General features: G+C 40.7%; 6 protein-coding genes and 1 pseudogene across 13 annotated transcripts in view; 5 read left to right on the top strand and 2 right to left on the bottom strand.

Annotated features, from left to right (window-relative positions):
• The window catches only part of LOC139766219 (uncharacterized), a 22,473-nt gene extending 22,453 nt beyond the window's left edge, over window positions 1-20 (top strand). The window contains exon 3 of the mRNA XM_071694533.1: window positions 1-20. This exon is cut by the window's left edge and continues 516 nt beyond it. The gene's annotated coding sequence lies outside the window, so the exon portion shown is untranslated.
• A 17,062-nt stretch (window positions 21-17,082) lies between these two features.
• Window positions 17,083-22,626, top strand: LOC139766457 (uncharacterized). Its single transcript, XM_071695144.1, has 6 exons — window positions 17,083-17,598; window positions 18,776-18,974; window positions 19,342-19,490; window positions 20,053-20,196; window positions 20,516-20,668; window positions 22,067-22,626. The coding sequence occupies exons 1-6, from the start codon at window positions 17,575-17,577 to the stop codon at window positions 22,373-22,375; spliced, it is 978 nt and encodes a 325-aa protein (XP_071551245.1). The 5' UTR covers window positions 17,083-17,574; the 3' UTR covers window positions 22,376-22,626.
• A 14,587-nt stretch (window positions 22,627-37,213) lies between these two features.
• On the top strand, window positions 37,214-145,026 carry LOC139766217 (uncharacterized). 5 transcript variants are annotated; one of them, XR_011716822.1, is made up of 16 exons: window positions 37,215-37,495; window positions 47,768-47,969; window positions 50,309-50,419; window positions 55,135-55,325; window positions 62,142-62,288; window positions 68,627-68,735; window positions 70,142-70,240; window positions 70,848-70,973; window positions 79,514-79,729; window positions 81,957-82,118; window positions 87,702-87,878; window positions 92,730-92,934; window positions 95,788-95,884; window positions 110,724-110,753; window positions 117,096-117,436; window positions 138,243-145,026. XR_011716822.1 is itself a non-coding variant. In XM_071694527.1 (15 exons), exons 2-15 carry the CDS (start codon window positions 47,886-47,888, stop codon window positions 138,284-138,286), a joined length of 2,058 nt encoding a protein of 685 aa, XP_071550628.1. In that variant the 5' UTR covers window positions 37,214-37,495; window positions 47,768-47,885; the 3' UTR covers window positions 138,287-145,026. The 5 variants fall into 5 exon arrangements, 4 of the variants coding, with proteins under 4 accessions (XP_071550628.1, XP_071550631.1, XP_071550630.1 ...); XM_071694527.1 differs by lacking the exons at window positions 110,724-110,753; window positions 117,096-117,436 and adding an exon at window positions 117,492-117,781 and having other exon boundaries at window positions 37,214-37,495; XM_071694530.1 differs by lacking the exon at window positions 117,096-117,436.
• A 15,783-nt stretch (window positions 145,027-160,809) lies between these two features.
• LOC139766218 (uncharacterized) lies at window positions 160,810-230,309 on the top strand. Its single transcript, XM_071694531.1, has 12 exons — window positions 160,810-160,901; window positions 186,985-187,040; window positions 192,227-192,319; window positions 199,317-199,584; window positions 199,709-199,862; window positions 209,950-210,095; window positions 210,433-210,583; window positions 211,826-211,962; window positions 212,261-212,414; window positions 213,217-213,389; window positions 213,671-213,824; window positions 220,390-230,309. The coding sequence occupies exons 4-12, from the start codon at window positions 199,350-199,352 to the stop codon at window positions 221,009-221,011; spliced, it is 1,926 nt and encodes a 641-aa protein (XP_071550632.1). The 5' UTR covers window positions 160,810-160,901; window positions 186,985-187,040; window positions 192,227-192,319; window positions 199,317-199,349; the 3' UTR covers window positions 221,012-230,309.
• Window positions 165,544-167,899, bottom strand: LOC139766456 (single insulin-like growth factor-binding domain protein-2). Its single transcript, XM_071695143.1, has 4 exons — window positions 167,672-167,899; window positions 167,020-167,128; window positions 166,347-166,521; window positions 165,544-165,975 (listed from the first exon to the last, which is right to left on the bottom strand). The coding sequence occupies exons 1-3, from the start codon at window positions 167,719-167,721 to the stop codon at window positions 166,366-166,368; spliced, it is 315 nt and encodes a 104-aa protein (XP_071551244.1). The 5' UTR covers window positions 167,722-167,899; the 3' UTR covers window positions 165,544-165,975; window positions 166,347-166,365.
• On the bottom strand, window positions 173,778-184,834 carry LOC139766216 (probable palmitoyltransferase ZDHHC24). 4 transcript variants are annotated; one of them, XM_071694525.1, is made up of 5 exons: window positions 184,683-184,807; window positions 183,871-183,990; window positions 182,735-183,007; window positions 181,750-181,857; window positions 173,778-179,596 (listed from the first exon to the last, which is right to left on the bottom strand). In XM_071694525.1, the coding sequence occupies exons 3-5, from the start codon at window positions 182,994-182,996 to the stop codon at window positions 179,124-179,126; spliced, it is 843 nt and encodes a 280-aa protein (XP_071550626.1). In that variant the 5' UTR covers window positions 182,997-183,007; window positions 183,871-183,990; window positions 184,683-184,807; the 3' UTR covers window positions 173,778-179,123. The 4 variants fall into 4 exon arrangements, with proteins under 4 accessions (XP_071550626.1, XP_071550627.1, XP_071550623.1 ...); XM_071694526.1 differs by lacking the exon at window positions 183,871-183,990 and having other exon boundaries at window positions 184,787-184,834; XM_071694522.1 differs by lacking the exon at window positions 183,871-183,990 and having other exon boundaries at window positions 184,683-184,824.
• Window positions 230,310-238,302: 7,993 nt separating the features above from the next.
• LOC139766215 (sulfotransferase 1C4-like) overlaps window positions 238,303-275,169 on the top strand; it is a 43,849-nt pseudogene continuing 6,982 nt past the window's right edge.

Here is a 275,169-nt window from a genome sequence, read left to right as displayed (position 1 = left end):
CTCTCTCTCTCTGTTTATATCAAGCCTCAAAACAACATGCCTTCCTTCCTTCCTTCGAGTCTCACTCTGACACCCCCCCCCCCCCCTCGTCAACGTCTCTTGTGCAAACACGTTCGACCTTGGAGGACATCGAGGACCTGGAGGAACCCCCATCGTGACATCGCCGGCTTCATCACTTCCTCTACGTCGAGGTGTCCCAGAGCGACTTACGTGGGCCACGCTCCATGAACTACAGCCTCCAGGCGACCTTCACAAACAAGGATCTTCTCCCAGAACATATCAAGTTAAGGCTGTCTGACTAGAGCAACTCAGTAACTTTATAAAGCCTCACATCTATATTTCTCTATATCTACCTCATAAACTACCGTGAATGAGCTTGACCTACTATATATATATATATATATATATATATATATATATATATATATATATATATATATATTATCCCTGGGGATAGGGGATTAAGAATACTTCCCACGTATTCCCTGCGTGTCGTAGAAGGCGACTAAAAGGGGAGGGAGCGGGGGGCTGGAAATCCTCCCCTCTCAATTTTTTTAAATTTTCCAAAAGAAGGAACAGAGAAGGGGGCCAGGTGAGGATATTCCCTCAGTGGCCCAGTTCTCTGTTCTTAACGCTACCTCGCTAACGCGGGAAATGGCGAATAGTTTGAAAAAAAAAAAAAAAAAAAAAAAAAATATATATATATATATATATATATATATATATATATATATATATATATATATATATATATATATATATATATATATATATATATATATCTTTTTCTTCTTTTAAACTATTCGCCATTTCCCGCGTTAGCGAGGTTGCGTTAGGAACAGAGGACTGGGCCTTTTTTGGAATATCCTCACCTGGCCCCCCCGTCTGTTCCTTCTTTTGGAAAATTAAAAAAAAAAAAAAAAACGAGAGGGGAGGATTTCCAGACCACCGCTCCCTCCCCTTTTAGTCGCCTTCTACGACACGCAGGGAATACGTGGGAAGTATTCTTAATCCCCTATCCCCAGGGATAATATATATATATATATATATATATATATATATATATATATATATATATATATATATATATATATATTGTAGTGTAGATATATATATAAGCATTGTTATTGTTCGACTTGTTGAAGCGTAACGTCAAATAAAGCAGTTTCCGTCCACCGATCTTTCCCTCATCCCTCTCCCAGAACATGTTCAGAGACGCTACCACACACGAGGAGAAGCTGTCAACGTTCGGCGAACGCAAGAGATTGTAATATGTGGATATTTGCATGCGACAGTGCATAGCGGGGGAACATTACATGCAGTGCCTTGTATTTCATCTATACACACACACACACACACACACACACACACATATATATATATATATATATATATATATATATATATATATATATATATATATATATATATATATATATATATATATATATTTCTTTCAAACTATTCGCCATTTCCCGCATTAGCAAGGTAGCGTTAAGAACAGAGAACTGGGCCTTAGAGGGAATATCCTCACCTGACCCCCTTCTCTGTTCCTTCTTTTGGAAAATTAAAAAAAAAAAAAAAACAAGAGAGGGGAGGATTTCCAGCCACCCGCTCCCTCCCCTTTTAGTCGCCTTCTACGACACGCAGGGAATACGTGGAAAGTATTCTTAATCCCCTATCCCCAGGGATAATATATATATATATATATATATATATATATATATATATATATATATATATATATATATATATATATATATATATATATATATTTTTTTTTTTTTTATACCTCGTCGCTGTCTCCCGCGTTTGCGAGGTAGCGCAAGGAAACAGACGAAAGAAATGGCCCAACCCCCCCCCCCCCCCCCCCATACACATGTACATACACACGTCCACACACGCAAATATACATACCTACACAGCTTTCCATGGTTTACCCCGGACGCTTCACATGCCTTGATTCAATCCACTGACAGCACGTCAACCCCTGTATACCACATCGCTCCAATTCACTCTATTCCTTGCCCTCCTTTCACCCTCCTGCATGTTCAGGCCCCGATCACACAAAATCTCTTTCACTCCATCTTTCCACCTCCAATTTGGTCTCCCTCTTCTCCTCGTTCCCTCCACCTCCGACACATATATCCTCTTGGTCAATCTTTCCTCACTCATTCTCTCCATGTGCCCAAACCACTTCAAAACACCCTCTTCTGCTCTCTCAACCACGCTCTTTTTATTTCCACACATCTCTCTTACCCTTACGTTACTTACTCGATCAAACCACCTCACACCACACATTGTCCTCAAACATCTCATTTCCAGCACATCCATCCTCCTGCGCACAACTCTATCCATAGCCCACGCCTCGCAACCATACAACATTGTTGGAACCACTATTCCTTCAAACATACCCATTTTTGCTTTCCGGGATAATGTTCTCGACTTCCACACATTTTTCAAGGCTCCCAAAATTTTCGCCCCCTCCCCCACCCTATGATCCACTTCCGCTTCCATGGTTCCATCCGCTGACAGATCCACTCCCAGATATCTAAAACACTTCACTTCCTCCAGTTTTTCTCCATTCAAACTCACCTCCCAATTGACTTGACCCTCAACCCTACTGTACCTAATAACCTTGCTCTTATTCACATTTACTCTTAACTTTCTTCTTTCACACACTTTACCAAACTCCGTCACCAGCTTCTGCAGTTTCTCACATGAATCCGCCACCAGCGCTGTATCATCAGCGAACAACAACTGACTCACTTCCCAAGCTCTCTCATCCCCAACAGACTTCATACTTGCCCCTCTTTCCAAGACTCTTGCATTTACCTCCCTAACAACCCCATCCATAAACAAATTAAACAACCATGGAGACATCACACACCCCTGCCGCAAACCTACATTCACTGAGAACCAATCACTTTCCTCTCTTCCTACACGTACACATGCCTTACATCCTCGATAAAAACTTTTCACTGCTTCTAACAACTTGCCTCCCACACCATATATTCTTAATACCTTCCACAGAGCATCTCTATCAACTCTAACATATGCCTTCTCCAGATCCATAAATGCTACATACAAATCCATTTGCTTTTCTAAGTATTTCTCACATACATTCTTCAAAGCAAACACCTGATCCACACATCCTCTACCACTTCTGAAACCACACTGCTCTTCCCCAATCTGATGCTCTGTACATGCCTTCACCCTCTCAATCAATACCCTCCCATATAATTTACCAGGAATACTCAACAAACTTATACCTCTGTAATTTGAGCACTCACTCTTATCCCCTTTGCCTTTGTACAATGGCACTATGCACGCATTCCGCCAATCCTCAGGCACCTCACCATGAGTCATACATACATTAAATAACCTTACCAACCAGTCAACAATACAGTCACCCCCTTTTTTTTATAAATTCCACTGCAATACCATCCAAACCTGCTGCCTTGCCGGCTTTCATCTTCCGCAAAGCTTTTACTACCTCTTCTCTGTTTACCAAATCATTTTCCCTAACCCTCTCACTTTGCACACCACCTCGACCCAAACACCCTATATCTGCCACTCTGTCATCAGACACATTCAACAAACCTTCAAAATACTCATTCCATCTCCTTCTCACATCACCACTACTTGTTATCACCTCCCCATTTACGCCCTTCACTGAAGTTCCCATTTGCTCCCTTGTCTTACGCACCCTATTTACCTCCTTCCAGAACATCTTTTTATTCTCCCTAAAATTTACTGATAGTCTCTCACCCTAACTCTCATTTGCCCTTTTTTTCACCTCTTGCACCTTTCTCTTGACCTCTTGTCTCTTTCTTTTATACTTCTCCCACTCAATTGCATTTTTTCCCTGCAAAAATCGTCCAAATGCCTCTCTCTTCTCTTTCACTAATACTCTTACTTCTTCATCCCACCACTCACTACCCTTTCTAAACAGCCCACCTCCCACTCTTCTCATGCCACAAGCATCTTTTGCGCAATCCATCACTGATTCCCTAAATACATCCCATTCCTCCCTCACTCCCCTTACTTCCATTGTTCTCACCTTTTTTCATTCTGTACACAGTCTCTCCTGATACTTCCTCACACAGGTCTCCTTCCCAAGCTCACTTACTCTCACCACCTTCTTCACCCCAACATTCACTCTTCTTTTCTGAAAACCCATACTAATCTTCACCTTAGCCTCCACAAGATAATGATCAGACATCCCTCCAGTTGCACCTCTCAGCACATTGACATCCAAAAGTCTCTCTTTCGCACGCCTGTCAATTAACACGTAATCCAATAACGCTCTCTGGCCATCTCTCCTACTTACATAAGTATACTTATGTATATCTCGCTTTTTAAACCAGGTATTCCCAATCATCAGTCCTTTTTCAGCACATAAATCTACAAGCTCTTCACCATTTCCATTTACAACACTGAACACCCCATGCATACCAATTATTCCCTCAACTGCCACATTACTCACCTTTGCATTCAAATCACCCATCACTATATTTCTTTCAAACTATTCGCCATTTCCCGCATTAGCAAGGTAGCGTTAAGAACAGAGGACTGGGCCTTTGAGGGAATATCCTCACCTGGCCCCCTTCTCTGTTCCTTCTTTTGGAAAATTAAAACAAAAAAACAAGAGGGGAGGATTTCCAGCCCCCCGCTCCCTCCCCTTTTAGTCGCCTTCTACGACACGCAGGGAATACGTGGGAAGTATTCTTTCTCCCCTATCCCCAGGGATAATATATATATATATATATATATATATATATATATATATATATATATATATATATATATATATATATATACACACAGACGTAGGTGTTACTGGACTCTGCCTGCATGTGGTTACACCATGAGTGAAAAGTCGCCGTGAACGAGGCCGTACCATAACTCATGGACGGAAAGAAAAGCAGTCTTGTCGGGGGAACCGCTCACTCCAGGGGAGTCATTCACTTCCCTTCTCCTGATTGTAGCGCAGGCCTGAAGCTGTAAGAGCCCCGGGGTCCTGAGGTTACATGAGGATAATGATCCGTGTTGGAGTATGTCTACAGGACCTCCCTTAGTTTGGGGAGGGTGTGTCCCAGGTGTGGGGACTGATACACACATACATCACACCGTGTGTGGAAATTCCTTTTTATGCATCCACTGCTGACACTTACTGCACTCCCCTTTCACGCAGGGTTAGCAGATCTGGGTCCTCTGGGCCCCTCGTTCGCTCGCTCCTTCGAAGGGCTGGAAGAACGAAGGAATGGCATTCTTCAGTGGGATAACCACCATCCACCTCCGCCATTCCTCATCATTCCTCCCATATTGCCGGCACAAGTTTCCCACCGAACGATGAAATATATTCCCCTCAAAAATACATCATCCTAGCGGCCAGTGATGTCCATCCCGCCAAGGATAGTATGGGGGCTTGATCGCCGTGAACCTGACAGCCTCTTCCGCGTACCTACCACCTCTTCATGGCAACGAAGTCAGCTTATCTGATCAGGGCGATGGTTCTTCCAAACGAAGGCATTCACAAACCAGCTTTCCGCCCAGCTGAGGGCGTCACTGCCCAGGTTCCTGCCCAGCTGAGGGCGTCACTGCCCAGGTTCCTGCCCAGCTGAGGGCGTCACTGCCCAGGTTCCTGCCCAGCTGAGGGCGTCACTGCCCAGGTTCCTGCCCAGCTGAGGGCGTCACTGCCCAGGTTCCTACCCAGCTGAGGGCGTCACTGCCCACGTTCCTGTCCACTTGAGGGCGTCACTGCCCAGGTTCCTGCCCAGCTGAGGGCGTCACTGCCCAGGTTCCTACCCACTTGAGGGTGTCACTGCCCAGGTTCCTGTCCACTTGAGGGCGTCACTGCCCAGGTTCCTACACAGCTGAGGACGTCACTGAGGTTCCTGTCCAGCTGAGGGCGTCACTGCCCAGGTTCCTGTCCACTTGAGGGTGTCACTGCCCAGGTTCCTGTCCACTTGAGGGTGTCACTGCCCAGGTTCCTGCCCACTTGAGGGTGTCACTGCCCAGGTTCCTGTCAAGCCGAGGACGTCACTGCCCAGGTTCCTACCCAGCTGAGGGCGTCACTGCCTAGGCTCCTGCCCACTTGAGGGTGTCACTGCCCAGGTTCCTGTCCAGTTGAGGGCGTCGCTATTGGCCTCCCCGTGTCGTGCGCCGCGGCGCTGCTCACTCCCTCCTCCTCCTCCTCCGCCTCGTCACGCGTGTGTCACGTCGGCCGAGACACCGCCGGAGGAAGGGGCTTCAGCAAGTCTACCTGTAGCGTGAACGGTGCGCTTCTCACAAGGAGCACCACCTCTGGACACGCACAACCTGCCTGATTCATCATCTCACGGAACTCGTTATCCCCTCGAGCGCCGAGATCCTGGGCCACTCGAAGTCCCGTTTTTTTACAGTCTTCAGTAAAAGAGATGTTCCTGCAGGCTGGACCCTTTCAACTGGGACCTCGGGACACACAATGGGACATCATAAGCTGCATTGTTCTGTTCTTATCTCTCCCCGGCAGCCGTCAGAGCGCGCTAGTGCAACAGAAGTACCGGAATAAAGACACAGACACGTGCGACGAAATTTTAGGTGCATATCAAAATCGCTCCCGGAAGAGGAGAGAAGAGAGAGAGAGAGAGAGAGAGAGAGAGAGAGAGAGAGAGAGAGAGAGAGAGAGAGAGAGAGAGAGAGAAAGAGAATTCCTCTTCTGGAAACGGACGTGCTAAGGAGAGAGTGAGTGTTCGATCCCCCGGGGGAGGAAAAAGTAATGAGAAAAATCTTCTGGACCGGCCGAGTGAGAAGGAGCGAATCAGGAACTGCTGACGTGCCCCCGCTGTAGCAAGGGAAACCTGGAAAACTCTACACAAGATTTTCGGCCAAAAATTGCTGACACTTTTATACCATAAATCTGTCGCAGTTTAATGAAACAAGTCCTTATCATGGACGATTCTGTCATTTTTTTTTCTTTTTTTAAGGGTACTGTCTGTCAGAATCTCGGTCCAGATCCAGGTCGTCAACAGGAAGGACTGGAGTGTTGGATCATGGCAGAGCGGTACGGTAAACATGCGACACGCGCTAAGTGAAGCAAACACTTGTCATCTTAGCACCATCCAACACGGCGTCTGTCCATCTCCTCGCCCCCGGGAGGTGGATGGATGCCACACTATATACGTCAGACACACGTCCCCTCGGAATCAATCGTCAGCGGCAAACTTCCCTCCCACACCTTGGCCGCTGGGAAGCTCAATTGTCCTCGGGGCAGGGAGGGAAAGGCATCCCCGAGCATCACAGTTGTGTGTGTGTGTACACCTTCGACCGCCTCCCTGGCAGGAGGAGGAGGAGGAGGAGGAACTGGAGGAGGAGGAGGAGGGAGACGGTGCTGTGTACTGTAGACGGAGGACGACGCATCAGTACCTGATGCTTTGTGATGTGGTGGGCTGTACGTCTCTCTCTCTCTCTCTCTCTCTCTCTCTCTCTCTCTCTCTCTCTCTCTCTCTCTCTCTCTCTCTCAGTGCGATGAGAGGCCTCTAAGGTGGAGGTTCAGACCCCACACGAGGTGAAGAGGTCCAGTCCCGACACAAGGTGGAGAGGTTCAGACCCCACACAAGGTGGAGGTTCAGACCCCACACAAGGTGGAGGTTCAGACCCCACACAAGGTGGTGGCTCAGACCCCACACAAGGTGGAGGTTCAGACCCCACACAAGGTGGAGGTTCAGACCCCACACAAGGTGGAGAGGTTCAGACCCCACACAAGGTGGAGGTTCAGACCCCACACAAGGTGGAGAGGTCTAGTCCCCACACAAGGTGGAGGTTCAGACCCCACACAAGGTGGAGGTTCAGACCCCACACAAAGTGGAGGTTCAGACCCACATGATGTGACAGTCTGGATGCCAACACAGGAACCCTAACCTTAGCTTAGTTTCTCTGACACAAGGGCTATTGTCCAGCGTAGGACGACCCCCTCACCACCACTCCACCCCGAACTGCACCTCGCTCCACCTGAGCAAACAATAAAGTAATTGCTCTTCAATACCCGATACCCCGATGGCTTCACAATTACCCTCGGCCCTGAGGAGAACGCCCCGCGAGCCAGCGGCGATACGTATTACTGAGACAGCGCTCCATATATTCATACCATCAACACTGCAACATTCATACACTATATATATATATATATATATATATATATATATATATATATATATATACATACATACATACATACATATATATATATATATATATATATATATATATATATATATATATATATATATATATATATATATACATACATATATATATATATATATATATATATATATATATATATATATATATATATATATATATATATATATATATATGTTTTGGACAATCACATGTTTACCAAATGGCGTCCTAGCTTCGTCTCTTCGATGTATATCAACTGACTTATATTTCTCTCTTGTGTCTCCCCTGATGATGTGATTATTACACGAAAGTGCACTTGGAAACTTTTCGTGTTTCATTTTCCCCGTGGACTCATAGGAATATCTTGATCACGCGCAAAATTGTGATCCTTTCCAATATATATATATATATATATATATATATATATATATATATATATATATATATATTTTTTTTTTTTGCCGCTGTCTCCCGCGTTTGCGAGGTAGCGCAAAGAAACAGACGAAAGAAATGGCCCAACCCACCCCCATACACATGTATATACATACGTCCACACGCGCAAATATACATACCTACACAGCTTTCCATGGTTTACCCCAGACGCTTCACATGCCCTGATTCAATCCACTGACAGCACGTCAACCGCGGTATACCACATCGATCCAATTCACTCTATTCCTTGCCCTCCTTTCACCCTCCTGCATGTTCAGGCCCCGATCACACAAAATCTCTTTCACTCCATCTTTCCACCTCCAATTTGGTCTCCCACTTCTCCTCGTTCCCTCCACCTCCGACACATATATCCTCTTGGTCAATCTTTCCTCACTCATTCTCTCCATGTGCCCAAACCATTTCAAAACACCCTCTTCTGCTCTCTCAACCACGCTCTTTTTATTTCCACACATCTCTCTTACCCTTACGTTACTTACTCGATCAAACCACCTCACACCACACATTGTCCTCAAACATCTCATTTCCAGCACATCCATCCTCCTGTGCACCACTCTATCCATAGCCCACCCCTCGCAACCATACAACATTGTTGGAACCACTATTCCTTCAAACATACCCATTTTTGCTTTCCGAGATAATGTTCTCGACTTCCACACATTCTTCAAGGCTCCCAGGATTTTCGCCCCCTCCCCCACCCTATGATCCACTTCCGCTTCCATGGTTCCATCCGCTGCCAGATCCACTCCCAGATATCTAAAACACTTTACTTCCTCCAGTTTTTCTCCATTCACACTTACCTCCCAATATATATATATATATATATATATATATATATATATATATATATATATATATATATGTATATATATATATATATATATATATATTTTGCTTTATCGCTGTCTCCCGCGTTTGCGAGGTAGCGCAAGGAAACAGACGAAAGAAATGGCCCAACCCACCCCCATACACATGTATATACATACGTCCACACACGCAAATATACATACCTACACAGCTTTCCATGGCTTACCCCAGACGCTTCACATGCCCTGATTCAACCCACTGACAGCACGTCAACCCCGGTATACCACATCGATCCAATTCACTCTATTCCTTGCCCTCCTTTCACCCTCCTGCATGTTCAGGCCCCGATCACACAAAATCTTTTTCACTCCATCTTTCCACCTCCAATTTGGTCTCCCACTTCTTCTCGTTCCCTCCACCTCCGACACATATATCCTCTTGGTCAATCTTCCCTCACCCATTCTCTCCATGTGCCCAAACCATTTCAAAACACCCTCTTCTGCTCTCTCAACCACGCTCTTTTTATTTCCACACATCTCTCTTACCCTTACGTTACTTACTCGATCAAACCACCTCACACCACACATTGTCCTCAAACATCTCATTTCCAGCACATCCATCCTCCTGCGCACAACTCTATCCATAGCCCACGCCTCGCAACCATACAACATTGTTGGAACCACTATTCCTTCAAACATACCCATTTTTGCTTTCCGAGATAATGTTCTCGACTTCCACACATTCTTCAAGGCTCCCAGAATTTTCGCCCCCTCCCCCACCCTATGATCCACTTCCGCTTCCATGGTTCCATCCGCTGCCAGATCCACTCCCAGATATCTAAAACACTTTACTTCATCCAGTTTTTCTCCATTCAAACTTACCTCCCAATTGACTTGACCCTCAACCCTATTGTAATTAATAACCTTGCTCTTATTCACATTTACTCTTAACTTTCTTCTTTCACACACTTTACCAAACTCAGTCACCAGCTTCTGCAGTTTCTCATATGAATCAGCCACCAGCGCTGTATCATCAGCGAACAACAACTGACTCACTTCCCAAGCTCTCTCATCCCCAACAGACTTCATACTTGCCCCTCTTTCCAAAACTCTTGCATTCACCTCCCTAACAACCCCATCCATAAACAAATTAAACAACCATGGAGACATCACACACCCCTGCCGCAAACCTACATTCACTGAGAACCAATCACTTTCCTCTCTTCCTACACGTACACATGCCTTACATCCTCGATAAAAACTTTTCACTGCTTCTAACAACTTGCCTCCCACACCATATATTCTTAATACTTTCCACAGAGCATCTCTATCAACTCTATCATATGCCTTCTCCAGATCCATAAATGCTACATACAAATCCATTTGCTTTTCTAAGTATTTCTGACATACATTCTTCAAAGCTACGTGCGCCACTACCGCTCTGACCCACTACTTGGGCTACGTGCGCCACTACCGCTCTGACCTGCTACTTGGACTACGCGCGCCACTACTGCTCTGACCCGCTACTTGGGCTACGTGCGCCACTACCGCTCTGACCCGCTACTTGGGCTACGTGCGCCACTACCGCTCTGACCCGCTACTTGGGCTACGCGCGCCACTACCGCTCTGACCTGCTACTTGGGGTACGTGCGCCACTACCGCTCTGACCCGCTACTTGGGCTACGTGCGCCACTACCGCTCTGACCCGTTACTTGGGCTACGCGCGCCACTACCGCTCTGACCCGTTACTTGGGCTACGCGCGCCGCTACCGCTCTGACCTGCTACTTGGGGTACGTGCGCCACTACCGCTCTGACCTGCTACTTGGTAATGTTGAACGTACCAACTGTAGAGTGCGTGGCCAGCGACACTGTGTCTCAGTGTCCGAGGAGGTAATAATAACGAGACTTTTGAGAGGTAGTGCAACAAGAGATAACAGAGAACACCGTTACTGGCAGACACTGTATCTCTCGTACATGAGGCGGGTGTATGGAGCGGCCGGAGGCTAATACACTATGTCAACTGTCGTGTAGATGAGACGGTCACGACGCAACTGTGTGTCGTGCACTGTTACGGTCACCTGCCCTCTAGGAGGGGGAGGTAACTGTGGCCTCCTGTCATCCTCCTGAGCTACCGCTGCTCCTACGTGGCATGAGGGAGGGTGGGCGAGGATGGCGGGCGAGGCAATAAATCAGCCGCTACTGGCGGGGAAAACCGGCAGTGGCCGGACCGGGTGTGTTCAAGGGTGCAAAGATCACCCAACACACTCGCATGTTGATCACACACTCTGCTACGCACTCCAGAAGGACATCACTCCACACCGTGGGAGAAACTCCCTGTACTACCGCTGTGTTGAGGGCCCTCAGTGCTGATTAGTTCAACAATCCGTTACTGTCTTTTTTTTCCCCACATCTCTCGACTCCTCTCGTGTAAGGAACATTTATAGGCGTCATAAAAATCGTTGATAACATCTTTGAAAAGAAAGAGACAATGATCTATGTAATTACATCTGAATACACACGACTCAGCTCAGGAACCAGCAACATATAAGCCTTTCGATCCATTGAGCTCCGCCCGCCCATGTCCACCCCCCTCTGTTTACGCTGGTGCTTCACAACGCTCGGTCGCAACAGTTCGAAACCGATTCACTTGATTCAGACGGTGATTGGCGGTCCTGTCGCTCACCACAGCCATGGGAAGGGGTTGCACAACTAGACAGGTTGTGCGAGGACCAATTGATTGGTCTCGATGAATGATACAACAACTCAAGTTTATGTGTTACGCAAGTGACGGTTTAAGTACCGAAGCATTCGACTACCTGATTCGGCAGTGGTTGGATGCCAGTACCGAAGCCTCTGACCCTGTGGCCTGGCCATGTCTTGACGTCACCTGGAAATCCTCTGACGTAACCCGGATCTCATTAGATCTAGTAATTAGGATGGAATTTCACACGGATGTATACACTATAATCTAATAACGAAGGATCAAGTTTGTAAACCCTCCCTTTTATGTGGGCCTTACGGTGCCAGCAGACCTACTTCCCTGAACTCTGGTGTTAGGTCTGTGCTGGGACGACACACAAACACACACACACACACACACACACACACACACACACTGTTTGCTCTCAATATGCAGAGAGTGAACGTGTGTGTGTCTCTGCGTCAATGTGTATGTGTGCGTGGACGTCTGAATGTGTGTCTGAGTATCCGTGTGTGTAATGACCTATTTGCTCAACGCAGGGAGTGAATTCCACACTCGTGGAGCAACATCCCTTCAACATTCTCTATCATGATACAACTCTTTACATTCCTGTATAATGTTCGCATTCAGGATGTCTTCATTCGTCTTATTTCATTCATCCATCAGTCTTATATAATGAAAGTAATTCTTTATATCTTCATTCACCTTATTTCATTCCTCTATCAGTCTTATACAATGAAAGTATTTCTTCATATCTTCATTCATCTTATTTCATTCATCCATCAGTCTTATACAATGAAAGTACTTCTTTATACCTTCATTCATCTTATTTCATTCATCCATCAGTCTTATACAATGAAAGTACTTCTTCATACCTTCATTCATCTTATTTCATTCATCCATCAGTGTTATACAATGAAAGTACCTCTTTATATCTTTGTATGTGTGAATGTATGGGTGGGTGGTTCTATTTGTGGTATGCAAGTTTGTGTTCTCATGTGTACATATGTGTATTTAAATTAACTACATGTGTGTATGTATGACGAACTATGTGTGCTGTTGGTGTGCGTACATACAAGCTGCTTTATGCATGTTTGTATGGGTATGTATACATGGCTGTGCACATGTGTGCTCTGTTCCAACTAGGATCTTATAACAAAATGTGTGTGTGTCCCTTACACGTTCAATTCATCATCTAAATAATTAGTTCGATTACGAATCTTACTTCCCTCTACCTCCTCCCCAGTGTCGACCGATCCCTGTGGGAGGATGAACAGCTAAGGTTGTCTGTGGGCCGACGGCTCCGGAGGGGATCACCCAAGCGCTCAGGTAAAGTTTCCTTCATCCACCAGCCAAGGGACGCGCGTGCCCCCAGTGCGGGTCTTCCTCCCTCCCTCGCTGGGACCACGACGTCAGATGATAAATATGGTCCCTTCCTTGCTGACGGTCGCTCGCCAGCCAACCTCTGCTTTATAGGTACCCTGCTCCGTAACTCAGTTATCTGACAGAGTAATTCATTTATTCAATAAAAATGTCAGCAAGGAGTTCCTCATCCCTTATCGAAATGTGACCGACTATTTAAGATTTTTCTTCACGAAACTTAAGAAATAATAAAAAAAAAAAAGTGTGGGAGATTTAAGATCTGAATTTTGATGTTTCTTTTGCTGTACCAGAGCGCGACGGTACGACCCCCGAGCACGACGGTACGACCCCCCGAGCACGACGGTACGACCCCCTGAGCACGACGGTACGACCTCCTGAGCACGACGGTACGACCCCCTGAGCACGACGGTACGACCCCCTGAGCACGACGGTAGGACCCCCGAGCGCGACGGTGCGACCCCAGAGCACGACAACACGACCCCCGAGCGCGACAGTAAGACCCCTGAGCACGACGGTACGACCTCCCGAGCACGACGGTAGGACCCCCGAGCGCGACGGTACGACCCCAGAGCACGACAACACGACCCCTGAGAATGACAGACCGGCCTATGACCCGATCCTGAGGGCCAGCCTACAAATTCCAATCCGTCGTACCTCAGTGTCGTACCGCCTTGCTCAAGGGTCGTACCGCCGTGGAGGAAGGGACGCATCGCCGTGCTCGAGTCGTACCGTCATGCTCAAGGGTCGTACCGCCTCGCTCAGGGGTCGTACCGCCGTGGAGGAAGGGACGCATCGCCGTGCTCGAGTCGTACCGTCATGCTCAAGGGTCGTACCGCCGTACTCAAGGGTGGTTCACCGCTGCCTCTATCTCTAAAATTCCACCTGACCGCACGCAGGTCGTCCCTCGCCTATCACCTGATTGCCTAATGTAAACATCAGTCACTCCTCGCCTCCATGAAGGCGAGTCCACGTCGACCATATGTCTATTACCCACACACACACACACACACACACACACACACACACACACACTGTGCACTGCTGTCGGTATCTTAGAGTCTATTGTTACCACTAGTAACATCAACGATGCTCAGTGTCATCACACCCCTTGGATCCTATGACCGACGCCGGATCCTTCACCGCTCCAGATGAATCTTTAGGATCCAAACCCCCCACCACCTTTGCTGTAGGATCCCATGGCATCAGAAGCCAACCACAGCCTTTTTCTCTTTGAAGGATACCACGTCCTCACAATCACTCCAGTAGGCCCCATCCTCCGCTGAACCGACCACACGTCCACTGCAAACACCCTCCAGTCAATAATAATGATATAAAAAAAAAAGAGACAGAAAATAGGAACCACATTAATCATCTACCTGATCCTTTCAGCGAGACCCCGAGCAGAACGTCTTCATCATTCCTGGTTAGGGAAGGTGGAGGAGCTTAACACAGCTCGCATTCCCGCCCATCAATATAACTAAAAATATCATTAAAAATAATAAAAAAAGAGAAGAGAAAGATCTTGAAGCACTGTACGAGAACAGGATAATACTGACACAGATCGAGTTACCTCACGACAGCCTTCCATGGATTCCCTATGGCGGTACTGAAGACTCAAAATGATTCTCCATTTTCGACGAGGCTGCAAGGACATAATCCCACTGTTACCAGCACAAAGGGAGGGAGGGAGTCCAGTATCACACGGATAGGATACATCCCCGTGAGGGCCTGAGAAGGTACTGATCTGGTAATAACATTCCTAAGACTTACTTTGGGTTTATCATTTTCTCCATCTATCCATCCATCCATCTATCTACCTTCGTTATGCCTCTAATGTAGTTTTCTACGTCCATTTCATTTCTGTCGTGAATTCATTTCTATTGGATTGCTTTCTCAATCAGTCGCTCCATTCGTAACCTGCTTCACATACCTTTTTTATTTTCTCAGAAGTTTCTTATAACACCTGGTCATGCTTGTGTATATATATATATATATATATATATATATATATATATATATATATATATATATATATATATATATATTTTCTTTTTCTTTTAAACTATTCGCCATTTCCCGCGTTAGCGAGGTAGCATTAAGAACAGAGGACTGGGCCTTTGACTGGCCCAATTCTCTGTTCCTTCTTTTGGAAAATTAAAAAAAAACGAGAGGGGAGGATTTCCAGCCCCCCGCTCCCTCCCCTTTTAGTCGCCTTCTACGACACGCAGGGAATACGTGGGAAGCATTCTTAATCCCCCATCCCCAGGGATATATATATATATATATATATATATATATATATATATATATATATATATATATATATATATATATATATATATATATATTCCTGAGTCCACGTGGAAATGAAACGCGATAAGTTCCCAAGTGCACTTTCCTGTAATAATCGCATCAGGGGGGACACAAGGAAGAAACACAAGTCAGTTGATATACGACGAAGATACGTAGCTAGGACGCCATATGGTAAACAGTGTGTGTGTGTGTGTGTGTGAGGGGGTCACTTAGACAATTGTATACAACTGATAAGGCAGGGTTTTTTCCGTGAAACATGTAAAGTTTCAATAAACCATTAGAACTCCTGCTGAAACGCGATTATCCTTACACACACACACACACACACACACACACACACACACACACACGGGGCTGGAAAGCCTCCCCCTCTTGTTCTACTTTTCCAAAAGGAACAGAGAAGGGAGCTAACAGGATTTTTCTCTCGAAGGCTCAGTCATCTGTTCTTGAAGCTACCTAATGAACGCGGAAAATGGCGAATACGTATACATACACACACACACCCACATATATATATATATATATATATATATATATATATATATACGAACAAAGTGCATAGGAACGCGCACCTTCATAGAACATACAAACCTCCAACAGCCAGGATCGAACCCGGAACCCCTGTGCCACTGGCGGAAATGATACCGCTAGGCTATGGGCCTGGCTAATAGGAAAAGACTGTTCGAATACTATGTACTCGAATACCCTTCGTCTCACGTTGGTAAGCAACGGGGTCTACACTTTGTTCGCATTCATATACCTCCGCGTTGTACAGTAAGGTTCGGTAAAATGCTATCTGCTGGCTATGTGCGTCTGTTGGGAAATGACCGGTGTAGACCCCGTTGCTCACCAACGTGATACGAAGGGTATTCGAGTACACAGTATTCGAATAGTTATTTTTTATTAGCCAGGCCTATAGCCTAGCGGTAGCATTCCCGCCTGTGGTACAGGGGTCCCGTGTTCGATCCTAGCTATTGGAGGTTAGTATCATATATATATATATATATATATATATGAAAAGTTTCATATCTTGAATAAATGGAAAAGGCAAGCGAAAGAAAAACACGAGAAAAAAAAAAAAACACCCAAGACGATGGAATGGCACAGAGAGAGGACAAGCGACACTGGTAAAGTGCGAGGATGGACAGCACGAAACGCTATACCATTCCGGAAATTTAGCAAGAAATTTATGTATTCAGATTAAATCCTTTTCAATTAGAAAAAAAATGACACACGACCATATTTTGCATAGTCAATTTTTTTTTTTTTACTGTTATTTCTTAAAATTCAGAGGGTATCTTCTGCTCGACACTAACAAAAATATTGTTTAATAATCTTGACGTATACATAAAACACGTGACGTCATGACTACGTTAACATGATCCTATTATTCACCTGTGTCGTTATATAATCTTTACCTATCTCCGTCGTCTCGTTTTTCGTCCTGGTGTGTCTTTTTCTTCCGTCCATGACAACACCAGCCGTGGGACCCCCTCCCATGTGTATCACTCCGCCGCGACGCCACCGACGCGCACCGCGTCTCCTCCCCACGTTCAGCCAAACATTCTCTTGACCTCCGGGCCGACCAAACACAATTGTACCAATGACGAGGTAATTAGCATTTCCTCAGCGCGGCCGACGAAGGTGCAGGCGACCCTGAGAACCAGGTATATAAGGCGCAGTGGCGGTACGACGCTACGTCAGTTGTGGAGTCCCCTCTCTCCTGCCAGCGACGTCCGTCAGCGGATGCGATGCAGATGTCTGACATTAAACGGGTACGTAAACAAATGAACATCTTATGGGAAAGAAAAGGAATATATATATATATATATATATATATATATATATATATATATATATATATATATATATATATATATATATATTTTTCATACTATTCGCCATTTCCCGCGATAGCGAGGTAGCGTTAAGAACAGAGGACTGGGCCTTTGAGGGAATACCCTCACCTGGCCCCCTTCTCTGTTCCTTCTTTTGGAAAATTAAAATAAAAAAATGAGAGGGGAGGATTTCCAGCCCCCCGCTCCCTTCCCTTTTAGTCGCCTTCTACGACACGCAGGGAATACGTGGGAAGTATTCTTTCTCCCCTATCCCCAGGGATAATATATATATATATATATATATATATATATATATATATATATATATATATATATATCATCCCTGGGGATAGGGGAGAAAGAATACTTCCCACGTATTCCCTGCGTGTCGTAGAAGGCGACTAAAAGGGGAGGGAGCGGGGGGACTGGAAATCCTCCCCTCTCGTTTTTTTGTTTTTTTTAATTTTCCAAAAGAAGGAACAGAGGGGGCCAGGTGAGGATATTTCCAAAAAAGGCCCAGTCCTCTGTTCTTAACGCTACCTCGCTAACGCGGGAAATGGCGATTAGTTTAAAAAAAAATATATATTACAGAATCCTTAATGCCTTTTCGTATAACGTTGAGATAACCTAAGAACAGAAACCATTACATTCTGGATGGTATTTGTACTCCCTTTATCTTAGATACACTTTAGCCGTCAGTTCACATCATACATGTGTGTCCTGGTATCAAACATGTCTACAGAGCAAGGTGATTCTCTATCAAACGATACCATGGAAAGTTTCGTTAAGACTTGCATGACGTCCTTGTGTTACCACGTGAAGACTAACACAGTTACCATTGTGTTACCATGTCGCACGACGTCCCTATGTTAGCATGTTAGACTAACACAGTTACCATTGTGTTAACATGTCACACGACGACCCTCGTCTTACCATGTCAGACTCACGTAGCGACCATGCATCATCGTGTGAGACTCGTATAACTCATATGACCGCCTTCAACGGCCCCTGCGTTATCAATGCGTTTTCGTTCACATAGCCAACCGGTTATATAAATCTGAAAAATACTCGATGATCAATATCGAATTCTCTAATATTTCTCTCATACCAACAGGTACGTGGAGCCCTGCTCCTGCTGCTGCTGCTGGGAGTAGTGGTCGGGGCCTCGACCAAGGGCGGGCTGAAAGAGGTAGGCGACGTCGGTGCTGGCCTCCGCCAGGAGGCCTTCGTCGAGGCAGACCCCATCCCACCAGCGGAGAGCCAGCAGGTCTCCTTTGTAGCCGTGAACGAAGACCTCCAGACCGCCGCTACAGGTAGGTCCTCCCATCTCCTCTCCTCATTTCTAACTACTGTAAATTTCCCTGTTTTTAGTCCCTGTCTCGAGCTTATACTCGGAAAACATTCTACTGTCGATTCTAAACTGCAGTTCAAGTCTTGATGTACGAGACCTCGTCTCTTGGGGCAAAAAATGACTCTTTGTTCTTCAGTATTGGGGAAGGAGGGAAGGGCCTGCTTGGGGGAGGGAGTGAGGTAACTACCCCACTACCATTTGTTCTTCAGTACTGGGGGAGGAGGGAAGGGCTTGCTTCGGGGAGGGAGTGGGGTAACTACCTCCCACTACCATGTTAAGAGATGCCCTGAACACCGGTCGTGCAACACCTTCCTACTCGATCTCCTCAGGTTACGGAGGCGGCCAGGGTCACGGAGGCCACAGCAGCCACCACGGAGGCTACCATGACCAGTCCGGCTACAAGGGACACCATGGTCACCATGCCGACCATGGGTACAAAGGCAACCATTATGGCAACCATGGCAAGGCTGGATATAGCGTAAGTCTGACTTTCATTTTACCTGGTGATGGTGAGGGAAGGAGGAGGAATTGTGCAGGAGACCCACACTCTTGGCGACCTGTGCATGTATCTTCGTCTGGTTCTGAGCCCGTCACTTGGGGATAGGAGACTCCTCGTGATCCCAGTCAGTCACAAATGATATATTCAAACTGCCAACACAAATGTCATTTCTCGTGAACGCAGACTCTGTTCGAATTAAAACTATGAGTATCAAAAGGTGTGAAGATGGAATCGCTGACAACGCTACTTGTACTTGCTGTACCGACGCTTATGCTGTATCTTCTACTGTACCGTCACTTATGCTGTATTATCTACTGTACCGCCACTTATGCTGTTTTGGAATAAGAGAATACGTTATCCTCTCTCTCTCTCTCTCTCTCTCTCTCTCTCTCTCTCTCTCTCTCTCTCTCTCTCTCTCTCTCTCTCTCTCTCTACCTGCCTACCTATATCTATATATCTTTATAGTTTCTGTTATCCATCATATATCTCTCTCTCTTCCTATCGACCTCTCTGATGACGCCAGGTTTCTACCCATCTATAGGACCACTTCGACAACCAGGGCAAGTATTACAAGGGCCACGACGACAGGCACAAGTACTACGGCGACGCCCACAAGGGCTACAAGGGCAAGAAAGGTCACCACTACGGCTCCAAGGGTCACCACAACAAGGGCCACAAGGATAAGGTCAGAAGTCACTGTATTCTCAAGTGTTACTGATGACGTAGTCACAAACCAATCACTTTCTTCATTAGAGTCGTTATACCTCATCATATTCGCACCATTTTCACCCCCTAGAGCACTACAGTACGACCGTTGAGCACACGACGGTACGACCCCTTAGGTGAATGGTGGTCTGGCCTTTGCCCTGACACCCACACCCTCTCAGAGGCCAAGCCTTCATTTACCCAAGGGTCGTACTGGGCGTCCACTCTCAAGGGTCGTACCGCCGTGTTCACACGGGTTGTATCCTCGTACTCAAGGGCTGCTTTGCTTGGTACGACAGGGGTACAAGAATGTGTACCACAAGGAGGAGTACCACCACACCAAGAAGTTCTACGACGACCACGACGACAAGAAGTACCACAGCAGCTACGACGACCACGACAGCTACTACAAGGGCCACAAGGGCAACGACCACAAGGGCGGACACTACAAGGTACGACCGAGATCGTGAGAGGGCCAGAAGTAGTAAGTGTTCCCAATAGATTTCCACTAAGTTAGGAGGAGAACGTCTCCTACCATTAACCCACTAACTGGAGCTGGGCTGGCAAAGGCCTGAATCTCTGTATAACGTTGTCTGATGAGAAAAAGAAACCCTCCTCCCTCCTCTTCTCCAGGCCCCTATGGCTGGTAAAGATCCACCCATCCATCGTCTCCCTGGATTTACAAATCGCTTTTGTCATTCTCAGTACAAGCCTTCGATTCTCTCAACCCCCTTAAACTCGCCAACCTAACCCAACCAAGCCATAACCAAACTTTTGATCACGTTGAAACTAAACCTAACCTAACTTTTGATCACGTTGAAACTAAACCTAACCTAACTTTTGATCACGTTGAAACTAAACCTAACCTAACTTTTGATCACGTTGAAACTAAACCTAACCTAACTTTTGATCACGTTGCAACTAACCTAACCTAACTTTGATCACGTTGAAACTAAACCTAACCTAACCTAACCCACGTCTCCGTCATGTCTAAAGCTATCTATATTAATTTAGCTTAACCTAGCCGGTATGTTTGTCACACCTTACCTCACTTAACCTAGCCGCCATGTTTGTCACACCTTATTAACCTAGCTTAACCTAACCGCTATGTTTGTCACACTTTATTAACCTAGCTTAACCAAGCCGCTATGTTTGTCACACCTTATTAACCTAGCTTAACCTAACCGCTATGTTTGTCACACTTTATTAACCTAGCTTAACCAAGCCGCTATGTTTGTCACACCTTATTAACCTAGCTTAACCTAACCGCTATGTTTGTCACACCTTATTAACCTAGCTTAACCTAACCGCTATGTTTGTCACACTTTATTAACCTAGCTTAACCTAACCGCTATGTTTGTCACACCTTATTAACCTAGCTTAACCTAACCGCTATGTTTGTCACACTTTATTAACCTAGCTTAACCTAACCGCTATGTTTGTCACACCTTATTAACCTAGCTTAACCTAACCGCTATGTTTGTCACACTTTATTAACCTAGCTTAACCTAACCGCTATGTGTGTCACACTTTATTAACCTAGCTTAACCTAACCGCTATGTTTGTCACACTTTATTAACCTAGCTTAGCCTAACCGCTATGTTTGTCACACCTTATTAACCTAGCTTAACCTAACCGCTATGTTTGTCACACCTTATTAACCTAGCTTAACCTAACCGCTATGTTTGTCACACCTTATTAACCTAGCTTAACCTAACCGCTATGTTTGTCACACCTTATTAACCTAACCTAACCTAACCTAACCGCTATGTTTGTCACACTTTATTAACCTAGCATAACCAAGCCGCTATGTTTGTCACACACGCCTCTCTCTACTCCCTCCCTACTAGGGTGGCTACCACCACGACCAGCACGGCAAGAAGGGCTACCACGACAAGGGCAAGTACCACGACGACCACGCCGGCCACCACGGACACTATGGCGATAAGGGCCACTATGGCCACGAGAGTTCCTACGGTGACAAGGGCGGGTACAAGGGTCACTATGGCCACAAGGGATATGGCCATGGAGGTGGTGGCAGCCATGGTGGAGGATATGGCCACGGTGGAAGCCACGGACATGGTGGTGGTTATGGCCATGGTGGTGGACATGGGTACGGTGGGAGCCACGGCCATGGCGGCTATGGCCATGGCTACTGACGCGGTCGGAGAGCAAGAGAAGTCATCATTGCACCCTCCTCCTCCTCCCAGCTGGGTGTCCCCTGAAGCACAGTGTTACCACCGTTACATGGGTGACACGTGATACACCTAGTAACTCTGTCCGTGCACGATAAACACAGCCACTCTTGTTTCTAATTTCCATCTTCAGCTCTTGTGATCCAAGACGATATATGCACTTATCCTGTTTCTAATCTCTTATCTTCAGCTCTTGTGATCCAAGACGATATATGCACTTATCCTGTTTTTAATCTCTTATCTTCAGCTCTTGTGATCCAAGACGATATATGCACTTATCCTGTTTCTAATCTCTTATCTTCAGCTCTTGTGATCCAAGACGATATATGCACTTATCCTGTTTCTAATCTCTTATCTTCAGCTCTTGTGATCCAAGACGATATATGCACTTATCCTGTTTCTAATCTCTTATCTTCAGCTCTTGTGATCCAAGACGATATATGCACTTAGCCTGTTTCTAATCTCTTATCCTCAGCTCTTGTGATCCAAGACGATATATGCACTTAGCCTGTTTCTAATCTCTTATCTTCAGCTCTTGTGATCCAAGACGATATATGCACTTATCCTCTTTCTAATCTCTTATCTTCAGCTCTTGTGATCCAAGACGATATATGCACTTAGCCTGTTTCTAATCTCTTATCCTCAGCTCTTGTGATCCAAGACGATATATGCACTTAGCCTGTTTCTAATCTCTTATCTTCAGCTCTTGTGATCCAAGACGATATATGCACTTATCCTCTTTCTAATCTCTTATCTTCAGCTCTTGTGATCCAAGACGATATATGCACTTATACGTGAGCTTCCCAGACCCCACCACCTCGCATCATCTGTCAGGAATGTTGGTTTTTAACTCTCTGTCTCATAAAGTCAAACCACAAAGTTAATCTCGACATCTCCCAGCATGCGACATACTGACCTATCCTTCTCATCTTCGCACAGTTTTTCGCACTGTCATTTGTCTCATGACGATTCATGGTTTTATTATTACCCAGCAGCTAATAATGATCTGACCGTTTTCTAACCTCTCTCGAAAAAATTTAAGGCCAGGACTTCTCTCCGTCCCCTGTTGCCATCAAACATGAAAAAAGGGACAATCTTCGACGTCGATTTCTGATGTTTGCCTACCAAGGTCGTTGTGAGGAGACGCTCCCCTAGTCCTGCTGCTTCATAACCCCGTGTGCTGTTCTCCTAGCCCGGTCCTGGTCAGAGACACTACAGTGAGTGTCAGGAGCAAAGTGCTGACTCTCCTGAATAATTCTAGCGGGTCAGCACCACCGTCCTGGTTGGTCTAGGTCAAGACCGAACGGATCGAACGACAACACGAGCATACGCTGAAGAATGTTTACACCCTGGCAAAACTTGGATCCAGGGCAGTCACCACCGGGCGCAATAAGATGACCCGGGTGTGTTCCACATTGCAGGACACTAATTCCTCAGTCTCTCTGTGTGACCTACATCCGGCTTAGGACTATGTCAGGGTGACCTGAGGACAGACGAAGGAGATTGTCAAGTCCCTCATCGGTGAGCCACGTCGCCTCCCGCCCCATGACTTCATTGCTTCCACAAGTTCACATGAAAAAAATAAATCAAGATTATGATTGTAATTCTTTTCTTTTTTTTTTGGCATTCTCATAATGATTTGCAGATAGCAAGAAAATTTAACGGAAGAAATTTAAACGAACAAAACTGTAAAGTCAAGAAATTATATGTCACTCATACATGTCGCCTTCATTTGTTACCTCTGATGTAGTCATTTTCTACGGATAGCCCCTGATCTCTCCGTCTTAAACAGAGCTCCTGACGTTTTCCTTTCATTTGTATGCCCCTGATGAAACCTCTGCATTAAGATCCTTATCTTATGAAATAAACCTTACGTGTTCTCCCAGCGAACAGCTGCTGAGATCAACCTTACGTGTTCTCGCAGCGAACAGCTGCTGAAATCAGCCTCACGTGTTCTCCCAGCGAACAGCTGCTGAAATTCTATTTTGAATTTGAGCACCAACTAAGCCCATTATGCTCACTCAAGCGCTCATATCCCGTGGGTGCTTCGTGGTACTTGTGTAATTTGTAATAAAAACCTAACTTGAATACTGTATTGTATCATTTAAATAATCCTAAATTATCCCGCTGTCATTTACGGAATGCAAACATGTCCTGCTTTTGGAAAGTCTTCAGTATAATCTTATTATCCAGCATATAATTTTAAGAACTATAATTTTACAGCACAGATCGGTACTAAGAAAATTATACTACATCACACACACACACACACACACACACACACACACACACACACACATATATTGGAAAGGATCACAATTTTGCGCGTGATCAAGATATTCCTATGAGTCCACGGGGAAAATGAAACACGAAAAGTTCCCAAGTGCACTTTCGTGTAATAATCACATCATCAGGGGAGACACAAGAGAGAAATATAACAGTCAGTTGATATACATCGAAGAGACGAAGCTAGGACGCCATTTGGTAAACATTTCAAGAGTCTGAAACCTATAATGGAACCTGCTAACTGCAAGTCAAAAATATTAGGCAAACAAACCTCGAAGTCGAATTTAGGTGTGACGGAACAAAATGTGAAATAACCGAAACAGAAGTATTTGAACCTTTTGCCTTAACAGCAACCATGGGAGCGTATTAATTCGCTTCTCTCGGCTTACTTAAGTGGAACTCGCAGACTTGAAGTCACAGCCAAGAAAGACCTTATATCTTTTAGTCAAATATTTGACTGAGTCTTGAACAGCATAACCTCAGCAGTATATTAACTATTTTCTGTGGCGTTGACGCAAATAGGAATAATGATGGGTATGAAAAAAAGGAAGTAACAATATTTTCAGGAAACCAAATGTTTTTATATAAAAGGCTGAGGTTTGAAGAGAATCAGTAGTGGTGCCCATATTGTACACAGTGCTGTCCAGTCAGCCGTCATGTAAGTGTAGGCGTAATAATGTGGAAAAAACTAACTTAAGATATATTCCTTCTTCATCTATAAAATGTTTAAGAACTTCAGTAATAACGCAATTTTGTTAACAATGACTATAAACATTCACTCTAAAGAGTAAGACAAGATAAATGGAATTCAAAATTGTGTCCTGGTCTAAAATTGTATTTTCTAAACGACACTGAAGAAGATCCCTGGTGCACTGAACTCTGGCTCAGCTTTGTGCCCAGTCAAGAAGCAACCTTCCATCAACCTGTTTCAAGAACTGAACGTGAAAGTATTTCCCCAGCTGAAGTTCCGACTGCAGTTCGTGATTTGAGACAAAACCTATCCAAGAAATCAAACTTTTTTCCCACCACAATCAGACAAGATGCAGTAAACAAACTTGAACATGAACTATTAATTAATCTATCGGCAGCGGTGATGGTCCAATGTGGTCAGATGTCGAGAAAACAATGGATTTTGGCACAAAAAAGGCATTTTTTTTTTTTTAACCTAAGTTTGATAGTGAGTTTCAGTATCCGCAAAAAAAATCTTGCCCACCTTCCCAAACATTTTCAAAAGCGATGTCACACTCACATTTAAGAGCTTTGTCATGTCTATTTTGACACTGATTACCTTCTGCAGAAGTCTGGGCATGGCATTGTCAAGGTTCCTGATGTATTCTAAGTCCATGGTTTGGGTCTATTGGGTCTTGGTCTCAAAAATGAGGCGAGGCGCCGATGAGGAGTTGCTGGAAGCAACCGCCTGATCGTGCATTCTGAGCGATGTGTGCCAAAAATCGTACGTGTGCCGACATTTCCTTGTTTCCAAGCGAAAGTCGGGCTTTCTCCCCTTAGAACGGTAAGGACCGATCATCCTGAAACACAGGCGGGGAAAAAAAAAAAAAAAATAGTCTCCAGGAGCGAAATTTCCAAAATGATGTGGCAGCCAGGAAGGATCGAGAAAAATTCATCCTTCCTTCAAGATAGCCCGAGGCACACTGAGGCGGGTTGCTAGCCTGGTCCTCACTATCAGAAACACTTGTCCTCAGTGACCAGATGTTCGAGGATTTCACCCTAAGAGCGTCACACGCTTTTATCCTAAGTAAACTTTAGCCGTGTACCATCGCCTTTGAAAATATGTATTGAGGACGGACAATGTTTTCAGGTGTTGCATAGCAGATTAGTGACGAGAAAGTGTCTGAAGGGAATGCCTTTACGATACCAACTGGCCAACAGCTGGGTGGAGCTATTCATACTCAACTCAGAGCTACAGATATCAGTCACTCATCCTCATAGCGACCGATTCCCCTAATACTTACTCTCCTTGGAACTAATTCTTTGCTGAACATGCTTTCTAACACATGAAGAAATGGCGTTCTAAAAAAGAAAAAAAAATCAACTTAAAAATCCCAAGCCTCTAGGCCGATTTAGAAACGCAAATACATTTCAAGCAATCCTCTACTCGTGAGATGTTAAAGAAGATATATCTAGTGAAGAGAACGAAAATTAAAACAGAAGTTGTTTTGCGTACTAGGTAATTATTTTAAATTACAAACCTGTTTTCATTAACTTGTGTCATTTTGCAAAAAGTTTCCCGCTTTTAACTCCATGAAATCTGATCACTTTGTAATTGAAAACCACTATACTGGCACTATATGATTATATACTACATATAGCACTGTTTTCATGATCAGTGCATTCAGAATACCGGCCAAATTTTCCATTTTCTAATTCTACTCAATTTGCCCTCTATTTAGGTTAAACTCGTCTATTTCCCTACACTTCATTTAATTCCATTTCTGGGATATATAATAACTCAAGGACATATGCTTCTCATTAAACCTAGAACGTATGTAGTATTATCAACATACCTCACGCCGCTGGCTCTGCTCCCTACTGTTATTACGCTATCAATCTTTGGTTATGTTATTAACCTCACGTAATGGTGCCCTCTGCATTCATGGTTCACTGTGCTTTAATATATATACATACATACATTCGCAATTATATATATATATATATATATATATATATATATATATATATATATATATATATATATATATATATATATATATATTATACTTTTTCGCTGTGTCCCCTGTTAGCGAGGTAGTGCAAGGCCTTAAAACAGACGAAAGAATGGCCCAACCCACCCACATACACATGTATATACATACACGTCTACACACGCACACATATATACCTATATATTTCAACTCAGACACACATATACATACACAGACATATACATATATACACATGCACATAATTCATACTTGCTGTCTTTATTCATTCCCGTCGCCACCTCGCCACACATGAAATGACAACCCCCTCCCCACCACACGCGCACGAGGTAGCGCCAGGAAAAGACAACAAAGGCCACATTCGTTCACACTCAGTCTCTAGCTGCCATGTATGATGCACCGAAACCACATCTCCCTTTCCACATCCAGGCTCCACAAAGCTTTCCATGGTACCTGATCCACACATCCTCTACCACTTCTGAAACCACACTGCTCTTCCCCAATCTGATGCTCTGTACATGCCTTCACCCTCTCAGTCAATACCCTCCCATATAATTTCCCAGGGATACTCAACAAACTTATATCTCTGTAACTTGAGCACTCACCTTTATCCCCTTTGCCTTTGTACAATGGCACTATGCACGCATTCCGCCAATCCTCAGGCACCTCACCAGGAGCCATACATACATTAAATATCCTTACCAACCAGTCAACAATACAGTCACCCCCCTTTTTTTAACAAATTCCACTGCAATACCATGCAAACCCGCCGCCTTGCCGTTTTAATTTTCTGCAAAGCTTTCACTACCTCTTCTCTGTTTACCAAATCATTCTCCCAAACCCTCTCACTTCGCACACCACCTCGACCAAAACACCCTATATCTGCCACTTTATCACCTAACACATTCAACAAACCTTCAACAAACTCATTCCATCTCCTCACACCACCACTACTTGTTATTACCTCCCCATTTGCCCCCTTCACCGATGTTCCCATTTGTTCTCTTGTCTTACGCACTTTATTTACCTCCTTCCAAAACATCTTTTTATTCTCCCTCAAATTTAATGATACTCTCACCCCAACTCTCATTTGCCCTTTTTTTCACCTCTTGCACCTTTCTCTTGACCTCCTGCCTCTTTCTTTTATGCATCTCCCAGTCATTTGCACTATTTCCCTGCAAAAATCGTCCAAATGCCTCTCTCTTCTCTTTCACTAATAATCTTACTTCTTCATCCCACCACTCACTACCCTCTCTAATCTACCCACCTCCCACGCATCTCATGCCACAAGCATCTTTTGCACAAGCCATCACTGTTTCCCTAAATACGTCCCATTCCTTCCCCACTCCCCTTACGTCCTTTGCTGACACCTTTTTCCATTCTGCACTCAGTTTCTCTTGGTACTTCCTCACACAAGTCTCCTTCCCAAGCTCACTTACTCTCACCACTCTCTTCACCCCAACATTCTCTCATCTGGAAACCTCTACAAAGCTTCACCTTCGCCATCACAAGATAATGATCAGACATCCCTCCAGTTGCACCTCTCAGCACATTAACATCCAAAAGTCTCTCTCTCACTCGCCTATCCATCAACACGTAATCCAATAACGCTCTCTGGCCATCTCTCCTACTTACATACGTATACTTACGTATAACTCTCTTTTTAAACCAGGTATTCCCAATCACCAATCCTATTTCAGCACAAGTTTACAAGCTCTTCACCATTTCCATGTACAACACTAAACACCCCATGTATACCAATCATTCCCTCTACTGCCACATTACTCACCTTTGCATTCAAATCACCCATCACTATAACCCGATCCCATGCATCAAAACCACTAACACACTCATTCAGCTGCTCCCAAAACACTTGCCTCTCATGATTTTTCTTCTCATGCCCAGGTGCATAAGCACAAATAATCACCCATCTCTCCATCCACTTTCAGTTTTACCCATATCAATCTAGAGTTTACTTTCTTACACTATCACATACTCCCACCACTCCAGTTTCAGGAGTAGTGCAACTCCTTCCCTTGCTCTTGTCCTCTCACCAACCCATGACTTTACTCCCAAAAGATCCCCAAACCACTCTTCCCCTTTACCCTTGAGCTTCGTTTCACTCAGAGCCAAAACATCCAGGTTCCTTTCCTCAAACGTACTACCTATCTCCTTTTTTTCTCATCTTGGTTACATCCCCACACATTTAGACACGCCAATCTGAGCCTTCGAGGAGGATGAGCACTCCCCGCGTGACTCCTTCTTCTGTTTCCCCTTTTTAGAAAGCACAGTCGTATGTCCTCGTATGTACACAACACCTCTCTTATCCTCCTACCTGATCCCACACTCACAGACCCACACAGCCCTGTGCTAGTAAGGGCACCCCGAGCACAACCCCTCCCACCGCCGACCCGTGCCAGGAGCTGAAATCATATATATAGATTTTGTCGAAAATCCCCATTAGTAATTACACTTAACTGGCCATATCTACAGTTTTTTTTTTTTATTTCGACTCTCATGAAAGAGGGAACATAATTTGTATCCTGGTCACATACCAATGCACAGTCATGGGTCAATTTGGTCATAATATTTCGTCTTTTACAATTAACACGACCTGCTAGTCACACGACTTTTAATAGATGCATGTAACATGTTGATACCCCTCAATTTGCATATAAATTGTACAGCTGAAAGAGTCAAATTGGATTCCTCGTGGTACTGAGATGACAAATTTAATCCTCTATAATGAGATTCAAATCCTTCATTCAATCCTTCACTTTTCAACGATTGCAATAAGATCTGATGATGATGATAATGCAATATAGGCTTAGGGCAAAATGCTATTCTAATGATCATTTCTCTTTGTTTGTTAGCATATTCCAGAGGTTATCATGATTTGAACGACTTCCTTCATCGCTTGACTGCGGTGTTTAGCGTACAGGGACAGCTATCATCACAATAAGAAAAACAAGAAAATGAAACACACATACACACACACGCTGAGGCTTCTGTGGTGTAGAGGTCAGCGTTGCTGACTGTGATTCACGCGTGGGCCCGCTCGGTTTCGAATCTTGGGCGCGGGAAGCCGCCAACCCAACTGTTCATCCTCCCCTCAGGGCTGGCCGATAAATGGGTACCTGGCTTGGGCTGAGGTGTGTGTGTGTGTGTGTGTGTGTGTGTGTGTGTGTGTGTGTGTGTGTACAAACTTATGAGTAAAGACGAGATACATACAAGGTTAAGAGACGGAGGCTACATGATGGTAAAACTCTCCCTCTCTCCCCGTAACACACTATACAAATACTAACCACACACACATACAATACCATCCATACACAGCGGCAACACTACAGCTTTACTTATTAGCGGATACTCTTGCTGGCGAATACCCTTCCCCAGTGTGTCCTGGAACCACCCCGTCACATTCGCCAGCCACATCCAGCAACTAACATCATCTGCCTCCACGTATTACACTGGCAGTGAACTCTACTGCCAGAACTGGGTTCTTTCCTCTCTCTCTCTCTCTCTCTCTCTCTCTCTCTCTCTCTCTCTCTCTCTCTCTCTCTCTCTCTCTCTCTCCACGGTAATTACATCTCCTCTAATCGCTCTCCCCGCCTCTCCTGATCCGATTCCAGCGGCTTCCACCCTGACGAATGTCATTTGCATTTTGCGACAGCCTCCGAACTGTGAACGCTCCTCCTGCCCAAGAACATCCCCCCCGCCGCTCTAAGCCCATCGCGTCACCACCGTTCACCTGGACGATGATGCCCGTCACACGAAATATTCTGAAAGAAAAACGCCAGATTCTGATACGGAGTTTCAAAAAATTTTTCGTTTTCCTCGGAAGCAGTTTCAAACTATCGTCTCAGATGACGACTCTCGCGAACCAAACAATTCTGAAGGAAATTATCAGTTTCCAGTTAGTTTATGCGAGTTCAGATCCCGACAGGGACCGAGATAAAGCCGAGAATATTTCTCGTAACTGTCGACTAGAGGAACGAGATGTGGGAGGTGGGGAATCTGGCAGGGATTTCATGGTGGGTCCCTGGAAACGTGCGATGACCAAAAGAAAATGAGGAAGACATAAAGAAAGTGGGAGGGTAATAAAACCTTGGACTCAATTTTAACAAAACCTTATCAATACCTTGGACTCAACTCTAATAAAACCATGGACTCAACCTTAATAAAACTCTAGATCCAATAAACCTCCGGACTCAGCCTTAACAAAACCTTGTACTTAACCTTATCAAAACCTTGTAGTCAACCTTAATAAAACCATGGTCTCAACCTAGGTGCTTCATTTTCAATCAATGGCGTATTTGCGATGAGAGTTACCATTGCTTCGTTGGTTAATTAGACATCACCTAAGCCAACAGACTGCCGGGGTTGTTACAGCCAACAACGCAAAGATTCAACCCCCAAATGATAAAACTGAACACCCTTCTCAGGTCTCCAATTCCAATACCATACACAGTCTCACCGCATCTATGACCCTTTAACGTATCTGTCATGAAACATAAATGTGTATGCGTAAAGATATTATCGGTCTAATCCGGACACTGCCCATGGCAATGACAGCTTGTTCTGGAGTGCCATTACTAGCACAGGTCGGGCGGCACGTATGTGTCTGTGTAAATGTATGGACTCAATGATATAGAAGAGTGTTGTCTGTAAGAAGTTCTAAACTTGGATGTATTCGCCTCTGACAAAGACGTAACTCTCTACCATAAACAACTACCAGCTCTTGAGGGACCTTAAAATACATGATCACACTTCTTTATCACACAAAAGATCACTGTTAATCTACTACAGTTTCCTATCTATGGAGGGTTTTCCTGATGAACTAATTCTTCGTCAAATCACATGGAATAAGATGATGCCAAAAGCCATCATATGCGTGTTAACTGATACGACACGCTCTTTGTATTCTAAGCCAGGGACTCGTATTATCGATCAATCCTGAAGGGTGGATGAACAGCTAGACTGACTGCCACAAACAGGACTAGAACGTATATATATATATATATATATATATATATATATATATATATATATATATATATATATATAAGAACTAGAATTTGCTGTATTTGTTCCATATCCTGACCGGGAAAATACAACACATTTTGGTCTTAGATTCGACCTAACAGATCATACACTTAGCTATTCATTGTACCACTTGATTTAAAAAAGAAAATATATCTATCGTATCTTTATACTGACTTTTGTGGGGAAGATTATCATGATGAGTTTGACGCTAATATCCAGTGACCTATGGAAACACATTAGGCCATTAGTCCTTGTCATTTGTGAGTTTACCGACCTGTGGAAAAAAAATTGGACCAATAGTCCTTTTTATTCTTAGCTTAAAGTTGACTGACGTTTATGCTGACACAGAACCGACTAAACTTTACACACAATGAAACAGCTTATAGCTTTTATGGTAATGAATGGGAAATAGAAAATAGGCTAGCAAAGCCTAACGTAACTACGTTGCCAGGCTAGCAAAGCCTAACCTAAACACATCAACATATGGTAAGCTGGTATCATAAAACTACCATATACCCGCCGTCAGTTATATCTATTTAGTTCTAAGCTTTCATTTACATATAGCTTTTCTGGTTTCGTATTTTCCCTCGGTCTAGCAGAGCGTAACGAGTAACAATGAAGAGACAACATACATAAAGAGTATCATTTCAAGGGGACAGTGGTTATACCTTAATCAAACGGCTGATGAAAAGATAGGCTAAAATACGCCTTTCGGCTTTGTACTGCATTTATAAACAAAATTTGACATGTTTTATTGCAAATACGTCACATGAAAAAAAAAGGGTGGTTATGTGATAAAGCCAATTATAGGCTTGGACTCGACAAATCTATCACACAAATTTACTTCATTTGCCTACAATATAAACGACTATTTCTGTCCTCGTGAAAAGCATTAGCGGATATTGCGCATCAGTTTTCACCGGATAGAATGCTATCGTCATCAGGATGTTATATTCTTATCAAATGATTTCTTTAATCTTCGTATATGAGTATTATACACCTGGCAGTCATGTTATTGATATCACAGAAAGACTCCTGTGTAACCCTAGACCTAAGGCAACGCACTGCAGAAATCATCAACCATGCGACGTTACCCAAATTTTTCCTCTACTAAACGGGGTCCCACAGACCAGTGTTCTGTCACCAATATAGCTCACAGCTGACAGTCCCTCATCAGTCAGTGCCATGCGCATGGACACTACGCAGAGGACGCAAAGCAAGTAATAGTCTCTAACAACCTCTCTTCCAATACTCGTTCAGTACAACCACAGGCAACCTGACACAACCATTTCGAATAGGACTGAAGGATGGCAACAAACATAAGAACGTTCACTGCAGTATCGCTGGAAAGAAATAAAATCCAACCATATAACCACAGAAGGTAACAATATAGAGCACGGGAGGAAATGCAAAACCATAGGTCACACTTCAACATTTGAGGTTTCATACAACAGATTTTAACAAGAGATCCGCACAAGGAAAAGCGGCCTTGGCCACTTCCAAGATAAACCACATTACATCTACTCATCACCTATGCCAACGTGCACTCTTCCAAATCACGTATGTAATTTCATTACAGGATGCAAAATGATGATCAACCATTAGTCACATACGAGAAATACCTTTACACTAAAAATACAGTAGAACAGCTCAAACGACTGAAAAACTGAATATGTCGGTTCATACCTACAAGATGCAGCCGAGCCCTGAAAACAACGATGATATAAATTACATACAAATTCGAAATCTCGACATGACAAGCATGGAACACCCTTGGTTCCCTCGACGCCTCAAAGAACTTTGAGAGGCTCCGGTCATCTATGAATGTACACAATGAACAATATGCAGCTTAGCTAAACGACTGTACCTGTAAATAGTAAGAGATACGCCAGTTCACACGCAACCCCAAGTCTGCCGGGGATACGTAAATAAAGCACCAAAAACCCTGTCTTTTTGCAAAATCACCCACATGTCACAGAACCAACCATACGTACTACCAGTACACATTTCAACCATCCTTCTGTTTCAAATTATCCCTTTCCCCTCTCCTACCACTTCTTACTATTGTCTAACCATTCTATAAAAAGATGGCGTAAAGGTTGTGGGTAAAAGATCCCGGAACAGCACTCTAACAACAAGAACATTGTGAAGCCCATTAGGGCAAAAATTCATTTCATATTCGTGTACAATCATTGTTTTTCTCCATTCTGGCCAAAACCTTTTTCTCGGTCCCCCAAGATCTCAGCTCATTTGAAATGATACATCAATATATGTAACACACACAGATATCAGGGAAAAAACAACCAAACTTACCTTTCACGATCCGTTCCAGGCTCAAAATGCCTGGAACGCATGCTTCTGAAGGTCTCAGCTCCTCCAAAATGATGTGTATAATACATACATGACGAACACAATGCAATACATACGCAAAAGAACCAACAAACTTACCTTTGAAATCAAAATACAATTTGGCTCCAAACATCAAAATAATATTATAAACAAATCGGCCGCAAAACCTGACCACAAGTCTCAACTCATAAAAATCACTTATATAAGCAAGACGACAATGCAACTCCGGGGTCGTATCTGTGAACATAAGGGTCATTCTTATGACATGAACTAGCCACTTAATTTACCATCCTATTCCGCTATAAGGGTATATACGAACTGTTAGAATAATCCGATATGCGACTAGAACTTCGAAATTCTAGCCAGTTATAATACAGACATAGGAGCTGAGTATAGAGGAAGCCACGAATACGTGCACATACCAGAAATTAACCACCATTGGTACGAATGAGAGTGCTTGCCAGTTACTATACTATTATCAGGTACGAAACCCATACATTTTAGCAGCCCTTTAGTTTTCATGAATATTCTACTGTACTGTCTATTTCTGTTTTCTTAGTATTAAGCGGCCTGAACATTATCGTAACCTCAGTATTCTTGAAAATGTATTACGGTATGTTGTTTAAACTTAGCAGCACCATTTGTCGTAAACACTAACTGTTTCACTCACATCCTCCTTATGATTAAACTATGATACAATTGAATTTTCAAAACGTTAAATGATGTTCCTCAATTCCCTTATATATATATATATATATATATATATATATATATATATATATATATATATATATATGGGCCTTAATTGAAATATAGAGAATCACGAAACGAAAAAATGAAAAGACAAGGGAAAGTATTCACGAATTTTTATGAAAGTGAAAAACCAGTCTTTTGAAATGTCAGGTCATATAGTTATAGGTAAAGACATAGATGGTAGAGCGTTCCAAAGCTTCGACGTGTAGGGAAAGAAGCAGTTGTCAAAACGGTCCATCCTTGAGATGCTGGGCCACACAATAACCATGTGATGCAGCAGCTTGCCGAGTATTTCGTGGTCTAGCTAGTGGTTGGGGCACAAAAGCAGCCAGCAAAAACCAAAGTAATATCAAACAGGAATACTGATATGTAAGCATGTGCCTCTTCCTCTACATAGAGCATTTACATATGCTGCTTGCTATACAAAACAACGATTTTGCAATCATTATTATTACACAAATGTATATAACTTTCTAAAAGGAGACGAGTTAGTTTTCCACTTACAGGTGAACTATGTTGCTCTAAGCTTTCTAGAAACGTTAAGGAGCAACATTAATTATGACCAGTGAATGAATAAAATGGTATACGTGTGCCGCAAAAATAGTTCTGGAACTACTTGATTTTAATGGCAGATTTTTTCTGTACGGTAATGAGACGTTTCTATGAAAGGCTATGAAGAGCAAGAAAAAAGTACGACTGCTTTACTTTCAAGTAGGTGAAACGCTTGAGGTAACAGCCAAAACCTATGAAAACATTCAACTTCAGCTAAAGGCGGAGATTTACCTTGAATTTCAATGTTATATGCGAAACATACCAGCGTCATTGTCGCGTGCTGTGTCTCGCCACATGCTGGAGGATGTACACACGAGCATAATTAATAAAATCTTAGGACAGGAATGATGCCAGACCCGACCACCACCATCAGGTAGCGTCTGTTTACCAATGGCGTCTTAGCTACAGCTACATCTCTTCCTTCCATATCTACGGACTGATCTACGTCTCCTATCTCATTCTTGTATTTTCCCCTGACAATGTGATCATTACACGAGAGTGTGATAGTAGCTTAACGTGTTTCCTTTTCTTAGTGGTTATCAGCATACATACAGATATGAGAATATAAAACTGAAAAGCACGCTTTGCTCTTCTTATTCTCATCTCCACGCACATCTATATCAACAATTCATATTACAAATCTCATTCCTGCAGCCTATCCAAACAGGAATGTCACTGAAATGACTAACATTATCGCCAATCTGTAAAAATAATGAGAGTAATTCATCTCTGGATGTTGATAAAATTGATAACACTATCTCACAATTGATCGGTGAAAATGAATTTTGCCTAAATATTATTTCCTTAAAGTTATATTTTCCTTTTTTAGTTGAATAAATGGGTACATTTAATGGGATTCAAAACGTTTATAATTACTTAGAAGTGTCATTAGTCAAGTGGTTGAGCCTCTACTGGGCATTTAAATCGAGTGCTCGAATGCCACATGATTACAAAAGTAAATATCTTTCCTTTATTCCATAAAACTTTAAGTTAGTTAACAGGGCAAAAAAAAACCCATTAATTATGCAGTATCAAATCCTTATTCTTTAAGAGTTTAACATAATTAAAACTCGGCTTTCGCAAGTGTATGTTAACATAATCCAACCGGCTTACGTCAGATGACGCCATATGGTGTCAGTTGCATTGCGCCTTGCTTGCCTGGTGTTATTATTAGCTATTAACGTACACTGGCGCTGCCTTGGAAGGGTCAACAGACCTTGTGTAATTCTGTGTTTGATCCTCATACGACTTGTAATCAGCTGATGCATCATTGCCGCGTGAATTTATAAATAGTGACTGTTACTTACCATCCACCGGCCAGCAGATGTACGTCCCTGGAAGCCATCAGCCACAAGTTGGTGTGTGACATTTATGAAGTTACTTCACAAGCTTGCCAGATAACCACACTATTTTCAAGGTTAGTTTATAACTTCGAAAGGTATCAAGGTCAATATATATATAATTTCGAAAGGTTTTATTGCACTAAAACTATGTATCACAACAGCAATTTTTCAGCATACTTTTCACTTATTCACAGTAATCATCACTTATCTTGCTATATTTCCCTGTACTAATCACCAATCACGATACATCGGAATGACAGTATTATTACTCTATTGGCCACTAATCACTGACCCACGGAAGTGTGGACATTACACTCAAGATTAACATTTTCCAAACCCAGTCCTGGAAGATCAGTAAACATAAACGAATCCACTTTAGCTCCGTAGCAGATATGTATATCTGCCATAGTGGAAGCATATCCGAGTTCGTTTTTAATTAATTCACGATAAATGAATCACTAAGATAATAATAATAATACTCCCGTGAGAAAGCAACGCACAAATTACATGAACACTCGCTGGTTGGGGGGAGACTTGAGTCACAGTTTGTTAGTACCTGTCCGCCCTTGGCCACCAGCATAGCCCCTGCCACGGTCACGGGACAACTGACCATCACCATGTCATGGAGTATGGAACCCAAACACACATCTTAACGAGCAGTTTGACGATCGTATCAGTAGTTTCACACGATCATGGCGTCAGATATAATTGAAAGGGATACTGTTACTTATAAGTTACTTATAACTTACCTTTGTAAAGTTATTTGTATATGATAATTAGTGTGTTTGTAAGATTACAACATCTGGCTCATGGATTTTTAGCGGCTGTAAGAGCTGTCAAACTAGTGGGGCGGGGCCATGATCGTCGGCGGTGGGCTTCCCCCCTTCTGCCCGGGTTTGTAATGGCGCCAAATTCCGTACAATACTGGACGTAACTAATTTTCCTGATGTGCATATCAAATTCTCGGTGCGATATATTTTCGTAACCATATTCCTGACGTACATTTAAAATGTTGTGCTCTTTTTTTTTATTACGGTACTATACGATCTTTCCCCAGTATTATTTTTAATCATTTTTTTTGCGAACATTTGCGTATCAATGTCGGTGGCGTTAGGAATTTGATCAGTTCCACAAAGGTGAAATTTCACTTTTGACAAATATGTCTAAAGGCGGCTGAAAGAGCAAGACTTATATGATCACTTTTGTGCTACGTCTAGCAATTGTGTCTTTGTGGTGTAGGCAATTGCTCTCATATATATATATATATATATATATATATATATATATATATATATATATATATAAGGCAAAGGGGATAAGAGTGAGTGCTCAAATTACAGAGGTATAAGTTTGTTGAGTATTCCTGGTAAATTATATGGGAGGGTATTGATTGAGAGGGTGAAGGCATGTACAGAGCATCAGATTGGGGAAGAGCAGTGCGGTTTCAGAAGTGGTAGAGGATGTGTGGATCAGGTGTTTGCTTTGAAGAATGTATGTGAGAAATACTTAGAAAAGCAAATGGATTTGTATGTAGCATTTATGGATCTGGAGAAGGCATATGATAGAGTTGATAGAGATGCTCTGTGGAAGGTATTAAGAATATATGGTGTGGGAGGAAAGTTGTTAGAAGCAGTGAAAAGTTTTTATCGAGGATGTAAGGCATGTGTACGTGTAGGAAGAGAGGAAAGTGATTGGTTCTCAGTGAATGTAGGTTTGCGGCAGGGGTGTGTGATGTCTCCATGGTTGTTTAATTTGTTTATGGATGGGGTTGTTAGGGAGGTAAATGCAAGAGTCCTGGAAAGAGGGGCAAGTATGAAGTCTGTCGGGGATGAGAGAGCTTGGGAAGTGAGTCAGTTGTTGTTCGCTGATGATACAGCGCTGGTGGCTGATTCATGTGAGAACTGCAGAGTGTGACGAGTTTGGTAAGTGTGGAAGAAGAAGTTAAGAGTAAAGTGAATAAGGCAAGGTTATAGGTACAGTAGTTGGTCAAGTCATTGGAGGTTATGATTGAATGGTAAAAAACGAGGAAGTGAATGTTTTAGATATCTGATGGATCTGTCAGGATGAACCATGAACTGAAGTGATCTATGGTTGGGGGAGGGCGAAAAATTTTGGAGACTTGAAAAATTGTTATAGTGCAGAACATTATCCGAAGAAAAATGGGATTTAAGGATTAGTTTTCCAACCAATGTCTGGGATCGAGTGCTATGGAATATTAGTGCGCGAGGAGATGGAATTGCTAGGAAATAGTTCGGTACAATGTGTTGTTGAGGTTATTGAATACTGAGTAAGTAACGTAAGGGATCCAGAGAGAGGAAGAAAAAGAACGTGGTTGGGGAGAAGAGTCGTTTGTTTTGAAATGGTTCTGGCCACCAGAGACTGAGTCGAGGAATGACACCAGTCGGAGGAATTGGACCGATAAGATGGATGAAATTAAGTTACTTGTAGAGTTGGAAAGTATGAAGAAAAGGAGAATTGAGTGAAAGATTAGAAAAGATTTTGGTGTGATCGGCTGACAGCAGGGTGAAAAGGGCAGTGAGAGTGGCGTTGGTCCCCGCCGGTGTAATAGGCTTAATTCCGTACAATGGTGAACATTGTCACTGGATTGGGTAACATGGAGCTTGTAAGGTATGTAATATTTGCGTAATTTGTGGGTGTGTGTCTTTTTTGTATTGCGGCGTGGGTGGCGGGTATATTTGGACATTTTTTTCGTCTGTTCCTTGCGTCATCAATCGCGTGGAATAGACAGATACAAAAAAAAAAAAAAAAATTAACAAAAATAAAAGATATAAATATAAGATTATATATATATATTATATTATAATTTAGTCTTTGTATAATATATATATTATATATTATATATATTATTTATACTTTGGTATCATTATATGGTCATATATATATATAGTTTAAATGTATAGATATAATCTATTTCAAATATATTGGATGATTATTGGTGGCACTGAGAATTTAAGACATATAAACCTAACAACATTTGTTCGTGCAGAGTTTAGCGAACTCAAACTTCATATCAATACGCAAGAACATTAGATTTGTAGTGTACGTAAAACATTGTTTGGATTAGAAGGAAAATTAGACGTGAAATTTAGTAGCTATCTTCCTGTGATTGAAAGGTAATTTAGTACGTGAATCACCTTCTGTTTTCATGAAGCATGCCATATCTAGGTGTGTGACACATGCCTATTTCAGGGCATGCCTACTGAGGTCCTTGTGTAATAAGTCATAGCATGCAGCCCTTGGTAAGCACCAAACATCCACTCGTCCAAATCCCTCATCACCGACCAACACAAACACTATCATTTTTTTTTTTACTTCCATCAAAATTAGGATAATTTTCCCCTTTCTTTAACCTCTTTATATTTCAGGTAAGGCCCAGCCCTGATGACTATTGTCCGTAATTGGAGCTTGCCCTACCCCCCCCCCACTCCTCCGTATCCTCTTACTATGTGAATGTCTGATATTTCAGGGTGCTGGGAAACAGGTTTAGGAATGAAACAAAAATAGCACCCCCTGATCTGTACGGGATGCCTTTGTTCGGGGCGGCCCATCCCGTCTTTTTCTGTCATTGAAATGAAGCTAGGATATATATATATATATATATATATATATATATATATATATATATATATATATCCTCCCCTCTTGGTTTTTTTATATTTTCCAAAAGAAGGAACAAAGAAGGGGGCCAGGTGAGGATATTCCCTCAGAGGCCCAGTCCTCTGTTCTTAACGCTACCTTGCTGATGCGGGAAATGGCGAATAGTTTGAAAGAAAAGAATATATATACATATATATATATATATATATATATATATATATATATATATATATATATATATATATATATATGTATGTATATATATGGCTCATTATATCATGTTCTTGATGCCTTGAAATGTGATGATCGATTGTAATGCTGCCAACAACCGGAGTGTGTCCTCTAATATATATATATATGTAGGCACGGAGAGCTATATTTTTCTTGACCCAGTTCAACCTGTGGGAAACTGATGACAATGTTTTTCCCCCGTGGGAAGCCTAACGGTCAGAGGAATGTTCCCGAAAGAGTAGACGTTGCCAGGCAGCAGGTCTGCTTCGTGGATTTCAGTAATCAATTTCAGTTTTTCATTATTTTTCTTTTATCCCATAAGACCATTACTAAATAAAATGAACATTTCAGAAGTCCATTTGAAGGGTATGTCCACATTTCAGCCTTAAATGACCAACCATCTTCAACACACACACACACACACACACACACACAAACAAAAGAGACGGTAGGAACTTAGGGTTTTGCATCACTTGTCAGATTGTGAATGTGACATAGGTTATAATTTCTGCATATATCAAATTTTGCGGAACTTTAATCAGTTTTTTCAGCTCGTCCGCTAACGTGTTTCCCAATCGGGTTTTTCATTGTTTACAAGCTCGAACTGTCATAACCCAAGGTTCGTAGTCGTGGTAGTACAATTACTTTCAACCCCCGAAAGGCTCAGCAGACCTCCCAAAACCTGGTCTAAACATTCCCTGCAGTCTTGATTGAGCCTGGGAAACCTCTGTCTCTCCTGCCACGCTAATTCGACCCGCCCTCACACTGCATGGCCGAAGTTAACTTGATTGTTCTCAATTCAACGACTTTCACCTCTCTCTCTCAATTTTCGTTCATTTCGACACTACATTTCGCACTACATTTCGCTTAAGTCCACTGAAATCATGGAATTTAAGGAAAAATATTTGACATTTGTTATAGATTCTCTCTCATGTAAGTTAATTTCCACCATATTGCCTACGATTTCATTTGAATGTCAGTCACGAACTCCTTGCAGGTCGAAGCCTGATCGTGTGCTTCGAACACCCCCAACACTTCACGGATTTTAGGATTTAGAACTATTTTATCTGGTATTCTGTGAATTTCTATTTAAGGTTGATAGGAAAATAAGGAAGGCCATGCTGAAATTCTGAAAATAGTTTCCCCCGAAATGGCGGGTGTTCACAAAAACACGTACGTCTTTTCTATTCAATAAATGATATATCACGACTCGTGAAAACGAATTGTCAACTCGACCGTCCCTGTGACATAATGGACACACACTGTCCAATAAATAATGTATGTAAATGCGACTTCTTTCTCTCTCTCTTTTTTTTTTTTTTACTATTTAGTTTTCTCGGCTTTCATTCGTTTGTTATTTATTAACGATTTTTTTTTTATAATGGTTTCTGTATGTAATACAAAGAATGCGTCTTGAATGGCGTTGCAATAAGTAATGATACCTCGAAGAATTACAATTCAGGTAAGAGGAAATATGATGATTACAGAGAAAACAAGATAACATTCTAAAGAATTGTAGGATAAAAGTATATTTTTGCTTTGTCGCTGTCTCCCGCGCCTGCGAGGTAGCGCAAGGAAACAGACGAAAGAAATGGCCCAACCCACCCCCACACACATGCACACACACACAATTATGATTTGAATGAGGCACTGACAATAACGAATATAAATCATACGATTAGTATCAGGATAAGAAATTAGTAGGAAGATATGACAGTCACAGGGAAATAGCTATACCAGATAATATTATTAGATTCAGTTTCAATTTCAACTCTTTTTTTTCACAAAAAAAGGGGGGATCATAGAAACCTCAAAAGAAAGCCTTGTACAATGTTACCAGATATACATGGTATGTGTCAGAATTATTTAATACGATATATATATATATATATATATATATATATATATATATATATATATATATATATACAAGTGTTTATAAAACATACATAGCTTTACATATACATAATATATACATACACAAAATGGGGCCGTCTAAAGCTTCAAGAAAGAAGGAAATTCCTTCAGAACAAAACCAATATTACAAAATACGTAGTTTAATGTGGGAGGGTTGAACATAACTTAGGCCTACCGCCTGGAGCCTGTGGAGTAGCGGTGGAACTACTGCTAGCAGTCGCTGTAGCGTAGTGTGTGAGTGGACACCTCGAGCGAAGTGGGTGACACCAACCTCCCATGTGGTTATCACATCCCTCTTCCTCGCTCGACCTTTTCCCATAGACATACGAGAAGGCAATAGAATGTCAGGAGGTCCATATGGCCGCCTTCTGAGCTTCTGTCTGTCTGTGTAGGGCGAGTATTACACCTAGGCTGGGCAAGGAAGGGTTCGTGCGACTACGGGGAGTCGGGTGTAGACTCAGTGGAGCCACTCCTCGCAACACAGTCTTGAAGTCTCGTTCCCCAGTGACTAAGTGTCCATAGGAAGGCCACTATCACGGCCGACGCCTGAAGTGATGACTTCAGTCTTTGTATCTGAAGGATGTGGTTTTTTTTTTTTCTTACCTGTTCCAGAGGCGATTCCCTCAAGGGCAGACCTAGAAGCGCAACAAACAAGCAGAGGGGCAGGGTCCATCGGCTTTCTCCTCAGTAAGGAAAGCAGCAAAAACAGCCAACGGGTTCGGCGTGAGTAGGAGAAAACCTGTCCGATACGCTGAGGGAGGGTTGGGCGAGCTCCGGAGCATCACGACACCAGATATAGACACCAGACCCAACCCTGCAGGAGCAGGAGGAGGAGGGATGAGTAGAACCATCACTGTGGATGACAACTCTACCCGGGAACTACTGATTGATCCAGGGAAGATTGCGGGAGCGGAGATGAGCAGGGATCATGTGAGACATCGGAGGTTGAGTATCCAGCCAGGGAGGAGTCAGACGAGTGGCCGGAGTGACAGCGGCATCGGAGTGGAGGTCGTCTGATGAGTGAACCCTCGCCCCTGTCTTCGATGAAGGACGGTTATGGACAACAGGAAATAAGGTAGTTTGGACAGAATTCCCTCAAGAGTCTCGTAATATGGCTACAACAGTTTTAAGGTAGAATTACGACAATTTAGAAAAAAAAAAAAGATAGCATGATCCAGCTTGAGAGCGTCCCAGGTTATGATAGTAATCCTGTAACTGTTGTCACATCACTGCAGATCTATACTCCTCTGTCATCCATCCCGTCACCACACAGTCCGAAACTCTCTGGCGCTCACTCGGTCTTCGTCCAGTGTCTCCTTCGATACCTGCGGCTCTTGTTTCGAACCAGTCCGAACCCTGAGTGGGTGCTTCTGAGTCATCTATACTGCCTGATGAGAGAATGCATGTTGTTCGCGGCTACATGATTGCGACCCGTCGACAGCGATGTTGGATAGTGCCTGTAATTTGCCCGCACCTCCACGTCCGACTGGATGTAGTAACTGTTGAAGGGTGGATGCTGTGCTTGACGCTGGCACCTTCCACCATACCACTCGAGAACGTCCTGTGTTTAACCAGATCACAACACCTCATATACTGTAGAGTGGAATTAATCTCCCTCCTGAAGGACTGTCAACGCCTCCTGCAGCACTAAGGGAAGTTGACCTACCCTCTAGGAAGAACTGACGTGTTAGTTGTGTTGCCCGTACTAATACAGCCTGCCTACCGTTCTTCTTCTACCAAGAGGTCCGGGAACATTGTCATAATTTCCAAGGAGGGTATTCTCTCGGCGTGTTGGTCATGGAGTCTGCTAATCTCATGGATGTTTTCATGAGGAACCGTGTCTTTATTGCCCTGTGCCCTTCACTATAATATTTTCCATACGTCTAATCAAGAGTCTAATAAAGTTTGGATATATATATATATATGTTTTCCATGCACGCCACACACTTTCTTGCATGCTCAGGCCCGGCACTCTTGAAGGCATTTTTTCACTCCATCCTTCCGTCTCATCCCTGTTCTCCCCTTCCTCCCTGATCCCGCCATTCCTAATATGTACATACATTCTCTTAACCAGTCTCCGCTCATCCACTTAAATGTCCAGATCATTTCAGCAAGCCTTCAGCTTCCTCAAACATACTCCGCTAAATACGCGACATCTCTCTTACCATCATATGATATTCCTTACTTAATCCACCCTCCTCACACCATATAGTGTCTTCAGGTATTTCATTTCCAACAAATTCACTCTCCGAACTTTTTCCAATCAGGGCCTACGACTCTTCCCCATATAGCACCGTTTGGCTCAACTTTACCCTCAAATATGCCCATCTTTAAGTTCTTAAAAGTGATTACTTTTCCCAGACACCCCACTGTGCATCAAGGGCCCTGACCCCTTCCCCCTCACCTTATTCTTCACTTCACTACCAACATTCCGCTCGCTGCACTGCACTTCCTCCGTCCGCAAACGCAGTTTGGATGAGCGCACGTTGCCACTCACCTTCGTAAACTCCACTAAGGCTATCGACTTGGGAAACGATAACATTATCATAAAGAAAGCCGTCGACCAAGAAATATGGGGGTGTCTCGCCTCGTAGCTAGCGGACTCTGGCTGGGCGACTTCACCACCCCTAACGTTAGTGCAGATTACTTCAGGGCACCAAAATAGGTCCGCTTGGCTTCCTCGTCGTTATCAGTGACGCCCTTAAGGACACAAACCACCGCTGGAAGTCCGACTCCACCTTTGGCATCACTACCAACCACAACTCTCTTGACTTCAGTGCCCATCTTCACATCAACAACCTCCAGGAGTGACTACGGCCAATGACGTCACCATCAACCACACCGAGAATGTGATGAGGTACATCAGCTTGCGTGTAAACAACATCCTTGACATCATAAAGCCCTGACATCCTCCAGGTAGTCAGTGGCTGCCAACTTCTTGGTGCACTATATTAACGAGGTAGTCAGTGGCTGCCAACTTCTTGGTGCACTATGTTAACGAGGTAGTCAGTGGCTGCCAACTTCTTGGTGCACTATATTAACGAGGTAGTCAGTGGCTGCCAACTTCTTGGTGTCACTATATTAACGAGGTAGTCAGTGGCTGCCAACTTCTTGGTGTCACTATATTAACGAGGTAGTCAGTGGCTGCCAACTTCTTGGTGCACTATATTAACGAGGCAGTCAGTGGCTGCCAACTTCTTGGTGCACTATATTAACGAGGTAGTCAATGGCTGCCAACTTCTTGGTGTCACTATATTAACGAGGTAGTCAGTGGCTGCCAACTTCTTGGTGTCACTATATTAACGAGGTAGTCAGTGGCTGCCAACTTCTTGGTGTCACTATATTAACGAGGTAGTCAGTGGCTGCCAACTTCTTGGTGTCACTATAAACGACGTATTAAACTGAAAGTCATTTCAGCACCCGTCATCAAATCCTCCTTATCCCGTCTGTACCTTATACCCCCGAATGAAATACACTAGGCGACCCACCGTTCGAGTTCAGGAATGTCTTTTGCCATCCACATTCTACCTAATCCTTTACGCCTCTCCAACCTGGTCCTTACTAACATAACAGCTATACAGAGCCAGCTAGAAAACTTGCAGACGAACCGCCGTGGGCCCCTCCTTACACCACCTACCATGAATCCCACATCTTGCTGAACCTGTCCATCCTCTCCGGCAGCTCATACGGCAATTTGATATTAACTGCTGACACATTCCCACCACACACTGACGCCCTTCTACCACGAGCCGCCGAGGCAGTTCGTCACCCCAGTACACGTGAGCAGCTGACTTTATGGTGCGTAAAATACTGTATTATTGTAACTACTCACCACTCATTGTTCAGCCAAGTATGTACTATATAAACCATACTATATACTTTAAACATTCCTGTACGTATATCTGCCCATGTGTTTATCCAGTGGAAATATCCAGCTCACCTCAACCTAAAACTCTTGTATGATTAGTTCACTAATAGCTCGTCATGACCTTCCACCTCTGTAACATCTATAATGCGTCAGTTGTGTATTTTCAGCCGAATGGATGCCTTAATTCAATAAATAGTGGTTTATCTATTCATACATTTATGTAAGTTCATCGTTCAAACTTGCACACCAACCAATCCGTCTTTCTTCCATGCTAGATCTTATGATATTACTTTTATTCATATTCATCCTCAACTTCGTTTGACACACCAGCACCAACTCATGCGGTGTACTATCAAAACCATATCATCTGCGATCAGTAATTGACTTATCTCCTAGGCCCACAAACCCCAACAGACTGCAGATCCATCCCACTCTCTAAGACTTGCATTGACTTCCGTAGCCACACCATCCCTCCAAAACAAGATGAAACAGACGTGATGATAATTTTCAAAGGAACTCTTCATTGCTTATAGTACCTTCCACACCTTTATATTCGTATAACCTACCCCTAAGCATCTCTATGCCTAATATGATGCACTCTGCAAGTCCATGAATGCAACATACAAATCCACCTTTATTTCAAAATATTCCTCTCAAATTCTGATATTTCTTCTCCAGAAATTATCTGATTGTGCTGTGTTTGTGTTCTCAGCTTGTGTGTTCGCTGGAGTTGTTCGTATCTGCTGCAGATAATCGTCCGTTGATTATCTTCGCTGGAAGTGTTCGCTAACTAGGTATAACGACTCTCCAAGTAAACAGAAACTCTGAATATGGAGAAACGGAAGTTTTATTATCTAAAACGTTTGCTACCTCACAATGGACAGAACCTCATACTACCCTTTAAGAAGGATGAGGTAAGCGAGAGCTTGGTATGAAAGGTAAACGTGTAACCATCAGCAAAGTAGAGTAGTGAGTGGTTGAAAAGAAAGGGGTGTGTGTATGTTTTCATCTTTGGTTGTCAACCCATCTGGGTAAAGATTTACTTATGCTATCATTGGTTATTTGCCTATTTAGCTTAGAATCGTTGTTTTCTTTGACTTTTGAGTGAGTCTTTGGCTAACATTACCATTTCGGACATCCATCGAATTGTGTAAGGTTTGTTAGATTAGGCTTGGTTGAAATTGTAATTCCGATGGTTTTTGATGTCTATTGAACAATAATGACCGTCATTCTTATCGCAAATCACTGCTTGTGATTTCCCTCACCCCAAATCCTGGTTCTTATAGGGGGTTTCCCAATATCGTTGGGTAAAAGGGGGGTTATCTCATAAGGTAGTAATATGTGGTAGCGTTAAAGGCCAGAATCTTGCAAAACTTCAAAAATCATCGGAAAAACATAATTTCAACTTCCAACCAGGTGCAAGTCCGAAACGTTAATTTTATCCCTCTGTGTTTATAGAATAAAGTAGCAATGGCAGAGCATATTTTGGTGAAAGTCTCATTAATTTAACCATATTGAAATTGTTTTGGAAGTGGCTGCTTATGTTGTAGTCGCTGTACTTGTCAAAGAAACTTACATGCCATTTCTGGGCGATATAATTTAACAAAATTGGTATCGGTAGATCCCTACAATGTGGAGAGTTGAAATAGACTGATATTGTAGGCATAGCACTTCTAACTTTGTCAAATTTAAGATTTTGTAAAGTGGGCAGGATTTAGAAGTACAGGGAAATTGTGGGGTAAAAACTCTAAATCAACAGGTGACAGTGTAAGTAATACACTTGTAACAGCTCTCCAATGTCATTTTCTGACCTTGTGCATAGCACTAGGACTAGAAATGTGGCTGTCAAGTGGATGCCTGACCAAAAACATTTACTTAGAGCTTGTCCAGATTCTGTAGAGCTTTATTTTATTTGTATCATTTTACAAAGTGAAGGAAGCTGTAATGAAAGAAAACTTGCTTGTAAACTAGAAATGCTTATTTCCCTTTTTTATTTATGCATTCCAGTGTGCCATCATGCATTGTAATGCTTGAATCTGCTTTAACCTGAGTTTTGCAAGTATGTTTAGTGAGTTCAAATGTCTGTATATTCAGGGCTCAGATTAATGCTTATGAGCTGTTCCACATGGTCAGATTCCTATATAGACAACTGAACTTACTGTTTACATTCTAAGCCATATAAATGATGGTGGAGGAAAGTGGAGTACATGTTTTAACAATGAAAGTTTATGAGTATGAAAGTTTATGAGTAGCATTACCCACAAGACACCTAAAGCATTGAAAATAGGCAGGATATCATTGTTTTTAAGCTATATAGGTTTGCATTATTTATTTTTTATATCACCACTTTTTTGTCTTGTAACCTTACCTCTTATGACTTAATTAATGTCAAAAGTTCAGTACTATAGTGAAAAATGAAACTCCCATACTTATGAAAGGATCAGTTTTAGAATGAAAAATGAAACCGCACTTTCAAAGCACTGATTTCTATGGCAACAAGGATACCATAAGTGTAAAACACAGATCATAATCCTCTAAGATTCAAACCTGTTTTCTTGACTTTTACATTATTTTTTTTTTTTTTCAGTTGGAGGTTCCAGTCACAGACTAAAGTCCACATCAACACTGGGCCTTAAAGGAAATAGAGAGAGGTTAATGAAAGGGACAATAAGAGACAAGATAGTATTTATGAATTTTGAAGGAAGTGAAAACCCTTTTGAATTGTGCCATATCATAGTTATTGGGAAAGACATGAGAGGGTAGAGTGTTCCAAAGCTTCAATGTGTAGGGCAAAATACAATTATCAAACAGTCCACCTTTGAGTTGCAGGGGTGGCAGAAGCTTCTAAAAAGTGGCAGGGGCTCGCTGGAGCAAAAGCTTTCACAGAGGTTAATGAAAGGGACAATAAGAGACAAGATAGTATTTATGAATTTTGAAGGAAGTGAAAACCCTTTTGAATTGTGCCATATCATAGTTATTGGGAAAGACATGAGAGGGTAGAGTGTTCCAAAGCTTCAATGTGTAGGGCAAAATACAATTATCAAACAGTCCACCTTTGAGTTGCAGGGGTGGCAGAAGCTTCTAAAAAGTGGCAGGGGCTCGCTGGAGCAAAAGCTTTCACAACATGCTGCATACTGCAGTTCTGTGAAATTATGTCAGAACAAAATGAGGGCAGTCTTATAATTTCATGTGTTATTATAATGCATAAACTTCATTGATAACTGAGGATGCTGATGACTTTTTAATATTTCAGATTTTGATAGGAAGGTCACAAGGGGCTACCTTTGTGATTCCTCACCAGCTCATATCTCGAAAGCATGCTCTTTTCCGACTTAGAGGAGAAAGATGGAAAATAACTAATCTTGTAAGTTTAGAATCACTTGAATATTTTGTAGAATACCTGAATTTATTAGTTCATTAAAATGGTTAGATATAAATTTTTGTTCGTGCAAAAAATGTAAAACCATTAAAACTCTGCAATGCCATCCAAACCCACTGCCTTACTGGATTTCATCTTCTGCAATGCTTTCACCACCTCTTCTCTCTTCAACAAACCATTCTCACTGACTCTCACGCTTTACACACCACCCCAACCAAAACACCCTACATCTGCCACTCTAACATTACATTCAACAAACCATCAAAATACTCACTCAACCTCCTCCTCACTTCATTACTACCTGTTATCACTTTCCCCATTGCCCCCTTCACCACTATTCCCATATATTCTTGTCTTACGCATGATGCCTTACGCATGATATTTGCCTCCTTCCAGAACATCTTTTTAATTAAGAAAGGTGGTGACTCTGTTGTTGATTGGTTGGTTAGGATATTCATTGTATGTATGGATCATGGTGAAGTGCCTGAGGATTGGCAGAATGCATGTATAGTGCCATTGTACAAAGGCAAAGGGGATAAAGGTGAGTCCTGAAACTATAGAGGCATAAGGTTGTTGAGAATTCCTGGAAAAATGTATGAGAGGGTATTGATTGAAAGGGTGAAGACATGAACAGAGCATCAGGTTGGGGAGGAGCAGTGTGGTTTTAGAAGTGGTAGAGGATGTGTGGATCAGGTGTTCACTTTGAAAATATATGTAAAAAATACTTAGATAAACAGATGGATTTGTATGTAGTATTCATGGATTTGGAGAAGGAATATGATAGGGTTGATAGAGATGGTTTCTGGAGGGTCTTAAGAATATATGCTGTGGGAATTAAGCTATTAGTTGCAGTGAGATTTTATCAAGGGTGTAAGGCATGTGTACTAGTAGGAAGAGAGGAGAGTGATTGGTTCCCAGTGAAGGTCGGTCTGTGGCAGGGGTGTTTGATGTCACCATGGTTGTTTAATTTGTTTATGGATAGGGTGGTTATGAAGGTAAAGGCAGGAGTTTTGGAGAGAGGAGCGAGTATGTAGTCTGTTGGGGATGAAAGGGCCTGGGAAAAGAGTCAGTAGTTGTTTGCCGACAATACAGCACTGGTGGCTGATACAAGTGAGAAACTGCAGAAGTTGGTGAGTGAGTTTGGAAAAGTGTGTGCAAGGAGAAAGTCGAGAGTAACTGAATAAGAGCATGTTATTAGGTTAAATAGGTTTGAGGAACAAGTTAGTTGGAATGTGAGTTTGAATAGAGGAAAATTGGAGGAAGTAAAGTGCTTTCGATATCTGGGAAAGGACTTGGCAGTGAATGGAACTATGGAAGTGGAAGTGAATCATAGGGTGGGAGAGGGGGTGAAGGTTCTGGAAGTGATGAAGAATGTGTGGAAAGAGCAAACATTATCACATAGAGCAAAAATGGGTATGTTTGAAAGATTAGTAGCTCCAACAATATTGTATGGTTGCAAGACATGGGCTATAGATAGGGTTATACAGAGGAGGGTGGCTGTGTCAGAAATGAAATTGAGGACAATATGTGGTGTGAGGTGGTTTGATCAAGTTAATAATGAAAGGGTAGGAGAGATGTCTGGTAATAAAAAGAGTGTGGTTTAGAAAGAAGAAGAGGATGTGTTGATGTGTTTTGGACATATGGAGAGAATGAGTGAGGAAGGTTGACAAAGAGGATGTGTGTCTGACGTGGAGGGAACAAGAAGTGGGAGACCAAATTGGAGGTGGAAGGATGGAGTGAAAAAGATTTTGAGGGTGAGAGATGTGCAAGGAATAGAGTAAATTGGAATGATGTGGTTTACCAGGGTTGACGTGCTGTCAGTGGATTGAACCAGGGCATGTGAAGCGTCTGGGGTAAACCATGGAAAGTTTTGTGGGTCCTGGATGTGGAAAGGGAGCTGTGGTTTTGGTGCATTACACATGACAGCTAGAGACTGAGTGTGAACAAATGTGGCCTTCTTGTCTTTTCCTAGTGCTACCTCACAGGTGGGTGGAGGGATGTTATTTCATGTGTTGCGGGATGGTGATGGAAATGGATAAAGGCAGCAAGTATGGATATGTACGTGTGTATATATGTATTTGTCTGTGTGTATATGTATGTATACATCTTGGACAAGATTGAGGTAAGAGTAGCCTTTTGTTAAGACCTCTGGTTCCACTGTCATTGCTTCTTGGGCAAGAATTGTTAACTGTTATCTAACTCATTCAGAAATTTAAAGGTTGTAATTAGATTACATCTATCTCTTCTGTACATGGTAGGCAGATTTTTAGCCCTTATCTTCTCACAGTAGCCAAGTTTTTTTTATTTAGGTATCATCTTAGTTGAAATGCCCTTCTCTAGACTTTTTCAGTTTAGTATTTGTACTGTAAGCAGAATGCCATGACTTGAAAAATATGATCCAATTTTTTTCTGTGTTATGAATAGTTTACCATACATATATTTTTTCAGATATTTGAATATGGTTTCAATATTTGCCATAAAACAGTTTGCCTCCATTAAAGTTCTCTTGATGTCGAACTCTGACAACAGTCAAGGCACAAAGTTGACCTCTAGGTCTCTTTCACATCCAGATTCCTGTAGCTTATCTTCTCGTATGGAAAAATTGTGCAGTCTTTCACTTTGTCCCATCCACATTAATATGCATTACTTGGATTAAATTTCATTAACCATTAATCATACCCACTCTGGAGATTGTATTTGTCCCCTTGCAAGCTTATGCTATCATTATCCTTTACTATTCTCATAACCTTATCAGCAAACATATTCAGGTAAGAGACCACTCCTTCATACAAGTAATTTTCATACTCTGAGAGGAGCAATGAGCCCAAGATCAAGTCCTGTGGCATGCCACAGGTGACCCCTGTGTGGGTTGAGAATGCTCCTCAACCTGTGTACCTTCCACTTAGGTAATCTTCTGTTCCTGCCTGTAGAACCATCATCATAATCACCTGATGTGGTACAGTGTCATAAGCTTTCTGAGAGTCGAGGAATACAAGGAATCATCTGTTTCTTTGATCTGAGACTGAGCTCGCTCTGATATTGAACTTTAAGAGATTTGTTATGCATGAACTCCTTTCCTTGAGTCAATCTTGTACTCCATTTAGATAGTTTATCCTTTGTAATGAGTCATCCATTTGTATCCTGGCAGTTTTCCGCTTTTTCACTGACCACACTTGTTAAGTTTAGTTTGGCACAGTCTCCTGATCATCTCACTTAAATGTAGGCAAGATTTTGCTATTCTGCACAGTTAGCACTATCTTCCTGTTATGTCCTGTTGAACAGTATTTCAGTATTTTAAGTGGTCTTGCACATATCTTCACTCGCTTTTTCAGCAGATATGGAAAGTGTTCATTAGAAACATGAGGCTTATGTGGGTCAGGGTGTCTTAGTAGCATGGTTATTTTTCTGTAAATTTTGATACCTTTCAAGAATTTCTCTGTGTTCTATCTTGATGATGTTTAGGCATATATATAGGAACCTTCTCTGTAGAATCACTTTTTAAAATTATACAGCTTTTCATGTACTTTTTTTACCTAGAATAACTCTTCCCTGTGAATCACTTCACCTCGTTAACTTCTCTTTAAATGATAATTTGCTTGTGATGAACCTATAGAAAATTGTGGATTGTCCTATACCTTGAATTTATGTATTGTTACCCATTTGTATTCTGTGGGGAGGGAGTTTATATTTGTGAGGCCCAATCTCTTGCACATTTTCTGTTATACTGCTTATTAAATTTCTTTATGCTTCTCTTTTAACCATGTCATCTGTCATTTACTTTCTTTATTAGCCATGTTTTCTGTTATTTTATTTCTATTATACACCATTCTTTTCTGTAACAGTACTTTCTTTCATTTTTTAACAGTTTTCTTGCTTAATATCATGTTATGTCCCCTCATTATTCTATCCCTACATCTCTTGTCCTCAATCTGTTTTAAAGATTTAAAAGTTTGAGGTCAGGTCATTCCTCTCTCATCTTTATTAGGGTAAATGTAATGCCTCTTACCTTTCCCTGTAACTTTGCTTATGATTCTGTTACTGTCCTTATTTTTCTGTCTTGGACCATCTGTATTAGTTCTTAATTCTTCTTTGGGTGCATAGACCATTTCCTACTATGATACAACTAACTGCATTCACCCACCACTTTTATACTATGAAACTTTTTCTTTACATCTTTCATAAGAAGATTCTTGTTTAATTTCATATAATGTCCCCTGGTTTTTCTGTTCCTACATCTCTCAAGGAACTGCCTGTGTTATCAGTTTGTTTTAGAAATTAAGGGTTGTGACCAGGTTACCCATTGCCTTCTTTTTTCTGTGATGGGCTGATTTAAGGCTGTGTGTGTGTGTGTGTGTGTGTGTGTTTATGTGTGTGTGTGTGTTTGTTAAAGGTTGATATATGTGCTTTGAAAGTTTCAGCTTGTGAGAATGTTTAGTGATGGAACAAATACAGACCCCCTATTCCTGTATCATTCCTAAGATTAATAAGAAAGTGCTTGGATGTTTCATGTTTGCTTGATGGAGAGTAGATATTAAATGTGGTACTGCCATCATAAATAATCTTCCATTTGACAAGTGCAGACAGAAAGTTGTGTGCTGTGACACAAAAGCTTCTTTTTTTTAAGCACGAAATACAGATCATGTTAAAAATAGGTTCATAAGGTTCCTTTATTTGTCAAGACATTATTGTTTTGATCTCAGAGTCTTAATGGTGTCTTTGTGAATGGTCAACTTATAAACAAAGAGGAGGAATATGACATTAGTGTTGGAGCCAAGGTGCAGTTTGGTCAGCCAGCAACATTTGTCTACCGCTTTGGTGTGAAGGAAGTTTCTGCAAGAGCTGAGAGTGTTCCTCAGCAACATAGCACAATAACTGAATCTGAAGGTGGCAGGTTAGTAAGACCAATGATTTAGAAAACTATGGTTGCAAGTTTAAGATATTAAGGGAATTTAAGGTATCATGTCTCATTGATACACAGATCCTGTCTGTTTGTATTTCAGATGACTGGAATTATCAATAACTGGATTGCACTGAATGGAATTATTAATAACTGGATTGCACTGAAGCTCCTCAGATGCTTCTTGGTGACGCCAAAATCCAGATTAGGTGCATATATTAGGGGAAATCCATGTTCAGGTTGCACATTTACACTATAACCATACAATCCCATATACAGTTAACTGCAAAGTCTTCTCTTTTCACATGGATTCTACTCACAGACCATTTGTGTTTTGATTTGACTGGCCTATGTTGGTCACATATGCTAGTGAGTAGCTGATTTATATTGTTCTTTCATTTTGTTTTTGGCCCCTCTGTTTTGAAGCAGCTTTCTTTGTGTTCTGTTGTATACAGTATTGCATTTAATTTATTACATTCCATTAAGACAAAATTTTTGTCAGTGCTAAAATCCTGTGTAAAATGACATCTGTCTCCCATTGATATGAGAAATCTTGAAAGATTAGTTGAGAAGGTATGGTAATACTAATGAAAGAATTTGATATAGGGAAATTGCCAAATTACAAATATAAGGCAAAGCATCAAAGCCTTTAGCATAAACATTGAATTTAGCACCATTAAGACACAGACGTACTAGGTTATGTACAATTTGAGATGCATGTATTATACAGTAATTGATACATAAAGCTCTCTATGTGTAGCGTCCATCAGCATATCTTTTTGTTTGTGTCACTGGCACATCATGGCAGACAATTAGGGATTGCTTTGTCTATCATCATTGATCTTCACCCATCATCAGGAGTCACACCTTGGTTTAAAGTAGATGGATTTGACCAGACCAGTAAGGGTCAGCTCAAATATATGTAATGGTATGCCTTAAAGAGTTGAATAAGACCCATGATTCTGGTTTGGATTTTGTGCATTTATGCCCCTTATAAAAAAAGATTCAACCAGAAACTTGGCTCATAACATGAAGATTTTACCTGGAATGTAGTGGTTGGGTTAAATACATCAAAGTGTGTACAGTATCATTGTTTTCATTTATCATGATTTGCATTCATGGGGATGAGGGAGAAAAAGTGCTATCCACTTTTTTTTTTTTTTTCTTTAAAGCCTCATCTACTCCTACACACTGCTATGGGGGAAATATAGTGCAGACATGAAAAATCAATCTATCTATCTTTATTTTCATTTATTCATTTATTTATTTTTATTTTGCATTGTCGCTGTCTCCCGCGTTAACGAGGTAGTGCAAGAAAACAGACGAAAGAATGGCCCAACCCACCCACATACACATGTATATACATACACATCTGCACATGCAAATATACATACCTATACATCTCAATGTACACATATATATATACACACACAGACATATACATATATACACATGTTCATAATTCATACTTCCTGCCTTTATTTATTCCCATCGTCACCTCGCCACACATGGAATAACAACCCCCTCCCCCCCTCATGTGTGCGAGGTAGTGCTAGGAGAAGACAACAAAGGCCCCATCGTTCACACTCAATCTCTAGCTGTAATGTAATAATGCACCTTTCCACATCCAGGCCCCACAGAACTTTCCATGGTTTACCCCAGATGCTTCACGTGCCCTGGTTCAATCCATTGACAGCACATCGACCCCGGTATACCACATCGTTCCAATTCACTCTATTCCTTGCACGCCTTTCACCCTCCTGCATGTTCAGACTCCGATCACCCAAAATCTTTTTCACTCCATCTTTCCACCTCCAATTTGGTCTCCCACCTCTTCTTGTTCCCTCCACCTCTGACACATATATCCCCTTTGTCAATCTTTCCTCACTCATTCTCCCCATGTGACCAATCCATTTCAAAACACCCTCTTCTGCTCTGTCAACCACACTCTTTTTATTGCCACACATCTCTCTCACCCTATTATTACTTACTTGATCAAACCACCTCACACCACATATTGTCCTCAAACATCTCATTTCCAGCACATCCACCCTTCTCCACACAACTCTACCCATAGCCCATGACTCGCAACCATACAACTTTGTTGGAACCACTATTCCTTCAAACATACCCATTTTTGCTTTCCGAGATAATGTTCTCGACTTCCACACATTCTTCAACGCTCCCAGAGCTTTCACCCCCTCCCCCACCCTATGATTCACTTCCACTTCCATGGTTCCATCCGCTGCCAAATCCACTCCCAGATATCTAAAACACTTCACTTCCTTCAGTTTTTCTCCATTCAAACTTACCTTCCAATTGACTTGTCCCTCAACCCTACTGTACCTAATAACCTTGCTCTTATTCACATTTACTCTCAGTTTTCTTCTTTCACACACTTTACCAAACTCAGTCACCAGCTTTTGCAGTTTCTCACACGAATCAGCCACCAGCGCTGTATCATCAGCGAACACAACTGAATCACTTCCCAAGCTCTCTCATCCACAACAGACTGCATACTTGCCCCTCTTTCCAAAACTCTTGCATTCATCTCCGTAACAACCCCATCCATAAACAAATCAAACAACCATGGAGACATCACACACCCCTGCCGCAAACCTACATTCACTGAGAGCCAGTCGCTTTCCTCTCTTCCTACACGTACACATGCTTTACATCCTCGATAAAAACTTTTCACTGCTTCTAACAGTTTGCCTCCCACACCATATATTCTTAATACCTTCCACAGAGCATCTCTATCAACTCTATGATATGCCTTCCCCAGATCCATAAATGCTACATACAAATCCATTTGCTTTTCTAAGTATTTCTCGCTTACATCCTTCAAAGCAAACACCTGACCCACACATCCTCTACCACTTCTGAAACCACACTGCTCTTCCCCAATCTGATGCTCTGTACATGCCTTCACCCTCTCAATCAATACCCTCCCGTATAATTTCCCAGGAATACTCAACAAACTTATACCTCTGTAATTTGAGCACTCACCGTGAGTCATACACACATTAAATAACCTTATCAGCCAGTCAACAATACTGTCACCCCCTTTTTTAATAAATTCCACTGCAATGCCATCCAAACCCGCTGCCTTGATGGGTGTCATCTTCCGCAAGCTTTTACTACCTCTTCTCTGTTTACCAAATCATTTCCCTCTCACTTTGCACACCACCTCGACCAAAACACCTTATATCTGCCACTCTATCATCAAGCACATTCAACAAACCTTCAAAATACTCACTCCATCTCCTTCTCACATCACCACCACTTGTTATCACCTCCCCATTTGCCCCCTTCACTGAAGTTCCCATTTGTTCCCTTTTCTTATGCACCTTATTTACCTCCTTCCAAAACATCTTTTTATTCTCCCTGAAATTTAATGATACTCTCTCACCCCAACTCTCATTTGCCCTCTTTTTCACCACTTGCACCTTTCTCTTGACTTCCTGCCTCTTTCTTTTATACATCTCCCAGTCATTTGCATTATTTCCCTGCAAAAATCGTCCAAATGCCTCTCTCTTCTCTTTCATTGTCACCTTTTGGAACTCTCTCAAAGGGGTGATCCATGTCTCCATGACTAGCGAACTCCAGTGCCACTTCTTAGCATTTAGTGCCTCAGCCTTCACAGGCCACTGGCAGTGGGCATCAAGTGCAGTGTTTGCAGAGGCTTCTACCTAATGTTCCTACATAATTCTTCTACCTAATGTTTTTACCTAATGCTCCTATTTATTTCTACCTACTACTTCTGTATGTTATTCCTACCATTTTGCTAAAAAGCAGGACTAGAACATAATGCTCACCACAGGAAAAGCCAGAGTTACAGAAAATGAGCTCGGTGAGTTGAGTGTCGTCAAGTTTTATGTGTGACAAGGAGAGCTTTATATCGTGTATTTGTGGAAAGAATGCCGGTAGTCCACGTGGGTGAGGCAAAAAGAAATAGACAGCTACCTGTGTCAGAGGAATGCACTTTGACAACCACTGAAGTGCTGGCTCACTACACAGCTGTCGTTAACCCTCCTGATACCCAGGTGGGTATTACTGGTTATATACCTCCTTTGTCGTTGGTTGCCTACCAGCTCTACCCACCAGGCATGAAAGAAATTATTAGTTATTAAACTTGGTTATGATTAGTTATCAAACTAGGTTATGATTAGTAATCAAACAAGATTGGAAAGTTTTCTTTTATTTTAGACAATGATAAAGCATTCTTCAAACAGTATAGATAAAGAGCATGTAATAATGGTGTCATAGCTTGCACTTCCCATGATTCTTTGCTATAGCAAAAAATAGGGTTATTTCTAGCCCTAATGTCTCGTTGACTAGGTTTTATTTAACATTCTCTTTATCAGTGGTAGTTTGACAGGCTTTTAAATGCTTTCCATCAATTTTGGACACCTATGAAATAGTTATTTACATCTTTTCAGATAGATTAATCATGTGAAACTATGTGAGTGTGAATCTAATTTTGGCATAATGGAATGTTGAGTTGTAATTGTTAGGTTATATGAGAGGGTAAAGGCATGTACAGAGCATCAGACTGGGAAAGAGGAGTGTGTTTTCAGAAATGGTAGAGGATGTGTGGATCAAGTGTTTGCTTTGAAGAATGTATTTGAGAAATAGAAAAACAGATGGATTTGCATGTAGCACTTATGGATCTGGAGGAGGTATATGATAGAGTTGATAGAGATGCTCTGCGGAAGGTATTAAGAGTATATGGTGTGGGAGGTAAGTTGCTAGAAGCATGGAAAAGTTTTTATCGAGGATGTAAGGCATGTATGTGAGTAGGAAGAGAGGGAAGTGATAGGTTCCCAGTGAATGATGGTTTGCGGCAGGGTTGCATGATGTCTCCATGGTTGTTTAATTTGTTTATGGATGGGGTTGTTAGGGAGGTGAATGCAAGAGTTTTAGAGAGAGGGGCAAGTATATAGTCTGTTGTGGATGAGAGGGTTTGGGAAGTGAGTCAGTTGTTGTTCGCTGATGATACAGCACTGGTGGCTGATTTGGGTAAGAAACTGCAAAAGTTGGTGACTGCGTTTGGTAAAGTGTGTGAAAGACGAAAGCTGAGAGTAAATGTGAATAATAGCAAGGTGAATGGAGAAAAACTGGAGGAAGTGAAGTGTTTTAGATATCTGGGAGTGGACTTAGCAGTGGATGGAGCCATGGAAGCGGAAGTGAGTCACAGGGTGGGGGAGGGACGAAGGTTCTGGAATCATTGAGGAATGTGTGGAAGGCAAGAACATTATCTCAGAGAGCAAAAATGGGTATGTTTGAAGGAATAGTGGTTCTAACGATGTTACATGGTTGTAAGGCATGGGCTATAGATAGGGTTGTGCGGAAGAGGGTGGATATGTTGGAAATGAAATGTTTGAGGACAGTGTGGTGGGAGATGGTTTGATCGAGTAAATGATGAAAGGGTAAGAGAGATGTGTGGTAATAAAAAGAGTGTGGCTGAGAGAGCAGAAGAGGGTGTATTGAAATGGTTTGGTCACATGGAGAGAATGAGTAAGGAAAGATTGACAAAGAGGATGTATGTGTCAGAGGTAGAGGGAACGAGAAGTGGGAGGCCAAATTGGAGGTGGAAGGATGGAGTGAAAAAGATTTTGAGCGATCGGGGCCTGAACATACAGGAGGGTGAAAGGCGTGCAAGGAATAGAGTGAATTGGAATAATGTGGTATACCAGGGTCGACTTGCTGTCAGTGGATTGAACCAGGGCATGTGAAGCGTCTGAGGTAAACCGTGGAAAGTTTTATGGGGCCTGGATGTGGAAAGGGAGCTGTGGTTTTGGTGCATTACACGACAGCTAGACTGATTGTGAACGAATGTGGCCTTTGTTTTCTTTTCCTAGCGCTACCTTGCATGCGCCCGGGGAGAAGGGGTTGCCATTTCACGTGTGGCGGGGTGGCAATGGGAATGGATGAAAGCAGCAAGTATGATTATGTAACATGTGTATATATGTATATGTCTGTGTATATATATGTATGTATACGTTGAAATGTATAGGCATGTACATGTGCGTGTGTGGGCATTTATGTATATACATGTGTTTGTGGGTGGGTTGGGCCATTCTTTCATCTGTTTCCTTGCACTACCTCGCTTACACGGGAGACAGCGACAAAGTATCATAAGATAGATAAGATGATAGTTAAATTGGGCATATGTGAATTTGCCTCATGGGAGTTAAGCATGAATGAAGTAAGTTATAAGGAGAGGTACTTGACAAATGGTGTTCAACAGAGGAAAGGATGCTAGAGAGACCATGAATGTTGGTAGAGCAAAGAGAAAAAGTAGAAGGTCTGTCAGAGAGGGAAAGGTCTTGTGAGGGGCTGGCACTGCTACTGTCTGAGCTCTCTCTCAATAACTGTAGAGTCAGGCAGAAACCCAGAGATTCTTAGGACTAGGGACCATATATTTGTTGGATTCCAACCTTATTGTATTGAAAAATGAATGTGCACGCAGGAGGAGGCAAGAGAACTTGTGTGGAGAAAATGAATTAAGTTTATGATGCTTGTAGGGAGAAAATGGCAGGATTATCCTGTTAGTCCTGTTTTGATGAGACAGAAAGTAAGTCTAGCAATCCTAACATGGAGGATGTAAGCTAGTTCAAGGCACATTGTACTAATCTGAGTGGCTACTACTAACAGCCAACTGCCTTTTTGAGATATATTTTTTTACAGTTGATGAGGATTGATCAGGCTTGATTTTACTACTACATACAGTACATACATGTTATGTGTCTTTCCTACTGTTTTCATCTGAATGATACATCTGATTGTATATTTCTCTTATTGCAGTAGTAGTTTGCAGACGAACTTGAGCCAGGAGCATGCAATACTTGAACTACAGCTAAAAGAGAGTGATGCTCTGCAGGTCAGATTACATCAGGAGAGGAATGATCTACGACAGTCCCTGCACAGACAGAAGGAGCAGCTGCAGGAGAAGTATGACATGCTGATATATTCTGCAGGATTTTTTTTTAACGTTTTGTCCAAGCTGTACCATTCTCCTTGCATTGCCAGTAGTCATTGTAATACTGATTTAAATTTCTATATCAGAAATTTATCATGTACAGAAAGATTTCGGAATTTGGTTGGTGAAAAAATAGCCAGTTAATTGGGAAACCATTTGATGTTCAAATGGAATTACAAAAAAAAATCAGATGATGAATTTAGGAACAGGAATACAAAAATTGAGTGGATGCTTGCTAGTAATATATCCCATTGAAGGGTACCTTTGAATACTAGTGGCAATTTTTCCATGAAACAGCTTGTGTGTAGCACTCACTGCATGTTTCGCATCACTCTTCTTCTCTGCTGTCTCACACTGCATATTTGTCAAGCTTGGGTTCATCTGGAATAGTTTTCAACTACTTATTTATTATGCTCTTAAGAGACCAGTACTCAATCCTTGCAGGTTTCTTATTACAGTGGAGAAAACATCATATAGTCTCCATTTTTCTTTTCGGGCTTCATTTGAATGATGCTTACAAGGAAGGAGTGGAAATGACTGGGAGATGTATAAAAGAATGTGGTAGGAGGTCAAGAGGAAGGTGCAAGGGTTAAAAAAGAGGGCAAATGAGAGTTGGGGTAAGAGAGTATCATTAAACTTTGGGGAGAGTAAAAAGATATTTTGGAAGGAGGTAAGTAATGTGCGAAAGACAAGAGAACAAATGGGAACGTCAGTGAAGGGAGAAGTGATAACAGGTAATGAGGAGGAGATGGCATGAGTGTTTTGAAGGTTTGTCGAATGTGTTTGATGATAGAGTGGCAGATGTAGGGTATTGTGGTCAGGGTAGTGTGCGAAATGAGGGAGTCAGGAAGAGTGGTTTGGTGAAGAGAGAAGGGATGGTGAAAGCCTTGTAGATGAAATCTGGCAAGGAGGCAGGTTTGGATGATATTGCAATTGAATTTATTAAGAAAGGGGATGACTGTTTTGTTGATTGGCTAGTAAGGATAATCATTGTATGTATGGATCATGGTGAACTGCCTGAGGATTGTCAGAATGCATGTATGTTGCCATTGTACAAAAGCAAAGGGGATAAAGATGAGTGTTCAAACTACAGAGGCATAAGTTTGTTGAGTATTCCTGGAAAATTGTGTGGGAAGGTATTGATTGAGAGGGTGAAGGCATGTACAGAGCATCAGGTTAAGGAGGAGCAGTGTAGTATCAGAAGTGGTAGAGGATGTTAAGATCAGGCGTTTGCTTTGAAGAATGTACCTGAGAAATGCTTAGAGAAACAGATGGATTTGTATGTTGCATTTATGGATTTGGAGAAGGCACATGACAGGGTGGATAAAGATGCTTTGTGGAAGATCTCAAGAGTATACGGTGTGGGAGGTAAGCTGTTAGAAGCAGTGAGAAGTTTTTATCAAGGGCTATAAGGCATGTGTACGTGAAGGAAGAGAGGAGAGTGATTGGTTCCCAGTGAAGTTCGATCTGCGGCAGGGGTGTGTGATGTCCCCATTTTTGTTTAATTTGTGTACGGATGAGGTGGTTAGAGAGGTAAATGCAAGAGTTTTGGAGAGAGGGGCAAGTATGCAGTCTGTTGTGGATGAGAGGGCCTGGGAAGGGAGTCATTTGTTATTCAATGATGATACAGCTCTGGTGGTTGATTTAAGGGAGAAACTGCAGAAGTTGGTGACTGAGTTTGGAAAAGTGTGTGAAAGGAGAAAGTTGATAGCAAATGTGAACAAGAGCAAGGTTATTAGGTTCAGCAGGGTTGAGGGACAAGTTAGTTGGGATGTAAGTTTGAATGGAGAAAAACTGGAGGAAATGAAGTGTTTTAGGTATCTGGTAGTGGACTTATCGGCAAATGGAACCATGGAAGCAGAAGTGATTCATAGGGTGGGGTAGGGTTCGAAGGTTCTGGGAGCAACGAAGAATGTGTGGAAAGAGAGAATGTTATCTCGGAGACTGAAAATGCGTATGTTTGAAGGAATAGTAGTTCCAACAGTATTACATGGTTGCAAGGCATGGGCTATAGATAGGGTTGTATGGAAGAGGGTGGATGTGTTGGAAATGAAATGTTTAAGGACAATATGTGGTGTGAGGTGGTTTGATTAAGTAATGAAAGGGTAACAGAAATGTGTGGTATTAAAAAGAGTATGTTTGAGAGAGCAGAAGAGGGTGTGTTGAAATGGTTCAGATTTATGGAGAGAATGAGTGAGGAAAGGTTGACAAAGGATATATGTGTCAGAGGTGGAGGGAACAAGGAGAAGCAGGAGACCAAATTGGAGGTGGAAGTTTGTGAAGTTCAGCAGTGGATAATCCAGAAAATTTTTTGATAATGGATAATGAGTTGGAATTGTTTTGGACAGCATAAGTTTTCTTGTAAGGTTCATATGGGTTTGCAAAAGTCTGAGCAGGTTGATTTACTTGGTTAAAAATATGGGTTTGAAAGGATTAAAGATAGTTTAAGAATTGCTATATTTGGTTTGATTTACAACTTTATAACCCAAAAAGCTGTTCCAAAAGTATATGTCACCTGCACCTATCCTTTTTTCTTCTCTATCCTTTTTTCTTCTAAGCCATCTTTCTGAATTAATTGATACTGTGATTATTAATAGTGCTGCAGATATTTGAAAATGGTCTCTGTAAAACTGAAAATGTCCAAAATGTTCAGAAATTTGATTTTCCAGTGTGTGTACGAATCTTACACACGTCATGATATATCTATGACATGTTTTAATTTTAGTAGTACTTTTTATGATTTTTTTTTTATGAAGCAGTTTAGATATATGGCAGTTGAAGGAATAATTGTTATACATGGGGTGTTCAGTGTTGTAAATGGAAATGGTGAAGAGCTTGTAGATTAATGTGCTGAAAAAGGACTGGTGATTGGGAATTCCTGGTTTAAAAAGAGAGGTATACATAAGTATATGTATGTAAGTAGGAGAGATGGCCAGAGAGTGTTATTAGATTACATGTTAATTGATAGGCGCGCCAAAGAGAGACTTGTGGATGTTAATGTGCTGAGAGGTGCAACTGGAGGGATATCTGTGGAGGCAAAGGTGAAGATTTGTAGAGGTTTTCAGAAAAGAAGAAAGAATGTTGGGGTGAAGAGATTGGTGAGAGTAAGTGAGCTTGGGAAGGAGACTTGTGTGAGAAAGTACCAGGAGAGACTGAGTACAGAATGGAAAAAGTTGAGAACAAAGGAGGTAAGGGGAGTGGGGGAGGAATGGGATGTATTTAGGGAAGCAGTGATGGCTTGTGCAAAACATGCTTGAGGCATGAGAAGCATGGGAGGTGGGCAGATTAGAAAGGGTAGTGAGTGGTGGGATGAAGAAATAAGATTATTAGTGAAAGAGAAGAGAGAGGCATTTGGACAATTTTTGCAGGAAAATGATGCAAATGAGTGGGAGATGTATAAAAGAAAGAGGCAGGAGGTCAAGAGAAAGGTGCAAGAGGTGAAAAAGAAGACAAATGAGAGTTGGGGTGAGAGAATATCATTAAATTTTAGGGAGAATAAAAAGATGTTTTGGAAGGAGGTAAATAAAGTCTGTAAGACAAGGGAACAAATGGGAACATCAGTGAAGGGGGCAAGTAGGGAGGTGATAACAAGCAGTGGTCATGTGAGAAGGAGATGGAGTGAGTATTTTGAAGGTTTGTTGAGTGTGTGTGATGATACAGTGGCAGATATAGGGTGTTTTGTTCGAGGTGGTGTGCAGAGTGAGAGGGTTAGGGAGAATGATTTGGTAAACAGAGAAGAGGTGGTAAAAGCTGTGCGGAAGATGAAAGCCAGCAAGGCAGCGGATTTGGATGGTATTGCAGTGGAATTTATTAAAAAGAGGAGGTGACTGTTGATTGTTGACTGGTTGGCAAGATTATTTAATGTATGTATGACTCATGGTGAGATGCCTGAGGATTGGCAGAATGCTTGCATAGTGCCTTTGTACAAAGGCAAAGGAGATAAAAGTGAGTGCTCAAATTACAGAGGTATAAGTTTGTTGAGTATTCCTGGGAAATTATATGGGAGGGCATTGATTGAGAGGGTGAAGGGATGAACAGAGCATGAGATTGGGGAAGAGCAGTATGGTTTTAGAAGTGGTAGAGGATGTGTGGATCAGGTCTTCCCTTTGAAGAATGTATGTGAGAAATACTTAGAAAAGCAAATGGATTTGTATGTAGCATTTATGGATCTAGAGAAGGCATATGATAGGAGTTGATAGAGATGCTCTGTGGAAGGTATTAAGAATATATGGTGTGGGAGGCAAGTTGTTAGAAGCAGTGAAAAGTTTTTATCGAGGATGTAAGGCATGTGTACATGTAGGAAGAGAGGAAAGTGATTGGTTCTCAGTGAATGTTGGTTTGTGGCAGGGATGTGTGATGTCTCCATGGTTGTTTGATTTGTTTATGGATGGGGTTGTTAGGGAGGTGAATGCAAGAGTTTTGGAAAGAGGGGCAAGTATGCAGTCTGTTGTGGATGAGAGAGCGTGGGAAGTGAGTCAGTTGTTCACTGATGATTGAGCGCTGGTGGGTGATTCGGGTGAGAAACTGCAAAAGCTGGTGACTGAGTTTGGTAAAGTGTGTGAAAGAAGAAAGCTGAGAGTAAATGTGAATAAGAGCAAGGTTATTAGGTACAGTAGGGTTGAGGGACAAGTCAATTGGGAGGTAAGTTTGAATGGAGAAAAACTGGAGGAAGTGAAGTGTTTTAGATATCTGGGAGTGGATTTGGAACCATGGAAGCATAAGTGAATCATAGGGTGGGGGAGGGGGCGAAAGTTCTGGGAGCGTTGAAGAATGTGTGGAAGTCGAGAACGTTATCTTGGAAAGTAGAAATGGGTATGTTTGAAGGAATAGCGCTTCCAACAATGATATATGGTTGTGAGGCGTGGGCTATGGATAGAGTTGCGCGGAGGAGGGTGGATGTGCTGGAAATGAGATGTTTGAGGACAGTATGTGGTGTGAGATGGTTTGATAGAGTAAGTAATGAAAGGGTAAGAGAGATGTGTGGTGATAAAAAGAGTGTGGTTGAGAGAGCAGAGGAGGGTGTTTTGAAATGGTTTGGTCACGGAGAGAATGAGTGAGGAAAGATTGACCAAGAGGATATATGTGTCAGAGGTGGAGGAAACGAGGAGAAGTTGGAGACCAAACTGGAGGTGGAAAGATGGAGTGAAAAAGATTTTGAGTGATCGGGGCCTGAACATGCAGGAATAGAGTGAATTGGAATGATGTGGTATACCGGGGTTGACGTGCTGTCAGTAGATTGAACCATGGCATGTGAAGCGTCTGGGATAAACCATGGAAAGTTCTGTGGGGCCTGGATGTGGAAAGGGAGCTGTGGTTTTGGTGCATTATTACATGATAGCTAGAGACTGAGTGTGAACAAATGTGGCCTTTGTTGTCTTTTCCTAGCGCTACCTCGTACACATGCGGGGGGAGGGGGTTTGTATTTCATTATGTGGTGGGGTGGCGATGGGAATGAATAAGGGCAGACAGTATTAATTATGTGCATATGTATATATGTATATGTCTGTGTGTGTATATTTGTGTATACATTTAGATGTATAGGTATGTATATGTGCATGTGTGGACGTGTATGTATATACATGTGTATGTGGGCGGGTTGGGCCATTCTTTCGTCTGTTTCCTTGCACTACCTTGCTTAAGCGGGAGACAGCGACAAAGTATGATAAAAAAAAATATTTGAAAATACAAATGGAATTAGAATACAAAGGAATTGAAGTAGTAACAGATCATTGAGTCTTTTTTAGGCTGTTTGTGATAGTGGAAGGTAAAAGAAGGGAGGCACACAGATATTTCAAAGAGAAGAACCTGCAAATTGTTAGTGTGACATAGAGGCACAAATAATGCTACTCTTGGAATTCAAGCAAAATAATTCTTCTCTGATATTAAGCAGAATTATAGTTTTTGTTGTCTTATTGGTTTATAGGTATTCATTATTTAGGAGAAATAACAGAGAGAAATGAATTTTGGAGAATCATGACATAATATCACAGTGTAGATCCTACTTCACTGGTGGTGGTGGTGATGGGGGGATGCTATTTCATGTGTGGCGGGGTGGTGACGGGAATGGATGAAGGCAGCAAGTAAGAATATGTACATGTGTGTATATGTATATGTCTGTGTATGTATATGTATGTACCTGTTGAAATGTATATTTATGTATATATGCGTGTATGGGCTTTTATGTATGTACGTGCACATGTGTGGGTTAGGCCATTCCTTGTCTGTTTCCTTGTGCTACCTCACTGATGTGGGAGATGGCGATTAAGTATGATAGATAAACAGATATATCCTAAAAAAGCCCATTTTACAGATATCAGCAGGAGAGAGAGCAGTTGGAGCAACAGTTTGCTGCTGGTTCTCTTGCTCAACAGGTCATGCTAGAGGGAAAGGAAACACTTGCTCAGAGATTAGAAAAGCAGGTCAGTGTTTATATATATCTAATAGCCTTTCATGCTTAAGTAAGGTGACATAAGGAATTTATGACCTCATTTGTATGCTTCCATGTAGCTGCCATATGTGATGGACCAAATCTACAACCAATCTCCATTAACTAAAAATACCTTATTTATTCACACATCAGCTGGACAATTTTCCCATAAAAGTTGTAAAAGTGTGGATGTGGCTTACTATAGAATACAGCGTAATGAAAATTTGTCAAAGAATGGCCTCTTCCACCTTCAGACTCGTGTTAGCCCAGTTACCATTGGTGTGTATTCTTTACTCCTCCCCCGCCCCTATTCTCATGAATGAATGCATTAGAAATTTATTTTTGATACATTGATTATTTTAAAGTGTTAGAATTACAGTAATAAATATAGACAGTTTGTTTTGTTTTGTTGTACCCACATTGCCTTCAGTGCATTGTTGTCCTATTTTCTGTTGTAAATTATTGAACTGAAACTCTAAAACTCTGACTCAGCCATTGCACAGAATTTTTAGGACATCATGCAGTGCTGTAATTTGACTGATAGTAACTTACACAGCATTCTTTTCCATAGAGGTTAATGCGCAGGTACTTGCTAACATGTATTAAAGTGCATACCTTTCAGCATTATAAATGCAAAATCTCTAGCCTTTGTGTCAAATTTGTCTGTCATATGCAGACAGAGAATCTGTGAGCATTTCCACATGAAAGAGGAGTAACCTTAAGAACCCGTGCTAAACCTTAAAGCAGAAAGAATCCTTACCAAGATCTAAAACAGTAGGAATTTCTCCTTACCAGTACCTGGTCTTCTATCTGGGTTGTGCTATAATGAAGACAGAAATTTAGGTTTTGAGCTTAAAAAACTATTTCTTCACTGTCAAGGGAGTCTTGTAGCATCTCTGTATTTCCCAACCTTTCCTTTATGTCTTTTCTTTTGAAAAAATTCTTGTGTCTGGGAAGGAACAGGCATGCTGCACTCTCTTTAGTAATGGGAATTGTAACCATGTGATTCTTCTTCACTACCATACCTGGCTATTGGAATAAGATTGCTGTCTCTTTAGGCAAGCATCAGGTAGTCTTTTAGGCACTTTGATGGTCAAAGAAAGTGAATGTGTATGGATATATTTTGTTCTAGGACAAAACACTTTGTTTTAACAACCTCACTCACAGTTGTTCTCATACATGCATGTAGGGTTTTGTTTCCAGCAGAGAAATTTTTTCATATATCTGAACTTACATTTTGATACAAAGAATATGATAATTTTCAGTATTTTGTCTTCATTAAAAATTTTTTGTTTAAGGTTAGACAGAATCTGAATGGCAAGTATAACTCAGTATCATGAGCATTATTTGATTTTTGGTTTTGAGGTCGTATTCAGTGTTATTCATGTAACTCTTTAGGTATCGGAACTTCAAGGAAGGCTTGAAGAAGAAAGAAGAATCCTGGAGGAACGTTTAAGAAAAGAAGAGGAGCAACGAAATCATATCCTCCAGGAAAAGGTATTTTGAAAACCATTTTTCTTTCACCACCAGGTGCCCTGTACATGTATAAGGTTTGTAAATACCAAAGATGTATTAGATGAGCCTCTTCTTTTTACTTTAAATGGCAGCCATCATCACCTGAAGAAGCAATCAGGGATGGTAGCCATTGTCTCTTGATTTGAGGTACATAGCTTATTAGAGACTTATTGAGTTTTGATTTACAGATTTTTTATGATTCAGAAGGTATTATTGTATTGTGTACCTTATAATCATGACTGGGAAACAAACAATATGACACATGAATTAGCCCTTTTATTAATGCACACATGAAGTGTAGATAATCATGTGGTGATCCTGTAGCATTTGATGTTTTTTGGTCTAGATTGGTGGTTACTATTTTGTGCGTGGGTAAGTTACACCATCTTTTGACTACACTTGTTAGTAGCCAGAGGAAGAAGTGATTCGTACTTTATTAGTGCCTTCAAAGTAAATAAAGAGGATTTTATTTAGCAGTAGGAGATAGATTTATCTTCCTATTTTTTCTGTATATCTGAAGCCCCATTCCCCTCTGGAAATTCCCTTGCATGCGCCATTTCATGCATTCCACCAAAAAATTTATTTGCAGGAGAGCGTGCTTCACCATTTAGAAGACGAAAAGACCAAGCTTGAGCTTAAGCTACGAGAAGAACGGCATTGCTTACAAGAGCAGCTTAAGGCTACAGAAATTCACAGAGAAGCATTACAAAAAGAGGTACCATATAAAGTTCTTTTGTGAGGCAATTTTATTTCATTTACCATTAAATTTTTCCATCACCAAAATTACACTTGAGAAGTATGAAGTCATGTTAGTGCATCATATATAATCACATTAAGTAGGGATGTCCGTTATGACTAGGTACCTTAAAACCATGAAAAATACAAAAAGGGCAACTTTCAAGTTTAGAATCTTTGATCTTTGATGATGAAGTGGTCAGCTGTCACACCAATTTTGTTACTTGATATATGGTGATATTGGATTTAACTGTTTCTAAATTATGCACTTCTTTGTTTCGTAAAGGTAACTTTTTATTTTTTTAAGTTAAATTGAAATGTGGTTATACATCTTGTCTACCTTCTTGTCTGTTTGTCTCTCTGCCTTTCTGTTTCTTTAATTATATAGTTTATTGTTAAAACTTGTGTGTGTGCATTAATGTGTTCTAAAAGGACAAAATAGCTAAATAGAGAAAGTTTATGAAAGATTATTAGTTTCCTGAGTTTGAATTTTGTAAGATACTAGCAAGAATACACATCTGTTGGATGGATGAAGTAGAAACTCTTTCATAACAAAGGTTAAGAACATTTCCTAATCTTGTTTCAAGAACATTTAAGAATGTTCTCTGGAAAATTAAGAGTTACCAGTATCCTTCCCATTCATGACCATCCTCTTATCATTTCATGTACAGTGTGATAACATAATTTGACTCTGAAGCCCTTGGATATGAAATCAGATGGGTCCTCTCTCCATAACCTTCCTCCTGTCATCCTGCATCACTATCACAAGTTTGATTGTGATTGGTCAAGAGATGTGGAAATGTACAAGAAAATGATTTTCCACCCCATCTCAAAAGACTGCAAAGCTTTCCCTTCTTTCCAAGACCCTTGCATTCACTTCTCTCACCACACAATCCATAAAATGGTTGAACAGGTAGGATAGTATCACACACCCCTTTCACAGACCCACTTTCATCTGGAACCTCTCTCCGTCCTCTCTTTCTACTCTCTTGATAGGACTCCATGCTGCTTCTAGTAGTTTCCATCCCATATCATATTTTCATAACATGCTCCATAAAGCATCTCATATCATTCCTTTCATATGCTGTCTCCAGATCCATGAATGCCGCACACAAATCCTTCTCTTTAATTATTTCTCACGCAGATTCTCTGCCACTCCTGAAGCCATGTTGCTCCTCCCCTGTCAGATGCTCTGCGCATGTTGTTTCTCGTACAGCAAGGTAGCCAGGAACAGACAAAGAATGGCCTCATCCTAAGCCAAATCCTCATTTACTGACTAGTCTTGAAAGGATGATGTGGGCTAAATGCCCTGCCCAGGATTTGAACTGAAAGTTATCAGGATGTGCTGAAGTGGTTTTGGTTAAGAGAAGAAAAATGCTTGTTTTAGAGGTGGAGGGAGTAAGGGGGAGTGGGAGACCAAGTAGGAAATTGAAGGATGGAGTGAACAGGTTTTGGTGGATTATCAGTAGCTGAATAATCAGGAGGCAAGAGGCATGTGTTGGATAGAAAGATTTTGCATCACTTTGTGTGGTAGAGGTGATATGCTGTTCACTGGAGGAACAAGGGCATGTGAAGTCAAGGTAATCTATGGAATAGTCTGTAGACCTGGTTTCCATGCTTTATATAGCTAGAGACTGCACATGTGCAACAAGGCGATTGTTCATTTGTTCTTGCTTAAGAAGGAAAGAAAGTTGGATAGAAAAAAAATACTATTTTATATTTCATGAAACAAGGCAATTGGTCATTTGTTCTTGCTTAAGAAGGAAAGAAATTTGGATAGAAAAAAAATACTATTTTATATTTCATGAAGGTTTTAAGTGCTTGGGGCTTGAACCTGTAAGAGGGTGCAAGGTAGGCATGGGATAAAGTGAATTGGAGTGATCTGGTACAATGTGGTGTGACATACTGTTTATGGACTGAACCAGGGCATATAATGCAGTCATTGGAAACCACAGAAAGGTTTGTCAGACCTGGTTGTGAATAGGGAACTGTGGTTTTTAATGCATTACACATGATAGCTAGAGCGTGGATTTGAGTGAATGAGGCCATTTCTTCCTATGTTCTTAATGCTACTTCATTAGTGCAAGAAATGATGAACAGATTCAAAAAAGGGAATGAAGAAAACTTTTGAAAAATCTTCCTTTTCCCTTATTTCCTGTACTTATAGCCTGTTCCTACCTATTCTGGTAACCAGTTTAGGATATGTAGAAATGTGTTGAAAGGGTATCATTTGTTTCACCTTGTGGAAATGAGAATGGAATTAAAGATCACTTAATAACTGGTAAACAGACTACAGTCTTTAGTTACAGATTTACTATCCCACATACAACACGTCTGTCTTTTTGATTTAGTGTGTGATATATCAAAAAATTGAGAGTTATTTCTTATAGAGATTGCCAGTAAGCAATTTGGTTTATGAATTATGCATGTAAGTTTATGTTAGCTTACTTTATTGATATATTAATATGTTGTTTATTGATAGTTTTCACTGTCATTATTACTGTGTTACCTAGGATACATGTTGCTACATTCTAACACTCGTCACATTTGAAATACTTGTCAACTTAAGGTAACTAAGCCCTTAACTCCTCACTTGAGTTTCTTTTCTAACCCTGTGAATCTCAGATTTTCATGTTGCTTAAATGATTTTTTTTTTTTCATACTATTCGCCATTTCCGCATTAGCGAGGTATCATTAAGAACGGGACTGAGCCTTTGAGGGAAATCCTTATGTGGCCCCCTTCTCTGTTCCTTCTTTTGGAAGATTAAAAATGAGAGGGGAGGAGTTCCAGCCCCCCTGCTCCCTCTCCTTTTAGTCGCCTTCTGCGACACACGGAATACGTGGGAAGCATTCTTTCTCCCCTGTCCACAGGGATAGTTAAATGATAGTATGTAACCTTAAATCCTCAGGTATTGATTTAACACTGAAAAATCAATATGTTTCATATACCTTGAAAATCAGTCTTCTTTCTGATTACCAGATGGTTTCCTTTCTTACTGATGTCTGGTTATCATCCCTGAAAGATTCTGGGGAGTCATTTGTAGTTGCCCTTGACATATTTAAGGCTTTTGAAAGGGTGTGGCATCAGGGTCACATCTTTAAGATCCCCTTTTGGTTTCCCTGCTTCACTTTGCTCCTTCATATCTAGCTTCCTCTTTGGCCAATCTATCTATGTGGTAGTTGATGGATCAGCCTACCCCCTTTTCTCCATGAATAATGGTGTCCCTCAAGGTTCTGTCGTGTCCCCTACACTTTTTCTCCTTTTTTTTTATTTCCTCTCCTTCACAAGTAATCCAATGCACTCATACACTAAAGACTCATTACTGCATTAATCCACATCCTTTGATTCTGTTCCTTCTTCTCTCACTCACTCTCACCACAAGCTAGACCACTCAGTACTTAGCAAGCTGCTGCACCACATATTATTGTGTAGCCACTGGCAACTCAAGGGTGGGCCATTTTAAAACTTAGTTTCTTTCCTTACATGTCGAGGATTTAACTCTCTACTTTCTCATGTCTTTCCCAATAATTAGGACCTGTCATATTTCAAAAGACAGGTCTTTCACATCCTCTAGAATTCTTGATTACTTTCCCTTGTCATTTCTTTTTCCATTTCATAATTCAATATTTCAATTAAGACCCGGCCTTGATGTAGACTTTTGTCCATGACTGGAGCCTTGAACATAAAGAAGTACTGATTTCACTCCAGTGATGAGCAGGAGTTTTATCATTGTTTCAGCACACTGTCCTAAAAAGGCTTTGTGTCAAGTTAGTTATCGCTATGCATTTTTTTGTTTATTGTTCTCTGAGATGATGTTCTTTCATTCTGTGCATTCTTCAGTGCTCCCAGAACCTTTGCCCTACTCCTTTACCCTGTGACTCACTTCTGCTGCCATGTCCACTCTCAGATATCTAAAACACTTCTCTTCCTCCAATTTTTTCTATTCAAACTCACACCCCCAACAAACCTGTCCCTCAACCCTGCTAAACCTAATAACCTTTTATTCACATTCACTCTTAACTTTTTCCTCTCACACACACTTCCAAACTCAGTCACCAACTTCTGCACTTTCTCACTTGAATCTGCCACCAGTGCTCTATCATCAGGAAACGATAGGAGGCTCACTTCCCTGGCCCTCATCCCCCACAGAATGCATACTTGCTCCTCTCTCCAAGGCTTTCACATTTATCTATCTCAACACCCTGTCTATAAACAAATTAAACAACCATGGGGATATCACACACCACTGCCACAGACCATTCTACACTTGGAACCATTCAGTCTTCTCTTCCTGCAAAAAACACATGCCTTACACCCTTGACAAAAATTTACCACTACTATTTGCAGCTTTCCTTTTCAACATATATTTTTGATACCTTCCACAAAGCGTCTCTATCGACCCCATCATATGCCGTCTCTAGATCCATAAATGCCACATACAAATCCATCTGTTTTTCTAAATATCTCTAATGCAAAATCTCTAAAGCAAAACCTGATCCACACGACCTCCACCACTTATGGAACCTGAGACTGCATCCCCAGTCTGAATCTCTGTACATGCTTTCATCCTCTCAATCAATACCATCCTATACAACTTACTAGGTATACTCAACAAGCTTTTACCTATGTAGTTTGAACTCTCACCTTTATCCTCCTTGCCTTTATACAGTGTCACTATACAAGCATTTCACCAATCCTTAGGCATCTCATCATGATCCATACATACACTGAAAATCCTTATCAACTAATCAACAACATAGTCACCTCCTTTCATAATAGATTCTACAGAAATACCATACTCTCCAGCCGCCTTGCCACATTTCATCTTGCACAAGGCTTTCACCACCTCTTCTCTCTTCACCAAACCACTCTCCCTGGCTCTCTCACTTTGCATACCACCTTGACCAAAACATCCTACATCAGCCACTCTGTCATCAAACACATTTACTAATCCTCCAAAATACTCACTCCATCTCCTCTTTTCATCACTATCTATTATTAGTTTCCCTTTTGCCCCCTTCACTGATGTTCCCATTTGTTCCCATGTATTATGCACATTATTTACCTCCTTCCAGAAGATCTTATTCTCCCTAAAGTTTACTGATATTCGCTCACCCCAACTCTCCTTTGCCCTCATTTTCAACCCCTGCACCTTCCTCTTGACCTCCTGCTGCTTTCATGTATACATCTTTCAATCATTTGCACTCCTTTCCTGTAAGTACTGCTCAGGCTCCTCCCTTTCATCTTTCTCTAACAACTATACTTCATCCCACCTCTCACTACCATTTCTAATCTGCCCACCTCCCACTTTTCAGTGCCACATGTATTTCCTGTACTTCCCATCACTGCTTCCCAAATATCTCCCATCACCCACTCTCCTTGTTTCATTTACTCTCACCTTTTGCCATGCTTCACTCAGTCTCTCCCGGTATTTCTTCACAAATGTTTCTTTTCCAAACTCATTACTCTGACAACTCTCTTCTCTCTAACATTGTCACCTCTTTTTCAAAAACCTTTGCAAATCTTGACCTTTATCTCCACAAGATAGTGATCAGACATCCCATCAACTGCACTTCTCAGCACATTTACATTTAAAAGTCTCTCTTTTAGATGTCTATTAATTAATATGTAATCCAGTAATACTTGGTGACTATCTTTCCTACTCTCATTCGTATACTTGTGCATATCTCTTTTAAACCAGGTATTCTCAATCATTAGTTCTTTTCCAGCACATTCCATAAGCTGTTCACCCTTTCCTTTCATAACACTGAGTACCCCATGTGAATCAGTTATACCCTCAACTACCACATTACCTACCTTAACATTTCAATCAACCATCACTAATACCTGATATCTTACATCAGAACTGTTGATACACTCACTCGGCTGCTCTCAGAGCACTTGCCTCTCATATCTTTCTTTTCATGGCCAGGTGCAAAAGCATTGATAATCACTCATCTCTCACTATCCACTTTCAGTTTAACTCATGTCAGTCTAGAATTTGCTTCCATACAGTCTGACACTCCCACAACTCATGCTTCAGAAGTAGTCCTACTTCTTCCTTGGCTCTAGTCCTTTATTCAGTCCTTGACTTAACTCCAGAGGCATTTCCAAACCATTCTTCCCCTTTACCCTCAAGCTTTGTTTCACTCCGAGTCAGAACATCTTAGTTTCTTTACTTGAATATACTGCCTTTATCTCCACCCTTCTCATCTAGGTTACATCCACATAGATTTAGACACTGCTGCCTGATTTGAGGAGGATGCATGGCTGCCTTTTCTTTTCTGTCTTAGAAATTGAAATACAGGTTGACTATCCCCTATCTGAAATGCCTGGGACCAGAAGTGTCTTATATTTTGGAATATTGGATTATACATAATGAGATATGTGGAAAACAGGATGGTATGGAAACAAACAGGTTAGAGCTGAGACATACCTCAACATTTCATCCGTTCAGCGGTCTTCCTCAGGAGATACTGATTCTAGCATTCAGCTTACCTAGAAGAAGGGATTAAGGACAATGTTAACACAAGGTCTGGGTTCATTTGGTGGTCACGTCAGGCAGCGGAGATTGCAGTGAACAGGTGGAGGCAGTAGGACAAGCGATCCAGTCAGAGTGACATGCCAAGGCGTCCAACCGGGTGGCCATCACTTGTTGGTGAACACTCCTGCTAAATGCTGGAATCAGTATCTCCTTAGGAAGACTGTTGAACGGTCAAAATGTTGAGGTTTGTCTCAGCTCTGACCTGTTTGTTTCCATACCATCCTGTTTTCCACATGTCATGATGGATAATAGATAATGAGATATCTTGGGGAGGGGTTCCAAGTCTAAACACTGAATCCATTTGTTTCATACGCAGCTTATACATATAGTCTGAAGGTAATGTATACAATATTTATAAATTTTGCACATGAAACAAAGTTTGTGTACCACTGAACCATCAGAAAGTTAAGGTGTCACAACCTCAGCTCCCCATGTGGACTATCTGTGGTTGTTTGGCATCACTTTCATTCCTGACTATGAATTTATATGCTACTGATAAGCAGTCATTTTCTTACACTTATTCACACAGAGCAGAGAATAAGCAAAAGACAGTGAGTAATGCATGTAGGTCTGGCATGGGCAAGCAAGATCAAGTGTGGAATTTTCCACTTGTAGTGTCATGTTGCTGCTCAAAACTTTATGATTTTGGAGCATTTTGGATTTCAGATTTTCAGATTAGGGATGCTCAACCTGTACAAGGAAGGGAAGATTCTATCCCCCTTGCTTCCACCCCTTTTAGTCACCTTTTTTCTTCCCAACCCCAGGGATAGATAGTATTTCCCATAGAAAGTGCATGTTATAATTTGAGAAAGTTCTTGATGAGATCCTCCACCAGTGATTATCAGTGCAAGTCACGTCACCTGATATAGTCGGGGTTGTGCTTCATTGGTCTGAAAATTTTTGTGTTCTTGATCCATCAAAATTAAAGGGGAATGGAGTCATTGATGATAGATAAGTAGTTAGATATATAGATGGATTGATTGATTTATTGATTTGATTGATAAAATAGGTAGATGGATGAATAGAATTATACAATACATTATTTTACTGTAACTGTATATTGATAATCATATTGGGATGAATATCATGTTTATCAAGAAATACAGATATAAAATCAATTATTTTTCTGTTATCACCTAAGAAGGTGAAACTTTTTGTTTCATATGTAGTTTAAGATTTAATTAGCCTTGGTTAGTTCAGTAGGAGATCTCCACAAGTTGAAAACTTGGAAAAGGTAATCATTTACATTGGAGAATTTGCTTCCCTCTAATGATATATCTGTCTATATCTCTGATGCTCATTCCCTCCAGGAACTCCCACCAAGGGGTGGCCATGGCTAAAGAGTCTCCACTTATCCCTGACCTTACATGCCTCCTTCGCATACACCATTCCAAGCATTTTTCCTCCGTTTCTCTCCCTCCAGTATTCCTCCACCCAATTTACCCATGTCACAGATGGTCTTCCAGTCACACCAACTCCTTTAATTGTACTATCATACACTTTCCTTGTAAACTCCCAGTCTTGCATTCTTTCCATGTGCCCAAACCACCTCAAAGTATTATGTTTCACCCATTCTACCACTCCTCAATTCATTCCCTTTGCATTCCTTGCCATACCACATCACTCATTCACCCTTTCATTTCTTTCTTCATTCTATCTAGTCACAACAAATGCTATTCTCAAATAGCTCATTTCCATAATCTGGATTCTTGACCTTTGTGCCTCATTCGACATCCATGTTTGGGCTGCATAGTTCAAGGTTGGGATTCTCTTGCTATTAATACTGACTGTTCATTTCACCATTTTTCCACACCTTTATTTTATCAGAGTAGGAACTTAAATTTCACAGTGAAAACAGATTTCATGATTTCCTGTAATGAATTAGGAGCAAAGGAATGCTCTCTTAAGTGCTTTGTAGAAGACAGAGCAATATTATTTTAACTGAATTTGGTTTATTTTTGTCACTTGTGGACAGGTGGAGGCCAAAGAGTCAGCAATTCGTGCCAAAGAAGCAGAACAGCAGCAGGCAGAGAAAGAGAGGCAGAAGTTAAAAGATGAGATAGCTCAAGAGAGGCTCAAGCTAATGGAGGAACTTGAGAGTGTCAAAAGTGCACTTGCTGAAAAAGAATTGACAAATGCCCTACTTGGTTCAGAACTAAAGGAGAAGGAGGATGCTTTGCAGAGTAAGTTGGTATGTATTGCATTAGTTTTGCCAGTACTTTGTAAATTTGTGAATAGATCATTTGTATTTAAAATGTTACTCTTTCTGAGCCTGATGGTAAACTGAAAACTTAGATTCTCAGCATTCATCAAGGCCCAGTTTGACAAGTTTAAATGACAAAATTTTATGGTGAATACCAGGATGTACTAAAATAGTTTCAGCATATGTAGAGGATGAGCAAAGAAAGCCAGACTAAAATGAAGAACTTGTTAGAAGTAGAGGGAGGAAGGGTATTTGACTGTGAGTGCCTATAATGAAATTTTGCCAAAAGGCAGGGCTAGCATTCACTGCTCACCCAGTCTTGCATGATGACTAGTACTGTTTCTGCAGTTATGTTCTTTACATAATAATCTCTCCTAGGTGGACTTGTAACTGACCAGAAGGAGATGGAAGGGTAAAGTAAAGTGAGCTTTGTGGTACTAGAAGAGTGAAAGGTGTGAATGGGAGAGAATTAATTAGATCAGTGTAGTCTATGGTGGGCAATATGCTGTAAGTAGACAGAACTAGGGCATGTGAAGTGGTCAGTGCAAACTTTAGAATGGTCTTTCAGTTGTGAATGTGGATTAAAGGCTCTGGTTTCAGTACATCATGCATAACAGAAGAATGGATATGTACAAATAAGGGTGTTGTTTATTGACACTACCTTGCTGAGGCTGGAGAAGCTTTTGTTTATAATGAAAAGTAGGCAAGTTATCAAGTTGAGCTAAGGTTCATGTGTTTGTTTTATAGATATCAGCATAGAACAGGGTGGGTCAGTACCCATCTGTAATAGGAGTGGAGTAATTTATGAGTTAGATCTTAGAGGTGAGCGGTGCCCACTCTATAGGTGATACAAGGAGACACACAAACTACTTTTGAGTTGGTGCTTACATTTACAGTAGAATCATGACGAGTCAAGTTATAGAGATGGGCTGAACACTTTATGTATTCATTACATGATAGAAAGTTCATGAGAAAAGTGAATAACAAGAATGATTGCATCAACTTAAAGGAGGACCTAAACACACTCAATAGTCGGGCTGATGTATGGTTGATGAAATTCAACCCAAAAAAACATAAAGTAACGAAGGTGGAATGAGTGAAAGAAAGCCTCAGTATGATTATTACATGTTAGGAAATAAGATTCAGGACTAGGACTCTGTGTGTGAGAAAGACTTGAGAATATGGCTGGAAATAAGATTCAGGACTAGGACTCTGTGTGTGAGAAGGACTTGGGAATTGACATCTGTAACCCCTTTGAGTCCCGTTTTAGGAGAATAGTTAAGGCTGGGCTGGAAATCCTATCTTCCTTTAATAGTTTCCAAAAAAAGGAACAGTGGAAGGAACTATTTAAGGATTTTTTTCCCTCCAAGTGTCATTCATCTTTTCATAATGCTACCTTGTTCATTCTGGATGTAGCGAACACGTATGAAAGAAAAAAGATTAGAAGCATTGTAGTTTTTGCATAGTTCATCTGTCCATGCATCTGGATTTAAAGTAAACCAACATGTTATGTCTCCTCACCGGTTTTTTTTTTCCTTCACCTTTTGAGTTGTTTGCTAGTAAAAGATTTTGTCACTGAAAAGAGTATTTTGATTCCCCCAAATGAGTGATAGTCTAGCATCAACTAAGCTGAACATTTTGTACTAACATACAACTTTTTATAAGTCTGGATTCTCTGCATTTACTTTGTCATCATTCAGTTTGTTCCATTCAGCCACCACTCTTATACTATTAAAGCTCTTTCCATCTTTTTCTAACAAGTTTCATTCTTAATTTCATGTTATATCCTCTGGTAGTTCTAACCTTACGTTTGAAGAATTGTGCACTGTCTAAATCATCGAACTGTTTTTGAAACTAAAAGTGGGCTATTCTAAGGCCTCTGTCATTTCCCAGTAACTTAGCTTGCTTAAGTCTATAAATCTTTGTTTGTATGTGTGCAGGGATGAATGCGTATGCTTGTCTCCAGAGGACATTCTTGGTTCATGTTTTCTTTTGGGTAAGTGTTTTTGTGTGTATGTCATATAATCGTAGAGGTATGTAGAACTGGTAAAAGTTTCATTTTGTGTAATGCTGGAAGTTGGTTTGTTGTGCAGAAACTACCAACCTGCTAACATTTTCATGCAAGAAGAAAGTGACATAATTTACATGAGCTTTAGTCATTATTATTTTCTCCACTTTTTTTCTTGAAGTGTATGTGTTGTTTAATTTCTTTCAGTTATCATTGGAAAGTGGAATGAAAGCGAAAGTAACGGAGGAAGTGGAGAGATCTGCTGCCTTAGCACGTGAGGAATCTGCAAAACAGTTGGAGCAAGTGCTTCAAGACAAGAGTAAATTAGAAGAACAACTGCTGCATGCTCAAGCTCAAGACCATTCAGAAGTAAGCAGATCTTGCTTTTTTAAAAGAAACTGCTTATACCAGGTCTAGAGGATGAAATATATTTCAGAAGTGGTAGAGGATGTGTGGATCAGGTGTTTGCTGTGAAAAATGTATGTGAGAAATACTTAGAAAAGCAAGTGGATTTGTATGTAGTATTTATAGATCTGGAGAAAGCATATGATAGAGTTGATAGAGATGCTCTGTGAAAGGTATTAAAAATATATGGTGTGGGAGTTGTTAGAAGCAGTGAAAAGTTTTTAAACTTTATCAAGGGTGTAAGGCATGTGTACATTTAGGAAAAGAGGAAAGTGATTGGTTCTCAGTGAATGTTGGTTTGTGGCAGGTGCGTGATGTCTCCATGGTTGTTTAATTTGTTTATGGATGGGGTTGTTAGGGAGGTGAATGCAAGAGTTTTGGAAAGAGGGGCAAGTATGCAGTCTGTTGTGGATGAGAGAGCTTGGGAAGTGAGTCAGCTGTTGTTCGCTGATGATACAGCGCTGGTGGCTGATTCATGTGAGAAACTGCAGAAGCTGGTGACTGAGTTTGGTAAAGTGTGTGAAAGAAGAAAGCTGAGAGTAAATGTGAATAAGAGCAAGGTTATTAGGTACAGTAGGGTTGAGGGACAAGTTAATTGGGAGGTAAGTTTGAATGGAGAAAAACTGGAGGAAGTGAAGTGTGTTAGATATATGGGAGTGGATTTGGCAGTGGATGGAACCATGGAAGCAGAAGTGACTCATAGGGTGGGGAGGGGGCGAAAGTTCTCGGAGCTTTCAAAAATGTGTGGAAGTGGAGAAAGTTATCTTGGAAAGCAAAAATGGGTATGTTTGAAGGAATAGTGGTTCCAACAATGTTATATGGTTGCGAGGCGTGGGCTATGGATAGAGTTGTGCGCAGGAGGGTGGATATGCTGGAAATGAGATGTTTGAGGACAATATGTGGTGTGAGGTGGTTTGATTGAGTAAGTAATGAAAGGATAAGAGAGATGTGTGGTAATAAAAAGAGTGTGGTTGAGAGAGCAGAAAAGGGTGTTTTGAAATGGTTTGGGCACATGGAGAGAATGAGTGAGGAAAGATTGACCAAGAGGATATATGTGTCAGAGGTGGAGGGAACGAGGAGAAGTGGGAGACCAGATTGGAGGTGGAAAGATGGAGTGAAAAAGATTTTGAGTGATCGGGGCCTGGACATGCAGGAGGGTGAAAGGCGCGCATGGAATAGAGTGAATTGGAACGATGTGGTATACCGGGGTTGACGTGCTGTCAATGGATTGAACCAGGGCATGTGAAGTGTCTGGGGTAAACCATGGAAAGTTCTGTGGGAGACAGTGACAAAGCAAAATAAAAAGAAAAATATATTTTTCTCTCTGGGTTGGTACTCTTGTTCCACCTCTCATGGAGTAATTCATGCTCGAGGTTGCCAAGAGGAAATAAAAACAAAAATTCTGAATAGCTTATGCCATTTGATGCCTGTTGACCATACTGGGCTGCGTTTTTCTTTGCTTTAGCCAGAGAAAGTATAATTTTAGGGGATGGCACTTAAGCACCAATCCTTTCATAAATGAAAAGATGATTGTAAAACATTTTTTTTTTTTTTTTTTTTGTATGTATCTTTACCATTACCTAAGGATGTTATAATCCTCCATCTCCTGCTCATGTCTCAAGGTTTTATCACTGTTCACTGTGATTCACTTGATTAAGGAATTGGACATATCACCAGTACTCTTTTTGTTGATTGATTTTACAGTCCCAAGACCCCTTTAATGGGGCTTTTGCAGCTTTGTGGTTCCACTTCCTCAACAAGACTGTATTCCATTTTGTCCAGCCAAAGGTGGCTTTTCATCATGGTGTAACATTATGCAAATAGAGTTTGGTAATACTTGCCCTTTTGTTAAGAGATACAAAACACTTACAAGCAAACTCAGATTTTTCTAGTTTGCATCGATGAAATGGTTTGAGAGAACTCTTAGACCTCTTAGGACAACATTGCTTGTGCACCAAGTGATCCATCAGTTTCCAAGCATGTCACATCCACCACAGGATCATCTAACATGTCAATAGTCCTTCGAAAAACTAAGTCCACACTTTCACTTTTTTTTTACCACATCTCTGTCCACTCTCGTCACTGTTACCTCCATTTGTTTTCCCATTCTGTCACCCTTTTATCTTCTTTTCAAAACATGTTTTCATTATTACTTCTCAAGGTTGTTGATATTGTTACCCCTTGTGTCATTTGTTCTCTGTTCCAGAACTCATGCCTTTCTCTTGACCTGCCTCTTTCTTATGTACTCCTCTTAATCGTTCACACTCCTTCACAGCACCTACAATAGATCCACTTCTTTCTTTTTCACTGGCTGTTTAACTAAAAACTAAGTCCACACTTTCACTTTTTTTTTACCACATCTCTGTCCACTCTCCTCACTGTTACCTCCATTTGTTTTCCCATTCTGTCACTCTTTTTTCTTCTTTTCAAAACATGTTTTCATTATTACTTCTGAAGATTGTTGATATTGTTACCCCTTGTGTCATTTGTTCTCTGTTCCAGAACTCGTGCCTTTCTCTTGACCTGCCTCTTTCTTATGTACTCCTCTTAATCATTCACACTCCTTCACAGCACACACAATAGATCCACTTCTTTCTTTTTCACTGGCTGTTTAACTTCCTCATCCTACCTCTCTATTGTTTCTCATTTGTCCACATCCTACATTTTTCATGCCACATACTTCACCCACACATGTAAGCACTGTTTCTGTAACTACTTTCTTTTCCTTCCATTTACTAACTTCAGTCCATTTTTTTACTCAACTACCCTTTTTATCTCTGTTCATATGCCTCTTTTTTTGAAGCTCGCTCACTATATGCCTGACAAACCTATCAACAACGCTATCTTCTGTTCTGAAAAAACTCAGGGTACAATCCCATTATCTCTCTCTGAACAACACTTCATCTTATGTAAAGCATTCCTCACCTCCTCTTTTCATCATACTATTCACTGTGACATTAATTCTGTTTGCATATCTTTACAAACTGACCTCCATCCTATCATCCAACATAATCAGCAGTATTTAAAAGTACTCACTTCATCTCTTTTCACATCATTGCCTGTTGCCTTTTCCCAGTTCCCTTTCCTCATTCTCACATCCATTTATCTTGATATTTCACTATTCACTACCTCTTAAAATGTTTTCCTCTTCTCTCTGCAGCACGTTGATATTCTTTCTCATTATATATATGCCCTCTTTTTTTTAGTTCTCTTCCCTTTTCCATGGTATCTTGCCACTTTCTCTTGTACTCCATATCACATGCATTTTTGTCTCTATGGATACCATCCATACACCTTTTTTTTTTCTTTCACAGGCAATACATCGTCCTCATTTTACCACTTACTTCCTTTACTCATAATCTTCATTATACCTTCCATTTGCTATGCACACTTATGCATATTTAAGCAATGCTGTCTTGAAAATCTTCCACATCTCTTCCTTAGTCTCCTAGTTTTATTAACTTTTCCCCCTCTGCCATTCTATGCTCAGCCTCTCTGGTTTAATCTGCACGCAGGTCACATTTCCAAGCTCAGTCACTTTCGCTGTTGTTTTCACATGTTTGTCACTTCCTCTTTTCTTAGAGCCTCCTTCACCTTTGGCAGTTACATCCTCCAAGAAATGATCCATCTTCACCTCTGCTTGATTGTCACTTCGCCCATTGACACTCAACCACAATATATATATATATATGTATGTATGCATCTTTCTTTCTTAACCATGTATTTTTTATCACTCTTTCAGCCTTCAGCACAACAAGGTTTTCCTCTTTCATTTAGTCTAGAGACTCCATACCCCCAAGTAACCCCACTGTTGCCACATCTCCAACCCTTACATTCAGATCATTTAGCACAAAGATTCAGTCCTTTGCATCACAATTGTCAAAGCACACATTTAGCTCCCTCCAAAATGTAGTCCTCTCTTCTTCACTCATCTCACTACCAGGTGTATGAACACTCACTGTCACTTGCCTCTCATAGTATACCTTCATTCTGAGCCACATCAGTCTTGAACTTGCTTGAATCATTTGATATTTGCTGATATCACAGATTTGATGGAAACTGAAAAGAGAAACTTCTGAGCCTGGTGAATGAGTTTGTCATTACATTTACAGTGTCCACAAAAAACCTTGTCCTCCTCCCTATACATTTTCAAAGGCATTGTCACATTTATATTTTATTGCTTTGTCATCTTTTCTTTGGCCTTGATTACCATCTGTAGATGTCTTGACATGGAATTTGCAAGGTTCCTGAAGTATTCTAGGTTCATATTATGGGTTCATATGGTCTTGATCTGAATGAGGCAAGGCTCTGGCAAGTTGTTGTAGGAAGCAGCCACCTGATCATGCATTCTTGAGTGCCCAGTGCACCTTGAAATCTCACTTGTACCTATATTTTCTTGCCCCCAGGTGAGAATTTGGATTTTCTCCTTAAAAGGTTAGAACCAACAATCATGAAACTCAAGTGGAAGAAATACTGCATTCAGAAATGAAAGTCCCCTAAAGCAGCCAGGAAGAGTAAAGAAAGAATGTCATTACCCTCAAATAGCCTGTGGTACCTTGAGGCAGGTTGCTGGTGCTCGCACCATTAAAACACTTGTGTCAATGATCAGATGTACGATAATTTCATTCTGAGACTGTCATATGCTTGTGCCCACAATAAACCTTGACTTTGTGTCGCTTTTGAAAATATATGGTGGGTGGACATTGTTTTTTGTGGGCACTGTAAAAAAGAAAAGAGTATGTTGAGAGTAAAGGAAGTGCATCAGGGTGATAAGACATGATCATCTGAGTATGATTTCAAATGAGATGTACCTGGAAGAAGTGAAGTGCTCTACTTACCAGGGTGGACTTGAGAGCAGGTGGACCCATGAGTTTCAGTGAATCTCAGGTTAAAAGATATGTGTTAAGGAGCATAAATAAGATAAATGAAAAGAAACAGGTTTCTCTTGGTGAACAACTGTTATCTGGTTGACCTCTGTTATAAGGGAGTGGGGTGGTGTGATTTTTAATGATCAGGGATTGTAAGTTGCTGGTGTGTTTATTCTTGTCTCAGACAGATTTTGTTGTCAATTATTTGTCCAACTTCCCTCTTCTTGGACAAAGGTGAGAGTTTATGGTCACAGCTACCTTACTGAAAATTTCTTTTTCTTTCATACTATTCGCCATTTCCCGCGTTAGCGAGGTAGCGTCAAGAACAGAGGACTGGACCTTTGAGGGAATATCCTCACCTGGCCACCTTCTCTGTTCCTTCTTTTGAAAAATTAAAAAAAAAACCAGGAGGGGAGGATTTCCAGCCCCCGCTCCCTTCCCTTTTAGTTGCCTTCTACGACACGCAGGGAATATGTGGGAAGTATTTTTTCTCCCCTATCCCCATCGCCTTATCCTTATTCTTCATATGAATACTTCATGTAAGACTTAAAACTTACCTTGCAGTTTCTTCATTCATATTTACGAATTATCAGCTTAGTAGACATTATCAAGCAAATTTTTTTTTTTCTGTAAAGCTTTAGAAGTAGCACAGTACTCTTCAGATTGATGTTTTTTTCAGTTGAGTAACTTACAAGAAGCCCTTCAAGTAGTGGAAGCCCAGAAAATGTCCCTAGAGCAGGAACTTGCATCAACAGCAGTAGCTACAGAACATGCAAGGAAGGAAGTAGTGGAATCTGTCTCTGATGTCCTGGAAAATGAGTTCCAGTGTCCCATCTGCAATGAACTCTTTATCACTGTAAGCATAAAAACTATATTTTTTTCATATCAAGGATGTAACTTACTAATGCTGTCTTTCATTTCCCTTCTACGGAGCTCACGCAATGCACAGGAAGCTAACTGTAGCTGTGTCCAGCAGGCACGACCAAAGTTCAAGAGGTTTAGGGATTTTGTGTTTTTCTGTGTAAGGTGAGGGCAGAGGTAATCATTTAGTGTCTATTGAAGGTCATGTCTTAGGCATGATGGGTTTTGTAAGATGTTGAAATTATTTGTAATGTTGGAGAGATTAGTGATGTTAAGAATGCTGATGTGAAAGTGTTATTGTTGGTAATGTGGGCAAGCTTGTTTGAATTATAAGGCATAAAGCAAATTTGAATTATAAGGCATAATTGTGGTTAGGAAGCTCTGGTTCCTGTATATATAATCATACTTGACAGCTGGAAAGATGATGTAAGCAAATGAGACTTGCTCATTTGTTCCTGATGGTACCTTCCTACATTAGAAATGACAACGAAGTATAAAAAGAAAAGACTTTTTCATGCTTTATCACCATTTCCTGCATTAGCAAGGTAGTGCCTGGAACAGAAGAAGAAGAAAGGCTGCATTCTTTTGCATCCATTCTTTTGCTGTCATATGTAATGCACCGAAAGCACAGCTCCCTATCCACAACCAGGCCTTACAGACCTTTCTATGGTTTACCCTAGCCGATTCACATGCCCTGATTCAGTCCATTGACAGGAAATTAACTCCTGTAATTCTCTGTATCCTTTGCACACCTTTCACTCTCCTGTATATTCAGGCCTCAATCACTCAAATTATTTTTCATTCCATCCTTCCGTCTCCAATTTTTTGTACATTTTTTCCTTGTTCCCTCTGCTTCTGACACTTATATCCTCTTTGTTAATCCCTCCTCACTCTTCCTCATATGTCCTAACCATTTCTGCATACCCTCTTCAGCTCTCTCCACCACTCTTTACATTATCACATCTCCCTCGTACCCTTTTATTATTTGCTTGATCAAACCACTTTACTCAACATATTATTTTCCAACAAATCTGTCCTTGTCTGCATATCCTCAATTGTAGCTATCCTCACAACCATAAAACATGGTTGGGATTACTGTACCTTTAAACCCACCCATTTTTGCCCCCCTAGACAACATCTCTTTTCACAAATTCATCAGTGCTCCCAGAGCTTTCACCCCCTCACCCACTCCATGACTCACTACTGCTTCCATGGTTTCATTTACCACCATGTCACCTCCAGGTACATAAAACACTTTTTTACTCCATCTAAATTTACACTCCAACTAAACTGACCCTCAACTGTGTTAGACTTATTGATTTTGCTTTTATTCACATTTACTCATAATTTCCTCCTTCACACTTTTACACTCAGTCACTAACTTCTACAGTTTTCTCACTTAAATCAACCTCCAGTGCAGTATCACCAACTTCTACAGTTTCTCCTGAATCTGTTACCAGTGCTATATCACCAGCAAACAACAGATGACTTGCTTAACAAGCACCTACATCCTCTACAGACTGCATACTTGCCTTTCCCTCCAAGACTCAACCATAAACAAATTTAAACAGCCATGGTGACACACACATCCATGCTGCAGACCAACCTTCACTTGGAACTACTCACTCTCCTCTATTCCTACTCATACACACACCTTACACTCTTGATAAAGATATCTCACTGCCTCTAAAAGTTTGCCTCCTGCACCGTACATCTGCGTGACCTTCCACAAAGCATCTCCGTCAACCCTATCATATGCCTTCTCCAGATCCATAAACACCACATACAAATCCGTCTGTTTCTCTAAGTACCTCTTACATACATTTGGTAAAGCAAACACCTGATCTATGCATCCTCTGCCACTTTTGAAACCACACTGTTCCTCCCCAATCTTATGCTCTGTACATGTCTTGACTCTCTTAGTTTCTACTTTCCCATACAACTTACTGGTTACACCTCTAGTTTGAACAATCCCCTTTTTCTCCCTTACCTGTATACAATGGCCACTATATGTGCATTCTACCAATCCTCAGGCATCTCACCATGATCCATACATACATTGAAAATCCTGACTAACCCATCAACAACACAGTCACCCCCTTTCTTAAGACATTCAATTGCAATTCCATCCCCTCCAGTTTCCTTGCCGCTTTTCATTTTATGCAAAGGCTTTCACCATTACTATTTTCTTTACCAAACAACTCTTCATGACTCTCACTTCCCATACCACCCTGAACCAAACACCGTACATTTGCCACCATATCATCACACATATTCAGCAGTCCTTCAAAGTACTCACTCCATCTCCTCATTCCATCACTACCTGTTGCCACTTCCTCATTTGCTCCCTTGTGATGTTCCCATTTGTTGTCTTGTTTTTTGCACATTATTTACCTCCTTCCAAAACATCTTATTCTCCCTAAAGTTTACAGAAACTTGCTCATCCCTATTCTCATTTGCCCTCTTTCCCTGGAAGCACTACCCATATACTTCTATTTTATTCTTCATTAGTAACTTTACTTTTTCATCCTACCTCTCACTATCCTTTCTAATCTGCCCACCTCATTCCCACCTTGCTCATGCCACATGCATCTCTCACACATGCCAGCACTGGGTCCCTAAATATGTCCCATTCCTCACCCACTCCCTGAGCTTTGTTTTGCCTTCATGCACACTCATTCTTTTCTGGTATTTCTTCACAAAAGTTTCTTTTCCAAACTCACTCACTCTCACTACTCTCCTCACATCCATATTGTTTCTTCTTTTCTGAAAACCTCAATAAATCATCACCCTTACCTCCAAGATCAGACCACATAAGCTGCCCAACTCAGCACACTTACATAAAAAAGTCTCTCTTTTACATGCCTATCAATTGGTAAGTAATCTTATAATTCCCACTGACCATCTTTCCCACTCACATATGTATACGTGTGTATGTCACTTATAGTGCCCACTGACAATCTGTCCCACTCACATATGTTTACTGATTTTGCAAGAGGTCACAGTGGTGCATGTGATCTAGTATATACCTATGTATATGTTCCTTTTTTTAAACCAGGTATTCCCAGTCACCAGTCCTTTTTCAACACAACTCCAGACACTGTTCATCATTTCCATTCACACTACTTAGTACCCCATGCCCCCCAGTTATACCCTCATTTGCCAATTTACTTCACATTTAAATTGCCCATTGCTAATACTAGGCCTCTTGCATCAGAACTGCTGACATACTCACTCATCTTTTCCCAAGATTCATGTCTCATGATCTTTCTTTTTATGGCCAAGTGAACAAGCACTAATTTTCACCCATCTCTTGCCATCCATTTCATTTTTACTCACATCATTCTAGAGCTTAGTTCCTTATACTTTTTCACATGCTCCCACAAATCCTGCTTCAGCAGCAGTTTTTCCCCTTCCTTACCTGATATTACTATTTTTTCTTTTATGCATATTTGCCATTTCCTGCATTAGCGAGGTAGCTTCAAGAACAGATGACTGAGCTGTAGAAGGAAAAATCCTCACTTGGCCCCCCACTCTTGTTTCTTCTTTTGTATTTGATTGCCATTTCCTTTGTTAGTAAGGTAGCGCCAGGAACGGATGAAGAAAGGCCACATCCATTCTCTGGATTGCATATGTAATGCACTGAAGCAACAGCTCCCTATCCACAACCAGGCTCCACAGACCTTTCCATGGTTTAACCTTGACATTTCACATTCTCTGGTTCAGTCGATTAACAGCACGTTTGCCATTTTCCATATTAGTAAGGTAGTACCAGAAAGAGACAAAGAAATGGCCTCATTCTCTCACACTCATTCTTCAGCTGTCATGTATAATGCACCATAACCAGATTTGAGTGAGAAACTGCAGAAGTTGGTGTCTGAGTTTGGGAGATTAGTTTTGCATAGTGACACGTTAGTTGGAGTTTAAGTTTGAATGAAGAAATCTTAGGAAAAGTAGTGTTCTAGATGTCTGGGATTGAATAACTGACGGTGAAAGGAGCTTGGGAGCTGAGGGAAGTCATACGGTGGGTGAGGGGGCAAAGGTCCTTGGAGCACTTTGAAGGTACATTAGTCCCGATGGTGTTGTATGGATGCAATGCATGGGCTATAGATGAGAATGTATGGAAGTGGGTGAATATATTGGAAATTGAATTTCTGATGACTGCGTGTGATGTGAGAATGGTTGATTGAGTCAAAAAGTGATAGGGTGTGGTAATAAGAAGAGTAGATAGAGAAAGCTGAAGAGAGTGTGCTAAAATGGTTTGGGCGTATGGAGACGGTAAGTAATGAGAGATTGACAGTGAATAATGTATGTCAAAGTTTAAGGGATAAAGAGAAAGATGAGTCCAAATTGGAGTTGGGAGCATGGAGTAAATAATGTTTTGAGTGCTTGGGGCCTGAACACGCAGAAGGGTGAAAGGCATGCATGGGATAGAGTGAATTGGAATGATTTGGTGTACAGGTGGCAATGTGTTGTCCTTATACTCAACTAGAGTAAATGGAGCAGACAGGAAAAACCATGGAAAGGTTTATTGGACTAGGTTGTGGTTAAGGGGCTGTAGTTTCAGTGCATTGCATATGACAGCCAGAGGATGGATGTGAGCATATGAGGCCTTTTCTTTGTTTCTGGTGCTAACTGCTAAAACAGGAAAAGGTGAACAAGTATTAAGGAAAAGAAAGCTGCGCAGATCTGCAATACCATCTGTACATAAATCCCTCACTCATCCACCTTCCTCATAAAAAGATGAGTAAGATGTAAATTATCATAAATCATGATTTCTCCACAGTTATATTCACTTAATTACTCTGTCTTGAATGAAGTTGTATGAAGTAAGATAACTTTTCAGGCTGTGATGTTGAGCTGCAGCCATACATTCTGTAGATACTGCATTGACCGGTGGAAGAAGAACAAGAAGGACTGTCCAAGCTGTCGCAAACCCATATCATCTGAGACGAGATCTCTCGTCATAGATAACTTTATTGAAAAGCTTATACCCACTTTATCAGATGAAATGAAGAAGAGAAGAGCAGAAATAGTTACAGAGAGAAAAGGTATCGTAGTGATTTAGAGGGATTATAGCTTCTTTACTAACTGTTAAGTGCACATGAGATAAAATTGGGAAAATATAATTTGTCCATGTTACAGGGTTAAAAGGACATATTAATGTGTATGGTGTGGATGACAGCTTAAAGTGGAGATGGAGATAGTAATTATTTAGTTTAGGGGAAAGTGTAAATGAGGAAAAAGTTATACAGAGTACCAGAGCCTTATTTTGCACTCCCAAATGTATCTTATAGCTTCTCATTTAGCACCTCTAAGAAGGAGGGCTTTACACTCTGGCTTTTTAGTTTTTTTTTTACATTTTTCTTTTTCATTCACTTTCTAGTTTTAGATCATCTAGAGTAAAAGGCTAATTGATATCATAATCTCATGTAATGTGATTATCCCTGTCACATAATGGACAGTATCATATTATTTCTTACCAGAAACTTTTCATTCTTGCTGTTGTCCACTGTCTCTTCAGCAACTGATGCATTTGTTGTTACTTTTTCTGAATCATAGATTCTCCTTCCCAGAATGCACCTTTGTTTCTTAGTTAATCTTCGCTTTGTTTGTCCCCAGACTCAACAGTATCAAAATTTTGCTAATTAAGCTTCATTTTAGTTGATGTGTTGATCCCTTTGTGCCCATCATATTATGCACTAATGTTTAGTCAATCTGTCACTCATTTACTCAACATATCTCCGTGACATTACTTCAAAATGATAGTACTAGAAAGGGACCCACTGTGTCTACTCCTCCCTTCATTAGTACAAACAGGCTTCTGAATTTGAAGTTTTACTAGAAAGGGACCCACTGTCTCTACTCCTCCCTTCATTAGTACAAACAGGCTTCTGAATTTGAAGTTTCACCTTTGCTACAGTGAAATAAAAACCTACCTTGACCTTTTTCTCTTTGAGTGTTGAAGTATGTGTGAACACATGCTCAGAAGTCGGGGTATGTATTATTAATATTTATGTTTTTCCAAGGGGGTGACTGTATTGTTGACTGGTTGGTAAGGTTATTTAATGTATGTATGACTCATGGTGAGGTGCCTGAGGATTGGCGGAATGCGTGCATAGTGCCATTGTACAAAGGCAAAGGGGATAAGAGTGAGTGCTCAAATTACAGAGGTATAAGTTTGTTGAGTATTCCTGGTAAATTATATGGGAGGGTATTGATTGAAAGGGTGAAGGCATGTACAGAGCATCAGATTGGGGAAGAGCAGTGTGGTTTCAGAAGTGGTAGAGGATGTGTGGATCAGGTGTTTGCTTTGAAGAATGTATGTGAGAAATACTTAGAAAAGCAAATGGATTTGTATGTAGCATTTGTGGATCTGGAGAAGGCATATGATAGAGTTGATAGAGATGCTCTGTGGAAGGTATTAAGAATATATGGTGTGGGAGGCAAGTTGTTAGAAGCAGTGAAAAGTTTTTATCGAGGATGTAAGGCATGTGTACGTGTAGGAAGAGAGGAAAGTGATTGGTTCTCAGTGAATGTAGGTTTGCGGCAGGGGTGTGTGATGTCTCCATGGTTGTTTAATTTGTTTATGGATGGGGTTGTTAGGGAGGTAAATGCAAGAGTCTTGGAAAGAGGGGCAAGTATGAAGTCTGTTGGGGATGAGAGAGCTTGGGAAGTGAGTCAGTTGTTGTTCGCTGATGATACAGCGCTGGTGGCGGATTCATGTGAGAAACTGCAGAAGCTGGTGACGGAGTTTGGTAAAGTGTGTGGAAGAAGAAAGTTAAGAGTAAATGTGAATAAGAGCAAGGTTATTAGGTACAGTAGGGTTGAGGGTCAAGTCAATTGGGAGGTGAGTTTGAATGGTGAAAAACTGGAGGAAGTGAAGTGTTTTAGATATCTGGGAGTGGATCTGTCAGCGGATGGAACCATGGAAGCGGAAGTGGATCATAGGGTGGGGGAGGGGGCGAAAATTTTGGGAGCCTTGAAAAATGTGTGGAAGTCGAGAACATTATCCCGGAAAGCAAAAATGGGTATGTTTGAAGGAATAGTAGTTCCAACAATGTTGTATGGTTGCGAGGCGTGGGCTATGGATAGAGTTGTGCGCAGGAGGATGGATGTGCTGGAAATGAGATGTTTGAGGACAATGTGTGGTGTGAGGTGGTTTGATCGAGTAAGTAACGTAAGGGTAAGAGAGATGTGTGGAAATAAAAAGAGCGTGGTTGAGAGAGCAGAAGAGGGTGTTTTAAAATGGTTTGGGCACATGGAGAGAATGAGTGAGGAAAGATTGACCAAGAGGATATATGTGTCGGAGGTGGAGGGAACGAGGAGAAGAGGGAGACCAAATTGGAGGTGGAAAGATGGAGTGAAAAAGATTTTGTGTGATCGGGGCCTGAACATGCAGGAGGGTGAAAGGAGGGCAAGGAATAGAGTGAATTGGAGCGATGTGGTATACAGGGGTTGACGTGCTGTCAGTGGATTGAATCAAGGCATGTGAAGCGTCCGGGGTTAACCATGGAAAGCTGTGTAGGTATGTATATTTGTGTGTGTGGACGTGTGTATGTACATGTGTATGGGGGGGGTTGGGCCATTTCTTTCGTCTGTTTCCTTGCGCTACCTCGCAAACGCGGGAGACAGCGACAAAGTATAAAAAAAAAAAAAAAAAAAAAAAAAAAAAAAATGTTTTTCCAAATGCATAGCTGTAGATATACATTCACTTGCATACATGCAAACCCAGTAACTTTTATAGAAAGACAGTCAGAAGGATGGATGAATTCTTAGCTGAATTGATATTACAATCTTTTCCTTTTCTCCTTGCTTACACACCCAGAAAGGGTGTTCTTTGCCTATAAAGTTCATTTTTTTGTTTTATGCACTATTTAGTGTATGAATTTTCTCTCTTACAGCTGAAATGGAAGCTGCTGCTTTAGCACAGGCTCAAGCAGCAGCAGAAGCTGCACACAGAGGAAGAAGAGGAAGACGAGGGTATCAGGGCAGAAGAGGGTGAGTACATTTGCGGAGCCAATTATGGGGTAGTGCTTTCATTCATTACACTTCCGTGATATCACTTTGTGCTGATGATTTTTGCCTTCTATGTTATTGAACACAAATAGGATGTAGTAACATGGTCTTCACATAGGTCCATATGATATTTGTATAGTCAGATGATTTTACTGACAGAATGCTGGATTGGTATAAATCTGCAGGGAAGAATGAATTACTGTTTGTTTAGGATTTGAATAGAAATTAGATATACAAGCACAAGGTAGTTGAATATAATAGTGGTACAAGTGTGATCTCTGGGAAGTGAACTTTTCACACTTCATTGCTGTTTCCCACATTAGTGAGGTTGCGCCAGGAACAGCCAAAGAAAAGCCACATCCGCTCACTTCCATTTTCAAGCTGTCGTGTGTAATGCACCAAAACCACAGCTCCCTGTACACAGGCAGGCCTCACAGACCTTTCCATGGTTTACCCCAGATGTTTCACATTCCCTGGTTCAGTCCATAAACAGCACATCGACCTCTGTGTAGCACATAATTCAGTTCACTCTATCCCGAGCATGCTTTTCACCCTCCTGCATGTTCAGTCTCTGATTTCTCATCTTTTTCACTTCATCCTCCCATCTCCAGTTTGGTCTCCTTGTTCTCCTTGTTCCCTACACTTCTGAGTCATTCTCTGCATATGTCCAAACTATTTCAGGAAACCCTCTTCAGCTTTCTCTACCAAACTCTTTTTATTACTACACTTCTCTCTTACCCTTTCATTACTTACTTGATCAAACCACTTTACACTACATATTGTTCTCAAACATTTCATTTCCAACACGTCCACCCTCCTTTGCACAGTCTTAACTAAAGCTAATGCCTTGCATTCATGAAATATTGTTGGGACTATTATACCTTCAGACATAATCATTTTTATCCTCTCAGATATTGTTCAGCACTCTCAGAACCTTCACCTCCTCACCCACTTTAATACTCTTTTTCACTTCCATGGTTTCATTTGCTGCCATTCCATACACAGGTTTTGAAAACACTTCACTTCCTCCAAGTTTTCTCCATTCAAACTCCCACGCCAACTAACCTGTCTCTCAACCCTGCCAAACCTAATAACCTTGCTTTTATTCACATTTACTCTCATCTTCTTCCATTCAAACTCCCACACCAACTAACCTGTCCCTCTACCCTGATAAACCTAATAACCTTGCCTTTATTCACATTTAGTCTCTACTTCTTCCATTCAAACACTCTTCCAAACTCAGTCACCAATTTCTGCAGTTTCTCACTCAAATCTGCTATCAAATCTTGACTTCCACACATTTTTCAATGCTCCCAGAACTTTCACCCCCTCCCCTACCCTATGATTCACTTCTGCTTCCATGGTTCCATCCGCTGCCAAATCCACTCCCAGATATCTAAAACACTTCACATCCTCCAGTTTTTCTCCATTCAAACTTACCTCCCAATTGACTTGTCCCTCAACCCTACTGTAATTAATAACCTGGCTCTTATTCACATTTACTCTCAGCTTGCTTCTTTCACACACTTTACCAAACTCAGTCACCAGCTTCTGCAGTTTCTCACATGAATCAGCCACCAGCACTGTATCATCATTGAACAACAACTGACTCACTTCCCAAGCTCTCTCATCCACAACAGACTGCATACTTGCCCCTCTTTCCAAAACTCTTGCATTCACCTCCCTAACAACCCCATCCATAAACAAATTAAAAAACCATGGAGACATCACACACCCCTGCCGCAAACCAACATTCACTGAGAACCAATCACTTTCCTCTCTTCCTACACATACACATGCCTTACATCCTCGATAAAAACTTTTCACTGCTTCTAACAACTTGCCTCCCACACCATATATTCTTAATACCTTCCACAGAGCATCTCTATAAACTCTTATCATATACCTTCTCCAGATCCATAAATGCTACATACAAATCCATTTGCTTTTCTAAGTATTTCTCACATACATTCTTCAAAGCAAACACCTGATCCACTCATCCTCTACCACTTCTGAAACCACACTGCTCTTGTCCAATCTGATGCTCTGTACATGCTTTCACCCTCTCAATCAATACCCTCCCATATAATTTACCAGAAATACTCAACAAACTTATACCTCTGTAATTTGAGCACTCACTTTTATCCCCTTTCCCTCTGTACAGTGGCACTATGCAAGCATTCCGCCAATCCTCAGGCACCTCACCATGAGTCATACATACATTGCATAACCTTACCAACCAGTCACCAATACAGCCACCCCCTTTTTTGATAAATTCGACTGCAATACCATCCAACCCGCTGCCTTGCTGGCTTTCATCTTCCGCAAAGCTTTTGATACCTCTTCTCTGTTTACCAAATCACTTTCCCTAACCCTCTCACTTTGCACACCACCTCGACCAAAACACCCTATATCTGCCACTCTTATCATCAAACACATTCAACAAATCTTCAGAATACTCACTCCATCTTTTTCTCACATCACCAATACTTATCACCTCCCCATTATCCCCCTTCACTGATGTTCCCATTTTTTCCCATGTCTTATGCACTTTAATTACTTCCTTCCAAATCATCTTTTTATTCTCCCTAAAATTTAATGATACTCTCTAATCCCAACTCTCATTTGCCCCCTTTTTCACCTCTTACATCTTTCTCTTGATCTCCTGCCTCTTTCTTTTATACATCTCCCAGTCATTTGCATTATTTCCTTGCAAAAATCGTCCAAATGCCTCTCTCTTCTCTTTCACCAATAATCTTACTTCTTCATCCCACCACTCACTACCCTTTCTAATCTGCCCACCTCCCACGTTTCTCATTTCACAAGCATCTTTTGTGCAAGCCATCACTGCTTCCCTAAATACATCCCATTCCTCCCCCACTCCCCTTTACCTCCTTTGTTCTCACCTTTTTCCATTCTGTCTCAGTCTCTCCTGGTACTTCCTAACACAAGTCTCCTTCCCAAGCTCACTTACTCTCACCACTCTCTTCACCCCAACATTCTCTCTTCTTTTCTGAAAACCTCTACAAATCTTCACCTTTGCCTCCACCAGATAATGATCAGACATCCCTCCAGTTGCACCTCTCAGCACATTAACATCCAAAAGTCTCTCTTTCGCATGCTTATCAATTAACGCACAATCCAATAATGCTCTCTGGCCATCTCTCCCACTTACATATGTATACTTATGTTTATCTCTCTTTTTAAACCAGATATTCCAAATCACCAGTCATTTTTCAGCACATGAATGTACAAGCTCTTCACCATTTCCATTTACAACACTGAACACCCTAAGTACACCAGTTATTCCCTCAACTGCCACATTACTCACCTTTGCATTCAAATCACCCATCACTGTAACCCGGTCTCGTATATCAAAACTACTAACACACTCACTCAGCTGCTCCCAAAACACTTGCCTCTCATGATCTCTCTTCTCACACCCAGGTGCATATGCACCAATAATCACCCATCTCTCTCCATCCACTTTCAGTTTTACCCATATCAATCTAGAGTTTACTTTCTTACACTCTGTCAGTACTCCCACCACTCCAGTTTTAGGAGTAGTGCTACTCCTTCCTTTGCTCTTGTCCTCTCACTAATCCCTGACTTTACTCCCAAGACATTCCCAAACCACTCTTCCGCTTTACCCTTGAGCTACTCTTCCTACTCTCCCTCATTGCTAATACTCGTTCACCCTAACTCTCATTTGCCCTCTTTTTCAACCTCTGGACATTCATCTTGAACTCCTGCTGTTTTCTCTCATACATCTCCCAACCATAAGCACTCCTTCCTTGTAAGTACCACCTAAAAGCCTCTCTTTTACATGCCTGTCAATTGGTATGTAATCCACTAATATCCCCAGACCATCTCTCTTACTCACATATGTATACTTGTTTTCTATCTGTCTCTCTTATCTCTAACACCTGTTCCAACTGGAACTTCCTCAAGGTGGTGGCCATGGCAATAGAGTTTCCATAGCTAGAGACTTCCATTACTGCTGCTTATCCTTTTGTGCCTCACCTTTAATAGGCCACTGGAAGGTGAGGCACAAAAGGATAAGCAGCAGTAATGGAAGTCTCTAGCAACTTTAGTGCATTGTTTGCTGAGGCCCCAACCTGATGTTCATACTGACATCTCCTACCTGATGCTCCTATCTACTATTTCTGCCAAATGCTCCAGCCTAAATGTTCCTACCTATTACATATTCTACTTTACTTGTAGATTCATTTACCAGCTCTGTATTGTCAGTCTTATATGCTTAAGAGACAGTCTGTGTGATGCTATGTTCACATCTGCATATTGGACATGAGCTGAGGATCAAGCATATAGCTGAAAAAAAGCTTTAGGCTCCTTATCCATCCCAGGTCAACAGTTGCAAAAGAGAAGTTAATCCAGCAGAACAATGATTATAATAATCCTCATTGCATTATCTTTCAATTTAATGACTTTGTTCCCCATCAAGTCTTTGGTAAATACATATATATCCATTTTTTTCTTATCTGCAACCTCCATTACAATACTGTGATTAGAAAATTCTTAACAGTGCTTATCATAAAAGCCCTCTTTTACATCTGACCTTGGGTCTACTATGGCATAAGTAAAAATTTGTGCCTTCTACAAACACACAGTGATAATAGGAATACCTATGAAATGAAGCTTCGATACTTTATCCAATTATTTATTTACATTACTGAAAATCTTTTTCTCTCACAAGGCATAGGGTTTCATAGATATCCTCCTGCACGTAATCTACCTTATTTGATCTAACTGGTGATGAACTTGATATCCTCGTCTGTCCAGCTCCCACAGTCCCTCTTAAAAAGGGGGGTATACTTTTTACTCATGATAAACTTTGAAAAAGAATAGAAAAAGTAACCTTTGTGTATGTCCCTCTTTTTAAGCCAGGTATTTCCAATCACCAGTTCTTTTTCGAGTCAAGTCCACATGCTGTTTATTTGCATTCATGATACTAAGTACCCCATGTCCCCCAGATTTACTCAGCTCTGCATTTAAATCACCCATCATGAATGCCCTTACACACTTACTCAGCTTCTCACAAAACACTTGCCTCATGATCTTTTTTTCTTCACATAGCCAAGTGCATGAACATCAGTAGTCACCCATCTCTCACCATCCACTTTCATTTTTACCCAAGAATTTACTTCCTTGCACTCTTTTACATGGTCCTGTAACTTCTGCTTTAGAAGTAGTGTTACTCCTTTCACAACTCTTGTCCTCTCACCAACCCTTAACTTTACTCCTAAGACATTTCCAAACCATTCTTCCCTTTACCATTGAGCTTTGTTTCACTCAGAAGCAAAACAAATGGGTTTCTTTCCTCACATGTACTACCTGTCTTCCCTGTCTTCTCATGTTGGTTACATACACACATTTAGACACCCCAGCCTGAGCCCTAAAGGAGGTTGAGCACTCCCTGCTTGGCTCCTTCTGTTGTCTTTTAGAAATTGACTTTTTATGCACAATTTTACCACCAGTAAGTGGAGTCCCATAACATCTTTAGGTTTGATAGATTATAAATGACAATTAGATATTGGATGTGTCCAAGTGAAGCCTTTGTTTGTTCCTGATTTTGCACTTAGCTTTCAGGGTGTTTTCCATGTAGCAGCAGGGAAACGATTGACTTTGGAATTAGAAGGTACTTGACAAAACTGTACACCTTTCTGTCCATTAACAGTGATTCACTCTTGCCAAAGGTGACTTCTCACACTGGTTTATTTTTTTTTTTACTTTTTTTTTTTCATTTGGAGGCTTCATTCATGGACAGATTTTCACATCAAGGCCTGGCCTTGATTGAAATAAAGGGAGGTTAATGAAAGGGGAAAAGAAGGAACAAAGGGAAGTGTCAACAGATTTTGGAGAAAGTGAAAAGCCTTTCAAAATGTGTGGTCATACTTGCATGCAGAGTCTTCAAACACTCACACACTGAACTACATACCATCCCTCACTGACAAGTGTGGTCTGTAAGGTGTGTAACATAATTAAAAATCCAGAAGATGACTCTATGGAGGAGGAATTACATAAGTGAGAGTCAGTATGGTTTTAATGTCATATTTGACAAACCTCATAGATTTCTGTGTGAGTGTCTTTGTCTTAGACAAACGAAAATGTTTGTATCTAGACTGCCAGAAAACACTTGACACAATGCCGCGTGGGAGGCTAATTAAGAAGCTGAATCACTAGGTAGGAATAAGATGGAAACACCTTTGATGGAGAGAAGATTATCTTCATGGAAGGGATTAAAGAGCACATGTCAAAGGAGCCTTCTCCAGGTGGGTGTAGGTTAGCAGTTGTGCCACAGATATTCTGTTCTGAGACATTTAATCTTCTTGATCTATGTAAGTGACTTACTTGAAGGTATGGGCTCCTACCTAGATTTGTTTGCAGATGATGCAAAGGCCTGATGGCATTGAAAAGCAGGAAGATTATATCAACTTACAAAGGGGCCTAAAGAGACTTGAAAGTTGGTTTGATATGTGGTTGATGAAATTCAACCCAAGCAGAGGTAAAGTAATGAGGATGGGACAAAGTAAAAGAAGGCCTTAGTATGATTATTCCATCACAGGAAATCAGCTTCAGGATTCTGTGCATGAAAGGGACTTGGAGGGCAACATTATCCCTAAGCTGTTGCTGTGCCAAAAGAATGTTTTAGAACACACACACATGCATGCAGGTGCACATGCACATGTCCTAATAGACCTTTTCACACAATTCTTACATCACTCAGGTCATCAATAGCATCTCTGTTTCCTGTTATCATATAGTTCCAGCAACACAGTGATGTGAGAGGGAACTCTAGTGCAAAGAAGTGTTAATGAGGCATAAGCCAGACAGTTATTCTTAAAGTCATTTCTCTTTTCGTTTCAGTTACTCACTTGTTCTATTGTTTGGATATCCTTTCAGTTACTCACTTGTTCTATTGTTTGGATATCCTTTCAGTTACTCACTTGTTCTATTGTTTGGATATCCTTACAGGGACATAGATTATATAATGTTGCAACACAGTCAGCTTGAGTCTACAACAACGAAGACAAAATTTTTAACCATTGTTTTCAAAATTGCATGCCAAGTTCAGTACTCCACTTACTCCTCTCCCCTTCCTCCTACTTCATTGCTTGCTATACACAGGTCCTTCTTACTCCTCTCACCTCCCTTCTACATACTGAGGAGCCAACTGTGTAGCCCTTAGAAACTCACTTCAGCATGTCACTTTGGCAAATCAAATGGAAATATAGTATATATGTGTTATTTCTTTTATATTTTATATATTCATTTATTTATTATACTTTGTCGCTGTCTCCCACATTAGCGAGGTAGTGCAAGGAAACAGACGAAAGAATGGCCCAACCCACCCACATACACATGTATATACATACACATCCACACACACATATACATGCCTATACATTTCAACATATACATATATATACTTTTTTTCGCTGTCTCCCGCGTTTGCGAGGTAGCGCAAGGAAACAGACGAAAGAAATGGCCCAACCCACCCCCATACACATGCCTTGATTCAATCCACTGACAGCACGTCAACCCCGGTATACCACATCGCTCCAATTCACTCTATTCTTTGCTCTCCTTTCACCCTCCTGCATGTTCAGGCCCCGATCACACAAAATCTTTTTCACTCCATCTTTCCACCTCCAATTTGGTCTCCCTCTTCTCCTCGTTCCCTCCACCTCCGACACATATATCCTCTTGGTCAATCTTTCCTCACTCATTCTCTCCATGTGACCAAACCATTTCAAAACACCCTCTTCTGCTCTCTCAACCACGCTCTTTTTATTTCCATACATCTCTCTTACCCTTACGTTACTTACTCGATCAAACCACCTCACACCACACATTGTCCTCAAACATCTCATTTCCAGCACATCCATCCTCCTGCGCACAACTCTATCCATAGTCCACGCCTCGCAACCATACAACATTGTTGGAACCACTATTCCTTCAAACATACCCATTTTTGCTTTCCGAGATAATGTTCTCGACTTCCACACATTCTTCAAGGCTCCCAGAATTTTCGCCCCCTCCCCCACCCTATGATCCACTTCCGCTTCCATGGTTCCATCCACTGCCAGATCCACTCCCAGATATCTAAAACACTTCACTTCCTCCAGTTTTTCTCCATTCAAACTCACCTCCCAATTGAATTGACCCTCAACCCTACTGTACCTAATAACCTTGCTCTTATTCACATTTACTCTTAACTTTCTTCTTTCACACACTTTACCAAACTCAGTCACCAGCTTCTGCAGTTTCTCACATGAATCAGCCACCAGCGCTGTATCATCAGCGAACAACAACTGACTCACTTCCCAAGCTCTCTCATCCCCAACAGACTTCATACTTGCCCCTCTTTCCAAAACCCTTGCATTCACCTCCCTAACAACCCCATCCATAAACAAATTAAACAACCATGGAGACATCACACACCCCTGCCGCAAACCTACATTCACTGAGAACCAATCACTTTCCTCTCTTCCTACACGTACACATGCCTTACATCCTCGATAAAAACTTTTCACTGCTTCTAACAACTTGCCTCCCACACCATATATTCTTAATACCTTCCACAGAGCATCTCTATCAACTCTATCATATGCCTTCTCCAGATCCATAAATATATTTTTATATGTATTATACTTTGTCGCCGTCTCCCGCGTCTGCGAGGTAGCGCAAGGAAACAGACGAAAGAAATGGCCCAACCCCCCCCATACACATGTATATACATACGTCCACACACGCAAATATACATACCTACACAGCTTTCCATGGTTTACCCCAGACGCTTCACATGCCCTGCTTCAATCCACTGACAGCACGTCAACCCCGGTATACCACATCGCTCCAATTCACTCTATTCCTTGCCTTCCTTTCACCCTCCTGCATGCTCAGGCCCCGATCACACAAAATCTTTTTCACTCCGTCTTTCCACCTCCAATTTGGTCTCCCTCTTCTCCTTGTTCCCTCCACCTCCGACACATATATCCTCTTGGTCAAGCTTTCCTCACTCATCCTCTCCATGTGCCCAAACCACTTCAAAACACCCTCTTCTGCTCTCTCAACCACGCTCTTTTTATTTCCATACATCTCTCTTACCCTTACGTTACTTACTCGATCAAACCACCTCACACCACACATTGTTCTCAAACATCTCATTTCCAGCACATCCATCCTCCTGCGCACAACTCTATCCATAGCCCACGCCTCGCAACCATACAACATTGTTGGAACCACTATTCCTTCAAACATACCCATTTTTGCTTTCCGAGATAATGTTCTCGACTTCCACACATTCTTCAAGGCCCCCAGGATTTTCGCCCCCTCCCCCACCCTATGATCCACTTCCGCTTCCATGGTTCCATCCGCTGCCAGATCCACTCCCAGATATCTAAAACACTTCACTTCCTCCAGTTTTTCTCCATTCAAACTCACCTCCCAATTGACTTGACCCTCAACCCTACTGTACCTAATAACCTTGCTCTTATTCACATTTACTCTTAACTTTCTTCTTCCACACACTTTTCCAAACTCAGTCACCAGCTTCTGCAGTTTCTCACATGAATCAGCCACCAGCGCTATATCATCAGCGAACAACAACTGACTCACTTCCCAAGCTCTCTCATCCCCAACAGACTTCATACTTGCCCCTCTTTCCAAAACTCCTGCATTTACCTCCCTAACAACCCCATCCATAAACAAATTAAACAACCATGGAGACATCACACACCCCTGCCGCAAACCTACATTCACTGAGAACCAATCACTTTCCTCTCTTCCTACACGTACACATGCCTTACATCCTCGATAAAAACTTTTCACTGCTTCTAACAACTTGCCTCCCACACCATATATTCTTAATACCTTCCACAGAGCATCTCTATCAACTCTATCATATGCCTTCTCCAGATCCATAAATGCTACATACAAATCCATTTGCTTTTCTAAGTATTTCTCACATACATTCTTCAAAGCAAACACCTGATCCACACATCCTCTACCACTTCTGAAACCACACTGCTCTTCCCCAATCTGATGCTCTGTACATGCCTTCACCCTCTCAATCAATACCCTCCCATATAATTTACCAGGAATACTCAACAAACTTATACCTCTGTAATTTGAGCACTCACTCTTATCCCCTTTGCCTTTGTACAATGGCACTATGCACGCATTCCGCCAATCCTCAGGCACCTCACCATGAGTCATACATACATTAAATAAATGCTACATACAAATCCATTTGCTTTTCTAAGTATTTCTCACATACATTCTTCAAAGCAAACACCTGATCCACACATCCTCTACCACTTCTGAAACCACACTGCTCTTCCCCAATCTGATGCTCTGTACATGCCTTCACCCTCTCAATCAATACCCTCCCATATAATTTGCCAGGAATACTCAACAAACTTATACCTCTGTAATTTGAGCACTCACTCTTATCCCCTTTGCCTTTGTACAATGGCACTATGCACGCATTCCGCCAATCCTCAGGCACCTCATCATGAGTCATACATACATTAAATAACCTTACCAACCAGTCAACAATACAGCTCCCCCTTTTTTAATAAATTCCACTGCAATACCATCCAAACCTGCTGCCTTGCCGGCTTTCATCTTCCGCAAAGCTTGTACTACCTCTTCTCTGTTTACCAACTCATTTTCCCTAACCCTCGCATTTTGCACACCACCTCGACCAAAACACCCTGTATCTGCCACTCTATCATCAAACACATTCAACAAACCTTCAAAATACTCACTCCATCTCCTTCTCACATCACCACTACTTGTTATCACCTCCCCATTTGCGCCCTTCACTGAAGTTCCCATTTGCTCCCTTGTCTTACGCACTTTATTTACCTCCTTCCAGAACATCTTTTTATTCTCCCTAAAATTTAATGATACTCTCTCACCCCAACCCTCATTTGCCCTTTTTTTCACCTCTTGCACCTTTCTCTTGACCTCCTGTCTCTTTCTTTTATACGTCTCCCACTCACTTTCATTTTTTCCCTGCAAAAATCGTCCAAATGCCTCTCTCTTCTCTTTCACTAATACTCTTACTTCTTCATCCCACCACTCACTACCCTTTCTAATCAACCCACCTCCCACTCTTCTCATGCCACAAGCATCTTTTGTGCAATCCATCACTGATTCCCTAAATACATCCCATTCCTCCCCCACTCCCCTTACTTCCATTGTTCTCACCTTTTTCCATTCTGTACTCAGTCTCTCCTGGTACTTCCTCACACAAGTCTCCTTCCCAAGCTCACTTACTCTCACCACCCTCTTCACCCCAACATTCACTCTTCTTTTCTGAAAACCCATACAAATCTTCACCTTAGCCTCCACAAGTGATCAGACATCCCTCCAGTTGCACCTCTCAGCACATTAACATCCAAAAGTCTCTCTTTCGCGCGCCTGTCAATTAACATGTAATCCAATAACGCTCTCTAGCCATCTCTCCTACTTACATAAGTATACTTATGTATATCTCGCTTTTTAAACCAGGTATTCCCAATCATCAGTCCTTTTTCAGCACATAAATCTACAAGCTCTTCACCATTTCCATTTACAACACTGAACACCCCATGTATACCAATTATTCCCTCAACTGCCACATTACTCACCTTTGCATTCAAATCACCCAACACTATAACCCGGTCTCGTGCATCAAAACCACTAACACACTCATTCAGCTGCTCCCAAAACACTTGCCTCTCATGATCTTTCTTCTCATGCCCAGGTGCATATGCACCAATAATCACCCATCTCTCTCCATCAACTTTCAGTTTTACCCATATTAATCGAGAATTTACTTTCTTACATTCTATCACATACTTCCACAACTCCTGTTTCAGGAGTACTGCTACTCCTTCCCTTGCTCTTGTCCTCTCACAGACATATACATATATACACTGTAGATAATTCATGCTTGCTGCCTTTATTCATTCCCATCACCACCCAGCCACACATGAAATGACACCCCCCTCCACCCTCATGCACGAGAGGTAGTACTAGGAAAAGACAACTAAGGCCACATTCGTTCACACTCAGTCTCTAGCTATCATGTATAATGCACCGAAACCACAGCTCCCTTTCCACATCCAGGCCCCATAGAACTTTCCATGGTTTACCCCAGACACTTCACATGCTCTGATTCAATCCATTGACAACACGTCGACCCCGATATACCACATCGTTCCAATTCACTCTATTCCTTGCATGCCTTTCACCCTCCTGCATGCTCTGGCCCCAGTCGCTCAGAATCTCATTCACTCCATCCTTCCATCTCCAATTTGGTCTCCCACTTCTCCTCGTTCCCTCCACCTCTAACACATATGTCCTCTATGTCAATCTTTCCTCACTCATTCTCTCCATGTGACCAAACCAATACACCCTCTTCTGCTCTCTCAACCACACTCTTTATATTTCCACACATCTCACTTACCCTTTCATTACTTACTCAATCAAACCACCTCACACCACATATTGTCCTCAAACATCTCATTTCCAACACATCCACCCTCCTCCACACAACCCTCTCTATACCCCACGCCTCGCAACCATATATAATTGTTGGAATCACTATTCCTTCAAACATACCCATTTTGGCTTTCCGAGATAATATTCTCGACTTCCACACGTTCTTCAACGTTCCCAGAACCTTCGCCCCCTCCTGCACCCTGTGACTCACTTCCGCTTCCATGGTTCCATCTGCTGCCAAATCCACTCCCAGATATCTAAAACACTTCTTCCTCCAGTTTTTCTCCATTCAAACTTACCTCCCAATTGATTTGTCCCTCAGCCTTACTGTACCTAATAACCTTGCTCTTATTCACATTTACTCTCAGCTTTATTCTTTCACACACTTTACCAAACTCAGTCACCAGCTTCTGCAGTTTCTCACCTGAATCAGCCACCAGCACTGTATCATCAGCGAACAACAACTGACACTTCCCAAGCCCTCTCATCCACAACAGACTGCATACTTGCCCATCTCTCCAAAACTCCTGCATTCACCTCCCTAACAACCCCATCCATAAAGAAATTAAACAACCATGATGGAGACATCACGCACCCCTGCCACAAACCAGCATTCACTGAGAATCAATCACTTTCCTCTCTTCCTTCTCTTACGCATGCCTTACATCCTCGATAAAAACTTTTCTGCTTCTAGCAACTTGCCTGCCTCCCACACCATATATTCTTAATACCTTCCACAGAGCATCTCTATCAACTCTATCATATGCCTTCTCCAGATCCATAAATGCTACATACAAATCCATTTGTTTTTTTAAATATTTCTCACACACATTCTTCTAAGCGAACACCCGATCCACACATCCTCTACCACTTCTGAAACCACATTGCTCTTCCCCAGTCTGATGTTATTTTTTATTTACATATGTGTATCTTTAATTCTATGAAAATGTGTCTTTTAATTGAAGATATTTTCTTCTTTTCATTTTTGTGCATTTATTGGTAACCAGGTTTTCTGGTAACTGCAGTTTAAAGGTTAACTGTTTTCCCAAGGCTGGACTCTATTGTTGGGTTAGATATGATTATGATTTGTACAAGCAGATTCCTGAAGCTTATTTCATGCTTGATGATATTCATATTGAGTCCAATTTTTTTGTTGTGACCCATTTATATCATTTCGCATTCACTAAAGTTGAATTTAATCAGCCATATATCAGGCCAACTTTGAGTCTCTCAAGGTCTGTTTGTAAGTAGATGCAATCAGCCTCTCTTTTCACTTCCTTCATGAACTTTGCATCATCTATAAATGTGTATGTGTATGTAAGCAACTTCAGGCGTTACCTGTCTCTATATCTGCAGCTGGTTACAGCACAAGCTCAAACCCGTCTTTAGGGAGAGTGTATCTTTGTCAATATACAAAAAAAGGACACTTTTGGTCAAGAAAATTCTCACTCTAAAGGAGCTCATTGTTTCCCTGCTCCTGCTTGGGGTGCACCCTTAAGCTGCAAGAGCCACATAAACAGGTTCCTGGGGCGTGTGTGAATAATATGCATATGCCTCTATATTTGCTATAAATATTTTGCAGCTGTTTTGCACATATAAGTATGTCTTATTAGGAAACAGATTGTTTTTCCTAAAAAAAAAATCATTTTTCAAATCTATGAACTTTTTTGATAACAGGGTTTATCATATTATGTTTGGCTTGAAAAAAGATTATTTTGTTGATGTCATTTTGCACTTATGATATCAGAAAAGAATTGATGATCAGACTTGAGTTGAAACTTAGTTCATTAAGGTGTGATACAGTTTCATGCATGGAACTTAGATTTTATTTTAAACAATGATTTGTGTGCAATATTCCTTCAGTGATGCCATATAGACAGAATTGATAATACATAGCCAATTTGTACCAGACTGATACTATTAGAATCAGTAATACATGACTGACTGGAAGGAATCAGTTCCAGTTGCAGTGGTTTACATCTGTTTCATGCAAGAAGGTTTTTGTTGTTACTAAGGAATTTTTTAGTGTTACCTTTGAAGTGTTGAGAATTAAATTTTTTTACAAAATATTGTTTTACAGTATTGTAGATGAAAGAAATATTATTTTGATTTGTTTGCTGTTGAATTTCTTGTTCACATTTTGTTTGAACAAACTATATATATATATATATATATATATATATATATATATATATATATATATATATATATATATATATTATGTATATGTATATATATACACATACATACGTACATATAGTGGAAGACTTGTGCCCAATCTTATGTTGATTTACCTTCTCAGGTTGCGTCGGTAACCACTCTCTTACTCTAGGTGAGTATGAAGAGATTTTAAGGCTGTCTAGATGAAATTGTTAGAGAAATGGGATTGAAAGTGCAATTGCTTAGCTTCTGTTTGAACTGCAAATATGTTTTGTTTTGTGATATGGAGTTCTCTTCAAATGGAATTGTTTTATATGTGTTCTCAGATATTCCTGAAGAAAACACCATGACAAAGTTATTGCTTTCATATGTTAATCAGAGGAGCCAGATTGCATGTCTAAGCAGATTTATCTGGGAAATTTTGGCCATGGGTTGCTTAGAGTTGGTCTTTGTCTTGTTAAATTATTTTTCAAGCTAACACTTCACTTGGATTTGCCTCCTCTTCATCAAAAATGTACTATGAAATTCTTACTTTAACTGAAGAACATACAGAATCCCAGTAGTTTTGGCTCTGATAAGATGGTTAGTTTTTAGTCATTAAGCACTTGCATTTCTTTGGTAAAGTCAGTCAGTAATTTCAGGAAGGTTGATTGTGTATTACGGAAAATTCTCAAGAAAAAGAAGAAAGGCATGTGCAGCATTTGTTGGTTTAGACAAGGTGTATGGTGAAGAGAAGTGGATAGCTTTGTGGAAAGGGTTAATTGTATTTGGTGTGCATGGAAGAATCTTGAATACTTTGAAGAGCTTTTATGATAGAAGTAAGTAGAATTTCTGAATTTGGAAACAATGTTTGGTGAAGTGACTAGGAAACCTTATGGAGAGTTCTAACTGTATTGGCTGTACATAGAAGTTTTGAATGCTGTGATGATCTTTTATAATAGATGTATTGAATGTATGATAGTAAGTGATGGTATGAGTGAAAGGTTTGATATGAATTTGAGAGCAAAGCAAGGTTTTGTGATGTTACCATGGTCACTTAACATTATTAGGAATGGGATTTCATATGAGATAAGAACAAGATTGGTTGATTGTGGTGTGTTTTGACCTCACCACTTCCTTTAAGGGTGTATAATCAGCCCATAGGCCCATTAGATCAGAATAGGTTAAACAGATTCCCTTACCATCTGACTAACATCTCCTGACAGCTTCTTTATGATATAATGCTCTCCACCCAGCACTGGTTTAAGTACTGAACATAGGTCTGCATAGATAACAAAAATATATTTGAATTATCAAAATAAATGTGCTCTCTGAGCATATAGATATATAACATAATTTGCTCCAAATGCAGTGATCTTTATTTATCTTACTTGGTCAGTCGTAGGTGATATTACTGGCTTTAGTTTACAACATGATTCCTTGAGATCACCAAGATGGATACAGTTAACCTTATACATTTACCTAACCAGCATTGTACTATATCCTATCCAAAGATCTAGAACCAGAGAGAACCATAAATAAAACAAAACATTCCATTTCCAATTTTTGTATACCAGTAATTTCTGTTAATTTCTCTTATATCCTATATATTTCTTAGTCTCCCATAAATTGTAAAGATAGTAAAGATACATAATGTTGATTTATACACAAATAAACAAAATGTCACATTTTAACATACAGCAATCAAACTTTTCAAGAGTATGATGTATTTAGTATAAGAAAACTGAACAAAATATTATGGATAACTAAAACAGTTATTGGGAAAGAGGGGAGATGACTGTAACAGGTGTAATGCTTATTCATGGAGAAACACCATGAAAGGTGCCACAGTTGCTGTTTGTAGTTGATGCTGTGCTTTTTGCTCAGTCAGAGAAAGAGCTGGGTGGAGTGGTTGGGTGCTTCAGTGAAGTATGTAGGAAGAGGATGCTGAAAGTGAATGTGAATACTGGTAAGAGGAAGAAACTTGTTTTTAAAAGTGAGATCGTGGCGTAATATCAGTTTGCACAGGGAGGAATAGCATGTTGTGGTTATGCTTTGAAAATTCCTCTTCCAAGGTCACTGCCCCCTAGTCCTGGATCAGTCTCTTCATTTCTACAACATCGCAGTCTCAAGTCTAACATTCCTGCTGCTGAACACAATCTTTGCATTTCCTCTCCTGAGTTTCTCTTGTGAAAGAAAAGTACCAGGGCTGTTTTCCCTCTCCACTTTCGGGTCCCAAACTTAATCCCAAACATCATTAGCATTTTGAGGGTTGTGTTTGTGCCTACATATATATGTCTTATGATAAAACATAAGACATATGGCCCAGAGTTCTAAGGGATTGCGGCTCATGAGTTATACCTGATCCATGCTTGTCTATTTTGTCTTATGTAAAAAGATGAAAGGAGGGAGTGAAGAATGCTTTGAGGATATGGGGCCTGAACATGCATGAGGTGAAACTTATTGAAGTGGCACATGGGGAGTGAAATGCTTTCAGTGGGCTGAACTAGGTCCTGTGAAGCAGGCAAGGTAACCATGGAGTAGTGTGTGTGGCTTGGCTGTGGATGGTAGCCTGTGGTTTCAGTACAGTATACATGAGGGTGGATGCCTGGTCCTTATACTTGCTCATGTTTTTGTGAGAAAAGGTTTGTCTGATCTTTAGTTGCATATTTATTGGGACTGCTCCTTTCAGGGTATGTATTCATAAATTTTATTTGTCATTATTTGTATAGTATTTCACAGTGGTAAGTTTTTTCTGTGTAAGACTAGCTTAAGTATGGATATACATGAAGAGAAATGATGCTATTTTAAGGCAATGAAATATGTGTATTCAGCAGCTTTGAATACATCAGTTTTCAGTTTGGGTCTGTATGACTTACAACATTTTACTTTGATAATTTGTACACTTGAGTCATCTGCCATCTTTTAACTTAATCGAGGAAGTGGCAGGAATGAATGATCCTTATTTTTTATTGGAAGTTTCATTATGCTAAGAATATCCTTGAAATATATAAGTATGTTAATTTTTTTTCCAAAGTTGGTTTTAAGAGGACAGTGAAAGTAAGTGCTTCATGGGGACAATTTACTTTTTGTATTTATTTATGGTTCCCATGACAGTGTTATGCTCTTCCCCATTCACACTAGTACACTGATGATATTTTTTAGCATTCTCTTATCACATATCTTATTAAAATGACTTACCATATCCCCAACTTTTGTATTTGTTTCAGCCGGTAAAATGTTATCAGCATATGTCTCTGGTTTCTTCAGTGGTTTTTTTTCCACCATTTTCACCTATGCATTACAATCATCCTCATCCCTTGTATAGCTTTATCTGTAATCATTAAGCAGCCTTGTCCTTCATTTTTTTTTTTTTTTTCTTTCTTTCTAGGATTAGTTATGATATTTTACCATGTATACCTGATGACAACTTTTGCTTTTGGTATACATATGTAACTTCCCTTTCAACACTTCTATACGTTACTTACCCACTCTTACCCAGCACTTTAGGGACTGTGCTTTTCACCAAGCTCCCTAGTGTCACAATGAACAACAGTCTAAACTAGAAGTATCTCATTAGTTCAGTCATCAAATCTTTCAGCCCATGTTTTAAGCCTTTTACTGATTTAATCTGTTAAGTTATAACTAATATCACTGTGTTTTACATAGGATTTTTATGATACATAATTCATTAAGACATATATATAAACAACTTTTATATTGCAAGGAAAGGGTTTAGGGACCCCTCCTAATATCATGCATGAGCACATAGGCACTTGAACCTTTAGTATTGTTGCAGGCGTTATATACTTTAAATGCTCTAAGATTTATGGCCATTATAGTCATGGTAGCAAGGGGTAGGCAGCCAACGACCAGGGAGGTATATTACCGGTACTACCCACTGGAGTATATTGGGAGGGTTATTGACATCTGCTTAGTGAGCCAGCACTTCTCCGACCCAGGGCAGCTGTCTTTTCATTCTACCTCACCCACACGTGGACTACTAGCATTCTGTCCATAAACATGCAATCTCTCTTTGTCGTTCAGAACGCTTGACAGAAAGATGATATCTGTAGTATTACAGAATCCCATTATTTCCATGTCAATTTATTGCTTGGTTGCTCATATCTTTGAAGTCCAGTCTTTAAAACCATAAGATTTTTTTTGTGTTTGGTTTATCAGTTGTTCATGAAGCTGATCAACCATGTCCCTGTTGCTACATATTTTCTTTTTTCACGTTTATGCAGGATCTTCCATCTAACATAGAAAACCTTTGAATGGAGAAAAGGGCATTTTCAGTTTACCAGTTCTAGATATATGTGCAGTGTTATATTAAAACCTTTCTTATTTAGATTTTTTTTATCGCCCGGTTATCCCAGATTCTAGCTTCATTCCTCAGTAGTATTAGTTGATTCAGCTTTACTTAGGCTTTTGTCACTTTTATCCTTGCAGATAGGAGAGTAAAAGTTATTACCCACCTATAGCCTGAATGTTGTTTTAGGTGACTTAACAGGTGTGAGCAGAGCCTGGAAACCCTCCCATCTTGTATTTTGAATACCAGTGACAGACACAGGAGCTATGCAAAGATTTGTCTTTGAATGCTCAGCTGTGGTGACTGAATATGGCTCTGAATAAAAGAAAAGTGAAATGAGATGGGAGAAGAGTGGATTGGGAATGTCAAGGGGGGTAAGGCCTAGAGGTAGTAAGAGGACGAAGAGCAAAGGAAGGGGAAGCATATCTTCTGAAAAAGGAGCAATAAGATTGTTAAAGAATGTAAGACAGTGAATTCAAGATCATTGTGAGTTAGTATGGATGTCGGTCATGAGAGATGGATGATAATGCGTATGCACCAGGAAGAGAAAGGAATGAAGATGAAAGGAGTAGAGTATTGTAGGAGGAGCTGGTTGAATACTCTGGCAGTTTTGATGTAAGGGACTGAATCCTGTTGTAAGAGGATCAGAATATAAGGATGACTGGCAGTTTAAGGTATGATTAGGGTTCCTGATGTATCTGAAAACAGGGAATACTTACAGAGTTGTATGCTGAGAGAGAAGCTGCAATTGGAAACATGGAATGAATATAGGTGCAAGTATACATGGGTAAGTGGGGATGGGGATCAGCGGGCATTACTGTTTTACATGCTGAATGACGGGCTTGCGAAGGAGAGGCTGCTGAATGTAAATATTGTGAGAGAAGCAGCATGTGAAATGTCAGAGCATTTCTTGGTGTTGAGTGGGAAAGTTTGTTGGGGGTTTAGAAAGAGAAGAAATAACATATGTGACAAGGAAGTTGTTAAAGCAAGCAAGAATTGAAAAGAAATGTGTGTGCATAGATATCAAAAGCGATTGTGTGAAGAATGCCATAGGGTGAGAGTAAAGGGAACTAGGGGAGCAGAAGAGGAATGGAAGATATTTAGAGAAGCTTTGCTGGCACCTCATTTTGCAGTAGGAAAGGTGGAAGGATTGAATGACATTAGGAAGGTGTGGAGGAAGGAGCAAGGAGTGAGTGGTGTATTGAGCATGGCATAGAGTTGAAAACAGGAGGTGGAAATTTTGTCTCAGATGTATGTTGCTGTTGGTCATGTACCAACATCATGTGATGTATATTATAGTTAGGATCTCCAAATTGTAGAACAAGTGAGACACTGAAATAATGAGAGTAAACAAGTTTATCTAGAATTACCATAAATCTTGCACTTCGCAAACACACTTCTTTGCACCTGACTTCCCTTGCACACCACGTGTACCACCAGAAGTGGATGGTATCAGGTAATGTGAGTCCTCCATGCTGATAGAGGTGTTACTGAGGACCTTTGTAGTAAGTGGGTGGTACAAAGAGGCCTACAAGGACATATAACATGGGTTATCAACATTAAGCAATGTTCATTTTAAGATAGTGGCATGGAAATCTTGTCTCATGATGTATGTCACAGTAGACTATTTACCATCAAAGATATATATTGCAGATGAAGGGTCAAGTATCATATATCACATCCCATTTTATGAATTTCCTCTCAGTTTTGGAGAACAATCATGGAGATAGGAAAGAGTTGCTCTAAGGCATTAGGTTTTGTTTCTTAGGACTTGATGCTCAGTTAATAACTATAGTTGTCCTGTCTTACATATGTGACAAGTTGTGGTTGTCTTGTCATGTGTCTACTGGGTGGCTGGCAAAACAGTACACAATCATGTTAGCATGCTAGGAGAGAAGTTTCTTCAACTCTTAGATTAAGGATTCTGACGAGTTGAATTTCTGCTACCCACTTTAAGCTATCTCATGTTTCAGATGTCTTAAACTTCACTAATGTCATTTTTAGTGATTAGATTTCTTTTATCATTATTAGATCATATGCCAAACTGAGCATGTTAGCTTCACTGAATTGTTGTGTATTGCTTAATCAAATGAATTTCAAGGATTTGCATATGAACATCCAAGATAAGAATATAGGCTGATATCCTGAATCATAAGTATTCTGTTTTATGATGATTAGTCGTTTCATCAAAACTAACAAAGGTGTATGGTTATATTGTTACAGGCAGGGGGGCCACGTTTATCCAGGTAATGTTGCAATCATAAGGCTTCCTCCCCCTCCTGTGATGGTATCTGTTCATCAGAGAGGGAGAGGGCACTTTATACCAGCAGTGGGGGTGAGATGGCCCATCCCAGACACTCCCTTGGTGCCTCAGAGGGTCTCGATGTCACAGTTGCAACACTTGCCTGGTTCATCAGCTACTCATGAGACTGGAGGTGGTGTTTTTGGTTCATCTGCAGATAATAGAGCTGAAGCATCTCGAGGATCTGCCAACCAGCCTGTTTACATGAGAGACTGGGACACACCCACAACCAGACTACCCAACCCACATAGCTATCATTCAGGTATCTCACATGACTGTATTGTACAGTAAGCTAATGAATAACTCTCAACTTACAGCTTGAGGCAAAGACATGAGCGATCACAGACTGGACGGAATAGGACTTGGGGATATGAATATCAAGCTCCTCCCCATGCTGGAAACCCTCAACACCAGAGAGTTGATCATCAGTACCTAGGCACTAATAATCTGGCCTCTGCCTTCCATACAAGTGAAACTGAGAACTCAGAAATAATTACACTGAGCAGCAACACTGAAACCACTGATACAAGCATGAATTCAGATTCTTCTTCAGTGTCTGGGGAGGACGATGCTTTCTATCTGGGTTATGGGCGTTGTTTCAGTTGTGGTGAGTAGGTTCAAGAATAGATACATAAAAGCTTGATAAAATAATGTGTGATATGCCTCCCTCATTATACACTTAAAGTTATCATACTTATAGTTGGCCTTGAATATGGCTTTTCCCCCATATTGTATATATGCTGCCTATGCTGAGGCAGATTTAGATTTCTCACTTATTTTCAATTACATTACAGTGGAAGTAGATGATAACCATTAAAAACTGTTTGACAGGGATAGTCAAAATATAACTAGACATCTTAACTTAACAACTTGATTTCCACATTCCATCTTTGGCTATCCTTTCTCACTTGCCTGCCTTTCATCATTCACATGCTACACACTTTTTTCACACATGTAAGCAGTGCATCCTGAGATACCTACCTTTTCTCTCACTTCCCCTGTTTTATTTACTCTCACCTTTTGCCATTTTTCACCCAGTCTCACCTGGTATCTCCTCACAGAAGCTTCTCTTTCAAGTTCACTCATTTTTATCACCCTATTCTCAGCTATATCATTTCCTCTTTTCTTAAAGATTTTTCAGACTTTTGATGTCACCTGCATCAGCACGTGATCAGACATCCCACCATCTTCCCCCTTGGAGTACATTTTTATCCAGAAGATTTTCTGGAGCATGCCTGTGAATAAGGCCCATTAACTACATTCACCCATGTACATTTAAACCAAGTATTCCCAATCACCAGTCTGTTTTTAAGTTTATGGTTCCTCAAGCTGTTCACCTTTTTTATTTACAGTTGGTACCCCATTCCTGTAATTATTCCTTCTTGTGCCATATCACCCAGCCATACGTTGTTACCCATTACTGTTACTCAGTACCTCACATAAAGATTGTTGACGCTCACCCATCCCCTCCCATAACACTATACTCACCTTTTTTCCTCCTCACACTGTTAAGTGCATAACCACAAATAGTTATGAATGTTATTGTTATACAACCCTAAGATTCCTTTTATGGAGTTCCTGTATGTTTGAATCTTCACTTCACATGTGAGCAAAAAAAATTATAGACTCCTTTGGAGTAAGAAGTTCATTGTCAAGACTCTCTCCACTGTCTGTGATACAGCCTTGCCTAATATGGCTTCTTGCAGTGTAATTGTTAGCAAGTGGAGTACAGTAACATTTTATTATTATTATTATTTTGCTTTGTCGCTGTATCCCACATTAGCGAGGTAACACAAGGAAACAGACGAAAGAATGGCCCAACCCACCCACATACACATGTATATACATACACGTCCACACACCCAAATATACATACCTATACATCTCAACATATACATATATATACACACACAGACATATACATATATACACATGTACATAATTCATACTGTCTGCCTTTATTCATTCCCATCGCCACCTCGCCACACATGAAATAACAACCCCCTCCCCCCTCATGTGTGCGAGGTAGCACTAGGAAAAGACAACAAAGGCCACATTCGTTCACACTAAGTCTCTAACTGTCATGTAATAATGCACCAAAACCACAACTCCCTTTCCACATCCAGGCCCCACAGAACTTTCCATGGTTTGCCCTAGACGCTTCACATGCCCTGATTCAATCCATTGACAGCACGTCGACCCCGGTATACCACATCGTTCCAATTCACATTATTCCTTGCACGCCTTTCACCCTCCTGCATGTTCAGACCCTGATCACTCAGAATCTTTTTCACTCCATCTTTCCACCTCCAATTTGGTCTCCCACTTCTCCTCGTTCCCTCCACCTCTGACACATATATCCACTTGGTCAATCTTTCCTCACTCATTCTCTCCATGTGACCAAACCATTTCAAAACACCCTCTTCTGCTCTCTCAACCACACTCTTTTTATTACCATACATCTCTCTTACCCTATTATTACTTACTCGATCAAACCACCTCACACCACGCATTGTCCTCAAACATCTCATTTCCAGCACATCCACCCTCCTGCGCACAACTCTATCCATAGCCCACGCCTCGCAACCTTATAACATTGTTGGAACCACTATTCCTTCAAACATTCCCATTTTTGCTTTCCGAGATAATGTTCTTGTCTTCCACACATTCTTCAACGCTTCCAGAATTTTCACCCCCTCTCCCACCCTATAATTCACCTCCGCTTCCATGGTTCCATCTGTTGCCAAATCCACTCCCAGATATCTAAAACACTTCACTTTCTCCAGTTTTTCTCCATTCAAACTTACCTCCCAATTGACTTGACCCTCAACCCCACTGTACCTAATAACCTTGCTCTTATTCACATTTACTCTCAACTTTCTTCTTTCACACACTTTACCAAACTCAGTCACCAGCTTCTGCAGTTTTTCACATGAATCAGCCACCAGCGCTGTATCATCAGCGAACAACAACTGACTCACCTCCCAAGCTCTCTCATCCACAACAGACTGCATACTTGCCCCTCTTTCCAAAACTCTTGCATTCACCTCCCTAACAACCCCATCCATAAACAAATTAAACAAGCATGGAGACATAACACACCCCTGCCACAAACCTACATTCACTGAGAACCAATCACTTTCCTCTCTTCCTACACGTATACATGCCCTACATCCTTGATAAAAACTTTTCACTGCTTCTAACAACTTGCCTCCCACACCATATATTTGTAATACCTTCCACAGAGCATCTCTATCAACTCTATCATATGCCTTCTCCAGATCCACAAATGCTACATACAAATCCATTTGCTTTTCTAAGTATTTCTCACATACATTCTTCAAAGCAACACCTGATCCACACATCCTCCACCACTTCCGAAACCACACTGCTCCTCCCCAATCTGATGCCCTGTACATGCCTTCAATACCCTCCCATATAATTTCCCAGGAATACTCAACAAACTTATACCTCTGTAATTTGAGCACTCACTCTTATCCCCTTTGCCTTTGTACAATGGCACTATGCAAGCATTCTGCCAATCCTCAGGCACCTCACCATGAATCATACATATATTAAATAGCCTTACCAACCAGTCAACAATACAGTCACCCCCTTTTTCCTAATAAATTCCACTGCAATACCATCCAAACCTGCTGCCCTGCCGGCTTTCATCCTCCGCAAAGCTTTTACTACCTCTTCTCTGTTTACCAAATCATTTTCCCTAACCCTCTCACTTTGCACACCACCTCGACCAAAACACCCTATATCTGCCACTCTATCATAAAACACATTCAACAAACCTTCAAAATACTTACTCCATCTCCTTTTCACATCACCACTACTTGTTACCTCCCCATTAGCTCCCTTCTCTGAAGTTCCCATTTGTTCCCCTGTCTTACACACTTTATTTACCTCCTTCCAAACATCTTTTCATTCTCCCCAAAATTCAATGATACTCCCTCACCCCAACTCTCATTTGCCCTCTCTTTTACCTTTGCACCCCTCTTCCGACCTCCTGCCTCTTTCTTTTATACATCTCCCACTCATTTGCATTATTTCCCTGCAAATATCGTCTAAATGCCTCTCTCTTCTCTTTCACTAATAATCTTACTTCTTCATCCCACCACTCGCTACCCTTTCTAATCTGTCCACCTCCCACGCTTTTCATGCCACAAGCATCTTTTGCGCAAGCGATCACTGCTCCCCTAAATACATCCCATTCCTCCCCCACTCCCCTTACCTCCTTTGTTCTCACCTTTTTCCATTCTGTAATCAGTCTCTCCTGGTACTTCCTCACACAAGTCTCCTTCCCAAGCTCACTTACTCTCACCACTCTCTTCACCCCAACATTCTCTCCTCTTTTCTGAAAACCTCCACAAATCTTTACCTTCGCCTCCACAAGATAATGATCAGACATCCCTCAAGTTGCACCTCTCATCACATTAACATCCAAAAGTCTCTCTTTCGCACGCCTATCAATTAACATGTAATCCAATAACGCTCTCTGGCCATCTCTCCCACTTACATACGTATACTTATGTATATCTCTCTTTTTAAGCCAGGTATTCCCAATCACCAGTCCTTTTTCAGCACATAAATCTACAAGCTCTTCACCATTTCCATTTACAACACTGAACACCCCATGTATACCAATTATTCCCTCAACTGCCACATTACCCACAGTAACATACATATACTATCTATCCCTGAGAATACATCCGAGTTCTGTTCTGACCCACTGGTCAGATCTCGAAATGGATGTAAGTCATATGTATGTCAGCATGGCATACAGAATTCGTTTACCTTTACAGCATTCTTTTATCCTACTCATTTTTTTTCATGATTAACCAGCTTTATTATATGATTCTGTAGTTTCTTTTTACCTTTTATGTGAGATTCTCTATTTCATATTTTATCATTTCTAGTTTTTATGTTATGAAAGTTCAGTCATGATTACCTCATTTTTGTTTAACCAGCTTTAGGAATTGACTTCTTTAAAATCACCATGGCTTATTAAAAGAAAATTCTTTGGTTTATTTTTTACCTTTTTGGCAGCTCCTTCATTAGCATTGCTGCTTCACCTGTGATGTGAACATTGTCCCAGTTAAATTATTGAACCAGCAATGACTTGCTGTGAAGTTCTTGATGTAATCCTCACCTGCTCGCTCCTTCAGAGTCTCAAAAAGGCTTCTAACCTTTGCCTGAATTGTTGGTAATCTTAGTTGTACATGTATTTGAATTTGATCTTCCATCCACAGCATCTGCAACTTTTCCATTTTGTGAATTGGCCCATGTTGTTTTGTTATTATCTTAAACTTCATACTTGCTGAACCTTTCACTGCTTCACATATTTGTTCTTTGTCCTTTAAAACTGTGGAGACCCTCAAGTGGGACAACTGTAGATCACTTGCAATTACATTATCTTATTTTCTCCTTCATATTGGGTGAAAACCTTCAGTTTCAATTCCACATCATATGTCTTCCTCGGCTTCTTGCCAGAGCTATCAACATGTAATGGGTTTTTCTCTAGCTCGTCTTCTCCTTAGAGGTTTGATACGAAAATGGCTTAATCCAGCATGAAGATTTGTTAGATTCACTCGAGTAACGTGAGCTTACTGAATGGTAACTGAGAACGAGAACTGAGATGCTGTGATGTACACAATGCTGGGATTTCATCTGACTTGCTATCATATGCGCGCAGCCGTTAGCTTTGGCTGATGTACAACCAAGCTTAAGTTTTGTGTGATCGGGGCCTGAACATGCAGGAGGGTGAAAGGAGGACAAGGAATAGAGTGAATTGGATTGATGTGGTATACCAGGGTTGACATGCTGTCAGTGGATTGAATCAGGGCATGTGAAGCGTCTGGGGTAAACCATGGAAAGCTGTGTAGGTATGTATATTTGCGTGTGTGGATGTGTATGTATATACATGTGTATGGGGGTGGGTTGGGCCATTTTCTTTCGTCTGCTTCCTTGCGCTACCTCGCAAATGCGGGAGACTGGCAAAAAAAAAGAAAAAAAAAATATTTTTTTATTTATATTTTTTGGGTGTTTGTACAGATGGTCGTAAGTCGCATAGGTCATAAGTAGGAGATAGACTGTACAGTATATCTTTTTCTTTTCTTTCAAACTTGTACATCATTTACTGCACAGCAATGCAGTGCTAAGAGCAAATGAAGAATGCCCTTTAATCACATTCACTCTCTTGCTGCCCTGAACCATGCACTGAAATCAGGGCCGCTCCATCCACATCCAAGCCACACAGACCTTTCAGTGGTTTCCTTTAACCATTTCATATGCCCTGGTTCTGCTCATTGACTGCACATCACCTCCTGTATACCACATTAGTTAGTTCGCTGTATTCAATGCATGTCTCTTGCCTTCTTGTATGTTCAGGCACTGGTAGCTCAAAGCATCTTTCCATCTCTCTCTCAGTTTCCCTCCACTTATGGCACATATTTCCACTTAGTTGGTCTCTCTTCATTCATCCTTTTCATATGTATAAGACCATAAATTAACTTTACCCCTTTGATGTCAAACAGTATGACAAATTGGAAGAAAATTTGAACAAAGCTCTCACCTCTGACTTCACCAAAAACCACAGCTCCCTGTTCACATCCAGGCCCCACAGACCTTTCCGTGGTTTACCCCAGACATTTCACATACCCTGGTTCAGTCTATTGACAGCATGTCGACCCCAGTATGCTACATCATTCCAATTCACTTTATTCCTTGCCTGCCTCTCACTCTCCTGTATGTTCAGGCGGCGATCACTCAAAATCTTTTTCACCTTCCTTCCACCTCCAATTTGGTCTCCCACTTCTTGTTCCCTCCAACTCTGACATACCTATCCTATTTGTCAGTCTTTCCTCATTCATTCTTTCCGTATGCCCACACCATTTGCTTGTATCACACCCTCTTCTGCTCTCTCAACCACACTCCTTTTATTTCCACACATCTCTCTTACCTTTTCTTTACTTACTTGATCAAACCTCCTCAAACTACATATTGTCCTCATACATTTAATTTCCAACACAGCCACCCTCCTCCGTACAATCCTATCCATAGCCCATGCCTTGCAACTATATAAGATTGTTGGTACTACTATGCCTTCAAACATACCCATTTTTGCTCTCCGAGATAATTTTGTGATTGAAGAAGCTCTGGATCAGTCAATAGGATATGAGTTTTCATTCATGTAAATGAACAGAGCACTAGATCATTGACCAGTGGATACAGAGTACATATGTTGATTTTCATAAGACTTTAAGTTTGTATCTATCTTTCCTAAGCAAAACAAACTGTGTTTGGCAAGGAATTATTTAAACTTTACTATTGTCATTACTTGGGCTGTTCTTAATCAACATTTTCCTTATAGTGCTCTCATAAGAGAAAACAAATTTTACATCAAATACCATAAGCAGTGGAATGATATGTTCAAGAGATTTGTGGTAGGATGAACACAGAATATTTCTGGAAGACCTTCTATCGTGTGTCACATTATCATAATAAGTCTTTCTAGCCTTGGTCTTACATTTGTACAGTACATGGGAAGAATAGCAAAGTTTCTTACTAATGGTATCAGTATTACAAAATTCCATGCATTCTTCCTCTGTTTCCCTCGCTTCAGTGTTCCTCCTCTATTTGCCCATATCAAAGGTGGTCTTCCACTCACACCAACCCCTTTAATTGTACTATCATTCATTCTCCATATAAACTCCCAGTCTCGCATTCTTTCCACATCTCGCATTCTTTCCACATGCCCAAACCACCTCAAAGTATGATGTTTCACCCATTCTTCCACTCTACAGTTCATTCCCTTATGCATTCCTTGCCATACCACATCTCTCATACACCCTTTCATTTCTTCTTAATCTTTATTCCATCTAGTCACACCACATGCTCTTCTCAAATAGCTTATTTCCACAGTGTGAATTCTTGACTCTGTGGCTTATTCCACGTCCATGTTTTTGCTGCATAGGTCAGTGTTGGAAGGACTATGCTGCCCTTTAATCCTCTCTTCACTTCCTCAACTCTTCTACCCTGTACTGCTCTCTCCCTTCTCTCTCCTTCCATATCATCACACTTACCCAAAACAGCTCCCAGATACTTAAGTATTCTCACTTCTTCCAGTCTTTTTCCCCCGTCTTTTTCCCCCCATATCTACAACACAACTTAGTACACTTTCTTCTTTCACTCTGTATGGTTTTACGAACTCTATACTTTTACTGTTTCCTTTCAAACACCATTACTTTACATTTACTTGCAATTATCAAATCTCCTCTGCTTACACACTTCATAAAACACACTTACAACCTTCTACAACTCCTCTTCACTCTTTGTAAACAACACAGTATCATCCACAAACAGGCTTGCCACTAGCCACCATATCTCCGCACCACACTCCAACATCTCTGCAACCCTTTTTGGTGTCTGGGAGTTCCCATAGGGAACGGGTGTCAGAGATATAGATAGACAGATAGATTACTCAAATTCCTCTTACAGAAATTCTGGGCTGACAATTCATAAAGCTCTAATATACATAGAAAATAATGACTGTTTAATACTAAATCTATGACCTGAGTGAAAGTGAACATAGGACATTGTATTAGTTGGCTTTCTGTAGATGCTATGTTCAAAACATACTCTTCCCCATGAATCATCACATCCAGGAATGGTAATTTTCTATTATCTTCAGTTTCCACAGTGATTTTAATAGATGACACTAATTTATGTAATTTACCTAGTAAATCCCTTACATCCAAGGGAGAGGGCCATATTCATAAAATATCAACATACCTATACCACGGTAGTATAGTGTTGGTTATAGTAGGTACAAATTTCTTTTCCTAAACTCCATATACAAATTTGACAGTGGAGAAGACAAGGGGTTTCTCATGGCCATGCCAGAAGTCTGCTGATAACCGAACACCACCTTTCGGGTAACGCTTGTTTACCAGTGGTGTCCTAGCTTTGTCTCTTCCTTATATATCAACTGACTGTTATAATTCTCTTTCTTGTATCTCTTCTGATGATGTGATCATTGCATGAAAGTGCACTTGGGAACTTACCATGTTTCATTTTGAAGAAACACATTGAACTTAAGAAGATTGAAATGGAGGATGCCTTTCGCATTTCAAGAGAAGAAACGTGCCTTTCAAATGGTTATACCGACACAATGGAAGAACTGTATTTTGGACTACTGCTATAGTAAATTAAGAAGTGAACGGAATAGACTTCAAAGGAAACTGAAGTGTAAGTTAGACCAAAAACAGTAATCGGACTGAGAACAGAAGGGTTTGTGATAAACTTGTGCAATAAACAACTGGACTAAGGTTCTTAGTGAGCTCTAGCAAAAAAGCCAGTTGTGTTGATATCATAGTCTTTCTGTAATTGAGAAAAGTACAGTAAATTATCTGATATGATATTAACATCCGTAAAGGTTTAGTGTGTGCCAGTTTGTCGATACCAGTGGATCCTAATTGCACTAAAAGGTTTATAAGACCTGTTGACAGTTTGAAAAAGATAATAATATATCACTAAAGCAGATAAGGCTAATGCAGTTGTGATCATAAACAAAAGTTATTATTTATCAAAAATGAATAATCTTTTAAGTGATGACACAAAATACTTTAAACTCGGTAAGAATCCCTGAGAAACAGTTGATTCTCATTTTAATTAAGAACTGAATTTGTATTTGAAAGCTATGGTTCTTTGATTAAAAGTTTGTCATCTTTGTCCCCTTCATTGCCCTATATTTTTGGACTTATCAAAACACATAAACCAAATTTTCCAGAAAGACCCATGGTGAGTTCTGGGGCTCCATCACATAAATTGTCGAAGTGCTTAGTTTCTTTATTAAGCCCAATAGTGGGTAAGACATCGATTTTTGATACCATGAACAATGTAGATTTTCTTAACAAACTTAACGATATCAGTGTTGATTTTGGTTTCAGACTGGTTAACTTTAATGTTTCATCTCTGTTCACAAAAGTTCCAGTTGATGACCTCTTGGAATATTTAGTTGAAGTCTTAGATGATATTCATTTACCAGTTTCAGTCTGTTTTTATTGAATTGTATTTTAAGTTAATGGAGAATATTATGCTCAGAAATTTAGTATAGCAATGGGTAACCCTCTTTCACCAATATTAAGTAATCTTTATGTGGAATTCTTTGAAATGAAATTACTAAGGGATATCTTACCCTCCAAGACATTTTGGTTTAGGTATGAAGATGATGATGTTTGTGTTTGGCCAACAAACAAAAATATACAGACATTTCTCCCTTTACTAAACAATTTAGTACCTTCTATCAACTTTACTGTGGAAGCAAAAATAATTGTATGTTACCATTTTTAGAATGCATAATCCATAGGGATAGAAACATGTTTAAGTTTGGCATATACGGAGAACCCACCATTGTTTGTTTTTATGTTCATTATTACTCAGCTCAACAGAGTTAAACTATCATTGTTCAGTCTGTATTCCTTAGGCATTACATATATGCAGTGTGGAATTTATTGATGATGAATTTGAGAAGATATATTCTATTGGATCCAAGTTAAGGTATCCTAGATCATTCATTGATAAATCCCTTAAGTTAGCAAAGAAAGCATTTTATAGATATGAACCCAAACCTCCCTTTGATACCAAGACTCTTACAGTTATCCCAGTTCTCCCTTTTAATGATGATTTTACATTACTTCCCAGGTTGCTTAAGTCCTTTAATGTCAATGTTGCCTTCAGTAATAACAATGCCATAAAGAAAATCTTAATCAAAAAGTCACCAGGAAATTCTGTAGGATATGTTTACAGAATCCCTTGTAAAAACTGTAATATATTTATGTTGGGCAGACTGGTAAGGATCTTTATGTTAGACTTAAGCAATATAAGTATACTCTAAGAACAGGACAAAAACCAAATACTTTGTTTAATCATGTTAAAACTTATGACCGTTTTATTGACTAAAGTAATGCCAATTCATTTATTAACTGTAGCTCCTTTACCACAAAAGATATCATTGAATCTCTTATTATGAAACACACAAAAAATTGGAACATTGATATTAGTGAAGGTCTATAAAATTGAATAGCTTTGTCGTAGGGAATTGATATTAGTGAAGGTCTATACAAATTGAATAGCTTTGTCGTAGGGAATTGATATTAGTAAAGGTCTATACAAATTGAATAGCTTTGTCGTAGGGAAAATTTGTACAGTTCCCTTTCCTGTCCATATAATATAATATTATTACATGCATTATGCCAGACCCAGACACCGCCATCCGATAAAACTTTTTTACTGTTGGCGTCTTAGCTACGTTTCTTCCTTGTATAGCAACTGACTGTTCTACTTCTTTTATCTCATTCGTGTACTTCTCCTGTTAATGTGATCATTACACGAAAGTGCACTTTGGAACTTATCGTGTTTCATTTTCCTTGTGGTTATCAGCATATACTAGATCACACGCACAAATATAACTTCTTGCAATATATATATATATATATATATATTTTTTTTTTTTTTTTTTTTTTTTTCATACTATTCGCCATTTCCCGCATTAGCGAGGTAGCGTTAAGAACAGAGGACTGGGCCTTTGAGGGAATATCCTCATATATATATATATATATATATATATATATATATATATATATATATATATATATATATATAATTTTTTTATTTTTTTTAAACTATTCGCCATTTCCCGCGTTAGTGAGGTAGCGTTAAGAACAGAGGACTAGGCCTTTTTTCGAATATCCTCACCTGGCCCCCCTCTGTTCCTTCTTTTGGAAGATTAAAAAAAAAAACGAGAGGGGAGGATTTCCAGCCCCCCGCTCCCTCCCCTTTTAGTCGCCTTCTATGACACGCAGGGAATACGTGGGAAGTATTCTTAATTCCCTATCCCCAGGGATAATATATATAGGTGCTGTCAGTGGATTGAATCAGGGCATGTGAAGCGTCTGGGGTAAAGCATGGAAAGCTGTGTAGGTATGTATATTTGCATGTGTGGACGTATGTATATACATGTGTATGGGGGTGGGTTGGGCCATTTCTTTCGTCTGTTTCCTTGCGCTACCTCGCAAACGCGGGAGACAGCGACAAAGCAAAAAAATACATAAATATATATATATCCTTTCTTTCATACTATTTGCCATTTCCCGCATCAGCGAGGTAGCGTTAAGAACAGAGGACTGGGCCCTTGAGGGAATATCCTCACCTGGGCCCCTTCTCTGTTCCTTCTTTTGGAAAATTAAAAAAAAAAGAGGGGAGGATTTCCAGCCACCCGCTCCCTCCCCTTTTAGTCGCTTTCTACGACATGCAGGGAATACTTGGGAAGTATTCTTTCTTCCCTATCCCCAGTGATGATATATATATATATATATATATATATATATATATATATATATATATATATATATATATATATATATATAAATATATATATACACCCTGGGGATAGGGGAGAAAGAATACTTCCCACGTATTCCCTGCGTGTCGTAGAAGGCGACTAAAAGGGAACGGAGCGGGAGGCTGGAAATCCTCCCCTCTCATTTTTTTTTTTTTTTTTTGATTTTCCAAAAGAAGGAACAGAGAAGAGGGCCAGGTGAGGTTATTCCCTCAAAGGCCCAGTCCTCTGTTCTTAACACTACCTCGCTAATGCGGGAAATGGCGAATAGTACGAAAGAAAGATATATATATATATATATATATATATATATATATATATATATATATATATATATTTTGCTTTCTCGCTGTCTCCCGCGTTTGCGAGGTAGCGCAAGGAAACAGACGAAAGAAATGGCCCAACCCACCCCCATACACATGTATATACATACGTCCACACACGCAAATATACATACCTACACAGCTTTCCATGGTTTACCCCAGACGCTTCACATGCCCTGATTCAATCCACTGACAGCACGTCAACCCCGGTATACCACATCGATCCAATTCACTCTATTCCTTGCCCTCCTTTCACCCTCCTGCATGTTCAGGCCCCGATCACACAAAATCTTTTTCACTCCATCTTTCCACCTCCAATTTGGTCTCCCACTTCTCCTCGTTCCCTCCACCTCCGACACATATATCCTCTTGGTCAATCTTTCCTCACTCATTCTCTCCATGTGCCCAAACCATTTCAAAACACCCTCTTCTGCTCTCTCAACCACGCTCTTTTTATTTCCACACATCTCTCTTACCCTTACGTTACTCGATCAAACCACCTCACACCACACATTGTCCTCAAACATCTCATTTCCAGCACATCCATCCTCCTGCACACAACTCTATCCATAGGCCACGCCTCGCAACCATACAACATTGTTGGAACCACTATTCCTTCAAACATACCCATTTTTGCTTTCCGAGATAATGTTCTCGACTTCCACACATTCTTCAAGGCTCCCAGGATTTTTGCCCCCTCCCCCACCCTATGATCCACTTCCGCTTCCATGGTTCCATCCGCTGCCAGATCAACTCCCAGATATCTAAAACACTTTACTTCCTCCAGTTTTTCTCCAATCAAACTTACCTCCCAATTGACTTGACCCTCAACCCTACTGTACCTAATTACCTTGCTCTTATTCACATTTACTCTTAACTTTCTTCTTTCACACACTTTACCAAACTCAGTCACCAGCTTCTGCAGTTTCTCACATGAATCAGCCACCAGCGCTGTATCATCAGCGAACAACAACTGACTCACTTCCCAAGCTCTCTCATCCCCAACAGACTTCATACTTGCCCCTCTTTCCAAAACTCTTGCATTCACCTCCCTAACAACCCCATCCATAAACAAATTAAACAACCATGGAGACATCACACACCCATGCCGCAAACCTACATTCACTGAGAACCAATCACTTTCCTCTCTTCCTACACGTACACATGCCTTACATCCTCGATAAAAACTTTTCACTGCTTCTAACAACTTGCCTCCCACACCATATATTCTTAATACCTTCCACAGAGCATCTCTATCAACTCTATCATATGCCTTCTCCAGATCCATAAATGCTACATACAAATCCATTTGCTTTTCTAAGTATTTCTCACATACATTCTTCAAAGCAAACACCTGATCCACACATCCTCTACCACTTCTGAAACCACACTGCTCTTCCCCAATCTGATGCTCTGTACATGCCTTCACCCTCTCAGTCAATACCCTCCCATATAATTTACCAGAAATACTCAACAAACATATACCTCTGTAATTTGAGCACTCACTCTTATCCCCTTTGCCTTTGTACAATGGCACTTTGAACGCATTCTGCCAATCCTCAGGCACCTCACCATGAGTCGTACATACATTAAATAACCTTACCAACCAGTCAATAATACAGTCACCCCCTTTTTTAATAAATTCCACTGCAATACCATCCAAACCTGCTGCCTTGCTGGCTTTCATCTTCTGCAAAGCTTTTACTACCTCTTCTCTGTTTACCAAATCATTTTCCCTAACCCTCTCACTTTGCACACCACCTCGACCAAAACACCCTATATCTGCCACTCTATCATCAAACACATTCAACAAACCTTCAAAATACTCACTCCATCTCCTTCTCACATCACCACTACTTGTTATCACCTCCCCATTTGCACCCTTCACTGAAGCTCCCATTTGCTCCCTTGTCTTATGCACTTATTTACCTCCTTCCAGAACATCTTTTTATTCTCCCTAAAATGTAATGATACTCTCTCACCCCAACTCTCATTTGCCCTCTTTTTCACCTCTTGCACCTTTCTCTTGACCTCCTGTCTCTGTCTCGCAAACGCGGGATACAGCGACAAAGCAAAGTGTGTGGAAGAAGAAAGTTAAGAGTAAATGTGAATAAGAGCAAGGTTATTAGGTACAGTAGGGTTGAGGGTCAAGTCAATTGGGAGGTGAGTTTGAATGGAGAAAAAGTGGAGGAAGTGAAGTGTTTTAGATATCTGGGAGTGGATCTGGCAGCGGATGGAACCATGGAAGCGGAAGTGGATCATAGGGTGGGGGAGGGGGCGAAAATTCTGGGGGCCTTGAAGAATGTGTGGAAGTCGAGAACATTATCTCGGAAAGCAAAAATGGGTATGTTTGAAGGAATAGTGGTTCCAACAATGTTGTATGGTTGCGAGGCATGGGCTATGGATAGAGTTGTGCGCAGGAGGATGGATGTGCTGGAAATGAGATGTTTGAGGACAATGTGTGGTGTGAGGTGGTTTGATTGAGTGAGTAACGTAAGGGTAAGAGAGATGTGTGGAAATAAAAAGAGCGTGGTTGAGAGAGCAGAAGAGGGTGTTTTGAAGTGGTTTGGGCACATGGAGAGAATGAGTGAGGAAAGATTGACCAAGAGGATATATGTGTCGGAGGTGGAGGGAACGAGGAGTAGAGGGAGACCAAATTGGAGGTGGAAAGATGGAGTGAAAAAGATTTTGTGTGATCGGAGCCTGAACATGCAGGAGGGTGAAAGGAGGGCAAGGAATAGAGTGAATTGGAGCGATGTGGTATACCGGGGCTGACGTGCTGTCAGTGGATTGAATCAAGGCATGTGAAGCGTCTGGGGTAAGCCATGGAAAGCTGTGTAGGTATGTATATTTGCGTGTGTGGACGTATGTATATACATGTGTATTGGGGGGGTTGGGCCATTTCTTTCGTCTGTTTCCTTGCGCTACCTCGCAAACGCGGGAGACAGCGACAAAGTATAATAAATATAAAATAAATATATATATATATATGTGTGTGTGTGTGTGTGTGTGAGGAAGTACCAGGAGAGACTGAGTACAGAATGGAAAAAGTGAGAACAATGGAAGTAAGGGGAGTGGGGGAGGAATGGGATGTATTTAGGGAATCAGTCATGGATTGCGCAAAAGATGCTTGTGGCATGAGAAGAGTGGGAGGTGGCTTGATTAGAAAGGGTAGTGAGTGGTGGGATGAAGAAGTAAGATTATTAGTGAAAGAGAAGAGAGAGGCATTTGGACGATTTTTGCATGGAAAAAATGCAATAGGTTGGGAGATGTATAAAAGAAAGGTGCAAGAGGTGAAAAAGAGGGCAAATGAGAGTTGGGGTGAGAGAGTATCATTAAATTTTAGGGAGAATAAAAAGATGTTCTGGAAGGAGGTAAATAAGTGCATAAGACAAGGGAGCAAATGGGAACTTCAGTGAAGGGTGCAAATGGGGAGGTGATAACAAGTAGTGGTGATGTGAGAAGGAGATGGAGTGAGTATTTTGAAGGTTTGTTGAATGTGTTTGATGATAGAGTGGCAGATATAGGGTGTTTTGGTCGAGGTGGTGTGCAAAGTGAGAGGGTTAGGGAAAATGATTTGGTAAACAGAGAAGAGGTAGTAAAAGCTTTGCGGAAGATGAAAGCCGGCAAGGCAGCAGGTTTGGATGGTATTGCAGTGGAATTTATTAAAAAAGGGGGTGACTGTATTATTGACTGGTTGGTAAGGTTATTTAATGTATGTATGACTCATGGTGAGGTGCCTGAGGATTGGCAGGAATGCGTTCATAGTGCCATTGTACAAAGGCAAAGGGGATAAGAGTGAGTGCTCAAATTACAGAGGTATATGTTTGTTGAGTATTTCTGGTAAATTATATGGGAGGGTATTGATTGAGAGGGTGAAGGCATGTACAGAGCATCAGATTGGGGAAGAGCAGTGTGGTTTCAGAAGTGGTAGAGGATGTGTGGATCAGGTGTTTGCTTTGAAGAATGTATGTGAGAAATACTTAGAAAAGCAAATGGATTTGTATGTAGCATTTATGGATCTGGAGAAGGCATATGATAGAGTTGATAGAGATGCTCTGTGGAAGGTATTAAGAATATATGGTGTGGGAGGCAAGTTGTTAGAAGCAGTGAAAAGTTTTTATCGAGGATGTAAGGCATGTGTATGTGTAGGAAGAGAGGAAAGTGATTGGTTCTCAGTGAATGTAGGTTTGCGGCAGGGGTGTGTGATGTCGCCATGGTTGTTTAATTTGTTTATGGATGGGGTTGTTAGGGAGGTGAATGCAAGAGTTTTGGAAAGAGGGGCAAGTATGAAGTCTGTTGGGGATGAGAGAGCTTGGGAAGTGAGTCAGTTGTTGTTCGCTGATGATACAGCGCTGGTGGCTGATTCATGTGAGAAACTGCAGAAGCTGGTGACTGAGTTTGGTAAAGTGTGTGAAAGAAGAAAGTTAAGAGTAAATGTGAATAAGAGCAAGGTAATTAGGTACAGTAGGGTTGAGGGTCAAGTCATTTGGGAGGTAAGTTTGAATGGAGAATAACTGTAGGAAGTAACGTGTTTTAGATATCTGGGAGTGGATCTGGCAGCGGATGGAACCATGGAAGCGGAAGTGGATCATAGGGTGGGGGAGGGGGCAAAAATCCTGGGAGCCTTGAAGAATGTGTGGAAGTCGAGAACATTATCTCGGAAAGCAAAAATGGGTATGTTTGAAGGAATAGTGGTTCCAACAATGTTGTATGGTTGCAAGGCGTGGCCTATGGATAGAGTTGTGCGCAGGAGGATGGATGTGCTGGAAATGAGATGTTTGAGGACAATGTGTGGTGTGAGGTGGTTTGATCGAGTAAGTAACGTAAGGGTAAGAGAGATGTGTGGAAATAAAAAGAGCATGGTTGAGAGAGCAGAAGAGGGTGTTTTGAAATGGTTTGGTCACATGGAGAGAATGAGTGAGGAAAGATTGACCTAGAGGATATATGTGTTGGAGGTGGAGGGAACGAGGAGAAGTGGGAGACCAAATTGGAGGTGGAAAGATGGAGTGAAAAAGATTTTGTGTGATCGGGGCCTGAACATGCAGGAGGGTGAAAGGAGGGCAAGGAATAGAGTGAATTGGATCGATGTGGTATACCGGGGTTGACGTGCTGTCAGTGGATTGAATCAGGGCATGTGAAGCGTCTGGGGTAAACCATGGAAAGCTGTGTAGGTATGTATATTTGCGTGTGTGGACGTATGTATATACATGTGTATGGGGGTGGGTTGGGCCATTTCTTTCGTCTGTTTCCTTGCGCTACCTCGCAAACGCGGGAGACAGCGACAAAGCAAAAAAAAAAAAAATATATAGCGAGGTAGCACAAGGAAACAGACAAAAGAATGGCCCAACCCACCCACACACACATGTATATACATACACGTCCACACACACACATATACATACCTATTCATCTCAGCGTATACATATATATAAACACACAGACATATACATATATACACATGTACATGATTCATGCTGTCTGCCCTTGTTCATTCCCGTGGCCACCCCACCACACATGAAATGACAGCCCCCTCCCCCTGCATGTGCACGAGGTAGCACTAGGAAAAGGCAACAAAGGCCACATTCGTTCACACTCAGTCTCTAGCTGTCATGTATAATGTACCAAAACCACAGGTCCCTTTCCACATCCAGGCCCCGCAAAAGTTTCCATGGTTTACCCAAGACGCTTCACATGCCCTGATTCAATCCATTGACAGCATGTCGACCCAGGTATACAACATCGTTCCAATTCACTCTATTCCTTGCACGCCTTTCACCCTCCTGCATGTTCAGGCCCTGATCACTCAAAATCCTTTTCACTCCATCTTTCCACCTCTAATTTGGTCTCCCACTTCTCATTCCCTCCACCTGTGACACATATGTCCTCTTTGTCAATCTTTCCTCATTCTCTCCATGTGACCAGACCATTTCAGAGCACCTTCTTCTGCTCTCTCAACCAGTCTCTTTTTATTACCACACATCTCTTTTACCCTTTCATTACTTACTTGATCAAACCACCTCACACCAAATATTGTCCTGAAACATCTCATTTCCAGCACATCCACCCTCCTCCGCACAACTCTCTATACCCCATGCCTCGCAACCATATAACATTGTTGGAACCACTATTCCTTCAAACATACCCATTTTTGATTTCTAAGATTACATTCTCGATTTCCACACATTCTTCAATGCTCCCAGAACTTTCGCCCCCTCCCTCACCTTATGATTCACTTCTGCTTCCGTGGTTCCATCATCTGCCAAATTCACTCCCAGATATCTAAAACACTTCACTTCCTCCAGTTTTTCTCCATTTAAACTTACCTCCCAATTAACTTGTCCGTCAACCCTCCTGTACCTAATAACTTTGCCCTTATTCACATTTACTCTCAGCTTTCTTCTTGGATTAAGGGAAAATGAATTTTACCTATGTATTCCCTGCATGTCGTAGGAGGCAGCTAAAGGGGGAGAGAGGCTAGAAATTCCCCCTTGTATTTAAATTTTAAAAGAGGAAACAGAATAAGGAGCCAGACAGGGAGTGCCCATCCCCCTCACAAGCTCAAGATGTGTCTTAAGTGTGTTTGGATGTAACCAAGATGAGAAGAAAGGAGAGATATATAATGCGTTTGAGGAGAAAAACCTTAATGATCTGGCTTTTAGTGAAACTAAGCTCAAGGGTAAAGGAGAATAATGGTTTGGAATTGTCTTAGAGTAAAGTCAAGGGTTGGTGAGTGGACAAGAGCTGAAGGAGTAGCACTACTGAAGCAGCTGTGGGAGTGTGTGATAGAATGTTTTTTTTTTTTTTTTTTTTTTTTTTTTTTTTATACTTTGTCGCTGTCTCCCGCGTTTGCGAGGTAGCGCAAGGAAATGTAAGGAATGTAAGGAAGTAAATTCTATATTGATATGGGTAGAGCTGAAAGTGGATGGCGAGAGATGGGTGATTATTAGTGTTTATGCACATGGCCATAAGAAGAAAGATCAAGAGAGGCAAATGTTTTTGGAACAGCTGAGTGAGTGTGTCAGTAGTTTCGATGTAAGAGATTTGGTAATAGTGATGGGTAATTGAAAGTGGAAGTAAGCATTGTGACAATTGAGGATACAGTTAAGGTGCATGGAGTACTCATTGTTATTAATGGAAATGGTGAAGAGCTTGTGGAGAAGTGTGCTGAAAAAGGACTGGTGATTGGAAATACTGGTTTAAAAAGAGAGATATACACAAATATTGTGAGTAGGAGAGTTGGTCAGCAGGCATCATTAGATTGCATTTTAATTTATAGGCACATATGAGACTTTTGGATGTAAACATGCTGAGAGGAGCAGCTGGTAGGATGTCTGATCACTATCTTGTGGATGCAAAGGTGAAGATTTGTAGAGTTTTTTTTTTTTCAAAGAGGAAACATTGTCAGTGAGAAAAGAGTGGTGAAAGTGAGTGAGTTTAAAAAGGAGACTTGTGTGAAGAAATATCAGGAGAGGTTGAATGTAGAATGGCTAAAGGTGAGAGTAAATGGAAAAAGGGAGGTGGTTGAGGATTAGGAGGTATTTAGGGAAGCAGTGATGGCATGAGCAAGAGGAGCATGTGGCATGGACAAGTTGGGAGGTGGTTGAGGATTAGGAGGTATTTAGGGAAGCAGTGATGGCATGAGCAAGAGGAGCATGTGGCATGGACAAGTTGGGAGGTGGGTAGATTAGAAAGGATAATGAGTTGTGTGATAAAGAAGTAATGTTGTTAGTGAAAGAGAAAAGAGGGACATTTGGGCAATACTTACAGGGAAGGATTGCAAATGATTGGGAAATATATGAAGGAAAGCAGCAGGAGGTTAGGAGGAAGGTGGAGGGGTTGAAAAATAGGGTAAATGAGAGTTGGGGTGAGCAAGTATGTTATCATTAGAGAGAAGAGAATGTGTTGGAAGGAGATAAATAATGTGCAAAAGGCAAGAGAACAAATGGGAACATCAGTGAAGGGGGCAAAAGGGGAAGTGATAAGAGATAATGATGAGGTGAGGAGGAGATGGAGTGGGTATTTTGAAAGATTGTTAAATGTGTGATGATACCATCCTCTGTTAAACTCCTCCTACTCAACCACTAATCAACTTGTTAACCCCTTTCTTTAGAAACGGCTTCATTTCCTTCAAAATCTACTGCTTTGCCTGCTCTAAATCTTATACCAACCTTTTATAGGAATATCTTTTTGGTGTAAGCAAGAGAGATCAGTATGCATATATTCAATGTTAGCTAATGTGTAAATCCCAAAGCATGATTTTATGTTTCTTTAAAGGTATATCCTATTTTTTGTCTGAGAATTTTATTAACATCTTGTTTCCATTTCTTTTTTAGGTCGCCGTGGTCACTGGGCTAGTGGCTGCCCAGACAGATGGTAATAGCTTTGATTCTTAAACTCCAGTCGTCATAAATGGTGACGCTAATACACTTTTTTCTTTTTTGCTGTGCTACGCTGTGAACATTATATATATATACATATATATATATATATATATATATTTTTTTTTTTGTTTTTTTGTTTTTTTTCTATACTACACTGTGACAACATAACTAAGAGTTGGTTTTTTCCCATGTTTTATTTGCATAGCTTTTGAAATATTTAAGTTACTTCACCATCCAAGCATTGTTTTATAACTGCCAAGCATTTGTTTTATAACTGCAGAAGCAGTAGTATCTTTCAGGTCAGAGAAAAGAGGACCTGTAAACACCATAATTGATATGTGGAAGGTAACAAAAATACAGCATTATCCACTTCCAATATAGAATCTACGTCCTATGGGGGTTATAAGATTTGCATGCTTATGATATTATCAGGTTACATTGATACTGTATTTGATGTGTCCTCCTAGTTGGAGTATAACTGAAATAGTCTGAGGTGAACTTTACTTTTCAGATTGAACATTTCCTATGTACTATGTTATTAAGTAATGAAATTTTACTTTGTTGTACCTGTATAATTTCAGAATAAAGAGTATTCCTTTGGGTTTGTAAGTAAAAGCTTAGGTTTTCTTTTTTTATTTAATTCAGTGAAGTCATATTAATCTGTTTCTTTATGGCTAATTGTTTTTCCTACCTTAGTGAGGTGAGATCAGGAACAAATGAACTGAAGACTTATTTGCTCACATCTACTCACCAGCTGTCATATATGATATACTAAACCTAGAGCCTACCATTCACAGCCAAACCCCACACACTATTCCATTGTTTACCTTAGCCACGTCATGTGCCCCCAATTCAGCCAAATGAAAGCATTTTGTTCCCTGTTATACCTCGTCAATCCAGTTAATTCAGTCCCATGCACAGTTCTCACCATTTTGAATGTTCAGGCTTTGATACTCTAAATCCTCCATCCCAGCATTCTTCCATACCCTTTTTTTTGTTCTCCCCTTAAACCCCTGCTTCCTCCACTTTTGACTCGTAAATCCTCTGTCAGTCTTTCTTGCTTCTCCTCTCCACATGTTCAAACAGCTTCAACAAACTAACTTAAATACATCTGGCTCAGCTCTCTCAGTCTGACTGTGCTAATTACCTTACCTTACTCTTACATTGTCATTCCTTACACTACACAGGCAACCTGTTTCACACTGCATATTGTCCTCAGGTATTTAATTTCCAACAGTTCCATTCTCTCTTTTCAGTCTTGTTATCCATGATGTTTGTTAATTTTCCTTCTGTTCTGGACATCACCTCACTAAGTCAGGAAAGGAAAGCAAGTATGAAGAGAAGTTTGTTATATAAAGACAGTCTTTCCAATATTTTATTTCTATTATATTGAAAAGTAATATTTAAAATTCATGCACTGTCAGAGGTTCATGCTTTAGTTCAATGATGTTCCTTGATGTCGCATATTGAATCTGAAAAATAATAATACTTTGATCTTAAATTTGGCACTTTTAATGAATCTGTTAATTTCCTTTTGGATGGAGGTGGACTGTTTACTTTTTCAAATCATTCAAGTAGTCCTTATTACTCTCATCTAATATGTTGCCCACTTTCGAGTACATTTTGTATTTTGAGTCTGTGCTTAAGATAAACTTGCATTCCATAGCTCATGTGATGAATGAATACAGTTTGGTATTCCAGTGATCATTTTCCTTTGTTACAAATAACCATTGAAAGATTACAAAGTGGAGAGGAATATACCTAAAACAAATTGATGGTTAGCAACTAAATTCCCAGCAAGTTCTAGCCTGAATTTTCTGTGTAGCAGGCATCACCTTTATTAGTGCTTTGAAGAGGTCAGTTGTGACATTCAGTGAACAGGAATTAGCATAAAAAAAGATATTACATATCATGGAAAATGATATACAAGTACATACAAACATTAGGTAAATGAAAAGTGGATGACTAACGTAGGTACCATAAATTCTTGTTTGGGAAAGGGAAATAAATGTGCATGTGTGTAAAGATCTGTCGTAAGCTGGTGCCCCTCATAGTGTTTGATGACAGATACAAACTTCAGATAGCTTAGACAACTTATGAATAATTGGAAAATGGGGAAAAAATTTTGAAAAAGTTATTTTTGAAATGACTTGGAAATGAGAAAGTGGAAGAAATGAATCTATAGAACTTATAGTAACTAGGTAAAAGAATTTGTGATACATGGATAGGTGAAGGCAAATGTGTATTAGGACAGAGAAAGGTTTTCCAACTTTCAAAATATGCAATTTTATCTAGAGAAGTTTTTGGCTGTTCCTGGAAATTTTATGACAACTTTTTTCATTCTTTGTAATTCTTTCATGTATCAAGAGCCAAAATAAAAGAAATATTACAGGAAAGGAGGAAGATAAGATAATTCAGGCATCAAATCAGTCTATACAAATGTGTTATTATTGTATTTGTAATTTTCTGCAAATACTGCAGGGAGCAGATGGGAAAGTGGTAGCAGGCAGACACAAGGTGAAAAGGACATGGAGTGAGTAGCTGGAAGGACTGTTGAAAGTGTTTGATGACAGGGTGGCAGATTTTGGGTGTTTGTGACATAAGAGAGTTATGGCAAGTGGTTCGGTGAAAAGAGGTATTGAATGCCTTACATAAGATTAATTGTGGAACAGTAGCTGGAGTAGATGGGATTGCTGTTGGATTTCTCAAGAAAGAGGCCTACAATGTTGTTGATTGGTTAATAGGATATACGTATGTGTATGGCTCAAACTGAGGTGCCTAAGGATGGCAGAATGCTTAGATAGTGCAAATACATAAGAAGGGGTACAAAAGTGAATGTTTGCGTTACAGAAGTCTTAGTTTGTTGAGTGTACCAGGTCAGTTGTATGGTAGAGTCGTGATTGAGAGGTTGGTCACATGTGCAGAGCATCAGATTAGGAAGGAACAATGTGGCTTCAGGAGTGTTACAAGATTTATGGATCAGGTATTAGCTTTTAAGAATTTGTGTGAAAAGTGATTTGAGAAATGGATTTGTATGTGATGTTTATGGATCTGAAGAAAGTATATGATAGGGGTGATAGAGATTCTCTTTTTGAGTTGTTGCAAATGTATGGTGTGTAAAGAAAACTAGAAACTACTATATGTAGTGAGGAATTTTTATCAAGAGTGTGAGACATGTGAGTAGGTAGAGAGAAGGATGAATGGTTCTTGGTGAAAATGGGCTTATAGCAGGGGTGTGTAATGACACCATGCTCGTTTAATCTATGAAAAGGTGGGTTGGTGAAGGAGATGAATGTAAATGTTTTAGAGAGAGGGGCAGGTCTGCAATTTGTCAGGGAGAGTGGGGCATGAGAGATGAATCACTTGCTGTTTGCTGACAGACGGCTCTGGTAGCAGATGTGAGTGAGAGAGTGTAGAAGCTGGTTTCCGAATTTAGGAGAGAGGGTAAAAGAAGAAAGCTAGATGAACATGAACAAAAACTGTTACTAGATTTGGTAATGGAGAGAGACAGCATAGTTAGAAGTGGGAGATTCGTTAAACAGAAGCTGGATGAATTGTTGAGCACTTAGACACTTGGGAATGGATTTGGCATTGGATTGACTATGGGAGCTGAAGTAAGCCATAGGATGGCTGAGGAGTGTAAGGTCCATTTGTGTTTAGGTCAACCTGTAAGTGCTGAGATGAGTATGTTTGATGGTATTGTAATCCCAGCAATATTATATGGATACAAGGCACGGGCCATAGATCAAAATGTATGTAAGAGGGTGGATGGATTGGAAATAAAATGTTTTAGAGGAATATTGGTATATGGAGGTTTGATTGAATAAGAGATGATGGGATAAAAGACAGGCTTGATAGTAAGAAAAGTATGTATGAGAGAACAGAAGAGTTTGTGCTGAAATGGTTTGGACATTTGGAGAGAATGCATGAAGAGAGGATGACTAAGAGAGTATATGTAATGGAAGTGGAAAGATGGTGTAAAAGGTGCATTGAGGGATTGAATCCTGAACATGCAGGAATGTGTGATGTGGGCATGAGGTAGGTTGAATTAGAAGTGTGGTATCCTGGGGCAGCATGCTATCATTTGGCTGAACCAGATCACATAAAGTTGTCAGGGGAAACCAGTAAAAGGTTTGTGTGGCTTGATTGTGTAAAGATTGGCCCTGGTTTCAGTGTACTGCACATTACATTTAGAGTGGATGTGGGCAAGTGAGGCTGTTTCTTTGTCTGCTTCTGGTAGAACTTTATTAAGAAGAAAATGGCAAAATAGAATAAGAAATATATGAAAATGTTTCAGTAAATTCAAAATTATGCTTTTAGTATACATATGGCATTTTATTGAACTTGATCTGTTTACTGTCATGTATTGTAAATCTTCCATATCAGATTTTTTTTTACATTTTCTTGTTAAAAATCAAAATTTCTATTGCTAGGTGTTGTTTTAAAAAAAATGTGATGTCACATAAGGAATCTTTATGGTCATTTAAAGTTGGAATTGCAAGAAAAATAGTTAAATTGAGACTTTTTGTCGTGGAAAATGACAGTTTTAGGGTAAGCTTGTCCATTACATGTTGCCTCTAGCCACATGTTGTGAATGTAAAGTGTCTCTTAGACATTGGTTTGCCTTTTCCATTCAAGTTTAGTTGTTAATGTTTTTCAGATAAAGTTTCAGCCCTGCTTTACACTGTAGTTTAAGATATAACTTTCTAGATACTGCTTCAACATTTTTACAATGGTTCACTGGTGGTCTCAAGGTATCATCATACATTTTTATTTGTATTTGGCAAATTTGGGCATTTGGTTGCAACAGCTTTGGAGAGCAATAGATTTTGTTGGATGAGCCTGCTGTAGGGAATCCCTTTGAACTCCGAGTACAAGTTGGAAGGCTTAAGAAAGTTCAGCTTACAACAGGTTGAACCTCAGTAAGTGCTGTGAAAACCAAGTTCCTGCAGTTTTTATGTTAAGCATGGGAGCTGGGATTGTTGATATAAGTTTACAACTGCAAGAACCTTTTTTAACTTATCTCAACAAACTAGAATATACTGATGGTAGGAGTTCACTCTTGCCTTTTTTGTCTGTTTTCCTGGCGCTACCTCGCTGACACACGGTGGTGATGCTGTTTCCTGTGGGATGAGGTGGATGAAGGCAAGCAAGTATGAATATGTACATGTGTATAAATGTATATGTCCGTGTATGTGTGTATGTATATGTACGTGTATGTGTGTTTATGTATATGTAAATGAGTGAATGAGTTGTTCTTCATCTGTTTCCTGGAGCTACCTTGTTGATGCAGGATGTGGCGATTGAGTGTGATAATAATGATAATAATAATAACATTGTAATCATATTTCTTCTAAGCCAAAGCTTTTTTTTCCTATGGGAAATGAGGATATCGTTTGTACTGTTTATTTAGTTCACTAATTTTCTTGTGTGGAAGATTAAAGAAGTTTGATGTCATAGAGGGAGGGCATTTCAATTATTTCAGGTTACATGCCCAATCTAAGATATTTAGTGTACACCTAATGCCTCTTTAATGTAATGATAATTTTCTTGTTACAGTTGGAAATAATTTAGCAATCCCTTACATTATGGAAGTGATCTTCATTTGTTTGTATCTGTCCTTTCAGGATAAACTTGGATTTATGAAATTTGTAAGAATCAGCAGTTCAGGCTCTTGTTACAGACCATTATTTACCAATCTGTGTTTGTGGGTGTTGTCAATTTTAAGATTTTATTGCATATTAGTTTAAAAGAGGAGAAAATAACTTGAGCATCACATGCACATCACATCTATCAATTACATATATGTGGAAACAGCTCTCCATATCTGTGATAAATTCAGTGAAAGCAATGATATAGTAGTATTCATTAATGACTTGAGGTGAGAGTAAAAAAGAGTTGATGTGAGTGAGAGAGGCCTGTGTTATCATTGGAGGTATTTTGAAGGAATTTACAGAATACTCTGGGTCATCAATACATATGGAAATATTTCTGGTTTGCAGTTAGGTTTATGTTTACAACATTCATAATGCTTGCTCATAAACTGCAAAACTGAGAATTTAAAAGTGTGAATTAACGTTAGATTGTTCAAGAAATAATGGTACTTCTATAATCTTGGTGGCATAACTTAATACTCATGAAATTGTTTTTAAAATACTGAGCTAATTGTTTGTTATTACCAAAGGCACTTCCTCTTGGCTAAACTGCTCTTTGGAAAGTTTTGAAACTTACATCTGGCATGACCATTGTATTCATTCCTTTCACTGGTTCTTGCATGTTTTGATGATATTTTAGTTTTTCAGAAAGAATATATAAGTCATACCTACCATCATATGAATATTCATTTTTTTCTGCTTTATGCAAGAGAAATTATTTAGGAATAATAGCTGATTCTTATTGATGTACCTAAATGTTTAGTGATGTAAATCTAGTGATTTATATTTCTTATAATTATTGCCTAAATTGCCATATATTTTCATTTTAGGCTGGTAAATAGAGGCAGTGGATACAGAGGGTGATTGTGAGAATATGTTTGCTGGATATACAAATCAAATCTGATTGCAGGACTGTTTTGTTTATTAGATCAGAATCTAACTTGCTCCCAGTGACATACTATCATTAATTTTCATATTAGATTAAAATTATGTATCCTTTTATTATCAATATATTTTTCTTTAGTGTTGGGAGTACAATAAATATTTCTTTTTTTACATAATATACTGTATGTACTTTGTAATGTTATATCCTTTTTTCATTCCTACTTCAGTTATGATATTTGAGCTGAATTAATTAGTCGATGAGTATGAGCATATATAAATTAGGTGTATCATAAAAAAATCCAAATTAGTTATCAACTGAGTCTGTACTAATTGTACTAGCAGTTGGTTAAAACTCTGGTTTGTTGACTATGTCAGAAGTATCCTTGTCACAGTTTTTGCAACCTATGACTCAGTCATGAGTGACTTGTACTTTTTTAGCTTTTTTTTTTTGTAGAGATGATTCGTTATGTTTGAATTTAGTGGAAATTCACCAAAGGAAGTTTTACACTGCTTATATATTAGCTGTGAAGATATCAGCTTCAATGACCAGTCAGCATAATGCATATGAAAAGCTTCTTAGTTTAAAGTCAGGCTACTAACACAGTTTCCTCACACCACCCAGAGTGGCTGTACAAGAGAGTTCATGAATCTGGAGTAAAAATTCGTGAATTGAACATTACACCTTTCCAGTGGTGCCACACCCAACATTTAATCTCCTTCCATAGACTTCAGAATAAACTAGTACAACACTGAAGGTTCCTGCTTATCAAGAATTAAGCCAAACAAGTGAAAGTATTGCAGTATCATTTAATGATGTGCTGCCAGTTTTTGAACTAAGACATTTAGAACTACCACACCCAGGCTACATTTTGAATGCAACTGCCCTGAAGAAGCCCAGTGGACACTATACAACAGATTCTCCCAATGAACAGCACTCATTTTTGTTTAAGTAAAGCCCACCAAAATCTTGTTAAAGGTGGGAAGACTCCAGCTCACAAAAGTTGAAAACAGACCACATGGCAGTCCCAAAGACAAAGAAGTTCATTCAAGTGAAAAGCAGTGAAGGGCATTTGTCGGTAATAAAGCACAAAATTTCCATCTGGGGAAACATTCACAGTCTTACAACCATAACCTGCAAACAGCAGCTGTGAGCAAAGGTGATGCAGGATTTTAATGCTGTATACCCACTCCTCCCTTTGAAGTTTACCTTTTAGATAGCCAAAATAATCAGATGAACTCCTCCAAGAGAGACTTAAGAAATGAGGATGATCTCACATTTATACAGTGGAATAAACCTCTTAATATGTTCAGTTTGATTTGCTTGTATCATTACGTTCATTGGTACTTGAATGCATGATTTTGAAAAGTTAACACTGTAGTGGCCCTGGTAGGAGCCTGATCATCATTGAAAAAAGGTGAACACGGGGTGCATTTGGTGACCTCATAAATGTGTATAGTTTTAATTTGTGACATTGTTTTTCATACATGTGTATAGTTTTAATTTGTGACATTGTTTTTCATACATGTGTATAGTTTTAATTTGTGACATTGTTTTTTATCTCTCTACTTCATTGTTCAATAACTTTTTATTCACCACTCATGATACTATATACATGCTATGTCTGGTTGTATTTACTCCACTTTTTTTTTTGGTTATAGGTTATTTAAACAAATGACAAAATGGATTTTCAGTGATTTTTTTAAGCTGGATGCTGTATAGCATTGTCAGGTGATTTTCTTTCTTCTTTTTTGACAATGCAACACATATTATCAGAATGTGAATATAATTTTTTGGGGGGAGGAAGCTACATGTATCATTGGAAAACCTATTTTATATCTTTTTCCCCTGATTGGTTAGCACATCCAGAAAACTTGTTATATCATAGTGTTTAAGTTTATGCCAGTCAGTAAGAACTTCTATGATTATATTCTGGTATGCTTATGTGGATTTGTAATTTTATTTTTTAAATAATTCTAAGGTGTAAGGATATGAAGGTGTGACAATCCACAAAAATACCTGGAAGCAGTGAAGCAATGCAACTGGTTTCTGATCAGAACATTTACAGAGCAACTGAAGCTCAGACTAAAAGTCAAGAAACTGCATTTAGAGGGTTTGTTTCAAAATGATAACATGAAAGATATGAGGAATGGGACAACACATACATGAGAGTAATAAGGACAAATGTGTTTGATTCTTATAAGTAATCAAAAGCTTCGGTGCTCTGATAAGGTGACTTATTAAGCATATTGAATCATATATAAATGAATTGGAATATGGGAAGATAATTGCATTCATTGAAAAGGATTTGTTGTGGAAGCTTTATCCACCCTCAGGAATATCATTTCTGAACTGGTGCAGAGTTTTAAAGACACTGAGTAGCTTCCTGGAGAGGCAACCAAATTCCAAAGAAGAGGAATATGGAAAGATAATTGCATTCATTGGAAAGGATTTGTTGTGGAAGCTTTATCCACCCTTATTAATGTCATATCAGAACTGGTGCAGAGTTTTAAAGACCTTGAATAGCTTCCTGGAGAGGCAACCAAATTCCAAAGAAGAGGGACCTTTGGGAGATCAGAGAAACAAATAGTCTTACTAGTTCTAGTTAAAGAGGAAGAAATGACAATGGAGTGAAGGAGATCTTAGGCAAAGTTACTGAAGACATCAGGATCAGTAGTGATGGAGTAAATAGGAAATGCAAAGCATCAAAGAAGAATGTTTGACAAATACAAGAAATATGTTACTGAATAAGAGCACAAAGGGATTATATTTCTTAAGGTGGAAGCAACATGTAGCAAAGTCCATCTAGGTTTTATCAGAGTAAAAGACATACAAATAAAAAAGAAACATTGGTCATGATATTTGAGGTTCATAAACATAAACCATCAAGGAGTGCAAGGTATTGCAGAGGGAGGTGAAGATGGCCATAATAAGTATATATTGATGTCAAAGGAGAACAGCACGAAAATATTAAGGCAGGCCTACAAACCAGCGCCCAGCAAGAAATTCATTAGGAAGTAGATAAAGAAAGAAAATGGGAAGAGATGGTGAGAATAAAGATCATATAAATTGTAAAACACTAATAGAATACCGAGAGATACCAACAACACTGGATCTGTACTAAAACTGATTAATATGAAAGCTCATAGATTGTTGGGCATGATACAGTTCTTCCTGTTATGATCTGTGTCTGCAAAGAAATTTTACTTTCTTCATGAAATTATTGATTTGCATGAAAAAGTCCCTCTTGTGAAAGGAACTCCCTCAAGTGGGTGGCCAAGGCAAAAGTCTCCATAACTGATTTAACTCCAGTGCTGCTTCATAACCTTTAAGTACCTCACCCTAAACAGGCCACTGGCAGAGGGCAACTACAGCAGTGTTTTCAGAGGCTTTTACCTAATGTTCCTACCAACTACTTCTACTTAATGTTCCAAACTAATACTTTTACCTAATGCTCATACCTAAATGTTCTTTCCTACTACTACTCTCTATTGCTCCTACCATTTTGCCAAAAGGTAGGGCTAGCACATAGTACTTACTGTAGGAATATAGAGTTATGAAGATTGAGTTGTGTAAGTGAAGTGTTGTCAAGTGTTATGCGTAAAAAGGAGAGATTGTATGTTTATGGACAGAATGCACACAGTCCATGTGTTGGTGAGGCAGAAAGAAAAGAAAGCTACCTGGGTCATAGGAGTGCAACTTTACAACTACTGAAGTGCTGGCTCACTCTGCAGTTGTCTCTAACTCTCCTGATACCTAGGCAGGTAGCACTGGTAATGTACCTCCCTAATTGGTGACCACCTGCCAACCACTATGCTTTTTATATTATTCAGTAATAGTAATGATCCTTTTTACTGTTGACCCCATGTTCATCCATTTACCATTTTGCTATAGATACCAAATTTGTGCCAGTTTTGTTAACATGGTATCAAAAAGTTGGGAGGTTATAAACCAACCATTTGGATGAAGATGAAGGGTTTAGAGACTTAGTTAACCTCTAGAAGGATGGGTATGACGTTCCATTACTGCAGCAGACAATTCTGGTTGGGGTTTCCATGGAATTTTTCATTCAAAATTTCATTATTTTATTATAATATGTATATTTGTCTGAAAAACTGAAAAATGTTAACACCAGCAATATTGCATTGTATACTAGAAACAACATAAAGAAATCAGTTGAATGCTGATACATCTGGCAGAACAGAGTAACTAAATGATGTCACGTTCACTACCATAGGAAATATGAGATTTGTGTGTGTGTCACTATCTTTGCTGAGGGAGGGGGCTGTTTGCTGTATGCAGTGACGTGAAAGAATGTGATCGAGAATCTCTGTAAGGTTTCCAGCTTCTAATCAATAGAGATGTCTTGAATATGGATGGACAGTTTTATTAAGGATATGTATATAAACTTCCCAGTTGTTATAGACAATATCGGACAGTATGAAAGACTTAGTTAAACAAGACAGAAATGAGCTTTCCTTTCATGAAATACATAATATTCTGTACAGTAGTTGCATATACCTTAAGATATAACATAGGTCTTGAAAGTAGACTAAGGATGATAGCACATTCTCTGTGAGGAACAAGCTTAATTTTAAGATCAAAATTAATGATTTTCGTATTTGAAAATTATTTTAGTGCAGAAATACTGCATACCATTGACACTATGGTATCATCTACTATGTATAGTACCACACTCCCTGTATAATAGCACATCAAAGTTTTTAAGAATGATAAGCTAAGAGAAAAGTAAGTGAATTTGTTGTATGAGAAACAACGGTCACATGATATTTGCTTTTAATATATGTAGCATTCGGAACAATTTTATCATCAAGTTAGCTACATTACGAAGACTGAAAAGTAATTAGAAGACAAAATTCTGGGTTACTTGAAAGGCCCTCCTTAGAGATCTCAGGTGGTCATCCAACATTAAAGAGGTGAATGTGTATTTCATCCACTTCCATGAGAACTATGAATCCTCAAAATTAAGGCAGCTGACAATGAGAAGTGACATAAAGGATCCTAACTACAGAAGAAACCATGGGAGACAGCAGGAAGGTGTATGTAATGATAAAGGCTATGCCATCACCCTGCAAAGTCAAAACAACATATACAATACCTTTTGAAAATAATCCAGGAATTGCTATTTCAAACAAAGCATTATTATGAAGGACACTGAAAATATTGTTGACATCCTTAATCAGTTTGTTTTGATCCATATTACTAAACTTACTTGTCTTCAAGATATGTAATGTGATTCCATTGCAACCAGTATACTTAAACAGATGCTTATATCAGAATGATTGCAGGAAAATGTGTAATCTGATTTCCCTACAGCCAATTTACTTAGACATATGCCCATGTCAGTATTATTGCCAAAAAATCTCAATCCAAATGAGCCCATCATGTCCTTGCAACTATAGGTAGCACAACTTAGCTGTAGGAGACTCTGGAAAGGAATTCCTGGGTAACACCAGGACCCTTAGAAAAAAGTCCTGGGTAGCGATGCTGGTTCCTGGGGGGCGGGGTAGCACCAGGAATGGATGGAGGCAAGCAAGTATGAATATGTACATGTGTATATATGTATTTGTCTGTGTATGTATATGACATGTATGTATATGGACGTTTATGTATGAGTGGATGGGAGTGGGGGGCTGGAAACCCTCCCCTCCTCTTATTTTAACTTTCTAAAAGGGGAAACAGAAGGAGTCACGCGGGGAGTGCTCATCCTCCTCGAAGGCTCAGATTGGGGTGTCTAAATGTGTGTGGATGTAACCAAGATGAGAGAAAGGGAGAGATAGGTAATATGTTTGAGGAAAGGAACCTGGATGTTTTGGCTCTCAGTGAAACGAAGGTCAAGAGTAAAGGGGAAAAGTGGTTTGGGAATGTCTTGGGAGTAAAGTCAGGGGTTAGTGAAAGGACAAGAGCAAGGGAAGGAGTAGCACTACTCCTGAAACAGGAGTGGTGGGAATATGTGATAAAGTGTAAGAAAGTAAATTCTAGATTGATATGGCTAAAACTGAAAGTGGATGGAGAGAGATGGGTGGTTATTGGTGCATATACACCTGGGCATGAGAAAAAAGATCATGAGAGGCAAGTGTTTTGGGGGCAGCTGAGTGAGTGTGTTAGTAGTTTTGATGCATGAGACCGGGTTATAGTGATGGGTGATTTGAATGCAAAGGTGAGTAATGTGGCAGTTGAGGGAATAATTGGTGTACATGCTTGCATAGTACCATTGTACAAAGGCAAAGGGGATAAAAGTGAGTGCTTCGATGTAAAAGACCGGATGATTGAAATGCAAAATTAAGTAATGCGGCAATTGAGAGTGTGATTAGGATGCATGGAGTATTCAGTGTTACAAATGGAATTGGTAAAGATATTATGGAGATGTGTGATGAAAAAGGACTGGTAATTGGGAATACCTGGTTTAAAAATTATCTACACAGTTATACATGTGTGAATATGAGACATGATCAGTGGGCATTATTAGATTACGTTAATTGATAGGCGTGTAAAAGACGGACATTACGTTAATTGATAGGCGTATAAAAGACGGACATTACGTTAATTGGTAGGCGTATAAAAGACGGACATTACGTTAATTGATAGGCGTATAAAAGACACTTTTGAATGTAAATATGGTGAGAGGGGCAGCTGGTGGAATGTCATCATTATCATGAGGCGAGGGTGAAGACTTAGAGAAATTTTCAAAAAAGAGGAAACAATATCGGGGAGAAGAGAGTGATGAAAGTGAGCTTGAAAAGGAGACCTGTGAAGAAATGCTTAGAGATTGAGTGTAGAATAGCAAAAGGTAAGATTCAATGAAACGGGGGGTAAGGAATGGGAGGTATTTAAGGGAAGTAGTGATAGCATGTGAAAAAGATGCATGTGGCAAGAGAAAGGTGGGAGGTAGGCAGATTAGAGAGGGAAGTGAGTAGTGGGATGAAGAAGTAAAGTTGTTAGTGTAAGAGAAAAGAGAGGCATTTGGATTATACTAACAAGGAAGGAGTGCAAATGATTGGGAGCTGTATATGAGAAAGAGACAGGAGGTCAAGAGGAAGGTGCAGGGGTTGAAAAAGAGGGCAAATGAAAGTTAGGATGAGCGAGTACCAGTAAACTTTAGGGAGAATGCGAGGTTTTCTTAGGAGGTAAATAACGTGCATAAGACGAGAACAAATAGGAGTATCGGTGAAGGGGGTAAAAGGGAAAGTGATAACAGGTAGTGATGAAGTGAGGAGGAGATGGAGAGAGTATTTTGACTAGTTGTTAAATGTACTTGATGACAGAGTGGCAGATGTCGGGTGTTTTGGTTATGGTGGTATGCAAAGTGAGAGAGTCATGGAGAGGTTGAACAAACAGCTGATATCAAAGTGTTGCCCTTAGATTTGATGAAACTACTTTATGGAATATTTGTGATAGTGCAGACAAGATCAAGGAGAGTGGCACATCAATCAGTGTATCTAAGACGTCATATTCCCAAACTTTGATTACTGGAGAGAATATTGAGCACATAGATCGCACACATCGCATGAAAATGTTCCTGTCAGCATTCTTGTAATACAAGCAAAGATCCAGAGTATTTGGAAGTAGGAGTAGTGAAGACATTTCAAACTAGTCCTAGTTTTAGGAAAAGCTACAATTACCATACCAAAATGATGATGGGCAAGGCGTTTGCTACTGATGTCGCCTGTGCCAAATATTTCCTGTCGCTGTCAAGAGCATTATTGAGCCAGGTGGTTACTCTCCCAAGTAGATCTTTAATATGGAGGAAACCTAAGTATTTTGGAAGAGAATGACCTCGAAAGCACATTTCTGTGAAGAGAAGATCGTACCTGGATTCAGTTCATTTTCTGTGTTTATTTGTAGAACAGTACAGTTTGTATGTCATGGTGTTTTGCAGTTCTTGATACGTGTATACAGTTTTATTAATAAAGAAGCCCTAAAATCTCCATTAAGTAAATTATTTATATTTTTTTAATATTGATGAGACTATTCTGAATAACGTAACCATTAAGTAAATTGAGTGGTCCACGCATTTTTTGCCTTTCAAATGGATCTCGCCTTTTATATATTTGTTCTCCCTATGCTTCGCCTGGTTGCTTCTTTGGCTTCAAGATGCATATACCAACATCATCATTATCACGAGTAGGTTGGATGACACACTCCAGGCCAGATGCACATGTCCCCACGATGTTCCAGAGGCCTCCACACTGTTCAAAAGGTCCCTGAAATATCAATTGTTTTAGTGTGTACTGTGGAAAAAGTTTATTAGACAATAGTTTCGTTATTCAAAAGTCCCATATATATAAAGAAAAAAAAATGAATCAGGTGAGGGTATTCCCTCAAAGGCCCAGTCCTCTGTTCTTAATGCTACCTCGCTAACGCGGGAAATGGCGAATAGTTTAAAAGAAAAGAAAAATATATATATATATATATATATATATTCTTTCTTTCAAACTGTTCGCCATTTCCCGCATTAGCGAGGTAGCGTTAAGAACAGAGGACTGGGCCTTTGAGGGAATACCCTCACCTGGCCCAATTCTCTGTTCCTTCTTTTGGGGGAAAAAAAAAAAAAAAACGAGAGGGGAGGATTTCCAGCCCCCCGCTCCCTCCCCTTTTAGTCGCCTTTTACGACACGCAGGGAATACGTGGGAAGTATTCTTTGTCCCCTATCCCCAGGGAAAATATATATATATATATATAGATATCTGGGAGTGGATCTGTCAGCGGATGGAACCATGGAAGCGGAAGTGGATCATAGGGTGGGGGAGGGGGCGAAAATTTTGGGAGCCTTGAAAAATGTGTGGAAGTCGAGAACATTATCTCGGAAAGCAAAAATGGGTATGTTTGAAGGAATAGTGGTTCCAACAATGTTGTATGGTTGCGAGGTGTGGGCTATGGATAGAGTTGTGCGCAGGAGGATGGATGTGCTGGAAATGAGATGTTTGAGGACAATGTGTGGTGTGAGGTGGTTTGATCGAGTAAGTAACGTAAGGGTAAGAGAGATGTGTGGAAATAAAAAGAGCGTGGTTGAGAGAGCAGAAGAGGGTGTTTTGAAATGGTTTGGGCACATGGAGAGAATGAGTGAGGAAAGATTGACCAAGAGGATATATGTGTCGGAGGTGGAGGGAACAAGGAGAAGAGGGAGACCAAATTGGAGGTGGAAAGATGGAGTGAAAAAGATTTTGTGTGATCGGGGCCTGAACATGCAGGAGGGTGAAAGGAGGGCAAGGAATAGAGTGAATTGGAGCGATGTGGTATACAGGGGTTGACGTGCTGTCAGTGGATTGAATCAAGGCATGTGAAGCGTCTGGGGTAAACCATGGAAAGCTGTGTAGGTATGTATATTTGCATGTGTGGACGTGTGTATGTACGTGTGTATGGGGGTTGGGCCATTTCTTTCGTCTGTTTCCTTGCGCTACCTCGCAAACGCGGGAGACAGCGACAAAGTATAAAAAAAAAAAAAAAAAAATATATATATATTTTCATACTATTCGCCATTTCCCACATTAGCGAGGTAGCGTTAAGAACAGAGGACTGGGCCTTTGAGGGAATATCCTCATATGGCCCCCTTCTCTGTTCCTTCTTTTGGAAAATTTAAAAAAAAAATGAGAGGGGAGGATTTCCAGCCCCCCGCTCCCTTCCCTTTTAGTCGCCTTCTACGACATGCAGGGAATACGTGGGAAGTATTCTTTCTCCCCTATATATATTTATCTATTTATTCACTTTGCCCCGTCGCCGTCCCCCGCGCCAGCGAGGCAGTGCAAGGAAACAGACGAAAGAACGGTCCAACCCACCCACACACACATGCACACACATACACGTCCACACACACCACATATACACACCTATACATCTCAACGCATACATACACACACACACAGACACACACATAAATACCCATGTACACAACTCACACTGTCTGCCCCCATTCATTCCCATCGCCACCCCGCCACACATGGAACAACAACATCCTTCCCCCCCATGTGTGCGAGGTAGCGCTAGGAAAAGACAACAAAGGCCCCATTCGTTCACACTCAGTCTCCAGCTGTCATGCAACAATGCACCGAAACCACAGCTCCCCTTCCACATCCAGGCCCCACAGAACCTTCCATGGCTCACCCCAAACGCCCCACACGCCCCGGCTCAATCCGTCGACCCCAGCACACCACACCGCTCCAATTCACTCCATTCCCCGCACGCCCCCCACCCTCCTGCATGTTCAGGCCCCGATAACTCAAAATCTCCCTCACTCCATCCTCCCCCCCCCCCCAATCCGGTCTCCCACCTCTCCTCGCTCCCCCCATCCTCAACACGTACATCCTCCCTGTCAATCCTCCTCACTCATCCTCACGAGTCCAAATTATTTCAATACTTCCCACGTAATATATATATATATATATATATATATATATATATATATATATATATATATATATATATATATATATATATATATATTCATTTCCTGCGTTAGCCTAGGAGGGAAAATCCTCACTTGGCCCCTTCTCTGCTCTTTCTTTCGGAAAAGTCGGAACTGGAGGGGAGGATTTGCAGCCCCCACTCCCTCCCCTTTTGGTTGCCTTTACGACACGCAGGGGATACGTGGAAAGTATTCTTTTTGCCCTATCCCTAGGGATAATATATATATATATATATATATATATATATATGAATGAGTAAATGTGAATAAGAGCAAGGTTATTAGGTACAGTAGGGTTGAGGGACAAGTCAATTGGGAGGTAAGTTTGAATGGAGGAAGTGAAGTGATTTAGATATCTGGGAGTGGATTTGGCAGCGGATGGAACCATGGAAGCGTAAGTGAGTCACAGGGTGGGCGAAGGTTCTGGGAGTGTTGAACAATGTGTGGAAGATGAGACCATTAACTCAAAAAGCAAAAAGAATGTGTGGAAGATGAGAATATTAACTCAAAAAGCAAAAATAGGTATGTTTGAAGGAATAGTGGTTCCAACAATGTTATATGGTTGCAAGGCGTGGGATATAGATAGGGTTGTTCAGAGGAGGGTGGATGTGTTGGAAATGAGATGTTTGGGGACAATATGTGGTGTGAGTGGTTTGATCGAGTAAGTAATGAAAGAGTAAAAGAGGTATGTGGTAATGAAAAGAGTGTGGTTGAGAGAGCAGAAGATGGTGTGTTGAAATGGTTTGGCCACATGGATAGAATGAGTGAGGAAAGATTGACAAAGAGGATATATGTGTCAGAGGTGGAGGGAACGAGAAGTGGGAGGCTAAATTGGAGGTGGAAGGATGGAGTGAAAAAGATTTTGAGCGATCGGGGCCTGAACATGCGTGAGGGTGAAAGGCATGTAAGAAATAGAGTGAATTGGAACGATGTGGTATACCGGGGTCGACGTGTTGTTAATGGATTGAACCAGGGCATGTGAAGCGTCTGGGGTAAACCATTTAAAGCTTTGTGAGGCCTGGATGTGGAAAGGGAGCTGTGGTTTCGGTGCATTATACATGACAGCTAGAGACAGTATTGTCTATTGCTAGCGCTACCTCGTGCGGGGGGAGGGGGGGGTTGTTATTTCATGTGTGGCGGGGTGGCGACGGAAATGAATAAAGGCTGCAAGTATGAATTATGTACATGTGTATATATGTATATGTCCGTGTATGTATATATATGTATACGTTGAAAAGTATAGGTATGCATATGTGCATGTATGGACGTGTATGTAAATGCATGTGTATGAGGGTGGGTTTAGCTATTCTTTCGTCTGTTTCCTTGCGCTACCTCGCTAACGCGGGAGACAGCGACAAAGTATAATAAATACAAATAATTGGGGATGAGAGAGCTTGGGAAGTGAGTCAGTTGTTGTTCGCTGATGATACAGCGCTGGTGGCTGATTCATGTGAGAACTGCAGAAGCTGGTGACTGAGTTTGGTAAAGTGTGTGAAAGAAGAAAGTTAAGAGTAAATGTGAATAAGAGCAAGGTTATTAGGTACAGTAGGGTTGAGGGTCAATTCAGTTGGGAGGTGAGTTTGAATGGAGAAAAACTGGAGGAAGTGAAGTGTTTTAGATATCTGGGAGTGGATCTGGCAGCGGATGGAACCATGGAAGCGGAAGTGGATCATAGGGTGGGGGAGGGGGCGAAAATTCTGGGAGCCTTGAAGAATGTGTGGAAGTCGAGAACATTATCTCGGAAAGCAAAAATGGGTATGTTTGAAGGAATAGTGGTTCCAACAATGTTGTATGGTTGCGAGGCGTGGACTATGGATAGAGTTGTGCGCAGGAGGATGGATGTGCTGGAAATGAGATGTTTGAGGACAATGTGTGGTGTGAGGTGGTTTGATCGAGTAAGTAACGTAAGGGTAAGAGAGATGTGTGGAAATAAAAAGAGTGTGGTTGAGAGAGCAGAAGAGGGTGTTTTGAAATGGTTTGGTCACATGGAGAGAATGAGTGAGGAAAGATTGACCAAGAGGATATATGTGTCGGAGGTGGAGGGAACGAGGAGAAGAGGGAGACCAAATTGGAGGTGGAAAGATGGAGTGAAAAAGATTTTGTGTGATCGGGGCCTGAACATAAAGGAGGGCAAAGAATAGAGTGAATTGGAGCGATGTGGTATACCGGGGTTGACGTGCTGTCAGTGGATTGAATCAAGGCATGTGTATGGGAGTGGGTTGGGCCATTTCTTTCGTCTGTTTCCTTGCGCTACCTCGCAAACGCGGGAGACAGCGGCAAAATATATATATATATATATATATATATATATATATATATATATATATATATATATATATATATATATATATATATCTTTTTCTTTCAAACTATTCGCCATTTCCCGCGTTAGCGAGGTAGCGTTAAGAACAGAGAACTGGGCCTTTGAGGGAATATCCTCACCTGGCCCCCTTCTCTGTTCCTTCTTTTGGAAAATTAAAAAGATAACGAGAGGGGAGAATTTCCAGCCCCCCGCTCCCTCCCCTTTTAGTCGCCTTCTACGACACGCAGGGGATACGTTAGAAGTATTCTTTCTCCCCTATCCCTGTATATATATATATATATATATATATATATATATATATATATATATATATATATATATATATATATAATTTATTTATATATTAACTTTTGATCTGGTTTTCAAGAGGTTAATACCCCACGTCATAAGGTGCTCACAGTTTAGACACTGTGGTCAATGATTGGACTCTCAAGAGACCTTAGATCAGTCTCATATTTAATCCAGTCAACTCAAAGAATGTAGATATACAGTTGTCACGGTGGTGATATGTCTATATCTGACTATGTGAGGCATCTTTCATCCTAGTGTAACTGTTATCTTTACAGGTGTGAGTACTGATTACTGACATCTCACAGGGTGTAATTGCCGTGTAATCAACCTTTTCTAAAGAACTATTTATGATGTTCGGGGAAGGGCCTTTGCACTCATGGGGCCTCATCACTTAGTAATGGTGTGTGTGTGTGTTAGATTTTAACCTTTTATTTCAACAGTCGTGGATCGGTCAAGTCTATGGTATCGTGGGTTTAATGATAGCGTTGTCATGATGGCCTTATACTCGTCAAGCTGCTGCTGCGTCACTGACTGCTGTGTGGCGGCCGTTGGCAACACCAGGCTAGGCTGTGCTGATGATTGTTTCTTTCCCTACATCTAGAAGCTTTAGAACTCCCTACCTTCTCATGTTCTCTTCCAGTGACTGTGACCAGGCATATTTTGGACAAATTCATTACCCTCTCTATATTTCAATTCAGTCCCGTCCTGAATGTGGCTTTATCATGCCCGTGATGGTGTCTCCAGAGTTGGAAGGAAAAAGAAAATAACTGGAACATCTGCAGTAACTAGCTCCTGAGGGTCTGTCATAACTGGAACTTCAAGAGGTGCAGAATCTTCACCCTCAGCGACGATCTCTTGAGTTTCATTCATTACACCGACCATCAAGGCCAACACTTCGGGGTGTTACCCAACTGGATCTTTTCCAGCGAGCTCAGCGGTTGTGACCACCACTAACCCGGATCTTGAGATCTGTTCACTTGCCTCTTCCTCTTCCCCATTACATTCTCTTCCTTGTGGGCGGGAACCCTGGTGCCACTCCTGTGGCGTGCATCACGCTCCGTCTCCAGACGAGATTCCTTGACGGAACGAACTTCACATCGAACGAGTCACCTGTTCATGTCATGAGCCAGGTCCTCATCACCGCCGAAAACCTAGGCAGTGCTACTATAAGCATACGTTGGCTCATGCTCATTCCGTCTCTCCAATTCATGTATCAGCTTTGATTTTCCACTCCCGCAGTGTCCTGCCAATGATCAATACGGCAGCTTTCTCGAATTCAAACTCTCCGCAAAACTCACCGTACTTTCTATAGAGGTCTCTCAAAATGTAGTTTCTCGCAGTATTCGCTTGTTCAATGTACTTAGGTGTTGAAAAACTGAAGGGAGGAATCCTTCCCGGGTTAGTGGTACGCACCGCGTACGCTAGGCATTCTTGCGGACGTGAAACAGATCGGCGCATTGCCCCCTCATCTGATACTACCAAAATATGAAGGCAACAAAAATCAGTCGACTACTTCATTTTCTAATTGTATACGATAGACTTGACGAAGTCAATATACTCAAAATGAAACACTATTACTGCAGCGAAGCAGAGATTATATGGTATAGGATGAAGTTCGGGGAGCATTGTCTATAGTGGAGAATAAGAAAGTTTTCACCTTGACCTCGTCGCCTGATAATACTTGTTGAAAATTAAAAAAACAAATATATAGAAGGACGGGAACTAACACTAAGGCTCATCTCAATTTATTATTTATCATCCAGTTAAATCGTTGATAGATTGGAAGGCATCATAAATGTTTGAAGTGAATATAGTTGATTCCTACCTTGAGGCACCTTGGGCAGCAGTCGCAGATGCCGCTTCCCAGGCCGTACAGACAAGTAGGCTTGGAGCATAGGCTTCTGTAGCACGTCTCTGGACAGGGCAACTCATCGCTCCTGATGTGTGAGAAGACAGCAAGACTCTCTTGCATCAGTATACTTATACAGTATATACTCCGTCTTGTATATTTTCCCCTAGTCATAGTTAATGTGTTTAAATCACAGAACATAACTTTGTTGCTAACCTCAACACAAAGATAAGAATAACAAGGCGAAGGGGCTTTCTCTGACATTAATTATTACTCACCAGAATCCGTGTCTGCTGTCCAAAGTATTTAAAGAGATCATCTGCAGATAATTATATATGGTTGTCTCATTCATAGCAGCAGCCTGGATCCAGATCGATTTGGTTCCGTACGACAGACGGGTAGAGTTTGCAGGAACACACTAGCGAAGACATGCTGTAAACTTACCACTAAACAGCAACATATTTCTCTGGAATTTTTGTTCATCCGTACAAAACTTGTCTGAGTAATCTTCGTGTATTTTAATGCACGAGAGGGACAAGGTAATGACTGAAGCTTTGTCAACAATGAATTGATTTATATGTAACCCCGTAGGTGGAAATGTACATTCATATATGATCATACTGTTTAAATAACAGCATGATCATTGATAGGTATTACATTACACTCTGAGAGAGATTTCTCTTGTAATTTTTACGGTGATTAAGAGCGTACATCTGCAAGCAGTGATGAATGTATATTTAGTGGTCGTCTGCAACTACTGGCCATTAAGATATATACTATAACGCACGTCAAACAAACATTATATACGTACAATTCTAGACAGGAACCAACGAGTGAATGGTGGTGGACGTGTTAGCCAGGGTTCCCTTAAGTCGGTGGCAGGAGCCTGTTATTCCATGGGCCACAGTGAGCATGTATGTGGTCTGAGTTATCTTTTAACGCATGAAAAAGGTTTTTCGGCCAGTGGAAGTGGTCTGACAGCGGTCATAATAACCCTGGCACTTGATAGGCTTACAGCCCAAACAAGCAATTATCCCTCGACGCGTGTAACCGGGTAGCCGACCTGGACCACTCCAGCCACTCGCAGTGAACACACGGTCCAGACGCACACATCACCCACCGCCCTCCAGGTCGGAGCCCAGCGCGAATCAAGGTGTGTTAATCAAGACCCGTCGCCTGCGGTCGCTGGTGAGTCGGAAGTATATATAGCCTAGCACCGGTCATTTACGTGCCCTGTAGTGTAGCGGGTTACTGGGTTATTTGTCAGTATGGGTTGCATGATTACAGAATCACGATTAATTTCAGGTTATGGATGGTTTAGAATATTGTCTCGGCTCCAACCTCATATTTCTGTATCTTACTATCCCCCACATCTGTCGTTATAGAAACTGATCTCTCGAATGTGTTTATTGTTACGTCGTGGATTAGTTGTTTGGGCGTTATACTTCGGGAACGAATATTCAAAAGAAAATGAAAAAAATATATATATAGTTTCAAATAGTGCTTTGTGCATGACATCATCATGACCTGAAGAACACGCGGGAGAACTGATCCCGATTTGATTCGACATAAGTGACTTGTCTATGAGAGTAGAGAGACATATATGGCAGTTGTGATGCTGAACACATGTGAGAGGACTTACACGTGAAGGATGGCTAGGAGCGTCAGCAGGAGAAGGGCTGCTGCACCACGCATGGCTGACGTACACGTCCCGCCTCACCTGGGGGAGTCACACGCGTTACTGGACGTGTGGACGGAGTGAGGACGTAGTTGTGACCTGTTAGTCGGATGAAGTTGTGAGGACGTGGTTGTGACACGGGGGTGGTGTGTACCATGATGGTGGGTTATTGTGTCGTGCTGTTAAACGACGATGTGGCTTGGGAGAGGAGATATACCCAGGGAGGAGGATGCGGTGTGCTGAGGCAAAACGATGGCGTGACGTGGTGAGGTGGGGCAGCATGTGTGACGAGTTTGGTGCACTGATAAATGTGTGCAGGAGTACAGCATCGGCGGTGTGGATGAACGTGTTGTGGTGGAATGGGTTATCCAATGTATGGGTGATGAGATAATAAAAAGGTTGCATATACTTGGGGTGACATGGTGATGATGATGGGGTTGCTCCGTGGTAGTGGGGTGACTTGGTGATGGGTAAAGGGGTTCGTTTGGTATTTCACTATTTCAAGATAGCCAGCCACACACTGGGCCAGTCTTAACACTGGACGAGCCTGACACACAGCATGACTGTGACTAACCCGGTCTGTCACCGAACAGATATAACGACTACAGTTTATGAGGTCGTCAGTAAGTCACGCAGTTGTTGAGTTGTGGAAAGATTGTTTGGTTCAGTTGTTTGTCATCCAGTAATGTGAGGGTTGAGGTCGTGTGATGGTGTTGACGGGACCGGAATATCCCTCCTTCCTTACCCAGGCCCACACCTTCCCTACACCAAGCCAAAACCATCAGTACACTCAACCCCCACTTGTCCCTACACCTGCCTACACCTACCCTATACCAAGCCCATGCCTACCTTATACCAGCCCACACTTCCCCGTATAACCAGCCCACACCTTCCCGTACACCCAGCCCACGATTCCCCCTGCCCTCAGACCACACCAGCTCCTACGTCTGCCTCGTTAAACTAAACTGTATATCCAGTTAAGCGTCTTGCATGTCTTGCTAAATCAGCTGCACTCATCAACTCAAACCAGCCACGTCTGTTTACTCAAATCAGCTGCACTTTTCATCATACATCAGCTGCTGATGCTTCGTCAAACCAGCTGTTTGTCACCTTAACACCATATACATCACCTCAAAAAGGCTGTGTCCGCACCATCAAACTAGATGAATGTGTACATCTGCCTCACTCACCCCAGCCCAGATGCGTGTAACCATAAATTACATATCTGAGCCTGTTAGCTCCAGCCACGCGTACATCTTGCCTCGCATCAGCTACGTACGTCTCTTCAGACGAGATGCACCCGCCGTGTCAAACGCTGTACACGAGTCGGCTTTGTCTAGGCGTAGGGCAGTCTTGGAACGCCGCTGTAGCGACTCAGTACTCACAAGTCCGGCCAAGATCCTCGTGGCGCCTCCGTCGGTTATTCCTTCGCTGGTGCTGGAGGCGACACCGTCCGATGTGCAATACGTCCTCTCGTCCCTCCTCGTGTAAGGGATGCCAGTATGGTACCAGTTATTGCTCCATATTCTTTTCAGTATATCAAGTCTGCGGTGTCTCGCTGGTGGGCCGGGATGGAGGGCATCACACGGCCACTCAAGGACGCAGCTCGGTAGAACGCGAGTTAAAGTTATGAGAAGGTCACGAAGGGAGCACTATCTTGAAGTGCCTGGAAATCCCCCGGGTGACAGCCCTTGCCAGTCCTCATTAGAGGAGCCACTCATTGTCACGCGGGAGGTTTTCCCAGACTTCAAGCCTTATCTCTGGCCGGTTGTTTTGTCGAGTTTGTCACGTATACACAAGTGTAATTCGAGATTGGGTTCACCACTTACTCTACATCATGACTGGCCAGTGCTCATGAGAGGGCTTAGGGAGGCGTTGTTCAGGTAGTGATGGCCAAGAAGAAACATTTCTGACCAATAATTATAAGAAAAACCCGACGCAAATTATTCTCCATCTTATTGTAATCTGTATTTAATGGGCCTTCTCTCTCTCTCTCTCTCTCTCTCTCTCTCTCTCTCTCTCTCTCTCTCTTTTTAGGGGTATCTCTGTTATTTAACTTACCTGAAGTATAAGGTTACCTTTGATATTAGTAATTTACTATAAACTGAACAGTACTCATGAAGGCAAAGCGGAGGCAGGAGTGTGGTGTACCCAGGTAAAAATCCTCTCCTCTATGTTCACACTCGCCAGACGAGGCTAGTCTTGCTAACCTGGCCATCCAGAACAGCTTCATGAACCACAACTTGTGGCTGTTGAATGATAGCATTAAAACTCATACTGCACCTGACCTGACCTCTTGTGTCGGAGCTATATTACATTTCAAACGCTTACGTCATTGAATTACGAAAGTGTGGAGTCTGAATGCTGGTTTCTGTTTTATCTGAATTTCGTGTGAATGTTTATACAGTTCTGGGTAAGGACCATCTTGCTGTCCATGACTGTTTTCATCACTTGTCTGCAAGTATGATAATCCCTAGACATTTCAGTTATTCAAAATACCATCGTCAAAGCTTAAGTTTTAGATCTGTATACGGTCAAGGAAGTGCTGAAGTTTTAGATCTGTATATTAACGCTTTATGCTTGAAGTTGTTAATTAGGATGTGAGAAAAAGGGCTCTTCCGAAAGCTTTCTTTCCCATGGTCTGGTCGTGGATGTTCTGACTGAACTTCCACGGAAAATATAGCATACAATATAGCACACGAGGCGTCGTCAGCATCACACGAGGTTACCCTTACTCACACTAGGCCTTTCTACCTCTTTAGGTCTGGAGGTGTGTGTGTGGGGGGGGGGGGGTGAGTGTTGAGGGAACCTTTCACATTGATAAAATTAGCAACGATTTCCATGATATCAAGAAATTAAAAGTAGAGATATGGTGCGAGTTCAAGCTACTTTGTGACGTTATCCTGTAAAGATAACCTCATCTCTATGAAGCTTGATCTTCAAGTAGGCCACAACCATACGTAATGAACAATATTTCTTTCTTTATTGAAAGCGTTAAGAATTAAGGATCGAAAACTCGAAAGGTATTATTTTGCACTAGGAACAGGCGCCAGTCTCGGCCTCAGAACTGGCAAATGAGGAACATTGTTGTGGGACGACCTTTCGCTGGTGGGTGGTGGCCGGCACAGAACTCACCCGTTTCACATCGTCACACACAAGTGCTGGCCCATTTCTCTATCCTTGACAAAGCTTTCCACTGCCTCTACTGCATTTTTCATGATTTTATATTTCCTAATTTCCTCCTTTTGCTGTGACCAGCCTCATCTAGCTTTAAGATATCTTCAGTCACTTTCGTGGATACAGTTTGTGACGGCTTCATTTTGCGTGACAGCGAAGGCGAAACATAAGTTTTCAGTTAAGACTGAGGGAAAGAGGCGTAAGGTGTGGAAACGACCGAGGGAGAGGCGTCGTGGTGCACCACCATTAGGAGAGGCAGTGTGTCGCAGGTGTGGCAGGACCGCTGGAGGGCGTACAGGAGATCGTTGACCTGTGTACCAGGGAAGGGTCGTGGAGACGGTGAGGTCTGTGCCTAAGATGGTGGTGACGAAGATGAATGCTCCAACGAGGGAAAGGCAGGATTACGTGAGACGAAATTATGAGATAACTGAAATCGCCGGAGTGTGAATGACAGGTCGGTCATTTACCTGTGTTGAGAAGTGACAGTATATGGAGCCGATGGATATGGAAAGGTTCAGTAATTGTGCAAGATATTCAAGTACGAGTGAATGCAGAGGAAGCAGAGTTTTAGAAGTCATAGATAACTTAAACACCCGGAGTTACTGTATGACTTGACCAAGATTACTTTTGTGCACGAGTCTCGATAGGAAAAAAATAAGTATTTTGCCAGATTAAACAGTTGAAACAAATAAAAATCGTCTTCTTGAATGTGCTGAAGAGAACTTCGGTTTACTGTAAAATTGTGGTTATTAGAAACAAAATCGACTTTTGTGTCTCTCTTCAATGACCAGCGCTACATTGTCCAACAAACCAATTTGTAGAAATGGACATTGTATCAGCAGGTCCGTCGAGTCTCGACCCACACATGAAGGCATTTTAGCAACAGTATCTGGAAATTGTGTCTGGTTTCATTTTTGCGAGAGCTGCGATAATTCTTGTAAAAACGAATCATGATAGGTATTATAATGAGAACAGTTTATTAAGTTCACAGTTCGACATCATCTTTATTGTGCAGGACAACTTCTTACTATATACTGGAAATAACACTGTAGTTACAGAACGTACATCATGCAATGTACTCAGGCATTATAGTGTATGATAAAGCCATTCATGAAAGAAAATGGTTGCAAGACCGATGAACGAGTTATTGACAGTAACAGCTTATGGCTACTGTGAACCTTGGTTAAGATGCATGTCTGAGGTGCACTGTGTCGAACACGATGGTCAGGGAGAAATACTAAGATGAACCAATGTTATTCACATCTTTTGAGCCTCGCGATGATAAAGATTTGTAGTTGGCAGCTTAAAGTCACACACGAATCTGGTCGTTGTTGAAGGTGTGAGTAGACAAGGGTGACGAGGTGGGTGTGTGTGTCATCACTGGGAAGCCCTGCCATGATTGCCTTCCTGGAAAATACAAGAGAGTGAGCGAGTCGTCTGCTCCACCGCTGATGGTTGGATGTTGCACTCGGACCCGTCGTCCAACGCTGCCCATCACTCCAAAAATTAAACAATGATAAACCTGAAGAACAGACATTTACTTTTTGTTGCATATGTATCACAAAATATCTATCAAACTCAACCAGTGTTATGAGACCAGGAATCGTCTTCATACAATATGCAAATACCAGAAAATGCGCCATCATCAGCCGTGAGAATATTATTGAAGAGGGAATGATTGTCTGATTCCTAAGAATAATTTGAGGGAAACTGTAGTAATATCATAAACTTACTGGTTTTGTCATCACTAATCCAAGCTTGAAACGCACTCAACTCACCTGATTGTACATCACCCCACTATGATGAGGTTTCTTTTAAGTCCGTGATTTTGACACAGATTCCAACATTCAAGTACTGGAGTTCACGTGGGAGCGATGGGTCTTTCTTACAAACCATCCCCTTGGCACAGTTCCCCTTCATGTACCAATCCCCTCCACACTGTTCGCCAGGGCCCTGGAAAACAATTAGTAATCCCCTATGACGAAGTTCACCTCTGGAGCGTGAAATATAAACCAGGGTGACTGACGTTCTATGGGATGATAAAGCGCTCGTCGGTGTACGCATCAGCACAGGAGGTTAACTGGCCGTACATGAGACGTTATATTTCATTTTTCAAATGATCTAACTTTGTGTATGTGAGCAGCACTACAGACCTCATGACCAACTCATTACCTTGACCTTCTTTTCAAGTCTTGGAAGGAGATGCGGAAGACGCACTCAGTTTTCCACATGTAATTATTACTTTTATACGATTTTTGGAAATTTCAACGTCAAGAAAAATAATAATCATATTATTACACAAATTTTCCCTTAATTTTGAGGCCTTTGTGAGCATCTTTACAATAATTGCCAAATATTCATTAATGTTTGTTGAAACATGATTGATAGTTACGTCACTTAAGTTGGGGGTATAGGTAGATGCTAAGTGATCCTTGAGCGAGTGACTCTTACCTTGAGGCATCTATGACAGCAATGACAGATATCTAACTCCGTGCCATAGGGACAGTATATCATCACACATTTCCTCATGTCACACGGGAGGCAAGACAGACCCACACTCCTGGGGGCGGTCGACAGAGAACACGATCATCAATAAGGCTTTTGAATATGAAGGCAGTTCATGATTGGGAGTAGGGAAGGCAGATATGTATGTGGGTCTGTAATGTAATTAGCTGAGAAACAAACTGCAACATTAAAGGTTATGACAATAAACACTCGTTCATCATAAAGACCAGGAATTCAACACAGATGATAAGGAAGATGCAAAACTGATCTATATACAATTCGAGCATAATGGGCCTCCCATTACGGCCAGGCTCTTGGCAAACGCCATGCCATAATAGCCAGAATCGTACCATTGTGTTCGTCCAGGACCTTCCTGCTCAGGGGGTTAAAACAGGTATACTCAATTACTGACCAGAGAGAGTACTACCCTCGACATTGTCCCATTTAAAGGGAAGAATATCAGTGCATATCATAAAGTATAAGTGAGTCTAGCAAATAACATCAGACTGTAATTCTGTCAAATATCATACACAATTGTCATGTCTAACAGGAAGACAGTGAGGAAGGATAGCGAACAGTGCAAATACGAAGAACTTACATGTGAAGGATGGCTAGGGAGGTGAGCAAGAGGAGAGCTGTCCCGCGCATGGCTGACGTACCGGTCCGACCAACCTCACCTTGGGAATATATAGACGAAACTGGTCGCTGCCTCACCTGGGAGAGTCTCACACGTTACCGGACGTTACCTCACCAGCGGTATCAAAGGAGTTAGGACGTTACCTCACCAATGAGGGTGACAGGCGTCACTGGACGTGGGTTATGATGATGGTGACAGTGGTGGTGACGGGATGATGAGGTGATAGAGGGGTAACGTGATGTGAAATGACGTTGAGATGTTGTGACCTGGTAGAAGTAGGTGGTAACCTGATGGTGGTGTACCGTCATGATGATGAGTGGTAATCAGATGAGGCACTGCTGCTGTAAATACAGGTGCACACAAGCATAAGTAGAGACGTCGCAACAGTTCGACTGACACTGCGAAGTTTACCTGCGAAAACTTTTATCTCTGGATGTGTTAACTAGTTTATGTATCTATGGCTTTATATTCACATCCCATTTTTACGTACGCTTGCCCTCTCTTTGGGCACTGATGTACGCATACGTACGTAATGATGGGAAGAGGATATGCGTATCCGGTCGGTCGTTCTGTAAACATTTCAAACAAACCCATATGTACTCTTGTTTACAAGTTGCTTCATTGCACAAACGTAAATGACCGAAAGTATTTTTGATAGAATTAATGTTTATCGGAAATCGAGATCCACACTTCTGGCAAATGGAATTTTAACCTTTTCGAGTAATAAGTCAAGTACCCAGAGAGGTTATGGGGTAATTATGGCTACGATCGGGTTTCTGCGTCGATCCCCATGGAAGCCTGGTGGATAGCTTCTTGTAGAATTGTCGGAAATCTTGGGTGATCGCTTGCTTCTGTAGAGAAACCCTTAACCGTAGATATGATAGATATATGAGGACGAGGATATGATCCGTCGCCACCCAGAACTAAATTTGTGACACCAGCAACCTCCCGGATTAGCACAGCCGTCCTGACTTAATAAGAGTGTTGAACCTTCCTGTCAGTTGGTTGTCAACAGCAGCTGCCCAGGAAAGTACTACCCTCCTAACTAGGGACTGTCGTGATTCCCGGTACCATCTTGCACCCTCTGTGTCAGTAGGTTGTAGACAGCAGCCACTTAGGGAAGTATTACCCTAATTACTTAGGAACGGTGTAATGATGCCCGGAACCATAAAACACCATTCGTGTCAAAATTGCTAGTTTTAACTTTTGTGTAGTGGTCATCGGACTGGATATATCTCTACGCAGACGCCGTACACTTATGTCTTCTTCCTGTCATCGCATGTTCCCACATACTCAAAAGCTCTGCATTTTTTCTTTTTTTCACCCGTGGCTTGGCCTTGATGAGAAAATTGTCATGATATCATCGGGGTCTCTGTCTCTTTACCCGGTAGTGGTCCCCGATTCCTGCAGGTTTAGCGACCATGAGAACCGAGTTCATATACCCCAATTTCAGATTAGATCAAGTTAGTTTGAGAGAAAAAAAAAACGAACTCCTCTTGTCACATGAGTGAATAAAGTATTTGACAAAAATTGTGAAATGTCCTTTTGAACTTAACCCTCATTCGAGCCTGGAAAAAATGTGGATCGCTCTTGATATTAGAGCACTTCCTAAAGACACTGTGCATATATGTGCGTCTTTGTACATTATCTTTCATTAATAGCAAGGATCCAGTGCTATAATGGGATGTTTTTTTAGTGTACAGTAATACGGAACATAAATCATATTGAAACATCCTGACTCGTAAAGGACTCCTAGGGATGATCACGATATGTAGTTATTTGGTTGGCGACATATCATACCAAATGATAGTCAAAGTAACAAGAGTTAGAAATTGCCACCCCTTTCCCAGCACTTGTGCCATGCCCCCTTAAAACCATCCGTACCTACTTGAACCCATCCCAACTGAGGCACATGAACACAAGGTGTGATTTTGAAAAAAAATAATTCCAGTGCATTAAAGGATATACCGGGGTGGACATGCTGTCAATGAATTGAACCAGGGCATGTGAAGCGCCTGGGGTAAACCATGGAAAGGTCTGTGGGGCCTGGATGTGGAAAGGGAGCTGTGGTTTCGGTGCTTTACACATGGCTAGAGACTAGGTGTGGACGAATGTCCTTTTTTTTCCTGTTCCTGGTGCTGCCTCGCCAGGAATGCTATTTCGTGAGTGGCAGGGTGGCAACGGAAATGGATGATGGCAGCAAGTATGGATATGTACATGTGTATATATATATATATATATATATATATATATATATATATATATATATATATATATATATATGTCTGTGTATGTATATGTTGAAATGTATATGTATGTATATGTGCGTTTATGTATATGCATGTGTATGTGGGTGGGTTGGGCCATTCTTCGTCTGTTTCCATGTGGTACCTCGCTAATGCGGGAGACAGCAGTTAAGTATAATAATAATGATAATAATAATAATGATGTGTGTGGATGTAACCAAGATGTGAAAAAAGGAGAGATAGGTAGTATGTTTGAGGAAAGGAACCTGGATGTTTTGGCTCTGAGTGAAACGAAGCTCAAGGGTAAAGGGGAAGAGTGGTTTGGAAATGTCTGGGGAGTGAAGTCAGGGGTTAGTGAGAGGACAAGAGCAAGGGAAGGAGTAGCAATACTCCTGAAACAGGAGTTGTGGGAGTATGTGATAGAATGTAAGAAAGTAAATTCTCGATTAATATGGGTAAAATTGAAAGTTGATGGAGAGAGGTGGGTGATTATTGGTGCATATGCACCTGGGCATGAGAAGAAAGATCATGAGAGGCAAGTGTTTTGGGAGCAGCTAAATGAGTGTGTTAGCGGTTTTGATGCACGAGACCGGGTTATAGTGATGGGTGATTTGAATGCAAAGGTGAGTAATGTGGCAGTTGAGGGAATAATTGGTATGCATGGGGTGTTCAGTGTTGTAAATGGAAATGGTGAAGAGCTTGTAGATTTATGTGCTGAAAAAGGACTGATGATTGGGAATACCTGGTTTAAAAAGCGAGATATACATAAGTATACTTATGTAAGTAGGAGAGATGGCCAGAGAGCATTATTGGATTACGTGTTAATTGACAGGCGTGCGAAAGAGAGACTTTTTGGATGTCAATGTGCTGAGAGGTGCAACTGGAGGGATGTCTGATCATTATCTTGTGGAGGCTAAGGTGAAGATTAGTATGGGTTTTCAGAAAAGAAGAGTTAATGTTGGGGTGAAGAAGGTGGTGAGAGTAAGTGAGCTTGGGAAGGAGACCTGTGTGAAGAAGTATCAGGAGAGACTGTGTACAGAATGGAAAAAGGTGAGAACAATGGAAGTAAGGGGAGTGGGGGAGGAATGGGATGTATTTAGGGAATCAGTGATGGATTGCGCAAAAGATGCTTGTGGCATGAGAAGAGTGGGAGGTGGGCTGTTTAGAAAGGGTAGTGAGTGGTGGGATGAAGAAGTAAGAGTATTAGTGAAAGAGAAGAGAGAGGCATTTGGACGATTTTTGCAGGGAAAAAATGCAATTGAGTGGGAGAAGTATAAAAGAAAGAGACAGGAGGTCAAGAGAAAGGTGCAAGAGGTGAAAAAAAGGGCAAATGAGAGTTGGGGTGAGAGACTATCAGTAAATTTTAGGGAGAATAAAAAGATGTTCTGGAAGGAGGTAAATAGGGTGCGTAAGACAAGGGAGCAAATGGGAACTTCAGTGAAGGGCGTAAATGGGGAGGTGATAACAAGTAGTGGTGATGTGAGAAGGAGATGGAATGAGTATTTTGAAGGTTTGTTGAATGTGTCTGATGACAGAGTGGCAGATATAGGGTGTTTGGGTCGAGGTGGTGTGCAAAGTGAGAGGGTTAGGGAAAATGATTTGGTAAACAGAGAAGAGGTAGTAAAAGCTTTGCGGAAGATGAAAGCCGGCAAGGCACCAGGTTTGGATGGTATTGCAGTGGAATTTATTAAAAAAGGGGGTGACTGTATTGTTGACTGGTTGGTAAGGTTATTTAATGTATGTATGACTCATGGTGAGGTGCCTGAGGATTGGCGGAATGCGTGCATAGTGCCATTGTACAAAGGCAAAGGGGATAAGAGTGAGTGCTCAAATTACAGAGGTATAAGTTTGTTGAGTATTCCTGGTAAATTATATGGGAGGGTATTGATTGAGAGGGTGAAGGCATGTACAGAGCATCAGATTGGGGAAGAGCAGTGTGGTTTCAGAAGTGGTAGAGGATGTGTGGATCAGGTGTTTGCTTTGAAGAATGTATGTGAGAAATACTTAGAAAAGCAAATGGATTTGTATGTAGCATTTATGGATCTGGAGAAGGCATATGATAGAGTTGATAGAGATGCTCTGTGGAAGGTATTAAGAATATATGGTGTGGGAGGCAAGTTGTTAGAAGCAGTGAAAAGTTTTTATCGAGGATGTAAGGCATGTGTACGTGTAGGAAGAGAGGAAAGTGATTGGTTCTCAGTGAATGTAGGTTTGCGGCAGGGGTGTGTGATGTCTCCATGGTTGTTTAATTTGTTTATGGATGGGGTTGTTAGGGAGGTAAATGCAAGAGTCTTGGAAAGAGGGGCAAGTATGAAGTCTGTTGGGGATGAGGGAGCTTGGGAAGTGAGTCAGTTGTTGTTCGCTGATGATACAGCGCTGGTGGCGGATTCATGTGAGAAACTGCAGAAGCTGGTGACGGAGTTTGGTAAAGTGTGTGGAAGAAGAAAGTTAAGAGTAAATGTGAATAAGAGCAAGGTTATTAGGTACAGTAGGGCTGAGGGTCAAGTCAATTGGGAGGTGAGTTTGAATGGTGAAAAACTGGAGGAAGTGAAGTGTTTTAGATATCTGGGAGTGGATCTGTCAGCGGATGGAACCATGGAAGCGGAAGTGGATCATAGGGTGGGGGAGGGGGCGAAAATTTTGGGAGCCTTGAAAAATGTGTGGAAGTCGAGAACATTATCCCGGAAAGCAAAAATGGGTATGTTTGAAGGAATAGTAGTTCCAACAATGTTGTATGGTTGCGAGGCGTGGGCTATGGATAGAGTTGTGCGCAGGAGGATGGATGTGCTGGAAATGAGATGTTTGAGGACAATGTGTGGTGTGAGGTGGTTTGATCGAGTAAGTAACGTAAGGGTAAGAGAGAGGTGTGGAAATAAAAAGAGCGTGGTTGAGAGAGCAGAAGAGAGTGTTTTAAAATGGTTTGGGCACATGGAGAGAATGAGTGAGGAAAGATTGACCAAGAGGATATATGTGTCGGAGGTGGAGGGAACGAGGAGAAGAGGGAGACCAAATTGGAGGTGGAAAGATGGAGTGAAAAAGATTTTGTGTGATCGGGGCCTGAACATGCAGGAGGGTGAAAGGAGGGCAAGGAATAGAGTGAATTGGAGCGATGTGGTATACAGGGGTTGACGTGCTGTCAGTGGATTGAATCAAGGCATGTGAAGCGTCCGGGGTAAACCATGGAAAGCTGTGTAGGTATGTATATTTGTGTGTGTGGACGTGTGTATGTACATGTGTATGGGGGGGGTTGGGCCATTTCTTTCGTCTGTTTCCTTGCGCTACCTCGCAATACGCGGGAGACAGCGACAAAGTATAAAAAAAAAAAAAAAAAAAAAAAAATAATAATGATAATAATAATAATGATAATAAAGGATAAACATCAGGATAATCACAAGAGCAGCTAGGACTGCCTACATCATTGACTTCAGCCACATTCTACTCTACCCCATGTCTCCAAAGGTACAAGGTTTAGATTAATAAACCTGCACTGCTTTCAAGAAAAGAAATTTGTGGGGTCCAACCATCACACACTAAGCTAAGCCAAGTTCCTCATTATGTTTGTGATGCAAAAATAAGGCAGTTATAGTACAGTACAGTCTAGAGCTTGGATTCAGTTCAAGTTATAAAAGTGAGAAAAACTCATCAAAACTTTTCACCCCATACAGCCTAGTTGAGTAAGTCTTCCCAGTTAGCAATATATAAACTAGATGTTACCATGTATGCCCATAAGCATTGCAGCATGAAGAATGCAGACCAAGTCTACGAAAAGTTGGCGCAAATACTATCAATGATATCTGAAGTAAGGAAAATAAAAGAAAGGATAACCAACAATTCTATTTCAGTTCAATGACAGAATTTTATACACGAAACAAAATTTAAAGCTGAGTATAAAACTAATTGGAGTAGCTGAGAATTGAGAATTCTAGGGTTATGTAAATGGTGTCTCGAACTCTAATTTTGCTGGTTTGTGAATTTGTAATACCAAAGGATGGGTAGTAAATCAAGTACAGTTCAGCACTTGTACAGATCAACAAAGCCCATAATCAACAGGAAAATTTATGACCATGGAAACATGATAGTCTTTCTTAATTTTTAGTCATTTCGTTATCTGTCAATTTTAGAGACCTGTTCTGTAGAGTAAAAATATCAAAGGAAGGAATGGTCTTGTTCTTAACACACACCTACCTAGTGAGAAAAGTGAGAGCAACTGAATGGATTATCTCTATTATTAATGGTAGATAACTAAAGAACAATACTATATAGACATCTGCTTTATGATTCACCATTTACTTGCTAATGCACTGTTACATGAAAGAACAGATGTATACAATAATGAAAATGGTTCCTAACCTATCAATATTCTGTTTAATGAATATTGTGTATATGGTAAAGTTAGAGCAATGTCATGCTTGTTCTGCTTTACAGTCATTCAGTTACATACAAAGTAACATGTATAGGTAACATGAATTTCCTCACTAGAAAGCATATCCAAGCATATATCAAATACATCAGTGTCAAAGTAACAGACAACAAATAGCAATAAGGCAATAGTAATACATAAGTAAAGCTACCGACAAACTTTGGTTATGTGTTCAAAGCAGAAAACAATATGGATAAGATGCTTAGAAATCATTTACATTCATTATCACCACTCTGTATCACTCTTATATATATAAATCAAATAGGATCAAGACACAAATATGCATAGATAATCTATTTCTAAACTCTATATGAATGGGTTTACCAGTAAATTATGAAGTGTGAGGTTTACTAGTAAATTTCCACACGTGGTATCATTTGTTAAAGCAATCTGTCTACAACTTCTCAGACTGGAAAGTTATAAAAATGTGATGTGACATTCTGTTTGATAATACAATACTATTTGACATCAGCAAGCAAAGTGTCAACCTCATGATAAAACTGGGTGAAGCGGTTTTGATATATTTGCAGAAATATGAAGATGGATGATATTGATATTAAAAACTTGTGTGACAGACAGAACGAAATTACAGAAAATAAGGTTTGTAATGATCACACAAATGAACTTCAGAAATTAAGGAAAGTTTATCAACCATATCTGCTGTATTTAAACAGAGAAAACTTACAAAATCAATCATGTAAAATACAAACAGAAGAGGAAATAACAATCTCGTTGCATAGAGTAAAATATGCAACTTTTTCACCACCCAATCCTCATTCACTGAACTGAATCCATATCTTTACTAACCTCACAGAAGTCTATGATATATTTTGGAATTAATGATATCAATAATATAGTGAAGTCTACAAGTAAAGAATTACAGGTGTATTACTTGGCATCATTATTCTCATGACTAAGCCCAGTATTTCAAACATGTACAGTATAAACATCTTTAGAAAACTGAGAAACTTTAATCTCCCTGATATACTTTATCTTCACTTAAACCATCACATTTAGGAATATAAATGCATCAATATAGGTGGCAGTAAATTACTGCTGATTACAAAAAAAAATTTAGAATAGTAACTAAGACTTCAGGCTGTAAAATGATATTCCCTGAAAAGATGGACACTGATCTGAAAGTTGGCTGAAGTGTAGTGCACTAGGAATATAGTGACCAACCAAAGTTACCCACTAGGAGATCACTGCAGAAGAAGGACAAGGGAGAAAACACAATGTCTCCCTGAGTTCCTCCTTAAGTTTGACTCATTTTCTTTTGTTCTCAAAATAGGTAATCACTGTAGATCTATTCAGATCCTCTCACATCATGATTTCCCAACATGTCTAAGTCTTGGCTTCCTTTATTGCCCTCTTCTGCTCATCTAATATGTGCCATCCTGTGAATAATCTCAAGTCATTTCACATGTAAACTACTCTATCTCCTTTTACTGTTGAGGTGGCTAAAGTAGCATTGATCTTTCAGCAAAGGATAAGTGAGCTTTAATGGGGGTTTTCCAGTTAGAAATGCATAATGTTTGATGGCCATGTACCTGTAAAATATGTAATTAACTAATAAAGACTGTCAAAGACAAACATAAATTAAGACACACAAAAGTTGATGCCTCAACATATCGTTCCCTGATTGATCTGCCAGCTTGGTGGCTCTGCCCAGTGTGACCACTCATTCACTGCAGTCTTTGCCACCAATCCTGACCACTGGATGAAACTAGCTCTTATGATGCTGGAAATTTCCATTCTAATTTGGGTGAGTTTTGAAGCTATCCTCATCTGTTTACTCACCCCTTCGTGTACTATTCTTGCTCCATCTCAACTGGGGAGGTGTCCATGAAAGCCCAGGATTGTTCTATGATTTCTCAAGTCGGCATCGTGTTTTATTATTCTCTTCATCAACCTACGTCCAATTTACCCATAATGCGGCACAGCCATGTGCCACATGAAATACTGTACACGCTACTTTCTTTGTTGCTACACAGCCTGCTTGTTTTGTACCTTACAACCTCAACAATTCTTTCCATGATGAGGCAATATCTATACCTGTTTGTAGTAGGAATCTGTTACTGATTTTTGCTTGTTTCAAATTAGAAACTACTAATAATTTCTTATTTGTTGAGACAATCTCCTCTCCATTTTCTCTGCACCGTTTCATTATTCTTCTCATCTTGTTCTTCAGCATGAGACAGCTGTTTACTAACCTACATATGTACACAAGCTTATAAAGCCTGGCAGCTAGGGGACCATTCTCCCATTACTAGCTGATGACCCCCTACCCTGTTCAATTTAATGCTCCATCTCATCTTACACAAGAATCATCATTTAGTGCAAAGAAAAATTAGACTGTTTTGTAAATATTCATATATTCTATACCTGTATAGCATAATATTGCTGTATTATGTGTTCTGTTATGTTAGTTAGTGAGAATATGGTTTATAGCATTGAGTCTTGGACATGATCAGGAACAAATCTCCCTTTGTACTCTGTTACAAGTGGTTCATTTTAAATTATTTCACTTTAAGCACCTTTTCATGGTAAACCATCCCTTGTGAAATGCAGGGCAAACCTGTACATATTTTCATAAGTTGATATCATGCATAATTTTTCTAGCCTTTAAGGAAGGCAGCACTTACAAAAAATCTTTCCAAAATATTTCAGTTACTGAACTGAACATTTCTGAAGAAAAATACAAATCAATAATGTGCCTCTCATGATGTATTATATAAAAGAAGAAAGGTTATTCAGCATACCAACGGACTACACCATCATGCTAAACACTTCCACTACAGCAGTCCTAATTTCCACTGTACACTCTGTAAGCACAAGATTTTCAAATATTTAAAAAAAAAATATTTCCTTCAAGTTGTTACTATGAATAACTAGAACATAATTCTTTAAATAAAATGGCATATAATTCAAACTGGGAAACAGTGTTTGTGTGCTACACACCCTTAACTAATACTGCTTTGCTGCCAGGTACATGAGGTATGCCAGTGCTGTTAGGCATGTGGAGTGAGATGTATGGTATTTCTGGACGTATTTTGGCCATAAACAAATAAAACCACTAAAGGTTTTTGTCACTAGTATCTATAATTTTTTCAAGTGTCATGGCTTCAAAAATCTTAATGTGAGGAAGCAAATTTCATACTGGCCTCCTTGACATCTTCACAAAAAATGACTGGTAAAGAAAAACTGTAAGCTATATCATCTGGTAACAATGCATAGGAAGCCATTACAAGCGTTAATGGATGTATATTTTGCCTCATGGCAAAAGCAGGCAATACAAGAATTTTTATTGTATATGCCTCACCCACATGTATAGAAAATAAAATACACCTAGTTTCCACTAATGCTGGCTATGCATTCCTGAAAAGCATAATAGAATCACCCGATAGTTATTCCCATTTTCCTATGGATTCAATAGGATGGTGGGGGATACGTTCTGTGGGGAGATTTCTAAACCTAATTTTCAAACAAAAATATGAATAAAATGTTAAGAAACATGCAGTATAACACAGGTACATCATTAATAATACCTAAATGAGAAATACAGCTTGAAATAGTACTGTTTTTAAGTAAAAATACATAACACTAAGTATAAGATCATTACGTTGATCCTAATCTTCAACCTAGGTAATAAAAATCTGCTCCTTGTCTTCCACAGCTTCACTTCTGCTATAAGTGACCACTGTACCTCTCACACTGGAGGCACACTGCCTCACTTTATGAACATGCTCAGGAATTGTTCCTTAAAGTTGTAGGCAAGCCAAGAGCTCTGGCAGTGTCAACACTAAAGTGAACAGCATTACTCTTCAAAAACTAACATTATCTCCAAGCACAAGAATCAATTGGCACTTTCTACTAATAACTATAAGGTATATGAGGAAGTTCTACTGAACTTTTATTATCTTTGGTGCTTACATCATCTAATTTACTTTTTCATGAACATCAGGAAACAAATCACCCAACAGTGAAGCACCAGACAGCAGGAACTACATGTACAGTGATGTACATATACATGGTGGTAGTGGTGAATAGTTTGATCTTCATTTTAAAGAAATAAAGAAAATATTGAAGTACAAAGGATAATATGCAAATGACACATACAACTATGTATGGTGTACAGATGTTTAAGCTGATTATGACATGAATAAAGATGGAAACTCAACCCCATGAACTTTCAAGGATGAAAACAGGTAAAAGTATATTTCAGGAGCTGACGTGTCTGAGTGCAAGCCTGATTGACACAAATATGAAATCTGCGAGTCTTAATGTAATCTCATTCTCAGAAGTGTCCACTGGAAGCACAATTAGTTCCACTTCTAACAATATTTGGGACTGCCTCTGAAACTAGAGATGACAAGGCCACATACCTACACTACTACATATCATACAATCTTAATCACTCATCCATATAATTTACATTCATATATATACCTACTCTAAACATCTAATCCTCTGACTATCTATTACCAACATTTCTACTGGAAGCACAATCTCACTTTCATTTACAATTATCACTAAATCTATCACTAATGATGGACAAAGAAAGGCCACACATATATTCTAGGTTTGTACAAATGTTCTTCACAGTTTTCAAATCAAAGTAGTGTTTCTACATAAATAGTTCTAATTTCTACTTTATGCTTCAAGTACATCATGACAAGTATGCTTTTATTAACATTTTTAAATAGTTTGCCACTTCATTCTGAGTGTGAAGTTAAGCTATATAAAATCAAATGTCTTTTGGAGGCTCGTATTCATTAGCCTTAAGAAAGTTAATTCCATCACCCTTCAGAGGTGAACTTATAAAGGGAGACAACCATGCAATTTTCCACCTCCTTCCCAAAACATCAACAAAATTTTTATAAAGACTTAAGTTATAGTCATGAATGTTGTGTTTCATCTCATACTGGGTTTGACCAAGGCAAATGGCTTTTACCTGTATTAGCAGGAGGTACAATACCAATAAGAGCACCACGAGGCCTAAAGTATGAAGGGTAGCCACAAGAACACCCCAAAAGCTTATTGCACCAAAGAGGAGTGCAAAGTGTGGAGCCAACAAAGTCATAAAGAAATACACAGCAGGAAGGTTTATGGTACTGTACACATAATCCCACTGGTAACAGATTCCATAAAGTGCTCCTATGAATACATACAGAATGCCAATCAAGAAGTAACGATGGTTGTGGTAGCCAATACAGCATCCTAAAATATTGAGAAAAAGTAATCATTAATCATTGAGGAAAATGTATGAAAGACTTAGATAAGTCAGTAAGTTTAAAACTAAGGCAAAATAAATCAGTCTTTGCTCCCTTCTATATGGAATGAATGAAGTGTATGCAGATCCTCAGCTCTCACACATTGTAAAATTATGAAGTGTGTTGAACTGTATAAAGTCTTCTTGTAATACTAAAGCAATTTTTGATTATTCAATCTCTGCACCAAAAGTGGTATCTTGTCAGAGCCAATTTTCTTTCAAAAGGGATTCATTCTTCTAGATGCCTTATTTACCAGTTATTTGACTGAGAGTTTTGGGTGTGTCCAATGCATCTTCAGTGTACAGACAAAACCCACCAAGAACTGAAGTTCCACATGACAGTGTATAGTACAGCTACAAATACATAGAACACGGGCTAGTTCAAAAAAAGCACTTTGTAAGTGTAAAAGTCTATGTTTTGCATTAATGACCTTAGCATTGGTTGACAATGTATGCAACTGAAGTTCACAGGGTGCTGAGGAATTGTATTAATGACAAACAGGTATTACCAGTACAATTACAGTGAGACCAATCATAACAAATTGTTTCTTTTACCTGGTAGAACTTTTTTACATAGTCTATTTTCTCTTATGTTATTGTTAAGTTCCTGAGAGTGGGCTGGGCACAGATGGAGAGGGTAAACACAAGGTGAAATAAAGTAAAATGAAGAAAAACAAACAAAATTTGTGATTCTGCTGTAACCTAACCCAACATTTCCTAGGACTATGATTTACCCCATATTCAATGATATATTGCAATTACAGGTAGTCCGCACTAAACAACATCCTGTTTAAAGCTAATCCAAAATACACTATGAAAACAATCTAGACTTCAAAATTATGTTTAGCACCTGCCAATCTCACTTCATGCATCCTCTTCATATCTCCCAACCAGTTCAGCACATCATAGTTGACCCTCTCAATCAGACTGCTCAGGTCATACCTCTCTCTAACACTGTCATTTTTTATTCAAATAATCTTACACCACTTGTCATCCTCAAACATTTCATTTTTATCACATTCAAGCCCTCCTTTTCTTTTTGCGTCCAAGCCTAAATCATACATCTACATAATACTGCTGGGACTACATACTACTCATTCAAACATACTAATCTCTTGCCATAAAGATGTTGACCTTTCTTTCCACAGTCTCCTTCATGCACCCAAGACTTTTTCCCTTATGACTCACTTCAGCCCTCATGATTCCATCCACTACCAAAACCATTCCCAAGTACCTCCACGTCCTTCAAATCCTCCCCTTTATACTCACTGCACCTCATTACCTTAATTCTATTCACATTTACTTGCAATTTTCTCATTTTACACTCTTTCCTAAACTCTATCAGTGAGTTCTATTGTTTGCCTAAAGAGTCTGTTACCACAGCTGTGTCATCTACAAATGGCAATAATTCACCTTTCATGTTCTCCTACCCCCATCCCTTGCACACTTAACACCCACTTCTTGGTCCACTGTAGAGTTCTTTTAGCGCATTTAAAAATGTACACCTTTTAAAAATTCAGTTGGTTGACAATGTCATATTTCCACTGTGAAAAAAACTGAAGGGTTAAGATATCTAATTATTTTGTATTAACACATTTCTGCAGAATATATGAAAGGTTTTATTGCAGGGAGGGGGAGACTGAATGTGGTTCTAGAACTTTTAATATTTATCAAAATCACAAGAAAACCACGTTAAAATAAAATGTATGACATATTACCAAAAATCTGAAGTCTCTGTTTACATTTTTCACTTAGGTTTGATAATTTCCATAAGTATTTGTATTCCATAAGTATCCAATACCCTTTAGATAATGGCAAACAATAAAAATCCTACTGAAAACCCATCCTTGAATAGAATAAATTAAACTGACTAAAAGAGGATGAAACCCAAGTTATCATGCAAGCCATCAGGGCGCCCATCTGTGACACTTGTTGTAAGGACGTAAAACATTTTTTCTGTAACCTATTACATGCTCTATGACTGCCTTCAATTGCTTTCTTTTGATACAGCTACAGAGAAAACAGTTCAAGTTACCTAATCAGCACACTCTTGGGGTATGATGAGGACTGATCTAGAAATTACACAAAAAAGAAAATCTACCTGTAAATTTGCAGTGATGGTCCCTCTTCAAAATGCATTCATCGCATATGTGGCAATGGTATGATCTTGGAGGATAATTCACTTGACATATCGCACAGTATCTCCATCCTAAGGAAGAATGTGGTTGAATATAGAGACTGAGTGTGAACGGATGGGCCCTTTGTTGTCTTTTCCTAGTGCTACCTCGCACACATGAGGGGGGAGGGGGATGTTATTCCATGTGTGGCGAGGTGGCGATAGGAATAAAGAAAGGCAGACAGTATGAATTATGTACATGTGTATATGTGTATATGTCTGTGTGTGTATATATATATGCGTACATTGAGATGTATAGGTATGTATATATGCATGTGTGGACGTGTATGTATATACAGGTGTATGGGGGTGGGTTGGGCCATTCTTTCGTCTGTTTCCTTGCGCTACCTCGCTAACGTGGGAGACAACGACAAGGCAAAATATATATATATATATATATATATATATATATATATATATATATATATATATATATATATATATATATATATATTATTAAATCGTATGCAGTCACTGTAACATGTGTCATGTACATATGTCTCCAGTACTTCACATTTATGATATCATTTTAAGCTCTAAAATGTTATTTTCCAATTCTGCAAAACATAAGCTTGAAAATTATATGATGGCTACTAGGATACACAAATTTTTTTTACCTGAACCAGTGCTAATCATTCAAATACTGCACTATGTTACAAGCTCAGAGCATAAAAGTATTTTGGAAATACAAATATTCAGTTTAACTCTTTCAGTATCCCTAATTGATACTAACTTCACTTTGTTTTCAAAGAAATATCAAGAAATGACAGTATATATGTAAGTATAGGGGGCCAGGTGAGGATATTCCCTCAAAGGCCCAGTCCTCTGTTCTTAACGCTACCTCGCTAATGCGGGAAATGGCGAATAGTATGTAAGAAAAGAAAGAAAAAGAAAGTATTAAATAATTTACCTGGTTTAAGAACTGAAGGTAGGTAAGAGGTTCGACCACTGGCATCTGTTCTGATCACGAGAAGCATGTTATGAAATATATTATAGAGGATGAACAAGGCAGCCACAATGTGCAATATCACTGTGGAGTTGATATCACCATGGTAGTGAGGCATCACTACACATCCTAACCATAACACAGCGAAGGGAATGCCAACTGCCATTAAAGTAAAAAGCAGTCGATCTGTAGAATTTTTTGGTATGATAGTCTTGGATTTGCCCATTTCTGCCTGAGCTGTAACAAAGAAATGCATCAGTAAAAGGTTGATCAATATAATATAATATCTTAGAAACCTATGTATGAAGAAATATTTTGTGTATTGGTAATGTTATGCTTAGGGAATATAATAAATGCTGTGGAGCCTTATTTGGAGAATAATAATTCATTCAGGAGTATCAAATAAAGCAGAGGTAATGTAGATTATGAATATTATGTAAATGTTGGGTTATTTAATGAGAAAAGACATGAACATCTGTATATATCATTAAAACATATAAAAGACCTCACAAATTCCTAAGACAGCAAAGATTCATGGTGGAAATGTAAGAACAGTAATGTGACCTCCAGCTGAGAATAAAGTGAAACGGTTGCATGTGGGGAGGTTGAGTTGTACTGATAATGGCTGTTCAGTCCGTCATCTGTTTGCTGACATTTATTGGGAGTTGGTGCAACACCCAATCATGGGTGTGTCTGGTATATTTCAACTATGATATCAAAAATAAAGATAAATCTTGGCTGCTAAGGAGGTTGGGTAAGGCTATCACAGGTGTTGATTTTTCAAAAACTTTTCAACTACATTTACATTAATTATCCCTGATATTCATCACCCTCAACAATAATATCATAAATATTTTAAATCAGAATATAAATCACAAAGCTTTAAATCATACTGCAACTTTTAATCCATTCTCTAAACATAATTGCCACTATCATTGAAAAAATTTCGTTTCTAAATATCCAAAGCTTTGAAGGACAGCTTAATTGGTAAAGCATTCATTACAAAAAAATTACAAAGACTAAAGCTCTTTTTCAATCAAATACCTAAACTGGACCTTTTCTGTTATTTTTGCTGGACCTCACAGTAAACAATAACTTACCAGTTCAGCTATTCATTAAAATTAACTTTTGTTACTTAGTTTGTCCTTTGTCGTTGAAAATTATTGGCACTTGGTGCGAAGTTCAGTCATGCGTGTGCCTGGTATATTTCCACAATAACACTGAAAATTTAGATAAACCGTAGCTACTAAATGGGTATGGTTTCTGTAGATTCTGGTGATTCTTTTTTTACATATGTTCTGCTGATTCATTTTCATGTGTTTCTCTTAACATAAATTAGCCTCACATTCCTCCATATATTCATAGCCCTCACCACTACTGCCTTATCAAAAATCAATAATTAATTGTAATGCACCAAATCACACTTCACATCTTGTATTGTGTTCTTTACACATTTCTGGTACAAAACCAGTGCAAAACATATTTACTTAATATTCAACGATAGTTTTGAAGTGTGGATAACCTTATACATTTTACCTTAATAACTGCCTCACAATGCTTCAAAGTTTTGCTCACGTTCAGAAAATTATTACGAAAAGGGGTAGAAATTTATCACAGAACGAGGTGGAAAATTCATGTGAAGCTACAACTTTAAGGTCTACAAGCGTTGCAAGACATGGAACAAAATGTCTTATATGATCTTAATACAAGGCAATGAATATGGCTCTTAATCCTCAAATTAGTTTCCTACAGCAGTAACACAATACTCCCAAAAAATCAAGTCTACAAATATACACTGTACTTAAACCTCAGATTAATTTCCTATTGGAAGAACACTACCATCCAAATCAATCTTAGTTGAGCTCTTATATCGTAATTAGCATACGACTCTTACAACAGTTATACAAAATACCTTAATCTAGGTTGTCATATATGATTCAATATTTTGTCTACACGAGGTCAAACAGAATTAATTAGCTCTGAATACTACAGTGGGAGGTGTTTATCTCTAGCTACCCGAGAGTGATTCATGGGTTATCTTCTATCAAACTTGACGCTCCTGGTAGCACCACAGACGACTCGATAAGAATATTAATTCCGGATTATGTCCAATTTTAATTACAAATTTAGCCTCAAAATTAGCCTCATTTACATTATGGCTCAACAAGAAATCAAAATCATTATATCTGATTTAAAATCTGTAAAAGATAATTTCTAGAAAATTTGCTTTTAAAACTGATGATTACAGTAAATATCTATGTTATAACAAGTACCAATATTGTATCGCTTAAGTAAATAAACTAGAGCGATACATGGAAGAATGTGTTCTTATGTCTGTCATTGAATATTACAGCATTCGCAGGATTTCTTCCAAAAGCTCTTTATGACACTTAATCTATTATTTTTTCCCCCAATTCTTATTGTTCGCACGTTCCTTCCAGTGATAATCAATTATGTGAATTATTTCATTATACATTTTCGTCTTACCTCTTTATCAACCAAGGAATTCTATTGATTATTAAACCAGTGCAGTCTTTTAGATAAATTGCCAAATTTCTGGTTAATATGACGTATTTCATCCAAACTCAACTTTTTCTACGTTTGAGATTTTCATATCTTAAACCTTGTTGTTTACGGCACAGTAAATCTGAAATGAGTCATATTTGATCCCAGTTACCCAGAAATCTTAACAAGAATGATACCGAAAAATTCAATAGTACTGGGACTGGTTATATGTACATTATGATGGAGGAAGAATTGTACGCACAATCCTTCCCTCTTGATCATCAAGCACGTTAAATACTGTTAGAGTGTGTATGATGCAGTTGCTTGTCCAGGGTTTCAAGGACAGAGTGACTTATGTGGGAGTTTTCCTCCAGAAGTGTTTAATCTTGGTTAGATGTTACCCACTGTACGGGGAAAATGTCTCGTTCGTGCTATTCGTCTAATTTTAAGTCAGGTTCCTCGTAAATTGAGCGGAACAGTACCCATTGTCAGTAAAGAAATCCATAAACTTTGCTAAAGTCTACAACATAAGCAACTCAGAGCCAGTGGACTAGGTGTCGTAGGAGGTGGACTAAGGCAGACGGAAGCTTGGAGATGGAAGTTACTTTTTTTGCACTCAGTGACGCCTCTCTCATTAACATACATGACGAGGGAGATGGGTGATTAACAGTCCTCCCTAAACATCCGGGCAGTCCACATCTTACAGGCGAATTGTTTCAGTTGGTCAATATATAAACTAATTTCATTCCAATCATTTACGATGTTCATTCTATCCCAGTGGTAGATTTGCCCGATTCATTGATTTGACGTCCCATCCCTTAAGCACTCTCACACTCCATCAACATCAAACAAGCGAGCAAAGAGAACATCCCACAAGAACAGAGAAAGAAATATAACTTAAACTTCTCCCTAAACGCTACACATTTCATAAAACAAAGAAATCAGAGAACAAATAAGAAATATGAATAACCTCAATGTTAATCACTGAAAGACAAAGTGAAAATTTGCGGCAATCCTTCCTTAATGCAATGAAACGAGAGACCCACAGCAACCAACCCTGGCGGACGCCAAATATGATCCAATCTCACCTCACCAATTCAACCCCGCCTCATGAAACACTTCATGACCAGTTTCAGTAACGATACTCCCCCCCTCAAAGAAGACAAAGACATGCTTGTGACACATCCCTCAAGTAGTATAAGCCACAAACCAAACTCATCCCTAAACAGAAAAGTCGTGAAAAGCTTGCAGCTAATCCAACCAGTAACGACTGCCCACCACCCACCCTTCACTCCCAGTGACAGAATCAATGCACCAACACCTTATAGAGCTCTGCTTTTACAGGCCCTAATGACATATCAAACTTAAACAAACAACACACACACACACACACACACACAAACCACTTTGGCCCGTTTACAATCCTTTGAGTCAGTGTTTTCATCTTGGGGGCTATATTCATATTTTGGGCGTGGGTAAAAGTGTTATACTCAGTAACTTCGAACAGAACATTATCAAAAACATACTGACATTATGCCAGTATAGCTTCCCTTCTGATCACACTCACCAAGTATTATTTCATCATCATCAGTTTTTATTAAATATAAAGAAGAAAAGAATTCATGTCAATGTGCACTTTAACAAGTCCATCCTCAAACGTAAATCTGAAATTTCTGAAATTTGGCTGATAGATTTTTTCCTTTTTTCAGAAATATTTTGGTCTGATGAAAACAGGGCAGCACTAAGGCACGCCATTTCTTTACACGTACGTACGTTCCTCTACATTGTAAAGAGATATTGGTTATTTTGAGAGTGGTTACGGGATGAGGAGGGCCAAAATTGTGAATTACAGGAATATATTTATCAAATACATAACGAAAACCACATTGTTAAGAAATGGACCTTCAGGAACAGCGTACCCTTAGAAATATTCAGTTGTTTGCAGTCTTTGGTGGTTTGTGAGGAGGTATGGAAGAATTGTCCAGTTTTACTGCTAAAGTATTAGATTACCACATAATATTTGCTGTTATAGATGCTTATACAATGGCAATATTTTCTAAGAAAAGTCTCAGTATATCTCAAGAGAACCGCTACTTATAATTCAAGCTGCTTTTTTGCGAAAAAGAATGTCCTCACAATTGGATTGTCGTGTTAACAATATATTCAAGGGTCATGAGTGAAATGTGAGTGTTCATAGCCTTAGACTTATTCTGAACTGTTGAAAAAAAGGCGTTCAAAATTTATCTGCTTTTTTGTGGTCATTTCCTTGGGCCTAAGAGAGCTCAACTCACCAAAGCTTGGCCATATACACACTAAGGTTGTACGTGTTGTATGTCGTTAGAATAGTCTTTAACACCAGATGAAAGTATTAGATTGATATTTTCTGGTAATGGTTATATCTTTATGTTGATGAACTTTGAGCAAACCATGGCAGAGGATAGACCCCATAACTGACTAACCATCAGGGATGAACAGTTCTTTCTCATGAAATTGCAGTACAAAAAAACAAGTGTAAGACACATCTTAATTATACTGCGATGAATGTCGTAAGATCTTTGCTAGTTTGCTGATCAATCTTGCCTACAATGAACAACTAACAACCTCATTACACTGAAAATGTTAATAGTCACGAGTATATAGAGATACCAATTAGCCCCATAATGACGCAATTCTTGATTCTTCTCGGCGAGAATAGTCTTTGAAAATGAACACCCCACACCACGTCATTTATGAATTCCAGATATTCCAAAGCAAGAAGACACTGTCCTTTTCAATTAACTTAAAAAAGATAAGCTATTGCATATTTTGTTTGTCTGTCAGCAATACACGTACAACGTTGCGTAGTGCGTACTAGACATGTCCAGTTCCGTAGGTACAGATTATCTGTTGGGTGTGTAACCACTGTGACTCGTAATTTCCTTATGAAGTATTGTCACGAGCTACTGACAAGAAGGAACCATCTGGCTTTGCACTTGAAGCATCGGGAATTAACTTAAGAGATACTGTCATTAGTGACATCGGCCGCAAATACCTATTTGATACCATGAACAAAGCCAAGGTGAGATAACGTGAATTGATGTCAAAATGACCTTGTTGACGATGATTATTATTTACTGTGTAATATATCAGTATATATATATATATATATATATATATATATATATATATATATATATATATATATATACATGTATTCATTTTGTATAATCTCAGATGGAGGTATTATTATGGAGGAAGAGAAGGACGAAAGTATATTTCAGCCCCTTTTTGAGTTGTTCCTCTTAACTTATCGTATGTTGTAGGTATAATCTGTGAACATAAGGAATTTATATGTATTCTTTTTTTCCTGGCATTATATTGCATTGAAAATTGAGACGTGTCTGAAGTTTCTTTAAGGGTTAAGGATGAGGTTTGGTTAGGATACAAGGGAAAAGTGCGGTGTCTCATTTTATTTCCGTGTAAACGTACCTGTGGTATGACTGGGTTTCCATATATTCCCGTATGAATGAATTCCCCATAAAGCAGAGGGAAATGAAGGGGTCAATTATGAAAACAAAATAACCAGGCTCAGACCTACACAACCTGATCTGACTAGACTAAACGTATCCTTAAATTCCGCCTCCAGGGGTTAGATAAGCTTCAAGAAAGTATATTATGCATTTCCTATTTTTAGCCCAATAGTTTCTATTCTTAGAGCCCTGCCAAGCTTGAGGGCAAGCTTGGCAGGGCTAATCATTTTCAGACACCAATCTGGAAATGGCTCTAAAGCCGTGTCTCTTGCTTTTGAGTTAAAGAGCTACTCGGACTTTGGTAGTCAATCATACGTAATACAAGCTTTATGATCTGTCATTTTTCTCCTGTAGCTCAAAAGATTTTATAGATTTCACCTTTATGTATCAGTACAGAACTAGAATGAATGAGGTAGTCAGATCCTCCTGTTGCTGAAAGCATGTTCCTTGTTTGGTCCATTTCATGAAGTATCATTGTTTTCCATTTTTTGGTGGTACTGATTATGTATAACTTCACATTATCACTTTATAATGTTTTCCTAAATTATTGTAGGTTGCCCTCATTCTGGAATATTTTCTGCTTTGGCTGTTTTTTTTTGCCAGTGATTTATCCTCCCCACTACATTTTCCCTTTGCTTCAAATCCATCCCCTTTTTAGTTGGCAATTGTCTAAAATGCTTCTCGAGTCACTTGGGTAATATGGAGTTAATGGCTTTGAATGCTGACATTGTTTTAAGGAAATGTTTAGCATTTAGAGGAGAGATTAAGAATAGTTGAGCAGTATTTGAAGCACTGCATTTCATGTGATAATTGGTGATAGTGGTGGGGTTATGAGTATTAAGGAAAGTGTGGTGATAATGTAAAAGTACATGAAACCCTTGTTATAGATCGGCAATGTAATGTCCACAGGAAACCTTTATCCTGAATGCGGTCTTTTTTGAAAAATATGATTATGTTGCTATTTGTGAATTATTGGGCATTGCTTTCAGTATATACCGTAAATGATGTGTAACAATCTCCTGCATATGGTGACCCTATCAATAAGTAATTAAATTACTGTATATTAAGAAATAAGGAATGATTATGGGAGGTTAGATGAAGCATGTATGGGATTTGTGTACAGTATATTTGACAAGCATTTTCCCAGTTTTTACTCAACTTATCATTTTCCCATATGACTTGCATCTTATTTTATGAAAAAATTTACCAAATCATGAGCTGCCACACATATCTTGTTCTTTAACCCAGTGGCAATGATTTGCGACTGAAGTAGTTATATATAACATTCTTTTTCATTGAATACTTGACTAAAATCCTCAGTTTTCAAAATAATGTATACATCCCATGAGGTTCGCAGACCCTCCCCACCCAGGAAGTGATGCCAGAGACCTGTATGGTGCTGCCAACGCTTGGTGGGTGACTTGACCCTTATCCTTGAACAATAACTCTGTCATCTGAAAGCTGCCTTCCACACAGTGATTTACAGATACTCCCAGATGTTCCTAAAGAGACTGTTCTCCCTGTTTCTAGCTCATGTGTTTTACAGGTGCTTTAGGTTGAGTAGTCAGTCATACAGTATACATACATTGTAATGTTCTTTACTCCTGCATCTCCCAGGCCAAACTGATTTCTTTCAGAAGTATGTACATAGGAGAGTTAATGATGTAATTGGGCACTCCAATTCAGTCGTTAGTCACCCTGTTACTGAAAGTTGTTTTCTCATGTTTATCCAGTTTCAGTTCTTAGATGTCTTCTTGCTGTGTCCTCTAACAGTAATCTTTTCATTTAATTGAAATTTACCCTCACATTCTCTTCTGTCACATATCCCTCACCCATTCTTGAAAGTTTCAGTCGTGTACTTCTGTGACCGTTACGTCAGTGTATGTAAATGCATCTTCGGAAGCCTTCTGTTATGTGATAAATTTCACAATCATGGTACAAGCTTGGTAACTTGGATAAGTGTGGGGGAGCAGGTTGTTGTGGCATATACCCAAAGCTAAATAGTGAGTTTCATGTTTTAATTGCTCATGGTGAGATTGAGCTGTGTATGCATGTTGATTAGTTGAGTAAAATGTAAACGTATATTGCTCATGGTGAGATTGAGCAGTGTATGCATATTGATCAGTTGAGTAAAATGTGAATGTAGTAGGTTCATTAATTTTCTCTTGTAGATCAGGTTGCATTTTGGCCAAACTTCAGGAGATTTTTCCATCTAAAGATGTCAGGGAAAAGTAACAATTTTATTTCTGTATCGTTTGTGGTAGGATGGTGTTTATCAAACCTATTCACATTATCTTAATGCAACCAGGACTTACTCTCAAGCTTACATCCAACCTAAGCATTGGTTCAGACCTAACAAATACTATCTCTTTTAAGACATTTGACTGCTGTACATGAGATAGTTTTCCAACCCCCTCAGCCAGTATGAAAACTACATAATTTCTTTTCATAATGACAAATATTGAATTAAGTACAATGAAAATGTTTGGGATGACATTTGTTTTCCAAAGAACTGGCATGTTGTGTAGGCTGAAGGATTTGACCTGTTTCAGTAAAATGAAAAAGGGTGTGAGATGTGTGATGTAGGGAGGGGATGCAGGTTGCAGTACATGGGATTTGGGTTGGATGAAGCATGGAATCAGGGTAGAGTGAAATATTTACAAGAGTGAGGATAGAGTTCAACTACAGGTTGTACCTTTGGATGATGTGTGGGAGAAAGGGAATATTATATGCAAGGATGGCATCAGATGGAGTATAGGGGTTTTCAGTTGTGATACTGGTGTGATACAAATGAGGGTAAGGTGAAGGTTTGGTTTAGGGTTAGGGTGGGTCAAGGAATGGGAAAGGGGAAATTCTGGGATTGATTAGTGTGAACTGTAAAGTGGCTAAGATTAGATGTTATGATAGTGGCATGGAGCTAATGGATGAGGTGAAGTGTAGTTTAGGGATGGGAGAAGGTTGTTTGAATGGAGATGGAATGATTTTAAAGAATGGGATTAGAAAAAGCTGAGGAGTATGGGAAGAAGTGGTAAGAATGCAGAAGTTGTTGATGTGGAGCCGAAAGGTGAGGAAGGTTACAAAGCAAAAAATCGGTATAAGTAATGATAAAAGTTTGAAGAAGAAGGCTATAAAAGAAGAATTCATTATAAGTAATGATATAAGATTGAAAAAGAAAAAGAGGACTGGTGTTTGAAGGATCGAGTATGTTGTGCAGTGGAGATGAAAAAAAATTTACTCATCAGGAACAGTGGTTGGTATAAGATGGTAAGAACAAAGATGGATTGAAAGAACTTAGGAAGGATGAGGGAAGGAATGATTTAGAAATGAGAAACATTAAATGTTTATAGTCATGAAATTTTGTGCAGATAATACTGCTGTAATATATTCATTTTGATACAAATCATAGTTCTTCTGGTGACTAATGTTTTTTCACTATTTGCAGACTGTTTCTTCTAAGGTCAAATCCTCCACTTCAAGCTCTGTTCTTCAGGCTATAGAGGAGGGCTTGTTGGTGTTATCAAATTTTGGAAACCAGGTCTGGCCAGCTATATATGTATCTTTGTGAATTGTCTTGTTTCTTGTTGCTCAGTGAGTATGAACAGTACATGTTAGAAACTCCCTACAAACACCTTTAGTGTCCCATGTGGAGGTGATAAACTGTTTTATATTGGGGCATGTAGTTGCTTAAATTTGGATAAGATTTTCTTTTTCAAGTGCTATAACTCAGGAGTGCTGAATAATGGGTTGTTGAGGTTACTGTCTATCTGTCTGTCTATATATCTATGTATTTTTTTTTATACTTAATTGCCGTCTCCTGTGTTAGTGAGTTAGGGCAAGGAAACAGATAAAAGAATGGCCCAACCCACCCACATACACATGTATATACATAAATGCCCACACACGCTCATATACATACCTATACATTTCACCCGCTAGAAACACTGAAAAGTTTTTATCAAGGATGTAAGGAATGTGTACGAGTAGGAAGAGAGGAAAGTGATTGGTTGCCAGTGAATGTCGGTTTGCAGCAGGGGTGCGTGATGTCTCCATGGTTGTTTAATTTGTTTATGGATGGGTTGTTAGGGAGGTGAATGCAAGAGTTTTGGAGAGAGAGACAAGTATGAAATCTGCTGTGGTTGACAGGGCTTGGGAAGTGAGTCAGCTGTTGTTCGCTGACAATACAGCGCTAGTGGCTGATTCAGGTGAGACTACAGAAGTTGGTGACTGAGTTTGATAAAGTGTGCGAAAGAAGAAAGCTGAGAGTAAATGTAAGTAAGAGCATTAGGTTCAGTAGGGTTGCGGGACAAGTTATATGGGAGCTAAGTTTGATTGGAGAAAAACTGGAGGAAGTGAAGTGTTGAAGATATCTGGGAGTGAGCCACAGGGTGGGGGAGGGGGTGAAGGTTTTGGAAGAGTTGAAGAATGTGTGGAAGGCGAGAATGTTATCTTGGAGAGCAAAGATGGGTATGTTTGAAGGAATAGTGGTTCCAACAGTGTTATATGGTTGCAAGGCATGGGCTGTAGGTAGGGTTGTGCAGAGGGGGGGAGGATGTCTTGGAAATGAGATGTTTGAGGACATTATGTGATGTAAGGTTGTTTGATCGAGTAAGTAATAGAATAGTAAGAGAGATGTGTGGTAATAAAAAGAGTGTGGTTGAGAGAGCAGGAGAGGGTTTATTGAAATGGTTGGGTCACATGGAGAGAATGAGTGAGGAAAGATTGACAAAGAAGATATATGTGTCGAAGGTGGAGGGAACGAGAAGTGGGAGACCAAATTGGAGGTGGAAGGATGGAGCGAAAAAGATTTTAAGCAATTGGGGCTTGAACATACAGGAGGGTGAAAGGCATGCAAGGAATAGAATGAATTGGAACGATGTGATGTACCTGGGTCGACGTGCTGTTAATGGATTGAACCAGGGCATATGAAGCGTCTGGGGTAAACCATGGAAAGTTTTATGGGTCCTGAATGTGGAAAGGGAGCTGTGGTTTTGTTGCATTACACATGACAGCTAGAGACTGAGTGTGAACGAATGTGGCCTTTGTTGTCTTTTCCTAGCGCTACCTTATGCTTGCATGGATGGGGAGGGGAGTGCCATTTCATGTGTGGCGGGGTGGCAGCTAGAATAGATGAAGGCAGCACATATGAATATGTACGTGTGTGTATGTGTATGCATATATATGTTGAAATGTATAGGTATTTATATGTGCGTGTGTGGGCATTTGTGTATATACACGTGTATGTGGGTGGGTTGGGCCATTCTTTCATCTGTTTCCTTGTGCTTCCTTGCTAACCCGGGAGACTGCTTCTAAGTATGATAGATAGATATAACATTTCAACGTATACATACATATACATATATACACATGTACATATTCATACACGCTTCCTTCATCTATTCCCGTCACACATGAAATAGCATCCTCCTCTAGCGAGTTAGCACTAGGAAAAGGCAAAAAAGGCCACATTCGTTCACATGTGGTCTCTAGCTGTCATGTGTAATGCACTGAAACCACATCTCCCTTTCCACTTTTATATATATATATATATATATATATATATATATATATATGCCAAGTGGGGATTTGTCCTCACAGGTTGCATGATGTCATCAGATGATTACAGTAGATTTTTGAGCAATATTATCACACCAACATGTAGGATATGTTATTGCTATATTCTTTGATTCCATAAATTGTGGCTGTGGTATGGGATATTTTGTGTTTGCTTATCTAGTTAGTATTACCCAATGGCTTTGATACATGTATGAGAGAACTACATGAGCAAAGGGCATTTGACAATTGAAGCTCAAAAAGCAAGCTTTTCACAAGTTGTATGCCATGTTTTTTCTTTCCTGATCTGTTAGTATTAGAACACGTTCATAAAATATGTGCCATAACAAAATTTGGTGTAGGGTGAAAGATATTTTTGAATACCAATCTATATATATGTCCAGTTCCTAAACTTCAGTGTGTAGGGAAAAGAAGCAGATATCAAAATGGCCCACTCTTGAGTTGGCAGTGGCCGCACAATAATTGTGTGATGCAGCAGCTTGTTGAGTATTGCATGGTCTAGCTAGTTGTGTGGGCAAACAAGCAGTCAGCTCTCAGGGCAGAAACCAAAGTGATACCTATAGAAGGAAAGAGAACCAACATTATGGTGTAGGGCAAGGGGGTCAAGTTTGGAAATTATCCTTGAACAGTTTATAAGTCAGATCACTAGAACCACCCCGAATGTGAGAGCAGTGCTCCATGCAAGGACAAATCAATCCCTTATATAAATGGAAAACTGTTTAGAAGAGAAGTTTCAACATCCAAGCAGGATGCCCAGTATCTTAGAGGCACATGTAACTATTCCCACAATGTGTTTCCATTGAAGAGTGGATGTAACAGTAATACCAAGTGTGTTCATTGAGTCAAGAGGTGGAATTAAAGAACTGTCAAAGGAGAAACAAGAGTTTTGAGAAGTTTTTCCAAAGATAAGTAGAAATTGGGTCTTAGAGGCATTAAACTTAACAAGATTTAGTCTACCCCACTAAGATATCTTGTCTAAGTCTGAGTTTATTGAGGAAGCTGTGTCAAGACAAGATACAGATTGAGTTAGAGATAAGGGAGCAGAACTGAAAGATGCTGAAGAATGCAGTATTGAGTTGTCAGTATATAAGTGCATTGGATTATTCGTGGAAGAGAGGATTTTTTTTTTTTTTTTTTTTTTTTTTGAAAAATAGGAGAAAAAGTGTAGGGGACAGGACAGAACCTTGAGGGACACTGCTGTTGATGGAGAAAAGGGGGAAGGCTGATCCATCAACGAAGACAGAGATGGATTTGCCAGAGAGGAAGCTAGATATGAGGGAGCAAAGTGAGGGAGGGAAGCAAAAAGAGGATAACTTAGAGATGAGACCCAGATGCCCCACCTTGTTGTAACCTTAGGTATGTCAAGAGCAGCTGCACATGACTCCCCAATATCTTTCAGGGATGACGACCAGACATTAGTATGATAGGAAAGTATATCTCCGGTGGATCTTGCCTAATGGAAGTCATACTGGTGATTAGAGAGAGGACTGATTTTTGATGTGTTTGAGGATATGAGAGTTGAGGATGGAATCAAAGACTTGTGGAATTGGTAGATATAAAAGCAGTAGGATGATAGCTAGAGGGGTCAGAACAGTCACCCTTCTTAGGGATGGGTATATCAGGGCATGCTTCTGAAAAGTTTTGGTTTTTGAACGGAAACGAAACAAACAAGCAAGCACAGGTACAGGTTCAGAGACACCCTCTTTCAGTATATGGGGATGGATGCCATCAGGACCATAAGCCATGTTTGTTTCCAAAGAGGTGCTTTTTGAACAGTCAAATGATATTACAGGAGGAAGCATGGGATTAGTAAGAGGAGCATAAAGGGGTGAAGGAATGTTAGAGATGTCCAACGTGGAGTTAGAGGAGAGACGGGAGCCAAACAGAGTTGCTTTGTCTATGGGAGAGACAGCTAATAGTACTGTCAGAACGGGAAAGTGAAGGAAAGGTAAAGTGACGAAAGTTGTTTGAGATGCCCATAGCTAAAGACCAGAAAGATCTTATCATTGGATGACTAGGAGGGATGATCACATTTCCGTTGAATGAAGGAGCACTTCACCTCTCAGATAATGTGCTTTTAGTGATTATGGGCAGCAGAAAAAAGCAAAATGGAGCCAGAGGGAGGAGAGTTTTTCCAAGCCCAGTATGCCTGATCCCTTGCCTGAATGGCCTCAGGACAGGAACAGTTGAACAGTGGATTGGATGAAGAAGTCATCTTTGAGGAATAGGAGATAAATGCTTCCATTCCCGCAAGGATATGCTCTGCTATGCATCTGGCGAAGCCAGAAGCATCACCATATGAGATAGTAATGTGCCCAAGGAAGGTCAGAAAAGAAGTTATGTAAGGTATTTTTTGTCAGCTATGTTCAGGTGCCAGTATATACACTTAGAAGGGGCTGCTGGAGAGATAGGTGCCATAAGAATAGATACATTTATGAGAGTGTGATCAGATGAACCAATTGGGGGCAGGATGGACTTGAGGTGAAAAACAGATCCAGAATATTAGGAGAGTAGTCACAGTGGTCAGGAATATGCGTTGGGGGGAAAATGATTTGCTCTAAATCATTGACAATAGAGAACGTGAGAGCTTCAATCCCTCCACCATCTGTATGGGAGGAATTCAACCATTCCCCATGGTGAATGTTGAAATCCCTGAGGCAAAGGATCTCAGCTTGCGGATGAGAGGATATCATAGTCTTATGACAGGACTTTAGGTAGTTGAAGAAGAATATAAAATTTGTAGAATTAGTAGAGCAGTAAGTGAAACAGAGGAAAAGTGTGGTGGTAGGGAGACAGACCTTGAGCCACATAACATCAAATTTTGGGACTCAAGGCCCTTCAGGCATGAAGCAGGTGTATTGATGTTAGAATAAGCACTGACACCACCTTTGGACTGGAATTATGAGTGGAGATTATAGTTGGATATGAAAAAGGGATGTGTGAGAACATCATTAAGTAACTGTGTCTGGGAGAGAAGTAAGATATTAGGAGAGTTACTAGACAGATAGTGTTCAACTGAGGAGAGGCTACTAGAGCCCATGAATGTTGGTATAGTAAATAGAAAAAGATCTGACAGTGAGGGAAAGGTCATGGAGGGGCTTGTACTACTTCTGCCAGAGCCCTCCCTCTCACTGGCAGTAGAGTCAGGCAGAATGCAGGCCTCTATCAGATATTATCTTTTTTATGATAGTTATTTTGAGCTCTGTCTTTGGTTGCAAGCAGAGGCAACATTTCTGGTTTGTTTTGTATTAGATCATAGAAACTTTTATATATTCATTGTTTATTTGTATAGATAGGGCCCTAACATTAAAGGCTTTTCATAGGTTTGATATTATATTATAAAGTATCAGAAAAGATGTGTATGTGTGTATAGTTAATAGCATTCTTCAGATGTTACTGGACATTGCCTGCTCTAAGTTACATTTCGAATGAAAATGTCTTTTTTTTAATGAGGTAGTATAATTTTCGAAGAACTTTTCTCTCCAGAAAAAAAAAGAGTCTGTGTCCCATGATAACAGAAGTAGTGCAGCCTTGGACTGCAGGAGCCTTTAGAAAGGTCCTAGGTAACACTGGAGCTCAGTTATAGACACTGGTCCTGGGGTAATTATACATAGGAAAATATATAGCATTGTTCACACTTCCCATCTTTTTATGTCTTGCCATTACAGAGCATATGTGGGACATGATATTGTCATTCCTGCATTGTTGTGTCTGTCTGTGGACACATTCTTGTTGGTGGGATGATTTAAGATTATATGATAGAAACTTCATGTGTACGTCATAGTTCTTCCCAATTAATAAAGACGATGAATGAACTTTAGGGCAGGTAATTACATAAAATAAGAAAGTCTGATTTTGTTTGTGAATGGTGCAACTTGGGAATGATGAATGATGGGAAGATAAGAATTTCAAATATATAAGGCAAAAACAGGTTCATGACATACATATTTTTGGGAATTAACCATTTCATTGCTCCATGCATTAGTGCTTTCTGGCACAGTGTGGTTGTCTTATTGTCAGTCTGCTAACATGATTTCCTACACAAGTAAGTTCAGGTTCTGTAAACATTGTAGACTCCTCGGCTGGCAGTAGATGGCAAGCCAAACAAAGAATGAGTCACTGGAATAGCCTGGAAACCTCAGTAACCCGTTAATGATCTTTAGAGTAGTGTATTCCTCTCCTGGGATTTGCCAAGCCCACAGCATTCCCATGCATCCTTCTCATGGGGCTGACCACATCCCCCCCCCCCCAAAAAGAAAAAGAGAATCTGAGCATTCTCTCTCCCTCAAAAATGAGAGTGCTCGATGAGTGTATCAGATCAGTGAAGGAAAGTTTATGAAGATGGCAGGAGTGAACAGAATTCACAGGTGAGAATGGGAGATGTGCCCCATGCAAGACAAAAAGGATCAAATATGAGTGCTGTGGTTGTGTAGTCATAAGGCAATGATTTTAGGCCCTGTCTGTGTTCCCTTGGTAAATGTAGTAACAGGATCTTGATATTCATGAAGGAATTTATGGTTTAATATTTTTTGTGGTGCATGTCTTGATGAATCAAAAAATATATTCAATGATTTTTATATTATTTGCACACATAGGGAGAGTCTGCACCGAAAGGGTTAATGAACCTTTTACCTTGATAATTTTTTCCTTATATATAAGTTGTCTGGACATTAGGCTGTGCAAGTGCCTGTTTTTTACACTTTTGTTGCAATGGAAATGTGGGTCTGGAAGCCAAGGCTTTGTGAAAGATGAATTGATATAGATATTCTTCTTTATTATGATTAGATCTTTCATCTTGTCTTTATGATTGTTTTTCCAATTTGTAGAATATATGATATCAAAGCATACATTGATGAAATGATGATTAAATGTTTTTTCTCTGTTACAAGGAAATATGATATTTTAGAGTATGATTATTTCACAACATTGTGTAATGTTAATTGAATTGCATCACTCCATAGGCTTATTATGAATGTACAGTGTGCCAACGGGGCATGTGTGGCAGCATTCCTGCTCGAGATCATCTTAATGGAACGCCTCATATGAAAGCTCTGCAGGACAGCTCTCACACATCATTTGTTGATGACGGTGACAGTAGTTACAACATCTCTTCAAATGGTTTTGACAATGTACTCTGCCCTGCACCTTCTACAGCTGGATTGTGTGTGTCATCTACTGTGGAACAGGGCTCATCAATTCTTTCATTAAGATCCTTCGATCGTGACACTGGTTAGCTGAAATGCTTATTGCATGTCATAACATGATATATTTGTACCGTAATGGGCTTTTCTCCATTTTATTTTCACTAGAACATTAACATGAAGCATTAAGTTACTGACACTCTTTCTTACAGATACTGTTGAATCAGCCCTGAAATGTGGTATAGTGACAAAGGCCACAGTGAGTTGTCAGAAGGTATTCACTTGCACTGTGTGTGATATAACTTGTAGTGGTATTATTCCCATGAAGCAGCATCTTTATGGAGAATCTCATCACAAGAAACTAAGGTAAATGTTGTGTACTTTTATCATGAATAAATGTTAAACACAAGGCATTTTGTGATTATAATGAAATCATTATAAGGGCTTCATGGTAGAGTTTTCTAAAAGGAAATGTATCCTAGACTTCATTGTTTCTTTTAGAATACCAGGAGATTTGAGCCCTCCAGGCTGCCATTTGCTTGCTCCTGTGGAGGACTGATGTACCCTCCCACCCTGGCCACCATTCCTGGCTACCATCCCCTCCTTCACCACCATTACAGTGCCTTCCCTTCCTGGCCACCACACCTTCCTTATGGCTACTGCACTCCTCACCACTACCTCTGCTCCCCCAATCCCTGTCCACCATACACTGAAGAGGAGACTGGCATTGTCCAGTGGTGTAATCATTTGTCATTGCCATTTTCCCTTCTCTTGCTTCCCACATAGTCAGCACTACCTTCCTACTTAACAGTAAAATGTTTTCTTGAAAATATCTCACCACAGCAGCCAGCAGTTTCCATCCTGCCAAGGAAGTGGATGAATTGTTAACATCTGTGTATGGGTGTTATTTGTCATGCATCTGGTAACTTTCATGGTGTTTCTACAGTTTGACAGACATTAGACAGGGCTGCCTTTTATAGTAGATATTTTAATATTTTTAAGACTCTCTGATGCCCACTCCCTTCAGGAACTCTCTCAAGGGGTGGCCATGGTAAAAGTCTCCATAACTGGTGAACTTTAGTGCCGCTTCTTAGCCTTTTAAAGGTGGGAGGCGGGCAGATTAGAAAAGGTATGAGTTGTGGAATGAAGTAAGATTGTTAGTGAAAGAGAAGAGACATTTGGATGATTTTTGCAGGGAAGTAGTGCGAATAACTGGGAAATGTAGAAAAGAAAGAGGCAGGAGGTTAAGAGAAGGGTGCAAGAGGTGAAAAAGAGGGCAAATGAGAGTTGGAACGAGAGAGTATCATTAAATTTTAGGGAGAATAAAGAGCATGTTTTGGAAGGAGGTAAATAAAGTGAAGGGGGCTAATGGGGAGGAAATAACAAGTATTGGTGAAGTGAGGAGATGGAGTGAGTATTTTGAAGGTTTGTTGAATGTGTTAGGTGATACAGTGGCAGATATAGGGTGTTTTGGTTGAAGTGGCATGCGAAGTGAGAGGGTCAGGGAGAATGGTTTGGTAAAAAGAGAAGATGTAGTGAAAGCTTTGCAGAAGATGAAAGCCAGCAAGGTGGCAGGTTTGGATGGTATTGCAGTGGAATTTATTAAAAAAGAGGGTGACTGTTGTTGACTGGTTGGTAAGGATATTCAATATATGTATGGTTCATGGTGAAGTGCCTGAGGATTGGTGGAATGCATGCATAGTGCCATTGTCCAAAGACAAAGGGGATAAAGGTGAGTGTTCAGATTACTGAGATATAAGTTTGTTGAGTATTCCTGGTAAATTATATGGGAGGGTATTGATTGCGAGGGTAAAGGCATGTACAGAGCATGAGATTAGGGAAGAGCAGTGTGGTTTCAGAAGTGGTAGAGGATGTGTGGATCAGGTGAGGATTATTCCCTCAAAGGCCCAATCCTCTGTTCTTAACGCTACCTCGCTAATGCGGGAAATGGCGAATAGTTTGAAAGAAAAAAAGAAAGATATATATATTTTTTTATACCATTCGCCATTTCCCGCATTAGCGAGGTAGCGTTAAGAACAGAGGACTGGGCCTTTGAGGGAATATCCTCACCCGGCCCCCTTCTCTGTTCTTTTTTTTGGAAAAAAAAAAAAAATGAGGGGAGGATTTCCAGCCCCCCCTTTTCCTTTTAGTCGCCTTCTACGACACGCAGGGAATACGTGGGAAGTATATATATATATATATATATATATATATATGTATATATATATATATATATATATATATATATATATATATATATATATATATATATTTTTTTTTTGCCGGTCTCCCGTGTTTGCGAGGTAGCGCAAGGAAACAGACGAAAGAAATGGCCCAACCCACCCCCATACACATGTATATACATACACGTCCAAACACGCAAATATACATACCTACACAGCTTTCCATGGTTTACCCCAGACGCTTCACATGCCCTGATTCAATCCACTGACAGCACGTCAACCCCGGTATACCACATCGATCCAATTCACTCTATTCCTTGCCCTCCTTTCACCCTCCTGCATGTTCAGGCCCCGATCACACAAAATCTTTTTCACTCCATCTTTCCACCTCCAATTTGGTCCCCCACTTCCCCTCATTCCCTCCACCTCCGACACATATATCCTCTAGGACAATCTTTCTTCACTCATTCTCTCCATGTGCCCAAACCATTTCAAAACACCCTCTTCTGCTCTCTCAACCACGCTCTTTTTATTTCCACACATCTCTCTTACCCTTACGTTACTTACTCGATCAAACCACCTCACACCACACATTGTCCTCAAACATCTCATTTCCAGCACATCCACCCTCCTGCGCACAACTCTATCCATAGCCCACGCCTCGCAACCATACAACATTGTTGGAACCACTATTCCTTCAAACATACCCATTTTTGCTTTCCGAGATAATGTTCTCAACTTCCACACATTTTTCAAGGCTCCCAGGATTTTCGCCCCCTCCCCCACCCTATGATCCACTTCCACTTCCATGGTTCCATCCGCTGCCAGATCCACTCCCAGATATCTAAAACACTTACTTCCTCCAGTTTTTCTCCATTCAAACTTACCTCCAAATTGACTTGACCCTCAACCCTACTGTACCTAATAACCTTGCTCTTATTCACATTTACTCTTAACTTTCTTCTTTCACACACTTTACCAAACTCAGTCACCAGCTTCTGCAGTTTCTCACATGAATCAGCCACCAGCGCTGTATCATCAGCGAACAACAACTGACTCACTTCCCAAGCTCTCTCATCCCCAACAGACTTCATACTTGCCCCTCTTTCCAAAACTCTTGCATTCACCTCCCTAACAACCCCATCCATAAACAAATTAAACAACCATGGAGACATCACACACCCCTGCCGCAAACCTACATTCACTGAGAACCAATCACTTTCCTCTCTTCCTACACGTACACATGCCTTACATCCTCGATAAAAACTTTTCACTGCTTCTAACAACTTGCCTCCCACACCATATATTCTTAATACCTTCCACAGAGCATCTCTATCAACTCTATCATATGCCTTCTCCAGATCCATAAATGCTACATACAAATCCATTTGCTTTTCTAAGTATTTCTCACATACATTCTTCAAAGCAAACACCTAATCCACACATCCTCTACCACTTCTGAAACCACACTGCTCTTCCCCAATCTGATGCTCTGTACATGCCTTCACCCTCTCAATCAATACCCTCCCATATAATTTCCCAGGAATACTCAACAAACTTATACCTCTGAAATTTGAGCACTCACTCTTATCCCCTTTGCCTTTGTACAATGGCACTATGCACGCATTCCGCCAATCCTCAGGCACCTCACCATGAGTCATACATACATTAAATAACCTCACCAACCAGTCAATAATACAGTCACCCCCCTTTTTAATAAATTCCACTGCAATACCATCCAAACCTGGTGCCTTGCCGGCTTTCATCTTCCGCAAAGCTTTTACTACCTCTTCTCTGTTTACCAAATCATTTTCCCTAACCCTCTCACTTTGCACACCACCTCAACCTAAATACCCTATATCTGCCACTCTATCATCAAACACATTCAACAAACCTTCAAATATATATATATATATATATATATATATATATATTTTTTTTTTTTTTTTTTTGCTTTGTCGCTGTCTCCCGCGTTTGCGAGGTAGCACAAGGAAACAGACGAAAGAAATGGCCCAACCCACCCCCGTACACATGTATATACATACGTCCACACACGCAAATATACATACCTACACAGCTTTCCATGGTTTACCCCAGACGCTTCACATGCCTTGATTCAATCCACTGACAGCACGTCAACCCCGGTATACCACATCGCACCAATTCACTCTATTCCTTGCCCTCCTTTCACCCTCCTGCATGTTCAGGCCCTGATCACACAAAATCTTTTTCACTCCATCTTTCCACCTCCAATTTGGTCTCCCTCTTCTCCTCATTCCCTCCACCTCCGACACATATATCCTCTTGGTCAATCTTTCCTCACTCATTCTCTCCATGTGCCCAAACCATTTCAAAACACCCTCTTCTGCTCTCTCAACTACGCTCTTTTTATTTCCACACATCTCTCTTACCCTTACGTTACTTACTCAATCAAACCACCTCACACCACACATTGTCCTCAAACATCTCATTTCCAGTACATCCATCCTCCTGCGCACAACTCTATCCATAGCCCACGCCTCGCAACCATACAACATTGTTGGAACCACTATTCCTTCAAACATACCCATTTTTGCTTTCCGAGATAATGTTCTCGACTTCCACACATTCTTCAAGGCTCCCAGAATTTTCGCCCCCTCCCCCACCCTATGATCCACTTCCGCTTCCATGGTTCCATCCGCTGCCAGATCCACTCCCAGATATCTAAAACACTTCACTTCCTCCAGTTTTTCTCCATTCAAACTCACCTCCCAGTTGACTTGACCCTCAACCCTACTGTACCTAATAACCTTGCTCTTATTCACATTTACTCTTAACTTTCTTCTTTCACACACTTTACCAAACTCAGTCACCAGCTTCTGCAGTTTCTCACATGAATCAGCCACCAGCGCTGTATCATCAGCGAACAACAACTGACTCACTTCCCAAGCTCTCTCATCCCCAACAGACTTCATACTTGCCCCTCTTTCCAAAACTCTTGCATTCACCTCCCTAACAACCCCATCCATAAACAAATTAAACAACCATGGAGACATCACACACCCCTGCCGCAAACCTACATTCACTGAGAACCAATCACTTTCCTCTCTTCCTACACGTACACATGCCTTACATCCTCGATAAAAACTTTTCACTGCTTCTAACAACTTGCCTCCCACACCATATATTCTTAATACCTTCCACAGAGCATCTCTATCAACTCTATCATATGCCTTCTCCAGATCCATAAATGCTACATACAAATCCATTTGCTTTTCTAAGTATTTCTCACATACATTCTTCAAAGCAAACACCTAATCCACACATCCTCTACCACTTCTGAAACCACACTGCTCTTCCCCAATCTGATGCTCTGTACATGCCTTCACCCTCTCAATCAATACCCTCCCATATAATTTCCCAGGAATACTCAACAAACTTATACCTCTGAAATTTGAGCACTCACTCTTATCCCCTTTGCCTTTGTACAATGGCACTATGCACGCATTCCGCCAATCCTCAGGCACCTCACCATGAGTCATACATACATTAAATAACCTCACCAACCAGTCAATAATACAGTCACCCCCCTTTTTAATAAATTCCACTGCAATACCATCCAAACCTGGTGCCTTGCCGGCTTTCATCTTCCGCAAAGCTTTTACTACCTCTTCTCTGTTTACCAAATCATTTTCCCTAACCCTCTCACTTTGCACACCACCTCAACCTAAATACCCTATATCTGCCACTCTATCATCAAACACATTCAACAAACCTTCAAATATATATATATATATATATATATATATATATATATATATATATATGTATATATATATATATATATATATATATATTTTATTTTTTTTTTTGCTTTGTCGCTGTCTCCCGCGTTTGCGAGGTAGCACAAGGAAACAGACGAAAGAAATGGCCCAACCCACCCCCATACACATGTATATACATAAGTCCACACACGCAAATATACATACCTACACAGCTTTCCATGGTTTACCCCAGACGCTTCACATGCCTTGATTCAATCCACTGACAGCACGTCAACCCCGGTATACCACATCGCTCCAATTCACTCTATTCCTTGCCCTCCTTTCACCCTCCTGCATGTTCAGGCCCCGATCACACAAAATCTTTTTCACTCCATCTTTCCACCTCCAATTTGGTCTCCCTCTTCTCCTCATTCCCTCCACCTCCGACACATATATCCTCTTGGTCAATCTTTCCTCACTCATTCTCTCCATGTGCCCAAACCATTTCAAAACACCCTCTTCTGCTCTCTCAACTACGCTCTTTTTATTTCCACACATCTCTCTTACCCTTACGTTACTTACTCAATCAAACCACCTCACACCACACATTGTCCTCAAACATCTCATTTCCAGTACATCCATCCTCCTGCGCACAACTCTATCCATAGCCCACGCCTCGCAACCATACAACATTGTTGGAACCACTATTCCTTCAAACATACCCATTTTTACTTTCCGAGATAATGTTCTCGACTTCCACACATTCTTCAAGGCTCCCAGAATTTTCGCCCCCTCCCCCACCCTATGATCCACTTCCGCTTCCATGGTTCCATCCGCTGCCAGATCCACTCCCAGATATCTAAAACACTTCACTTCCTCCAGTTTTTCTCCATTCAAACTCACCTCCCAGTTGACTTGACCCTCAACCCTACTGTACCTAATAACCTTGCTCTTATTCACATTTACTCTTAACTTTCTTCTTTCACACACTTTACCAAACTCAGTCACCAGCTTCTGCAGTTTCTCACATGAATCAGCCACCAGCGCTGTATCATCAGCGAACAACAACTGACTCACTTCCCAAGCTCTCTCATCCCCAACAGACTTCATACTTGCCCCTCTTTCCAAAACTCTTGCATTCACCTCCCTAACAACCCCATCCATAAACAAATTATATATATATATATATATATATATATATATATATATATATATATATATATATATATATATATATATTTTCATACTATTCGCCATTTCCCGCGTTAGCAACGTAGCGTTAAGAACAGAGTACTGGACCTTTGAGGGAACATCCTCACATGGCCCCCTTCTCTGTTCCTGCTTTTGGAAAATTAAAAAAAAATGAGGGGAGGATTTCCAGCCCCCCGCTCCCTTCCCTTTTAGTCGCCTTCTACGACACGCAGGGAATACGTGGGAAGTATTCTTTCTCCCCTATCCCCAGGGAAAAATATATATATATATATATATATATATATATATATATATATATATATATATATATATATATATATATATATTATCCCTGGGGATAGGGAAGAAAGAATACTTCCCATGTATTCCCTGCGTTTCTTACGAGGTGACTAAAAGGGGAGGGAGCGGGGGGCTGAAAATCCACCCCTTTCGTTTTTTTTTTTTTTCAATTTTCCAAAAGAAGGAACAGAGAAGGGGGCCAGGTGAGGATATTCCCTCAAAGGCCTGGTCCTCTGTTCTTAACGCTACCTCGCTAACACAGGAAATGGCGAATAGTTTGAAAAAAAAAAAAAAAAAAAAAAAAAAAAAAATATATATATATATATATATATATATATATATATATATATATATATATATGTGTGTGTGTGTGAATAAGAGGAAGGTTATTAGGTACAGTAGGGTTGAGGGTCAAGTAAATTGGGAGGTGAGTTTGAATGGAGAAAAACTGGAGGAAGTGAAGTGTTTTAGATATCTGGGAGTGGATCTGGCAGCGGATGGAAACATGGAAGCGGAAATGGATCATAGGGTGGGGGAGGGGGCGAAAATTCTGGGAGCCTTGAAGAATGTGTGGAAGTCGAGAACATTATCTCGGAAAGCAAAAATGGGTATGTTTGAAGGAATAGTGGTTCCAACAATGTTGTATGGTTGCGAGGCGTGGACTATGGATAGAGTTGTGCGCAGGAGGATGGATGTGCTGGAAATGAGATGTTTGAGGACAATGTGTGGTTGAGGTGGTTTGATCGAGTAAGTAACGTAAGGGTAAGAGAGATGTGTGGAAATAAAAAGAGCGTGGTTGAGAGAGCAGAAGAGGGTGTTTTGAAATGGTTTGGTCACATGGAGAGAATGAGTGAGGAAAGATTGACCAAGAGGATATATGTGTCGGAGGTGGAGGGAACGAGGAGAAGAGGGAGACCAAATTGGAGGTGGAAAGATGGAGTGAAAAAGATTTTGTGCGATCGGGGCCTGAACATGCAGGAGGGTGAAAGGAGGGCAAGGAATAGAGTGAATTGGAGCGATGTGGTATACCGGGGTTGACGTGCTGTCAGTGGATTGAATCAAGGCATGTGAAGCGTCTGAGGTAAACCATGGAAAGCTGTGTAGGTATGTATATTTGCGTGTGTGGACGTATGTATATACATGTGTATGGGGGTGGGTTGGGCCATTTCTTTCGTCTGTTTCCTTGCGCTACCTCGCAAACGCGGGAGACAGCGACAAAGTATAATGAATAAATATATATATATATATATATATATATATATATATATATATATATATATATATATATATATATATATATATATATTTTTTTTTTTTTTTTTTATACTATTCGCCATTTCCCGCATTAGCGAGGTAGCGTTAAGAACAGAGGACTGGGCCTTTGAGGGAATAACCTCACCTGGCCCCCTTCTCTGTTCCTTCTTTTGGAAAATTAAAAAAGAAAAAATGAGAGGGGAGGATTTCCAGCCCCCCGCTCCCTTCCCTTTTAGTTGCCTTCTACAACACGCAGGGAATACGTGGGAAGTATTCTTTCTCCCCTATCCCCAGGGATATGTGTATATATAATATATATATACACATAAATGCCCATACATGCACATATAGTACTTATATATATATATATATATATATATATATATATATATATATATATATATATATATATATATATATACACAGATGTACATATATGCATGTGTACACATTCACACTTGCCTGCCTTCATCCAGGAAGGCCAGGAAAACAGACAAAAAAAGGCCACACTCGTTCACACTAAGTCTCTATCTGTCTTGTCTAATGCACCGAAACCACAGCTCCCTATCCACATCCAGGCCCCACAGACCTCCATGGTTTACCCCAGACACTTCACTCACACACACACACACACACACACACACACACACACACACACTTATACATATACACACATATCCAGCAGTGTTAATGCTGATACTGAAAGAGTCAGTAATCGCATAAGTTTTACCCATGTATAAATACATCTTCATTTGTTCATTCTTCAAACTTTCCCTGTTTTGTTAAGATGAACAAGCTGTTGGCTTTGAAAAAAAAAATTTTGTTTCACATTGTATCAGATCTACAGGTATCACAATGGAAAACATTCTTCGTAACCAATTGTAATTTTTTAAGTAAACTTAGTCTTTGATTATTATGACCGCTAAGTATTGCATCAAAAACTTTTAGAATTTATTTAACACTAATTTGCCTTTTTGCTGTGTTGTGTGGTAGCATCAGGAGCTTATGAATACTTGTCTCATTTGCTAACATCCATTCTGTGGCTGTCATGTATAGTATGCTGAAATCAGAGCCCCCATCCATAACCATGCTCCACAGACCATATGTAGTTTACCCAGACCACTTCTTTTGCTCGGGTTATCCAAGGGATAGCACATTGTCTTCTCAGCCTGACCTCTTTCTTTTATGTATTCTTGTGAATGCACAAGTCCCTTGGTAACAAAGGTTTAAAGCAAGTAAGATATTGAGCCTATGGGAAATGGGGGTTAGAGGTCCCTGACCCTTGGGATACATACCCTCAAAAACAAAAGTCATTTGCTGTGAACAAAAGCACAAATTTTTGGGTAATAATGTGATGGCATTACATCACCACTGATGCTGCACCTCTATACTGCTACAGATCATCCACCCAGCTATGCTACACAGAAGGCTTTCTAAATGCTTGCCCTTTCATTATAGCATGCTTGTCACTCTTCCTGGCTCTCACTAAATTTTGTGGTCTGCTGGTCCGGACCACAAGCACCCCACAGCCACTTTACACCTGCCCACTGCACAGATGAAATTTTGATGGTGCAATGAGAACTGGATTCTCAAAAACTTGATGCACTGGTTGGTAGAATGGTATATATTAGTCTGAATGTTCATACTTAAAACTGTGGTTAGCAAAACCACAGTAGGCAGGGGACCTCACTATATATTTTTTCTTTGAATATAGAAATTTAAAAAAGTAAAGGTCTGTTAAAAAAAAAAATGTAACAGTAACTGCCATGACTCTTTCCAAAGCAGAATGAACACAGTGGTGAACAGCACCTCTCAGCTGACAAGATCTTTAGAAGCTCATACTTTCTCTTCCCCATGTGACACCTCGCTGACAGTGTTGTCTGCTGTACCCAGGTCAAAAGAGTCAAGTTCTGCATCAACTAAAAATGGTTAGTTACTTTTGATGGAACATAACTAACCCAAATGGCAAAAGTATTTGTTGTATTTTTTTGTTGTTGTTGTTGGTTAATACAGTTATTGACATAGATATGATAGATGAGATTTTGGAATGATGAATTTTTGGAAGATTTTGCATTTAAGTAATAGGTCTAATTAATCGTCCTATCTTATGAGAAAAGCATGTCTTGCATGATGTCTTGCATGAATGCTAATTTTCCTGTGGAAATTGGTACAGATATACATACTTGATATATAGTCTAATTGATTTGATAGAAGGCATGAGGTAGTATTAAAGACAGTACTTATCAAATATAACATTTATGTCAGGCATTGTACAGGCTGCTGTTAAGGATGGGACAATAATTCATGCAAAAGGGGCTGCCTCTGGTTCTCTCACCTGTCGGATATGCCATATAAGGTGCAGTGGAGAAATTTCAATGAACCAACATCTCAGAGGCAACTTTCATAGGAAAATGAGGTAAGGGTTTAGAATGATCATAGAGTTAAATCACAATGAACAGTAGGTCAGAGGGAAAATGGACCATCTTTGGGTATTACAAACAAAATTGCCATTAGACAAAGTCATATGCATATTGGAGAGAGAGCTCTTGCTTACAATGGGATTGAGACAGATTTTCACCATGGGGAGGGTGTGTCCACAAGGATCCACCCTCTTTGAATTCCATAATATGAGATCGTTCTGTAAGGGTATAACCACAAGGATCCACCACCCTCTGTGATTACCATGATATTTAAGAGGTCAGCAAATGCTTGTTCATGGAGACAAAAGAACTTAAGAATATCTCTGTTCACCTCATGTATAGGTGAAACAATTACAGAAATTAACATATATTTGAAAAACTTCCCAGACTTTTGCTGTCTGCCAAGATTTCCCTTAATTTTTCACCCAAAGAATTTCAAACTGCCACAGCCCAGTGGGTCTTTTAAGGCTGTTTTGCTTTCATCTCTCTTATCACTTCATCCATATATTTGTTGAAAAACCTTGGTGACATCCCACAGCCCTACCTTATCCCCATATGTGTGCCAAAACTTTTGATCAACTCTCCATCTACATTTACACATGCATTTGCTGCTCTATGGGAGGCTTTCACACCATCCAATAGTTGTTCCCCTTACTCCATAAATCTTTAACACATTCCATAAAGTATTCCACTTGACTGTCATATACTTTATCGAGATCCGTAAAAGCTGGATAAAGCCTCTTCCCTTTTGCTAGATACTTTTCCATTGTTATGCTCATTGCAAAAATCTGATCCATACATCCCTTTCCTCTCCTAAAACCCTCTTGCTCCTCACTTCTGCATTCAGTCCCTTCCATCACTCTATCAGATCAACACCCTTGCATACACTTTTCTTGGTATACATAGCAGACTTATTCCCATGTAACTGCTACAGTTACTCCATACATCCTCTGTACTTTTTCCTTTAAATAAAAGACCAATAATAGCTTTTGCCCAATCCTGAGGCACAACCTTCTGCTGTTATGCTAAAATTGCATATCACTTGCATCCACAGTATCACATATTCTCCTCCATACTTCAACATTTCAGCTATAATCCCATCCACTCCAGGTGCATTTCCTACATTCAGCGTCATCATTGCCCTTTTTACATTGTTTAACTTTTCCTCTTAGAAATATTAAGAAAAATAATGGATTTTTGAAGGCAAGTATCATAACTTTTACCTTAACTTTTTATAGTGCAATGGAGGCACCGGTAAGCAGTGCCCCTCAAGTGCCAAGACCTTTAAAATCAAAATCGGCTTCCACCCATTGCAACACTTCCCTAGAATCCCATATGCCATTAAGCATAGAGACTGATGTATCATCTGATAAAGGTTAGTTGCTTTTCATGGAACATGTCTAACCCATATGGTCTTTTTATTTCCCAGATCCTGCAGTCACAGGCAGAAAGAGGGGTAGGGAGACGATAGATGGATGATTGCATTTAGTGTTTTGCTGTAAAATATGTTGGTTACAGTCTTAAGATAAAAGTGTTTGTCCTTGCATAAGCTTGTTGATCTTTTATATTGAAATCAGTACAGATTTACTTTCCATGAAAGAAAATTTTATTGAATATATGAGACACAAGACAAAATTAGTGGCAAGAATAATTATGTAATATGCTTCTCTCAGATTTTGTTCAGACTGCTGTTGTGGATAGTGCTGTATCTCCTGGAGAAGTGGCTGATATTTGTGGTCCTGATTGTGAAGTGTGTCAGCAGTGCTGCAATGGAGCTGCTTTAGTGAAAGAAGGTCATTTAGGCAACCTTCAAGAAAAAAAGAGGAGGTAGGCATTAAAAGAGTTATCACACAATAAACAACAGTGTTAGGAAAGTGGAGCTTCATTGGGTGTAAATGAGTATTATTTCTCACCTTTGGATGGAAACCTTTTAATTTTAAGAGAACTTGCTTGGGTGAGGGTTTGACATATTTCTTATCATTGAAATGCATTTCTTAATCCACATGGAGATATACCTTACCGAGGGGGTTTCAAGGTTCTAGTGTGCAAGCATATGGTCCCCTTGATGATATACGGTGAAATCTAAAAGGTCTTAAATAGGTTCAGCTGGCCATAAAGCTTGATACTCTTTTAACCTCTTCTAGTCTTCCTCAGGAACCATGGCTAGCTAGGCTAAATGAAGAGAAGGGATCTCTGTAACTTTAGTCAGACAGTACCATAGTTTTGACATTGTGGATCTACCCTATATGGGTCTGGGGACTCCTTGTTCAGGAGAGATGGATTTCAATGTGTCTTTGAATCACTATGAAGGTATGTGTTAAACTTTAGGTTGCAATCTATGAATTGTGAGGTGGTTGTGGCTCTTGTTGATTAGCTGAGGTGCCTTGATCACTTATGAATGATAAGTGAAATGTTAGGTAGGTCCACTTCCCTACTGGAAATGCAAAGGTTGGAAGTTCCTGACCCTGATAATTATAATCCTGAAGAATTCTTTATGCTCAAAGTACACCAATTTGTAGAGAAAAGTTTTCCCAATTTTTAGGATGTACGTTTTTCAGATGTAGAGGTTAAGAAAAGTATGGAAAATTGAAAACAGATGTAATCTCTTCCACCTTCACTCTTTCCTTAGCAAAATGGACTCAGTAGAAAGCAGTACCACTCAGATGACAAGACCTGTAGGTGCTCATTCATTCTCCTTCCATTGCAACAGTTCTCAAACATTGGTGCCTGCTGTATCCTCATCAATAGAGTTGCATCACTCTTTAAGCATTGAGGACGATGATCGTCCATCTCCTGATAAAGGTTAGTTGCTTTTGATAAAACAAATGTAGATGATGTAGAACATGCAGTTATTGACAAGAAGATGAGTGAGGAGTTGTTTAAAGATTGATGAAATTTTGGAAAATTTTGCACTGAAAAGTATATTTATTTAGATATCTTAAGAGTAATGTGTGTTTTGTACAAGCATATTAATCTTTCTGTGGAAATTGATACAAAGTTGTTTTCTCTAAAGAAAACTTAATTAATTTTATGAGGAATGAGACTGCATTAAAGGGAAGAACAATCATCTCTAAATGTTTCAGACCTTGTCCACTCACCTGCTTTGGATAGTTCTGTAACTTCTGGTGAAGGGGATGACTCAAGCAACCTATCGTATGAGGCTTCTCAGATGAAATGCTTTGAAGTAACACCATTGAAACAGATTCTAGAAGGCAGCCTTAATCATATGAATATGAGGTAAGGATTAGAATACTGATAAAGACATCACGTGTTGAACTATAGTATTTAGAAAAATGAATCTACCCTGGGTGTTGCTGTCTATTATTTTTCACTTCTGGACAGAGCCCAAAGAGTATTAGAGAGCATTTGCTCTCAGACAGGATGATGTTCAGTGTTGTAAATTGAAATGGTGAAGAGCTTGTAGATTTGTGCGCTGAAAAAGGACTGATGATTGGGAATACTTGGTTTGAAAAGTGAGATATACATAAGTATACGTATGTAAGTAGGAAAGATGGCTAGAGAGTGTTATTGGACTACGTGTGAATTGATAGGTGCGCAAAAGAGAGACTCTTGGATGTTAATGTGCTGAGAGGTGCAACTTGAGGGATGTCTGATCATTATCTTGTGGAGGCGAAGGTGAAGATTTGTAGAGGTTTTCAGAAAAGAAGAGAGAATGTTGGGGTGAAGGGAGTGGTGAGAGTAAGTGAGCTTGGGAAGGAAACTTGTGTGAGAAAGTCCCGTGAGAACAAAGGAGGTAAGGGGAGTGGGGGAGGAATGGGATGTATTTAGGGAAGCAGTGATGGTTTGTGCAAGGGATGCTTGTGGCATGAGAAGCGAGGGAGGTGGGCAAATTAGAAAGGGTAGTGAGTGGCGGGATGAAGAAGTAAGATTATTAGTGAAAGAGATGAGAGAGGTATTTGGATGATTTTTGCAGGGAAATAATGCAAATGACTGGGAGACGTATAAAAGAAAGAGGCAGGAGGTCAAGAGAAAGGTGCAAGAGGCGAAAAAGAGGGCAAATGACAGTTGGGGTGAGAGAGTATCATTAAATTTTAGGGAGAATAAAAAGATGTTTTGGAAGGAGGTAAATAAAGTGCGAAAGACAAGGGAAAAAATGGGAACTTCAGTGAAGGAGGTAAATGGGGAGGTGATAACAAGTAGTGGCGATGTGAGAAGGTTTGTTGAATGTGTTTGATGATAGGGTGGCAGATATAGGGTGTTTTGGTCGAGGTGGTGTGCAAAGTGAGAAGGGTAGGGAGAATGATTTGGTAAACAGGGAAGAGGTAGTAAAAGCTTTGTGGAAGATGAAAGCCGGCAAGGCAGCGGGTTTGGATGGTATTGCAGTGGAATTTACTAAAAAAAGGGGGTGACTGTATTGTTGACTGGTTGGTGAGGTTATTTAATGTATGTATGACTCATGGTGAGGTGCCTGAGGATTGGTGGAGTGCTTGCATAGTGCCATTGTACAGAGGCAAAGGGGATAAAAGTGAATGCTTAAATTACAGAGGTATAAGTTTGTTGAGTATTCCTGGGAAATTATATGGGATGGTATTGATTTAGAGGGTGAAGGCATGTACAAAGCATCAGATTGAGGAAGAGCAGTGTGGTTTCAGAAGTGGTAGAGGATGTGTGGATTAGGTGTTTGCTTTGAAGAATGTGAGAAATTCTTAGAAAAGCAAATGGATTTGTATGTAGCATTTATGGATCTGGAGAAGGCATATGATAGAGTTGATAGAGATGCTCTGTAGAAGGCATTAAGAATATATGGTGTGGGTGGCGAGTTGTTAGAAGCAGTGAAAAGTTTTTATCGAGGATGTAAAGCATGTGTACGTGTCGGAAGAGAGGAAAGTGATTGGTTCTCAGTGAATGTAGGTTTGCGGCAGGGATGTGTGATGTCTCTATGGTTGTTTAATTTGTTTATGGATGGGGTTGTTAGGGAGGTGACTGCAAGAGTTTTGGAAAGAGGGGCAAGTATGCAGTCTGTTGTGGATTAGAGAGCTTGGGAAGTGAGTCAGTTGTTGTTTGATGATGATACAGCACTGGTGGTTGATTCGTGTGAGAAACTGCAGAAGCTGGTGACTGAGTTTGGTAAAGTATGTGAAAGAAGAAAGCTGAGAGTAAACGTGAATAAGAGCAAGGTTATTAGGTACAGTAGGGTTCAGGGGCAAGTCAAATGGGAGGTAAGTTTGAATGGAGAAAAAGTGGAGCAAGTGAAGTGTTTTAGGTATCTGGGAGTGGATTTGGCAGCGGATGGAACCATGGAAGCGGAGTGCTTCTGCCTTATGTTTCTTCCTACCTTCTACTACTGTCAAATGCTCTAGCCTAAATGTTCCTGTCTACTTTTTCTACCTAATTATCCTTCCTAAATGTTCTCACCTACTACTATTACTACTGTCTATTGCTCTAACCATTTTGCCTGAAGGCAGGGCTAGCTTATAGTGCTCACCTCAGGACAATTTGGAATTATGAAGAATGAGCTGTGTGAATTAAATGATGACAAGTGTTATGTATGACAAGGAAAGATTGTATGTTTGTGGACAAAATGCCGATAGTCCACGTGTTGTTGAGGCAGAAAGAAGAGACAGCTACCTGGGGTCATCTTTCGCTCTTTATGTAGATTTTGATGTGCTTGTTTGTACAGTATTCAGATTTCTTTCTTTCAAGATAGAAAATTATTTTAGCTGCTAAATAACTTAGGTCACTTTATATGCCATTTGTGGGAGAAAATATTTGCATATTTTCTGCTTTTTGGTGTAAATCATCATTTTGCTGTATAGTAGTTGGACTTATGGGAATTTTAGTATCAAATCTAGAAAATATATCTTCTTTTGATATCAAAATGTTTAATAAAAGGTCAGCTTAATAATAATATGATTTAATTTGTCAATTGCTAATGCTTTGAAAATTAGCATGAAATATGATTAAGCATCAAAAGAGTTAACTTAAGGTGGAATTCTGGCTACAAGTATGGGATCATGTCATCTACCAAGAACACAAATTCTTGTAGCATATCTCTTTACAGATGATATTTATGTCAAGGCCCTCTTTTACTGTGACCCATCTTCATTACATTTTCTTAGGTTGAATTTCATCAACGTTGTATTGTCTATCTGTCTGTATCTCAGATGCTGGTTCCCAAATGGAAATCCTTCAAGGGGGTGGCCATAGCAGTAGAATCATCTTAACTAGTGCACTCCAATGCCACTTTTTAGCATTTAGTGGCTCATCCTGAACAGTTCTCTGGCAGAGGGCAACTCTAGTGCTGTGATTGCAGAGGTTTCTACCTAATATCCCTACTGACTACGACTACATTATGCTCCTGACTAATGCTCCTGCCTACTGCTCCAGCCTAATGATTCTTCCTAAGGCTCTTGCCATATGTTGCACTATATTTGGAGTCAGTTTAAGTTCCCTAGTAATTTGTGAAAAGCTTACTCCATTTCACTCTCCCTAAGAGTCCAGGCCCTCTCGTAAGTCATTTACAGAGATCAAGAAAAGTAATGGTCCCAGAGTAAAACCATGCGACATTGCTCTAGTTGTGTCATACTATATCAAGAAGGCTTCTGTGACATGCATCCTTTGTTCTATCTCTATATCTATTTATATCTGATGCCTGTTCCAATTGGAACTTCCTCAAAGGGTTGGCCAAGGTAATATTGTCTCAGTAACTAAAGAACTCTAATGTTGCATCGTAGCCTCTAGTGCCTCTCTCTTAACAGGCCACTGGCAGAGGGCAAGTCTATTTCAGTGTTTGCAGAGGCTCCTACCTAATGGTCCTAATGCTCCTACCAACTACTACTACCTAATACTCTTGCCTAAATGTTCCTACCTACTACTTCTCTCTACTGCTCCTACCATTTTGCCAAAAGGCAGGGCTAGTGCAGGAAAAATCTAGAATTCTGAAGAATGAGCTGTGTGAGTTTATTGTTGTCAAGTGTTACATACGACAAGGAGAGATCATATGTTTGTGGACAGAATGCCAGTAGTCTATATGTTGGTGAGGTAGAAAGAAAAGACAGCTACCTGGGCAAAAGGAGTGCAACTTGACAACTACTGAAGTGCTGGCACACTAAGCAGATGTCAGTCACTAACTCTCCTGATACCCAGGCAGGTAGTACTGGTAATATACCTCTCAGATTGTTGACCGCCAGCCACCTACTACCTCCTTTGTTCCTTTCCTCTAAGATAATCTATCCCTTATGCCTGATGATCCAACTTCTTAATCATTCTTCCATATTGTACTGTGTCAAATACCTTTTGGTGGTCCAGGTACAAAGATTTTATCAAGCCTTCTATTTTCTCTAAAATGGAGCTCAATCTTCTGTTAAATCTAAGAGGTTTGTAACACCTGGCATCCCTTCCCTGTTTCTGTTAGTTAATTTTTCCTTTGCTGGAAGTTATCCATGTGCTTTTAGTAGTTTGTCTTCAACAGCACCTTAATGGCCACTCCTCTCAGGGAGACCAAGCTGTTGTTCATTGCGTCTTCCCAATATCTTTTTTTATCGTAGGCAAGACGTTTGCCCTTCTCCACTCCCTTGGCACTTTGCTTTTCTGTAACATCTTTAATAGTATTTCAAAGGTTTGTCAGTTGTATGTGCCTACATCTGCATTTGGTAAAATTTCAATAGGGCTGTGAGTCTTGTATGGGTCAAGACCCTTTAGTACTTCTTTAATGTCTTTTCAGATATCTCAGTGCTATCTAAAGCCTCCACCCCATTTCATCTTATGGGTGTTGAGGCTGTAGTGTCTTATGCTGTGAAAACACATTTGAACTTGTCGTTCAGATCATCACATATCCTACATCATACTTGGTTCCTTTCATATCCTTAGGTCATCCTGTATAACCCTTCCCTCAAAATCCTATAGCCTGATTAATTGTTCTTTAACTTAACAGATTACTCATGATGAATTTATGACAAAGTTTTGGGTTTTCTCTTGCCCTGTCCTAAATAGTCTTTTCAGATTCTCTTTTTCTATCATTCGTATCCTAACATGATAATTTTTTGCTCTTTCATACCTTACAAATGCTGGTAGACTGGAGTGCCATTCATGTCTTTTGTCGCAGCACACACTGAAAAGCTCCTTTGCTGTTTGAATCTTTTATTGAACCCTTCCAGCCCTACTTTCTCGACCCTCTTTTGTATTTAAGGCTAAAACATACCCATGTACCTCCTTTTCCATGGAAAATTTCACAGACCTTTTGTCTTGGTGTATTCTTTCATAGATGCTGAATTGCATTTCCCAATTTATGTTAGCATAGAAGCTGTTGAGTTTTGTGTAGTGTCCACAATTATTTTGCCTCTTGTTGTCTCACCTCTGATTTTTGAATTTTCTAATTTACCACATAATCATACTTAAGCATTATTTTTTTTCCGTGCATATTCGCCATTTCCCGCATTAGCGAGGTAGCGTTAAGAACAGAGGACTGAGCCTTAGAGGGAAAATCCTCACTTGGCCCCCTTCTCTGTTCCTTCTTTTGGAAGAGTAAAAAGTGGAGGGAAGGATTTCCAGTCCTCCCCTTTTAGTCGCCTTTTATGACTTGCAGGGAATACATGGGAAGTATTATGTAATTACTTATCCCAATAAGTTGATATTCTCAGTAGCCATGCTAGTATGTATGAAAATATGATCTAGTAATGATGGTGCATCAGTCTCATCCTTGTGTGTTTATTGACATGCTGGTGTATGAAATTTTCCTGTATGCACTCTGGAATCTTGTGTTTCCATGACTCCTTGTCACCATGAGAATCCAAATTCCCTTTGTCAACCTCTTTGTAATTGAAATCTCCCTTTACTATCTCTGAGAAACATGTGTTTTATTGCTTCATATTCCATCCTGTTTGGGTGATTACAATTTATTAATTGAAAGTCCTCTTTACTATCTCTGAGAACTGCATGTTTTATTGCTTCATGTTTCGTCCTGTTTAGGTGATTACAGTTTATAACTAGTACTGTATGTGTATTATGGGGAAAGATTCAGTGCTCATGTTATGCCAACCTTTTATGTCATGTAATTATCTGTTTGTATTTACCTTCCTATTTGTAATATATGGGAAGGGAATTTTACACTCATAGGCCACTTGTCTTGAGCATTCTTTCCTGTCATACCGTTTCTTAGATTTATATAAGCTGTTTGCATTAACCATGTCTAATCTTTCCACCTCCCGTACATTATGAAATTATTTCATGTTTAATTCCATGTTTTTTGCTCTGGTTACTTCATCCTTATATCTCTATCTCTAAAAGTACTGTTCACTGTTCATGCCTTTGGTCTGTTATAAAAACTTAAAGGTTGTGATCAGAGGACCCCTCACTCTTTGTTGCCTTTCTCGATACTTTCTCTAGAGCCCTTTACGTTTCTTTAGTTGGGTTGCCCAAACTCGAGAAACATATTGTTTTGGCCCTGTGTATGCTGTTTGCATATGAACAGCTTGCTAAATATTTTGATATCTATATACCTCACTGCTATTTTCATATTTTCTTGTGGCCATATTGTCTCAATTTTTCTCCTAACATCGGACTTTGTTACAGGTTAGGGACAATTTGTGCTCAGAACTGCACATGCATGTGCATTCAGTAAAAGCAAAATGTTTCTATCACTCATGATGAATTCCACTTCTTACTGCTAAGGTTGCATGTGCAGTTTTGGTGTTCTGAGAAAGTTGATTTATTGAGGTGTTGTTGAACAAAGGTAAAAAATGCCCCATGCTCTTTAACATGACGTTGGTGTGAAATGCCTGATCTGAAGTGGCAGTTGTGTTGAAAATGTGGTGATTAACTGGTTTATATTTTGCTCTTACAGCCCTGGTTCAACATTAACACCATGGCAGTCGAGTAGTGCTCACCTTGAGAATAAATCAGATCGTAGTATAACTCCAAGTAAAGGTAAGGCAGCCAAGAAGCACTCTCAACAGATTAGCAAGAATTGGATGATTAACAATGAGCCAGGACAATGTGAGGGAGAGCCATGTGGTGTGAGTATTCAACAGGGTACCAAGACGAACCTTACAACCTTACAGCACTATAAAGACCTTCCTGAAGAAATGGAAATAATTGTATCTGCATTAGGGAATCTAAAAGAAATAGTGAATGACCTTAATGAAAAATTTACTAGTTATGAAGTAATGATCAAGAAGCATGATGAAAGGCTTAGTTCAATTGAATTTAATAACTCGCAAATTTTTGCTAGACAGGATTCAGAAACTGGTCAGCTCGCTGAAAAGTGTGCTATTCAAGACCGTAAAATTGCTGCTTTAGAAGAACAAATTAATTCTCAGAATAGTACAATTAATCAACTAAAAAATCTTAGTACCATTAAAGACAACAAGATCACAGACCTACTGAAACAAATGAAGCAGTTAATTGATCAGCATATTACATCAAAAGGTGAAGTTGATAAACAAAATTGTTCTCATGCGTGTTAAGTGGACTAGACCCACATATTGCTAATTAGGAGGAACATCACACTTCAGTGAATATTGTCATTTAAAGTTAAGTAAAATCCTAATAAGGGTACTACTGGTCTGTATCCAATTATTTAATGAAATTTAGTTTGATTGGTCTTGTCGTGTGATAGATGCAGTCTTCATCAGACAGTATTTGATAAGACCATGTGAGTTGTATTTTATCAGCAACTAAATACATATTATAAAACTAACGACAGTGAATCAGTGCTTTGTGAAGGAGAGTTGAATCATTACTAGCAAAACTCCATGAATCTAAAAATGCACCAGTACAAATGAAGCCAAGCTGAACATTCCCATGTTGATTCTTTGCTTCTGTAAGTTGTGATGCATAGATTTACCTTCCTTTCGTGTATGAATCATGAAATTGCCCAGGATGCACTTACAGGTATATTTTGAAACTTCACTTGAAGCACAGGTGCTCTTAGGAACATTTGTTAGTACTTCTTGTTCTGAGTAAGGTATACTTTTAATATTTATACTCTAGATTTTGCTACTTTGCAAACACAGGCAATGGTGGACATGCAAGAAGTAGTTGAAATGGCATTTATGTGTGCCAGGATGTAGGTCATGACTTAAGACACACTACAGCACAACCATGTGAGTTAAATTTCAGTGAACAGACCTTGTATATCCAGACTCTTATTAGTGCCTTTGTAATTGATATTGTAATGATATGACTCATCACAATACCTGTTTCTTGATAAACACAAAATTGACAGGAATAGTGTTCTCTTTGGTTAATATCACATAAGCATAATTTTTTTTGAAAATGGGAAAATTAGGAAAATTGAAATTATTTTTTAGTTTATACAGTCGTCTACAACTAGATGCTGTAGAAGGTGAGGATCCTCCTTGAATTGTTTTAGAAGGTTGCCCTCATTATATGTGGAATGTGTTTTGAGAAGAGACCATGCAAAGCAAATCTGTTCTAGACAAAACTGTTTTTATACTTTTTTACAAGAGTGATATGCTCTTAGGCCCCAGTCTTGGTGTTTTTACTTCATTCTCCCTTGTGTCAAAGGCTTACATTTATACATGATGCACAAAACTTTTTTTTCAATAATTGGAGCCTGTAAGCCACTGTATATGAATTAGTGAAGGGAAGTAACAAAATTGAAAGTGGTTATGAGTGGAGCAGACAGTCTTGTGTAGCATTTTTTTTTTTTAGCTATGTTTTAGTTTGTCTTTTTTCTTATTCCTCAGTTTTACGGATTTAATTCATTATGCTATGGTCCATTCTTGGTTTTGCATGGTTTTATTATTGTTTATTCTCAGTTATATGTGTATTAAGAACAAATTGATTAGATTGATTTGGTTGCATTTTCACTCGCAACAATTTGCAAGTGAAAAGAACTTTCCCTATAACAGAAATATCTGTTGTATCCCAGCCTTAGTGCAATGGGGCCCAGATGATTTTTAGAAGACAAATTCCAGTGAAGTCTGTTGGAATAGAGGTTTACACTATGCCAGTCATATGCTCACTTAGATGGTTCATTTTGTTTAGATAGGGGTTGTTTGTATACTTAGGTTGAATGAATAAGTTCCTGGCTTTAGCCCCCTAACCTCAAAACTTAGTGACAGCCAAGCCCAGATATGGCTCATTTCTGTATTGTGTCTGCTTCATCATCTAGATCCTTATTATCTGAATGATTTCCACTGATTCCATTTACATTATATCAGTGTCTAATGGTCTCAGCTAAGCAGAGTATGATTTAAAATGATGAGTGTGAGAGCATTCTTGGATATTTTGTCATGCAGGACAAATTGTCACTCATCTCTCCTTGAGTATTTCTTGTAGTAGGAGCTGACCTGGAAATGGTGTAGTACAAGGAAAAGTTAATACCCACCGAGTTCCTGGAACCTAGGAGTGCTTGAGATTGCAAAATTAACAGCAGTGATGAAGTGCTGATCATAGTATCAGTTTAAGGGTGTGCTCTTTATAGATCAGAACCATTATTAGGGTTATTGGTGACAATATGTCTAATAACACTCTGTTTGATTTTAGTATATTCTTTCCAACAATCATTACTAGTATAATCTCAAAACTTGATGAAGCGGTTTACAAATGCTTACAATGTTTGCTATGTTCAGTATATGGCTTTCTTATTATTTGTTCCTCTTATAGTTAGTGTCATTTTGATTGCATATTATAGTGGTCATGATATCACAAAGGACAGTAAAAGTGGCATGCTGTTTAGTTGTTTTATACAAAGCAATCATTGTAAGTTATAATTAAAGTTTCCCCACCATGTGAGTGAGATTGCTGGAGCAACATGTTTTTTCTTATTTTTCATAGTATTACCTTTGGTCCTGTGTCTAATATTTCAGAATACATAGAATTTACAGAATACTTAATGATGAATTAATGAGTTTAACAAAATTTTTTACAAATATCACAAAAGCATGAAACTAGAATTAATGAATTACAAGGAAAGGACTCGTGCTGGTTCACTCTGTCTCTTTGGCCAAAGTTAATGCCATTGATTTGTGGTAATGCTGTTAAGTACTTCAAAATAAGAAGTGCCATGAAGATTTTCTTTTACACTACATCATAATGAATTATTTTCATAGAAAAAAAAGATTATAAGTGATGAGATAAAATCATGTAATGAATACCTCTAGAGTGTCAGCTCCCTCCTTTATCACCGAAATCAATCACATCCCTCTGCCTATTAGTGGCTTACATTGTGGGTTAAAATGTCCTTTCATTATGTCTGTATGAGTTTTTATGTCTGTGATTTTATATATATGAGATAGGGGTTAAAACATTAGGTGTGAGACTTTGAGTTTGAGATAGGAGTGAAAACATAAGGTCTGAGGCCTCAAGAGCCTTGGAATGTATTTAAAGTGTGCTTTGTTTAGATTTACTTTGTATAGCATTTTCTTTCTGCAAGTTGGGGAAGGGTTTATTGTGAAATAATTCACTTGCATCTGTTATTATCAAAATCACTTCATACAGGTTTATTTTCTTTTTTTTTTTTTTTTTTTTTTTTTTTTTTTTTTTTTATACTTTGTCGCTGTCTCCCGCGTCTGCGAGGTGGCGCAAGGAAACAGACGAAAGAAATGGCCCAACCCCCCCCCCCCATACACATGTACATACACATGTCCACACACGTGTATACATACCTACACAGCTTTCCATGGTCCACCCCAGACGCCTCACATGCCTTGATTCACTCCACTGACAGCACGTCAACCCCTGTATACCACATCGCTCCAATTCACTCTATTCCTTGCCCTCCTTACACCCTCCTGCATGTTCAGGCCCCGATCACACAAAATCTTTTTCACTCCATCTTTCCACCTCCAATTTGGTCTCCCTCTTCTCCTCGTTCCCTCCACCTCCGACACATATATCCTCTTGGTCAATCTTTCCTCACTCATTCTCTCCATGTGACCAAACCATTTCAAAACACCCTCTTCTGCTCTCTCAACCACGCTCTTTTTATTTCCACACATCTCTCTTACCCTTACGTTACTTACTCGATCAAACCACCTCACACCACACATTGTCCTCAAACATCTCATTTCCAGCACATCCATCCTCCTGCGCACAACTCTATCCATAGCCCACGCCTCGCAACCATACAACATTGTTGGAACCACTATTCCTTCAAACATACCCATTTTTGCTTTCCGAGATAATGTTCTCGACTTCCACACATTTTTCAAGGCTCCCAAAATTTTCGCCCCCTCCCCCACCCTATGATCCACTTCCGCTTCCATGGTTCCATCCGCTGACAGATCCACTCCCAGATATCTAAAACACTTCACTTCCTCCAGTTTTTCTCCATTCAAACTTACCTCCCAATTGACCCTTATATTTACAAATTATCCATTTTATAGAAAGGTTCATAGTGTAGCATAAATGCAGATGATTTTTTGAAGAATGGTTGGGTTTATGATAGCTATCTTCAGGATTATTCTTGGAAACTTTCATGATTGGTAAGTGTAGGTCTTTAGGTGAATGAATATGGAGAATTGAATATGTATGCACAGAAATGAGAAATACAATACATTTGAACTTCAGAATTCAGCATGATTCTCTTGGTTGACGATAGTACTAGGGTTTGTGAACAGTTTTTAGGGCTTTTAAAGTAACTGTGACATCATGGCTGCTTTAAACATGATCTGTTTGCAGGCTAGGATTGAAGTGAATACATGAATTTTAAACATTAAAGAAAAAGAATACATCAGTTAGTGAATTGTGTGCTGCTGAAATTATTCATCATGAACTTGACAAATACATCCACTAACTTTGTGTGCTATCTAGGAACCTTAAGAGCATATTTCCATCACAGTTTTGGAAGTGAAGTTGATTGAAATCCTCATGTATAGTGATAAACATTTTATTATTTAGGCATAAAGGTTATTAATTTTATGTGAGGATGAATTTCTTGGTATCTATCTGCTATCATTATTTAGAAGCTTAGGCTCCAGTGAGATACTCTTGAGGATATGTTTCATAGAACAGCAAATTTGACAAAATGATATCAGAGCTATAAATGGGGGTGTGAGATTTTTTTAGCCTGTATTTCACAAATAATTTTTTTTTCATGTAATTCAGATGAGAGAATTCATGCTATCATGAGGTGGAAACTAAGTATCTATTGTGTTGTCTCAGTTTATGTCACTCTTTGAATTAGTTTGTGTTTGTTCACTTCATTTTGGCTTGAAAATTGATCATCATTCACTGTGGAAAGTCCTTAGAAACGATCATATGCCATCACTGATCTTGAATATGATTTCGCTCATAATTGTGCTGAATGATTTCTCCATTGTATGGTTTGTTATTGGTAATGGTAGAAGACTAAGAATTTCATGCTGAATAGGAGGAAGTAGATCATTGTGCTTTAGCAACACAGAAGTTTATTTTCAAATCCATTATGATCTTTTTTCTCTTTGACCAGTCGCACTTCAAATCAGATGACAGCTTCAACCTCTATAAGCTTTGAATTGTATGCTGTTCTTTGGTTTTTGCCATATAGTTTTTGAATTCTCATCCAGTACATGCCAATTGTTTGGGGTTGTGAGAGTACACTGAAAGTTCAGATGTGTTGTGCAGCTAAACACTTTCTCAACAATAAGGTGGTTGAGTCCACGAATAACACACATATTGATCAACGAAAATATTCCTCTAGAGTTAATCCTTTAACATAGGAGCAAAATTTCTTTTAGCCACTTTGTTTGGGAATGGTTGGATCAGTATCCAACTTTTCTGCAAGTACTGGAATTTTCCCCCAAAATTTTTCACTGAATTGCTCCTCTGCTTTTTCAGTGCCACATCAGACATTAGAGTTCTTGAACATGATCATGCACTTTGTAAGTATTTGATTAAAGGTTTCAACCATACAGAATAGCTCTTGATGTGTATCTTGGCATTTCTTGCCCAGGGCTGTTTTGACCATTATACTTGACTAAAAAACTTAATGGTGGATAACTTAAATACCATTGCATTTTGCATTCCAACATTGTTCAGTGTCATGATACTGTTGTGATAAAGTGTCTCCTTATACTCTTAACAGAAAATTTGATGAATACCCGGATTTTACCATTTGAATTCTATATCACAGGTACAGCACTCAAGTCTTATACAGCCAGATTGGGTCAATGTGTACAATAGACAAAAGCAGCTTTAGGGTGAATACCTATTTTAGCTTCCATTTTCAATGTTAAGCCAAGGAATACCTTTTACATGATATTAGAATTTCCGTTATGTCAACAAAACGTATACTGTGAAAATTGCACCTTTCTTGATGTGTTAGTATCTTCATCATCAGTTATTGAAAATCTAGTTGAATTGTAGGCCAAAGAAACAATATCTTCTCTGTTTCTTCTTACAGACTTATGTAAATTTTAATCATAACCATACATGACAGAAACAGTGTAGCTCTTTTACATCCATCTTGAGATCATGATTTACTAGGAGCATGTAAGTTTGCAGAAGCACTGTCCATTTTAAGTTGATCTGTTGTTTTCTCAGAAAAATTAACATAATCCTGTATCATTAACATCAACATCAGCATGCTAAGTTGACTTAATTCAACTTTGACTTTTGAACTTGAAGTGGAGTTTCTACTTTGTTTTTTAACATTTCTTGCCCTCTATCCTTTTTCATGTGCAACTTTTATTCAATCAATTTGCAATTTGTTAAAAACTTCTTGATGTACAATTATATGTAAAAATGACTTTTTTCAACTTTAGTCTAGCTTCAGAAGTCCTTTCTGTTGTTATGAAGCATAAGCAGAGCTCTGGAAGCTGGGCATATCCAGTGGTTGGGACCACATGTCATAAAATGTAGAGATGCCATGTGTGCATCTATGTGTTGAGAGTGTAAGGGAATTGAGTAGTAAGTGCTTGGTGACTTCTTTGTGGTAGTTACATTATGGGCATGAAGGATTTTGGGATATCTGGAAACAGTATTTGTAGTAGTATGTGGTGTTCAGAGCTTAAGTGGGAGAGTGTGACTATTGTTTGTCTGGAGAATGTGGTTTCTGGGGGTTGGAGTTTTAAGACTGATTTGATTAGTGCTTGTTGGTTTATTTCAGTGTGAATTTGTTTTGTAATTTTGATATGTTAGGGACGGATGATCTATCAGTACAGGTTATTGAAATGTTATTGTTTAAACTATTTGCCATTTCACGCGTTTGCGAGGTAGGGTTAAGAACATAGGACTGGGCCTCTGAGGGAACATCCTCTCCTGGCCCCCCTCCCTGTTCCCTCTTTTGGAAAATTAAAAAAAAAAAAATGAGAGGGGAGGATTTCCAGCCACCCGCTCCCTCCCCTTTTAGTCGCCTTCTACGAAACGCAGGGAATATGTGGGAAGTATTCTTTCTCCCCTATCCCCAGGGATAAAAGTGTTATTGAAGTGTGAGAATTCTATTTTGGGTTTGGTGGTTAGATATATAGTTTGGGTGGGTTGGGTTTTTTGCTTTTGCAGAGAAATAGGTGCTGAGCATGTTGAGGTGGGAGGATCTTTTTTTCATTGTAAAGTCATTGAGTGTTTGTAGGTGTTAGGTAGCTAGTGATTCTTCTGAATGCACTATTTTTGTGTGTGTGGATTACAGCTTTGTTATATTGACTTTTGTATATTCTTTTAAGAGGTTGAAAGATCAGGCAGGTTAGGCATAGTTTATAGTATAGTGGATGAATTGTTTGTGCAAGATTCTGAGGGATTTTTTCTTGTCCAAATCTGATGCCAGTATGTGTTCTGTGGGCATATAGTTTGCTTTTGTGTATGTTTTTGGTATGGGGAGTGTAATGTCATTTGTGTGTCATTTTTTGGTTTGGGGAGTGAAATGTCATTTGTTTGTCATATGTGATACCTAGAATGGTTAGTGTTTTGTTCTGTGTGTGAGACTTTCCATTCAGGGTGACTGGAGGGTGTGAACTGGATTCTTGTCTGTCTAGGGTTAAAAGTGTGATATATAGAACAGAGAAAAAGGTCTCATTCACTCACATCTACTCACTAGTGGCCCACTAACTACAGCCAGGCCCCACATACTTTTCCATGGTTTACCCTGGATGATTCATATGCTCCGTTTCAGTCCATTGATGGCACATTGCACCCAGTATACTTCATTGCTCCGTTCACTCTAACCTGTGGATGCTTTTCACCTTCTTGCATGTTCAGGCTCTGAGCACTTAAAAACTTTATCACTCTTCTTTTCATATCATTCTCTCTTTCCACTGTCATTTGATCTTCCATTTTTCCCTTTTCCCCTCCACTTCAGACACCCACACACACACTATCAGTTCATTATTTTGAAATACCTCCAATGATGTCATTAAAAAATCTCTCATCTTAATTTTCTATATCAATCTCTGATGTATGTGCCAGTGCCATTTTGATTTTCTTTGATCTTTCAGCTTATTATTTGTAGATTTTTTTTAAATGACACTTTTGTGTGTAGATTCAGAAGAGTTATACATCATGTTTTATTCCTTTTTATGGAGTTTTGATGCACGAGCTTCTTTTTGTGTAGATACTTGTAGTTTGAACTCCAGTGAGTTCACCAGTTATTGAGACACTTTTGTTGTGAATGGGCATCAGAGATTTGTAATTCAGTATGTTTTAATCATCTATTAGTAATGAGTTATTGCAAAGTGTCATTTGCAGTTCATGAATATTGATAATGCCTGTTGAAGTTTGGTAAATCTGTGGGTTTGTGTTTTGTGTCGAGTCCCTTGTCAACAAGTTAGTCTGCAGTTGTCATTAAGCATAACTCTCTTGATTACTCATAGAAATTGGACTTTGTTGTTTATTCAAGATCTGTTTGGTTAAGTAAGTAAGATGTATAGAAGAAATCAGACATCTGTATGCTCAAGATTTGACTATATGAGTAATTTGGCTCTAAAAATTGAACTTAGCTGTTTATTCAGCATTGAATGGTTAAGTAATTAAAACAACAAATCAGACTTAAACCCTTATTCAACTTGTGAATAGCTGAGTAATGAAGATAATAGTTTATGTAGTCTACTGTAGTATTCATTGTTGTAAGTGTTTTTGAATATGATTTTATCATCCTGTATGGGCAGTGTACAGCAACAAGTTATGTTGTATTTATATAAATGTTACAAGGTTTTACACTTATACACAAGTGTTATTAGGTAATAACATTCATATATTCCTTGAATAAGCTTAAGGAAATCTTGTTTGGTGTAAATGCAGAGAATGAATTTTGACAAGTGTTTTTCATAAACAGTATAATGACTGGTCTTGAGTCATGGATAGTTTTCCCATTTTGTAAATGGAGATTTTTTCTTCTTATGAGTCAGCTTGTTTTGGAAAATGAGAATAGGAACTTGTGTGAGTATGGCAGATAGTTTAACTCGCACTGTAATGACTTTCAATCCTTAGCAACCTATAGTTTTGCCATGTTGTGAATGGAAAGTTTGGTCATGCTTCGTGAGTCAACATGGTATGGAAAGTGAGAATATGAACTTGAATGAGTGTGGAAATTCATGTTTTGCTTTCCTGATACTACTTCGCATAGATGGGAGAAATTAATATATATGTATATATAACAAAGATAGATTCACATCTTTTATTTTTTAACTATGGTATTATAGATATAAAATCTATTCGGTGTAATATTGATAGAAATTTAGGAAAAATTACTAGACAGTAAATTTGTGTATTAGATATTAGTTGTAAGGTTTACCTGAAACATCTTGCATCAAAAAGAACTTGTTTATTGTGATTTCATACTTGTGATTTTTGTAAGGAACTAGATGAAGAATTTTTGTAATGAACTTCTTGGTTTGATTTTTTAATGTCCCCCCAAAAGAAAAAGAAAAATATATATATATACTTATTGCAGCTTGCTTGCTTTCTGCCCCAGAACTGCTGTTTATCTCTATGGTGCTCCTGCATTGCTCAGAAGGCCAGCCATGTCCACAAGGAAGGACCACAGGTCATTGTAAGCATATTTTTGAGGGAATAGTGTTGGGCAGTTGAGGAGAAAGCATATGGTGTCTTCTTTGAAAGGTTTTGGAATTACTCGAGACCCCTTTGCAGCTCTAAGGGAAATGGACTTTTCTTGGGGGTGAGAAATTATTGATGAGACTGTATTCCTGATGATTCACCCTTACCAAAAGTGGCTTTTCACTGGCAGTATAACCTCGGGTGGGCAAAGGTCCAATAAACAAGCTGTCTTTGCTCTCTGACAGTTTCTCCTCTTTCCACACATCTAACAATGTGCCCAGGACCTTAACTCCTTCACCCATGTTATGGCATGCATCAATTTCCGTGGTTCTATTTTCTGTCATAACCACTCCCATATATATAAAACACTCCCAATAGACTCGACTTTAACCAACATGTCTCTCAACTGCTTAACTTTGTACCCTTGCTTTTACTCACTTTAGCTATTGACTTTCTTCATTCACACACTCCCAAACTTAGAAAACCAGCTTCCTTCCCCCCTCCCCAGGGTCACATTATCAGCAAACAGCAGCTGACTTGCCTCCTTGGCCCTCCTACACCCAACAGACTGCAGACCAGCCCCTCTCCCCAATATCATCACATTCACCTCCCTTATCACCCCGTTCATGAACATATTAAACAGCCATGGTGACAACATACTTCCCTGCCATAGACCCACCTTTACCTGAGATCACTTCCCTTTTATCTTCATACACACATGCCTTACTCTTAATGAAAACTTGTCTCTTCTTCAAGCAGATTTCTTCACACACCTTTTAATTGTATAATACCCCCCCATGGACCAGATCTTTTTCCACCTCTCTTCAGTATCTTGCACGAATTCCCATTACTTCCGGTAAACCGCAACTTGAAGCTCCTCTCGTACGCAGATGATCATCCCCATAATCCCAACACCCTAAGACCACAGTAACAGCAACACTTGCACAATGACATTACAAAACCAGAGCAATGGCAGCCCCAAACCAAAATGTCTGCTTCTCCACTGAAGTCTTCAATCACTATTTTCTTAACCTAACAATTCCACGGATGTATGCATCCTCATGTCATCAGTCACTCTTGTAACTTCACTGACACGAATGTCTGCAACCTCATAGAAGTCTTTAATCTCTCTTTTAACCTCAGACTGACACGAATCTGGCATCTTGCAGGCAACCTGAATGGCCAAATCACTCGAACAAAATGCTAAATTATTCCTGCCGTCACAAACTGTATGATGGACACATCGCTGGCTCTCTCCACACCAGGACTTTAACACAACAACAAACTAAAGGGCCTTAGATCTCTTAACTAGAAAAAGATATGGACAAGAATAGAATACCTCGTCTTCCTGTACAAAAATTCATCCGCTGTAATTCAAACTAAGCCTTGCCTATTTTAGTCTTCCACCCTCTCAAAAGCAAATTTATCAGGGCTGCAAACCACAACAAAGAGTGCAATCGGAACAATTAATGATTGCAAAGCAATTACGAGCTCTGATTAAAGATTCTAGTCATGTAGTCCCACCTCAGCTTGGCACTGAATTTATGTAAGTTTTTTTTTTCCAGCTCAAACAAGTATAGTAGTAGAAATAAGATGCTTACCCCTTCCTTAACACTTCAACAACCTTTACTCGAATATATCCCTCCAACCCGTACAAATATAACACTGACCATAGACACAATGAAATGACCGGATAAGCACTTACCAACCAACCTCCCAACTCTTGTTAAACCTTATGTAACCCACTATATACCAGAAGCCACTCTCTCCAGATAAACACGAATTTTCTCTCGATTTCACACTGGACATCACTGCAACAATATAAAAACCGTTTAACTTTATCAATTGCCCAGGACACTCTGCACAAGGGTGCACACAGCTGTCTTTTCTGACCTGCAGGAGGCTGACTCAAAATGACATAAGGGACTCGTAGAGCAGGAAGGGAAGGTATACAATGAATGTAAGGGGATGCGGCCATTTCTCCTCTTCCTGGTGCTACTTCGCTAACGCGGGAAACGGGAATCAATATATATATAATCAATATATATATATATTCTTTTCTTCTTTTCTTTCATACTATTCGCCATTTCCCGCATTAGCGAGGTAGCGTTGAGAACAGAGGACTGGGCCCTTGAGGGAATATCCTCACCTGGGCCCCTTCTCTGTTCCCTCTTTTGGAAAATTAAAAAAAAAAAAGTGAGGGGAGGATTTCCAGCCCCCCGCTCCCTCCCCTTTTAGTCGCCTTCTACGACACGCAGGGAATACGTGGGAAGTATTCTTTCTCCCCTATCCCAGGGATAATATATATATATATATATATATATATATATATATATATATATATATATATATATATATATATAGAAACCCTCCCCTCCTTGTATTTTAACTTTCTAAAAGGGGAAACAGAAGGAGTCACGCGGGGAGTGCTCATCCTCCTCGAAGGCTCAGACTGGGGTGTCTAACTTGTGGATGTAACCAAGATGAGGAAAAAGGAGATAGATGGTATGATTGAGGAAAGGAACCTGGATGTTCTGGCTCCAAGTGAAATTAAGCTAGAAGGTAAAGGGGAAGAGTGGTTTGGGAATGTCTTGGGAGTAAAGTCAGGGGTTAGTGAGAGGACAAAAGCAAGGGAAGGCGTAGCACTACTCCTGAAACAGGAGTGGTGGGAGTATGTGATAGAGTGTTAGAAAGTAAACTCTAGATTGATGTGGGTAAAACTGAAAGTAGATGGAGAGAGATGGGTGATTATTAGTACATATGCACCTGGTCATGAGAAGAAAGATCATGAGAGGCAAGTGTTTTGGGAGCAGCTGAGTGAGTGTGTTAGTAGTTTTGATGCACGTGACCGGGTTATAGTGATGGCTGATTTGAATGCAAAGGTGAGTAATGTGGCAGTAGAGGGAATAATTGGTGTACATGGGGTGTTCAGTGTTGTAAATGGAAATGGTGAAGAGCTTGTAGATTTGTGCACTGAAAAAGGACTGATGATTGGGAAAACCTGGTTTAAAAAGAGAGATATACATAAGTATACGTATGTAAGTAGGAAAGATGGCCAGAGAGTGTTATTGGATTACGTGTTGATAGGTGCGTGAAAAAGAGACTTTTGGATGTTAATGTGCAGAGAGGTGCAACTGGAGGCATGTCTGATCATTATCTTGTGGAGGCGAAGGTGAAGATTTGTAGAGGTTTTCAGATAAGAAGAGAGAATGTTGGGGTGAAAAGAGTGGTGAGAGTAAGTGAGCTTGGGAAGGAGACTTTGTGTGAGGAAGTACCAGGAGAGACTGAGTACAGAATGGAAAAGGTGAGAACAAAGGAGGTAAAGGGAGTGGGGGAGGAATGGGATGTATTTAGGTAAGTAGTGATGACTTGTGCAAGGGATGCTTGTGGCATGAAAAGCATGGGAGGTGGGCAGATTAGAAAGGGTAGTGAGTGGTGGGATGAAGAAGTAAGATTATTAGTGAAAGAGAAGAGAGAGGCATTTGGACGATTTTTGCAGGGAAATAATGCAATTGAGTGGGAGATGTATAAGAGAAAGAGGCAGGAGGTCAAGAGAAAGGTGCAAGAAGTGAAAAAGAGGGGAAATGAGAGTTGGAGTGAGAGAGTATCATTAAATTTTAGGGAGAATAAAAAGATGTTTTGGAAGGAGGTAAATAAAGTGCGTAAGACAAGGGAACAAATGGGAACATCAGTGAAGGGGGCTAATGGGAATGTGATAACAAGTAGTGGTGATGTGAGAAGGAGATGTAGTGAGTATTTTGAAGGTTTGTTGAATGTGTTTGATGATAGAGTAGCAGATATAGGGTGTTTTGGTCGAGGTGATGTGCACAGTGAGAGGGTTAGGGAGAATGATTTGGTAAATAGAAGAGAGGTAGTAAAAGCTTTGTGGAAGATGAAAGCCGGCAGGGCAGCGGGTTTGGATGGTATTGCAATGGAATTTATTAGAAAAGGGGGTGACTGTGTTGTTGACTGGTTGGTAAGGTTATTTAATGTATGTATGACTCATGGTGAGGTGCCTGAGGATTGGCGGAATGCTTGCATAGTGCCGTTGTACAAAGGCAAAAGGGATAAAGGTGAGTGTTCAAATTACAGAGGTATAATTTTGTTGAGTATTCCTGGTAAATTATATGAGAGGGTATTGATTGAGAGGGTGAAGGCATGTACAGAGCATCAGATTGGGGAAGAGCAGTGTGGTTTCAGAAGTGGTAAAGAGTGTGTGGATCAGGTGTTTGCTTTGAAGAATGTATGTGAGAAATACTTAGAAAAGCAAATGGATTTGTATGTAACATTTATGGATCTGGAGAAGGCATATGATAGAGTTGATAGAGATACTCTGTCGAAGGTATTACGAATATGTGGTGTGGGAGGCAAGTTTTTAGAAACAGTGAAAAGTTTTTATGGAGGATGTAAGGCATGTGTACGAGTAGGAAGAGAGGAAAGTGATTGGTTCTCATTGAATGTTGGTTTGCGGCAGGGGTGCGTGATGTCTCCATGGTTGTTTAATTTGTTTATGGATGGGGTTGTTAGGGAGGTGAATGCAAGAGTTTTGAAAAGAGGGGCAAGTATGCAGTCTGTTGTGGATAAGAGAACTTGGGAAGTGAGTCAGTTGTTGTTCGCTGACGATACATCGCTGGTGGCTGATTCGTGTGAGAAACTGCAGAAACTGGTGACTGAGTTTGGTAAAGTGTGTGAAAGAAGACAGCTGAAAGTAAATGTGAATAAGAGCAAGGTTATTATGTACTGTAGGGTTGAGGGACAAGTCAGTTGGAAGGTACGTTTGTATGGAGAAAAATGGAGGAAGTGAAGTGTTTTAGATATCTGGGAGTGGACTAGGCAGCGGATGGAACCATGGAAGCGGAAGTGAGTCATAGGGTGGGGGAGGGGGGCGAAAGTTCTGGGAGCCTTGAAAAATGTGTGGAAGTCGAGAACGTTATCTCGTAAAGCAAAAATAGGTATGTTTGAAGGAATAGTGGTTCCAACAATGTTATATGGTTGTGGGGCGTGGGCTATGGATAGAGTTGTGCGGAGGAGGGTAGATGCGTTGGCAATGAGATGTTTGAGGACAATATGTGGTGTGAGGTGGTTTGATCGAGTAAGTAATGTAAGGGGTAAGAGAGATGTGTGATAATAAAAAGAGTGTGGTTGAGAGAGCAGAAGAGGGTGTTTTGAAATGGTTTGGTCACAAGGAGAGAATGAGTGAGGAAAGATTGACCAACAGGATATATGTGTCAGAGGTGGAGGGAACGAAAAGTGGGAGACCAAATTTGAGATGGAAAGATGGAGTGAAAAAGATTTTGAGTGATCGGGGCCTGAGCATGCAGTAGGGTGAAAGGCGTGCAAGGAATATAGTGAATTGGAACGATGTGGTATACCGGGGTCGACGTGCTGTCAATGGATTGAACCAGGGCATGTGAAGCGTCTGGGGTAAACCATGCAAAGTGTGTGGGGCCTGGATATGGAAAGGGAGCTGTGGTTTCTGTGCGTTATACATGACAGCTAGAGACTGTGAACGAATGTGGCCTTTGTTGTCTTTTCCTATTGCTGCCTTGCGCACATGAGGGGGGAGGGTATTGTCATTTCATGTGTGGTGGGGTGGCGACGGGAATGAATAAGGGCAGACAGTATGAATTATGTACATGTGTATATATGTATATGTCTGTGTGTATATATATATATATGTATACGTTGAGATGTGTAGGTATGTATATACATGTGTATGTGGATGGGTTGGGCCATTCTTTCGTCTGTTTCCTTGCGCTGCCTCGCTAACGCGGGAGACAGCGACAAAGTACAATAATATATATATATATATATATATATATATATATATATATATATATATATATATATATATATATATATATATATATATATGTTATCCCTGGGGATAGGGGTGAAAGAATACTTCCCACGTATTCCCTGCGTGTCGTAGAAGGCGACTAAAAGGGGAGGGAGCGGGGGGGCTGGAAATCCTCCCCTCTCGTTTTTTTTTTTAATTTTCCAAAAGAAGGGACAGAGAAGGGGACCAGGTGAGGATATTCCCTCAGAGGCCCAGTCCTCTGTTCTTAACGCTACCTTGCTAACGAGGGAAATGGCGAAAGAAGAAAGAAGAAAGTTAAGAGTAAATGTGAGTAAGAGCAAGGTTATTAGGTACAGTAGGGTTGAGGGTCAAGTCAATTGGGAGGTAAGTTTGAATGGAGAAAAGCTGGAGGAAGCAAAGTGTTTTAGATATCTGGGAGTGGATCTGGCAGCGGATGGAACCATGGAAGCGGAAGTGAATCATAGGGTTGGGGGAGGGGGCGAAAATCCTGGTCGCCTTGAAGAATGTGTGGAAGTCGAGAACATTATCTCGGAAAGCAAAAATGGGTATGTTTGAAGGAATAGTGGTTCCAACAATATTGTATGGTTGCGAGGCGTGGGCTATGGATAGAGTTGTGCGCAGGAGGATGGATGTGCTGTAAATGAGATGTTTGAGGACAATGTTTGGTGTGAGGTGGTTTGATCGAGTAAGTAATGTAAGGGTAAGAGAGATGTGTGGAAATAAAAAGAGCGTGGTTGAGAGAGCAGAAGAGGGTGTTTTGAAATGGTTTGGTCACATGGAGAGAATGAGTGAGGAAAGATTGACCAAGAGGATATATGTGTCGGAGGTGAAGGGAACGAGGACAAGTGGGAGACCAAATTGGAGGTGGAAAGATGGAGTGAAAAAGATTTTGAGTGATCGGGGCCTGAACATGCAGGAGGGTGAAAGGCGGGCAAGGAATAGAGTGAATTGGATCGATGTGGTATACCGGGGTTGACGTGCTGTCAGTGGATTGAATCCGGGCATGTGAAGCGTCTGGGGTAAACCATGGAAAGTTGTGTGGGGCCTGGATGTGGAAAGGGAGCTGTGGTTTCGGGCATTATTGCATGACAGTTAGAGACTGAGTGTGAACGAATGGGGTCTTTGTTGTCTTTTCCTAGCGCTACCTCGCACACATGAGGGGGGGAGGGGGATGGTATTCCATGTGTGACGAGGTGGCGATGGGAATGAATAAAGGCAGACAGTGTGAATTGTGTGCATAGGTATATATGTATGTGTCTGTGTGCGTATATATATGTGTACATTGAGATGTATAGGTATGTATATTTGCGTGTGTGGACGTGTATGTATATACATGTGTATGGGGGTGGGTTGGGCCATTTCTTTCGTCTGTTTCCTTGCGCTACCTCGCAAACGCGGGAGACAGCGACAAAGCAAAATAAAAATAAAATAAATATATATATATATATATATATATATATATATATATATATATATATATATATATATATATATATATATATGTATATATATATATGTAGTATCATAACTAGCTTGTGAAATATAAATGGAGACATTAGGATTGTATTGTACTAGCTTGTGAGATACGAATGAAGACATTAGGATTGTATTGCACTTGTGCTGATTATAATTTTTGTTATGGCAATGTCTGAAATTAACTCTAAGGTGAGTTTATACTGCAGGATGAACGTATGATCATGTAAGCGGAGCAGAGCAAGGCGACTAGTGAACAAAGTGAAAGGCTATCAAGCTACCATGCGGTCGAGGCCAGGGTGAAAGTACAATGATTGGCAAGGCTACGTGTTGAGATAATTTTGAGTGTTCTTGAAACTACTGTGTAGGCAGGTTCTGAGTTTGTGTTCCTTTGACGCCTTTGCCTACCTGTAGGTCAGCTCATAATGTCACAGACGTTTCAGTAACCGCTCTGGTAAGGATGAGGTAGTTTAACAGGTCTAAATGCGCAGACCATATCCACATGCGAAACAAGAGAACTGAAAAATAGCACCTGAATACGCAATGCGCGTCAAGAGTGAGTTCATTAGGCGTCGAAGCTCAAGGTTAGTGTCAGGCCGGCGCAAGTGCCGTCTCTGCAGGTCCTGGCACTCCCTGAGTTGAGTCAGTTGGTTCGTGACGGTGAGGAGAGGTGGTAGTAGGATACGTAGTGTACAGCTGCTGGCCCGCTGTGTACTGTACCCGATAGTGAACACACACACACACATACAGTAGCATTCCGTATTCAAAATACCGAGAGGTCACAAAACATTGCCGCATATCAAATATTTATTCACGTTCTCTCCTCTGGGAATGGTAAACGAGTTTGTGGCTTGACAATCGACTTTGATGTGCTCACACTCTGTAGTTTTGATACAGCTTCGCATAAGGTTTAGAGGATCCTCATGTAGCAAATATTGAAAGCAGTAATGGTGAGATTGAAAGATATCTTGCAGGGAGCGGGTCGAGTACCTTGACGAGAATATTTTTTATTTCTTTGCGGTTGAGCGCCAATGCGAACCCTTGACATGAACCAGGACCGTAAAATACTTATGCTTTTGCTGAGCAGGATTTACAAGCCATGCTTCAAACACTAAGAGGAAACTGTACCTCGAGTACAGGAGAAAACAGATCAGGGACATGCACAGAGTGTGTTCAGGTCCATGCACAGAGTGTGTTCAGGTCCATGCACAGAGTGTGTTCAGGGACATGCACAGAGTGTGTTCAGGGCCATGCACAGAGTGTGTTCAGGGACATGCACAGAGTGTGTTCAGGGACATGCACAGAGTGTGTTCAGGGACATGCACAGAGTGTGTTCAGGGACATGCACAGAGTGTGATCAGGGACATGCACAGAGTGTGTTCAGGGACATGCACAGAGTGTGTTCAGGGCCATGCACAGAGTGTGTTCAGGGACATGCACAGAGTGTGTTCAGGGCCATGCACAGAGTGTGTTCAGGGACATGCACAGAGTGTGTTCAGGGCCATGCACAGAGTGTGTTCAGGGCCATGCACAGAGTGTGTTCAGGGCCATGCACAGAGTGTGTTCAGGGACATGCACAGAGTGTGTTCGGTGGGAAGAACTGCCCTAGGCTTTCTGCTACCGTTAAAATGTCTAATGTTTTGTGACCTTTGCACTGGGAAAACGCACGCGTTACTGCCAGTAAAAGTTTACAAGAAAGCAGTCTTCACCGTGCGTGATGGGTGGAAACTAAACATTTGAACATGAGTAGGAAATGCTGTACCCAATGATAACCAACATAGCCAAACGTCTATCCGTTGTGGTTGGGCGGGTAAGGTGCGAAACGTTGCCTCGTACCCAGTAATTTTGAATGATAAACAAAAAAAGTTGGACACATGACTATTAATTAACGTTGTGATAAAAGAGGTAAAATATTTCTAGCCATTTTGTCACGTACATGATTCGCCGTGGAAAGATGATTTTTCTTGGTACATGAGACTTTGAAAAATTCCCCCTAGTACACTTAGTCTGGGCTGATCACTCCCTCAGCCTCTCCCTGACACCATTAGATGAAAGTTGAGGCGGCCACACCACTGGTTATGTTGGTCTAGGTCAAACTCGAGGCCGTGCTGTCATTAAACGTGCGACCCCCACCTTGAAGTGGTCCAGGACCTGATTTCTCTCCTGCGGTATTGGTTATTACGATGATACTGGGGATATATTTTTTTTTCAGCATCACATTGTGTTAGTGTTGACCATTAGAATTTTGTGGTTATAAAGAATTCATCCCGTCGTGTCTTAAAGATGCTACGTGTACCAGTGTCCACTTTGAAATATGAGGGAGTTTCAGTAGAAATATACGAATTTCTCTAGAAACTTACAGCAGTGTGTTCCCTTCTATTTTTCATATGTATATTTGTCATTATTTGCTAGCAGTTTAGATATTTACACATGAATATGTAAAGAAAAGGAAACAACAACAACAACAAAAAATGTCCATGACACAGAAAACTATTTTCTATTTTTTTTTTTACAGCCTCCAGGAACTGGACGGTAATCCGCTCTTGTGGCTGTCCACACACACACACACACATGTGTATGTAGAGAGAGAGAGAGAGCACACACACACACATATATGTATATATATATATATAGAGAGAGAGAGAGAGAGATACATATACATACATAGATGGATAGATAGGGAATGAGAAGTCACCTAAGCGAGGCTGTATTATTTGGGAGTACAGTCTTCCCGAACAACATAGTCTAGACGGAGTCGTATATAACCCCTGCTACTGGAGAGATCGTAACTTTGGGCTACAAGACCCTTCAGAAAAGTCCTTGCCTTTCTCAACAGAACGTTCTTGTTTTCCCAAGGATGTGGTTACTAGATTTAGTATTTTCTATGACTTAATTGATTATCTATACACACACACACACACACACACATATATATAGATACAAACAAAGTGCATATGAACGCGCACCTTCATAGAACATACAAACATCCAACAGCCAGGCTCGAACCCGGGACCCCTGTGCAACAGGCGGGAGCGCTACCGCTAGGCTAAGATCGCCCCTGGAGGTTGAATATTAGTCCCCCTCCTCCCCCATTACCTTTTCAAGTAGATAGAAAAGTTGGCACAGCAATAATCCCCCTACCCCCCACACCTATAAAGAGTAAGTGCGTTTGGACATATCGAAGGAGTCGGTGAGGTCCAGTCCAGCACTGGTGGAATCCTACATTATGTCCGGCCTGTTATTCAGGACAGAGGTCAGGAAATGGAGTATTATTTGTACCAGTGAAGGAAGTGTGATAATTGAAGTTGTCATGCTAGAGCACAAACCTCAATGATTTGGAAAGCGGCCATATATATATATATATATATATATATATATATATATATATATATATATATATATATATATATATATATATATATATACAGGGCGATTCAAAATTATACTGAGAAATGATGACTATAGATAGAATGAGACTAAATAACTCTACCACGTAGTCCGGATAGTCGCATATAAACAGATAAAGGCATTATCCTTAGCGTTGCAACAGCCGAGCTGTAAACTAACCGCTGTCAAAATAACTAAAAAGGGAAAAAGACAAATCCCCAGACAAAATCTCGCTGTGATGTTGATAAACTGTATACATTAAACATCTGTTCAGGTGTATTTTGGACAGTGTTTTGGTGACCGACCTGTAGGACCTAAGTGTCGGTAATTTAGCGACCAACACTGGGAGTTGGTAATGCTGCATGAACGTGCAATGGCTGCCAGTGTACAGAGGTCGAGGGCGCCTGGCCCACAACATATCAACCCTGTTCCCTTCACACTGATCACTGCATGTCGACAGGTGGGTCACAGTGTACACCCTAGCCTAGGCGTCCTTATCGTATGTTAGGGTAATCATACGTAGCACTATATAGCATATTTTCATCAGTAACCAATGTTATTGTATGGTTCACGATTGGTAAACAACAACAACAACAGTGCAGTTACGAAGTGCGTTCGGGTTTCGAAGCTTCGCTGGTCATTCGAATCCCAACGGCTGTCGATGTGTGGGTGGTATGCATCCAGATATCAGGTCACCTCCTGTCTCCCTATCAGGTATTTCAACTGTACAGTCTCTCATAAAAGTTCGTAGGGTCCGTGTGTGTGTGTGTGTGTGTGGACCTGTGCAATCTCAACCTTTTCTCGAGGGCGAGTCTGTATAATTACGTGACAACACACACCCATCATACACACGGCAGAACTGTGAAGTTGATGTGATAAAGCAAGAAATAGAGGATGATGTTGGTCAATCATGTGTTATCGGTAGTCATAATCAGTGACATATTCAATGATTGCATGGTAAGATATGAAGGTTAGAGCACCTTCTATATCTGAGCAGTTGCGAAGGGTAGTGCTAGTCGAGATGCATTCGAATAGTTTCGAAACTTGTAACACATGATTGACCAACATCATCCATTATTTCTTACTTTATTACATCAACGTCACAGTTCTGCCGTGTGTATGTTGGTGTGTGAGTTGTCACGTTGTTATTATACAGACTCGCCGTCCAGAAAGGGTCGGGGACTGCACAGGTCCACACACACACACACACACAAACACACGTACCCACACGAACTTTTACGAGTGACTGTACATAGCGTTGTCATGTAGAGACGATATTTAAGGGAATGAAGGCGGGTTGAAGCTTTGTGGTTGCCGCAGTACCATGTCACTGCATTGTGGCTCTGTTCTAAAGTTCTAAATATGATTAGGTTATGATATGAAACTGATAGGTACGACATGGACAAATTGTGTCCTCTATATCTGTAAAATGCCATAAGTACGTAGATAACAGTTGGTAAACAACAACCAAAGCATACGTACCAAGACGTAGTGGCCAGGTAAGGACAAAGGGAAGGGTTAAGTGTTCGACCACCGTTTTTTTTTTTTTTTTATTCCCCAGGTCCCCCTTGAGCAAGGAACTGTATAATATTATCATGTTTAAACTTAGATAAGGACTTCTCCTTGCGAGTTCAGTTCTTCCTAGGTTAACGCGACACTACGGAGAGAGGAAAATCTGTTGCTGAATCGCGCTTTTGAAATCTCTTAAATAGTGACGAATATTTCTGAATGTGAGTGGCGGTACCTTCAGACACCAACAGCCGTGGTGGTCGAGAACCATCGAAAGTAAATTTTCATTCGTGTAATATATAAATTCAACCGAATAAAGAGATTGATCTTGGTTGATGACAACTAGGTTAGACCTACGAGCAAACTCCTTCCCCCCTCGCGAACGTGTTTTTAGCAGCTTGTCAGGGTTTCAAACCAGGATTAGATGTTATCTGTTTAATATTGACATAATTCTGATGTTCGTAGTATTTTGGTATGGTTAATAAAGTACTGGCGGAGGTATCGAGTGCTGATAGCCATGCATTGCCGTACTTGAACTTTGTCCGTGACGACCAAGTTATACGGTTGCAGAAAGCGACTCCTAACTGTACTTCCGAAGCTTCTCCAGCACGCTGCTCTTAGAATATCTAAAATTCTTAGTGGCAGTCATATTTGCGATTGCATATTTCTCTCATAGGTATTTCCGTAATCGTTCCTTGATGAAAATGATATTTAGAGCTTCTAAACATACGCGTGTACGATTTCAGTATCATTATAGGAATAATATTTATTGTGTTCCCCAAATAAACATTGGTCTAGGTGTTGTGCTTGTGTTCATAAGACGTCTCGCAGTTTCGACCGTTCGTGAACTCTACGGAGGACGGCTTGCCTAATCCGCTGCCCAGTACTTAGATTAACTTGTGGATCCTCGGGTCAAGCCTGGGAACCCGACCCTGCCATCAGATTCTGTCGCTGTTGAGGATTCACCACGATGTCTATCCTACGGTGCTGCAGCAACAAGAGGTGAGGCTGGACGTTACATGTGTTATGGTTCGCTGATGGCACGGACTGCTTACAGATGGCACTCGCTGAGGTCCACGGTGCTGCGCCTGGGATAGTGTGTGTGTGAGTGAAATCACAGGGTACTATACCGGCAAGGAGAAAGGTGCAGGGATTTACAATACAGGTTGCTATGTGGAGGAAGGTGTGGTGCAAAATAGGATTCATGGTGCTATGGTGGAGGTAGCAGTGAAATTGGGGTTATGGTATGGAATGACGCAATATCCTTCTCTGTGGTGCAGGGAACAGCGTCTGAGGTTATGGTGCTGGTCACATAACGGGTTATGGTGCAAGTGACACTACGACAAACAGTTATGGTACAATACCCAGAAAGGTGGTGCATGGTACTACGACACAAGGAACTGTGGTGCTTGACGGCACGGTATGAAACGTTTTGGTGACACAATACGAGGACATGTGATGCACAGTGACGTAGTGAGACATACGGTGTATGTATGGTGGCACAGGAAATTGAGTTACGTCAGACAATGCGATAACTTGGGAAGACCCAGATTATTGGACAGTGTGGGGGTCGTGCTTGTTTGAACATTTAGGCTCAGTTGCGTCTTGAGATGAAATAACTAGACATGATGTGAAAAAGAAAAAAAAAAAAAAATAGCATTTGGTTCGGATTTCAAGTCCCTTTCATACTATATATCAACACGAATTATTTCTGTTTCATCTCTTTAACAAAATGCCTCGTTAAATGGGAAACCCGTAGAACATTCTGAGGTGATGTTTTTGTATGAATTCCAGACAGAATTTGTCTGTAGGGATGTGAAGGCTGCTGGTGGAAGTGCATTACTCCCACACCAGATGGGCTTACGAAATAGCCAAAGGGAGAAAGTTCTGCCTCGTTCTGACACCACAGCTCCCGATGCATAACATCCGTCGTGTTGTCAAGTGCTCCTTCATGTTTGGGAGTTGGTTATCGTTTGTATTCTCAAAGCGTGTCGACAGGAATGTTGGTACAGCTGGTCAGGTGGCTGTTTTTGAAACATGGGAACTAAAACAGTTTTAAGGTATGCTTGACATTGTCAGCAATTTGAACTAGTTTGTTTATGACCTTGCTATGTTACTTTTTGATAATATATATCTTAAAACATGGGCATTACACACGTTGTTATTAAGGAAGAATCGATTGTCTTTCTCTGGGTATCATACATTTTAGATCATGATAATGCTACGTACGTTTTTTACATTACATGATCATTGCTTCCCAGTGTACAGTCCATACCTTGTATCCTGGTGTGAGGAAGCAGGTCGTAGGAAGATTCTACAGATCAGAACTTCAGTTCTGAAGTTTCCTCTCCGTTGCAGCCTTAACTCGTTCATGATGGATGTCATTAGGGAGGGTATAGGTTGGCCTGGTCTGGTGTCATAGTTCCTGGACCGGGTTCTTATCTTTGGGAGGATGTGATCCAAGAAACGAATTTCTACATCGTATTTTGTTGGACTTTACCATTGTGGTCGAGTTCGGTGTTTCGTCTGTGTTGTTGCCTGTCAATGAGCTTTTGCCTGTTGACCTCGCTGCCCACAGCCTCGCCCGCTGAGTCACAGTGCACCACAAGGGAAACTGTGTCAGTGGCGTCTCGTGTCTTCCACCCTTGTGATGACATGAGTCCTCGGCCAATACATAGGTGTAATGGATACCCTGATCACACTTCGTTACTTTTATGAGAAGTGGTCGAGTCAACCGCAGTGTGTGTGTGTGTGTGTGTGTGTCGCGTGACCTAGAAGGTCCACGATATTGTATTGATGACTTCGTACCTGTGTCTTGCTTCCAGGACCCCTTCAACAGTGGCTGTTCATCGCCATCACTTGCCTTCATTCATCTGTACACACTGGGCACAACACCTGGGTTGCCAGTACATGTCATTGTCGTCATGGAAGGGATCCACTTTCTGGAATGTGTCGAGGCACGAGTGTCGTTCACCCCCAACGTGTCTTCCTCTCCTCGTGTGGGACTCTGAGACCTTTCTCGTCCAGTAGCCCCTCAAGCATCATGCCTCTCCTTGTGGCGAAACCCAGAGGGCGAGACAATGTTGTTGAGGAGATCCACCATATCGAGGTATCTTTTAAGATGATGTGGTGCAGAGAGGTTCATTGTATGGTTATGGCAGTGAGTGTAGATTAGTGTAGGAGCTACAGTCTTGAATTTACCCTATGCCTCCATCCGTTCCGATGACACTATATCAGCCTTCGGGGGGTAGAGAATGGATGGGACTAGTAGCCCAGGAACAACTGGCGACAAAACGGATGAAACATTTCATTGATCTCCGTTTCCATTTCGCTTCCTGGAAGTCACGATTTTATCTCCTGAAACTCAGGAACATAAGACAGTGGCGAGCAGAAGGAAGGAGGAGGGGTATCCTAACCCCTCTAGATCCCCCTCCACTTCATCCCTAGGAACAAGCGTCTCCAACGCTAGTCATGCCTCCAACACCGAGTGCTGGCGTCTTGGAGGGTGTGACAGGTTTTTCTTCGTCTGCTGTTGGTCAGCAACTCATAGGAAGACGTGGCAGATTTGCGTCGTCACGACATGCTTGAACGTAGAACATTTGGTAAATAATAATATAAAACATGACGCTAGATCTACTTCATCTCTACGATATTCTCTCCTTCCACGTAGCTTCTCTTAATAGTCGATTTATGACCACAGCGCCACCACAGCTGTGACAGGCGTAGACGGCCGATATAGCCTGTGTGTGACTCAGCCTCGAGGTTGCTTGGTGGCGTCCTCAGCCATGGTCACCGAGTAAGCCCACCAGGGGCGTCGTATTTCACGTACACACTGTCACCAGTGGCTTCTTCACCTACCGACCACACCAGACTTGTATAACTCTTTAGTGTCGCTGGGTAGGGAAGACCCTCCTCAAAGCAGAGGGAGACGTTGATCGTTCAGATTGGTTCATTTCCAAAGTTTTATGACCGCATCGCTGGAGAATGACGTCGAGAACATATCACAGGCCATGATCATTGTCGGCCGTGAGGTCGGTTACCGGGCCACACACTCGGGGTCCTCCCCTGACGTGTTAACCTTGCTCTCCTTCACTGAGTGTGGGATGATAAACAAGACAGGTGTTCTCTGATGCCTTTGACTTCTGTGGCCATCATTATTTTTGTTTATATATGTATCCATCGTGTATACTGTGGCGTGGAAGAGACCGTGTTAGCTCAGTCTATATCGTTCGTTGGCTAGGGTAACAAAGGAAGGCTTTCCAAAGAATGGCTAGAGGATGTCTGGAGGTTTATGCTTTAGACGGGCTGGAACTGATACAGGAGAGGCGCGTGTGTTGGTGCGGGGAGGAGGGTAGTGGCGGCAGTACTGATGTAGGGAGGAGGGTAGTGGCGGCAGTACTGATGTAGGGAGGAGGGTAGTGGCGGCAGTACTGATGTAGGGAGGAGGGTAGTGGTGGCAGTACTGATGTAGGGAGGAGGGTAGTGGCGGCAGTAATGATGTAGGGAGGAGGGTAGTGGCGGCAGTACTGATGTAGGGAGGAGGGTAGTGGCGGCAGTACTGATGTAGGGAGGAGGGTAGTGGTGGCAGTACTGATGTAGGGAAGAGGGTAGTGGTGGCAGTAATGATGTAGGGAGGAGGGTAGTGGTGGCAGTACTGATGTAGGGAGGAGGGTAGTGGTGGCAGTACTGATGTAGGCAGGAAGGTAGTGGCGGCAGTAATAGTGTACATCAGCACCAGGTGACTTTTACCTGTGTACAGATTACTTATGGGAGACACAAGGTGGCAGGCACCTCACGTCCCGCTCAGCCACTTGGTGAGCCGCTTCACTCACGCCACTTAACTGTCTGCACTCACCCCAGTCACCCGCTCACTCACCCATTTGCTTGATGACACCCTCATCCGCTCAGATCACTGCACGCTCACTTTACCGCACCTTTCCCACCCAGCGACGACACCCCACATCCCCTTCCCCCCAACACACACACACACACACACACACACACACGGAAAAAGATACACGTTGGGAAAGTGAAATATAAAAAAAGACGTACGTAATGAGAAAACTAGGCCAAGTTTCACCGCAGCAGGAGTGTGGTCGTAATGTTAGCTGAAGGGGGAGTGGGGAACACTTCAAGTTTGCTGTTTCCCTAGATTTTTTTTTTTTCTTTTTTTCATGTGTTGCAAACGACTGAAACTTAGGTGATGTGCGACTGGATTATAAACACGTGGTCTTACACACGACTGACGAGCGACATACTCCACAACGGTCACTGTGAAGACTATAGACACTCCTGTCTCCTCGCACTCACCTTATGGTTTATGGACACCACATTCACGGCGTTTGTTTTGTATAATGTGACATTCACGCGCACACTGCGCCTCCTAGTTTGTTCTGAATGAAATTATACTTTATTTTACACTAAAGATTCCCACTCGTGTTTAAGTTTAGAGTCTTTATATTAAGCTTAGCTTGTGGTATATATGTTCACAAACTGTGCGAGACTCTGCTTCTTAACCTCCGATACCTTAACATGATGCTTTGCTTGTTTAAATGTGACGCGCTATGCCTGAATAGGACACACTGTGCCTGAATAGGACACACTGTGCCTGAATATAACACGCTGTTCCTGAATATGACACGCTCTGCCTGAGTATGACACGCTCTGCCTGAGTATAACACGCTCTGCCTGAATGTGACACGCTCTGGATGAGTATGACACGCTCTGCCTGAGTATGACACGCTCTTCCTGAATGTGACACACTCTGCCTGAGTATGACACGCTCTGCCTGAGTATGACACGCTCTGCCTGAGTATAACACGCTCTGCCTGAATGTGACACGCTCTGCCTGAGTATGACACGCTCTGCCTGAGTATGACACGCTCTGCCTGAGTATAACACGCTCTGCCTGAGTATGACACGCTCTGCCTGAGTATAACACGCTCTGCCTGAGTATGACACGCTCTGCCTGAGTATAACACGCTCTGCCTGAGTATGACACGCTCTGCCTGAGTATGGCACGCTCTGCCTGAATGTGACACACTCTGAGTATGACACGGTCTGCCTGAGTATGACACGCTCTGCCTGAATGTGACACACTCTGCCTGAGTATGACACGCTCTGCCTGAGTATGACACGCTCTGCTTGAATGTGACACACTGCCTGAGTATGACACGCTCTGCCTGAATGTGACACACTCTGCCTACACATTTTGCTTACTTCGTAAAGTGTTAACACAGCGTTTGCTCGATCATTATATGCGACAGGTCGCACACTGCACTACGTTAAGTCTATTGACCCGAAATGCTGTACATTAATACCTTGTCACGTTTGTGGTACTCCCAAATTTCCCCAGTTTAATTACTCTTCCTTACTCTTGTACCAACAGAAAGACAATGTCATTAGCTAGCGGCCACGACCTCGTCCCGTTGGAGGGGAAAGAGCTGGCCCGGCAGGAGAAGGACTGGCAAGGCTACACGGAGGGTCTGGTTCGGCTCCTCCCCGGCAGGTGGCTCTTCCCAGCAACCTTCAAGACCTTCGCCGACCAGTACTATAACTTTGAGGTAAGGCGGTGTGACCGTAGGGCCTTCATGTAAGATCTGCTGCAGCTCTAGCGATGTTAGCAGTGAGTGTCATGGTGATGTTGACAGTGATTGTCAAGCATGTTGATGGGAAAGTTCTGATAAGACGTTGGTATGAGGATGATTTAGGCGTTTATGATAACATTTTTTGTGATAAGCTTTGACAGCAGGGATGATGGTGGAGGTACGTAGTGAAGCTTCACTCTCGGCTCCTGACGAAGCCAGTGTTCCAGGGTTACCGTCATATCAGCGGGGGAAATAGGTCTGTCATAGAAGACCTTGCTCTCGTGAAAGCCTCGGTAGATATCGCATATTAAAAAAAAAAAAAACCATGCAAAAAAGTCTGGAAATAACACCCAATACTAGGAGGTATAACTGGGCATTTTCCTGATTCACATTTCCTGATTTCCTGATTGCGAGAAGAGGGTAACATCAAAAACGCTACGTATGCTGAAACATACATTATGATGTACGGAATCATGAAACTAAGCAAGGTATTGAACTTCATAGATGTGTGAAATAAGTTGAAATGTGAGCGTCATCTCTGAATGCTCTCATGTAAACAAACGTGCTCCTAAGTTTATTTATAAAAATGGTTGGTTCTCCTAGACGGCTCATGTATGCCGTGTCATGCACAATCATACACAACTCTGACATGTTTGCACTCAAGATCGTATATGAACAAGGGATGCTGACAGCTCGAATGTAAACCATTGTGATGTCCGTTTGAACGGGTACCTTCTTGCGTCTCTCGTAGCAACTGCCATTTGTATTATTTTCTTTTAAAGCATTTTTTAATTTTTCTTCATATGCTCGGCATCATCATCATCTCCCTTGCCCTACTTATCTCCAGTTTGTTGTCATGTATCACTTAATACCTGGCCTGGATGATGGCTTCTGGCCATGACTCGAACCTTCCGCATAAAAAGAGAAACAGAGTCACCTTCTGGTGACCCACATACAACACAGGAAACGTATGATAAAACTAACACTAATGCTAAAAGTTTTTGATGTTTATAATTCATATTTTTTAGTATATATATAATATATATATATATTATATTTGTATATATATATATATATATATATATATATATATATATATATATATATATATATATATATATATATATATATAAAGGAGAATCGTCTTTATGAAAATCTTGAAAGAACACGTAGGGACGATCCCTTAGGTGAAGTTCACACAATATTAACAGGAAAACATGAAGTGGGTTTGCAAGATATTTATCTCTGTGTTCTCTAGGACAGCAGATGATTGTGTAAGGATCTTGTTTCCATTGGGCGTGGAGGCCAGCACCCACCACCTCTACGTGTATCAACAGAGCCTTGCAATAAACAGATGGACTGTGGTCGCTCACAGTAGGGCTCTGTCAATCATGGGTTTGATTGATAGTAAACAGACCCGTTAAAGTATTTTATAAACGACATGACAAATCCATCTGTATGCTAAACCGAATTACCTCCATTGTGTATGGAGGATGCAGACCAAAATCCTCCTCTCTGATGGCACCGTACTGTCTCTCCTTAACCCAACATGCTAAACGTCGTAGTTGCTGTGCAGCCAGCCGGCTGGATATCAATGTGTCCTTCATTGCTGCCGCACCATCTCATGGCCTCCTTACCTGCAGATAAGATCGGATGACGTTGTGCTCCTGACGTGGCCCAAGTGCGGGACGACGTGGCTGCAGGAGACCGTATGGACCATGAGGAACAATCCGGACTTGGACCACCCCATGGCCGGGGCGCCTGTCAATGCTCGCATCCCATTCTTAGAGTAAGCTTAACTTTTTTTGTTTTGTTTTCTTAGTGTTGAGTTCGTCCTCGCGTGAGTCTGTCTTGATTACATAATCTTACATTTTTCACTCTCCTCCTTGATAAGATGAGATGACTTTGTTAAATTGTATACGATACAAAGCGAAAGTTCTTTATGGCTAGGTCCTTCTTCTTATCTCCCACCTTTATACATCCTTGAGTAACATGTTATCGATAGCTCCAATCCTTGTCTGTCTCTTTCGACTCTTTCCAAAGAATCCTAGCTTTTTTGTTCTTGGAAGCATGACTTATGGCAGCCTATCCCGAAAGCATGGAATCCTTACAAGACCTTCATCAGATTGTCGCTCCAGTGCTCTCACGTCTTGTATCTGCAAAGTGTGTGAAGCTCTCCTCTACTCTCACTCTCTTAAAGTTAGAATCTCTCATTCCTTTCTTTCAGATCACCAGTACGGGTTTCGCGGTGCACGAGGTACTGGTGACCTCTCATGTGTGACGCACTTTTCTGATCCTCCTCCCTCAGGAATTACGGTGAATCTTCTTTCTTTGTCCTCTACGTCTAAGTATTTGACAGGATGCGGCATATGTCTTTGCTATGGAAACTCCCTTCCTTTGGCTTCTCTACTTTTCTTCTGTTCTCTAATGCACGTCCTCCTCTCTGTTCCGTGGCTGTAGAGGCTGATAGAAAAATTCTCGCGTCTTATCCTTTCAGTGGAGGTGTTCCTCCAGGTTCGGTCTTTTCGCCAACGCTCTTTCTTCACTGTTTACTTCAACTCATTTTCCTCCCCTCCTGACCCCAGTACTCATATCTTGATCAGAGATCCTCTTTTAATCTGGGTTGTCGAAGCAGTAAACTGGTTATATTCAACAATGTAGCAATGCAGTGTCTGCCTATGTACCTTCCTAATTCTCGCCCATGTCCATATATCAAAACACTACAGTTTAGCCTCTCTGTAACATAAACATAATTGACCTAACCATATCCTCCACTTTATCCTGGAAACTCCATGTTATAAACTGTAGAATCTGCTTCCCAAAGCTGGGGCGTTGTATGGGTGCTACAATTATATTTCTCTACTTGCAGTTGTTCTATAACTGCGAGAGCCTAGCTCTCTCAACCGGAGTAGAATCAGAAGACTTCCACTATACTGATTCACTTCAACTATACCTCTCCCTTTAGCGCGATGTTGCGTCCCTCCCTCCGTCCCGTTAGCCTTCTGCTGGTGTCCACATCACTAAGGCTCACGCCTGGCTGCCGCTTCCTGCAGTTTGTAGACCAGTGACTATACGTTACTTAATCCTTCCCTTAAACAGCGAAGCTTGTACAAAATCTTTTCCTTCTTTCGTCTTCACCTCTTCCTCTCTCATCTGTGATGACAGCTTGAACTATATATTTTTGCCTGTACTGTGTCACCCACTGAAGAAGAAACAGTTTGTCCCAAGAAAACCACTTTTGTCTTTGTGTTATAGGTAATTGTCTTCACACACTGGACCGTTCTTTGTCGAGTTAATCTACCTTCAACCTGGAATGTGTCACATCCATCCGCGCTGCATATGATTTTGTCTCTGTAAGACTAAAGACATTACAAACGTTCCAGATTGCTTTGTTTGATGTTTTAACAACAATAAGGAGTTGATTCATTGTTTCGGGTTGTTGCCAAGAGTAAACGTTTAGTTAGCTGTCTTAAATAATAACTCTGGAAAGCTGGAACACAGTCGATGTAGGATGTTCCTGATTGGGCAGGACGTCTTGTTGTCTTCGGGGGAAACTTTGGCTGCAGCCAGTATCAGTCTCTGCCTATGTCCTTAAACAAACAGCTTTCACTGGTTATCACCTTTTTTTTATGGTAGATGACGTGGCACGGTCAACTGAATGCTTTTTTTGAGGCCATCTCGTTTATTCTCTCTCTCTCTCTCTCTCTCTCTCTCTCTCTCTCTCTCTCTCTCTCTCTCTCTCTCTCTCTCTCTCTCTCTCTCTCTCTATTCCATCTTAAGCCAGGTGCTCACTTTATCGACCCTCTCCTATTGGAGGCTGAACAGTTGGGTTTCATGCAGACGATCTGCCACTTCTAGAGACAAGAAAGTCTGGGAATCACAAAGTTTAGGTTCGCAGTGACAGGAATAGAGTAAATTGCTCTGTAGACATTTGGTGATGGAAGGAAGTTGACGATCAACGTCCTCTGGAAATTTACTTGTGATATAAGCAGCCGGTCCACCGTTCATAGTAGAACTTGGATTATTCAGATGAATAAAAAAAAGAGAGAAAAGAAAGTACACACCATTTTTTAAGGTCTTGTTCTTGTGTGGCGGATGAGCATCTGTTCCTTACAACATTCAAAGCCTCGTCGAATCTGGAAGCCCTCGGTTGAGACTCCCCGGATCTTGTGTTGGAGTCTGCAGTGATCACCAGGGGGGAAAAAATCACATACGAAATTTATATCTACTTTTCCACCACAAAGCTAAGTCATTGCAAACCATGTTACATGTAAAGATGCAGACCTTACGCACACACACACACAATATACCTCATATTTACAGCGTAACAAAGGCATTTCAGGCTATGTTCTCTTCTCATTCTGAAACTCTTAATGTACAGGATGGACATCCTGATGAAGACCAAGAACGTCGAGCCCATCGGGCCAGACCACCCGCTCATGCAGGGCTTCCAGAAGATGTGCCCGGGCAAGGACCCCGCCAACGGCGTGTTCCTGCAGATGGCCGAGTGCTCCAAGAGCCCGCGTACCTTAAAGTCACATCTCCCTCTCTCACTCCTGCCATCAGACATGGTGCGCACTGCCAAGGTATGTCTCATGGTCACTTATGATGAATGTTGGAAGAGTGTGCCTTGTAAAGGATCGGAACCTCCTTATAACCTGGATTGAGATCGGTCGTGCGATTACATGCAGGTTCTTCTACTCGACACCATCTACACGTCATTTCGTAGGACAACATCTGGTCCATCTACGTAAACCTGTTCTTATACGCATGAGCATTTACATGGTCCTAAGGTAAATGGTCTAACCTGTCTGGGATTCACTTATGCACCTGACATACAGAATACGGTTAAGAAGTTATAGAATTTACACACTGTAAAATATTGTACATTTACAAAAGGTATTATTTTTCTTCAGTGTCATACAGCTACCACACAGGTTTAGTGAAGATGTAAAATCTCTTCTCGGGGATTAATTTTGATGTATTCGTAATGAGAAATTTGGTCGTCAGGCAGCAGACAAATGTAGGGCTGCAGTACAGGTGCCCCAGTTATTTTTCTTCTGTGCAGTTGTGAACTGTATCTATAAGGGTCTTATTCAGCTTATTATGAATGACATGTCTCTTCTTCCACCTCTCATTTAGCCTGAGAGGAATCAGAAGCCTTCGACTATGTCATCTCTCCTCCTACCTTTTGCTCTCATCAACCATCCCCTTCCTTTTCCTGTGGTGTTGCTCCTCTCACCTTCTCTCTCTTAGGTATTCTGGTAATATTTACAGCCAACTGCTCTCATGAGTAGTCTGCTTGGATGCCAACCAACCCCTCTCAGTACCTGGACCTACATGTAGGATGTGTGGCCAGGTGCTTCTACCTGTAGTCAATGTAGAGATGAACCACATGAAGAATTGAGTGTTATGATACTTCCTTGTACAGCAAGACTGCAACTCCCAATCTGTCTTTTCCTCTCTCTATATATAACCTTTCCACCTGTGCTGGGCTCAGCAGACACTTAAGGAGCTCAAAGTAATCTCTTGCTGTGTATTATTTTGTCTCTGACCGTGTCTAACTTTTCAACAAATAAAGCCACAATCGAGAACACATTTTTGTCATGTCGGCTGCTATGAACAAAACAATACGACAAAGTCTCTTTTTTGTCCAGAGATACCTCTCGTATCTGTAGCCATGTATAGTAGAAAAATACAAGTGACCAAATTTCAGGTTGGTCAGGTAACCAGGTGACGGCTCAGGTAAAGGTTCCTGACATAATGCATTTAATACAGTCAGGCGAGAGGAGGAACCCATGTTGCTTTCGTTGGTGTGTGAGATGACTCCGTCATGAGCACGGGCTTCCCACAGGTTGTGACGTATACAGGGAAGATGGTTTACTTTCCAGGTCGTGTATATGGCCAGGAACCCCAAGGACGCTGTCGTCTCGTTCTTCCACCATTGCCGCATCTTCAAGAACCACGACTTTAAGGGAACCTTTGAGGAGTTTGTTCAGTACTTCTTGGACGACGACTGTAAGTCAATAGACTTTATTTTTGCAAGTTCTGTGTTTGTTCTCTGATATGAATGACTTATTTCTTTTGAAGATTTCTTAGATGCTTTTGAACTGCAGAGAATTTCTCTCTGTTCCGTGTAGTTGACGTTGTCCATATTCTGACAGATTAGGTTTGAGTGAGGTATCAGCTACTGCTAATCTAGATTTAATGCTCAACCTTTTGACGGCTGTCTTCCTCGGGAAAATTTATTCTCTTGTCAAAACGTTAAGAATTAAATCCTGATTAGTAAACTCGTAGTATTTCATTGCCACCTTACAACATGGCAATGCAAGGCTTCTGTGGGTGCGCTGGTCTGTGTAGGATCGTTCTATTATTCCCTGTGATAGATAGGCTAGTGACCAGTTGTAAACACCTTGGTGGCTGTGACTGAGAGATGTTTTAATTGGCTGATGAGGACGAAGATGCAGTTGGGATAAAAGTGGAAATGATGAGAAGCTTTAGTTACAGAGGCGTTGTATGATCTTGTCTTACGTAGGAATATATAGGTAGTAAGAAGCATGTTTCATCTACCTGTTTCCGCAGATATCTACGGCCCGTATTGGCTGCACCTGAAGGAGGCGTGGAAGCATCGGAGTCAACCCAATCTGCACTTCATGTTCTTCGAGGACCTGAAGGAGAACACCATAGAGGAACTGAAGAAGCTGGACGCCTTCCTTGGCACCAACCTGTCCCAGGAGCAGCTGGAGAAAGTGAGAGAACCATCTGAATCCTTCTGAATCACCCGTGAGAGTGAATAATTTTTCTAAACTAGTGGGATCAACCATGGAACAACTTGTGTTACCTGCTGTGCAGCAGAGTTATTGGTACGGATGAAAATAGCCTCAAAAGCCCAGTCCTCTGTTCTTAACGCTACCTCGCTAATGCGGGAAATGGCGAATAGTTTGAAAAAGAATATATATATATATATATATATATATATATATATATATATATATATATATATATATATTATCATAATATATGGCAATGAAGGGGACAAAGATGACAAGCTTTTGATAAGAGAAATGTTACCTTTCAACAACTTTATTTCTTTATTGAAATGAGAATTAGCTTCTTCTAAGGGATTTTTTACTAAGTTTAGAATATGTGTCATCATTTAGAAGATCATTCATTTTAGATAAATAGTTAATTTTGTCTAAAATCACAACAGTGTTAGTCTTATCTACTTTAGTAATATGTATATCCTTGTCTTTTTTTAAGGTGTTAATAGCTCTTATTAATCTTTTAGGGCAATTAGCTTTCACTAGTTTTGACAAACTGGCATACACTAAACCCTTACAGATATTAGTATCATCATTACTTAAATTACTGTATTTTTTGTAAATTACAAAAAGACCTTGTGACATCAACACAGCTGGCTTCTCTGTTAGAGCACACAAAGCTTAAACCATAGCCTAATGCACACAAGGAATCCTTATCTAGTTGTTTAGAGTAAACCATAGCCTAATGCACACAAGGAATCCTTATCTAGTTGTTTATTAGATAGGTTTACCACGAACCCACCTTTTGTGTATGCCAGTTTGTCAAAACCAGTGGAAGCTAATTGCCCTAAAAGATTCATAAGAGCTATTAACACCTTAAAAAAAGACAAGGATATACATATTACTAAAGCAGATAAGGCTAACACTCTTGTGATTTTAGACAAAAGTAACTACTTATCTAAAATGAATTATCTTCTAAATGATGACACAACATATTCTAAACTTAGTAAAAATCCCCTAGAAGCAGTTAGTTCTCATTTCAATAAAGAAATGAAGTTGTTGTTGAAAGGTAACATTTCTCTGATCAAAAGCTTGTCATCTTTGTCCCCTTCATTGCCATATATGTATGGACTTATCAAAACACATAAACAGAATTTTCCAGCAAGACCTATAGTGAGTTCAGTAGGCTCCATCACATATAAATATATATATATATATATATATATATTTTTTTTTTTTTTTTTTTTTATACTTTGTCGCTGTCTCCCGCGTTTGCGAGGTAGCGCAAGGAAACAGACGAAAGAAATGGCCCAACCCCCCCCCATACACATGTACATACACACGTCCACACACGCAAATATACATACCTACACAGCTTTCCATGGTTTACCCCAGACGCTTCACATGCCTTGCTTCAATCCACTGACAGCACGTCAACCCCTGTATACCACATGACTCCAATTCACTCTATTTCTTGCCCTCCTTTCACCCTCCTGCATGTTCAGGCCCCGATCACACAAAATCTTTTTCACTCCATCTTTCCACCTCCAATTTGGTCTCCCTCTTCTCCTCGTTCCCTCCACCTCCGACACATATATCCTCTTGGTCAATCTCTCCTCACTCATTCTCTCCATGTGCCCAAACCATTTCAAAACACCCTCTTCTGCTCTCTCAACCACGCTCTTTTTATTTCCCTGGGGATAGGGGAGAAAGAATACTTCCCACGTATTCCCTGCGTGTCGTAGAAGGCGACTAAAAGGGGAGGGAGCGGGTGGCTGGAAATCCTCCCCTCTCGTTTTTTTTTTAATTTTCCAAAAGAAGGAACAGAGAAGGGGGCCAGGTGAGGATATTCCCTCTAAGGCCCAGTCCTCTGTTCTTAACGCTACCTCGCTAATGCGGGAAATGGCGAATAGTATGAAAGAAAGAAAAATATATATATATATATATATATATATATATATATATATATATATATATATATATGGGTTTGGATGGTATTGCAGTGGAATTTATTAAAAAAGGGGGTGACTGTATTGTTGACTGGTTGGTAAGGTTATTTAATGTATGTATGATTCATGGTGAGGTGCCCCTGAGCATTGGCGGAATGCTTGCATAGTGCCATTGTACAAAGGCAAAGGGGATAAGAGTGAGTGCTCAAATTACAGAGGTATAAGTTTGTTGAGTATTCCTGGTAAATTATATGGGAGGGTATTGATTGAGAGGGTGAAGGCATGTACAGAGCATCAGATTGGGGAAGAGCAGTGTGGTTTCAGAAGTGGTAGAGGATGTATGGATCAGGTGTTTGCTTTGAAGAATGTATGTGAGAAATACTTAGAAAAGCAAATGGATTTATATGTAGCATTTATGGATCTGGAGAAGGCATATGATAGAGTTGATAGAGATGCTCTGTGGAAGGTATTAAGAATATATGGTGTGGGAGGCAAGTTGTTAGAAGCAGTGAAAAGTTTTTATCGAGGATGTAAGGCATGTGTACGTGTAGGAAGAGAGGAAAGTGATTGGTTCTCAGTGAATGTAGGTTTGCGGCAGGAGTGTGTGGTCTCCATGGTAGTTTAATTTGTTTATGGATGGGGTTGTTAGGGAGGTGAATGCAAGAGTTTTGGAAAGAGGGGCAAGTATGCAGTCTGTTGTGGATGAGAGAGCTTGGGAAGTGAGTCAGTTGTTGTTTGCTGATAATACAGCGTTGGTGGCTGATTCATGTGAGAAACTGCAGAAGCTGGTGACTGAGTTTGGTAAAGTGTGTGAAAGAAGAAAGTTGAGAGTAAATGTGAATAAGAGCAAGGTTATTAGGTACAGTAGGGTTGAGAGACAAGTCAATTGGGAGGTAAGTTTGAATGGAGAAAAACTGGAGGAAGTGAAGTGTTTTAGATATCTGGGAGTGGATTTGGCAGCGGATGGAACCATGGAAGCGGAAGTGAATCATAGGGTGGGGGAGTGGATGAAAATTCTGGGAGCCTTGAAGAATGTGTGGAAGTCGAGAACATTGTCTCGGAAAGCAAAAATGGGTATGTTTGAAGGAATAGTGGTTCCAACAATGTTGTATGGTTGCATGGCGTGGGCTATGGATAGAGTTGTGCGCCGGAGAGTGGATGTGCTGGAAATGAGATGTTTGAGGACAATATGTGGTGTGAGGTGGTTTGATCGAGTAAGTAATGTGAGGGTAAGAGAGATGTGTGGAAATAAAAAGAGTGTGGTTGAGAGAGCAGAAGAGGGTGTTTTGAAATGGTTTGGTCACATGGAGAGAATGAGTGAGGAAAGATTGACCAAGAGGATATATGTGTCAGAGGTGGAGGGAACAAGGAGAAGTGGGAGACCAAATTGGAGGTGGAAAGATGGAGTGAAAAAGATTTTGAGTGATCAGGGCCTGAACATGCAGGAGGGTGAAAGGCGGGCAAGGAATAGAGTGAATTGGAATGATGTGGTATACTGGGGTCGACGTGCTGTCAGTGGATTGAACCAGGGCATGTGAAGCGTCTGGGGTAAACCATGGAAAGTTGTGTGGGGCCTGGATGTGGAAAGGGAGCTGTGGTTTCGGTGCATTATTACATGAGAGCTAGAGACTGAGTGTGAACGAATGGGGCGTTTGTTGTCTTTTCCTAGCGCTACCTTGCACACATGAGGGGGAGGGTGTTGTTATTCTATGTGTGGCGAGGTGGCGATGGGAATGAATAAAGGCAGACTATGAATTATGTACATGTGTATATATGTATATGTCTGTGTGTGTATAGATATGTGTACATTGAGATGTATAGGTATGTATATTTGCGTGTGTGGATGTGTATGTATATACATGTGTATGTGGGTGGGTTGGGCCATTCTTTCGTCTGTTTCCTTGCTCTACCTCGCTAACGCGGGAGACAGCGACAAAGCAAAATAAATAGATAATGATATATAATTATATATGTATATATTAGGGTGTCTAAATGTGTATGGATGTAACCAAGATGAGAAAAAAGAGAGATAGGTAGTAAGTTTGAGGAAAGGAACCTGGATGTTTTGGCTCTGAGTGAAACGAAGCTCAAGGGTAAAGGGGAAGAGTGGTTTGGGAATGTCTTGGGAGTAAAGTCAGGGGTTAGTGAGAGGACAAGAGCAAGGGAAGGAGTAGCACTACTCCTGAAATAGGAGTAGTGGGAGTATGTGATAGAGTGTAAGAAAGTAAACGCTAGATTGATATGGTTAAAACTGAAAGTGGATGGAGAGAAATGGGTGATTATTGGTGCATATGCACTTGGGCATGAGAAGAAACTTTATGAGAGGCAAGTGTTTTGGGAGCAGCTGAGTGAGTGTGATAGTAGTTTTTATGCATGAGACCAGGTTATAGTGATGGGTGATTTGAATGCAAAGGTGAGTAATGTGGCAGTTGAGGGAATAATTGGTGTCCATGGGGTGTTCAGTGTTGTAAATGGAAATGGTGAAGAGCTTGTAGATTTATGTGGTGAAAAAGGACTGGTGATTGGGAATACCTGGTTTAAAAAGAGAGATATACATAAGTATACCTACGTAAGAAGGAGAGATGGCCAGAGAGCATTATTGGATTACGTGTAAATTGATAGGCACATGAAAGAGAGACTTTTGGATGTTAATGTGCTGAGAAGCGCAACTGGAGGGATGTCTGATCATAATCTTGTGGAGGCGAAGGTGAATATATGTAGAGGTTTTCAGAAAAGAAGAGAGAATGTTGGGGTGAAGAGAGTGGTGAGAGTAAGTGAGCTTAAGAGGGAAACTTGTGTGAGGAAGTACCAGGAGAGACTCAGTACAGAATGGAAAAAGGTGAGAACAAAGAACGTAAGGGAAGTGGGGGAGGAATGGGATGTATTTAGGGAAGCAGTGATGGCTTGCGCAAAAGGTGTGGCATGAGGAGCGTGGGAGGTGGGCAGATTAGAAAGGGTAGTGAGTGGTGGGATAAAGAAGTAAGATTATTAGTGAAAGAGAAGAGAGAGGCATTTGGACGATTTTTGCAGGGAAATAATGCAAATGAGTGGAAGATGTATAAAAGAAAGAGGCAGGAGGTCAAAAGAAAGGTGCAAGAGGTGAAAGAGAAAGCAAATGAGAGTTGGGGTGAGAGAGTATCATTGAATTTTAGAGAGAATAAAAAGATGTTTTGGAATGAGGTAAATAAAGTGTGTAAGACAAGGGAACAAATGGGAACATCAGTGAAGGGGGCTAGTGGGGAGGTGATAACAGGTAGTGGTGATGTGAGAAGGAGATGGAGTGAGTATTTTGAAGGTTTGTTGAATGTGTTTGATGATAGAGTGGCAGATATAGGGTGTTTTGGTCGAGGTGGTGTACAAAGTGAGAGGTTTAGGGAGAATGATTTGGTAAACAGAGAAGAGGTAGTAAAAGCTTAGTGGAAGATGAAAGCCGGGAAGGCAGCGTGTTTGGATGGTATTGCAGTGGAATTTATTAAAAAGATGGTATTGCAGTGGAATTTATTAAAAAAGGGGGTGACTGTATTGTTGACTGGTTGGTAAGGTTATTTAATGTATGGATGACTCATGGTGAGGTGCCTGAGGATTGGCGGAATGCTTGCATAGTGCCATTGTACAAAGGGAAAGGGGATAAGAGTGAGTGCTCAAATTACTGAGGTATAAGTTTGTTGAGTATTCCTGGGAAATTATATGGGAGGGTATTGATTGAGAGGGTGAAGGCATGTACAGAGTATCAGATATATTATTATTTTTTTTCATTTTGCTTTGTCGCTGTCTCCCACGTTAGCAAGGTAGTGCAAGGAAACAGATGAAAGAATGGCCCAACCCACCAACATACACATGTATATACATACACCTCCACACACAGCACATATACATACCTGTACATTTCAATGTATACATATATATACACACACAGACATATACATATATACCCATGTACATAATTCATACTGTGTGCCTTCATTCATTTATTCATCCCCATCGCCACCCTGCCACACATGGAATAACAACACCCTCCCCCCTCATGTGTGCGAGGTAGCACTAGGAAAAGACAACAAAGGCTCCATTTGTTCACACTCAGTCTCTAGCTGTCATGTAATAATGCACCGAAACCACAGCTCCTTTTCCACATCCAGGCCCCACAGAACTTTCCATGGTTTACCCCAGACGCTTCACATGCTGTGGTTCAATCCTTTGACAGCTTGTCGACCCCGGTATACCACATCGTTCCAATTCACTCTATTCCTTGCATGCCTTTCACCCTCCTGCATGTTCATTCCCCGATCACTCAAAATCTTTTTCACTCCATCCTTCCACCTCCAATTTGGTCTCCCACTTCTCATTCCCTCCATCTCTGACACATATATCCTGTTGGTCAATCTTTCCTCACTCATTCTCTCCATGTGACCGAACCATTTCAAAACACCCTCTTCTGCTCTCTCACCCACACTCTTTTTATTACCACACATCTCTCTTACCCTATTATTACTTACTTGATCAAACCAGCTCACACCACATATTGTCCTCAAACATCCCATTTCCAGCACATCCACCCTCCTGTGCACAACTCTATCCATAGCCCACGCCTTGCAACCATACAACATTGTTGGAACCACTATTCCTTCAAACATACCCATTTTTGCTTTCCGAGATAATGTTGAAAAAGATATATATATATATATATCCCTGGGGATAGGGGAGAAAGAATACTTCCCACGCATTCCTCACGTATCGTAGAAGGTGACTAAAGAGGACGGGAGTGGGGGGCCAGAAACCCTTCCCTCCTTGTATTTTGACTTTCTAAAAGGGGAAACAGGAGGAGACACGCGGGGAGTGCTCATCCTCCTCGAAGGCTCAGATTGGGGTGTCTAAATGTGTGTGGATGTAACCAAGATGAGAAAAAAGGAGAGATAGGTAGTATGTTTGAGGAAAGGAAACTGGATGTTTTGGCTCTAAGTGAAACGAAGCTCAAGGGTAAAGGGGAAGAGTGGTTTGGGAATGTCTTGGGAGTAAAGTCAGGGGTTAGTGAGAGGACAAGAGCAAGGGAAGGAGTAGCACTACTCCTGAAACAGGAGTTGTGGGAGTATGTGATAGAGTGTGAGAAAGTAAATTCTAGATTGATATGGGTAAAACTGAAAGTTGATAGAGAGAGATGGGTGATTATTGGTGCATATGCACCTGGGCATGAGAGGAAAGATCATGAGAGGCAAGTGTTTTGGGAGCAGCTGAATGAGTGTGTTAGTGGTTTTGATGCACAAGATCGGGTTATAGTGATGGGTGATTTGAATGCAAAGGTGAGTAATGTGGCAGTTGAGGGAATAATTGGTATACATGGGGTGTTCAGTGTTGTAAATGGAAATGGTGAAGAGCTTGTAGATTTATGTGCTGAAAAAGGACTGGTGATTGGGAATACCTGGTTTAAAAAGAGAAATATACATAAGTATACGTATGTAAGTAGGAGGGATGGCCAGAGAGTGCTATTGGATTACGTGTTAATTGATAGGTGCGCGAAAGAGAGACTTTTGGATGTTAATGTGCAGAGAGGTGCAACTGGAGGGATGTCTGATTATTATCTTGTGGAGGCGAAGGTGAAGATTTGTAGAGGTTTTCAGAAAAGAAGAGAGAATGTTGGGGTGAAGAGAGTGGTGAGAGTAAGTGAGCTTGGGAAGGAGACTTGTGCGAGGAAGTACCAGGAGAGACTGAGTACAGAATGGAAAAAGGTGAGAACAAAGGAGGTAAGGGGAGTGGGGTAGGAATGGGATGTATTTAGGGAAGCAGTGATGGCTTGCACGAAAGATGCTTGTGGTATGAGAAGCGTGGGAGGTGTGTTGATTAGAAAGAGTAGTGAGTGGAGGGATGAAGAAATAAGATTATTAGTGAAAGAGAAGAGAGAGGCATTTGGACAATTTTTGCAGGGAAAAAATGAAAATGAGTGGGAGATGTATAAAGAAAGAGGCAGGAGGTCAAGAGAAAGGTGCAAGAGGTGAAAAAGAGGGCAAATGAGAGTTGGGGTGAGAGAGTATCATTAAATTTTAGGGAGAATAAAAAGATGTTTTGGAAGGAGGTAAATAAATTGCGTAAGACAAGGGAGCAAATGGGAACTTCAGTGAAGGGGGCTAATGGGGAGGTGATAACAAGTAGTGGTGATGTGAGAAGGAGATGGAGTGAGTATTTTGAAGGTTTGTTGAATGTGTTTGATGATAGATTGGCAGATATAGGGTGTTTTGGTCGAGGTGGTGTGCAAAGTGAGAGGGTTAGGGAAGATGATTTGGTAAACAGAGAAGAGGTAGTAAAAGCTTTGCGGAAGATGAAAGCCAGCAAGGCAGCAGGTTTGGATGGTATTGCAGTGGAATTTATTAAAAAAGGGGGTGACTGTATTGCTGACTGGTTGGTAAGGTTATTTAATGTATGTATGATTCATGGTGAGGTGCCTGAGGATTGGCGGAATGCTTGCATAGTACCATTGTACAAAGTGAAAGGGGATAAGAGTGAGTGCTGTATGATTCATGGTGAGGTGCCTGAGGATTGGCGGAATGCTTGCATAGTACCATTGTACAAAGTGAAAGGGGATAAGAGTGAGTGCTCAAATTACAGAGGTATAAGTTTGTTGAGTATTCCAGGTAAATTATATGGGAGGGTATTGATTGAGAGGGTGAAGGCATGTACAGAGCATCAGATTGGGGATGAGCAGTGTGGTTTCAGAAGTGGTAGAGGATGTGTGGATCAGGTGTTTGCTTTGAAGAATGTATGTGAGAAATACTTAGAAAAGCAAATGGATTTGTATGTAGCATTTATGGATCTGGAGAAGGCATATGATATAGTTGATAGAGATGCTCTGTGGAAGGTATTAAGAATATATGGTGTGGAAGGCAAGTTGTTAAAGCAGTGAAAAGTTTTTATCGAGGATGTAAGGCATGTGTACGTGTAGGAAGAGAGGAAAGCGATTGGTTCTCAGTGAATGTAGGTTTGCGGCAGGGGTGTGTGATGTCTCCATGGTTGTTTAATTTGTTTATGGATGGGGTTGTTAGGGAGGTGAATGCAAGAGTTTTGAAAAGAGGGGCAAGTATGCAGTCTGTTGTGGATGAGAGAGCTTGGGAAATGAGTCAGTGTTTGTTTGCTGATGATACAGCGTTGGTGGCTGATTCATGTGAGAAGCTGCTGAAACTGGTGACTGAGTTTGGTAAAGTGTGTGAAAGAAGAAAGTTAAGAGTAAATGTGAATAAGAGCAAGGTTATTAGGTACAGTAGGGTTGAGGGTCAAGTCAATTGGGAGGTAAGTTTGAATGGAGAAAAAGTGGAGGAAGTAAAGTGTTTTAGATATCTGGGAATGGATCTGGCAGCGGACGGAACCATGGAAGCGGAAGTGAATCATAGGGTGGGGGAGGGGGCAAAAATTCTGGGAGTGTTGAAGAATGTTTGGAATTCGAGAACATTATCTCGAAAAGCAAAAATGGGTATGTTTGAAGGAATAGTGGTTCCAACAATGTTGTATGGTTGCGAGGTGTGGACTATGGATAGGGATGTGCTGGAAATGAGATGTTTGAGGACAATATGTTGTGTGAGGTGGTTTGATCGGGTAAGTAATGCAAGGGTAAGAGAGATGTGTAGAAATAAAAAGAGTGTGGTTGAGAGAGCAGAAGAGGGTGTTTTGAAATGGTTTGGTCACCTGGAGAGAATGAGTGAGGAAAGATTGACCAAGAGGATATATGTGTCAGAGGCGGGGGGAACGAGGAGAAGTGGGAGACCAAATTAGAGGTGGAAAGATGGAGTGAAAAAGATTTTGAGTGATTGGGGCCTGAACATGCAGGTGGGTGAAAGGCGTGCAAGGAATAGAGTGAATTGGAACGATGTGGTATACCGGGGTCGACGTGCTGTCAATGGATTGAACCAGGGCATGTGAAGCGTCTGGGGTAAACCATGGAAAGTTCTGTGGGGCCTGGATGTGGAAAAGGAGCTGTGGTTTCGGTGCATTATTACATGACAGCTATAGACTGAGTGTGAACGAATGGGGTCTTTATTGTCCTTTCGTAGCGTTACCTCACACATGAGAGGGGAGGGGGTTGTTATTCCATGTGTGGCGAGGTGGCGGTGGAAATAAATAAAGGCAGACAGTATGAATTATGTACATGTGTATATATGTATATGTCTGTGTGCGTATATATATGTGTACATTGAGATGTATAGGTATGTATATTTGCATGTGTGGATGTGTATGTGGGTGGGTTGGGCCATTCTTTCGTCTGTTTCCTTGCGCTACCTCGCTAACGCGGGAAACGCGATAAAGAAAAAAATATATATATTTTTTTTTTTTTTTTTTTTTATACCTCGTCGCTGTCTCCCGCGGTTGCGAGGTAGCGCAAGGGAACAGACGAAAGAAATGGCCCAACCCCCCCCATACACATGTACATACACACGTCCACACACGCAAATATACATACCTACACAGCTTTCCATTATTTACCCCGGACGCTTCACATGCCTTGATTCAATCCACTGACAGCACGTCAACCCCTGTATACCACATCGCTCCAATTCACTCTATTCCTTGCCCTCCTTTCACCCTCCTGCATGTTCAGGCCCCGATCACACAAAATCGTTTTCACTCCATCTTTCCACCTCCAATTTGGTCTCCCTCTTCTCCTCGTTCCCTCCACCTCCGACACATATATCCTCTTTGTCAATCTTTCCTCACTCATTCTCTCCATGTGCCCAAACCATTTCAAAACACCCTCTTCTGCTCTCTCAACCACGCTCTTTTTATTTCCACACATCTCTCTTACCCTTACGTTACTTACTCGATCAAACCACCTCACACCACACATTGTCCTCAAACATCTCATTTCCAGCACATCCATCCTCCTGCGCACAACTCTATCCATAGCCCACGCCTCGCAACCATACAACATTGTTGGAACCACTATTCCTTCAAACATACCCATTTTTGCTTTCCGAGATAATGTTCCCGATTTCCACACATTTTTCAAGGCTCCCAAAATTTTCGCCCCCTCCCCCACCCTATGATCCACTTCCGCTTCCATGGTTCCATCCGCTGACAGATCCACTCCCAGATATCTAAAACACTTCACTTCCTCCAGTTTTTCTCCATTCAAACTCACCTCCCAATTGACTTGACCCTCAACCCTACTGTACCTAATAACCTTGCTCTTATTCACATTTACTCTTAACTTTCTTCTTCCACACACTTTACCAAACTCCGTCACCAGCTTCTGCAGTTTCTCACATGAATCCGCCACCAGCGCTGTATCATCAGCGAACAACAACTGACTCACTTCCCAAGCTCTCTCATCCCCAACAGACTTCATACTTGCCCCTCTTTCCAAGACTCTTGCATTTACCTCCCTAACAACCCCATCCATAAACAAATTAAACAACCATGGAGACATCACACACCCCTGCCGCAAACCTACATTCACTGAGAACCAATCACTTTCCTCTCTTCCTACACGTACACATGCCTTACATCCTCGATAAAAACTTTTCACTGCTTCTAACAACTTGCCTCCCACACCACACACTCTCAACACCTTCCACAGAGCACCTCTATCAACTCCATCATATGCCCTCTCTATATAGATTTATGTAGATTTATGTGCTGAAAAAGGACTGATGATTGGGAATACCTGGTTTAAAAAGCGAGATATACATAAGTATACTTATGTAAGTAGGAGAGATGGCCAGAGATCGTTATTGGATTACGTGTTAATTGACATGCGTGCGAAAGAGAGACTTTTGGATGTTAATGTGCTGAGAGGTGCAACTGGAGGGATGTCTGATCATTATCTTGTGGAGGCTAAGGTGAAGATTTGTATGGGTTTTCAGAAAAGAAGAGTGAATGTTGGGGTGAAGAGGGTGGTGAGAGTAAGTGAGCTTGAGAAGGAGACCTGTGTGAGGAAGTACCAGGAGAGACTGAGTACAGAATGGAAAAAGGTGAGAACAATGGAAGTAAGGGGAGTGGGGGAGGAATGGGATGTATTTAGGGAATCGGTGATGGATTGCGCAAAAGATGCTTGTGGCATGAGAAGAGTGGGAGGTGGGTTGATTAGAAAGGGTAGTGAGTGGTGGGATGAAGAAGTAAGAGTATTAGTGAAAGAGAAGAGAGAGGCATTTGGACGATTTTTGCAGGGAAAAAATGCAATTGAGTGGGAGATATATAAAAGAAAGAGACAGGAGGTCAAGAGAAAGGTGCAAGAGGTGAAAAAAAGGGCAAATGAGAGTTGGGGTGAGAGAGTATCATTAAATTTTAGGGAGAATAAAAAGATGTTCTGGAAGGAGGTAAATAAAGTGCGTAAGACAAGGGAGCAAATGGGAACTGCGGTGAAGGGCGCAAGTGGGGAGGTGATAACAAGTAGGGGTGATGTGAGAAGGAGATGGAGTGAGTATTTTGAAGGTTTGTTGAATGTGTTTGATGATAGAGTGGCAGATATAGGGTGTTTTGGTCGAGGTGGTGTGCAAAGTGAGAGGGTTAGGGAAAATGATTTGGTAAACAGAGAAGAGGTAGTGAAAGCTTTGCGGAAGATGAAAGCCGGCAAGGCAGCAGGTTTGGATGGTATTGCAGTGGAATTTATTAAAAAAGGGGGTGACTGTATTGTTGACTGGTTGGTAAGGTTATTTAATGTATGTATGACTCATGGTGAGGTGCCTGAGGATTGGCGGAATGCGTGCATAGTGCCATTGTACAAAGGCAAAGGGGATAAGAGTGAGTGCTCAAATTACAGAGGTATAAGTTTGTTGAGTATTCCTGGTAAATTATATGGGAGGGTATTGATTGAGAGGGTGAGGGCATGTACAGAGCATCAGATTGGGGAAGAGCAGTGTGGTTTCAGAAGTGGTAGAGGATGTGTGGATCAGGTGTTTGCTTTGAAGAATGTATGTGAGAAATACTTAGAAAAGCAAATGGATTTGTATGTAGCATTTATGGATCTGGAGAAGGCATATGATAGAGTTGATAGAGATGCTCTGTGGAAGGTATTAAGAATATATGGTGTGGGAGGAAAGTTGTTAGAAGCAGTGAAAAGTTTTTATCGAGGATGTAAGGCATGTGTACGTGTAGGAAGAGAGGAAAGTGATTGGTTCTCAGTGAATGTAGGTTTGCAGCAGGGGTGTGTGATGTCTCCATGGTTGTTTAATTTGTTTATGGATGGGGTTGTTAGGGAGGTAAATGCAAGAGTTTTGGAAAGAGGGGCAAGTATGAAGTCTGTTGGGGATGAGAGAGCTTGGGAAGTGAGTCAGTTGTTGTTCGCTGATGATACAGCGCTGGTGGCTGATTCATGTGAGAAACTGCAGAAGCTGGTGACTGAGTTTGGAAAAGTGTGTGGAAGAAGAAAGTTAAGAGTAAATGTGAATAAGAGCAAGGTTATTAGGTACAGTAGGGTTGAGGGTCAAGTCAATTGGGAGGTGAGTTTGAATGGAGAAAAACTGGAGGAAGTGAAGTGTTTTAGATATCTGGGAGTGGATCTGGCAGCGGATGGAACCATGGAAGCGGAAGTGGATCATAGGGTGGGGGAGGGGGCGAAAATCCTGGGGGCCTTGAAGAATGTGTGGAAGTCGAGAACATTATCTCGGAAAGCAAAAATGGGTATGTTTGAAGGAATAGTGGTTCCAACAATGTTGTATGGTTGCGAGGCGTGGGCTATGGATAGAGTTGTGCGCAGGAGGATGGATGTGCTAGAAATGAGATGTTTGAGGACAATGTGTGGTGTGAGGTGGTTTGATCGAGTGAGTAACGTAAGGGTAAGAGAGATGTGTGGAAATAAAAAGAGCGTGGTTGAGAGAGCAGAAGAGGGTGTTTTGAAGTGGTTTGGGCACATGGAGAGGATGAGTGAGGAAAGATTGACCAAGAGGATATATGTGTCGGAGGTGGAGGGAACAAGGAGAAGAGGGAGACCAAATTGGAGGTGGAAAGATGGAGTGAAAAAGATTTTGTGTGATCGGGGCCTGAACATGCAGGAGGGTGAAAGGAGGGCAAGAAATAGAGTGAATTGGAGCGATGTGGTATACCGGGGTTGACGTGCTGTCAGTGGATTGAAGCAAGGCATGTGAAGCGTCTGGGGTAAACCATGGAAAGCTGTGTAGGTATGTATATTTGCGTGTGTGGACGTATGTATATACATGTGTATGGGGGGGGCATTTCTTTCGTCTGTTTCCTTGCGCTACCTCGCAAACGCGGGAGACAGCGACAAAGTATAATAACAAAAAAAAAAATAATATGTATATATATATATATATATATATATATATATATATATATATATATATATATATATTTTTTTTTTTTTTTTTTTTATACTTTGTCGCTGTCTCCTGCGTTTGCGAGGTAGCGCAAGGAAACATACGAAAGAAATGGCCCAACCCCCCCCCCATACACATGTACATACACACGTCCACACACGCAAATATACATACCTACACAGCTTTCCATGGTTTACCCCAGACGCTTCACATGCCTTGATTCAATCCACTGACAGCACGTCAACCCCTGTATACCACATCGCTCCAATTCACTCTATTCCTTGCCCTCCTTTCACCCTCCTGCATGTTCAGGCCCCGATCACACAAAATCTTTTTCACTCCATCTTTCCACCTCCAATTTGGTCTCCCTCTTCTCCTCGTTCCCTCCACCTCCGACACATATATCCTCTTGGTCAATCTTTCCTCACTCATTCTCTCCATGTGCCCAAACCATTTCAAAACACCCTCTTCTGCTCTCTCAACCACGCTCTTTTTATTTCCACACATCTCTCTTACCCTTACGTTACTTACTCGATCAAACCACCTCACACCACACATTGTCCTCAAACATCTCATTTCCAGCACATCCATCCTCCTGCGCACAACTCTATCCATAGCCCACGCCTCGCAACCATACAGCATTGTTGGAACCACTATTCCTTCAAACATACCCATTTTTGCTTTCCGAGATAATGTTCTCGACTTCCACACATTTTTCAAGGCTCCCAAAATTTTCACCCCCTCCCCCACCCTATGATCCACTTCCGCTTCCATGGTTCCATCCGCTGACAGATCCACTCCCAGATATCTAAAACACTTCACTTCCTCCAGTTTTTCTCCATTCAAACTCACCTCCCAATTGACTTGACCCTCAACCCTACTGTACCTAATAACCTTGCTCTTATTCACATTCACTCTTAACTTTCTTCTTCCACACACTTTACCAAACTCAGTCACCAGCTTCTGCAGTTTCTCACATGAATCAGCCACCAGCACTGTATCATCAGCGAACAACAACTGACTCACTTCCCAAGCTCTCTCATCCCCCACAGACTTCATACTTGCCCCTCTTTCCAGGACTCTTGCATTTACCTCCCTAACAACCCCATCCATAAACAAATTAAACAACCATGGAGACATCACACACCCCTGCCGCAAACCTACATTCACTGAGAACCAATCACTTTCCTCTCTTCCTACACGTACACATGCCTTACATCCTCGATAAAAACTTTTCACTGCTTCTAACAACTTGCCTCCCACACCATATATTCTTAATACCTTCCACAGAGTATCTCTATCAACTCTATCATATGCCTTCTCCAGATCCATAAATGCTACATACAAATCCATTTGCTTTTCTAAGTATTTCTCACATACATTCTTCAAAGCAAACACCTGATCCACACATCCTCTACCACTTCTGAAACCGCACTGTTCTTCCCCAATCTGATGCTCTGTACATGCCTTCACCCTCTCAATCAATACCCTCCCATATAATTTACCAGGAATACTCAACAAACTTATACCTCTGTAATTTGAGCACTCACTCTTATCCCCTTTGCCTTTGTACAATGGCACTATGCACGCATTCCGCCAATCCTCAGGCACCTCACCATGAGTCATACATACATTAAATAACCTTACCAACCAGTCAACAATACAGTCACCCCCTTTTTTAATAAATTCCACTGCAATACCATCCAATCCTGCTGCCTAGCCGGCTTTCATCTTCCACAAAGCTTTTACTACCTCTTCTCTGTTTACCAAATCATTTTCCCTAACCCTCTCACTTTGCACATCACCTCGACCAAAACACCCTATATCTGCCACTCTGTCATCAGACACATTCAACAAACCTTCAAAATACTCATTCCATCTCCTTCTCACATCACCACTACTTGTTATCACCTCCCCATTTACGCCCTTCACTGAAGTTCCCATTTGCTCCCTTGTCTTACGCACCCTATTTACCTCCTTCCAGAACATCTTTTTATTCTCCCTAAAATTTACTGATAGTCTCTCACCCCAACTCTCATTTGCCCTTTTTTCACCTCTTGCACCTTTCTCTTGACCTCCTGTCTCTTTCTTTTATACTTCTCCCACTCAATTGCATTTTTTCCCTGCAAAAATCGTCCAAATGCCTCTCTCTTCTCTTTCACTAATACTCTTACTTCTTCATCCCACCACTCACTACCCTTTCTAAACAGCCCACCTCCCACTCTTCTCATGCCACAAGCATCTTTTGCGCAATCCATCACTGATTCCCTAAATACATGTAAGAAAGTAAATTCTCGATTAATATGGGTAAAATTGAAAGTTGATGGAGAGAGGTGGGTGATTATTGGTGCATATGCACCTGGGCATGAGAAGAAAGATCATGAGAGGCAAGTGTTTTGGGAGCAGCTGAATGAGTGTGTTAGCGGTTTTGATGCACGAGACCGGGTTATAGTGATGGGTGATTTGAATGCAAAGGTGAGTAATGTGGCAGTTGAGGGAATAATTGGTATGCATGGGGTGTTCAGTGTTGTAAATGGAAATGGTGAAGAGCTTGTAGATTTATGTGCTGAAAAAGGACTGATGATTGGGAATACGTGGTTTAAAAAGCGAGATATACATAAGTATACTTATGTAAGTAGGAGAGATGGCCAGAGAGCGTTATTGGATTACGTGTTAATTGACAGGCGTGCGAAAGAGAGACTTTTGGATGTTAATGTGCTGAGAGGTGCAACTGGAGGGATGTCTGATCATTATCTTGTGGAGGCTAAGGTGAAGATTAGTATGGGTTTTCAGAAAAGAGGAGTGAATGTTGGGGTGAAGAAGGTGGTGAGAGTAAGTGAGCTTGGGAAGGAGACCTGTGTGGGGAAGTACCAGGAGAGACTGTGTACAGAATGGAAAAAGGTGAGAACAATGGAAGTAAGGGGAGTGGGGGAGGAATATATATATATATATATATATATATATATATATATATATATATATATATATAAGAGCAAGGTTATTAGGTACAGTAGGGTTGAGGGTCAAGTCAATTGGGAGGTAAGTTTGAATGGAGAAAAACTCGAGGAAGTAAAGTGTTTTAGATATCTGGGAGTGGATCTGGCAGCGGATGGAACCATGGAAGCGGAAGTGGATCATAGGGTGGGGGAGGCGGGCGAAAATGCTGGGAGCCTTGAAGAATGTGTGGAAGTCGAGAACATTATCTCGTAAAGCAAAAATGGGTATGTTTGAAGGAATAGTGGTTCCAACAATGTTGTATGGTTGCGAGGCGTGGGCTATGGATAGAGTTCTGCGCAGGAGGATGGATGTGCTGGAAATGAGATGTTTGAGGACAATGTGTGGTGTGAGGTGGTTTGATCGAGTAAGTAACGTAAGCGTAAGAGAGATGTGTGGAAATAAAAAGAGCGTGGTTGAGAGAGCAGAAGAGGGTGTTTTGAAATGGTTTGGGCACATAGAGAGAATGAGTGAGGAAAGATTGACCAAGAGGATATATGTGTCGGAGGTGGAGGGAACGAGGAGAAGTGGGAGACCAAATTGGAAGTGGAAAGATGGAGTGAAAAAGATTTTGTGTGATCGGGGCCTGAACATGCAGGAGGGTGAAAGGAGGGCAAGGAATAGAGTGAATTGGATCGATGTGGTATACCGGGGTTGACGTGCTATCAGTGGGTTGAATCCGGGCATGTGAAGCGTCTGGGGTAAACCATGGAAAGCTGTGTAGGTATTTATATTTGCATGTGTGGACGTATGTATATACATGTGTATGGGGGTGGGTTGGGCCATTTTTTTCGTCTGTTTCCTTGCGCTACCTCGCAAACGCGGGAGACAGCGGCAAAAAAAAGAAAAAAAATATATATATATATATATTATATATATTAATATTTTGCTTTGTCGCTGTCTCCCGCGTTTGTGAGGTAGCACAAGGAAACAGACGAAAGAAATGGCCCAACCCACCCCCATACACAATGTATACACACACACACGTCCACACACGCAAATATACATACCTATACATCTCAATGTACACATATATATACATACACAGACACACACATATATACCCATGCACATAATTCACACTGTCTGCCCCCATTCACTCCCATCACCACCTCGCCACACATGGAATACCATCCCCCTCCCCCCTTCATGTGTGCGAGGTAGCACTAGAAAAGACAACAAAGGCCCCATTTGTTCACACTCTAGCTGCCATGCAATAATGCCCGAAACCACAGCTCCCTTTCCACATCCAGGCCCCACACAACTTTCCATGGTTTACCCCAGACGCTTCAAATGCCCTTATTCAATCCACTGACAACACGTCAACCCCGGTATACCACATCGATCCAATTCACTCTACTCCTTGCCCCCCTTTCACCCTCCTGCATGTTCAGGCCCCGATCACACAAAATCTTTTTCACTCCATCTTTCCACCTCCAATTTGGTCTCCCACTTCTCCTCGTTCCCTCCACCTCTGACACATATATCCTCTTGGTCAATCTTTCCTCACTCATTCTCTCCATGTGCCCAAACCATTTCAAAACACCCTCTTCTGCTCTCTCAACCACGCTCTTTTTCTTTCCACACATCTCTCTTACCCTTACATTACTTACTCGATCAAACCACCTCACACCACACATTGTCCTCAAACATCTCATTTCCAGCACATCCACCCTCCTGCGCACAACTCTATCCATAGCCCACGCCTCGCAACCATACAACATTGTTGGAACCACTATTCCTTCAAACATACCCATTTTGCTTTCCGAGATAATGTTCTCGACTTCCACAGGTTCTTCAAGGCTCCCAGGATTTTCGCCCCCTCCCCCACCCTATGATTCACTTCCACTTCCATGGTTCCATCCGCTGCCAGATCCACTCCCAGATATCTAAAACACTTTACTTCCTCGAGTTTTTCTCCATTCAAACTAACCTCCCAATTGACTTGACCCTCAACCCT

The sequence above is a fragment of the Panulirus ornatus genome, chromosome 57, assembly GCF_036320965.1.
Source record: "Panulirus ornatus isolate Po-2019 chromosome 57, ASM3632096v1, whole genome shotgun sequence".
NCBI lineage: Eukaryota > Metazoa > Arthropoda > Malacostraca > Decapoda > Palinuridae > Panulirus > Panulirus ornatus.
Note: the sequence above shows the minus strand (reverse complement) of the source record. Positions and strands in the feature narration are given on the sequence as shown.

What these genes read in the sequence shown, in the direction of transcription:
- LOC139766457 (XM_071695144.1), top strand. Translation starts at nt 17,575, where the DNA reads ATGCAGATGTCTGACATTAAACGG. An exon ending in CCTCCAGACCGCCGCTACAG is followed by an intron (nt 18,975 to 19,341) that starts GTAGGTCCTCCC and finishes CGATCTCCTCAG; the next exon opens with GTTACGGAGGCGGCCAGGGT. An exon ending in ATGGCAAGGCTGGATATAGC is followed by an intron (nt 19,491 to 20,052) that starts GTAAGTCTGACT and finishes ACCCATCTATAG; the next exon opens with GACCACTTCGACAACCAGGG.
- LOC139766217 (XM_071694527.1), top strand. Translation starts at nt 47,886, where the DNA reads ATGGAGAAACGGAAGTTTTATTATCTAAAACGTTTGCTACCTCACAAT. An exon ending in AATAGTTACAGAGAGAAAAG is followed by an intron (nt 92,935 to 95,787) that starts GTATCGTAGTGA and finishes TCTCTCTTACAG; the next exon opens with CTGAAATGGAAGCTGCTGCT. An exon ending in GGGTATCAGGGCAGAAGAGG is followed by an intron (nt 95,885 to 117,491) that starts GTGAGTACATTT and finishes CTCAACTTACAG; the next exon opens with CTTGAGGCAAAGACATGAGC.
- LOC139766456 (XM_071695143.1), bottom strand. Translation starts at nt 167,721, where the DNA reads ATGCGCGGGACAGCTCTCCTCTTGCTCACCTCCCTAGCCATCCTTCAC. An exon ending in TCCCTAGCCATCCTTCACAT is followed by an intron (nt 167,129 to 167,671) that starts GTAAGTTCTTCG and finishes GACCGCCCCCAG; the next exon opens with GAGTGTGGGTCTGTCTTGCC. An exon ending in GCTGTCATAGATGCCTCAAG is followed by an intron (nt 166,522 to 167,019) that starts GTAAGAGTCACT and finishes ATTGTTTTCCAG; the next exon opens with GGCCCTGGCGAACAGTGTGG.
- LOC139766216 (XM_071694526.1), bottom strand. Translation starts at nt 182,996, where the DNA reads ATGGGCAAATCCAAGACTATCATACCAAAAAATTCTACAGATCGACTG. An exon ending in ACCTTCAGTTCTTAAACCAG is followed by an intron (nt 181,858 to 182,734) that starts GTAAATTATTTA and finishes ATTCTTCCTTAG; the next exon opens with GATGGAGATACTGTGCGATA. An exon ending in CCATCACTGCAAATTTACAG is followed by an intron (nt 179,597 to 181,749) that starts GTAGATTTTCTT and finishes TCAATATTTTAG; the next exon opens with GATGCTGTATTGGCTACCAC.
- LOC139766218 (XM_071694531.1), top strand. Translation starts at nt 199,350, where the DNA reads ATGTGTGGCAGCATTCCTGCTCGAGATCATCTTAATGGAACGCCTCAT. An exon ending in TCTCATCACAAGAAACTAAG is followed by an intron (nt 199,863 to 209,949) that starts GTAAATGTTGTG and finishes CTCTTTCCAAAG; the next exon opens with CAGAATGAACACAGTGGTGA. An exon ending in TCGTCCATCTCCTGATAAAG is followed by an intron (nt 213,390 to 213,670) that starts GTTAGTTGCTTT and finishes TAAATGTTTCAG; the next exon opens with ACCTTGTCCACTCACCTGCT.